This window comes from Perissodus microlepis, chromosome 10 (assembly GCF_051167445.1).
Source record: "Perissodus microlepis isolate ML-2025 ecotype Zambia chromosome 10, ASM5116744v1, whole genome shotgun sequence".
NCBI lineage: Eukaryota > Metazoa > Chordata > Actinopteri > Cichliformes > Cichlidae > Perissodus > Perissodus microlepis.
Genome location: NC_140470.1, coordinates 4,305,764 through 4,542,670, shown reverse-complemented (window position 1 = coordinate 4,542,670; position 236,907 = coordinate 4,305,764). Strand labels below are relative to the sequence as shown.

The window sequence follows — 236,907 nt, the reverse complement described above, 5'->3', positions numbered from 1 at the left end:
AAGTGTGGAACCAACAGGCAGAAAATCTCCACTAAGCACAAAAACAAGCACACACATGTAAACACACAAACCAGGATAGCAGAGGAATTGAGTAGATAGCTTGAGGTGGAGAGATGGACAGGAAGTAGGAGGTCAGTATGGAGAGGACAGAGGGAACAGATACAGAACTGATGAATAATCAGCAAATACAATGATCTCAAAAGTATGACAATCCCTTAAAACCATCCTGGGATCAGAGCTTTCTGTGTGAACTGAAAAAGATTCTTTGATCTTCATCTTTTTGCCAAACACATTTCGTTTTTCCAAGATCAGACCTATGCATCCTCTATAGCAGGGGTGGGCAACTCCAGGCCTTGAGGACTGGTGTCCTGAGACCTCTACTGAACCCGCAGTACTTCGACACAGCTCACACTGTTACACTGGAGGCATAAAAATAACCCCTAAAAAGAACAAACCCGGTGATTCTATCAGCTGTAATGGTATCATCTGTCCACAAGGTGTCAGATTTTATTGGTTGATTCACTGAGCAACCCTTTGATATCCATAAAGCTAAAACACTTCACAGGTTCACCCTAACAGCCTGATTGTTTGCTTTGCAACAATCCCACCAACTTCATATGTCTACATTATTGCTGTTGAGAGTTTGATGAGCAAGTACCTTCTGCTTCTGCATAGTCTTTATACAGCAATAAACAGCTGTGAATGTTATTGTGTATGAATTTTCTAGAATGAGGCTGTAGAGGTGCTACATAAATCCCGGTGAGGTTCAGCCTACCATGTTGTACTGGATGGGAGACGAGGAGGGAAGAAGCAAGCCTGCTGGAGAAACTCACACTGATTTACAACTGAAAGAAAAAAGTGCAAAAACAGAGAAAAGCCTTACATAAATGAAGAGCTTTTCCCCTCTGCTCCTCCTTCATCAGATCTCTTTCTGGTACAGGAAAATTCAGAATCGATTCGTGTTTATGGATGGATTTATGTGGATGGACCAAAGAAGTTCAACTGAAACATGGAAGCACATAACGGAGTGAGTAGAAACTAGGAAAGTGCTCAAAGCTTTAGCTGTGTGTGAAAATTAACCAAAACAATAATAATGTTTGTCAGGTTACATGGATGAAAATCATCACTTCATAAGATCACTCAGCAGCAACATGACAAGTACAAGCTCCTGTTTGACTCTAAAAAAAAAACAAAAAAAAAAAACTTCATATTTGAAAGTCCTGAAGTGCACAGTGTCATGTAAAAAATTAGACTCTAAAAGTAAAAATAGTATTTTATATTCAGTCCTGGATTTAAGAGGGATCCAGTGCAGAGGAGCCAGTATAGGAGAAAAATGCTCTCCCTTTCTGTTCCCTGTCAGTTTTGCTTTGTTTTTTAGGAAATCCTGATAGTAACAAATTACAGTAGTCAACAGGGAAGCAGCAAAGTCTTAAACACCAGATGTGCTCATCCGGGATTTAAATCTTGAAGTTGGATCAGTGACTCTTGGCTGAATGTCCTGGAGCTGTATGTGAGGCATTCAGGGAACACCAGTCAATCGCAGCTACAGTGTTAGCAGAGATTATATTCTTCATGAAATGAACAAAATACAATTACTATTCTCTTAAACAAGCAAAAAGGAAAACTCACAAAAAACATCCATGCTGAGTAAGCTTTTAAAATGTCCTTATAAGATCCCAAAAGATTGACTCTGTAAATCTCAACGTAGCGTTTTCAGTGGGAGAAACATTTTGTCACTCAACCAAGTCACTTCTTCAGTCTCAGCTGGCTATAGGTTTCCCCAAACTTTTAAACAGTACATTTCCACAATGACTGAAACTAGCACCACTGACAAACAATCGGCTGTGAGGTCAGTTCCTTGATCATTAACATGCAAATTGTCTGAGACTAAGAAAGTCACACATGTGCAAATATGTCTAGGTTAGGTTCCCCCTGTGTCATTGTCCTCTGTGTACCTTTGTGTGTGTGTGTGTGTCCCCTCTTTTTCTGTCTCGTCTCCCTTAACTGTTTCCATTGTTTAGAGAACAGGATTTCCTTCTGTATATAGAAAATTGATATAATGTTGCACTGTACCACCTAAAGTTACGTAATATTAGCTACGCTGTTCTGGCTTCTTTTTTGTAAGCCAATTGAAATTCCTTTGTGCCTTGATGCTTGCATAATATTTTTGCTTTCATTTATGCTCATGTTGCTTTATTATCCATCCATCCTCTTCAACGTATCCTTATCAGCCAGTAGTGCAATTCATCCTGATCGGTGATTGGTCAAAAGTCTAGGGTGGCAGAAGGGGGAAGAAGAGGCTTGTGATTGGTGAAAAATGTGCAATAAAGGAGACTTCTCTTTTTCATTTCTCTTTTTTTCTTTATCAGGTGATGTCTCCAGCTCCTTTATCTCACCTGGCGCCTGGACTGCCGTCTGTGGTCTTCAGTATGATCACAATGTGTTATTTATGTATTTTGACTGGCTTACAATGACAGGACAGTAAGCATTATCAGTGCACATGCAATAAAAGCATGTAGTTGTCACTCTAACATTGATGAGGATTTTCCTTTGGCTCTTTTGAACCAAAACGGGTTGGAAAATCCCCTGAAATTAACAGCAATCGAGAATGAATTGCTTTCTTCTCTTCTGTGTTATTATGATGTGCAAAGACTAGCCATAAAAGGAGTCTTTTAGGTTGCCCCGATGAGACGATGTAATTGTTTTACTTTTATACTGGTAAAATGTGAAGGATTATTTATACCATTGTACTAGTCATTTACAGACATGCAAGAAATTAAATGCATACCGTGAACTCTTGACCCGTACACGAAGAGACATTGTTGCACTTTGCTGCCATGTTAGGGTCCACTTGTCAAAGGTCAAAGAGTTGTAAAATCACGACAAAGATGCTATGAGAGATTATGTTTGTCCTGTGACAAAATATTTGAAGAGGGGTCACTGAATAGTTCATTATTAAAATGTTGTGATCATATACCTTTCACAATCACTCGACCTCAACCAAGACTATTTGGGGGAAATTTGACTGTCATAACAGATAGATAATAGCTTTGTTATTGTTTCCGAATCAATTCCAGGAAACACGGAAGCTGTTGCAGAGGCATGTGTTGTACAAATACTTCAAAAACTTGTGTTTGCCACCTGCTTGTACACATTGCTTCTGTGGTTCCGGTCTGTTATGTGTTTTGTTATGGAAATTTTAACAATAACCTGCAACACACCCAGTGAGCTTGATTTGAAGTGGGTTTAATAAACACATTGCAATGTGGAGAGAGAATCCCAGTGAAACACTAGGATCATCCCACTATCTATTTAACGTCTCCCATTACAATGGCCTCACTGTGTTAACATTCCACATGCATGTAAACTGGTGATGGGAGTGCTCTTACTATAGTAAAGTGAGAAAGTGATATTACTATAACTAATGTGATATGATTAAACATGTGATTACTACATGAGAAAAGAAATTTGCCTCCACAGTTTCTACATAGTTGTCTTCTGAGCCTGTTGGCAGAGAATGCTATTTGTGTGCAACTTAATAAAAACATATCAAACATATTTCTCTTTCTATAGATTTTATTTATTTATACTTGTATGTTTTGTCAGTGCCCTTACGATTATTGTGGTGCTGATTCAAAGAAGATCAGTAAGTCTAAGGCAGATTAAAGCCCAACTTAGGCATTCATTAAGTGAATCCACAACTCACTGTTACTATAACACAGGACACTTTATTAAAGTGGATGAAACAGGAATATTGAGTTCCTCTTGGGACTTCCGTACACTTTTTGGCACTTAACTACTTCCACAATTTTCAGCCGATTTTCACCGTTCAAATTTTAAACTATTCTGCTATTTCTGCTATGTCTTTTGGTATTTTTCACTATTATACTTTTTAAAATATTAAGCTTAATTTGTCCCATTGAAATGAATGGGAAACTTCTGCAATTCTGCTAAAATTTGCTTGTTTTTGAAACTTAACTACTTCCTCATATTTTCACGTAGAACAACCATTCAAACTTTAAAATGTTCTCAAATTATTGGGCTATTCAGGTATAAATCAGCTTTTTCAAATCTTTTACCGTTTTACTTTTATGCCTCTTAAAGTTTTCAGTTGCAAAATTGTGATTTTTCACAAAATACATGCGTTGTTATGGTTGCTATGCACTTGGCTTCCAGTGTGCCACTGAAGGTTTTGCAGTCTTCTCTTCATGTCCGAACAACTTCTTGCTACTTGCTCAATTTTCACTCAACTTCCACAAATTATACATCAAAACGTAGGTATCTTTGCTGGCTTTCCGAAAATGTCACTATCATTGTTGTGGGATTTATAGAATTTTGGCAAATCTCCTCAGACCAACACAAAGTCACAAAACTCTCCATAGAAAGTCAATGGAGAGCTTGTTCAAAATCACCGCTTGATTTCTGTAATGAGAGGCATATTCGAATCGTCATATCTCCTTAACGAAGCAAAGTTAAAACATGAGGCTTGTCCCAATATATCTTCAGACACTCCTGACGCTCACAATTCAAGAATTATTTTCTCACCTATTACCGTTCTGAAATGAGTTAGACTTGTTTGAGGGTAGGAAATTCGTCCTTCGCTCAGATTTCTTCAGATTTCAAACTCTGGAAATGAACCACTTTTTTCTCTCGTCATATCTTTTTAATGGATTTCCACAGAGACCTGAAAATTTCCATGATTGTTCACCAAAGCCTGCTGTCTCTTACGGTGAAAGAATGATATTGATACTCCAAATAGATTTAGAGTTAGAAAGCGTTGTTTGAGGGCAAGTCAAGGCAGTTTTTGCTTTGCTCTACTCAGTTATGGTGCATTAGAAGTCAAATATCTTTAATAATTCATATTTTAATGATAAATTGTCAACACTTTAAGATTCCCCCATCTCTTCTGAACAAAACGGTGTAAGAATGACCGTTCTAGCCCCTACGGTTAGGAAATTATGGTCATTTGTTTGAGGGGAGCCGTCATTATGAGAAATAGACTGCAAAAATCCTGTGTCTCTCTGTGCTGCGTGCACCTGTTTTGGCGGGAAAAAGTGCACAGGCTCTCTGATTGGTGGATTCAAATTCAGCAGCTCCCAGCCTGCTTGACTGAGCTAGAAACTTACTTCTCTCTCCCTGTGTGTGTGTGTGTGTGTGTGTGTGTGTGTGTGTGTGTGTGTGTGTGTGTGTGTGTGTGTGTGTGTGTGTGTGTGTGTGACAGGGAGAGAGAGAGAGAGAGAGAAAGCCTTTTTATGGGATGATCTCATTGTAAGATTTAAATTCAATATATTTAGACTGGTTGACTGAATTGGATCTTGTGTGTGTGTGTGTGTGTGTGTGTGTGTGTGTGTGTGTGTGTGTGTGTGTGTGTGTGACAGAGAGAGAGAGGGAGAGAGAGAGAGAGAGAGAAAGCCTTTTTATGGGATGATCTCATTGTAAGATTCAAATTCAATATATTTAGACTGGTTGACTGAATTGGATCTCGTGTGTGTGTGTGTGTGACAGAGAGAGAGAGAGAGAGAGAGAGAGAAAGCCTTTTTATGGGATGATCTCATTGTAAGATTCAAATTCAATATATTTAGACTGGTTGACTGAATTGGATCTTGTGTGTGTCTCTCTCTGTGCATGTGTGTTTCCATATGTGTCCATATTTGTGATTGTGTGGCTGTTATATTTTTTTTTTGCCGATTTTTTTCATTTAACAAGTATATTTGAGGGACCCTTAGCATGTTCAGCATTTTTTCAGCTGTCCATTTTGCTTTTCCAATTTTTCTGTTTAAGTTATTACTGTTGTGCTAAATCATAGCATTTCTGCTGTTTTATAAGATTTGTGCTAAATATAGTATTTCTGATTAATTATAGTTTTTCTACCAAATCATAGTACAGTATTTTTGCTTTTTATAGGATATTTATATTGCTTAATATAGTATTTCTGCTTTTTATAGGATTTGTGCTTAATATAGTACTTCTGCTTATTATAGGATTTGTGCTTAATATAGTATTTCTGCTAAATGTAGTATTTATGCTTAATCATAGTATTTCTATATATTTCTGCCAGGCAGCCAATCCTCTGTGAGGACTGAGGCATTCAAATTTACATATCAGGGCCTGCACGGCTTCCCAGCCAGCCAATCATATCTTAGGGATGAGACATTCAAATTTACAAATCAGGGCCTGGACGGCTTCCCAGCCAGCCAATCATATATGTGGGCTGAGGCATTCAAATTTGCATATTGGGGCCTTCGTGGCTTCTAAGCCAACAAGTCATCGATGTCATATATCTCTAAAAATTCATATTTTAATGATAAATTGTCAACACTTCACGATTCCCCCATCTCTTCTGAACAAAACGGTGTAAGAATGACCGTTCTAGCCAATACAGTTAGGAAATTATGGTCATTTGTTTGAGGGGAATCCTCACTATGAGAAATAGACTACAAAAATCCTGTCTCTGTGCTGCGTGTGTGCACCTGTTTTGGCGGGAAAAAGTACACAGCCTCTGTGGATTCAAATTTAGCAGCTCCCAGGCTGCTTGACTGAAAACACGCTTCTCTCTCCGTGTGTGTGTGTGTGTGTGTGTGTGTGTGTGCATGAGAGAGAGAGAGAGAGAGAGAGACCCTCTTTAGGGCAGCATCTCATTGTTGGAAAAAAATATAATATATTCAGACTGGTTGACTGGCATAGACCCTCCGTGTGTCTCTCTCTCTGTGCATTTGTGTATACATATTTGATTTTGTGTGTGTCTGTTGGCTGTTCCTTCTTGTTTTTTAAATTTATTTTTATTTCTTTTTTTTTTTTTCACAGGTGAACAACAATTAGTTTTGAGGGAACTTAACCATGTTCCGTTTTTTTTTTCAGCTTGTCATCTTACTTTTCCAGTATTTTCACTTAAGTTATTGCTATTCTGCTCAATCATAGTATTTGCTCTAAATCATTGTTATTATGCTATATTGTAGTATTTCTGCTAAATCATACTATTTCTACTATATTATATTTTTCTTTCTAAATATAGCATTTCTGCTATATAATTGTATTTCTGCTATGTTATAATATTTGTGCTAAACCAGAGTATTTGTGCTGAAACATAGTATTTCTGCCAAATGATAGTATTTCTGTCAAATTATAGTATTTGTGCTAAAACATAGTATTGATTTAAAATTACAATATTCATAGTTCATCACAGTGTCTCTGGTAAATGACAGTATTTCTGCTCTGTTGTACTATTTTTCTAAATCATAGTGTTTCTGTAATGCTTAAGTATTTTTGGCTAAATATATTCTTTCTGTTATCTTATACTATTTCTCCTAAATTCTTGTATTTTTGAGAAGTTATCATGTTTCTGGTAAGTTACAATATTTCTGCTAAGTTCTGCTATGCTATTGTATTTCTGCCAAGTATTATGTTTCCTCTAAGATATTGCAGTTCTGCTAAGTTATTCCATTTTAGCAAAGTTCCTTTGCTTCTGCAAAGTTTTTACAATTTCTGCAACTTTTCAGCTTTTTCAGCTACTTTTTGCATACAGCTTCAGCTTTAAAGCATCCACACTGCATTTTCGCAGGAAATGCAAATTTTTCTAGTTACAACTGTTTTTGCATTACTGCCACCTTGTGGATATACAAAGTATATCGATCCTAATTGACTTACGGTAACGTAAATGTTATGCCATCAAGTAACACATTAGTATTATATACGTTGAATAATAGACACAATTACGTAGACTTGATTAGAAAAACATATGTTAACTTAACAAAAACATATATTTTAAGTAAAATGAAAATAAATAATTAATATACACTGAACAATCCCCCTCATTCATTTTTTTGAGTGCAGAGGAGCTTGCTTCCAATAAAAGCAGCAGGAACAAACACAGGAAACAAATAAAAAGGAAAAAGTGAAAAACTGCAAAGCAGAAAAGGAGGAAACAGAGACTCAACGAAGGAAGATAAATAACAGGAAAAAAAAGAAGAAAATGTCATGGCTGTGTGAAGGCAGGCATGAACCCAAGAGCAGGACTCACAGGCAAATGTGAAGTCAAAACACCCGTCTTTATTGGGAGTTTGCCGATTGAACAGAAAACTAACTAAACTGGGAAAGCAACAGACAGGAAACCGGGCAAACAGAACAAACAGAGTAGAATGAAGAACGATACAACGACGAGCAGGGGAAGACTCAGACACTAAATACAAGAGGTGAACAGGACTGAAAGGAAACAGCTGGGAGACACGGCTGACACTGATTACACAGACGAGACAGGGAGAGCACAAAACTGAACACACTGACATAAGACACAGACCTTCAACATAAAACAGGAAATGCACAGACTGGACTCAGAGACACAGTAACAGACAGAGAACAGAAGGAACACATGGGCAGAAACTAAACAGAGGGAACACATAACCCAGTGTCCTACATGTAACATGCTCAGAGACTGAATCTCGGCTGGCCCCCTCTGACCCACGGACTTAGTTTCCTGCCACCAGGGACCTGTTTACCAGACTTCCCATATACCACCTGTGACCCAATATGATTGTGCATACAAGTGGAAAGCAACATATGTGTCTCATATCATTGGTACCTTGTTAGATGGTGATGATTGTGACCTCACTGGTCGCAGACATGGAGGGAGTGGTCCTATTGGTTGGCTCCCACATTAGGAAGGCGGGGTTGGGGCCTTCCTATTAGGGCTGGGTATCGTCACTGATTTCTAGAATCGATTCGATTCCGATTCACAAGGTCCTGAATCGATTCGATCCACGATTTGATTCAATTCGATTCGATTCAATTCGATTTGAATCTGGGAAATTTTGCCTCAGAAAGTCAGAAATAATATAATTCAGATCAGTACATTTACATATTTTTGTATCTACAAAAAGGAAGCTGACACTTTCCAGACTTTATCAAAGGTGTGAGCATCACAGCAGATGCCTTTGTGTCAAAGTAGCTGAAGATAAAACACAGAAAAACATGAAGGTGATTTTCCTGGCCTGGGATTTTATAAAAATATTCTGCAGTACATCAAAAACAAAAGAAAACCATTAATCAGCATATGAACATTACCTCTGAAGTTACAGCGGTTTTATTAGAGACAGGCTAAGCGTTTTGCATTTTGTATAATTTTAAAAAGTTTACAAAAAGTCAGAGTGAATTCACGACGATGTTTATGTGAAGCTTAGTTTGGATCTTCTTTTGCTGCTGGTTTGGTCAATATTGTTTGGAGAGAGATCAAACTAACAGCTTTAGAATCAGCGCAAAAAGGACGTAAACACAAAGCGCGGACCCGCCGAAACATCAGAATCAGCGAGCTGTCGGCTTTCAGCCCCGACCGTGTCCGTGCGGTCGGGTGAGAAAGGCGACATCTCACTGATTCTGATCCGCGGTCCGCGCTTTGTGTTTACGTCTTTGTGCAGAAGCCGTGTTCCTGCTCTCATTTACTGTTTTAAATGTTTGGTGGTTGTCAAAATTTTGTGACGTTTCACCTGAGATTCTGGAATTTTGGGCAAAATACATTTATATAAAAAAATCGATTCAGTATTTTCATGAATCAATATCACGTTATCCAATCCAGAATCGATTTTAATCGATGAATCGATTATTAAAACCCACCCCTACTTCCTATCACCATTGTGCTAACGTAATTATACAATAGCATTTACAACACCACCATCTTTAAATAGAAAAACACATTATGGAATGCTATCAGTTGTGTATTGGCGTCCCCAAACCCTGGACCTCAACATTAGTGAATAGTGGGATCATCTTGACAGAGAAGGGAAGGAAAGGCAGCCAACATCCAAAGAAGAGCTTTGAATGCATGTCTTTATCCTGTCTTCCTTCTCACCCCAACCGGTCGCAGCAGATGACCACCCCTCCCTGAGCCTGGTTCTGCCGGAGGTTTCTTCCTGTTAAAAGGGAGTTTTTCCTTCCCACTGTCGCCAAAGTGCTTGCTCATAGGGGGTCATATTGTTGATTGTTGGGTTTTTCTCTGTATCTATTATTGTACGATCTACTGTACAATATAAAGCGCTGTGAGGCGACTGTTGTTGTGATTTGGTGCAATATAAATAAAATTGAATTGAATTGAATTGAATGTCCTTCAAGAAGCCTGGAGAACTTTTCCTGAAGACTACTTTCGCTATAATAAAAAAAAGAAAAAATTAAAGCAAAGGTAATGACTAGTTTGGGTGTTGTAGTCCTTTAATAATCAAGGAAAAGTAGTAAATCCACAATTTAAAAAAATGCTTTTATTATAAATAATCCTGGTGTGGATTAGTTACTTACACATCAAACCAATGTTTTACAGGCAGAACATTGCTCATCTGAGTTTTTACAGACCCAGAGTGAAATTCACACAAGTTCAGCTTTCATTACCTGATCAGTGCGCCACTGAAGCAGACCCACTCTGCTCTGTCTTTGAAGATTCACCATGAGAAATTGGCATTCCTTGCTCTAACTGTCCACAATATGAAAGTCACAGGAAAAACCGACATGTCTTTTTTTATGTTTGTTTGTTTGTTTGTTTTAACCCACTACGGTGCCACTTAAAATCCCTGTGTTTGAACAGTACACTTCAATTCTGCTTTAACAGCAATCCTTGATGTGCAGGGAAACATCAGGGTTAGCAAACTCACAACGCGAGTCTTCTTTCTCTGGGCCACATGTGTAATATTTATGTTTTTGTCCATCGAGCCACTCCATAGAGCTTCACCGCAAGTCATGTTTAATTGCAGCAGAGAATAAACACCAGCCTTCAGACCAGCTGCAAAACAGAAAAATAAACACGTGGACAAAATGCATAAATTTGCTGTAATGTAAGTTAATAAAGTAAGTTACATATCGCAAAAGCCAATAGCTCCTCCAGTCACACAACCACTGTACACAGCATTCTTCCAGTCGGATATGCCTCTGTGCTGTAAGTGAAAAACAGGTACAAAAAAGACAGTTATTACAAAACACTTTCAGTTATCACACAGGAAGTGTTTTGTTTTTCATCTGCATGGCAGGAGGTAGTAATGGCAGATAATCAATTAATCATTAATCAGCATATATCTGTAAAAGTATTCTCATATAAATTACCATCACTTTGTTCGGTACTTCTAACAATTTGTTAACCTATCCTTTAACCACTTCTGCAAACAGCCTGTGCCTGACTTTATCATAATACATTACATGGTGACAATTGAACAAAGCATATAATTACAAAACCAGGTAGCAGTGGGAATGTGAGCATGATTTTGGAAGAAATCATAGAATTCTAGCAAAAAAGGGTGGAAAAATGTTAGCAGCTGTTTCTGTCTTCATTCCAGCTGTGTCCATTTGTTGGTGACAAATGTTGCTGGATAGTGATGTGGACATAAGCATACCTAACTGAGTGTGTGAGGCAACATTTCCAGCAGTGCTTGCAGTTGTAAAAATACTATATGCAATGCTAGATGAATATTATAACTGTTACTGTTTTAGGAGCAATAGATTATTATTTTTACTCCTGTTTTTTGTTTCCTGATTAAAACTAAATAAAGAAAATGTTGGACTTTGATTTGTGGGGAATATATTGTAGTGTTATGGCTAAATATCTATGTTAACGTCCATCCCCCTTAAAAAAAATAAGCAAAATGCTCTCATTTTGTCTGTCTATGCTTTAAGAACTGCAATAGTCCTGTATTCCTAGAAATATGAGTATAATATTTTAACTAGGGGCAGCGGTGGTTAGCACTGTTGCCGCACAGCAAGAACGTCCTGAGTTCAATTCCACCATCAGGCCGGGGTCTTTCTCTGTGGAGTTTGCGTGTTTGCGTTGGTTCCCTCCGGGTACTCCGGCTTCCTCCCACCGTCCAAAGACTTGCAGCTTGTGGGGATAGGTTAATTGGATAATCCAAATTGCCACTACATGTGAATGTGAGTGTGAATGGTTGTCTGTCCCTATGTGTTAGCCCTGCGACAGACTTGCGACCTGTCCAGGGTGTACCCCGCCTCTCGCCCTATGACAGCTGGGATAGGCTCCAGCGCCCCCCGCGACCCTGAAAAGGATAAGCGGAAGCGGATGGATGGATATTTTAACTAATTAAAATATTGCTTCATTTTGTCATCTCCATGATTCTGCCATCACTGGAATTTATTCTGTTTATACCATTTCTTTAAATCATTCACAATATCAATAGTGTCTCCCATCCAGACCAACATTTGGAAATATGACATGCCTAAAATAAATTACTTCTCTGCAATGATAAACTCTGTGTAAACAATTGTCGTATCAAAATAAAGCTAACACTTATGTGATTTCATCAGCGGTGTCAGAATTGAGGACTTCACTCCGAGTTACACGAAGAAATGGCTAAATTTGGACCTCCAGAACCGTTTGACTTCACGCGGCAGAGTGGCCAGTATGGCAGCAGAGATTCTCCCGTTTTCGAGTGGCGTCCAAGCTAGGGATGGAGAGCGGCGAAGTGCAGGTGAACTCGCTTCTTTACTCCATCGGGTGAGATGCTGAACCAATATATGGCTCATTTGTGTTTCCTGCTGCTACGGAGGCCAGGCCAAGTCCGCAGTTTGAGTATGATCTGGTTATACAAAAGTTCGATGAGCACTTTGTCCCAAAGAGAAACGTTATCCACGACTGCGCCTGTTTTCACAAACGGAGCCACAAACGGAGCTCGACTTTACTCCTGGACCGTATCGTCATTGGATTAATTGACAAAGATGTCTCACAAAAACTACAGCTCGAGGCAGACTTAATACGCAAGTAACCTACTGGGGAAGACTGTGGCAAAGCGCATGGGACTAGTCTCTAGAGTTAACAAAATCAGTAATGACTTAACAGAGGATCTGTTTGGGGAAATTGGCCTGCTGAACTGTGAACCTGTAAAAATCGAGCTGACTGAAGATGCCTTTTCCTCTCCTCCCAAAGGTGGAAAAGGAAATAAAGCGCATGCTCAAACTTGGCATCATCGAGAAAGTCACCAAGCCAACAGACTGGTGTGCACCAATGGTGCCTGCTCCAAAGCGCAACAAGGATGAGGTCAGAGTGTGTGTGGACTTAAAACGTCTGAATAATGGAGTAAAGCGCGAACGGTACATCTTGCCCACATTAGATGACATAATAATAATAATGGATTGCATTTTATATACCGCTTTTCAGGGCCCTCAAAGCGCTTTACAATTCCACTATTCATTCACTCTCACATTCACTGGTGGAGGCAGCTACAGTTGTAGCCACAGCTGCCCTGGGGCAGACTGACAGAAGCGAGGCTGCCATATCGCGCCATCGGCCCCTCTGACCACCACCAGTAGGCGGTAGGTGAAGTGTCTTGCCCAAGGACACAACGACCGAGACTGTCCGAGCCGGCAACCTTCCGGTCACAAGACGAACTGCCAACTCTTTGAGCCATGATCGCCCCAAAGTTTTCTCCACTTTGGATGCCTCCAGTGAGTTCTGGCAAATTCCACTGGACCCCAGCTGCCAAAAACTGACCACGTTCATAACTCCCATGGGCAGGTTTTGCTTCAGGCGTCTGCCATTTGGCATAACAGCCCTTGGTGCCTTTGATCAACTCATACGACCTTGACCAAACGCCGCTGAGATGTCAGAGACTGCTGATGCGACTGATGTGATTCAGTGTCACTGCTGGGCATGTTCTCGGTAAACAGTTAGTGGTGGCGGACGCACTCTCCAGACATCCACTGCATGGATGCTATCAGTTCGAGACAGACAGCCGGGTCAAGGTATATGTGAGCAACGTAGTGACAAGCAAACCTATCAAGTCACATAAGTTGGAGGAAATTCACAGTGCTACACAGATGGACCCAGAGCTTCAAAAAGCAATCATTTTCATCAGACAAGGGTGGCCTTTGAGAATGGCAAAGAGCTCATCACTGCAAGGCTTCTATGCAGCCAGAAGCCACCTTTCAGAATCAGACGGTCTAGTGCTCTACCACGATCGCATTGTAATTCCCACAGCACTCAGACCCAGTGTCCTGGACCAATTACATGAAGGCCACCAAGGACTAACTAAATGTAGAGAGCACGCAAGATCAACAGTGTGGTGGCCCAACATTGGACTTCAAATGACACACAAGGTGAGATCATGCAACTTTTGCAGAGAGCACAAGCCTACACAGCGACGGGAACCCCTTGTGACAACTCCTCTGCCCAATGGCCCCTGGCAAACGATTGCAGTACTCGAAAAGACATTGTTGCCCAGTCCAGTCAATAGGGACACGGTTTGCCAAAGGGATGCTCCAAAGGGAGACTGAGGACTATCTCCTTTCTATGTTCTAAGGGCAGAATAATCCCTTATCAGGACTGAGGGTAGTCTACCCCTGTGATGTTGTAGGTTCTGACAACACTGTTTTATATTTAAAGTACTTTTGTTAAAGGGGAAGATGTTGTGAGATTTGTTTTTGTTGTACTAGTAAGGCTACTTTAGGGCCGGCCACTAGAGGTCGCTGGAACACTGTATGTTTTCAGAAAATTGATGTAGCCACGTACACTGCTGCTACAGTTCAATAAAAGTAGTCCGTGCTGAATAAACCCTGCGTCTTATTGCCTCCTATCATGACAGAGCTTGAGCAAGATCTTACTATTTCACAGATGTAGCGTATGGCTGAATTGTGTAAGCCTGAGTTATACTGTTCTCAATAAATCTGTGTTTGTTTAATATAGGGCAGAAATATGATAAAATACTTATAATTGTAGAGTTTGTTTTCATGGAAAGTGAGAATTTTTTTTGTTTTGAAACAAAAATATCAAATAATAATCATTTTTAAATAATCTCTTTAGTCACAATAAATTTGCAGTGAGCAGGAACATTGCGCACTGAATTCCTGTTTTTTTTCCTAAATGTAGGTATTATCAGCATCCAATAAAGATCCTTCTCAAAAAAAGTCTTTACCAAATTTTAGACACATTACAGAAACATAAGAGCTTCTAAAAGCATCTTGGCCATTTGGCAGCTGTTGAAACACATCCAGACATATTGGAATATTAGGATATATATTATTGGACTGGAATATTAGAAACTACATGTGTAGAATCCCCAGTCAAAATTGCACTCACACAGTAGTCCTGAGGAAATAAACATTTTTGTCTGTCTTTTTTGATAACTTGTAAAAGTCAAAGCTTCCAAAGAATAGATTCAAATGAAAAAAGAAAAAAAAACTTGTGTAATTTATCAGGAGTGATCATACTAAATGCAAAACAGAAGCAAATGAACACACAACTGGGGTAGAATGTTTATTAGAATTTGCAATTAGCGATGTAACATTCACCTACATGACACAAAGGAAGTCATAAATATGCTAATATGCACAACTCTGTTGAAATGAGCTTCTTTCATCGGGGGATGATATCCACTGATATATCTCCATGTAGTTGGATAGGGATGAATGCACAGATACCTGTCACTCTGATGACACAGTAAATAAAAGTACAAAATAAACAGAGTCCATATCAAATATTTAGATACACGTAAAAAGAAATTAGAAATAAGTCAGAAGAGCACTGGATAATTAGCAAAAAGCAAAAAGTAAAGAAAAAAAGCTTTGTAATTCACTGCACTGCACTGCACCCGTAATAGTATTGTTTCCGCTCCTGTACACGGAGTAACAGTGCTAAGTTGGCAGATAAAAGTGCATGGCTTTTGTATTCAGATTAATCACTTTTTTAATCAGAAACCATACGAAGACGTGTGTGGATGCAGTATGCAGTTTAATTTGTCTGACAGTGTAGTCCTTATGAAAAGAATCAATGTACAAAACCATCACTGGTTAAGAGGTCATTTTATGATTTCAAAAATCAATGAAATTCTGTTAGAATTGAAAACAAGAGAAAGTAAAGTAATGAAGGAAAAGAAAGCAGTAATAACTCTGTATCACTGTACCAAAGTGGTGTTATGGTCATTAATAGCATGTCATGCTCCATAAGTGAAGTCTGTTAAAAGTGGGAATCGGCTGTTCCACTTGTTATTCAGATGGTCACCGTTTTGTGGCCTGAGTTTGATGCGCAGGGAAGGGAGGAAGTGAGCTCAGCGAAAGGCAGTAGTCGTAGTTGAGGTGAATATGATAATGTTGATGGTGAGGATCCATAGTTGGTAATGGTAAAAGAGGGGAGGTCATGCAGCTTGAACCAGAGGAAAGTAAGGTCAGAAATGCCCTTGGAGAAGGAAGTTTCCATCACACTGCTGCCTCTGGCTTGGTGGTGCTTTAGGTAGGACACAGGACTGAAGAGGAAGACAGAACAAACTGCCTTGATATAGTTTCCAACATCCAAGAAGTTCAGACAGGCAATATTTCAAGAACAGAAAATGTCACTGTTTTCCACTGTGCTGTGTAAAACGCTACAAAAGTGAGTAGAAGACTGTGTTTGCATTTACCTTTTAAGATGTAGTCGGTCAGCAGTGTAGGCACCTTCTCACTGTCCTCCTTCATGGCATAGAGTACTGCATGATAAAAGCAGACAACAAGGCTGAATGTACTACTTCTGCCATTTATTTGGCTCTATTACAGATGTTCTGGTGTGGTCTTACTCTTTGTGAGCATCTGCAGGTCATCAACAGATGGAGGGGTGCTTTTCTTCTCATATGGAATAACCGTGTTTAGGTACTGAAACAGAATAAAGGTTCAGAAGGCTTTCTCAGACTAATAAGAGAGTAATAAGAGAGTAATAAGTAGCCTCTGTTAAACTGAAGGATTACATTTCTCTCTTTTTCCTTTCTTTTAAATTAGACTTTTTGTTTGTTTGTTTAAATTAGAATTTTGTTCAACCAAAGTGCAATCAAGCTAGTGAGTTACTTGTAGCTTTACATTACAAGTAACATGAGAGTAGTATCAATTTGTCAAGCTACTTTTGACAAAATATCATGAAATTCTGTTAAGTCATGGAGATGTGCCCTGGCATGACGTCAGCCACCTTCGTACTACTGAAATACTGGATTAAGCCTGAAGTCACCAGGATTAGTCCAGCTCCTGTTTTGCAGTATAGCTCTAAGAACACCAAACTTTGAATCTGAACCGTCCATCATTGCAAACCAATCTAAGTACTGAGAAAACCTCTGTCAACATACAGTATACAGTTGGAGATCTTCACCCTTACACCTGCTGGTCTTCTTTCCACAGTGCATTAGCTGAGTTCAGGCCAGCTAAGGTAGCCTTTATTTTCTTTGCACCAGTGAACCTTGAGAAGTCAAAACCATGTAGCTGGTTCCAGCTGGTGGTTGCAGCTGTTCACCAGAGGCATCTAACAGGCTTTCTAATTTCAGGAGGTTCTCTGACACAGCCGACTGGCCATCCTTACGCCTAAGGATGGCCAGTCGCTGACTACAAGAACCAACTGTTCACTTACTGTCTAATGAAACGAGAACTCCTAAATATGTCATTATATAATTTGTTCCATCTGTGAGTATTCATAATGGGTTGGCTCATCTGTGCATGTTTGTTTGGGTTTTTTGTTTTTTATTTAAAACATTTAAACGTTACCTGCTTGTCATTCCCTGTGCTTCCAAATGTCTGTCTGATGCCTGTTTGTAGAATGTTGGAAATTCCCTCCATGCTGAAACGCTGTAGGACACATACACATACAAAGATATAGTGACCATTATTACAAACTACCAATTCATATGGCAAAATTCATTTTTTAAATTATTCTTCAGCAGATTTCAGCATGGTATCATTGTGCAATTTATTGTATATATTGCATCCACTTCCTTAAGCCATCGGTACGCTCATATTAGTTCAGTAACAGAGAGTAAGGTACCAAGAGCCAGACTCACAGCACTCAGACTGCTGCTACATCGAATGGAGAGGAAATCCATTAGGCAGTTTCTCTTTTGCTGGATAGGACTGCACTGGGCAGTTACTGTACATAGATGAAGGGTCACAGCCACTTTATAATCTTTCCTGGAAGATAATTTAGAGGCTAATGGCCTTTAGATATCCATTATACTAACAGTTAAAGAGGATGGGGAAAGGAAGAACTTGCAGGCATTCTCGTTTTACCTTTCTGTAATTTACAGTGAAAGGTTTAAAAAAGAAATCTGCACATTCATAAAATGCCTCATATTGTTAATATTTGAGATTAGCACCATTACCCACCTTAACAAGCATGGTCCCTGTCTTCTGGCCTGTGGAGCTATCGTTGCCTCCATTCACGGGCACCGTCCCTCCCCCCTGCAGGCTCATGGCCTTGTCCCGACGTCTGCGTTTGCTGCTGTCTCGTTGCTCCTTCTGCCTGTTCTGCACCTCCATTAGTGCCGTGATGAATGTGTTCTTCACCTCTTTCTCAAACTCCAGCTCATCACGATGAGCCAACTGGCTGACAAGCTCCTCTGAGTACTCGCGGATGGCGACTTCCACCCGGTGCAGCAGCTCAACAAGCGCTGAGCTGGGCATCAGGCTCAGGCCTGCAGGATGGATTTGAGAGCGGAAAGGTTGTGGGAATCATTAGAGTTAAGCAGGATGCTAACAATAAAATAATATTCTTTGAATAGTCTGACTATTGGGAATCGGTGCCACTGTGACAGTATTAATTACCAGTAATGTATACTAATGCGGCCCAGGGTAATTTTGCTATACGAATAAGGTACTGTTATATGAATAATGAATAATGAGCAGTCCCTGATGATAGCTCAGTGTATAAAGGAAGGAAGTGCAATCAGTATTTTGTAAAAAGAACACAAACAAAACAGCAGCTTGGGAGAAACATTTCTGACAATGCAGCTGGTACAGTGTAATCATTATATTACATCGCAGATGCCTAAAGACGTTGTCTGTGGCTGCTCATACTGTAATGCTTTAGCTCAACTGGAAAGTTTTTTTGAATTACAAATTTGATCATGTAAAATGCATGTTGAGGCAGAAAATAATATTATATTACACCCACACTAGATATAGTGCCATAACGTCCATTTACTGCACGTAAAGTCTCCACCATTTAAAAAAGAATTGTGAAATAACAAAATGAATACATGAGTGAATATCAATTTTGGTGACAAAGCTTGAAATTATTATTTTTATTTCATTTTTTTTTATTATTTAAGTCTCTCTCTAGCTGCAATTTAATTTCACAATAAGACCAAGGCTCTTTAATTAGTATACACATCCCCCAGATACTTGAAAAAAAAAATCATTTTATCAGCATTATTAAATACTTAATTTCCTAAAAACCACGTTTGTCTTTGATCCATGTATTCATGTATTCTTCCACTGTACAGTATTTACTTGCTTCATACAGTAAAATTCCAGAGTAAAAAAGAATGGTGTTAGAGAGTGTTAGCCAGTTATTTTAAAAAAGAAGACAATGTGAACAAAACAGCTGGTTTCTTCATGGCTATTAAACATGAGGTGTTTCCACCACTTTGGTACATGTGACCAGTTTGCAAGGTGAATATTGTGCAGGGTGTTCATATTGTGACAGACATATCGTGTCAGTCACGGGGCAATTTTTTGTCATTACATTGCAACTGTGAATCTAAACTATATAAAAAGGCTTTTGATTCCAAATATCTATCTGTATCTGCAACCTTTTGAGTGCTCTTCTCAATGGTGGAAAAGTAGAAGTACAAATAGCGTAAAAGTAGGTGAAAACCACTAAAATATGGAAGCAACATTTAGATATAGTAGCCAAAAAGGAAAGGCTTATTTTACTCATGGTTTAATGGTTTAATTTATTGTACAACCACCATTTTTACTTTGTTTTTAATATGGTGATTTCTCAGTGCAGCCAAAATTTCATGTTTGCTAAAGTTAGCTTGGTAATGCTAACTGACATAGCTGATAATCCCTGCACAGATGCACATGTGCTACGTGTTTAATGCTGTTTCTGTTGATGTTTCTTCAAGAAGGTTAACTAATTATTATTTACAGTTTTTAGTTGTAAAGAAAAATTATTGACCTCTTAAACTCTCATCTTCAAACTAACTAAATGAGATAACTAATGTACACAGATGGATAGTTATAGTTGTATTTGAGACTTATTTTTCCCTGAACATTGTATCTTTGCCTTAGGTTTAAATGGATTCATGTTGGAGCTTTTATGAAAAGGGTGATGATAGTTTTTAGCTTTAACTGATGATAATACCAAATAAGAGAGTCCCGCCTTTGGTATTTTATTGCTATCTTGAGGTATGTACCTTAATTTTGACCTAAAGGATGACTTTAATAGGAAATTATCACATTTCTGACATGCTACTTAACAGAAAATATGCACTTGTTATGAAGTCTAGTCTATTATATCTAGTCTACGAGGTAATCCTGAACGATAGCATTAGAATAAATTAGTTAAAACAGCTCAGTCAGGACATTGCATAAGTCAAATAAAAATAGGAAATAACCAGAAACATGGATTATTCACAGCTTTACCTTCATAGGAGCAGTTGTTGTTTGAAGCCTGTGACAGCTGCCTGATCTCTTCCAGCAGGGACAGATTGGTCCTGGAGGAGGAGTGACTGACCTCTTCCTCCTCATCCTCCTCAGTTTCACCAGGATCTGGAGAATTCTCCATCATTTCAACTATCTCCTCAATGACCTTGAAGACAGAAATGGAGGGATTCACAAATAAGCAAGCTGACCAAGCTGTTTAAAGAGTTTACACCTTACAGGTATGACTGAGGATTTATCTATTAATGAGTTTCTGTGGACTTTACTTTTGTGTTTCTGTGTTTTTAACTAGATTTTGTATTGTTTCTCCCTCTTTTAATGTTAATGTACTTATTTTTATTTTAACTTATTTGCATTTTTCTGTGGAATTTTGAGTATGTATTAGTTTAAGACATTTGGGGGGGGGGTGTCCCCCTTTTAATCTGTAGTGGTTCAGTCCAGAATCTATTTGGGCTGTGGCTTAACCAATTAGCCAATTAGCCAGTACCACCTCGTTAAATTTAATTGGTCAACTTATTTATTTGTGAATGTGTGATTGGTCCACTTGGATTTTTTCTGTTTCCTGTTTTTTATTTAAACACAAACTGTTTGACATTTTGCAATGACGCTGATGAAGGCCACAAGCTGAAACGTGTTGGTCACAAAAAATTTGCCGTTCACTTGATTTTTACACACACACACTCAGACCTGATCTGCTGTGATAAGAGGTTCTTCATTCAGGCAGTTGGCATTGTCGTTCTTCTCATTCATCTCCTCCTCCTCTTTTTCATGAATCTGCAAATGATAAATTATGCCAACAGATTACTGTGGTGAGGATGCCAGCAAGAGTCAAATGCTGATGTCTTTGCATTGGAGTAATTGATGAAAATACACATTCAGAAAAAAAAAATCAATTGGTGTGTTTGAATGAGAGCTCATCCAGGAGTTGTGTTCATTTTTTCCCTGCTCTGTCCAGCAAAAAATGGCAGACAGATTCACTTTGGCAAGTAGAGTAGTCTGCCTGAGCGTGCTTGTGTTCATAAAGTTTCTCCATTTATTGTTTAATAATGGGTGTCAGGAGCTCAGCCCCGCCCCCCAGGACCTGAAGCAGTAGACCTGGGCCCCAGAAATGTAGAGGCCCTCCAGAGTGTGAGAGCCCCAGGTGGACCACCACAGGGACAACCGCAGTTCCCACTCAGAGAAGAGCAGAGGAGAGCCCTGGGGAGGGGTCACCCAGCAGTCACAGTGCAGACGCCCCAGGTGAGTGCAGCGACAAGCCCACAGACTCCACTGGCTACACCGGAGCAGACCAAGCCCGAGACCCAAGGACACCCTAACCCCCACCAAGAGCAGACAAATTCAGGGGACCCAGGTCCCACCAAGCAGCCACCAGGAACGAGCCAGTACAGAACCGAGCATCCAGACCCAGATACCGAGAAGTACCAATGCACCAGCAGATGGGGGCAACAGTCACTGGCAGGGAATGTGTCAGGGGGGAATAGGCCCCCACACCTGAGGGAGCCTGAGATGTTCTAAGAAAGAGGGGGAGTCTGACACGTACACATAGACAAACAGGCAGACACACACCCTCTTTGGAGACACACAGAAATGGATGCCGTACACACACTTTATACTCCCAGGTCCAAACACCAATAACCCCCAGATAGGCAATCAGCCCCCAGATTCAGGAGATGCCCCCCCTTCAGTCTGGGGTGGAGACAAGCAGACCATCCTGGTCCCCACATCAGGAGAGCAGCCCTCCAGCCCCGACCCCAACTGGCCACTTGAGTTCATTTCAAAGTCTGATGTTTAAATATTTAAAAGGTTTTACATAATTTACTGTTACATTACTATCACATTTTAAAAACCACTTACTCATTCCATTTTTAAAAGCATGTAAATAGACTGCATCCTGTTTACGTGTGGAATTGAAGGAGGAGGCTAGAGAGAGGGTGTCTGTCTCCTGAACCTGAACTGTGAGCAGGTTCCACAGGAGGAGATATTTTTGTGAAATATCTTTACTCCTCACAACGTTTCCTGGACCTTTTACGTTAGTGATACATGAATCATCTTTCTCTAGCACAGTGATTCCCAAAGTGTGGGCTGGGGTCCTCTGGTGGTCCACAAAGGTACTGTAGATGGGCTACAGCACTAACAGAACAGTTTGAAATGACTCGCAAGTATATTGAGTTAAATATTTTTTATAAATGTATTTATCGATATAAAAAAGTGAATAAAACATTCGAATAGGAGCTGGTTAGTTTGTGATATTACTCATTAGCCTGACCTAAATGTCATGCTCTTGTATTGACGTTTGTGTCCCAGTGGCAGATGGGTCACTATGACTGAGCATTAGCAAGCTATAGTGAAACAGCCTATGTTTTTATATTTTTCAAATAACATTTGAGAAATACATCACTTTCTCTTGAACTTTTATTGAAGATGAATTTTCTGATTTTTAAGTTGGCTGCAGCGCTCTTGACTTTGATCATGGCTGCTCTAGCAATGTTCAAAACTTATGGGTTTCCATTAAGCCTCAGCTATACTTTGTCTGTGGTGCTATTGAGCAAATAGATAGCATGATAACATATGATGGTGCATGTACCAAACATTTTTTAATTAAGCACTGTTACCATACGTTTTATTATCAACTTAGCATTTAACAGTTTATCCGTTCCTCAATGCTGACACAATAATGAGAAAGTGATAAAAATCCATGTTACAAAAGGAAAATCTATTTTGTGGCTCTACTCATTTCGAGTTAAATAGAACCACATTTTTATAATATTTAAAAAGTGTGGCAGGAGAAACAATCAGAGGTATAAATGCAGAGAAAAGATTGTCCTCACAGGAAGCTGTCATTTGTTAAATATTTTGTGTCTCTCTAGGTATAAAACTTTTAGCTTGAAGGCATGAATGTGATACATTTCCACAGCCACCCTCTGCTCCTGTGATAACCACAGCTCCTCTGGCCTTCACCAGTCCAAACATGGCGTAGAACGCTAAGTGTCTGCTGTCCAGCTGAATCTGACAGGCAATCAAGGAAACAGAGGAGGAGGAGGCAGAGCTCAGCTGAATGCCAGACCAGTCAAGAGTGGTCAGGCATGCTTTCAATTGTCAGCATGAAATGAATCTTACAGGAGCAGAAACTAGTCATACAATTCATTTTAGCACATCAAGATGGAAAATAATGACACACAGCATTTGTCTTTAAGAAAAGCATCATGATTATCCTTACAAACACAGAAATTAGTGAATAACCGAATAGACAAACATGTAAATATTTGACTGTGAGGTGAATTTTCTGGGTCAGACGTGTTCATGTAAGGATGAAATGTGTAAACAAACATTAGAGTGGACCAGAGAATGAGCTTCCCATTCATTCAGCACCCATATTACACCACAGTGTTAAGGATGCTCATCAGAATAGTTTGCTATCAGTTCAGTGTATTCGTTTATATTTAATACTAATTTACGGCAAGAGTCATCTCAAGGTGCTCTTTTACTATTGATGAGAATAAAAATTTGCATAGAAATAGTGCAAAACTATTCCTACATGTATATTATATTATATTAATTAGATTTAAACTAAACATGAAGGCGTGGCATGAAATGTACCTCCTGGTCAGAGATATTGCCGTTGATTCCTTCCGAGTCGGTGCCGTCCCAGGTGGCGATGTAGTTGTCAGTTAGAGCATCCCACACACTGCAAAACAACACAGACCCATGTCAAAATGCAAACCTACTCAAGCAAATATCAAAAAGAAGTATAAAGACACATTTTTTGCCCTCGGCTCTTGCCCTCAATAGATTTGTTTTTCTGATTGTAAAAAGCCGTGTACTCAGCCCTATGTTCAGCAGCCTGCAACTCAGTCAATATTTCATTGTGGTGGAGTTCAGGGCTGCAGGGCAGCAGTGCACAATAGAAAAGAAGTGCAGCTTACTACTTGTTAAACGGTATCCTCAGCAGAGATTTAGATAAAGTTCCTCACATCATTGTACAAAGTGTTCTCCAACTCTCCCAGCGTCTGTCTGAGGCAGAGTGAAGTAAAAACTGGGAGAGAAGTGTCCTTTGTGTCTGAGCTTGTGTGTGTGTGTGTGTGTGTGTGTGTGTGTGTGTGTGTGTGTGTGTGTGTGTGTGTGTGTGTGTGTGTGTGTGTGTCACTCAGAGGTTGGCTGAGGCCTGTTTCCCTGCTCCCAGTGGCACTGCCTCTGCCTGCTTACACAGTGGACTCCATTGAGCTGGCAGCTTACCTCACCAGTCATGCCTGTGTGTCATGGCTGCACACACCAGGCCAAAGATTAGTGCTAGTTTTCCTAAAAGTTAACAAAGCCTGATGGCACCTCTTTGGGTTTTCAGAGGTATATTTGTTGCCAATGCGATTCTAATTTGCAGGATCATTAACAGCTCTGGTCGCAGAGTTTGCCTTTCTATATTAATGTGGCAGTACGCTACAAAGTGATTTCAAGTGCATTGGTATTGCTTTAAAACTAAAGAGCTTAAATCAGAATACAGGGAAAAAAACTGCTTAGAAGTGTCAACAACACACCACAATCATACTGTAGACACAGTGCACAGCTGCACTGAACACGCAGTAAGTGTTTAGGCAACATGCTGTAACTTGCACTGTACTGTATTTTCTAACTGTTGGATATCTATTCTGTTATACAGTATTAAGGACCTTCTGACCAACAAAATATACTGTGCACCCCGTCAGCATACCAGATTTTAACTAACTAACTAATATAACTAATATCCTGATGCATGAAGGAGCGTTTCCGCAGGTCCTTCCTCCCTGCAGCTGTCAGACTGTACAATCAAAACTGCTCCCAACAATCATAGATGTTTACATCTGCGCTGTAACTGCAATAATTTAATCAACTGATTCGCACTACAACCTAGGTTTGCCTCTTATCTGTTGTTAATTTAATTTAATTTAATAACTGCACAGTACTCTGTTTATAGTAACTATTGTACTTAATGTAAATATGTAAGAAAAAATGTGTATGTTTCTGTTCTGTGTCCTGTGTACTGTTTGTTGTATATGTGTCTTTCTGGCTGCTGTTACAACCAAATTTCCACTTGTGGGACAATTAAAGGATAATTCTATTCTATTCTATTCTATTCTATTCTATTCTAATATATTGTTACAGGATACAGTATCTTATTCTATATAAGATTTTTATCTAATCTTTCCTTTCTTTAACAGCCTTGAGCTAGTCGCACATGCTTTCAAATCCAGATGGGATTACTGCATTTAGTACTGCACTAATATCACAGATGAGTATGTGCCAAGGGCAGTGCTAGTAAGAACATTTTTTTACTATTTCAGCCTGGTTACACACTGAGTCTAGCTAGCTGACTGGTGGCTGTAGCTTTATATAACACTTCAAGTGGTACCAGTCTTCTTATGTGATGCTTTTTCCTATAAATAAAACGGAAGAATTTAAATGCAGTAAAGCCAACGTAACCAGTCACAACCACATCAGAAACCAGAGCAGCACATGAAGAGCACGTTCTGTGTTTATAACACATGGTTGGTCATCTGGCCTACAGGGAGTGGAAGTCCATGTTCCAACGCTGTCCTGCTGTGTTTCCTGGCCTGCAGCCACACAACAGGAATCATTCTGTTTAAATTTCTAGCTCTCCATCAGCTTGACAGATTGACTCAAAGCTGAGTTTCAGATCAGGTGACTGCAGGGATTACTCCAAAATGTGCCACATAGGGTTTTCAACCAAGCTGCAGATTTGGACTGGTGATTAGTTTTGTTGGTGTGTCAGCTTCTCCTGTTTTCTCCTGTGTGACATAACAAAACGCAAACCTTCCAGTTTCATTAACACCAGTACCACCTCTTCATGGGACAAACTCTTCTGAGGAACATGGAACACTCATGTATGTCTGATTGAAATGTATTTCTTATGGTTTCCCTATTTATGACACTAGTGTATCAATCCACCCACTGCCTTGCACACTGCTCTGTACTCACTCAGAGCTTTATTGACCAATAAAAGCTCACTTTTCTCACCAGAAATTAATCATTGCTCAAAGTCATATAATCCTTTCCAAAAAACTCTGCCGTCACACCTACAGTCAAGCTATATTTAGCATAATTCAGAGAACACCTCAGAAGCTGCTAGCAAGAGGAGGAGGAGGCTCTGGCAGTCAGAGGAGAGGCAGAGACTGGGACAGAGCCAAAGCCAACTGAGGCGTACGACGCTGCACGCTGAATAATTCAGCATGCAGCCTGACATGGTGGAGGTGGGGAGGGTGGGGTCACAGTGCTGATTGACTGCATGTTTGGGGATGTTGTGGTCTGTGTGTGGAAATGTTTTGGCTTTTGTTCCATGCTGCCAAGTCGTTTCAGCCTCCAGTGTGTGTGTTGTAAATGGAAGCATAATGAGCATATTGCTAACTGATTAACATGAAAGGCTGTTCTTTTTTATGTCTGTTGATATTCTACCTCCTGTGTTTCTTTAGGGGACTAGGCATGTTTCTAAAAATGTTCTTTCATATACTTTCTATGTCAACATAACTGTAGCAATTTAAAGACAGAATATAGATTAATAACTTTTTCACTCAAACATTATTTTTTTTACGATAATTCCAAATAAAACAAACCCTTGTGGTGTATCTGCAGTAACAGAAACTGACTTTAATTTTTTTCTGTTTTTAAAGGGATTTTAGCTGGGTTTAGAATTGGTGCCTCAAGTTAAGCTCAAATTGTTCTGGGTTTGTTATAGTTTACACACTGAACAGTGTCACATCCTTTATTACCACAGCTGTTTGAAAATACACAGTAACAGATGACTAAAGACTGAAAGATTCCAATAAGTAAACCTTGCTTCAGATATTGTGTCACTTACTCTTCATCTTGCAGTCGCTCCTCGTCCTCCTGATTGTGTGACTGGTTGCGTATGGGCGCCAGGCCCTCCGTCTTGGTGTTGTAATTGTGGAAGCACACATTGAGCTTCTCGTCAAACTCATTTACCAGGTCCTCCATTGACTTGAAGCTCATCATCTCAGAGAAGTTTTCCAGTTCAGAGAACTCCTCACGGGTGATGGAGGCCAGGGGGACGGTGGTGGTGGTGGAGTAGGAGTCGTTGATGAGGCTTTGGTCCATCTCATCCATCCTACAGGGCCGGAGGTCCTCAAACTCCTCATCTAAGCACACAAGAGGGGCTTCCATAGTGTCCCCTATCAAGTTAATGTCTGAGTCCTGCAGGAAACAGAGTCATGCAGCATTTAATGAACTGATTTTGCTGAATTTTGAAGGGCTTTTAAATTCAAGACTTTTTAAGTTTGAGCATATGTTGCTTAATAAGCCAAGGCCACAAATGTGTTTAAAGAAAAGACCTGGTCAGTCACAGCACAAAGGTTTTTCGTGATTTCCATCTGTCCCCATCTGCTTTATTAACCAGTGTCCCAGAAGGATTTATCTGGTCTAGCATAAATCATGCCTCTCTGTCCTCATGTGGAATGGCACCAGCACGTCTAGACAAAGAGGAGATAGAGGTAGGTGTGCCAGAAGGGGACCAGGTCCCAGGGGGGACCGAACCAGTTTGCTTTACTGGTAAACCAGTTAATTAAGTACACCAACAATGATTTAACTGATGAGCGCTTCAATATTCTGGGACATGAAATTATAGAACCATTTGTCAAAGTACATTGTATATTATAATTGTGCTATTTTTGTGTTGGTCAAAGCTTTGCTTGATATACACTGAAAAAATACTTAAAGAATTTTGGATTACATGAACATTTTCCATGCAGTTTTATTACATAATTGAACTGTAAAATATTTAATGGAATCTGGCCAAATCATTGGTGTCTATTCAGTTTATACCAAGCACATTTTCCTTAATGATTAATTATTTGAATTAAAAAAACAAACCCAAACCTTTGATTCCATACATTTCAGCTGATTATTATTTTTTTTAATGGTTGTTTAAGAGCAATTTTAACCCACACCACAACCTTTCCTGGACATAACCATGCTTTTTATTACCTAAACCTAACCAATCAGGTTGAGATAGCATACATAAACACTAGGGGTGCAACAATACTCATATCGATATTGAACCGTTCGATACAGTGCTTTCGGTTCGGTACACATATGTATCGAACAATACAATTTTTTTTTTTTATTTCATCAACTTTTCTTCTGACGATGCTGTCTGTGTTGAGCGCTCAGTGGATCTGTGTTCGACAACTCCGCCTAGGCTGCACTGTGGAGTGCAGATCCACTGAGCGCAGCGCAAGCTAGCAAGACAGAAGCTAAGCTCGTTGCAACATGGCAACTGCCTCAACGCTACCCGAAATTGAACCTCCCCCACCCTCATTCAGATCTGGTGTTTGGAACTATCTTGGTTTTCATGTGAAGCATGACCCTGATGGTAAGCGCGTCATGGACAAAAGTAAAACAGTATGTCGGATGTGCCACGCAATGCTCAATTGGTGGGAACTAGTGCGTTAGCGCAGTTAGCTTGTTAACGTGTTGACGGTGTCCAGCCCCACGCACGGGACGATCCATGTTAACTCGTTAACGGAAATTTGCGTTAATGTCATTTTAACGAGATTAACGCTGACAGCACTAGTGGGAACACAACGAATATAACTGCACATTTACGCCGACATCATCCTAGTGCAAAGACAAGTGGAAGCAGACAAAAACAACAAGCACGCATGCTACAAACTTTACCCGAGTCATTTAGACAGCCGTTAGCACAGGATTCTCCTTATGGGGACCTGATATGTTTAATATGCTGCTGAGAATATAGCCCAGAAGAAGCGTATAGTATAGCTTTTATTTTGGAAAGAGCCATTTCTCTGTAATAAACTCTCTTTTCCAAAGATGAGTGATTTCTCGATCAGATTGCAGCTTTTTTGAGTTGATTGTTTTATTATAGTACCGTATTTTTTCGGACTATAAGGCGCACTTAAAATTCTTAAATTTTCTCAAAAATCGACAGGGTGCCTCATGTATTGATTCTGGTTGTGCTTACTGACCTTGAATCGATTTTATGTGGTACACGGCACGGAAAAATCTGTCAAAATGTTTTAGTACGACTTTGGTAAGCTACGAAGCTGCACCGCTTGATGGATTGTCGGAGCATTACGGCTACGGTAGTCAGCTTCTCAGAGTAATACGTACTGTGCTTCAACATAATATTGTGGTATCTGTATAAGGACCCCAAAATGGCACCTGTTAAGAGACATGCTTACGAAGCAGATTTCAGTCACGTTTTGTTATAATTCGGTGTGCCTTAAAGTCCGAAAAATACGGTATTTACCTTGGTATGTTTAATTTTTTCCTGTGAAATTAAGCTTAGCTTCAGAAGAACAGAGAAAACTTACAGGATGAGGTATGTTAAATGTTCCCTTTGAGAAATTAGTTCTCAGATTCTTATATTCAAAAGTTTATTCCATTAGTTTGTGGTTTAGCTTATGTTCCAGAGTTGGTGCTTAGTGTCAAACTTGATATCAAAATGTGGAAAAGATTAATAGAATTTATCTATTTAAATTGGTGAATTACTGTTACTGTTTACACAGTTCGTAGTAAAAATATATAAATAAATATCATACTTCAGTTAACTTAACTGAAGAGTAAAACCAGTATACACTGATAAATGTTAATTAAAAATAGTATGTATATGTGATTTAATTTAATAACACCAGAGAGAGTGAAGGGTGCTGACAGTCAGTGCTGGAGTACATCTTTTCTGGCAAGTTGTGCTTTGCTCAGGCTGCCTGACGCAGTGTCAGACAGCAGTGAGGACTAATTTAGCTCCTTTGTGCTTTGCTGGACTGTGGCCTGGCGTAAATGGGTAAGTACAGAGAAGTCCCTTTAAAAACAAGCTTGTTCGAGCCTCTTCCTTCTCATCGCTGCACTCAGCAAAGTGCTGCAGCTGGATATCGTCTTTCAGAATCTCTCCCTTACTTTCTTACTCTCCTCACTGTGTAGCTCGCTTACTTTGTTTGTTAGTGATCTCCCATTAATGGTCTTAACTCTTGTTTCAGTCCACACTGCAGTAGAAGACAAACACATACACATGTAATGGTGACTGACAACTTGTGTCTGTCAATAGGCCAAATTAGGTGGATCTGGTCTCCCAAATAAGGAGCGCAGACATGGAAATTAGTGGCTGACTCAAACCTCGCCGTGGGGACTCTTTGTAGGAGGAATTGATGAACTGCTGCTTGAAAATCTGGCAGGCTAAGAACAAAAATTGCAAATTAAATTTCATAAGAACACTCGTCCCATCATGCAGTAGCCTTTCTGCTTACTGCTGGGTCAGTTTAAGCTGGATGTGGAATATTTTGCCATGGCACAGGAAAGGTGGGAGTTTACAGCATCCTTAAAAATGGTGACAGTATAGAGATGGAGCTGTTAGAGATGTGCAGGTACGTGTATCTGTGTGTCAGCTTTTTTTGTATGTGACCTTCACAGAGAGTGGTAGTGGTCTCAGGTGTGCATGGAAGTGCCAATTGCCTGAACTCATCAGAGGTCATTTAATGCAATGGAACCAAATCTCTAATGCTATTTTTGAGTAGCAACTGCTGAATCAGACAAATCAAAGAGCAGCTCCTTTGCTCTTTTTTTCTAAAGAATTCTTTTATCCTCATTCTTTTGCTCAATTCATTTGAGCATTTTCAAATGATGCCATGTTAAGTGCTTTTAAAAATAATAGGCTGTGGTGTATTAAGAATATAGAATAAAATTTCACATCTTTTACAGCCATCATTGTTTTAAGCTTATAAAAAAGTCATATCAATGTGATTTTGTCCCACATAAACTGAAAAGGATTCCTTTTTAAATCAATATTTACTGCCATGACAGAAATGGAAATCAAGCAAGTGCATGTCATCAGCTCATCAGAGGGAGGGAAAAAAAGAGGTAATGGGGGAGGGAGAGAAGAGAGGAAACCATGGTTACAAGGCAAAGATGGTAGCAAGATGCAAACGAGGGTCCGGAATAACGGGAAGGACTGGAAGAACAGACATTGGGATTAGAGTGCAGACAAGAAGACAGATTACCTGTGGTTAGAGGAGCTGTTTTTGTCCTGGCGTGGTGTGTAGGCAGGATCTTCTCAGAGAAGAAGAACAGGCACCTCCCTTCACAGCAAAACCCAGAGATGAGCAGCAGCAGTCGCATTCATTCCAGGGTGAAAAAACAGAGCGAGAGGAGAATTCAGGGAGGTGAAGTGTAGTGTGAGCTTTGGTCTGTATCCCTACCCTCACCCGTTAGCCCACAGACACCCTTATCTGTCCTCCTACAGCCCGTTGTTTTCCAATCAATAGGCAGCCAACCCAGCTCATTCAGAGCCTGCGCACTGCCAGGTCCTGTGACGATATCAGCTCTCCTCACCCTCCCTCTCCCCACGCTTGCTTCCCTCACTAACCTCTCTTTCTCTCTTTGTCCCAGCCCCTTCCTGCTCTCCCTGCCTGCCAGCATTAATTCCCTAATATTCATGAAGTAGGAAGGAGGGGAGGCAAGGGGCTTTGGTAGGAGATGATGCTTGTAGCGAGGTAGCTCACTGTGTACACAGAGTGTGAGCATCTTTTCTTTTGTTGTCTGCTTTGACATTCTGCCATAGACCTGAACACACAGAGAGGAAAATATAGCTTAAAATGAATTTTTCCTACATATGTGTGTCTGTTTATAGATATATACATATATACGAAAAACATCTTAAAAACATGCTTTGTTTTTTAAATGATGATGGAAATGCAAAGGAAAATGCAGAGATAGACACAAGGTAATGATTCATATACTGGAATATAAACCAGTAGCACTCTTAGGTTTTCTCATGTATATTCTCACATATACAAGTCAGATTTATCTTCAGTCCCCTTTTGAGTTGTTCCAAAAGTAAGAGTCACGATGTAAAGATTTGGGGGAAACAATCTGCCTGTTAAAATATGAATCTATCTTTGAGTAGCTCAGGGTTTCACAAGGATTTCTGCATATGTTTAAATTATGGTACACATATCTTTTTGGGTTTGTAAGTCTGCCTGAACACAAGAAGGCAAGAATACTGAGATAAACTAGGAAGCTCAAAGAAACCTGGTTCACAACTTGCCTATCTCCAAAAAGTTTACATAGCATTCCAAAAAGTTGGAATACTATGTAAGACGCAAACAAAAACAAGATTTACAAATCTGTTAAACCCAAACCCGTTTACTTTAGAACACAGAAAACATGAAATGTTTGAACCGAGAGATTTTACTGTTTGTTACTATTAGCTCATTAGCAAGTGGTGCTAAAAAGAAACAGCTTTGTAACTAGATGAGTTAATAACATGTAACATGACTGGGTATAATCTACAAAATGCATCTACAAAATGTTGAAAAATTTCAGAATAAGAAGTCAAATGTGAACAGGATCCAGAAACCATCTTCTCCCAGCCAAAGTTTATTTAAAAAAGAAACTTAAAATGACCTCATGTTTTTCCTTAAAGGATGCATTTTCTCATATTTGGCAGCAGTAATAAACAATGTGATGCCTTTTTCATCCAAGCCTCTGATTTAAATCCAGTTAATCCCTACTTTCGACTCTGTGGTCAAGGTTTAGACCTTTCAGAAAGGTCCATCTGGGCCAGTATGAACATGTGCACTCACGTAACAGTTTGTATGTTACTGTCACACTCTGATGCTCAAGTTTCCAAATATCAAAACAAGATCTTCACTTCGGCCAGGAACATCCAGCTCTGAGCAATACATTAGAGGACTAGACTTATTAAAGGTTTCACAGAAAATTAGCAACCAGAGAGAGTTCTGTGCATGCTCTGTGTGTTTTCCCACTTATTTTAAACAGTGATGCTGTGACATTATTTGGACATTTTTTCTGCAACCCAGCACTTCATGAATATTTTCATTTTGTATTTGGTGACGACCATACAAATGAAAAAAAATGTTAATGAATAATATCCTAGAACTGAAACTGGCAGCTTCAGCAGTCACAGGCAGAGGAGTGTTGCGTCATTGACGTCATTACATAGGAGGTGCTGCCCTGGCCTGCTCACAGGCGTGCAGTGTAAAATCAGCATGCGCACTGCAACAAGCCAACAAAAGCCTGCACACACCATCTTCATTAGCCTGCGTGAGCAGCTGCTTCTTCAAGCGAAAAAGAGAAAAAAAGGAAGAAAGGAGACATGTCCTGTCAGAGGCCTCGCATTACTACAGCAACACAGCTCACACAGTCCAGACTGGTTGCCATGGTTATACTGTAACAGCACTGGAAGAGGAATAACTCCATAACAAGATATATATATATATATATATATATATATATGCTAAACAAGGGTGGAGGAATTTGTGTGCAAATAGTCATGAACTACTACACAAATAAAAGTATTTTATTTGAAAATGGGGATAATAAATGCACAATGTATAAAAGAGTGTGTATTCCTGTGTTATTCCACGTAAACATGTTGCTATCACGCCTCAGTGATGAGCACACCTTCAACCCACGAAGAATCGTCAACAAACAGCTGTAGCTTTCACAGGACTTTCACACGAACTCAGTTAAATTATCATGACTTGCTGCACACTGTGTGCCCAAGCTGCTATAAAAATGTACTGATTATTTATTTTAGGGCCACATGTAATACTGTCCCACCAGAAAACGTCTGTTTCTTTAAAGGGTTCCACCTATAATTGTGCTCACACTTATAATGATCACATGGTATCATTTGGGTTGCTGTGCTGAAAACAAATACATGTATGTTCTACTTATAATAGATTTTTTCTTCTGATAAGGCATGAGCCAATGAGGTGGTATGTTTTTTCGCTTGTTTGTTAGTAGGATTATATGTAACCACCAAGCCAAATTTTAGGAAACTTGGTGGAGAGTAGGAGCATGGGAAATGGAACAATGTTACATTTTGGTCCAGAACCAGATCACAGTCTTTAAAATAGCTTATTCACAGACGGAGGATCGTCTGTGAATAAGATATATATATATATATATATATATATATATATATATATATAAAATGCCTATCCTGAGTGTCCTTCTAGTTTAAATATATATTTTCTTTTATTCCTGGCAAAGAAAACTATAAAATCATGTCTAAGTAATTTGGTAGATGGAATGCACTGTGGTGAGTATTTTGCTGACATCTTGTGGAGATGACAGGGGTATCATATCAACTTTTCTCACGTTTTATAACTGAATGATCCGAGGTAACAAAATAAATAAATAAAAAATACAGACAGAAGTACAGATACTTGTGTTAAAAAATACTCTAGTAAAAGTTGAAATACTTTTTTACTCAAGTAAAAGTGAAAAAGTACAGACTCTGAAATGTACTCAAAGTAGAAACAGGCAACAGTTAAAGTATTTTCTGTTGCCTACATGGAAGAGGATGACTTCACACCTAAACAGAAAAATGAGTACAGTCTGGGGTTACAGTGGGATTTGGCAACACTGAGATCTGTAGCTTTTAATATCAGGTATGACAACGCGATAAAAGTCTTTTTTTTTATTAAATCTCATGAAAATAGGCTTCCAGTACAATATTCTGAACAGATTCAGAACACCACATTTGACAAATTTTTTAATGCTTGTATTGTTAAACAGAATGTGAAGTCTTATTAAAATGCTTTAGATGGCAATAAACTAATGCAAACTAGAAACAAAAACTGCTGCAGAGTGAATGTGTGAAAGATGGAGGTTTGAACGAAAGAAAGCATTTATATTAAAACATTTTATATGTATGCAAGTTCCTTTACAGACAGATCAGTCAACATCTGGTTAACATAGATCTATGGCAGAGCCCAGAAAGATCAAGACTCAGAATAGCAGAACATTTAACAATCATGAACTCTATTAGATAGCACACACATCAGAACACTGAAAAACACATGAGTAATGTTCACATTATTCTCTTATGTTAAAAATGAAGAAACTAAATGTTTTACTGCCTGAACAATCTGTAGTGGTTGATGTATAGTTTAATGGTCAAATGGAGAAGCAGTGAAGCCCAGATGGAGCTGTGCTGATGCTGTGGCTGTAAAAACTGAACACACAGGATTCTTTATTCTTTTCCATTCATACAACCATGTACAAATTGTTAGATTGGATCATTATATCCATCAGATATTATTGGGAGGTATAGTGTGCTTCATAAATAAACCCTAAAGTCGTTTGGTGCCCATCAACCATCAGAACCATACTGCTATTTCTAATCTGCGTACAAATATTCTTTCATACCTATATTGCTCTTTTAAGATTTGCATAATCACTCTTATTAAACAAAGCACAATATAAATAAATCCATGCTGGTGTACTGTAGAGCCAAGCTCTTAAAGACCTCAGTACAGGTTTTGCTGGAATTTTGCCAAAGATTTACACACATCAAAAATACTATATTAGAACATAAAACTGAAAGCAACAAATGGTCAACCTTATGCTACTGAGGTCATGGACAGGTGCGAGGTCATGTCATGATTTGTGAACTATTCATTTTGAATGTTTTAAAATATATCAGGTTTTAAATTATCTTCTTACAGGGTTATCAACTCTGAAACCTCCTCCTGTAAAATGGGGTTTGCTGCTCAGCTGAGGCAGAAGCTCCGGGTGCTCCACCTTGATCTTTGTCCTCTGCTCACTGAGGAGACACACAGTGAACGAAAGGATGAGCAGCTGAACGTTTTCTCAGTGCGTTATATACTGGAGCTTTTAATTAGAACAAAGATCAGCCTCACCTTTGGAGCTTTTTCTCACTTAGGTACTTCTTCGTAACGTTTGCTAGCTCCGTGGCCAGTCTTTGATTCTCACTTTTATACTCATTCATCTTCGAGTCAAGCATCCTCAACTCTGCTATCAGTGCCTGAAAAATTAGATGGAAAAACATCTTTTTGTCAGAGATGTGAGAAACCAGTGCCATCTGTCTAAAATAGATATTAAAAAATACTGTCTTTCATGTTGGTGCCATTTTTTTTTTGTTTAAAACAATATATATTATTTTATTGAAGTCATTATTTATATCAAAAAGTAAACGCAAACAAATGATACAAATCTGGAATTTTCTGCACAAGACCTTGAGCTTTTTGGTTCTGTCTCGGATGGTCCACTGACACTGCTGGAGCTGCTCGGCTGCCTCAGGACCTGGCTGCCGGGCCAGAATGTGCTTTAGCTCCACATACAGCTTCTCCTTTTCCTTCATGGTAAAATTAAAAGAAAGGAAGTTATGGGTAAAGTACATGGCTTAAAAGAAGACCATGCATCTGTGAGTCACACTTATTTTTATGAGTAAACTTGAAAAGACTAATGATCCAAAGAGGCTTGTGCAGGTACAAATCGAAGATCATTAGTTAGATCAGTTAGTTTAAAACAAGTGTTCAGGTGTTCACCTGCAAGAAGAGCTCACGTTCCTCAAGGTCTTGGGTTTTGGCGATCAGGCGCTTTTGTAAGGACTGAATCTTACGGATGAGCTCGTATTTACCAGGGTCACTCCCCTGCAAGTCAGTCATTTAGAACATGTGAAAAAGAAAAGCTAGTGCTATGAAAGTTTCAAGCTAACACAAGGATAAATCATTCACCTCTAGTCGCCTCCATCTGTGAATATTTATCGGCTTCAGTTGCTCCTCAAGCACGCTGTTCCTTGCTCTCTCTCTGAGCAGCTGCCTCTGCAGATGAAACAGCTCTTGCCTAAAATACAGGATTACATATTAACATAATTTCCATTTAAATTCCATCAAACTGGAGGCAAAAACAACAACTTCACTCTATTAATTAAGAGTTTAAAAATGAATCCATTGTGAAAATATCACAAGAAATACTGGAATTTTTTAAAGGATCTATGTGAAATAATTTACTGTTTGACAGCAGCGATTCCTACCTAACAATCTTTCCATCTCACTCCTTTTGGCTCTTTTACTCTAAATACTGCTCTCTGCGGGTCCCCTCATTCCTTTTCCTTTTTGTGCTCAATGCTTGTATCTTGCCTTCCTTCTCCTTCTTCACTATTGGCCACAAATGCCTCCCTTTACCTCAGCTCCTCTGTGTTGGGCAAAGTCTTGTCAAGGATGCTTTTCTTGCGTCTGAGCCTCTTGATCTCCAGCTTGAGCAGGCGGATGTCTTCGATCCTCTGCTTGTAGTGAAAGTCCCCCTTGCTTAGGATTGACTGCTGGATTCTGATCTTCTCATACAACAGTGTACGCTCGTCATTGCTACGCAGCAGCTGCTTGCCCAGGCTGTCCCGCTCTCTGATCACCTTGAGAGAACACATAATCAGAATCTTTTTCTCTGTCTCTCTCTACCCGTCTATGTTTCTCCTTCTTTACCTGTTCCAGTTGTTTCTTCTGTTGGGTCTGCTCAGCATCAGCATCCGATATTATCTTCTGCAGTTTTTGCTGCTCTGTTTTCTGGCTGTCTACACACTGCTTTGTTTCTTCCAGCTGGAGCTTGATCAGCTGCAGTTCTGCCTGTAGGAAATGCAGGAAATTTAGATAGGAGCAAACATGGATTTAATTCAGTTCAAGACAATTTTATCTATATACCACCAATTCATAATTGCGATCACCCCATTTACATGTATATATTGAAATCTGTCAGTTACTCACTGGAGTAATTCAAATCACTCCAGTGGTTTAATACCTGTGGGTGAAAGCCATCTCCTGTAATGAAATTTATTCTCTAGTGCTGTGTAGTGGATCATTATAAAATTAAAGGCAATCAAAAAAATAGGTGAACAAGACAGAATTTTCAGGAAATACTGTTCAGCCTGAAATGTCAACACAAGTGATTAAAAGTGATGCCAACTGAGTCTAATAAAAAGGCTATATCACTATATCAGATATAAAATCTCTCAATTTAGCAATATGTGTTTTTATATTACCAATGTTTAGAATTATGATTTATTAAATGAACTTCAGAGATGCTGTGATCCCGAACATTGCAAGAGTTAAAGTAGAAACTGTTTGGTGAGAAGGCGAAAAAGTGGACAGAGGAGTGGGGACCATTTCTTAATAAACTTTCCCCACTGTGATTGGTTGGCTACATTCTTTTTAAAATGCCAATCCCAGTATTGAAGTGGTATTTTTCACAGGGTATTTAAGGTACTCTCTGTTGTCACTCTGCTCTACTCTGCACTGTCTCACAGCAAACATCATTATTTACATTAGCGGTCTAGTATAAGTGCAGACAGATTCACGGCTTCTTATTAAGTCTCCCTCGCATCTTTTATTCACCCAATTACGATTTCCACTGATGTCATGGATGATAAACAAAAGACACAGAGGGAATTATTCCACTGCAACGCCACTGTACCCTAAATGCAACATGAGAGGAAGCTCAAAATGTCAAGAGTAGTGCAACAAACAGCAGCTGAAGCACGTGAAAAACAACCGTTTTCAAACCTCCCCCCAAAAAAGAAACAGTAAAAACAACAGAGAGAAAATCAACCATTCACGCTCCCATCCACGTGTATGGTAAACATGGAAGCACCACCCAAACAGTCACAGGGAGAAACTCCACACAGTTGGTGTAAACCCAGGATCTTCTAGCTTGGAAGTGACTGTGTTAACCAACTGAAGTAATAAGCATTTTCTAGTGAAACACTGCCCTCTACTGGTGAAAGTTTTAGTTACATTTTGCAGAAGGCATTTTGTACTATTTAATAAAAGCATTTATAAAGAAGAATTTAAATCAATTAAATCAATTTTAGAAAACTGTGCAATACAGGCAAAACCATCCAGAATGGCAATGGTGGGATTCAAATGAATATATATTTTCACAAGAGTCAAGTTACTGAAAAGGCAAATCAGCAGATAAATAAGGACGAGGTCAGACCCACACTCCATCATGAACCGCTGTGGAACCTTTCTGTACCTTGAGGGTCTCGTTTTCTTTCTCTAAGCGTTTGTGCTCCTGTTGATCCTTGGCAAGGGCCAGCTCTTTCACACTGATCTCATCTCTGAGTCGGGTGACCTGGTTGTTCATGGTCTTCATCTTCCTCTTCATCTCTGCAATCTCTTCCTAAGGGAGAAAGATAGAACACAATGACCACACAGAAAAGGGAAGAAGAGAAAAGATGAAGAGGAATTACAATATAAACATCTGTAAATATGGTGTGTTCAACCTTTCCCTGGTGTAATTAAGCTCTGCTGAGTGATGACACCAGCAGTAATTCGCATCACCACTTTGCTATTACCTGAGTTTCAATGAGGTTTTTGCTGTAGAGGTTCCTTTCAGACACGACAGTCTCCAGCAAGTTCTCGTGCTGTTTGAGCTTGCACGCAGCCTCAGTGACCTTCTTCTTCCAGTCAAATATCTCTGTCTCTCTAACTTCTACATCATTCATTTTTTGTTGTACCTGTGGAAAGAAGATAAGTCCCATTTGTAAAAAAAAAAAAAAAAATGAACAAGCTAATCCAGGAGACTAGCTCCTCCTGCATGACCTGCCTTCTGTATGAGGTTGCTGGTCTCGTTGATGTAGCGGTCACGCTCTTTCTCCAGCTGCTGGATGATTTTGCGCTGCTTCTGGGCCTCCAGGCGGTAGCCGCTGATCTCGTGCTCCAACGTTTTCTTGTCCTGCTCAAGGAGCTTGACAAGGTTTTGCTGCTTCTCAGTTGACTGCACAGCTTTGATTAAGTTCTGTTCATGGGAATACAAGCATAAAAACAGTAAGCATTAACATAGGCTCCAGCTGCTGAGGACCAAAAAGAAGACACACTCATTTAGTACTGTTATACAGAAACAACTGGTTACTGAATATGAAGAGTGATTGAGGCAAGTACCCTGTAGACCTCTTCTATATCAGTTAATCATAATCACACATTTATCACAACAAAAAATAAATAACAAAAATTCTGAATTAAAAACTGAGAAGTTTAACTATTTTTTTAAACATATGTTCTTGAGTTTGATGTCAGCCTGTGTGTACACAGTCAACAATGTGGAAACCAGTACTGAATCTCTTCTGGTATTACAAACAAAATGATTTTGTGTATTAATGTCTGCATGAAAAATAACATCAATATCGAGTATGTTTTGTCACCAGATTAAAAAACACAAGGTAAAACCCCTCCATCCATAGAAAAAAGAGATATAAACAACATCCAGAATCACTACTAAGCTCCCAGAGCACAAAATCTTTTAAAACTGGCCTGTGATCTGAATACTCGGATGCCACATCCTCAACAGCGATCATCCAGCTTAAAGCTTTCTTCTTGGTAGAGAAAAAAAATACATCCATGAAAACCCTTCATGATTCTGATCCAACCACAGAAGCACCACAATTCAGGGTACTCTTAGTGCTGGTTCTTAGCCTGGATTAATGGGGAGGGTTGTGTGAGAAAAGGCATCTGGTGTAAAAACTTTCTCAAATATATATGTGTGTCATCGGGAATGAGATTTCCACACTGGATCGCTCAGGGCCCAGGTTAACAATAAACCGCCTCGGGTGCTGTTGGGCAGTGCCGATGGAAACTGTGCTACTCTTGGCTGAAGACAAAGCGGGAGGAGGGGGACAAGGTGTGTTAGGAGGCAACGAGAGAGAAGGGAAGTCAGGAGTGTTGAGGTGAGAGTGGGATTTTAAATATAAAGATTATGACTGATAAAGGGAGAGAGAACAAAGGCTGATTTAAGGCAGGGATCTCCAACTTCAGTCTTTGAGAGCTACTGTCCTGCAGCTTTTAGATGCATTCTTGTTCCAACATACCTGAATCAAATTACAGTTTTTCTCAAATGCTAAAACACATGTCACAAACGTTACCACCAGGTCCCCCAATGTCCAAACACAACACCCTTTTCTAAAGCTACATAAACACAACCACACCTTCCCACTGCAAAACTCAAACTTTCACACCAAAAGAGCAGCTAGAAGCTTTCAAAAATGTAAACACTATACACATCATTACACACTACAGCAAAACAATTGAAAACACAATGCTCAATTTGTGAGAAGGTTCTTTGTTTCATAACTGCCAATGCATATTTTTAGAAACTACACAGTAACGGATCGTCATAGATCTCTGCAGAGGATTAGGCATTTAGATTTGTGAGTTTCATATGAAGAGTATAAATCTATAAAAAATCCTGCATGTACGTACACTACTGTAACACAACTCAATGCAAAAACAGAATCTATTGCACACAACAGTACTCTTGAAAACATGATCAGGGTGTGAAGTCTTTTTTATTGTCTACACGGTCTTTTTACAGTATTACACAGTCACTGTGCGGCATCATGTCGCCGAGCTGCATTGGGCCACATCACCTCATCCACATCACAGGCTATATTGTCCCTTGCTAGGCACTGCGGGAAAAACGCCCTGGAATGGCGAATCCATCCCTGGAAGGCCTCCACTGGGATGTCAGCACAGGCCAGCTCCATTGCCCGTACGAGGTTCTCTCTTGTGTATGGCTGTCTGTCATACACCTTCCATCTCCATGATGAGAAGAACTCCTCTATAGGGTTCAGGAAAGGGGAGTAGGGTGGCAGACAGACGTTTAAAAAGTGGTCACTGTTGGTGGTGAACCACTCTCTGATTTGGTGTGTTTTGTGGAAGCGGACGTTGTCCCAAATGATCACATACATGTGATGTGCTAGCCTAGGATGGTGTTGTTGACGGTCCAGGAGGATGTCTTTTAGCTCCTCTAGGAAGGTGAGGAGACGTTGGGTGTTGTAAGACCCAAGGACAGCATGCCGGTGGACAAGCCCCTCCGTACCCATAGCTGCACAAAGAGTAATATTACCCCCCCGTTGGCCAGGAACCTCAGTGATGGCTCTTTGGCCAATGATGTTACGGCCTCTTCGCCTTCGTTTCTGGAGGTTGAAGCCAGCCTCATCCAGGAAGAGGTACTCATGGGGTCTGGCCATCGCGTCCAACTGCATTATCCTCTGTGAACATGGAAAAGCGTACAGGTGTTCAGAACGGTCAATCAGGTAGCACAGTATTGTCCAGAAGTAATGTAGGCCACTAAGCAACACAGTATGTCCACTAACTGTACTGTGGACATGGATGTATACGTACTTGCACATACTCGTAACGTTGTTCTATGTGTCGCGCAGAGTTGCGCTCAAAGGGAACCCTGTAGACCTGTTTCATCCTCATCTGTTGGCGCCGGAGAACTCGGTCTATTGTGGACACGCTGACAGCATCAATGTTCTCAAAGTTTACATTATCTGCAATGACTTTGTCTCTGATCTCTCGGAGTCTAATGCAGTTGTTCTCACGGACCATATCTGCAATGAGGGTTTCTTGTGCCGCTGTGAATATGGCAACCCTCCCACCTCTATGTGGCATCCTTTCAGCTCTAAAGAAAGAAACATGTGTTGTCAATTGACTGATTTATATGTAAAACTACATGTAAAGTAACAGACCACTTTCACAGGCCTGTAAAACTGTAGTGTGACAAAGAAAGCAATAGCGTACTATACCTGTTGTGTTGTCTAAATGCCTTGATAATGGTGGCCACGGTGAACCTACTCAGGTTTGGATGTACTCTTCGTCCCGCTTCAGCCATTGTCATGCCATGGCCAATGACATGATCAATTACTGTTGCTCGCATATCATCTGTTATGATGGTGCGAGGTTGTCTTCTTCTCCCACCTGGACCTTCTCTCTCTTGTTGGCCTCCTTCTCTTCCTCCTCTACTCCGAACTCCTCTTCTTCTTAGGCCTTCACCTCTTCCTCCTCTGATCTCAACCCCTCTTCCTCTTTGGCCTGCAGCTCTTCTCCTTCCGCACGCTCGAATGCCTTCATCCATTGTGATTGTTTGGCATCTTCACCAAACTATGCTTTTATAGGTGGGGTCACATCATTAGCAACAGGTGTCTTCAATTTTGAGTCGCTGTGTGTAGTGACTGACGCCAGGTGTGTTCCCTGTGTTCAAAGATTGGTGACTGTGGCAAGCATTTTGCATCACATGGGCTTTCATTTGAGAATATGAGCAGAGTTGTTTTGCAACATGTGTTTTAGCAAGGAAAAATGTGTTTAGATTTATGAGTACAGAGGGTTGTGTTTTGTGAATTGTGTCTTCATGTGACATGTGTTTATGGTACTGGAATATGGTGGCTACATTTAGTAAATGTGTTTAGACTACTGGTCATTTGGGTTACAGGATTGGCTTTTGTGTTTTAACATTTGAGAAAAACTGTAATGGCTTGTTTCCAGACCTTTGCCAAACTGGAAGACATGCTGAAGAGTTCATTCAACCATTTGATTCAGCTGTGTTAGAATAGGGATGCTAGGGATCAAAAAGCTGCAGGGCAGGAGCTCTCGAGGACTAGAGTTGCATCCTCACACAATAACCTGAGATAGGGTATTGTGTGTGGATGAAACTGTCGCACCATGATGTAGATAGGAAACAAAATGGAGTAGGGGTAATCTTGAAGGGTGAGCATGGTGGAGGTAAAGAGAGTGTCAGAGACGGCGATGTGAAGCTGGAAAGCGAAGGGGCGATGTTCAATGTTGTCAGTGCGTATCCTTATTTAGAGGAGAAAGAGTAATTCTGGAAGACTAGGTGTATGACCAAGAAAAAGGTAGCACAGGCAAAGAAAACGGCTTATAATGGGTTGTATCTTTGGATATATGAGGATATCTAGGAAAGAGGGCAGTCTAATGTTTAACCAGATTGTTTACCACAATTTTAGTGAGTGAGAAAATGCCCGAGAAATGAAGAAGTGTACTAAAACCAATATTCAAGCACAACGGTGGTATGCTGAGCTGTAGTAACTACACGGAGCTAAAGCTCTGACCACCTTCTCATTTGCAGTGTTAATGAACAGGTTGACAGATGAGGTCAGGCAGAAATGTTTTGTGCACTATGATGTCATGATCTGGCAGTAGATGGAAGAGAGATGGAGGTATGCTCTGGAGAGAAGAGGAATGAAAGTCAGTAGAAGCAGACAGAATTAGTGTGTAAAAGTGCAAATACAACAGAAGGTGCACATGTTAAAAAACCTGGGGCCAAATGTCCAAAGCAATGAACAAGAGAAGTGAAAAACTCGGGGTGTTAAACAGGACTTCAGTCCAGACCTTTTGCACATTGATAACATAAGGACACACCAACCAGCTGAGTAGTTGAAATCCTATGCGAACTGGCAAGCATTTCAATATTGGCCTCATCAGTTCCCAAACACTTACAGAGCCTACCTACCTACATAACAAAATTAGATTTGTTAAAAGGGTACTGGCAGGTTCCTTTAACTAGTAGAGCCTCTAATATTTCAGCTTTTGTTACTCCAGACCAGTAATGGCATTTGGTATGCGAAATGCACCAGCCACTTTCAAACGACTTATAAACTCTGTGTTAGCAGGCATTAAAAACTGTAACGTGTATTTGGATGATATCGTGATATATTCGTTGTGCTGGACTGAGCACATTAGCACACTGAGGAATGTTTTTGGTCATTTAGCCCAGGCTTCCCTAACCTTGAACCTGGCAAAATGTGAATTTGCCAAGGCAGTAGTGACATACCTTGGCAAGCAACTGGGACACTGCCAGGTGTGCCCCGTAAATGCGAAGGTGGAAGCTGTCCTGAGCTACCCTGTGTCCACCACAACACGGGAGCTCAGGCGCTTCTTGGGTCTAGTGGGCTACTACAGATGTTTCTGCTGGAATTTTTCGACAGTAGTGGCTCCTTTGACTCGTTTGTGCACTCCAAAAGAACCCTTCAATCACAACCAGAGATTGTGATTGATTGATGAGGTGGGCGTTGCTTGCTCAAGAGTACAACGTAGACATCAGACATAAGAGAGGTATGGACAATGTGGTAGCTGGTGCACTGTCCAGGACGCAGTGTTAAACTCCCTAACGAACACGGTGGTATGTGTTAAAAGTATGTCTGTTTTATTTTATGTAATATTTTATATGGGGGGTGTTACGGTCGCTGACCTCTAGTGGCTCTCCCTATGTGAGAGAGAGCCTTTTCTCCCTCTCCTGTGTTCCAGGTCTGCCTCATGAGCTGCAGCTGAGGTGTGTTACAGCTTGTCAGCCAGGGCATATAGACTGCCATCTCAAACCACCACACCTTGTCTTCTTCCCCCTTTTTGCCTAAGCTGTGAGCTGCAGTGGTTTGGGCAGCAAGCTGCAGCTGTGTGTGTGAGAATTTACAACTTTGATGTAACCTTGGTGTTTTTTTTTTTTCTTGTGAGAATCTCGTGAGTAAGGGTGTGCCTTTACTAAGATAACTGTGAACCACAGTGGAAGCAGGTAGGGGTTCTCTGCCATTTTTGTTTCAATCATTTTCTCCTGTTTTGTGGCCAGTCAGGGAGCACAGCTAATGTATTTCAATGTTTATTTTTGTTTTTCGATAGAAAGATCTGTTTGGTTTTAGTTAGAAAGGGGGTGTTTTGTTTGTTGTTTTGGCCTTGGAGACCCTGACGAACAGAGCTTCTAAGTGGGGTTTTAAGTGGGTTTTAAGTCTCTGTAGTTTTTAAGTGGGGCGTAACATGCTCATAAAAGAACGGGTGAGATGACTCAGCAGCTTTCAATTTGTGTCAAAAGTGCAGAACTCAAACTATATCATCGTAGTTTTAATCCTAACAGTGTAGTTAAGTGGACTTGAAGTTTTCATACATATAAGCCTTAGACCACAAAAATAGATTAAAGCCAACAAAATACCCATGCTTATGTACTGGACACACCTCACTGTAAATGACCGTGAACCATAGTAAAAAGCACAAAAGCAAACATGTTCTGTTATATAGTAAATCATCTCAATACATATTTGGGGTTCAGGTATTTGTTTTATTCTGATATTGCAAAGGAGCATTTGCTAGCAATGGTTTATGCTGCTCTCCCGAAGTGCAGGGATGATTATACAGTATTATAATTATGACCTCCGAGGGGTAAAAAGGTTACGTTGTAATCAGATTCAAAATGAGCACATCCTATAAAATGCCCAGCTTGGTTGATAGTGTGTCACAGCACTATAAGCTATAACGGATACCTTATTTAAGATGTCTCTCTCTCGGATCAGCTCCTCTATGGCTTTCTTGTCAGCTTCTACTTGCTTCTGAGAAGATTCAAGGTCTGTAGAGGAAGAAGGGTGGTGATTACTAAATGATGTCTGCTGATGGTCAGTTGTGTTGAACATTTCAAAATTGACCATTTTTCTTCCATGAGTGTGGCGCTGTGTCATCTGAAGTCATTTCTCAGGCCTAGAAATTGCACTGAAAAATTACACTGCAATTTAGAAGGCTTTGTGGTGTCTCACTCATTAATGAAAATGACACAACTTAAACTTAATGAAGTAGATCAAACTAACACTTAGTGCTGCATCCCTCTACTCTGTTCTGATCAGGTGTTTGTGTGCATTTGTGCATTTCTAACAATCTTAACACTTTCTTACTTTTTGGCCTCATTATGTCAGCCACCAATACAATATGTATCCATGGCCACAAAAGAAACACGTTCTCCAAAATCCTTCAGAGGATTTTTTTCATTGCAGGATTTTGTTCGTAATACCAAAAAGCCACTTACATTCTGGCTTAGTGTTTTGTTTTTTGTTTTGTTTTTTTTGTTTTTTGTTTTTTTTAATCATAGTGATTACTGTCACTGCCTCAAAATTATATATTATTCAGTATACGCCTGTAAAATTTCTACTTCAAAGCTGCAGATGTCAGACGGTCATGTGCTTGAGTGTTTCATGAGTCATAAGGTAAGCGCCTTTACCTTTCTCCAGACCAGTGATCTGTGCTTTCAGGGTCTCCCGTTGCACATCCACATCAGCTTTCTGATCCTCTGTCTGGTGGAACTTCTTCTGGATGGCTTCTCTCATCTTTGTTTGTTTGGCAACTTCCTGACGCAAGTGACTCACCTCCTCCTCTCTCATCTGACCAGTGGGGGCAGCAGGGTGTTTGAAACATTACACACAGTGATGGAAGAGGGATATGGACAGCATATGTCATTGTACATGCAGGACACTGATGCTGACTACATTCTGATATGTCTTAATGAACTCTCTGAACAGTACCATGTTGTGACTGTTTAAGTGTACATTAGTGGACAACAGTGTACCTTAAGCTCATTTATATTCTGTTGATTTTGCAGGGAGAGGTGTTCTTTGGTTGATGACAGCTGCTCACACTCGTGCTGCAGCTTGGTGTTCTTCGTCTGCATCTGCTCCAACTCCTTGGTTGACTTTTCATTCAAAATCTGTTGCAGTTAGAGAACAAATATGTATTCTTTCTTTCAAATCAATTCAACTTTATTCACATATTGCCAAGTCACAAAACCCTGACCTTTAGGTAAGGACCCTAAAATACTAGAAAGAGGCCCTGAGTAAATGTGGTTATCCCAGCTGGACATTTGTCAAAGCTGGGAAGGCAGCTAAAGAAAGCTCCAGCCGATCCAGGAGGGAAGGACAACTGCTGCCTAAGAGAAAACCTGTAGTGATCCTGTACGTGTCAGGAGTATCGGAACAGTTGAGACACATTTTTTCTAAAGATTTTTCTCTGTAGTTTTTAAATCCCAAAACAAGGTGTGCCCAAAATTAGTCCACCCCAGGGATCGGGTCCCCCGACACAAACAGAATAACATAGTGTGAGCTGTTAAGTGCCAGGAGGATTGCCAGGATTTATACATCGGGGAAACCAAACAATTTCTGGTGAGGCGGATGGCACAACACAGAAGAGCTACCTCGTCAGGCCAGGACTCCGCAGTTTATTTACACCTACAGGCCAGTGGACACTCTCTTTCAATGATGAGGATGTACACATCCTGGACAGGGAGGAACGCTGGTTTGAGTGCAGAGTCAAGGAGGCCATTTACATGAAAAGGGAAAGACCATCTCTGAATCGAGGAGGGGGCCTAAGGGTACATCTGTCACCATCTTACAATGCTGTGATTGCAGCCATTCACCACCTCTGTGAATGGGACTCATGGCCATTGATCAATGATCAGTTTACCTTGATCAGTGTTTGTTGATCAATGTTCATGAGAATTTGCATATTAATGATCAAGGAACTGACCCCCAGCTCATTGTTCATTCTGTGGGTTAGCTTCAGTCATTATGCAAATGTACTGTTTATAAGATTGGGGAAACCTGCAGTCAGCTGAGACTGAAGAAGTCACTTGGATGAGTGAGGAAACGTTTCTCCCACTGAAAACGCTGCGTCCAGATGAACACAATCAACCTTTTGGGATTTACTTACCTCGATTATTGAGCATGCATCAACACAATACTAGAAAGAAGCTGTGTCACTACAACTCTGCTCTGCCACCTCCAGCTCAGTTTCCTGTTTTTTTTTTGTTTTTTTTTTAGTGGCAGCATCAAAACCATACAAAACCTCACTAAAAACCTGTGAAAATTCCCTTTCACTCGTGCTGCTGTCTTTCTATCCCAAATCACCCCTTGCACTTGTTTCCACCCACTCTGCCCTGACTGCACACTCTTCCTCACTTCTTTTTTGGACTGTCTGTTACTTTGTATGGAAGTAACAAGTATGGAAGTTTTGGAATTGAAATAGAGGAGCTAATTCGCTATACTTATTTGTAAAGGTAATTATTACAAATTCTTGTAAAGTAAGAAAAAGTACATTTTCGCAAGAATTTGAGGCATTTTTATTCTTTTAAGCACAACATCATCTAAATATGTAAAATACACAACATACAACTAACAAAAACGATTTATGCAATAATAACCTATGGTTTTAGCTGAGACAATAACTATAATAGCAGTTATTTTTGAACATGTCACACCAGAAAGATAATCCATCCCACTCCCTTGCTTACTTTTAGCTCTTTTAGCTGCTGCTCCAGTTTCTGCTGCTCCTCTTTAGCCTTTTGGCCTTGCAGATTCAGAACTTTGATTTCACCCATCCTGGCCTCCATATCGACATGCATCTGCTTTACCTCCTTATCCAGCTTTTCCTTCAGCCTCATCTCGCGGGAAATCTCATTCTGTTGCACCTGAAGCTCCTGTTGGAGCTGGGTTTAGACAGGAGACAAGCAGCAGTCTGGAGTTAGAGTGGAATTTTATTGTGTTTGTCAGAGTCAATGGTCATGCAATCCTACCTCGAGACCAAAACATGCTAATAGAAATTGCATGAAGTCATCTATAGAACCAGAAAATACTACATTACTGCATGTTTATGTGTACTGGGGTTTGTTGAGACAGGGGTAATACACTCAGGGGTAATACTGTGTCATATTTGAAAATTATTACAATTCATTTAAATATGTAATTACAGACACCCATTATTAAAAGAGTTTTAAATCGCTGATCCTTGCTGTGTGTTGCATTATTAGATACAAATGCTTTTACCTGTGAAATATTCTCCATGGCACGCTCTCGTTTGGCCTCTAGCTCTTGCTGGGTTGCAATGGCTTTGTTTAGTTTTTCTCTCAGACCCTCTGCTGTAGTCAGCAGCTTATCCCTCTCTTTGGTCAGCTCATCAATCATGTTAAATAGATCACTAAAAACCAAAAGAAAAAACACACAGACATGTTAAAAATGGTTTAATCCGACATCTGTACAGTCAAAAAAATGGGCCACAGACACACTTCTGTTCTTGGTCCCTGGAAAACCCAGTCTGAATTTCAGCCATTTTTGTTAGGTTGGAAACATCTTCTTGTAGTTTCCTGATTGTCTCTTTGTCCTTCTTCTCTTTATCATGAGCAGCATCAACCATTTTCCAGGCTTTATCCAGCTCCTACAATGTAAGCAAATTATTTTCTTTAGCAGAAGCTACATAATAAAGAAAACGTAAAAAAAACAAAAACATTTCTATACCCGTTACTTCATGATCAGAAAATTATTGGTATGGTCAAGCACCTAAATGAATAAGCTATTCTGCACTATGCTGTAGTTCTTGTGTTCGGGGCACATACCCTTTTTAGTGATGTTATTGTTGTTGCATCTTCCTGGGATAATTTCAGGGCTGCAGCCACCTTAGTTGAGGTGGACACAATCTCTGCATTCAGCTCCCTGCATTTAGACATTAGCCTTTTTTCGTTCTCTCTTGACTTCTTCAGCGCATGGATGAGCTTCTCATACTCCACCTGGATTTTGTCCATGCTCGCATCGCCAACCAGCTCACTGAGGACCACCTGAAACTCTGCCAAGGACTCAAAAGAGTCTTCTCCTGTTGACCCCGTCTCCTGGAAACACAGCAGGTAAACTGTAAGTCTATCAGTCAAATCAACTGTATTTAAAGCACATTTAAAACAATGTCATTTTATCAGACCAAATACAAATCATAAACCCTTTAACAAAAATCAAAGTAAACATCTATTTTAAAGCACATTTAAATAAAAAGACAAGCAAATCCTACAATAAAATTTTATTAAAAATTAAATTAACTATCTCGGTTAAGATTTGGATGGAATGCGTGAGCACCAATAAGAAAATCTGACTCGATAGAAAGAAACAAACAAACAAACAAGAGACTCCCTGACTAAAAGCAAGTGGAAATAATATTTCAGCTGTTGGAGGGCACTTTTTGTGGAAGGTCAGACTATTTCAGGGTCTGGGGGCAACAGCTGTGTCTTAAACCAATTCAGGACTTCTACAAAGCCACGCTGTTGTAATATATACAGCATTTTCTCATTGAAATATACAAGGCTTTCCCAGAAAAGACATTATCTGGATGACAGCATATGTTGCTCTCAAACGTGCATATACCTCTCAGCATTGATAATGCCTGTCCAGATGTGCAAGCTGCCAGTTCCACTATCACTAATGCATCTCCATAGTATCAGATATGCAGGCCTTTGAAGTGATAGCAAGAGGCCAGATGGTCCCTCTCTTCTTTATTCAAGACGAGGCAGTGTCTATGCACTTCCAACACTAGTTTCAAACTTTGATTCATCTGGCCACAGAACAGTTTTTCACTTTGCCTCAATCAATTTTAAATAAACTTTGGCAATTTATGCAAACTGTGTTCTCACACAGAGAAACGCTGCTGAGCCCATGCAATGATTTCCATGACAGAGTCCTGCTGTTTTTTAATGAAACACTGCTTGAATGACCAAAAACTGTCAGACTCCAATACTGGTTTTCAGTCTTGCACAGATATTTATCTTTACTTCTGAGAACTTCTGCTTCTCTAAGCTGCTCTTTTTATAGTCGGTCATATTACTGAACTGTTGCCAGTTCACTTAATTGCTTGCAAAAAATGTTCCCCATGCTGTTTCTTTTAAGTACCACTTACTTTTCCAGCCTTTTTTGCCCTGTTCCAGATTTTTTACGACTTGTTACTGTTATCAAATTCAAAATGATCTAATATTTTTCATGAAATAGTAAAATGTCTCGCGCTAAAAAAAAAAAACAGATATAGATACAGATATATTTTCTCTGTTCTGTTATAAATAAAATATGAGTGTATGAGATTTTTTACACAGACTCATGAGAACACTGAGACAATCCTTTCTACAACAGATGAGCCCACTACTTGCTTTATGCTATTATGAGCTAAGTCTAAAATGTCTCTCCTTAGCTTTAATGAAAAGTCAAACAATGACATTTTTCACACCTTAGTTAGCCGTTTAATAGCCAGTGTTCGTCTGTGATACTCTGACTAAACCATTTTCAAGACAAACTTACCTCCATGCTACCAACTCAAAGTCACTTTATATTTTCTGGGTAAAATTCCTTAGCATAGCACTAGGGTTTCTATCAACAGAGCTGTGTCATTGGTTGCTAAGCAACCGTGATCTCGCGAGAGGCATGGATCTCGGGGATTTACGAGGGAACGGAGCTTCCCTTAGTTTGTACACGCTTTTCTTTTCTGTCTTTATTAATCAGTTTTGATACATACCGTTTTTATGTCTCAGTGACCACAGATGTAGTGACCAATGGGTCACGTGAGTTGTCATTCTTTTCTAAGTTTGCACCATGGAGGAAAGTGAGCAAATGTTAGAGAGAATTTAAGAAGATGAAGTCTGACCGCATTCAGCACTTTTACATGCTGATTACAGTGCTCTCCTACGAAACAGGATTAGGGCCAGTGGGAAGAAAAAAAAAGTGGGGACGTTCTTTATTTGTCCCCCCAGAATTCTGAGCACACGTTGCTCAGCAGGACCGGTTTGCAGTAGAGGCTGATAGCTCAGTCCCCAACCGATCCAGAAATTTACAACCCTCCCTATTTATCACGGCTTGGGACCAGCATTAGAATACACTGGCTTGTGGTGCCCCTATGGCTGGGCTTTCTAGATGCACAGTTAAAATGCTTACCTGTTATAATAATAATAATAATGGATTGGATTTATATAGCGCTTTGCAAGGCACCCAAAGCGCTTTACAATGCCACTATTCATTCACTCTCACATTCACACACTGGTGGAGGCAAGCTACGGTTGTAGCCACAGCTGCCCTGGGGCAGACTGACAGAAGCGAGGCTGCCATATCGCGCCATCGGCCCTCTGGCCAACACAAGTAGGTGTTCTCAAAGTAGGGGGGGACTGAGAGTCTTAAGAAACTGGGGTTTGTTCCGAAACAATCTGTGCGGATTTTAAACCAAATTAGAGGTTTTTTTGAACTGCCAAACTCCTCTGTGCAGGCACCAATATGTGATAACCATGCCTTTTTGCCTCCTTGGGATGATAAATCCTACTATGTTTGGAAGGAGAAGGGCTTAACCAAATTCAAAGATCTTTATATAGATGGAAAATTTGCATCATTTAATCAGCTTAAGCAAAAATTCAATTTGCCACATTCACATTTTTACCGTTTCCTACAAATCAGGCATTTTATGCAATCCAATATGAAGAATTACCAAGATGTTCCAAATGAACATAACCTTTTTAATCTGCTCCTGAGCCCTATTACTCCAAACATCTGATTTCTACAATTGTACATTTGTTTGATGACAGCATTGAAGTGCAGACTACGAGGATAAGAGACGCTTGGAGGGAGGAATTGGGTATAGAAATATCAGAATATCAAATGTTTATCAAAAATTCATTCCTGCTCTGTTAACAGCAAACATCAATTAATACAATTTAAAATTGTCCATCGGCTACATTACTCCAAGGTTTGGCTACACAAAATTTATTCTTCTACTTCCTCCATATGTGACAGATGTAAAATATCAGAGAGCACATTGGCTCACGCTTCCTGGCATTGCCCCTCACTGACCAATTTCTGGTCCAAAATATTTGATTGGTACTCTAAAGCTTATGGGATCTCCATCTCACCCAGTCCAGAAATTGCAGTTTTTGGCTGTGTACGTTCCAGAACTAACCCCGCGACTGTGCGGGTGCCAATTGATCTCAGAATGATGATTGCGAAAAGACTTATTTTAAAGGAATGGAAGTTCGCTGCTCCTCCCTCCTTCAGTGTCTGGCTCAATGACGTGTTATCAGTCATTCAATTGGAAAACGTTCGATATCTACAAACACCTGCAGCAAATGTTTTCTCAAAATCCTGGACTCCGTTTTGTAATCACCTTGAGAAAGCTCACATTATATGAACATGTACCATGGCACTGCAATTTCCCTGTTTATTACATATTCATGACATTTAATTCATTATGGATACTGGTAGTTTAGAATTTTAATGTTTTTTTTTTTCTTTTTTGTCTTTCTCTACTGATTATTATTATTGTGCTATTTCTTGTCCTATTATCTCAGTACTTGAGCTGTATTTGTTTGTTGATGGGTTTTTCTATGCTGGAAAAATTAAAATAAAATATTGAAAAAAAATGCTTACCTGTGCTGCTGTTTTTTTTTTTTTGTTGGTATTGTTGTTGTTTGTTTGTTTGTTTGTTTGTTTTTTACAAAGAAGAGAATATCAAGCTGTAGGGTTGCTGTTTCCTTAAGGATTGGGTTTCCATAACTGATCGGGTAGGGACAACATCCACCCAGGCAGTGTTTTCTAAGCAAGCAGACCAAAATTTAAAAAGTAGCTCTAATTTTCAATAATAGCAAAAACACTCTTATCAGCTAAGAACAGAAAACTGAGTACAGTATACGTTGTCCGCATCCTCACCAACAATTTAGTTGGGAACAAGAAGATGGGAAAAATGCTGACTGATGAGTTTGGATTTCTGCTGTGACATTCTGATGGGAAAGTCAGAATTTGATGTAGACAACATGAAATTATGAATCTATCCAGACTGTAGCTCAACCTGTTGCTGGTTGTGTAATTAAATAACACATCCTACCAACCATGTCCATCCTTTTAGGACCACTGTACATCACTGTTTTACTGGCTGCTTGCAGCAGGATTACGCACCATGGCACAAAGCTCAAATCAAATTGCTTTCTTGACTATGACAATGAGTTCACTGCACTCAGATGGGCTCCACAGTCACAAATCTGCAGAAACTGTGTAATGTCAGCTGTAATGCTGTCATGTCGAAGGCAGTTCTGAAGGCAAGAGGCTATAGTAGCACGTATAAGTGTAGTTACTCTAATGTTCCCTTTCAACTGTAATTGCTTTCCATTCCATTAATGTCACTGAAAACTGCCATGTTGCATGATCATCAGCGTAAAAGTAACGTATGCATTTTTAAGTAGTGTTTTACAAAGAAATCTGCAATTTATAGCCAAAATGTCAAAAATATTAACCTCCTAGGACCTGGAGTCCACATATGTGGACATCACATTTTGGGTTGTCTAGACCAAAATACTAAATTTTGCTCTACTAGGGCCTGATATCCACTTACAAGGACATTATACTGCCACTGTTCCATCAAAATTTAAAACGAATATCCTCATACGTGGCTCTCATTTTTCTTAGGAACAAAAATCAGGTAAAAAAAAAAAATCTGGGGATTCTTTGTTTTTACATTCATCGGGTCCCAATATGCCCAAATATCAAAGAGAAATTAAAAATGCATGCCATGGAAGAGTTCGGGTCTTAGGAGTTTAAAGCAGTATTTTCTCAAACTATGTCTGTTTATTTACAGAAATCTCAGCAGTTTCTGGAATTGCTTTCCTTTGATCATCACTCTAAGAATGAAGTTTACATTCATTTGGTTTGTAGTTTCATTTTCTTTTACATCAAATGCTGAGTACCATTTTACAAAAAAGGGGAAAAAAACAGCAACACAAAAGTCATGTTAGAAAATTTAAACATTTTAATAAATAAAAACTGATGTAATATACACCATTATGAATATACAACTACAACAAGCATACCAAGACATTTGAGATACAAAAAATTGACAGTTCAATTTAGATGCTTTAAAAGCTTCAATTTTTAGGAAGAGTGGGGAGGTGAGCAGTGATTACAATAGTCATACATTCCTGTTAGTGTTTGTGCCAACAAATATCAAAAAGCATCATGAGGACTGATTTCTCAGAGATGGGGAACATAAAAATGGATAAAATACACATTTGGACTAAAGATTTCCATGAAAAGACATTTTGAGGTACTGAGTTGTCTACTCCTGTAATTAACAATGAACACACTTATGTTTGTGTTGTTTTCCAGATGCACTGTAACTCAAAGCATTCCTTTATGTCACAGGAAGACTGAACAATTAAGAGAAGACAATGAGCACAGTTCTGTTTAAAAGAAATAAAACATTGTATTGCATTTTGTGATGAGAAAGAAAGAAAGTTTTCAAAAGGTTTCATGTGATATTTGAACTTAGTACACAATGAACCAAAGGAGTATGTGACTAGGTTGAAAAAGCATCTTTAGGAAACACTTTTTAGATGCTTTTTCTGGTCTTCAAACATAACGATGCTACAGGCTGCTCCTCTCATGGGGATTTTTGGGGTAACTTGAATTATACCCCATCGGTTTAACCTACCACCTAGCATTAAAGAGCACCTGCTGGGAGTTAGCATGATTCTTTGACCTTAAACAATGCCTCTCCAGGGATTTTAAATGATGTTGATGACTATTGAAAGTCACGGTGACCTTATTTGTTTACTCAGCACCAAACACAATGTGTGGATACAATTTGCAACCACAAATACAGAAAACTTTAAACAACTCTAAAGTCTCCACAAAAAAAAGAAAAAATCAGTTTAAAAAAATCATCATGATGTGTTTTTGAGTGAATTACCTATTAAATTTCCTTGCTTTCAAATTTGCCACTCCAAATGTTACTCCAATTGAATCTGTGTATTCCCTGAAACAACAGCAGTCAAAGAAAACCTCCTGGAACATATAAGAGAACCAGGACAAACGACTGGCCAGACAACAACCTACATTGCAGTACAGTACAGGATTGTGTAGCTACATTTTGTCTGAAGCAAGGAAATACCTAACTTAAAAAAAAAGCACCACAGATGTTTTTAAATAGCACCAGTTGTCAGAATGTATATGACGTGTTTCTTGTCCTTTTCTTTTTGGCAATGTACAGCAGTGAACTGAATGTCTGGAGTAACTTTTAGCAGCTGCTGCAATGCTCGACCTCCACTTGAGTGCGAAATCCAGGAGAATGTTCAGTAAGTTGCACATGCTTCAGTTTCCAACAAAAATCAAACATTTGGAGCCCCCCTTACATCAGTTCCAAAACAGCAGCACAAAGCACTGCTTCTGTTACACATATACTGAAATATACACATATACACTGTCAAATGTTATCAGTCTGCACAGTTTGTGAATTCCATAAATATAACCTACAATTAGATTTCTGTGCTCTAATGTGTGAAGATTGCAAGAGAGCACCGTACTGATTCTTTCATGCCAAAGTAGATTCATAAATGTTTAGCTGCAGTAGCCAAAAAGGTAAAAAAAAAAAAAGGTCTGATGATGTTAACCTAACACAGAGCAATACTCCTTTCCATAATGAACACATAAGCAGTGTGGGGTGTGGAAGGTGCAAAAACAATTCAACAGGTACATTTGCAAATGTACATTACTATAAAAACTAGCTCGCTGCAACCTTCTCTGAGATTCTCTGTGTAATAGACAATGAGATATACAGTACAGTGTGGTGCACCATTCTCTTTTGTTTTGTATACAATTAAACATACATCATTCTCTACTTTGTGTACAATTCTGCAGCGCTACAATATAAAGCAGTAGATGGATATAAAAATAATAGAATAGAATATAGACTTGTACATTCTTGAAAACAAGTACTGTCCCCAAATATAGATAGTCGTGTGTTATATATATATATGTGTGTATATATATATATAATCTGTCTCTATATTATTTTATTATTAAACTAATTTCTAGGATTTAGAACATTTCCATCACTCACGTATGTTATGGACACTGTTACATCATGTTATAATGTGTCACTAAGCATACCCTACTACAGTTCACACCCAGTCAATATAGTCGATGTGCATTGTAGTTTCTTCTACACGCACACACACACAACAATGATGTATGTGCATATATATATATATATATATATATATATATATGTATATATATATATATATGTAGTGTTGAGAGGGCGTGAGACAACGGATGCTAATTTCAGTTATTATTTACATGGTAGTAACAAACTTTTTTCTTAAACTGTGATCTGTTTTCTGCACTTTAGTTTGTAATGTAGTTTCATACATTACTCCAGGCTGAAGTAATACGTCTGCACATGTATTACTTGCAGCTGTCTGCTGCTGGCTTTTAAGTAGCTTTTGTTTGCATGTCTATTATTACTGTACATCCTTTCTTCAATCAAAGGATGCCTTTTTTTCAACAACAAACTGTACTCAAAAGTGTTTAACAAATATGACTATGTTAGTTATTTATGGGCTTGTAGTCCCCATAATGAATGTTTAAAAAGACTTTGCAGAGACGTGAGCTGTTTTTTCAGGGTAGTGATGTATGATGGATTTCATCACTGTAACAGTTTGCAGTTCACAGCTATGATGTTAAAGCAATATCAAAGCAACCTCTGTGATAATGACTGATGCCAGTGTTTACATATAAACTGCAAATTTGAGCTTATAAAAAATAATGAAAATGAGGAAAAATATGAGTCTGGGTGCATTTAGCAACTAAATGTATTTTGTAAGTAAACAAACATTTTTCCTTTAACATGTGCAGCATGTATTAGCACCAGGTATTCTTTCTCATTTAGCACATGGGGTAAAATCCTCTTTAGCATTTAAAAATGTGAACATCTTCAACAATATGATGACTGGTCACTGAAAGAGGTGCTCCTCAGTTCAGGGACTGAGTGATACAGTACTGAGATTTTCCTCAAAAAGTGTCTTTGAATGCGTGATTTAAAAAAATGTGAAATCTCTGCTTCAGTACCATCAACTGCAAATCATCATATTTGGCTCAAAATGTAGAGCAGTATAGCGAGCTGAGTAATACATGATTTCACAAAGACACACGAATCAAGCATGGGTTTTGTGTGTGTGTGTGTGTGTGTGTGTGTGTGTGTGTGTGTCCAAAGTACAGTTTGCGATCTACACGGAGGAAAAAAAGTGATGTAAATAATAAAAAATAAAAAAAATACATGGAATATCTCTAAAATAAGACAAATTGATATTTTGAATTTATTTTGTTAATCAAATTTCATCTCATTTTTGAGATATGTTACTGCCACATTCAGTGCAAAAATACACTACCAATCTTTCTTACATTACAAAATGTAATAGCACATTCGGTAATGTCTTTTTTCATTGCCAAACTATGAGTATTTTTCTCTTTAAAATATTTATTTCTGCATATATGTATTCTGGATGCAACAGTCAGGCAACTTTTACACCTTAAAATAACTGCTTCAGACTCTCATAACTGTCCTGGGAAAGTTGCATAATGCTTTATAACATAATGTAACACACTACCACCAATGGGTCTTCACCTAGCCAGAGGACAAAACTACCTTTGTATTCTCAATATGGAAACAATGGCAGCAGCAATGTGAAAGAACATGACATTTACAGAAGGGAAAAGAGAGAGAGTAAGAGACTGAAAAATAATAAATTTTGGAAAGTCTGAAAGGTTGCCAGGCAGATACTTAGCTCGCCTTCTTGCTGTTGGATTGATAAGTAATATTGGCTAATCTCTGATGTCTAGAGTTTTTACAATTACTTTGTAATAATTGTAGATTTATCTATGTTAGCAAAGCTGCGAACTAGCTAGTGTGTTTAGTAAAGGCAGAGGGTTAACTGTTAACATCTAGTTAACTATGATAACATTGGCTCTGACATTGTGGTTGCAGGTTTTAATCTTCCAGCTTGTCATGGAGAAACGGTGTATTACAACTGTAGGGATGGCCATGTGCAAAAATACAGATGGAAGTCTTTTTTTAATATATACCTCCACAGAGCTAACATGACTTAGTAACATGTAGGTAACATGGCCTAGCATGCACTTACAAAGACATACCGAGGTAGTACATCTACCTGTCCTAATTAGCAGGACATCTAGAAACAATTCTGAAGTCTTAAATCCTCTTGACTACTCAAACCCACAGCACATGTTTTTTCCTGCTGCACTCTCTGAGTTGCATTATTCACCAAAGTAAACAGCTTTTTACAGTTAGTTTGATTTTGATTGTTCAGCTAAAGATTTTAACTGTGGCTTCTATCTTAAAAGCAAGACCACTGTTGCAAATCCCAGTTTTTGTCAGCATCACTCAATCGTTTATAGACTATATCTTCCAATACACATTATTTACATGGACAAGTTAAGAGGCTAACAGTAATTTTTTGTCAAGATAGATGACCTTTCCCTTGGCCATTTTAAGATTTCTCAGCTATCCTCACTCACCTAAGTCTAATTAAAACCTTTGGTGATCAAACGATGCAAAGTCACACAGTTGTACAACTACAGTTGCTAAGCTAAAGAGCTGTTCTTGTGACTTTATCTACATGTATTTGAACAGGCAGCCTGTTGCACCTGTCACAGGGCAAGAGGCCGGCTACACCAATGACAGGTTGCTAATCTGTCACAGGTCTAACACAGACAGAGAGAACCCATGGAGACACGGGCACAACATGCAACCAACCTCTGCACAGAAAGGCCCCAGGGTGGATTCAAACACAAGACTAGATTCTTTGAGGTGACACTGCTAACTGCTGCACCAGTATGCCATTCCCTACTGATACCAGATACATTCAAATAAGTCTGGAAAGAGTGTTATTCAATACAAACACCAAAAATGCACTCAAAACAAATGCGTGTTCTACATGCAATCAGCGGATGAAAAGTGGGATGTAATTCTAAGTCTGAGACAACAGCGATGTCAGAGATGTGAGTCTGTATTAAACCTGCCCCATGCTGAATAAGTAGCTGTCATTGTTCCAACACAAGTTCTGGGTGGAAATCTGGTTGACTGGTAGGCGATGAGATGCAAAGTCAGTGAAACATGAGCTCGATATTCATCAAGTTCTCAGGCCACTATAGAAGTGATACAGAGGACTGAGTAGACCCTACTGTGTGTGCTTTGGGAGACTTGACTCTCAAACTGAAAAATATACACTGGCTATATCTACTTAAAGTGTATTTCCATATGGACATAAATTGGGAAAATATATCAATTGCTCTCATTCATGCATGCATATCGACAAATATTACTAAAATATGCAATTTCTGGTTTTACATTTTACAATATATAGACTAATTAATTTCAATATAGAAACCTCTGTATACATTAGCTCACTTAAAATTCTTTTCAGATGTGAAATAAATACAACATAGAACAATATGTTGACTATTTAGTTAATTATGAATTATTTCTAAAATACATATATTTGAAAGCTCACTTTGCTAAGAGATTTAAGTATACTGGTACAACATGTCAGTATAGTATGTACATTACAAGATGTCAATCACATTAACTCAGTTTTTGTTTTAAAGGTGCTTTTTTAAAATTACCCTCTGCAGAATCTAATTAAATATTTGACTCCTAGGGGACAGTATGCTGAAATGTTTATGGATGTATGCTGCTGATCTTTTAAACCCTGATATTTCGTTTTAGTCCTATCTGCAGTTCTTCAAGAGGTTTTCCTTCTGGAGGTCTCTGTCACTAATACTAATAACAATAAAGGGCTATTCTATTCTATTCTATTCTGAAGGTATTTTTAAGCAGCTGCCTGCTTAAATACAGGTTACAAATTGGTATTGCCCAGTACAGTCCATCCCTAGTTTAACTTCAGCAAATATCTTAAACACTGTAGATAAACATTTTTTAAATAAAGTCAAAGTGGCTGTTAATTCACATTCTCCTAATAGCATTAGTTAACTAATTAATGATCATTAATTAATAATGCTTAACTTAAAAAGCATTTAAACTAGAGCCCGACTGATATAGGATTTTTAAGGCAGTTATTGATATTTGTTTAAGAGTTTTAAAATTTCAATAAATCAGCCGACTGTTTTCTTTTTTCAGACATATGAAATGTAAACAGATTTTCCAAACATTTGTCATATGTAGTTAATTATGAGTCCTTACTGAGATAATATGACAGATTAAAAATAATCTGTTATACAGTCACAATAAGTCACAGATTACAGATTTACGCTCTGTCTGACTTTGCTCGGATCAGCTGGTTGTTAACTTATTATTTGTGACATTTCAAAGTTGTGAAGCAAACAGGAAAGTTGCAGGATGCCCTCTGTTGGATAAACTAAGTGCCTTTAAATCCTTGATATAAACTCTTTAAAGGAAGCTGCAAGACTATTCTAAAATCTATTCCATTATTTTAAAAGCCAATTTTAGTCAATCACAAATTTATTTTACTCCTAATTCATTTGTTTCTTCTTAGAACTGTAAATATAATTGTAATAATCTATATCAAATTTTGAGGATATTATAGCTATTTTTTATGCATTCATCTTGGGTCTTCATCCACTGTGTTACATGCAATCAGTTTCAGTCCTCTCTGTTTTAGCCTACAAACTGCCACAGCACCATATTTCCTCCCCTCACCGAGAGAGCCTACAGCAACACACACACACCAAGGTCTGCTGAAATGAAATAAACTGTGGTGTATTTAACAGGCACAAAGCAAATTAAACCTTTGAATTGTTGTCAAAATACAGCTTTTCAAATCTTGCAATGCCTCAGACAGGGGCTTCATGGAAGAAGACTTCCCTGTTCTTCTTTCAACAGGATTCTGAAACCAATCACCACTCACACCAAAAGCCTGCTCACATTTTGGAAATGGAAGTGGTATTTGCAATCATTTATGGATGCATCACTCATGGTTTCCCCAGCATCTCACGAGCTTCTGTTTGCCATCGCTACTACATCACCTCTGAGGAGATAGCTATTTAGCCTTAAGTTGGTGCCTTAAGGGGCATCCAGACGTGTAGCAACTAGCAGCGATGTGGCAACCAGTGACCACAGAAAACCAGTAACATTCAGCAAGCGGAGGATACCAGTGATTGACTGAAGGCATGCTAAACTCATTAGAAGGTTACCTAAGTCTGGAATGACCGCTGGCAACTTACTACCAGGATATAAAAAGAATATGTGACATGCAGATGAGTCCCTGTGTGTGGGCCCCCTTTATAAAGAATATAAAAAACAACATTCAGGATTTCCACTTTTGTTGACCTTGTCCCTAAACGCAGCACAGAATTTACAGATTGGAGTGGGTCTTGTTAACAAAATGTTACCAGTAATTTCTATAGGAGGTGTGAAGCCAAGTTATTCTGACTAAAACTCTTATTATTGGGTTTTGGAAGTGGAAAATGTGGTTAAAGTTGTATGAATTAACATAGTTATTTCCACAATAAGTGCATTATCCGGAGCTTCTCTACTTTTTTCTTTTTTGTATAACCTCTGTCAAGTCAGGACTCTTCTGTTATATGTTTTCTTTTATTTTAGCTTGTTTATTCATGTATTACAAACGCACTCAGAAGATTTAGTTACAGCAGCCGTTTTATTAGATAGATATAAATGAAAAAAAGAATCACATCTATTCCAGAATTGCTCCTGCATTACAGAAGGCCCATCTAAAATTGCTCTTTATGAAAGCATTTATTGTGGAAATATCTTATACAAGCAAGTAAATGTAGTCACTGAAAAAATGTCTGATTTTAGAAGACTGCTGGGATTAGCAGCTCAAAATCACAAGAAATAAAGAAATAAATAGATTATCAACCTCCATTGTTCTCATATTGCAACATGTCACCACGACACCTACAAGTGAATACACCTTCTATTGATAAAAATCCACACACGACAAAAGCTTGATTGGGTTTTTTGTTGTTGTTTTAACGTACACACCCCTCATCTGCGGATTCCATAATGTAACAAGAAGCAGCATGTGTACTGTGTAATATAGCTGAGTTTCTGATGTTATGGCACTTTTGTTACTCATCCAATCATTAAAAAAATGAACCGTGTAGCTGTGTAGCATCCAGCACATCCATCACATGTCAAACACACTTCTCAATCTGTGGAATCAATATTTGAACCAATCTGTGAAAATACAGCAAAAACATTTGGCTCACTGTGTGTGACCTTCAGTGCCACACAGCGTTTTCTTGGAGCATAGATGGAGTCTCAACAAATGACAAGCACATAAATAGAAACCGGACAAAAGAAGCAGATATAAAAAACACAAATAAAAAACAAACATTAAATAAAGTTTGACACAAATGAAACAGGCAAAGATTAAGGCCAAATAAAGCCAGTGTTTTATGCCCTCCTAAATAAATATGAAGCAAAATTGTAAGTATACACACACACACACACACACACACGTGTATGTATATATATATATATATATATGTATCTGAAATGGCACAAAATCCCTAAAATTGTTTCTTTCTGTTCACTGAATTGTTTTTGGCATAAATTTCAGAAGTGGATTTGCAGCCCTCTAAGCTAACTAAAGTAGAAGAAGTGAAATGTAAAGGAAGAGACAGGACGTGGACAAGATTTTGCTCCAGTGCAAACCGTTCTGAGATGTAAAAAGCTGGAATTAAAATTAAAATTCAAAATAATTGGAGCAACTGTATAACTTCATAAGAAACTAAATAGAAATCACAATATTTTTGGTTATTAAAAAGCCACATTTGAGGGTGCCAGATTTTTTGTAATATTATGTGGAATGAAGACAAGACCTGTTTGGTTCCCATCTGTCAGTGAAAAACTACACAGAGTGAAGATTAGGCCGAGTACAGTAAAGCTAAAGGTAATGTTTCTGTTTCCTTTCACCACAAGCCCTTTTCCTGCTCATTCAGCACAGAGCAGAAAAAAGCTGATGAGTAAAGATGTGAATCTTTCTTGAACAGATAAACTATGTGTTCAGTGTTTGCACAGTTGGAAACAAATATAAAAACAGGTACATAAAAAAAGCAACAATAATGAAAAGATGAGTAAAAAGGCTAGTTTGTTGTCCTGGCTGATCCAGGTGGTTGTGTGGTCTCGTGTCCTGTGCTCTGAGGTATACTTGGTAGGAAGTGAGAACACCCATATTTGTGAGGCGAGTTTCTCGGCAGATAAGAGATGCTGCTGGCGGAGAGAGGTTCTTATAGGAGGTGCTGTAAACGGAGACCCGCAGGATGGGGAGAGAGGATTGGCTCAGCACAAGAAACAGGACCCGAGGCTGGAGGGAATGTTAAAATTAAGAATACGAAGACTGGAGTAGGAAAATAAGTCGTTACGAAAATCAGCAAAATGGTTGGCTGTATTTATTCTAGTTAATGATTTTGCACTGGAGTAAAATTTTGGACAAATGTGTCAGTTATCACTTAAATCTTTAGAGGTCTAAACATTTTTTTAAATGCTTAACTTGATGTAAGAACAGAAGATTGCTGTGCCTTTGGGTCTCCAACGCAGGACGTCAAATAATCCAAAATTTGGGGGAGGAAATGCCTCAAAACCACAATTCCAATCAAAGATGGCATTAATCTGATTTTTTTTTAAAAAACAAAAAAAAACATATGTGTGGCTTCTGATAATAATTCTCTTAATCTGCTTTTTTTGAAGAAATTGAGACTTGTCAAGGTTAATTCATGAACACAGCAGAATGCTTACTAATGCAAACTAAACTGACCAAGGGGTGCAGCTGTAGAATAAACCAAATCTGAATGCTGAAATTTTGTGCCACTCCCCTTTGTGGGTAATAAACTGCGACAATTCTAGTGACAGTATTCTTTTTTCTTTCAGCTGAGACGTAGCTAGTGCAGTATCATTTTGGAAAGGGGAGCTGTATTGCACAGCTGTGACTTTCAGAGGAGGGTGGCATGGTCTAGGTCTGTGTTGTCCATGCTAGCCAAAATAGCTTTCTGGTCCTCCCGAATTGGACGACGGTAAAGCAGAGCAGAAAAGCGAATATATGGGTCATGGAGAATGGGCCGTTTCTTCTTTTTGCGGAGGTAGAGAGCTTCTTCGGGCTGGAGTACCTGAGAGGTGTAGGCCTGCTGGGTCTGAGAGGTGGAGACACCTGGAGGCAAAGAGACGAACAGGCAGGTCATAGCCACCAGAACTCAAGGTGGAAATGCTGTTCCGACACTTTCCCTGAAATGATGCTTTGCTTCTGGGCAGGAGTAGATCAACTCCATGAAGTACCCACAAGTCCAGTTTTTCTGTAATACAGTATGAATCTTGAGCCAGCAGGCAGTCAGCTTATTTTAATAACTGGAAACAGTGATTTTTACTTTTACAATGATGACAAAATCCACTATACCTGCATCTGTTATACCTCATTTAAACTAAACATTAAAAACTAAAATATATCTCCATATACAACCTGTAAGTTCATGCACAACGTATGCCAGGCCATAAGTGCTGCTAAGTCAGGTCATATAACACGGTCAAAAGCCTGCCTTTTTTTATTACAGTGTAGGCATTTTATGCTATGCTGTTTGGACTTGCACTATGCTAAGCTAAGGTGGCTCTAGCAATGAGAATGCTCCCTAAGATGACACTTTGAGCTTGTTGCATAAACGTCACCAACTCTCTGCTGTGCAGTAACTCCAAACCTCTGGCATTAACATCAGCACAAAAACTGCAGCAGTTTCTAGAAGCAAAGAGCTCTCATGTTTAATGTGTGGGTGTCCCAGTACTCTTTTCCATATAATGTAAATTATGATATGTCAGTTGGCTTTTTGGTGCATATATTTTCATCTTCAACATTCAACTCTATTACTGTGCTGTACTCTGTTTTTGTTAAAATATCTGGATTTTTAGGGAACTCGAGTGGTCAAGCAATAAGCTAGCATACTTCTCAACCATTTGAGTCCCACTTTTCATAAAAAGCAGATCTTGATTGCAACATCTGACGGAACAGGATGTAATTTGTTTTCAGTGATGCCTCACTGTTTGCTTTTGGGAGTGTTTGGACTCGGAAACACTCCCAACACCTCCATTTGTCAAAAGTCTAGAAGTTTAGTTTAAGAAGAAAAATCTTTTTTAAGGACCTCGTGTTGTCTGGGGTAATGTTTCATGATTTTTGGAGGGGGGGGGGGTGTTACACTTTCTCCTTTAAGGTGGTATTCTAACGCACTGCCCTGCACATTAAAACGATGCTGGAATGTGACAGGAAAGGCTCCTGACCAAATGCCAGCTGGTGACGAGCTTCAAAATTCCATGCTTGACAATCTTCTGAAAATGGCAGCAGGTCATTTCAAAGACATTTTCAAGATAAAACGGAACCTTGTTCCACTATAGAGACCTCAACAGTGGAGAAAATGAGAACAAATATTGAATGGTGGTTCACACCTGCTTTCTTTCTGGTCTTGGAGTTATTGTTGTTCATAGTCATCTTCTTGGCCTTTTTAATACGTTGGTATCTCAGTGCATCGATCCTCTCAGACCCTGAAAGGGCACTCTGCGCACCTCGACGTTTTCTGAATAAAGAAGAGAGAAAGAGGAAAAAAGGGGTAACTCCAGGCTAAACGTGGTCAGTGAACTGTATTTCTGCACTACGGAGTGCAACATAACCCACACAATCTCAAAACAGCACTGCTCGTGCTAAGCAAGAGGTGCAGCACATTGCCAAAGGATCAATGTGAGACACCTATTGAGGCTTACCCAAGCTTTGCAATAAGAAAACCATGTGATTATGACTACTATAACCTTATACATCATCTGGATTTACTATGAAAATTTTTCACTAAATAAAATCCAGATTTCATTAAGTATTATGCACCTTGAAATTTCTGGGGCATTGAAGATATTTTGCTCAAATTGATCCAAACAATTTTCATCCAAAGAAAAACAGAGTATTTCACAACTCCTGAAGCTATCTATTGATCCCATTGGCTAGATTAGGTCAGTGAGAAAAGTTCCACTTAAAAAGACTTGCACTGTTGGTTTCAGAGGAACTGTTTCCAAAATGAAGATTACTAAATGCTCTTTCCAATTCATAAGTCTGCAGATTTGAATGTTTACTCTAATTAGTATGGCATTTCTCTCTGAAAATAACAGATACAAATGTTTCCTTGGCGTGAAGTACATTTTTCGCAGCTGTTCATCACTTCCCTCCCATTCACAGAGGCACATGTGACAAGGCAGCCCCCAGATTTCTGCCACAAGCACGCGCTTGATTCTCTCAAGGCACAGAAAACAATATGCTTTACAGAGAGGCCATCTTCCCACCGTGGCTGCAGAGAGAAACCGAATGCTGTTAGTAGAGGGGAAGAATCACAGCTGAGCAACAAAGCATCATCAATATGTGTTCATAGACATGGATACTGTCTACAATGGGCTTCACCATGCTGACAGGGGGAGAGATGGCGGGAGGGGAAAATGACTACTTGGGAACAGTCACATAATGAAAAATAAGCCAAAGAAAAGCGAAGCACCAGGACAACAAATGTAACAAGAATTTATCCATATAATTGTTTCTTTTTTGAAACGGAAGAGCAATATTTAGCGATAGCATGCATGGCAGTTTGCACATGGAACACGACTTTAAAGGGGAATACATTCAAAAGCACTTCATTGGGCAGGTAACTCAAAGATTAAGGGGAACCTCAATCCTCCCTGGTTGCCCCGCTTTTATAAAACATTGGTTCTTTAGAAGAAAAAGAAGTGCAGAAGCTGCTTTGGCAGGGCACTTGTGTCACATGGCAGTGAGAACTGTTCTGCAGTCCACTTACAAGTGCAATTGTATACTTACAGGAGATGAATTGATTCATGCTCTCTACAGATGCTTTATGTAGAGGATTAGGGCCATGTGTCCACCAGGATTTTATCCTAATTTATATAGAAATGCTCGTGGGAAGTGCTGGTCGTGGTTATCGTTACGCTATAGCTCTTAAAAACTTTCTAGGAATCTAGTGCAATTTTATTAAAAGCTAAAATACATTTTAAATTACTTTGAGCTCCGAAGTTTAAACACGCAACAATTTCATCACTGCCAAGAACATGCAACAGCACTGTCTGCTTCATTTTTAAAGCAAAAACAAAAACAACCACAAGAAAACACAGTTGTCAACTATTCCTCCCAGTGGACACACAGCTTCAGGTGACATCACAACGCCAACCTTACAAAATATTTTATTGCCTTCAAAATATTTTCAATTGGGGTCGTACAATATAAGCATCTGTTATTTAGAAATGGCAGAATGTGTCACGCTTGAGGAGAATGCTAAAAGCATGTTTACAAAGTGATCTGAGAACAGAGAGTGTCTATGCGGAGGAAAGAAAAGGTCCACGCAGTCACTGTTTTTATCGAGTCACTCAGTGCCAAAGAGACAAAACACCAAAATCAACCTGTATGGTTTTTTTAAAGTAACAATTATTTTTGCATGCCACTGGACAAAAGCTAACCCTCTAAATTCATACACAACTTTAGGCAGAAGAAGACCAGCCTGTAAAAATGGAATGATTCAACCAAGTATAACAGATATATTTAAACTGAAGATCAATTTTTAATACAAATGGCTAAACAAAATAGTCCATCTTAGTTGTCTTAGCTTATTTTGAACTAGCTCATTTTATATTAACTAGACTTAAACTTGGGCTGATGCAGTGGGATCATATTACTAGTAACAAGTATGTCTGTTATAGTCTCAATTATACAAAACACTTCTTACCATGAATCTACTTCTGTTAAAGCTTTTAATAGTTTTTCACACCAGTTTGCATATTGGTGGGGTAAAAGTTCTGTGACATCATTTATGACCCCAGGTATGTATGTACACACACACACACACACACACACACACGCACACACACACACACACACACACACACACACATCTTTATGCCTGGGAGCTTGCAGGTTCCTGTGCAGTCTCTTTGCTGTTCCTAGGACTGTACTCTTCTTGACAGAGATCTCAGGTGAACCACCTGGCCATTGTGGGGGTCACTGCCCCAGGTCCCTCAGTTACTACAGGGGCAACTGTTGCCTTCATCCTCCACACCCTCCTTCTTTAGCACTTTTCTCAGCCCTTGGTTTTTCTCAAACGTCCAGTCTTCTTTTTTGCTGTCAGTTGGTATAGCTACTCTATTACTGCAGCCTTCTTCCTCTGATTGTCCACCACTTCTCTGTCTGGTTGGTTGATCGTGAGCTTGTTCCTGTGTGGCCATGATTAGTTCCGCTGCGCTGTCTTTCAGTCCAGCTTGATCTAGCTCAGTGGTTCTCAAACTTTTCACAATGACTACCACCTCATAAAATACATGGCTCTTAAAGCACCGCCCTTATGACCGACATTAAAGTACAGTAGTAGGCCTATTTAACACCATATACAGTTTACCAGAGACGATTTTATTTCTTATATGAATGTTATTTATTTTAACTGTCATAAACAGGATGTGACAAGTGACAATAATAACAACTGTACTGCAATCGTATGATGTATGAACCCTAAACTGCTCTGCGTTTATTAAGGCTGTTGTGGTTTTAACATGTTTTAATGCTTTGTATCTTGTTCTATTTAATGTGAACAAGCCCCTAAAAAGATCACTGTTGGCCTCTCTTGGTTTTTATTACCACTATTCATTTTAATGCTTAATTGTTAAAACCTTAGGATGTAACTACAGCCCAGCCCATGCAGCAGTAAATTAATGACTAACCTTGTATTGTGGATGGATTATCTCAGTTGTTCTCCTGACTAAAGTTTGGTCCGTTTACAGCATCCTGCCATGCGATTGCATTTCTTCCTAACCATCGGGAATCCTCACGTTAACTTTTATCAAGTGGAAAAAAGTTAGCGTTCATCCTCCAGCTTCACTGTGTTTATGTTATGCTAACATAGCGGTGTCGCTAGCGATCACATAGCACATCATTATATACCAGCTAGTCCAACTTCAGTAACCCTGCAAACATCACTGCTGTTTAGTTTTCTGTCTTCATTTATGTCGGAAGTGATAGCAGAGCTGTACGTTTTAATTTTTCAGAAATCCCTCAGTCAGAACATGGTACATTATTTAATCTTAAAAATGTTTTTGGAGACTTCCGCGTACCACTAGAGGGAGCCCACATACCAGCAATGGTACGCACACAGTTTGAGAGTGACTGGTCTAGCCGTTGGTAGGATTTCTTCATGTCAGTCACGTCTTCTATCTGCCTGTGGAACATACCATGCAGGAGTCTGTCCTTCCATTATGGTGCCCATTTCCTCCTCTTAATTCTTCAGTTTATGCTGCCTGAGATATTCACTAAGCACATGACTGGCTGTGGCTATCTTCCTGATGTACTTATCGATGTTTGTTGCTTCATCCTGGATAGTGGTTTGGACAGACACTAGTCCTCAGGCTCCTTCCTTTTGCTTAGCATACTGTCTCAGGGTACTGGACTTGGGGTGAAACCCTTTATGCATCGTAAAGAACTTTCTTGTCTTGATGTCAGTGGGTTCTCTCTTCCTCTTTTTCCGGCTTATTATCCCAGCAGGATAACTGGTAAGGCTTACGTGTTGACTGCCAGGACTTGTTCTTCCCATTCAGCAGACTGCTCAGGACTTCCCTTACTCTCTGAAGGTATTTGGGGCTTTCCAAGTGGCCTCTTCATGGTTCCCATTCAGGATCCAAGGTACTAGTAGCTATCGTTGATGTCTGCAATGCCGCCTTCTGGTAGTTCATTACCCTCAGTTTTACTTTTTGACTTTCTTCCCTCTCTGTGTTACCATCTAACTACATTTCTCTCCAGTCTGATGTTGTTCTTTTTTTTTTTTAACCATGATAGACATACTTGGAGTAGCAAGACTTTCTGCAAAAACAATGCAAAAGCTTTGAGGGAGATAATTTTGCTAATGCCAAATTGATAAACTGGCTCAAATGAACGATTGTCAACATCAGAACATGAAGATTATTAAATTTCAGACTATTTTGATACACTATTGTGTACATGAATCCTTCCCATAGAGGTGGGCCCTTAAGGAGGTGATCAGGATATTTCTGCGATGCATCTGCAATGTGTGCCCAGAGCACAGGTTGTATTGCAAATTGTGTTTGAAAGACAAAGCAGTGTCACCTTGCACAGAACCTCACTGCTATTACTTTATTTTATATTATCTGTTATCTTTCCATAATTAGATAAGTAATTTCTTTCAGATATGTCAGCAATCCAAACATTTTCAAGTCTTTCTTTACAAATCCTTTTCTACATTACACATCTACATACAAGATTGTTTTTAATTAATGAAGCACCTATCAATGGAATTGATAAAATATGCAAGAACACCCCAAATGTGGCTCTACTGGACTGTAGATTGTTGTTGATCAAAGCATTATAGACTGAGTTCAACATTTTGGTGTTAAAATTATACTACCATCTAGGTATAGATCAGTCCCTCAAACATAACCTGTTAAATGTATTATTTTCTATTTTTATTGAAGCAAAGACAATTTGTTTTCCAGGGAAGTGTCAGAGGAGGATGCTAAATAAACTGTGCAGGTGTAATTTTTGTTTTTAACTCCTTTTGCAAAGAAACAATAAAAAATATACAGTAAGAAAAAGAAACGAGCATACGTATAAAAAATGGAAATCACTTTTTAAAAAGTCCTGTATCCAATATGAGAGGGTCGTGTCCTTACTTCGTATATTTAGATGCTAAAATAGCTTTGTGACTTGAGGGTTAATTAGATTGCTTTAAACTGGACTTAATTTCACCTTTAATGTAGCCTGATTGTTTTAAGTCATCTTATCAAGTAGAATTCCTTTACTGCCTTGGTATTCAGATTTGCTTGTCACAGGGAATACTTTATGTAACTAAATTATTCCTGTTAACTAAGTCTACACAGGAAGTGATTTGCTTTCCAGGCATCACTTTGAAGCTGACAGGTGGTTGCTAGTTGATAATCCGGACTCCAGCTGAATAGGCAACCTTCTTCAGCTTAGAAGTTGAGAAAAGATCATTTTGGGTCCTGACATTTCTTTTTTTTTTTTTTTCAGTCTTGTGGTGAGACAAACTTGGGAACTAGCCAAAAAGGCAGAGTACAGCTACACTCTGAGCAATACTGATACATAAGAAATTTGACAAAAACAACCAGCTCACAAGAGACAGCTGAACATAAACTATGGTTAATCCATCAGATAAGGTATGAAAGGAAAACAGGCTGTACATCAAACTATATTCTTGAAGTGCATTGAACTTTTGATTTCCTGCATTTGGATGCAAAGTTACTCCCAAAAGCCAAGCAGTTAGCAGTGTGCTCTGCTTTGTCTTGACATAGTGAAAAATGAGTAACAATTTTGTACGCCAGCTGGCGGTAGCTGGTAGGCATACCAAAATGCACAAAAATAATTGGATCGGGCACCGTAAGGTGAGTAAAGCAAAATAAGCAGGTCTTGTTCTGGACATCTTGAAATGAATTCTGATATCGCCATTATTTGCTGATGAGTGCTAACTACATGAACTACTGGATCATGGATTCAGTATGGATTCAGATTTCTTCGTGCTGCTGCAGCTCTTGCTTTGTTTTGTTTTAAACTTGCTGAGAAATGTATTATTCTTGCTCACTGTGATTTATATGAAGGTGAAAAAGCTCCTTTTTGTTTTGTATGGTTTTTTTTTGGCATATGGTCTTTGCAAGGCAGAATCTTTGCAAGGCAATCCTGCTGACGGTTCTACTACCCGGAGCAAGGAAACTATAACAATTCAGAAAATAACCAGGAATGTGAGGCATTTGGAAAATAATATAAACAAGCTTGGTTAACTGGTTAAGACTCAAACGAAGCACAGTGAGAGTAGTCTGAAGCACTTAATGAAGTTACGTTTAGTCAAACCTTGCCAGATCCCCTTGCCTGCCTTCAGGTCTGTTGGCAGGACAGCAACATCTATCTGAGTGGTAAGAAGAAATGTGGAGGGACTGCATTAGTTAGGCCTGCACTTGTCATGTTGCAGGAGGGAGGTGTTTCTGTGATCTGAAAATTGAATTCTTAGCTGTGGGAATTCATCAATATTATGTGCCAATGGAATTTTACATTGTTGATACTATTTTAATCTAAACTGAATCAACACACTGTTTGGGTTCCTCTACCAGCTAATAAAAAAGTCATTCAAATGACTGTGGCTGTGGTGAATGGCTATGGATAATTCATGGATCCTGGCCAACCTCTGAACTACTTGCTGTACATGCAACTGAACAGTTTCGTAACACGTTTGTACTCATCTGCCACAAAGACCAGTACAGAAAATCTTTAACACTGCATACCACAATACGTGCATTTTAAGCCTCCTATTGTATGAAGGTTTCATTCTTATCTAATGAATCACTTTTACTTTCTTTTTTTGTTGCAGTAGCCACGAAAGTGAAATACTGAAGTATTGATTCTTCTTCTACCTAATTGAGTGTTGGGTGTGTCTGTATATCTGTGTGTGGATGCCAACATATTTCAATGTAAAAATTATCTTTTTTTTTAACATTTCTTGGAATTTGTTTTGTTTCAGCAAAAGCAATCACTGAATTTTTACAAAGTCTTTTGACAAGAATATCTACTAGTTGGAATCACTAAGTGATATACACAATAATGTGTGGTATCCCAATACAAAAGTTCACTTGGAATGACCACATGACATTGAATAACTACACACATGTGTGGAAGTTACTGATCTTTGTATGTTTGGATACAATAACTTTACACAACCAGTCATCCACCCATTCACACACTGGTGATGGCAAGCTACATTGTAGCCACAGCCACCCTGGGGCGCACTGACAGAGGCGAGGCTGCCAGACACTGGCGCCACCGGGCCCTCTGACCACCACCAGTAGGCAACGGGTGAAGTGTCTTGCCCAAGGACACAACGACCGAGACTGCCCAAGCCGGGGCTCGAACCGGCAACCTTCCGATTACAAGGCGAACTCCCAACTCTTGAGCCACGATCGCCCGTTGAGGCGCATTAAGCAAAACAAAACAGTCAGATAAGTCAAACTTTACTCAACTCATTCTTCTTGCTTCCTCTACTTCTGTACCATTGATTCATTGAATTCATGTTGAATTCTCTGGCAGCTGCTCTATTCCCATGTTCTGGACCTGAAAACAGGGTTTGATCTTTGGTTTCATTCTATAATACTGGACTTATTTTTCTACGAAGGTTTTAACTTTGAGAGTTTAAACAAGAGAGAAAAGTGTGAACATGTTCATGCCTGTCTGAGAAAAGTGTATAAAGTGTGTGGTGAGGGGTTCTACAGCCTTAAAACATCTATAATAACTTTAAAAAATAAAGTTGGCTACTTCGCGGATTTCACCTATCGCGGGTTATTTTTAGAATGTAACTCCTGCGATAAATAAGGGACCACTGTAGCCCAGTTCAATCTTTACCAAAAGCTACCCATAAATGTATTTCTAATAACAAAGCTTGATTCACTGGCTGGGACCACATCCTCATAAGTTTGACAGCATTTCTAGTAGATAATGGCAGATGATGTGATCATGAATTGAGGCTGCGGCTTGGGGAAGGCCTCAGAGAGAACTGGCAGCAGCCCCCGGGCCAGGCAGATCCCCATGTACTAATGAGTAGTTAAATCATTGTAAAAGGGAGGGAGTGAGGGTGAGGCGCAAAAACGAGAACAAACAGCTTGTAGAGAACCGGAAGGGACATGTATGGAGGTTTGGCCCCACTTCTGAAATCCAGATAAATTATCTTGAATAAGAGTTCAGCGGCATGAGGAAGAGCAGTCCCCACACAAGTGGACAAGTGGTTTAGTTTTTAGCGGTATATTTCAGTGATACAGCAGAACAAGATTCCCACATTACAGAGAGGGAGAAGCTGCAATAGATGGAACAGATGTTCTGGAGAACTTTTTGAATAAAATTCTTCGCTTTGCTTGATTCTTGACTTTTTCTACTATTATACTACTACTGGTGTAGAGGGTTTCTTGAGGTGCTGACCTATTGTTCAGGGGAAGACTGCACCATGTCAAAATAAATGGCTATAGGGCTATGAAAACATCAGAGTTGTTGCGCACACAACAACCAATATGGTGACCATTAATGAGGGTTAAAGGCATACTCATAGATGCTGACCCATTACTTAGCCAAGCGCATTTAACCCCTTTAATGCACTTAGTTCAGTGCATTTTACTCAGGTGACTTTTGCATACCATGCCCGAAAAACATGAGCTGCGTGCAGTTCAGTTGGACTCGAGCATACGACATGGTACTGTGTCCCGGGCTGCAAGTCCTGTCTCAACTCAGGTACAAAAGGCCTAAAAACATTAACTATTACTACTGCTGGAGTGTGCTTTTCAAAAGTATGTGTGTGTGTGTGTGGGTGTAGGTGTGTGTGTCAAAGAAACAGAAAGGATAAGTGAAATGTACTTGGACCATCAAGCATTGTATAAGTGCCAGCTGATCTTTGCTGAAGTAATTTGGTTAAGGTTATATGTAGTGACGTAAATAAAAACTTTTAAATGTTTTCATGAGATATATACACTAAGGATATATCCATCTGTGATTTGGTATCCTTAACAGATTTACAGGGTTAAAGTTTTTGTGATTGTGGTCAGTTAGCAAACAACTCAAGCATGAAAACATGTTGGTGAGACATTTCTGACCTGATCTATTATCTTACAGATGGCATATGCATATCAGTCAGAATGCATAATGTACTTAAGACTGCAGAACTTAAAATGCATAGCCACTTTGACATAAAGGGAAAAAAAGAAAGAACTGAAATCAGCTACATGTGTTGACTGAAGTAAGGAACAACTCAAAGACTCAAAGGCTTGTATTCCCCTTTAAAGGACGAGGTGATCAAAAAAGTCCCACCTGCTAACCCCCCCCTTTCAGACATGGATCCAACCCTTACCTATTGCGGTGTAGAGGACCTGGTCACAACAACGCTGCCCAGATAGCTGAGATCAATCAAAAACAAAGCAGGTAAGACTCCAGGAGCCATCAAGAACCACCACACTGCCCCTACTTGATAATGATGGAGACATTGCAGTACATGAGAAGCGGACAGGCCCTGTGACACACTTTGCCCAACAACCTTCCCTTGGTAGTCAGACCTGGATGACCTGAAGGCGTTTAAGGGAGTTGGGGAGACGTGGGTTATATAATGGGGGAGGAACGTAGAGTAGGAAAAAAAATCTGAAAGATTGGACAGTAAGGGAGAATTGGTCATGCAATCAAGTTACAAAGGCTGAGGATGGGCCGCAGGGCCTGCCACGATGAACTCATCCCTCTGCATGATAAAGGCATCTTCAAAGGCTTGGAGCTGGACATAACAATGGGTGTTTTCTCTGGGGAACTGACTTGGTGGATATTATGAGAGTCCTCCTGTTAGGTGAAAGCAGGGTAACATAATACAGATGGAAAAACAGGGATCCCGTGGTGATGTCTGCATATTACCAGGCTTTCAGGGGCCTGCCCCCCCCCCAAAAAAGCATTTGACTGGCCATGGTTTTTAATTTTTTTTAACCAGATGGATTGTAGCCCTTAAAGGTCTGAAATGCAATCTGTGAAGCAAATGCATTTTCTTGTCAATTCACCATTTAATTTACTTACTTACTTACTTTTAGCATTTTCACATGAAAATTTACGATGTACATTTCCAGGTGAATATTTTGAAACAGTGCTTCAGAGATTCAGTGGGTGAGTAAGTTTATGTCTGACATGAAAAGCAGCACTGACCAAATTGAAGCTAAACTTAAAAAAAAAAAGGAAATCAAAAACAAAACTCTAGAGTTCATCAAATGAATCCGAACAAAATGGTTTCCTTCCACCATAAAACTTTCATTTTCATTAAGTCAAATGAAAAAAGCATAAGCTAAACTATAAAATTAATTTGCCACAGAGATGACTTTAGGAAATAATGATTAGTACATAGCACTTCAGAAACAAAAATATCAGAGCAACTTCACAAACCAAAGCATTATGGATTGGGGCAGATGACTCAAATGGTATCCCGCTCTGTAATCCTTATGGACCTACCCTGAAGCTGACAACTGGGGTGGAGAAGGCTCCGATGGAAGGATCTCCTCCTCAGTCCTCCTTTGAGATGGCATCTGCCCAAATATGTTGCTGCTTTCCATGGGGGGTGATGGAGACTGGGAAGCTGGGTAGCTGGTTGCAGAGGTGGCAAAGGCCATGTGGGAATGGTAGCTGGGGCTTGTTCTCCTGCTACCCTGGGCTTGAGCAGGTGAGGAGGAGGGAGAAGATCTTCTTGAGAAGCTGGCTGTGGAAGGAGGGAGGAGGGTAATCTCAGACATCTCTGAAGGTATAGTAGGTTGGACAATGCCGGGACGTGGCCTGGGACGAACTACTATCTCTGGGGAGCCCTCATGAGAGCTAAGGGGGCTTTGGGTGAGGGGTGAGAGGCGAGAGGGCTGAAGAACCACCTGATGCATGCCAGAATCCATCCTACGAGCATGTCTGGGACTGAAATGAGGAGTGGTTTCAAACCATCGTGTGTCCAAGCTACTGAATGTGCTAGGAACAATATGGGCCATTGGATCGGTGTAAGGCAAAACCGGCACACCCATTCCATGGCTTGTGTGTCTTAGCTGCCCTAAATGTGCCTCTTGCATAGCTAAATGCTTGGCTGGGGAGCCATGAGGCCTGGCCTTGCTGGGAGACTTGCTTGAGTGGCTCTTTGGGGCCTCCAGTGGCAGGACAGCTGGATAAGTGGGCATTGGAAGAGAGGAGGGCTGGATAGCACTAAGGGGAAGAACATGAGGTGGAGGGGGATAGGGAGAATCGTGGCGGAGATGCAAAGGTTGATGTGGTGGAAAAATGAACTGGGGTCCCTCCAAACTTGCAAAGGTAAAATCCAATCCCTGCCAAATCTCTGGAGAACGAATGGAAGAGGTGAGGGTCAGTGGAAGTGGAAAACCAGAGACAGCATATTGCGGAAAATCACTTTCTCCCATTTCTTCAGGAATCATAGCGTGGCCAAAAGGACCCTCAGCAAGGTATGGAGGGGAGGACATGACAGAGCTAAGTGGGCTGGTATCTGGCATGTAAAAAGGAGGTGGAGGATCATGATCTCCAGGAGGACCTAGATAGCCATAAAAAGCCCTGTGGTGGAGAGAGCCTCGGATCTGCCCAGTGGCCTGGAGCCGACTGCTCTCCATGATGGTCATACCTTCGAAGGGCCTGTGGAAATGAGAGCTGTAGGCTGGAGGTTGCAGATAGGATTCCTGACTGGAGATAGGAGAGATCTGGTGAGGCCGCAAGGGGGGCATAACTGGTGGAAGAGCCCTAGCGTCATCATTCTCTTCATCTGACTGTCGGAATTCAGGATATAGGTCTGATTCTTCCACAAATGGGAAGCCCTCAATTCGCCGGGGTTTGACAGACATTTCTCTGTCTGTAGGATCTATAACAAAACGTCCATCTGGGCCTCGACTGATGAGTTCAATGGGTGTTGTTGCTTCAGCTTCATGCTTGGGGATGCTGTATTTCTTGCTTGTTATTGCTCTTTTGGTCTTTTTGTATAGAGATAATTCCTCCTTCTTCCCTGGACTTGGGGGTGGTTTTTTTCCACGCTGGTCATGACTATCTTCAGATGATTCTGATGGAGATGCCTTTGAACGAATGCTCTCTGGGCTCACCTTTCCTGACGATGACCTATGGAAAACAATACAGATGAAGTGATCATTTAAAATGGTACTTCTTTACAAAATAACAGTTTACTGATGGTGCTGGAGATGAATCCAACTACACCAGAACAAAACATGGATTAAAGAAAGAAAAACTAGACCCCATTTACAGGATTCCAAGTTCTAAGTCAAAGCAGTGATCATGAATCATTAGCAAACAGAAATTCAGCAAGATACATTTCCTGTTTATTTTTAGGCAGTTAAACTAGAACAACAAATATGCAAACTTTCAAACTCAGAGAAGGCACTCCTCCGACGAGACTAAAGCTTTATCCCACAATTTTAAAGTAAGTCAAACCAAAATGTAACAGTTTCTTCCTTTGTCAGCGTTCCACTTCTCCATCAAGTTTCATATGAATTTGGTAAGTGAAAAAACATCTTGACAATACTGGACACATCGTAACTTTTTTTCAAAAGTGAAAGTGAATGGAGTGTAGATGTAGAGGTTTGGTGACAGAAGACAAATGTTTGTTTCCAAAGCAGTAATTAAAGTGCACACAAGAAGGGAATATCAACTAAACTGTACAATACACAAAATCATTAAATTCATGCATAATTCTGACAACAACAAACTGGTTTATTGGTACCCACACGAACACTCAATATGTCTTCCCTGAAGGCATGTGCATAGACCAGTTTTAATCATTGCAGTAAAAGACTGTGTACCGGACCCAAGAACTACTAGTAGTTATCTGTAATTTGTTAGATTTATAACTGTTTATGTTATTGGTTTTAAAAGCGGTTTAACATTTAGTCTTATAATGGGATGCCTTAGTTGCAGAATGCTTATATCATATGCCATATTACTGCATTTTACCTTCTTTCATTCCCTCTATACCATCCCCCACTTTATACCTGATACTTTAGCTCTACTTCATCATTATCATTTCCTAAAGTTAAAGGCAAACCAGTACGTGTACGGTACAATTTTACTACCAATGAAAATTTAATTCATTCAAAAGTTGAATTCCATTGCAGTATGACGTCACATTTTCCCATTACAAAGCACTGTCAGGAGCACAAAAAAACCAAAGAAACATGATACCCCAAAACTAAATAAATAAATAATAAATAAATATTTTCACCACACTCGCTGATATTAGAAACAGAGAGCTGTTTGTAAAACCCAATGGTTATCAGTTAGTAATAAATTTTGAGCAACACTGTAGTAACAAGTATGAAGTGGCTGTACTGACCAACACTGTTAAAGCTCTAGTATGGTAGAGCTATGACTGATTTGTGAGAAAGGAGAGACTTTGATTGATGACATATATAGAAAATTAAGAATATCAGAGCTTGGAGTGAATGATTAGCCACATTTGTCAAAACTAGCTGAAAGGATAATTCAATCACCATACCCAGTGAAGGGTATCCCACTAGTTGGGATACATACTATTTTGTGCCAATTTTGCAAGTGTTTGAACAATTTTGGTATCTATCCTTCTATATGATATCTGAGAGGTCTTGACCAAATTCAAAATTTTTAAAAGATTACAAGTTACAGTATATAACTTGTGCTTGTATATAACAAGAAACTGAGACACTTTGATGTTATCAAAGTCTTTCTAACCAAATTCTTGTTAGAAATTTCTACTAGAGCGCTATAGGAAAAAGGAAATGAAACCACAATTTCTTTGAAGCCACAATCCCTTTATTTAGTGATAAAAGTCATTTATAGCAGGTCTGTTTGTTATAACCTAAATAAACAGTATAGTAGGCAATGTCACATGCAATACATGTTAAAGGTACCAGGTTTCAGTAGCTACCTTCACTGAAAAATACCATCTGCTATTTGAAGTCATGAGTACTTCTCATTAAATGTAACAACAATGTGTTTATCATTACAATAACACCTAATCAATCGATGTTAGAAATGTGTGTAGACAACAACATTGTATTTCTAAACCATGTGAAAGATGGTGTCTCTGATGAACCAGGATCTTTGTTAGGTATTATTTCTTGCAAGCAATATTGGTTGAAAACGATATAAAATTTAGTAGAAGTTAGTTGTTGTTATGGTAACAAATATTGCTGATAATATTCATAAATCTGTTATCAGACCTACATAGCTGTAATGCTGCTGGAGTTCCTTATATGATTATGGCTGGTTTGTATACACTGTGGTTTGAATATAAGCTCCCTGCCTCTCTTGCAAGAGAGAAGATACTTATTAGGGACTAGAAAGAGACAGCATACTTATTGGCTTCCTGCTAAATCCAGAATTGAATTTAAATCCTTCTCATTATATACAAGGTTTTGAATAATCAGGCTCATCTTAATGACCTTTTAGTATTGTTTTACCCCATTAGAGCACTTCATTCTCAGAGCACAGCCTTAGTTGTTGTTCCTAGCGTATTTGAAAGTAGAATATGAAGTAGAGCCTTAAGCTTTCAGGCCCTCTTCACTGGAACCAACTCCCAGTTTGAATCTGGGAGACAGACATCCATTCTACTTTTAGCATTAGGTTTAAAACATTTTTATCAAAATCATTTTTGATCAGGTGACCCTGAATCCTCCCTTAGTTATTCTGCAATAGGTCTAGGTTGCTGAAGGCTTTTTTATTCACCTTTTTCAGAAACTGTGAAAAAGTTTTTTATACACCACTCTGCATGTAATCATTAGTTATTAATAATCTCTGGCTCTCTTCCACAGCGTGTCTTCGACTCATCTTTCTCCCTTCACCCCAACCAGTCGTGGCAGGTGGCTGCCTCTCCGAGCTTGTTTCTGCCGGAGGTTTCTTCCTGTTAAAAGTTTTTCCTTCCTACTGTCGCCAAAGTGCTTGCTCAAAGAGCATCATATGATTGTTGGGGGTTTCTCTGTTTTCTTTGTATTATTGTAGGGTCTTTACTTTACAATATAAAGCATCTTGAGGCAACTGTTGTTTGATTTGGCACTATATATTGTAAATTAAACTGAACTGAATTAAATCGAATTGAACATATTAGTTACTGACATATTTATCCTTATAGTACAAACTGGTTTGTTTAGGCTTCTGGAAACTCAGCAGTTAGAAGTAATGGATGAATCTCCTAAATGGATCATTATCCACAGCTTCACAACTCCACAGCTTATGGATATGCAGGCGATGAGACCTGTCTTCATCAATACATTTTCACATTAGTTTAACAGAGCTTCAGAAATATAGCCCGTCCACAGTCACAAGGCAAAAAAAGTGAGTGAAATTACATGACCATTTGCAAATGGTAGAAAGCCATGAGCTGGTGTTAAGCAGAAGGTTACTTCTTAGAAGAGTCAATGGCAGGACAAGTTAAGGAAATCAAACGAGTTACTAAAAGACACAATCAAGAAGAAAACATGGGTGTCTGTGTCAAAGTTTCCAAAAGTCTGTGTCTGTCTATTTTAACATATAAAGTGGTTTGGATAGAGCCAGGGCTAATTTCTGTTTTACTTGCAGTGAGTTTGAAAACAAACATTTAAAACAGCTCATCCACATCTAGATTGAGATTTTCTGAAGGTTGCAAGAAGCTGTTGTTGCCCCAGGACAATGCTTAGTGCATCTTATTTTCCTGAAACACTTCAGCTGAGGTGTACCTCCTTATTACCAGCCACCGCACTTAATTTTTCAAAAATGGTTTATTTTGTCATTAAAGAAGGCCTATAAGACTTGGACATACAATTCACATAACTGAGCAACATAGAGTCCCGATCAGAAGTTTAAGACCACTTGAAAAAAGGTTCCAAGTGGAGCTTCAACATGCAACAAGGAGAAATGGGAGTGAGACAAAACATTTTTTTGAGCAGGCAATTTATTGAAAACAACTCTTAAACTGAAACAGGCTGTTCTCCAGCAGATCAAAAGTTTAGGACCACATGCCTTTAAAAGGCCAAATCTGTGCAAAAATCTGGATTCATTGTCATTTTCTGTCAGGTAGTCACACTGTCATGACATTCTGATGGCAAAGGCAAAAAAACCCTTTCCCTTTTTGAATATGGTCAGGTTGTTAAACTGCATAAGCAGGGTCTCTCACAGCGCGCCATCGCTGCTGAGGTGGGACGCAGTAAGACAGTCATTTGGAATTTCTTAAATGATCCTGAGGGTTATGGAACAAAAAAGTCAAGTGGAAGACACAAAAGAAATTCACCAACACTGACCAGGAGGATCCAGTTGGCTGTTCATCAAGACTCTGGACGATCCTCGACCCAAATTAGACCCAAAAAGGCAGTTACTGGTGCCGACTGCAGCCCCATAACCATCAGACTGCGTCTGAGACTGAAGGGGTTCAAAAACAAAAAACGTCTTCAAAGGCTCCAAAGTTCTGTAGCGTTATACTTGAACACACAGAACTGACTGCTTGAACTTCGCAAGAGAGCACCAAACATGGGACACTGAAAGGTGGAAGAAAGTTTTATTCTCTGATGAGAACAAATTTAACCTTGATGGTCCTGATGGTTTCCATTGTTACTGGCATGACAACCAGATGTCACCTGAGATGTTTTCTATGCACCACAGTGGAGGGGGCACCATAATGGTCTGGGGTGCTTTTTCCTTCAGTGGAAGACAGTAGATGCCCTTCGTGTGGCTGTCTTCACCACTTGGAGAAATGTTCCCACTCACTTGCATCAAGCATGCTGCAACAAATTTTTGAAGTGATCAACAATAACGGTGGAGCTACTCATTACTGAGTTCATGCTTGGAACTTTGATTTCTGTTTTGGGGGGTTTACGGGGGTTCTTTTGGAGGTGTGGTCCTTAACTTTTGATCATCTGCAAAACAGCCTGTTTCAGTTTAAGCGTAGTTTTCTATAGATTACATGCTCAAAAATGTTTTGTCTCAATCCCATTTCTTCTTGTTGCATGCTGAAGCTCTACTTGGAACCTTGTTAAGAGCCAGACATGCAAAATATGATTTTTTGCCATTTTTCAATTGGTCTTAAACTTTTGATCGAGACTGTATATCTCTTACATTTAAAACATCAGGAATATCAAGTTCACAATATAAAGAATTTTAAAAGATCAGTTGCCTTGAACTAAATTTTTCACTGAATGAATCACCATTTTAATAATGAGTGGTCATTACATGTATGTATTGTACTTCTGTAACAGGGTCTAAGCGCTGGCCTTCATTAAATAAGAAGATTGAAATTACTCTGCAAGTATACTCTGGCCAAGGAGTGAGCCTAACTTAGCAAGAAGACTGGAGGCAGAAGGAAAACTACAAACTCCCTCAGTAACTGCAATAAATCTAAAAAAATAAAGGACAGTAATATAGAGTAATATAGAGCAATATAATGAAAGATAATTGTGATTCATTCACTGTGACACATGAAAAAGAGTCCCATTATCTACTTCTTCTATCCTGAATAATATATTCTAATTTTTCCCCAGAGATTAAAATGAAGCTCCTTTACCGCTCATGAACGAAAGACTACGACCAGTATTGTTGTTGCCTGATTGTAGTTGTCCAGAAGCATGCAGACGGGTCAAGAGTCTGAGGTGCTGAACCAAAGTGAAGGAGGGTATATAGTGTGCAAGAACAAAGGGACAATGGTTTGCACACTCACTGAGGACCATAACACTGGGACCTGTACCTGCTTGCGTCCAGCCCCTCCCAGTAGGGCTCAATGCTGGGAATGAAGCTAAGTGGACTCCTGCAGAGGTGGGGAGATCAGACAGTAAGAAGTGAGGAGCATATGGAAGTAAACAGGAAGCCTGGCAATGAGAGAGAGGGCAACCAAAAAGGAACAGAAAAAAATGAAAGAAAAAGCTCGTTCCTGTTCAGCAGCTTAGGGATGAGAAGCATTAATGAGTTGGAGAATAACTCAACGTAAAATTTCACAGAAAAAGCGTAAAGATAAGAAAAACTATACGAGAGCAAAAAGAGGGTTTCCTGCCATAGTTTCATTTCCTCACATTTCCCACTTCAGACACAAGAGGCTGAAAAAGCACAAAAGGACAAAGCAAAACAAAAACAACATTTCATTAAATGAGACCTTCTTTCCACACTGCACCATCTTATTGCCTTGAAATGGTGAAATATTAGGCTATACATGTTATTGTATAGTAATTTGCAAGCATCCACATGTGTATAGCAAGCATGTATTCGACCATGGTCCTCTACAATACTTTTGGGATATTTTAATACAGTTGTATTACACTCAGGATGTTCACTTCAAATCTGGTGCAGATTTCTCCCATTTACAAGAGCAGGGAAAAATCAGACTTTATTAACTAGCATGACAGCTGTGTCAGCGGTTACCTAAGTAATCTGAAAAATTCCTTGACAAACATTCCAGCCAGTGAAACAAACATACTCCCAAAACATCATAGAAATGCCTTTCACTTTTTAATGAAAGAAAATGTATGCCAAACAAAAAACGTATAGTATTTAGATTTTAGAAACTCCACTACAGACCTCCTCATGGTGTTAAAGGGAAAATCTATGATCCTAGTATATAAATGTATTTGGGGAAATAAGCTTACAAGAACTGCAATTAAAGTCTGGCTTTTTTACCTGATGTTCAACTTGATCAATGTATTACTCCTAACCTCTCCCTCCCAAAGAGAAAGGAAGTCTCTGTTTTATGTTAGCAGATTTTTAAATTCTGTACATGGGAGGTTTACTGACGTTTTTCTACAGTTTCTTTGTTGCACTCTAAAAAGTAATTCATCAGACCCGTTACCACCACTTAAATGCATGGCTTAAAGTTATTGATTAAGATAAATCTTTTAAATTGAAAACTTTATTTTGTTGGGGTGTGTTGACTTAATAATTTTGGTAATTATATCAACTTAACTTTGTATGTAATTTGAAATTAAAAGGGTTTAAAACAAAATTCAATTTGTAGTTTCTTAATGAAATTGGATAGATAACTTCATTTTTCTTCACTGTAACCTCTGATTTCAAGGTCCATCTCCTACCCAGTTGACATGCCCTACCAAATTCACATATTAAGACTGTGTTGCACGGAGGACTTGTATGCTGATGTTAAAGAGATTTTAATGTAAGTAACATTTTATTTACAAATAACAGTTCTACTAAAGCAATGCATTTGTGCTAGTAAGTGTTATGACCCGTAGTGGATTTGTTTCTGATGTTATGCTCATACAGCTGAGGAAATAGTTTATTATTATTATTATTATTATTATTATTATTATTATTATTATTATTATTAACGGTGAATACTTCTGTGAGAAGGATAGCTGTAGAGTTTCTGTTTGCCTCATTTATTTTATTTCTTGTATGCTATACATGATGTTACATTTTAAATTGTTTTGGTTACTATTACAATACAGCAATACAGTAAGTACTGTTCTTGATCTTAAGAGCTGCATCTATCCTTATTACTTTTTTTAAACACATCAAGTTTTATGAAATACTGTTAATATGATTCTGGTTGTATCACCCTGGCACAGACTATGTGAATCTCTTTGTCATTAAGTCTTTACATAGGCATTTTGTGTATACATACACATCATTTAATATTTTTTAAAAATATATATGAAATTGATTTTTGTGGATTATCAGTTTTAAGCAAACTTAAATTTAATGCTTTATTAATAACAGGTTCATTTTAAAGAAAATATTTGTAAAGCCTGACAATTGTTTGTAATAATCCTCAAATTGTCTTATAGCATTTTTCTGTATGTGTGGTGTACAGATTAAAAAAAAAAGAGTTCAAGAGAGTAACCACTGTAAGTCTTGAATCTAATTTTTTGGCTTAACTTGACCATTGTACCCCAAAACTAATGGATGGGGTTTGATGAAGGGGAGGAGCTAAAGGACTGAGAATCTTGCTTCTTGAGGTATGATAATTATTTAGGCTTTGGCTAACTTCAGAATGCAGTTTGTTTGCAGCCACCTATATAATGTATTACTCATTTTGATACTTTATCTACTTTTTCTTAAATTGCACAATACTCTCGAAGTACGCAGAGAGGTACCCATCGACTCAACCCGGGAGAGAAGGAAGAGGACCTTTTCAAGCAGTTTGGTGTAAATAATTTAGCATCTTGAATAAAAATGAAATCCACACTGATCATACTGTGGATTTACAAATATCACACCCATATCAGTGGCCCGTTCAGCATAGGTGTGGGGCATTGTAAAAGGCTCCTTGAAAAATTAAACTAATGAACATAGCACTTCACTTAATCATTGCATGAAAAATATCTTGAAAAACTAAAGGGCAAGTTAAAAAGAATTAATAGAGAAGTATAACACATTTCATAACACACTGGATATTTCTAGCTTACTTTAACTTGAGTTAGTCATGTTAACCAAACCTCTGTTTTGGGAGGGATATAAAACATAAGGGAATGCACATCTTGCCTATTTTTTACAGCATAAACTAGAACGTTATAATTAGACCAACACGGTGAACCGCTCGTAAAGCAAGTAAAATATGTTGTTAGAAATCTTTTTAGGTCAAGCAGCCAAATTGGTCATAGAACATGTTGTTTATGTCGTGTGATTATGTTTTGTGTTATGATACCATAATTTTGTCTCATTCTTATTAATGTATCCTAATTTTCATTCATGTGTATGTGTGTATAAAAATAAATAAACAATAAGTCCACTGATGATCTAGATTCAGTAAGATTCAGTTAGGGTAAAAGTATAATCTGATTTCTGATTTATTTTCAGTGTTTAAATATAAAGCGTTGAAAGTTACAAATAAAATCCTTAAATGTTGAATTCATTTATTTCTTGAAAGCAGTTAAAATTACAAAAACAAGAAAAAGCTAAAACAATAATGATGAAGAAGAAAATTAGCAACCTAATGACACCATACAATACTTTCAAATAATGTGAAAAAAGTTGTTGGTGTAACATCATTTTATGAGTACACAGCTTAAAAAATAGATTTTAAGCTACCAATTATTAAGTAAGGGGTAGTTAAAATTACTTCTGACTGTAGAGGAAAAGTTCATTCTCTTAACGTAATATAGTTTGTGGGTTCAATATAATTTCAACATAAGTTTTCATAACTCAGAAATATTCATGGAAGCTGTTGCGTCATTTTTTTTGTTGGGCTTAAACATTTGTTTTTAGAGTGTAATCAGATTTCATACTCTTTAATATTCTCACATGAAACTATCAAAGCTAACAGTGATTGTCTGTAAATATCCTCCCCCACCCTGTCTGAGGCCTTGGACTAAACTGAATTTCAAAAGTGTAGCACAGACAACATGGACGGGCTGTGTCACAGAGCAAGCCATGCTGTTTGTCAGGTATTCGATCAACAATGCTCCAAAAGCCACCAACAGCACAAATAGTCCAGACGTCTAGCTCAGAGACTCCATGTGGCTAGGGTGAAGCTTAGCAAACAGTTAGCAACTACAGCCGGCTGTGTCTGGATCCACTTATCATGCTCCTAAATTAATAAAGTTCAAATACAAAAAAATTAAAATCATGCCCTTTACAGGTGTTATGAAGGGGCAAACTGTCTTTTTTAGAGTGGGCATTAGGCGTAGTTGAGTTCTTGCCTCAACTAATATGACTCTACCGTAAGTATTGGAAAGCTTAGAAAGATTCTCACAATGCAATATGAGAACCAACAGAAGATGTCAATACAGTGAAGTTTATGTAGAAAAAACAGCTTTCTGAGGGAGTAATGAACGCACACACACACACACACACACACACACACACACACACAAAACAAATATTCAAAATTAAGATGGACAGTCAACAGTGATGCTTTGAAGTCATCATTTAGGTACCTGTAGTACATGTTCATGTCTGTCAGAGTTTTTAGTACACATGTTACTGCTAGTACAGGATGCACTGATAGGGTGGCTGTAGCTCAGGCGGTAGAGCAGGTCATCCACTGATTGGAAGGTTGGTGGTTTGATTCCTGGCTTCCCCCTAGTCTGCATGCCAAATATCCTTAGGCAAGATACTAACCCCATGTTGCTCTCTGATGCATCCATCGGAGTGTGACTGTGTATGAATGTCAGATAGGCACTAACAGCTTAGAAACAGTGCTTGTGTGAATGGGTGAATTAATTAGTTGTGTAAAGCGCTTTAAGTGCTCAGATAGAGTAGAAGAGTGCTATATAAGAACCAGTCCATTTACCATAGTGGATAACCTTCTTAATATTATTCCACACAATTTATTCGATATTTACAAGTTTACAATTTATTAGATATTACATTGTATTTAAAACAGTAATATAACGTGTACTACTATTTGATTTTCTTTGTTAAATCAATTTGTTTTGTGAGGTTTTGTTGTTGTTGTTGTTGTTTTGTAGTACAGCAATACATCTGTGTGGCACAGGTGTACTTACGGAGTTTCCAGGCTTTTTCTGCAGTGAGTTATTGAAAGAGGGGGGTCTGGAAGATAGGGAACAAAAAACAAAACACTGTAAACTGTAAATACACTGGTAGGGGAGGGAGAAAACAAGCACTTCACTTAGAAGCTGTACAAATAAAGGCAAGGTCATTTGAAGGAGTCCAATGAGCTGTTTTTATTCCTATTTATTTTCAGCCGAGTCTCAATATTAAGATTCATAATGTGGAAAATATCGTTTTGCCATTCACGATAAACGTGTCTGACCCAACACATTTACATAAAAGGCTTATAAAACTAGACTCACCAAAGGCAACATTAGCATGGCTGCTGCAGGGCTTGGAGCAGGATTTGAACGTGAGCGACAGAACAACAGTAAAATGCAACAGAGGTTTAAAAAAATCAACATAAATATAATGACTGACTGCAGCCATGAATCTATCACTTTTAGCTTTTGATGGTTAAGATGGCAGCATAAAGCAGCAGATCACGAAAAAAAGAGAAAAACGAGTACAGCAACAAATAATGTGTAATTCCATAAATATATTCAAATCAATGAAAAACTATTTTTTAACAACTTAAAAGGATGTTCTAACCTTGTTTTTTTGTAAAATGTAATGTTTATATTTAGGAACACCCGTTCAACTGCTCACTCATGCAAATATCTAATTAGCCAGTCACTTGGCAAAAATGATTTGCACTTAGGCATGTAGACATGATAAATGCTAAAGTTCAAACCAAGCATCTGAATGGGGAAGAAAGCTGATTTAAGTTACTTTGAAAGTGGAATAGTTGTTGGTATCTCTACTACCATCTACTGGGATTTTCTCACAGAACCATTTCTAGGGTTTACAGAGAGTAAACACAGCATGTCTTTATCCTGTCTTCCTTCTGTCACCCCAACCGGTCATGGCAGATGGCCCCGCCCCTCCCTGAGCCTGGTTCTGCCAGAGGTTTCTTGCTGTTAAAAGGGAATTTTTTCTTCCCACTGTCGCCAAAGTGCTCATAGGGGATCATATGATTGTTGAGTTTTTCTCTGTATGTATTATTGTAAGGTCTACCTTACCATATAAAGCGCCTTGAAGTGAGTGTTGTTGTGATTTGGCGCTGTATAAATAAAATTGAATTGAATAGTCCAAAAAAGAGAAAATATCAAGTAAGAAGCAGTTCTCTGAACGAAAATGTATCATTGATGTCAGAGATCAGGGGAGAATAGCAACACTCTTTTGAGTTGATGGTAATTCAAATACCATCTTGTTACAACCAAGGTATGCTGAAGGCATACTCAGCGTATCAAACCTTGAAGTGGATGGGTTATAGCAGCAGAGATCACACCAGGTGCCAACCTTATCAGCAAAAACAGGAAACTAAGGCTACAATTTGAATAGGCTTACTAAAATTGGAAAATAGAAGATTGGAAAAACATTATCTGGTCCATGAGTGAATTTCTGCTGCAACATTCAGATGAATGGATCAGAAACAAGATGATATTGCGGGTGGAGCGCTGCTGACTTAGACTGAGAACATTGTTGGACAGTGGAAGGAATACTTCAAGGACCTCCTTAATCCCACTGGTACGTCTTCCGTGGAGGAAGCAGAGTCTGGGGAGGGGAAACACTCACCTATTTCCGGGGGCGAGGTCATTGAGACAGTGAAACAACTCCTTGGTGGCAGAGCCCCTGGGGTGGATGAGGTTCACCCTGAGTTCCTAAAGGCTCTGGATGTTGTAGGGCTGTCTTGGTTGACATGCCTGTACAATGTTGCGTGGAGATCAGGGGCGTTACCTCTGGATTGGCAGACCGGGGTGGTGGTTCCTATCTTTAAGAACGGGGACCGGAGGGTGAGAAAGTCTATGCCAGGTTGCTGGAAAGGAGAGTCCGTCCATTAGTCGAACCTCGGATACAGGACGAACAATGCGGTTTTCGTCCTGGTCGTGGTACGCTGAACCAGCTCTCTATCCTCTCGAGGATAGTTTGCCCAACCAGTCTACATGTGCTTTGTGGACTTTGAGAAGGCAGACCCGTTTCCGGTGGGTGGTCGGCTGCACCAGGGCTGCCCTTTGTCACCGATTCTGTTTGTAATTTTTATGGACAGAATTTCTAGGCATAGCCAAGTGGAGGAAGGCTTTCACTTGGGTGGTCTCTGAATCTTATCTCTGCTTTTCACAGATGATGTGGTTCTGTTGACTTCATCAGGTGATGGCCTCCAGCTTGCACTGGAATGGTTTGCTGCCGAGTTTGAAGAGGTAAGAATGAGAATCAGCACCTCCAAATCTAAAGCTGGAAAAGAGTGGAGTGCCCACTCCGGGCCTGGGATGGGTTTCTGCCCCAAGTGGAGGAGTTTAAGTATCTTGGGATCTTGTTCACGAGTGACGGGAGAAGGGAGCGAGAGATCGACAGACAGATTGGTGCTGCGGCTTCAGTGTTGCGGAAGCTTTACCAGTCCATCAAGGTGAAGTGAGAGCTGAGCATAAAAGCGAAGTTCTCAATTTACTGGTCAATATACGTCCCTACCCTCAACTATGGTCACAGGCTGTGGGCAGTGACCGAAAGAATGACATACAAGCGGCAGAAATGAGGTTTCTCTGAAGGGTTAGGGTTAGGGCCACTCCCTTAGAGACAGGGTGAGGAGTTTGGCCATCCAGGAGGGGCTCAGAGTAGAGCCACTGCTCCTCCACGTCGAAAGGTGGTTTGGGCATCTGACAAGGATGCCTCCTGGGTGAGGTGTTTATGGTGTCGCACCGGGAGGAGGCCCCGGGGCAGACCCAGGACATGCTTAGGGGATTATATCTCTCAGCTGGCCCGGGAACGCCTTGGTGTTTCCCCGGACAAGCTGGAGGTGGTGGGTGGGGAGGGGGAGGTCTGGGCTCCCCCCTGTGCTCTCTGCTTAGGCTGCTCCCCCCACCACCCGGCCACAGATAAGCGGAAGATGGATGGATGGATGCTTTCTGACTTTCAGAATCTATTAATTATATGTTGTTGTTGTCTTTAGTTTTTAACAAACAACATATGTTTTAATATACATAAAACATGCACCAACATAGAATAGTTAAGAGCATAAACATGTAGCAAAAAGGAGTGTGAAGAAATTAGAAATAAAACAATATTGGAAAGAAAACAAGTGAGATGGGAAAATAAAATCAAAGAATAAGAAGTACTATCCAGAATATTTATGCATGATGATACAATGGTTGCTGCAGAACCTCCACAAGTTAAGCAGCTGACATGTTTCAGGTTTTTAGGACTGGCTTAGTGAATGTGGGAAGTTAAATATATATATTAAATATAACAAGTTTCCCCTCACCTCTTTTCCTCTTGAGTTTTCTCCGCCGCTGCTTGTTGACAAAGCAGGCAGCCATGGTACTGAAAAGGACAGCTGCTGCCAAGAAGCAGATGGTGGCCACAATACCAGCCACCACAGGCCGTGCCAGTCCACGCTCCTCCACCAACTCTGGAGGAGGAAAGAAATCTGAGGGGGAAGAGAGAGGGAGATAAAAGCATAATGAAGTCGAACAGCAAATTCATGACAGAAACAGAGCCCTATACTCCAAGTATGCAGACCGTGAGGAAACATCACAGCAGAGGAACATGTGCCAATTTTTGTTTGCTCACTGAACTTTTGACATGGACATCCTTTATATTAATGCTATACTCAGCATTCAATTTGTGGCTCCAAAACAGACACTGATATTTACTATGAGATATACCACACAGATGTGAGTTTACTGGTAAAGAGCACAGTGTCCCTGCTCTTTGATTAAAACTAAACCAGGACTTTCTGCTGTTTTCTGGCAGCTTCATCTGCAAAATTATAGATGCAGAGTTCACTCGTTTCTGTGTTCCTGTAGAAGAGCCTCCAAAAACATTCTGTCCTGTCCAATAAAATTCAAATATATTCAAGCTGACCTTTACTGCTGCATATGTCTTCTGCAGGGTGCATGTCACAATGACTAAGCAGAATGCTAACTTTTCCTCCTATTCAGAACTACATAGAGGGTAATGTAATTCACGCACTGTTTTGATTGATTGCTACCTTTTTAATGTGGTTAGACTGGCTTAGACAAAAAAGAAAATCTTGTGTCTGATGAAATTCAGTTAGCTTAGTGTCTGCTTAACAGGGTCGAAAAAAATGTCTAAATAAATTTTGTTAGTATGAAACGTGATTGATTTTTACACAGTAATCAGTAATGTCCAATTGGTTTACATTAGTGCTTCTTACATTTCCGAAGTTCCCTAAATCATTTCTGAGTGGGAAGTAGATGAGAAACTCCATCACATATGTTGTTATCCCTTGTGTGTTTTTTTGTAACCAAAAACTGTAATTCTATAAATGTTTCGTGTGTTCAGAGCCAGAGGGCAGAGGAAGATCAAATGCAGAGTTTGAAAAAACACAAAATGTTAATAAAAACTTCAGGCAGGAAGTAAAAGTTTGACAGTGAGTTCATGAAATGTGGACAAGAAGACTAGTTTATATTTATTACTAATATTGAAGAATGTTACTTGCCAGAATTAAGTTGAAGAGGAAAGAAGGAAGAAATGGTTACAAATATTTAAACTCTACAGTATAAGAAACATTCTCAGGTAAAGAAGCTGGTTGCTGCTGTCTCTCACACTGTGCCTTACACAGACATTTATTTTACTGGCCAGCAGGGGGCAACTTCTCTGGCTGCAAAATAAGCTCGCTAGTTTCCTTTTGGTCATTTCATAAACTCTGAACTATTAGAGTAAAGAAGAGGGCAAAGCAGGGTTTCTTCTAACAGTGTTTCTTAGTTAGATCCACTTGTTGGTGACATTCAGTTGCACAAGATGGGTAACACCAAAGTAGTTATATCCACCTTTTATATATGGAGGCTCCACCTAGCAGACCAACAAGACCTGTAAGAGTCTGTTGAAGTGCCAGACACCAAAATGAGTCAATCCATTAGAAATCTATGTTAACGTTTTACATTTTGCTGCATTATAAAGCCTACAGAGCTGCGTTCCGCCTTCACAGTTACTGTACAGCAGATTAATTTTCTTTATAATTCATCTCTCTGGATACTGGTAAGGCTTAAGTTTAAGGATGTGGCGCTTTGATTGACACGTGTGCCGACAGAGGCAGCTGTAGCTGATAGCTGGCCTAGGCCTCAACGCTCTACAATGCTTGTGTTGCTGGTGCTTGTCAGGAGATTTTAATTGAATTACCTGACAAATCATATGTCCTGCTGTATAATAGAGTCCATCTAAGAAGCTTGTGCTTTTGTTTGTGTGAGCAAAACTCTGTTATAATAATACTAATGAATATTTAACTGTAATTAAAATGATGGCATTACTATAATTAAAAACCAGCCAATACAACAAAGAGGACAATGTTTCTGCTGTGCAGCTATGATGTCTGGTTGTGGATTTACAAATTTCTACAACTGTCCTCAGTTATTATTGAAGGAGTTGGTTCAGTTATCTCTCAGTGAAACCAGGAGGTACAATGGGTCAGCTTCTGTTATGAACTTGTGAGAGTAGTTTATGTGCTACAGTGAAGTATGATTAGCAAAATACAAAGTATTGTTAATGCAGGAACACCCGATCAGTGAATCACTGCTCAACTATCCAAATCACCTTTGTCATGTTTGAAAGGACAGAGTATATCCACATCATGTTGGACAAAATTTAAGGAAAACATAGTCAAATAAATTCCATATCAACAGAGAAATGAGCAGAAGCATTTGATCATCGTACAGCGTGGTTTCCAGTTTTACCAGAAGGGGGAAGCAGAGTACTTCCAAAAACAAGTGAAAATCTGGTCTATAAATGTTACCGGCAGCTGTTCCTACTAAACGAAGTGTACTCAGTGACCTCTGTAGAGGAGTGCCATCATATATGAATAGTTTAATTTCAGACCCCAAACACAGTCTTTTTCTTTTTTTTTACAGCCAAACAAAGCTGGCTTTTTTTAAAATCAGGAAGCCACCCAGTACAATCAGTGGAGAAGCAGACAGGAAGATGATGTCATCCTCTTCAGGATGCTACAAAGGAGTGTCCATGTTAAAGCGAGCTTAAAATGAATTGTGCTGAGTGGGTAAAATGTAAAGTTGGTGTTGCTGAGTGTGCAATACATCTACCACCCCTCTTCAGCTCAGAGATGTTAGGCTAGCCCGAGGTTAAATATGCAGTTTGCAGCTAGTTGTTGGGTTGCAACTCACTGAGCAGCTTTATCTATCATTCTTCTTCTCTAAGCTTCTGAGTCATTATTCTTCTATACATACTGGATAATGTAGGGTTCTTACACATAATAGCTCTATATACATATTCACATTTCATCTGTCAGTCATGGCCACAAATGAAATTCTAACATTTTAAATGATCTAATGCCTCACCTGTGCTGGACACTCCAACTACGTTACTAGGCTCGCTGATCATGTCATCCATGATGGCCATGACGCGGAACTCATACCACGCCTCCTGAGACAAGAAAGAGATTATGTTATCAGAAATGTTCAGTAAGCCTGAACCTGTAAAATTCCACTGGCATCTCCAAAGACCACCAAGCTACAACAGTCCAAGGCTTTGGAAACTTTGGGAAAAGAACTCAGATGAACAAAACTCCAATATACGAGCAAACTGTCATTTTTTATTTAACAAAATCCACCTTTAGCAGGATACTTGAAGTAATTGCTTTCCATATGATTTCATCAGAGGAATTTTGACCTACTCTTCTTTAACGTTTCTTCATTTGTACTGGACATTCCATTCAATTCATCCATCCATTATCTTCCACTTATCCAAAGCTGGCTATGTTGCCACACAGGAGCAGCAGCTCTACTCCGAGATCCCTCTGGATGTCGGAGCTGCTTTCCCAAATCTCTAAGCCTGAGCCTGGTCACGCTACAGAACAAACTCAAACTTTTAGTCATTTACCCAGACTTCATGACCATTAAGTTATATAACCAATGTGAGAGCTGTGTCTGGATCCGTGTCACAAATTCAAGCACATTTTCATTGGGTGTTGGAATCTTTCAGGGTTCCCCCTCGTCTCCAATCCTGTTCTTGATTCATGGACAGGATCCCAAGATAGCCTCGGTGAGGAGGCTGTCCGCTTTCAGAACTACAGAATAGGATCTCTGCTTTTTGCAGATGATGTAGTTCTGTTGACTTCATCAGATTCATTCAGATTTTCTGTTTTCAAATTTAAAATTGACTAAGATTATGACTTGAGACTGCAAGAAGGGCCTATTATGTAAAAGTATCAGGCAACAAATCAGAAGAGTGTCTATTAGATCTCATCCCTTCAAGACTGCTCCAAGAAGTCCTACCATTAATCAATGATTCAATCCTAAATATGATCAGTCTATATCTATTAGTCGTCTAGGTACCACAGACCTTTAAGGTGGGAGTAGTTAAATCATTACTTTAAAAGTCATCACTTGACCCAGCTATCTTAGCTTATTATAGGCCAATGTTTGTTTTGGTAAATGAACTCGTTGTCATAGAGCACTTTTTAATTCTGCCTGTGTACTCAAAGCACTTTATAAAACTTGCGTCATTCACCTTTTCATCTAATTACTTTTTTCTATACATTAGTGCTTTCAATTTAAGATTCACAGATGACAAATACCAAGAAGCCAGAAAACAAACACCAGATAGAAAGACCTGAATGACCCCTAATTTTCTGCTTCTAAATTCAGTTGAAACTGAGGTTAATGTACTCAGTCCTAAACATTTTAGAAACATGGTGTCTAACCACTCTGGATAGCATTACCTTGGCCTCCAGTAACAACGTGAGAAATTATGTAGTTGTTTCCTTAACCAGGATATGTTCTTCAATGTGCATATTAAACAAATATGTGGGACTGCCTTCATTGCAATGCTTATTGCATTTGCACAATATTTTTAAAATTAGAAACATCCTGTCTCAGAGTAACGCTGAAAAACTAGTTACTGTTTTTATTACTTCTAAGCTGGACTATTGTAATTCCTTATTATCAGGATGTCCTAAAAACCTCTTGCAAAGCTTTCAGTTGATCCAAAATACAGCAGCACCCAGCTCCCAGTTTGGATTCGGGAGACACGGACTCTTCTCTACTTTCAAGGTTAGGCTTAAAACTTTACGTTTTGACAAAGCATATAGTTAGGGCTGAATCAGGTGTTTATGCACCACTTTGCATTTAATCATTAGTTACTACTAAACTCTGGCTCTCTTCCACAGCATGTCTTTTATCCTGTCTTCCTCCCCTCACCTTGCATCAGATTGATACCTCTCCCCTGAGCCTGTTAGGATGGACAGTGGGCAAAGTAGGAATGAAAAACTCTCCTTTAACAGGAAGAAACCCCCGGCAGAACCAGGCTCAGGGAGCTATCTGCTGTAACTAGTTGGGGGTGAGAGGAGGACGACAGGACAAAACAGGATTTCAAATTTAGAACTTTGACTTTCTTTGGTCATCTTTCACCATTCTGTGGCAGAAAGGCTTATTTACTGAGGAAAGTCTGTCATTTTTAACTAAAGACTTTTACTTTAATCTCATCCATTTTCTATCAACTTTCTGGTTTGTTCACATGATCTTTAGTAAACTGCACCTATGTTCTTTTTATTAATTTCTCCTTGTCATACACATCACTGTTGTTCAGAGTTCTCCTGAAACTGTACTCATGAACATTAATATTTGCTCTCTGTGAGACCCCAAGTTGCTTCCCATGTATCCTGGGTTCCTCTGTGACTTTGGCTACGTTCACACTGCAGGTCTTGATGCTCAATTCCGATTTTTTGATCAAATCCGATTTTTTTGTCTGGTTGTTCACACTACAAATAAAATGTGACAGCAAACGCACTCTAGTGTGAACCCTCAAAGCGGCCCACATGCACAAAAGAAGACGTCACACACAACGCGCTCTGTTTAGACCAAGACCAAACAGTATTGTTTGACTGATGGCCCCATAAAGACTTGTTTCGGACTTTACGTTTCCCAATTTTGATTGAAGTTATAAAGTTATTTTGTTATTTACATATGGCCTAATAATTATCCTTATTGCTGTTTTAGAGGAGCGGTGCTTCAAAGGATAGCTGCAGATTTCTGTCAGAATCTGCAGATTATACAGTACAAATAAAATGTTCATGTTTCTCCAACGTTGTCTTCCCAACAGTTTCACTGACATCTACACTGGATGGCCAGGAAGCGTTTATGATGTCTTCTCCGGCGCTTCCCTGGCGCTGATAATTGGCGTCTGTCTTGTGTCAGTGACGTAAAAGACGGATTTAATGCGACATGACCGTTCAAACAGCAGTCACTTTCTAAAGCATCAGATATGTTTCGGATTCAGGACCACATACGAAAGTGACCCAGATCGGATTTGAAAATATCGGATTTGTGCCGTTCACACTGTCATAGCATGATCAAATATGGGTCGAAGCACTTTCACCTGCAGTGTGAACGTAGCCTTTGTAGTCTTTTATGGGCTACTGGAGCATTGGTGAACTACTGCTGAATCGTGGTTCCTTAACCTATATTTTGCGCTCAGAATAACTGCTGTAAGCAATTGGCATCGGAGAGAAAAGAATGTAGTTAAAGGGACAGATTTTTTTCTTCTGAATCAGCATTATCAGAACATATGTCTTTTAATTTGTTGTAGGAAACCATATCCACCAACTCGAAGAAGTAACTAATGCATGCTACAACAAACCTTCTTTCAACCCTTCTTTTTGTCCTCTTGCTATTCTCAAGACGTCACACAGGGATTTAAAAAGCTCTGCCTTAGATATAAGAGGCATAAAGTTTCACATCATATTTCACACCAACAAAAATGTACATGATATTCATCAAATACTCACCTGAATCAGATTCAGATTTCTCATTGTTTTTCATGTTTCAGGACTACAGACAGCATGCAATATTTTCCCAAAATTGTTGATGTTAGAGAAATTAGTAAAACACATAGAAAAAAAATTGTGAAAACATAAAAGCTCTAACCATGTAAGTGGAATAAATGTAGGCTACCAGTCAGAATTCAGTGTTGCTACAATATATGAATATATCTATATAAGTTTCAGATATCGACAAATTATAATATCAAACAATGGTATGAAGTTGGAGTGGCCTAGTCCAAGTCTGGATTTTTGAGATGCTGGAAATGCTTTCGCATGACCTCAGCAGACCATTCATGTGGCTGAATTAAAACATTTTGAAAAGACGAGTGTGTCAAAGAAAGAAAGAGGAAGCCACAAAGGGGGCAAACAGCTTTTCTATGAAACACACGTTGACCCATGTGACTTTTCTGAGCAGGTTAGACCTTTGATTTTGTAATAACTGAAACTTTTATTCTCTGACTGAAAACTTCTGCTGAATCTGTGCTGCAAAACCCATGTTTTCATTTTTATTTTCAGAAGCTGCTGCTGTGTCTGCAGATTATTTGCATATCTCATAAATTCTACTTGTTTGCTTGCTTAATTTGCACCGCTCCTGGTAGATGGTCTTAGCCACTGGTTTAGAAGGCCAAGTACTTTTGGTGTATAAAAACACTAAATTGTGACTGTAACACGACGGTCTACTGATTTTTTTAAATAACTTCCAGGGCTCGCAAAATCGCTAGCCCGACGTCCCGGGGCTAGCGATTTTTCCAGTCGGGCTACAGCCCTGCCCGTCGGGCTATCATAGGAAGGAAAAATATATGTCAATGCTTTTGCATTCTTTCGGAAATGTAGCTGGGTAATTATGTCATTGGCATCGGTGAGCCACTGTCAATATGTGACATATTGAAATCGCGTTTGAATTTGCGCTTGTTTTTTGCTTTCACTTTGCAATCGCGCAAACTGTGTATAGAGAGCGACAGTACTGATTGGTGAGTGACGATAATTTGTGCACCAATTCCTCTGACATCGTCTTATCAATCGTTAGCTTACTATGCAAACATGACAAGTGAAATCTCCCGCAGCAAGCTTAAACATGTGAGTGCGTGTGTAAAATATTTTAGTTCTGCTGAGCCAAATAAGACAGGTCAGGGTGAAGAAATGACAGCCAAAGAAAAGCTTACCACAAAACGGAAAAGTTATGACAAATCAGACTATAAGGCAAAAAGAAAGTGCAGCTTTATGGTTTCATGGACAAAAGAATTTCTGTGGCTGCAATATGACGAGCTAAATAACCAGTGGTGCACATAAGTGGTCCGCAGGTGCGCATTCGCTGTCAAAATAAAAAACGCACACAAGATAAGAAGTTGCAACGCGTATTTGCGTACATAAGATTTTCTGGAGGAGGACAGACATTTGTTTAGAACTCTTAAAGATGTCGAAGAAGCAAGCTCCTTTAAGCAATTACTTTGGTGTTCCTCCACATCCAAAGAAATGTCAGAAGGAGTCCGAACCACAAAAGAAGCGCGTATTCTCGGAAAAGTGGTTGCAGGAGGTGAGCTGGCTTCAAACAAATGATGAACGCACAGAGATGTGGTGCAGAATGTGCCGTGAAAATCCCACTCTAGCAGACAAAAACAGTGCCTTTTATATGGACGCAAACGCGCATTGCAACTTCTTATCTGGTGCGCGTCTTTTATTTTGACAGCGAATGCGCACATGCGGACCACTTATGTGCACCCGTGTAAATAACATGATGTTCTGCCGGGTGTGTTGTTGGTTTTCCCTCAATTTCTGAGTCGACAAGCGCCTTTGTTACTGGGACCAGTAATTTTAAGAAAGGCCCCCATTAGAACCCATGAGAAATGCAAGAAATGCATTATTGCTCAGTCTGCAATATCTTTCCCAGAACAAACACCAATTGCAAATAACATACTAAAAATAAACCTGAAAAATCTGTTTAGAACAGCGTACTATGTTGCAAAGAGTAAACTACCACTGGCAAAATTTAGCAGTCTTTGCAAACTTCAAAAAGCAAATGGCCTCGATCTTGGTTCCACTTGCCTCTTAGCCGTGACTTCAGTGGAAATTTCAAATTCAGTATCTGACACAGACTGATTCATGTCCTACACAGTTCTTACAAGTTCATAGAAATTTCTGTTCAATTAGAACCAAGTATTTGAGTTGATGATTGTAATTTTTATACAATGTTGTAATTTGTGTTTCAACAATTTTTTGATTAATGTTTTGTTTCCGTTACAATATTATACATTAAAGTATAATATTGTAACGGAAACAAAACAGGAAACAAAACATCAATCAAAAAATTGCTCTCTTTTTTATTCGGGCTACTTAAATTTATTTTGGGCTACCAAAAACTGAAGAGTCCCTGCCCGAAGGGCTACCGGGGATTTTGAAATTTTGCGAGCCCTGACTTCTCTAAAAATCAGCTACAACATTACACCAGCCCATCCAATCATGTGCACAGACGCACTGCACAGTGTTTATTAACCATTTACAAAGTTTCATCAAGATCAGCTGCAGTGTTCTAACAGCCGTCTAGTTAATTATTTACAAGCCAGTTATTAGCACATAAATATGCAGTGCACTGAGTTGTCAGCTCAGTTATGAAAACAGATTGAGGATTTAGTTGAGGTGCAGCAAATATCCACTTTAAAACATACACACATATGTGAGGAACCAAAGAGAGCTTCCATTCTGGTCCCATGACCTAAAAAATGCAGTGAATTTCCAACAGAAAAGTTACACAAGCTAGGTGTGATGTGTGCATCTGTGAGACTGAGAGCTGGAGAGAAGAGTATGTGTGGGTGTTTGCTGTGCAATGGAAGTAGAGATAAAAGCATCTGCATGGAGCTGGAAGTGGTGGTTAGATTAAAGAAAGACATTTGAAAGTGTCGTGGCAGGAGTATTAGCAGACAGGCGGAAGAGTTGAAATGCTGCGAAAAAAGCAACATGCCAGAGCTCATACATCAACAGTGATATACCATTTGTTATAATGTCTCTAGGAAATGTACTGTGTTCTATTAAAAAGCACAAATTAATAAATTATAATGACACAGTGTATTCCATTCTTATTATTTTCATACTCATGACCCTTACATACCCACATAGGTAGAAGCATGTGCGTGTGTGTGTGTGTGTGTGTGTGTGTGTGTGCCAAATCAACTACGGAAAAAGACAATTTATGTTTACCCCACAGTAAAACTTGCACAGACAGATAGCGAGCCAAGTCAGCTGTGCATACCTGTGTTGTTACTATGACAACCAAACTGGCTATGACAGGGGATCTTCAGAAGCCACCCTGGCAACATAGGCCTATAGCAACCTAACTAAGGGATGGTTCAGGATTACTTGATCCAGTCCTAACTATGAGCTTTGTCAAAAAGGAAAGTGTGAAGCCTAGTCTGAGAAGGCTACTGTCTCACCACCCTGTTGCTGGGCATTAGGGGGAAAAAATTCTATTACAGTTATTTTTTTTCATTGGATTCAATGTGTTTCTCAGCTCTGTCAAGCTTAAAGGGCCCTTTTTACTCCTTCATGATGATATAAGGCAGGGGTGTCGAACTCCAGGCCTCGAGGGCCGGTGTCCTGCAGGTTTTAGATCTCACCCTGGGTCAACACACCTGAATCAAATGATTAGTTAATTCCCAGGCCTCTAGAGAAATTCAAGACATATTGAGGAGGTCATTTAGCCATTTGAATCAGCTGTAATGGATCAAGGACACATCTAAAACCTGCAGGACACCGGCCCTCGAGGCCTGGAGTTCAACACCTGTGATATAAGCAGGGCTCTAGACTAACTTTTTGCCATGGGCGTACCAGTACGCCTAGGCGCACACAAATTTTATAATAATTTATATAATATAATGTGTTTTTCTGGATACACTGTGCTTTTTCAGCATTCAAAGATTGATGACACCGTGTCAGAGCACTGGCTATGAATTTCAGAACGATCAGGCCTTAACTTAACAGAAAAGTTAGCAATAGTTCTTTTCCTATTACAGCTACATCCACTTCTGTCGTGCCTAGGCTGCTCACTAGGGCTGGGTATCATCACTGATTTCTATAATCCATTCGATTCCGGTTTTCAAAGTCCCGATTCGATTCAACTTAGCCTCAGACAGTCAGAAATATTATAATTCTGATCATTTATCAGTACTGACTTCATCAGAATTGTGAACATCACAGCAGATGCCTTTGTGTGAAAGTAACTGAGAATAAAACACAGAAAAACATGAAGGAGATTTTCCTGGTCTGGCTTTTTATAGCAGATAACCTTAAAAATATTCTACAATGTTCTGCATATAAAGTTTAAATTTCTTCAGTATTGAACAACAGAAAAAATAGGCTTTCTTGTCCGAGGTCATTTAAGTGAAAAAAAGAAAAAGAAAAGAAAAAGACAGCAGCCGACAGCGCTGTAAACAACGGTAGACTGGTGGGTAATAAGTGAATGAATAATACAGAAAACAGAGATTGGAGACGGGAAACTGTTCTTGAAGTACAGAGAGAGATAGAGAGAGAGCTAGCTGTGCATGGAGTGTGATTTTAATAGTCGTGGAAGCAAAACAGCAAAATTCATGACGACATTGATCAAATGTGAAGCGCAGTTTGCTGCTTCTTTTGCTGCTGGCTCGGTGAATTTTGGTTGGAGAGAGACAAAACCTGCAGCTCAGAATCAGCGCAAAAAGACGTAAACACAGCGCGGACCGGACGCATCAGAATCACTAAGCTCCAACAGCGTGTCCGTCTACGGGCCGTCGGGTGAGAAAGCCGAGAAAGACAAAGTTGATTCTGATTCTGGTGTTTACGTCTTTGTGTGGAATCCGTGTACCTGCTCTCATTTGCTGTTTGGTTGTTGTTGAAATGGTTTTGTGAGCTTTAATCTGAGAATCTGGCGTTTCTGGCAAAACACAGTTATATTTAAAAGTCGATTCAGGATTTAATGAATTGATATCGCTTTATTCAAGCTACTCACCTCCCACTTCCACCTGCACTTTCAACTGGACCACGGCCAATCAGAGAGGTCCCGCCCCTTACTATCTCTGATTGGTTTAGTCCACGATAGGGGCAAAATGTGTGTCTGTTGTTGACCACAGGGAAGGTTGCAGATTTTTTTTTTTTTTTTGCTACCCGAACAGTTGGTCGCACAGGTGCAACCAAATTTTTTTTTTTAGTCGCACCACTGAAAAATTTGGTCACATTTGCGACCAAATTGGTCGCACTCTAGAGCCCTGATAAGGTATTTAAAAAAATTAACATAGGTATAAATAATAAACAAAAATCTTAGTTCTGACTAGACAAAAGCTTCAAATATCATAGAAGAACAAAAGCAAAATGGAAACCTAAATAACAGACATAAATAGAAAATAATGTCTCAAAAATATAATAGAATTTTTTTTTGTTGAGATTCAATTATTTAGTCATAATTTAGGTATTTCAATTCTTTTATTTTTTAGCATAGTTTGATCGTAAGATCATAAGATTATATTAGACTAATACAGATATTATTATATTATATTATTAGCTGGTACTAGTTGCTCCGCATGGTTTACAAAGCATCTTATTTACCTTAACATCGAACGTGAAATGTCTCCACATGTCTACTCTTCTCTTCCTCTCGAGCGTTAATGTTTTGTTTGTTTTTTATGTGAAACGGGGAGCCAGCTGAGTCCTCTCCCGCCCTGTTTCTCAGCAGCAGATCAAACCTTACTGTACGAGGAGACTACTTCTGATTGGATCACTTGCAAGCTCGTTCCACCTTTCTCCACAGTTAATTACTTGTGATTGGATCTTGTCTCTTCAGAATATTTTCATTTTGTTTTTATTTGTTGATGAAAGTGTCAGTGCCTTTCATCATCATTTTTGTCCTTGTGCATTTGTTTTTATTTAGTTATCGTCTTGTTTTTGTCAGCAAAACTATGATGAAAATTACTAGTCAATAAAATTGAAATAGGAGCTGGTTTCCTCAAAAGATTACATTGATATCTCATTGATATCTCAAGGCTATACATCCCATTTTGCTTTTGGAAACACTAAAAATCCCAAGCTGTACTGTGAGGTCTCTGAGATATGCTGGAGAATATTTCTTTCTTGTTGGTGTTGGTGAATAACTGCTGTGCTATAAAACAAAACTTTAACCTCTTAAGACCCTAACTCTTTCATGGCATGGCATACATTTTTAATTTCTCTTTGCAATTGTGACTTTATAGTGTTCTATAGAACACTATAAAGTCACAATTGAGCAATGATGTGCAAAACTCTTTATTTGGTGTCTGAACACAGCAGCATTTTTCCTGAGTACAAAAACAAAATGAGAAAGAACAATTGTTCCCGTTTGAGCAATATGGCTCCTTTGAAAGCCATCTGAAAGAGAAAAATTTAGTACTGTGGTCAAGGCAACCCAAAATGTGATGCCCCCATATGTGCATGCCAGGTCCCAGGAGGTTAAGGTCTTTCACCTTCCTCCATGTCTCAAGCAACCTCTTAGCTTGGAAAGACGCAAGTCTGGTTTTAAACTTCCATTTTGCGTTCAGGCTTTTACCTGGATGAGATCTCGGGCAACCAACTCTGTCTCCCCTGCAGGAATGCTGTCGTCCAAGACCTCCCATCGCTCCCCCAGGCGAAACTCCATGACATAATGCTGGATAGGTGCTGTGTGATTGGCAGGCGGAATCCAGGTGAGCAGGACTCCCTGCTGCGTGCGATTGGCTGTGAGGCACCGTGGTGGGGTAAGCAGCACCAATGGTTCAGGGGTACTTGTAGGAAATACTGGAAGAGAATTTTAGAGTTGAAAATGTCTGTTAAAGATTCAGTTATCTTGAGCAAGTAGCAAGTGTCCATTGGCAGGATAAAAGTGAATCAGCTCCCCTCTACACACTGACACTATCACACATTTAAATCTAACTGTGACTATACATGTAACAATAATGGTGATGCATTATATCAAAGCCACCACATACATCACATTTATAAGCATTTTATTCTGGTAGCATATATGTCAGTCACAACTTAGCATTTTTTGCTAGCACTCTTATAACATTTTCATCTTTAAGGTATGCTAAATTTAATCGAGCCTTGCTAAACTGCTATTGGGCCTTTGAGCGGTTGCACTGTATACACTACAGAGGAATTTTGTTGAGTCAGATTATCTTTTAGCATTAGTGTAAATTCATACATTTTGTTTTTATTGTATTTTAAGTTAATCTGGGTTAAAAGTAACTTTTGTTGTACCACCTAAAACGTGAATTTTTTGACTTGAATTTATGAAGTGGTTAATCGTGAACAAGAAAGAACTAAACTAGACTGGTAGTTATACAGCACTTTTCTATTCATCATGTCTATTTATCTATACCTACTTTAACCACTCACACTCCAGCAGATGACCAGGGGGTAATACGGTTCAGTATACTGCTCAAGGATACTTTGAAACCTGGAGTGCAGGAGGATCAATTCACTTTCAACTGGAAGACCTACTAGGCGACCTACTACCTGATCCACACCTGCACTAATAACAGTTCACTCTGTTCATTTAACAAAACTTTTAAAGACACAAAACTAGCAAGTTAGCAAACATCTGATTGTGGAACATTTGGCAAATCTAACAGACTATTTCATTTTCATAGATCATAATCTTTGAAATTTTGTGTTTATTATCTCTCTTAATTTGAGTGCCTCGTACGCTCATATGATCAGGTGAAAAATAAAGTAAAGGCTTTACATCCGATCAAATGAATGTTATTTAGAATTGTAGCTTACATATGAAAATGTAACCAGCATTTGTAAACATTTTGACCTACCAATTTATTCGTTAAAATATTTACAGCCATGCTTTCAAACTCGTTCACTAACTTCGGTGGTAAAAACGTGAATAGTTAACTAATGATGTTTCCAACATATCTATTAGTTCTACTTTTTCCAAAGACGCCATTGTAAGCTGATTGTCATTTAGATTTAAAAAGTTTAAAAGTAAACATTTCTTAACAAAGGTCAGCAAATGAACCACTGAGCTGGTGACTGTTGGTTTAACCTTCAGGTCTGTGAGATACTAGAAGTTAGTTCTATGTATTGGTGTAACGACACAAAACTGATCCTGACTGTGTTTCGATTAAAGTGTTTCTTTGCACATGATGGTTAAATATGGTACTAAATATATCACACTAGTGTTTTTATTTGAAATGATGGGGAGTTGGCTGTTTTCTGTGTATAGAAGACACAGTAGCATTTTTTTTTTTAATTCAGTTTCAACTCAGCTTCGGAAGATAAGAGGTAATAACTATGTACCTCACTTCATATTCAATTTAACTAACTAGCCAGCAATTCACTTTATTATTCACTGAGACAAAAGTATTCTGGGAAAATTTAACTAATTCTTAAATGAAAAAAACATTTAAACATTTAAACAACATTTCATGAATAAAAGTGATATGAAAATGCAAAGATATCACTATTCCTTTAGTCTGTGAAAGATCACACGACCAGCACTCACACAGAGAGTGTTGTTTGGCCTCCCCGGAGCCGATGTGTGAGTTGTTAACTTGTTAGACTTTATTTACAGCACAGATCCTCCTGAAATTACTTCTCTACTACTGTAGTGTGATGTTTAATTGGAAGAACATTTAAGAAGTGCCTTTTTGTGCCTTTTAATGATAAATATTAGAATGCAAATTAAGATCAATATAATTTAAAATAGCCTACTACCTTTCTAACACTTGCATGAAATGAAAAACATGTCCGGATGATTTTTCTAAGTTCAGTGTTTTTTGCAGCTCTCTCTACTTGCCTGCCAAAGCTGTTTTATTATTGGATCCTTTCCTCCTGGTTAAGCAGTAGTGGGTGTACTCACCTAGTGTGTTCACAGTGACAACCTCGCTGAAGGGGCCTGTGCCAAGCTTGTTTTGGGCCAGGACGCTAAACTGGTATGTTGTCTCTGGCTCTAAGCCGGGCACCACCATCCAGTCGTGGCCTCCAGGCACAGGTATGGAAAGCCAGTCATACGGACCTAAACGCTCCCTCTTCAGCCTGCACAGGAGTCATGATGAGATGCAGGTACACAGACAGGAAAAATATTGAAGAAATAAATCAGGAGGTGAGAGGAAGACTTTTTTAAATCTTTCGGACAAAATGGACATTGATTTACAACAGTTACAACTATATTCAAGTCTTTTCTCAGCACCAGTTTCATCACACAGTGTAGCACATTATAATGATTTATCATAATGTAATTTATTTGATCTCAAACCTAAATTCAACATTGCATAGGTTAATTGTATGGATCTGAATTGAATTGAATGTACCACATATTTTATTTCATTGTTCACAACACAGTTTTGACTTGATGGTATTAAGCCCATGCCGAGCTCAGCTTTGCAGTTTGCTGTTTGCCCATGCCACACATTCAGCTGTGCCTCATCAATCAAATCAAGCAGACAACTGTACGCAAACAAAAACAGCAACAACCTTCAGTCTAAAGCACTGCGATAATAAAACTTTACAATCAGCTCTCAGGTACCAAGAAATTAAGTAACTTTCTTTAACACATTAACTACAACCTCGTTTCCAAAAAAAGCTGAAACACTGTGAGAAATGAAAATAACATCACAGTATACAAATTTATAAATAATTTATATTTAAGTGAATATATTTTTAAATAAATGCTATGTGGTTAAAATACAACAGAAGCAACATATTAAAATCTTGAAATGTGTCTACATGTTGAAAAATATATGCTTATTTTGTACCTGATGACAGCAACACATTTAAAACAGTTAGAATGGGCCACGTTTAGCACTGTGTAGCATCATCTCTTCTTTTACCAATGGTAAACATTTAAGAACATAGGAGCATAATTATTATGATTTTAAAGTCTCATTCTTGCTTGTTGTAGGATCTCCGCTGCTCAGTACTGTGATTTAGGGTCTCCTTTTTTGGGTGAAAATAAATGCTGCTCCAAAACCCGTACATATCATTCAGTGTTAATGGTTTATCCACAGAGGAAAATTCACCCATGGTAACTAATACATAGCACTGCAACTGCAAATTATAAACTGTATGACAGTGACATCATGGTCTCTATTTTAGCCTTGCAGGACGAGGTCTGCATAATTTCCATAACTCCCCTGTGGTCATGCAGACCACAAAACTGTTTTGCAGTTTCTGTCAGTCCACCTTAGTGCTGTCAAGAAGTATTTGCCAACTTCTTGATTTTGTAGTTTTTATCAATGGGATAATAACAATCATCATCTCAAATGACAAATGTTTGGAGGCGCTTGCTGAAGCTGACGGAAATGACATAAGGGAATGTACAAAGAAGAGGAAAAACCTGAGAGACCTATATTACACACACACACACACACACACACATATATATATGTATATATATATATATATATATATATATATATATATATATATACACATATATATATATATGTATATATATATATTCCCTTGAAAAACAAAGGGTGGGGACGACAAGGCAATTAACACCTAATGCACCAGACATAAGCATAAATGCTGGTAATGACAACTTACATATGTTATGCTATAAACCTTTCCTGCAGAAGTCCATATGGAGCCTTACACATTTGAGATCATTGAGCAAATTTTAATATTAGACAAGAATAACCCGAGTAAATACAAAATGCAATTTTAAAATGATTATTGAGGAGATTATTGAGGAGAATGATTATTGAGGAGAAATGCTATCCAAACCTACCAGGCCCTAAATTTAAAGTAATTGCCCCCTAAGCCTAATAACTGCTTGTGTCTTCCTTCATAGCAAGAACTCAATCTGGTCGCGGCACATGGCCGCCCCTTCCTGAGCATGGTTCTGCTGGAGGTTTCTTCCTGTTAAAAGGGAGTTTTTCCTTCTTACTGTCGACAAAGCGCTTGTTCATAGTGAGTCATCAGTTTGTTGGGGTTTTCTCTGTTTTGTTGTAGGGTCTTTACCTTACAATACAAAGTGCCTTAAGGCAACTGTTGTTGTGATTTGGCGATATCTAAATAAAACTGAACTGAATTGAATTGCAATTAAACATTTGCAGTATGTCAAGGCTCACACTCAGATGTGAGACACTGAAGCAAAGGTTTAGCAGATTACAGCAAGCATGGAGCAGGGTATTGTAAATGGTCTGTATTTGTATAGCGCTTAATTGTCAGAGTGGAATGGGCAGTCTGGAAGGGAGATAGTCCACTTAATTCTCTCTCTCTAATTTTACAGATGACTCACTTCCAGATTCTCTCTCTGAAGGTTTCTCGAGACTGAAAGAGTGGGAAAGCTGGGTTTGTTCTAAGCCTTAGAACAAACCCAGCTTTCCTCTGTGCACTTAGAATCTAAGCCATTCCAGTCAAACGCAGTGAACACACAGAAGCCAGACAATGCTACTTCAGTAACTCCAACAATCTAGCATCAATTGAGGAATTTCTGCAGCCTTAAGTATCAGATGGGTTAACGTTCCACACAGGTGGGTTGATTGGCAAGAACTTCCAGGTGTGAAAAACCAGGAGGGTGAGAAAACCCAGAGGAATCCCGCCTCTGAAACAAACAGAGTAAACCCACGCACACACTGAAAGGAGACAGGGAGAGCGAAAAAAAAACACAAAGGAGAAGAAACGGACAGAAATGGCACACAGGAGCACCAGGAGACCGTGCCAATACCATCTGTCATGGTTCTAGGTCATTTGACCCAGCTTTTGGGGTTATGGTTTCTTTGTGTTGTAATTTTTTAGTTTTCTATTATTTAGTGTTGAGTTTATCTTTGTATTTGCTGCTATGTTTAGTTATAATTGTTTCCATGTTGTCTGGTCGAGGTGTCTCGTCTCCCCTTCCTGTTTACATGTTTTCCTCCACGTGTTTTGTTCCATGTCTCCCCTGTCTGTCATGTGCATCCATATATGCCCGTCATGTTTCGCTCCCTCTGTCAAGTGTCCCCTCTCGATCCCTCTCTCAGGCTCCTGTTGTCACAGTCTATATCTCACTATGTTTCCTGTTTTACTTTGATAGTCTTGCGTTCCATGTTCAGTGTGTGTAGTTTTGCTTCCTCTGTGGCGTTATGTTCATTTGTGTCAGCTGTGTTTCCCATGTGTTTCCACTTCCCTCGTTACCGTTCTGTGTATTTATGTTCTCTGTCTCCCTTTGTTCATTGTGAAGTCATCGGTTTACCTCCTGACGTCTCCGTGGTTCATGTTTTCAGCATGTTCAGGTTTCATGTTTTAGTTACTCCCAGTCTAGGTTTTGTTAGTTCTCGTTCTGTTTATGTTCTTGTTTGTTTTCATGTGTTTCATCTGCCTCAATAATGGCTCCACACCACAACACGCCGGCTACTCGGCCGTAACACCGCCTGCTTAATAGGAGCCTCTTAGTGCCATACTGGGTTTTTGGAATACTTTTGATGGAACTCCTTGACCAGTGAGGGATCCAAAATGGCAGACCATGGAACCCTGTGTCTTTTGTCTTGCACATAACCCCAATCAATAACTCCCAATCACCCAGGTAGGTGGGGGGGGGTTGGAAAAAGGGCACAGAGGACTGAAACAGACAGGTTTCAGCTAATGAGTTTTGGGTCTTAGGCAGTTTCAAAGAGACAGTGACAGGGTTGATTATGATCTGCTTTTTGTAGTGTAGTTGAAAGACAGTTTTTTAGATTCATCATAATTTCACACTTTTGAAGACAACCTGACTTTTTGACCTGGAAGGTACGCAGGTGCCAAAAGATGACGGCTACCCAGTCACTTGGTCTCTGTGTTCTAAGCAAGACTGCTTGGGTTGCTCTCCTTAACTAAAGACAGCGACAAAGGTGATGCTAAACAGATGGAACAGAGCTCACCTTCCTGAGATGGGACCAGTGATAGCTGGTGACTGAGGGACACCTTGAAGAGAGACCTGTAAACATGGAGGTCATGTAGTTGTGAGCACACTCTAGCCAGGGAAGTTGCAAGCTACAAGTGCACTACCCACAGAGGGTCCACTTCCAGTTCCTGGTTAATCTTTTCAGTCTGTCTGAGTTTGGAAACCAGAAGAGAAACTAACCTAGACACCAATTGCACCAATTCCAGCCTTCCAGACTCTAGAGGTGAACTGTGAGCCAAGATCAGAGACAATATCCTAAGGAATTCAGTGGTGACAGAACACATATGGTCAGTAAGTAATTGAGCAGTCACTAATGAAACAAAATAGGCAGCCTTGGAACACTGATTGACTATGGTCAGTGGCACTATGGTGTTACCTGACGAAGGAGACAGACCGGCTACAAAACCCAAGGCTCAAAAAAGACTCAATCTCCAGGGCAAGGAGTCCAACGATGCACGAATGGGCTCATACTTGGAAACTTGGAACTCTAGCAAAGAATACATGCCACGTAGCGTGACGGGAGTCAGTCATATGGCCGCTTAGAAGACAAATCCACATCCAGGGGGATAGAATTAGGCACAGATGATGCCAATGAATGATAGATTCAGGGGCGATCGTGGCTCAAGAGTTGGCAGTTCGTCTTGTGATCGGAAGGTTGCCGGTTCGAGTCCTGGCTCAGACAGTCTCAGTCATTGTGTCCTTGGGCAAGACACTTCACCTACTGCCTACTGGTGATGGCCAGAGGGGCCGATGGCGCGATATGGCAGCCTCGCTTCTGTCAATCTGCCCCAAAGCAGCTGTGGCTACAACTGTAGCTGCCTCCACCAGTGTGTGAATGTGAGAGTGAATGAATAGTGGAATTGTAGAGCGCTTTGAGGGTCTCGAAAAGCGCTATGTAAATGCAATCCATTATTAGATGTATTTTTTCATTACTTCGTTTGGCTCGTCCATAGAGACGGTTTGTGGGGAGAGGTGATCCAGGAAGGACATCAATCGAACAATCATTTTTTTCCCTTAATAAATGAAATCATTATTAAAAAAATACTGGTGGCAGCCAATGGTACTCCTCCTCCTAGCCTCCTAGTAGGTGCACATATGGTATCAATTTTAAAGATCCTACTTTTCCTTGTTCTTAAGTTATTGCATTCATAAGATTTTCAGAAAACTTGATCTCTGAAAGCTAACCTTGAGGTCAAAGTCACTGAGATTCGAACTCATCCAAGATTTCTGGTATCAATTTCTAGTCCTAAGTCACTTCCTTCTCAATGGTCACGGTTTCCTATGAGATTTTCTGTAGATTCACTTAAACTGAAGCTCCTACATCACTTCGTTTTCGAGTTATGACATTCACAAACTTGGGTGTCCACGTCACCCGCCCCATCAGCCTTTTACAGAAAAACTGCATTTTGTATTTACTCAGGCTTTCTTTGCCTAATATTAAAATTAGTTTGATGATCTTAAACACATAGGTATGTCAAGGGGAAGGGCGGAAATATCACAGCACTGTAAGTGAACCCACAAAAAAAACGTTTCATTTCCAGATCTTATTTGAACAACTTCCACCTTTGTCTGACAGAGTTTAGACTTGCATGAATGCAGCAAAACAGTGTCCATTCAGGGTTTTCAGAACCATCTCTGTGCTGACGTTTGGACCTATACTAGTACCCTAAAGTGCTTTAAACAATCAGTAAGTGTATCAGCTGTCGTGGAAAGGTTTAAAGACCCTTTTAAATGACAGCAGAAGTATAGAGGGATCTGATGCTTGTTGTCAGTATGAAGATTAATTAATATTAATTGAAGCAGCTGCCTCCTTGTTTTTATATCTGTGCTGCTCTCTGGTCTTATCACTGGGTTACTAAAGTATGATGGGTTGCGGAAAGCATGTGGGGCTTAATTTAGTCGATCCTGATCCTGTGGATGTGAACACAGCATCATAAATATCAAATGAACTTCACACCAGCAATACTGCTGATGTTTAAGCTAATGATCCCTAATAATCTTTACTTGCATATTGTGTAATTTGTGGCAAGTACAAGTAGTACTCTCGTGTTTAATCTTGTAAACACTGTGCTATAAAGAAATCCACACATATGAGGAATCCCTTCAAATTAGAGCTGGTTGTATGGAATATGGAATAAAGCACTACATTTTCCTTGACTGTCTTATTTGTTTTTCAGTGAATATGCTCCCAAACTCGTGTGTAATGACTGGAAAATTGCTTAAGAGGGATTATTCTAAATTGCACTCACCTAATTAGAGACTTCATGTGGTATTGACTTTGTCTATAAAAAGCACAGCTGAATGTTACAGTTTTTTTCTTTTACAGTGATTTTACGTGTGCCAGCAGAAGAGACTCAAAAGCTGAACACATAATACAGTCTTGCTAAACTGCCAGATAAAGATACTATCCCATCCTCTAGACAATAATATCAAAAACATGGTGCATTACTGTAAAAAGACCATGAGACCTTTCCTGAATTTTGCCTAAATCACTCACTGAATTTTTGTATATCTTGAGTAGTTTTTGTGAAACAGGTGAAAAGCTGATAGGTGACTTATAGCCTTCATTTTAGGGAATGACCAGTCTCATAGGTGCATTTCTCTAATGAAACTAATTAACCTGTTTAACAAACTATTCTTTCAATTCAGACATTAAAATGAAATCATAATTTTCAGGTAATAGTTTGATATAGAACCGTTTAAACTAGAACCATAGAACTGGAGAGGGCACCACTGCTACTCTGATAAGCAAGGCTAGTTTTTGGCAGCAGCACTATATCTGATGCTCGCTTTCTGTCTTTCACTATTTAAGTGGTGCAACAAACAACATTCTTAAATTGTTGGTGTATCAATTTTTAGTTTTAAAGTACGACAAAGTGTGGATCACATACAGGACAACGATGAATGTTAATACATTTACTGTAGAATTATATTGCTGTGGCTTCAGCATTTAGACACACCAGAGTACCGTATTTTCTGCACTATAAGGGGCAATTAAAATCCTCTAACTGTCTCAAAAATTGACAGTGCACCTTATAATCCGGTGCGCCTTATGTATGAATTCTGATTGTGCTTACTGACCTTGAACCGATTTTATGTGCTACATGGCGCTCAAGAATCTGTCAAAAAATGTTTTAGTCCGACTTTGGTAAGCTACGAAGCCGCACCGCTTGATGGATAGACTATGTGCACGTTAGCATATGCTACTTCCGGTGCGGAAACTCCTGTGGGGAGCTTTGTTTCCGGTGTCCTGTTCGCGCCTTGTTTACGGTCCAAAACAAGTTAAGCAAATGAATGAATCAAGCGGCGATTTACATTTCTATAGATGTCTTGGGCATTTACCCAATATATCTGTAAATGATGTTCATCGACTTGCCGATATTTTTTCCCCGCGCCTCGGAGCAAAAGAGAAAAGGGATTCAAATGTTATATTTCTCAGTATCTGTAAACAGCGTTCCCTCGTTTATCGTGGGTGTTATGTTCTAAAAATAACCAGCGATAGGTGAAATCAAGTAACCAACTTTATTTTTCGACGGTGCAAAACGTTTCGTGGACATCGTGGACATCTAGTACTGCACTTCAGAGTCACACTGCTAGCGATCGATGCAGCGATTCTGTACTGTACAGGAGAGACATCACGGAGGAGATCGTCTGCAGCAGGACACAATGTGACGTAAAAATAAGCATGCAAACTTGCACTAAAAAATCCACGAAACAGCGAGGTGAAAGGTGAACCACGTTATAGCGAGGGACCACTGTAATTTTGAAGGTAAGTCACAACATACCCTTCGTAAATACTAATGTACAGAAACCCTTACCAGCAATCATTCATTTTTTGTGTGGCTTTTTTTCACGGTTTGTTAACATGCTGTGTGGGTGTGTACTTGACTAGCTGATATCGACATAACGGGGAAACATCTGGTTTGACTGTTCTTCACCTGTAGTTTGAATGCTGAACATTTGCCTATTTAAATCATAAGACCAGTCACTATACACTATTCTGAATGTGGACGATGTGTCTTCTGATTTTGTAATGCAGTTCTGCTTGTGTTGAGTGATGTAAACAACTGATCGATCTAAACTCTTTAAACGTCAAAATTGATCATTAGATTTTTTATGACACAACAGTGGTGAGTGTTCCCACCTTCTGCTCTTTGTAACTTAACGCGATCTTTCCGTTTTCGAGTTTTGGACATGATTCTGGAGTATATCTTCGCAGTAGCGATTGACCGCAAAGTAAAGCTACCAGAAATGTACAACCCTACATCCGGTCTCAAACCAGGAAGTTAGCATTTTCTCGTGCACAGGGTCTATAGTTGGAGCATTATGACTACCATAGTCAGGAGCCTTGCGGAGTAATCTGGGTCCAAAACTCCGTCTTCTTCAGGTCCCAAAGTCAAACAAACACTGCAGCATCACTAAGAGTTAAAAACTGTCTAAATTCTTTCATCTTTAATAAAATGATCAGCTTTGCTGCTTTACCAGGTGTAACAATTAAGTTTAACATCCAAGCATCCATGAAAACAGAATTTAGTAAATTTAACGGAGTTAGAAGTTAGCAGGAAGTTAGCTCGCTAGTTTCCACCTAAACATGATATAGCATGTTCTGACTGAGAGATTTCTGAAAAAATTCAAACGTACAGCTCTGTTATCACTTCCAACATAAATGAAGACAGAAAACTAAACAGCAGTAATGTTTGTAGGGTTACTGAGTTGGACTAGTTGGTATATAATGATGTGCTACGTGATCGCTAGTGACACAGCTATGCTAGCATAACATAAACACAGTGAAGCTGGAGGATGAACGCTAACTTTTTTCCACTCGATAAAAGTTAACGTGAGGGTTCTCAATGGTTAGGGACAAATGCAATCGCATGGCAGGATGCTGTAAACGGACCAAACTTCAGTCAGGAGAACAACTGAGATAATCCATCCACAACACAAGGTTAGTCATTAATATACTGCAACATAGAGCAGTTGCGAGAGAATTCAACATTAATGAATCAATGGTACAGAAGTGGAGGAAGCCAGAAGAATGAGTTGAGTAAAGTTTGACATAGCTGACTGTTTTGTTTCGCTTAATCTGCCTTATAATCCTGTGCGCCTTATGATATTTTGAAAATTTTGATTTTCATTCATTTAGTTTGTTTAACATGGCTAAGTTCACATGTACCGTACAAGTTACAACAAAATGTGTAAAGTTTCTTGTCTGTGTCATCTATTCTCTTATTTATGTGGACCTTGACAGTACATATGTACCACTGGTGCTCTGCTCTCACACGAGCTTTAGCAACTTCCATTCATTTATGGGGATTTGAAATGCTGCAGCATTCTGTGAATAGTCTGCATATTTTAGACATTCACTGTGGTCAAGGAGTACATCCAAATCTCAAAATAGATGTGTTTAGTTATTTTTTTTATTTCTTCTCACATTTCTCATTCATCTTGTTATGATCCCTTTGATTTACCTCGTGACATTCATGTCTTACGTGCATCTCTAGTTTGACAATAACTGTACTTTATAAAGTAGAGATGCATCTTGAGCAACTACCAGAGTGAATTATTTTGTCTGTATCAATTTTTTGTCATTATGTTTTCAGTACATTTTGTTCAGCTGAGTTATTAATACTCTATAGCAGCGGTCCCCAACCCCCGGGCCTCGGACCGGTACCGGTCCGTGAGTCGTTTGGTACCGGGCCGCGAGAGTTTAGGCTCAGGTGTGAAATGTATGGTTTTCAGGGTTTTTATCGGTTTTCAGCGTTATTTTGTTATCGTTTTTATCGTTAACTCGGTTTTCCTGGGTCTTTTCACGTGTGTTATGAATAAATCTTCTTTTTTTCGGTACCGGTACTAGTTTTATTTTGTTGTATTTATCTGCGACACCTTAAAGGCCGGTCCGTGAAAATATTGTCGGGCATAAACCGGTCCGTGGCGCAAAAAAGGTTGGGGACCGCTGCTCTATAGTACTGGATTTAAAAAAAATCTACTTCAGTCTACCGGAGTTTCTTTGACATCTAATAACTACACAGTGTTCACATCGATCATCCAAAATGCAAATGGTTCCCTTGCAGACCTGGGTTAAAATAGCACCACATGTTCCCTGAAGAAGTTTAAACACCATAGACTTTAACATGTAGACTTTAACAACCCAGGATTAGCAGCACATCATCAACTCACTTTGTACTGCATTATACATTTTGGACATCTCAGATGTAAGAAAATATAAGAATATAAGAAAAGAAAATATTGTGATTCAAAATGTAACAGTACCTGCCATGGCTAAAATCTTGTGAGACTGAACACATATTTTTAACCCAGGCCTTTTCCCTAGTCAAGCAGTGGCAAAGCAGCAGCAGAAGCAGCAGCAGAACAGAGAAGTCTGGGTTGAGTTCAGTTTAGTTGCTGTATTTTTTGTTATTGTTTTTATTGCGTTCCTCAAGAAAATTCCAAGAGCAGAGATGAAAACTCACAGACACTGGAACTCCATGTATTTTCCATCTCTACGTTTTCACAACTGTTCTGAACACAACCCTGGAAAAGACATTTTCAGAAATAACAGAGGACACATTGGAAGAAGAAAAAGCAGGAAGCAAAGCATGCTAGGATGACTCACACATGGCCATACCAGACTGAGAATGTCTGCTGGAAACCTCCGTTATATCCTGCTTCCCAAGACACATTGGCCAAAGTGGAGAACGCAGCCACATGGACATTGGTGGGGGCGTGGGGGCTTGTGCCTGCAGAGAGGGAAAGCAATTTTTAAAAGGGCACATTAGTCACCGAGTTCCCCTGCTGTGGTACCCTACATTTATTTTACCTGTCAAACAAACTTATTGTGAGCTGAGTTGGGTCCAGTAATGTAAAATTTTACCTGCATAGTAAATACTACCAGTAAAATAGCTCAATGTATTTTTTTTGCATTGTTTGCATTGTATACTTATTATACTTGAGCCAAAAAAACAGGAAAATAATTTGGAGCCAGTGGGATACAGCCATTGTATTCTGCTGATTTGACTGGCTTACATCCATAAATGAGGCACAGTGGTCAGCAAGAACAAAGGCCAAGACAAATAGGCCAAGGCAAACAAGACCAATGACTGCTCTTGGAATTTGACAAGTTATAACTAATTACTGAGCAAAACAGTTCAGAAGTGTGTCATTTTGTTGCTCTGTATTGTATCGTTTAAAGAAAAAGTTCCCCTGCGGAAACAAGGTGAATTATCATTAAATGTCCTAAAATGCCATAACCAGGGGTAGTACAAAAGTGATCCCCCTTGGACTGGCATTTACTTTTGCCTTTTAGTTTCCTTGTTTTCCACAGAGTTATTGGTTTGTCGCTAGCTAGCTAACACAAACTAAAGTAGGACTGTTAGCAGCAACCCAGTGACATTGCATTCTATACTGGCACAATATGGTGCTAGACATGATCTAAAAACTGTAACCTAAGACATTTAATTTTAAAATCTAGGAGTCTAAAATCTGTGACAGTTTTTTTTTTTTAGTGTAGACCTCCATGGTGTCAGTTAGCCTTACATTTAGTGTTTCATGTCCACTTGTAAACTGAAATCTAATACTGCTTCCTTACTTGTTAAAAATGCACAACAGCATGACTAAAGGTCACTATTAATTAGTGTGAATGCTGATAAGCATTCACATTATTGTTCTTTTAATCTTTATTATTCCATTTTATATATTCCCTATGTTTTTCTGCATCTATCTCATTCAACACCATTCAACTTAGAAAAACCATTCAACCACCATTAGATTCCTCTTCTTTAGGACATTACTGCTTGTATTTTTCTCATTTTTGACTGTTATATTTTTTAAATTATTCAACTTTATTCAACAAAAATTTACCATGTATTTCAATAGGAGAATCTTCAAATTCTCATTCACCTTACTCGTCTTTCAACTCTAACTACTTCCACATACATTCACATAGAGCCACCATTCAAACTTTAAAACAAAGCCAAGACATTGAACTATTCAGCTTGTATTTGTCTATTTATCGTTTTATTTTAATGAAGTTTACTTTAAGTGTTCAGATTTGTACTCATTTTTATTTGACTATATTAAAGTAATCAAATAAAGACAGTTTTGATGGAGCTCCTGACCCAGCCCAAGTGTGTTTGTCTGTGTGAGACAGGCTTATTTTAGCCAGGGGTGATGCCAGAGGTCGTGCGTTTTCTCAAGTCTATTTTCTGTGAGACAGGTTCTAAAGGATCTTCTCGATGGCACAGCGGATGTTGGTCAGAAACACTTCATTTCCCTTCTTGTTGAAGTGAATTCCATCCGGTCCGAATAGGGTTTCGTCATAAAATCTCAGGGAGGGATGTTCAATGATGAAGCCTCCAAACGAATGAACTGCCTTTCTCATAACTGAGTTTACAGTTTTTTCGCCCATGTCCATCATGTACTTTGGATTTCTGTACCTCCACACTTGGCGTTCGTTGATGCAGGAATATAAGATTGTCACGGAGGGGATCTTTGCATGCAGTTCAGTCAAGTCTTTAGTCATTGCAGAGGAAAGTTCCTGGGCGGATATGAGTCCCAAGTCGTTGCCGCCTGCGTGAATGACCAAAATATCAGGTGGACTCTTTCTGGACATCAACTCTGCATCAAAACGAAGAAGGATGCCATCCCAGCGCATCCCTGTTTTTCCAAACCAATGAACATTGGCATCAAGTCCAAAGTTTTCTCCAAACATGTGGCGTGCTGCCCACTCTCCTCGCTTTATGTAACTTGAGCCGATGATCCATATGTTAGGTACCCTCTGCTGTGTCTTGCTCATTTCAGTGTGACTGCAGGGTCTCTCTTTAGAGAAACACCGTTGCTTCTTTGCTGTGGAGAAGCTTCTTTTGTCATCAAGTCGATCCTCAACTTCAGATTGCTTTGTTTTTGATGCAAGTTTGTTGCTAGTTAAAGCAGATTGATCAACCATTGATACTTTCATCACACTGGGCGGACTTTGCACTCCAGCGGTGAAACTGCTCCGTACTTGGCTTGTAGACGCTGGCTGTTGGGTTGGATCATCTTTTAGGCTCAAATCCGTCATCATTCTAATGATGGTCTTCATCCAAGATGAAGAGTATTTCTTTGATAACCCAAGCATAATATCACAGCGATGACTTCAGGGACTTTTAAAAACCTTTTGTAAAGACGTGTGAGAATTGCAACTATAAGCTCCGATTTGAAAAACAGCAATGAAATGAGTTGAGGTTACAACCTCAACCTCTACCATGTATTTCAAAGGGAGGTTCTTCAAATTCTCATTCAACTTCCTCCTCTTTTAACTCTAACTACTTCCACATACGTTGACCTAGAGACACCATTCAAAAACTTTAAAACGAAGTCAAGACATTGAACTTGTCAGCTTGTATTTATCTTTTCAATATCTTTTATACCTTTTCTTCAGTTCCAGTTTAAGTTTCGTGCTTTTTTTTTCACATGTTTCAGAGTTTATAATGGCTGTGTATGGGACGGAATGTTGACGGTTAGAGTGAGAACAGTCAACTGCTCTAGTGGGAGCAGGGAAAATTTTTATCTTAAAATCTTCTCTTTAAACTGCTGCTGTGTCCACAGTGTTTGATCTACAGTCAACATTTTACCCTCAAAACGTAGCCATCGTTGCCCTCTTTCATCCAATGTTATTGTTATTGTAGTAGATGTTATGGTTCTTTCATAAATGTCACCAATGCACAGCCTCCTCCATGCAACTCTTCCATAGAGTCCAATGTTAAAATGGCTCCAAAAATTTGTCTGAAAATCATAAGTACAGGCTGTCTTTACACTGTCACCACGTCCACATTATAAACTCCACAGGCATGAAAACTGAGAATTCTGTAGACTGGACATTACTGGCACTCACGGTGAAAGAATTTTGTCTATACAACTTGTAGTTTTTTCTTCAGGAGCATTTGTTTCAGGGTCATGTTCCTGTTTATTTGAAGCAGCAGAAGAGAGGCCTGTGTCTGTGTGTGTGTGTGTGTGTGTGTGTGGTGCCACTGGCTGGAGTCGCTATAGCAACCAGGCTCACACCTGCCTGCTTAATGAGCTCTGTCTGTCAGCTCAGAGATCTAAACTTTTTAAACTGTGTGGATCCAAGTAGAGGGATAACCTTCTAGCTGACCCATTGAAATACATGGTATTTTCAGTCAGGAGTTTATCTCAACAGCAGAAAAGACCTCACTTTTTAGTGATTAAAATAATATGAATTTTTAATATTCATTCAGATGTTTTCTGACTCTGAATTTTCTTTAGTCATTAGTCAGCTTTTTCAAATGTACATTTTAAACATGTTCAGCTACTTTTCAACTTCTTCTTCTGTGTGAATGTCAGCTTTCAACAGTTCTGCACTTTTGTTTTCAGGTGAAAAATTCTGTATTTTTCAGCTCATTTAACATTTTTAACTTAAAATTCAGCAAATATTTCATTTCAGCTCAAAACATTCAGCTACCAGCATTCACACAGCAGTTTCTTCAGAAAATGCATTTTCTAGTTATTAATTATAGATTTCAACCAACAGTTCAAGAACCTCTAACACATAACAAAATGCTACTTTCTAAGCTAGTTAGCTACAGTTAGCTAGTAACTTAGCATTTAGTATTCTAATAATCAGTTAGATCAACCCTCCCTCCCCACTACCATCAATTTAAATGTAGTCAGTTCTGGCTCTAAATAACCATTTTTAGTCTTTTCCTTCAGGGTTGCTACAATATTGCCAACTAATCTTAATCTGCAACATAAAATTAAAAGTTTGGCAGTAAGAAATTAGAAGCTGTTGGGGAAAGAGGCCTTGGTCTACAGCTAACTCTATAGTTGCTAAAGAAAGAGAATTTGATATTTGTACGTGTGTGTCTACATATCTATATGTGTTTGTGCATTTATGTATTCAGGTACCTATGACTTGGACGTGCGTGCTGGCAGTGATGCTCGTGGCAACATTGGTGGCGACACACTCCCACTCCCCATGGTCCTCCTTTGTGAGTGACTTCAACTGTAAGTTGCCTCGGGGCAGAACATTGTGCTTGCTTTTACTGGGCTTCCCTACCTGCAATCCACCCGAAGCATGGAAAGATAGAGCCAGCCAATGCAAAAGATAAAGAAAACAGTGCATTGGCATGTGTCATACAAAATGTACACTTAAAAAAAAAAAAAAAAAAAAAACACAGTAGTTTAACAGCTACCAAAAAGCCCAACCTACCATCTGACATCTGCAACAATACAAAATGATAAAATGTGTGTTCAGTAAATGAGAGACAGAAACAATAGCTAATCATACAGTAGTCAGTAAGCAGGATTAAACACACCCCATGATTAAGAAAACAATTGAGAGAATCTAATATGTTCCCTGATTGCATTTTTTATAGACATCATTAAAATGTGATTAAAAATGCTACAATGACATACAGTACAGTGCAATTAAAATCGGAGCATCCACTACAGACAGTGATTTTAGAAATGAAGGTTCCTCAGTGGAAAACAGTGAATGTGACATAACACAACAAGAAGCACCGACTAATGAGCTGCCTTACACATGAGATTCAGTGGACAGGCTGTGCACATGTAGGGAGGATGTATGATGTGCAAGGGGTTTTACCTTCCTCCATGTGATGTTGGGAAAAGGGTCTCCCTCTGCTTCACAGGGGATGACCAGTTCTCTTCCAGCCTCCTGCCTGTACACCCCTCCAGGAACCACTGAGAATTTGGGAGGGTCCTGCCCAGAAAGAAATTGAGAAGAGCTGTCTTCACTGAAGAGTACACATCAGTGAAGTTGCATTTAATCCTGGAGACAGATGGATGCTTGTGCCCTTCGTATTCAGGGTGAGATTTATTGAACTGGGCAAATTAACATCATGTTGCAGTTGTCAAAAAAGTGGAAAGAGTGGAAAGGTTTATGTATATTATTCATTTAATCTGAAGCGTTCTAAATAGTTCCTGTATTTCAAATAAATAAAAAATGTTGCAATATGCAGCAAACTGTCTGCAAATGAGAAAACAAATCCACACCTTTCAGACTTCAGTAAATCCTATCAGTAAACCTTTAAATGCCAGAAGAGGGAAGTGCTGAGTATTCACATATGTGGCCTAAATATATGTACCTTTAGCACCAGGGGAGCAGGAGGCGACCATCCCATGGACCCCAGGGCATTGTAAGGCATGCAGGTATAGGTGCCAAGAGAGTCCTCCGTCACCTCTGCCACACGGATGCTCCCATCTTCCATTTGACTCCAACCAGGGTACTAAGGATGGAGAAATTGTGCTCAGCGGATAAGGAGTAGACAGATTACCAGTGTGATGGTTGTCAGTAAATATAATTTAAAAAATCCTGAATCTCTTCTCTTGAGTAAGAAACAGAGAAGTGCACTTAAAGTAAAACAATCAATGTGAAAAATGTAATCGCAACAGCAGGAATGAAGCATTCATTTCCAGTCTAAAGTTAGGAAAAGTGGAAGAAAGGGACAAAAGCAGCAAAGCGCCGGCTCACCTTATCTATCCGCAGAGGGAGGCCATCTTTTTTCCACTTAACCAGAGTTACAGGGGGGTTGGCATCTACAGGACAGCGAATGAAGCCAGGCAGACCAATGGCTGCGTAGATGACTGATGGCATGTTTACCACACGGGCAGGATCTGGTAAAAAAAAAAAAAAAAAACACAAAGAGAGAATAACCCACATGCTAAACCATCACTTTGTGGCAGCGCAATGCCTGTTAGTTGTTCTAGTAGATGTGCAGAGAAACAGAGAGGGCACTGTTCACAGAATGTGGGCTCATCATCAAAATAATTGAAATAATGACAAAATAAAATAAAATTAATAAATGAATCCAGTTATGTATATGAAGAACATCTGGTCTGGTGAATCCTGGTTATTGTCAGTCACCTCTGCACCTTCATTATATTCAGAATCTAAAACTTTTCTTTTCCTAAAAAGTATTGTTTGGAAAATGAATGTCAGTACGATCTGCTATTTTCAGCTGTTTGATGTTTTCAGCTCCCCTGAGGCACATCTACTACACAATATTAATACTAATAACATGCTTTTACTTGTCTTTGTTCCAATCTGTCAAAGCTTACATGTAGGGACGGCATCACTGTTGACTTGAAATGACTTTAGATTCAGATGGATGCATTGGTTTCTAGTGATTAAATTACACAAAATCGCATCTTCCATGAAAATTGATTAGGCTGGACAAAATGTCAGACTGTACATGGAAATTACAAGTTTACTATTCTGTCTGTTTGCTAATTCATCCATCACAAGTAGTTGATGACTTTGCTCTTCATAACATGTCTGATGTGTAAAGGTACATTTTAGGAATTTGGGGAAATATGCTATGTTAGGTCCACGTCTTCCAAAGGTGAGAAAAATCATACTACCATCGCATCTGCCTCTGCTTAGTTACTATTTAGAAGCTACAGCTACGGTATATGGTTGAAATGTAGTCCCAAATGACAGCTCCACTGTGTTTTATAGCTGTGACACTCAATGTACCATGCTTCTTGTCAAACTGATTTGAACCAAACATTTATAAACATAAAACCTGTTGCCACTGATTTTCGGTGCAGTTCTTATGTAATTTGACATACCTCAGCCTTTCCCTTTCTTAAGAATGGCTTCTTGACAGCAACCCTTCTCCTGAGACCGTTTCTGATGAGGTATCAGTAGCTGGATCAACGAAAGGGTCAGATGTAGCTCTCGGGGCATGTGTCAGGTCCTTGGTGGATTTTTTAATATTCTTAAGGACACTTTCAGACACTGTCCCTATGCTGTAGATTGACTGTTACTATCTTTGTGCTTCACTTGAGCAGTTTTCTTAAGGTTTTTAAGGACATGCCACACAGCATCTTTTTGGTGGAATAATACTATTTTATGATTGCCTTAACTTTGGCATTTCATGTAGATTTAGCTAAAAATATAGGAAGAAATTATGCATGTTTACATAAAAAGTGCCTAAAAATTCGATTAAAAGTTAGATCTTTGATAGGTTGTTATGTGTAGACAGAAAACTAATATATTTATTGAATTAGTTGCGTTCTTTATCCTTAAATTATTCATAGGTCAGTGTTAAATGGCTTAACAAGCAAATAGACATTTCTCTGACAATGATCAGATACAAGGACTGGGCTGAAAATGAGTGAAAAAAGTACCTGACTTCTCAGAGGTCAGGTACTTTGATACTAACCTAGATTTAAACAGTTAGTTTGAAGCCCCTATTGGGCTGAATGAGGAATGGAGCTTCAATATTCTTTTCAGTGGTCACGGAAACATAAAAAAGTATCGAATTATAAAGGCAACTTTGATAAATTCTAAAACAGTTTGGCAACCAAAGCAAGGTTTTACAAGCTTTTGTCACTTTACGCTAGATGTTTGCTACACACACACACACACACACACAGTTTCAAAACATTACACCTTCATTAACGTGATCGTCACTGCTCGTCTCGTCAGAGAACTGAACAAATTACATGCTAATTGTGATACAGGTGCCACCACATACCTGAAAGAATCTTGAACCTCTGTGCTCAAGCAGTAACATAACAGCATGACATGTTAATATGTTCATTTTTCTTATAATGTATCCAGTAACTATAAATAGTCTCAAACCTTACCTAAATATTACTAAGTAAGTCAGATGAAAGTTGTTGTGATTTTCAAATGTATTTGTAGTCACAGTTAGTTACAGACAAAATCAAATTCCTGTGACATCATGTGACACATAAACTACCTCATTCAATCATTCAGAGCAGCTCGGATTAGTTCAAGGTTATTTGATCGTCTCTACTTTAGCAGACATCCTTCCAGATTTCCCCTCTCAATTTTAACTCTCAAATAATAGGGATTTGCTATGATGAACAAGCTCAGCCCCTTGGTTTCTTTGGGACAGAAAGGATGACTGATGGAGGGAAAGGGAAGCAAAACTTATTCAATCTGGAATTGTAAAGGGGTGAGAATAGTGTAATGTCTGAATGAGGTCAGGGAGGAAAGCTTCACAGTAAGCACTGGGTGATAAGGAGGAGAGATGGTGTAAGTGGGAGGAGTGCTATCTGCAGAGCGATGGAGAGAAGGGCGAGTGAGGCTGAGCGTGGGAAAGAACACAGGTGAGAGAGGGAGAAAAAGAGACGTGTCACCAAAACAACTTTGTACTACAGTAGTTGTCCTCTAAAGTCCAAACCTCTGGCCGACCGTCATTCTGCCACAAAGAGCCCAGAGCAGCACTGCCACTGGCACCACAGTCAAGTTTCTAAATATAGCTCTGAGACAGCCTATCGCTCACGACACGCTGGTTCCCACTACAAGATGCTTTGGGGGAAGTTATTCCCTGGCAAATGCTTCGGGGAGAAAGACACAGACAGCTGAGGAGAGAGATTTAAACCAAATAAGACATGAAAAAGAATAATGACATAAATAGGGAGAGTGGTTGAGGACTGATAGAGAGAGATAAAAAAGGAAGAGGTGAGAATAAGAGGAAAGAAAGAAAAGAGAGAGCCCTCTGCAGTCAAACAGAAAAGTGGTCCTACAGCAATGATGTAATCCCCTCTCCTCTCACTGCTCCCTCCCTCTTGTGACTGCTGTTGCCTACCTCTGTTCTCTCTCTCTCTCACACACACACACACACACACACACACACACACACACACACACACACACACACACCACAATCTAACAAGGCGGGAGAGTGAGGGAATTCAAATTGTCTGTTGCCTTGACTACTGCCGATGGCCGGTCACCAGCAGACAAGGCCGAGCTCTCAGTGCTCGTCCTGAGACATGCAAATAAAAGCCAGATGCTTTTATTTAGTGGCTCAAGCTGGGAGTGACTGATGGACTGATAGAGTGTTTTATGATGGGACAGAGAAATGAGGAGGCAGTAATAATCATGAAGATGGGGGAGGGAGAGACAGAGACGTGCTGGTGTGCATATGAATAAATATTCATAAATGGGTACAAATCAGAAGAAGTAGTGAGGGAAGAGAAGGGGAGAAAGGGGAGGATGTGGGCAGAAAGCAACCAGAAGCAAAATAAAACAGAAAAGTATATTTGAGAGGCAAAACCAGTGTTTGCATGGGATTATATGTTTGGCTGAGAAGTGGAACAGAGTTAGGTGGGAGACTAGTCGAGTGTCCAAAGTGATTCCACAGTGCAGAGCATTTCAGTTGATTTCTGGACACACAGTTTCACAGCTGTGTCAGGTTTGACTCAAGCCCAGATGGACAGAAACTGGTGTCCCCTCTTAACAACGCAGAGTGATGAGGAGTTACAATGAGTTGTAGGCAGCCCGTCTAGGGCTCATGTTAGTATTCGGCTTTGTCTTACCCACATCCAATATGTGCACTTTACAAAACTGGAAGATTTTTTTCCAAAGCTTTTCCATGTGAATGCGGCAAATGAGGAAAATCTATTAAAAATGAAATCAAAGGCAATCACCTATCCTAAGTTTTTCTCAAACCTACATAGGTTACAATCAATCATGTGAATGTTACAGATGTTGAATAAAAAAAAGAAGTTGTCAGGAAGTTTAATCTATTGAAGTTTTCTCACACTGCCTCTAATGCTCTATTACTCGACCTGTCTTACTCGACCTAAGTCTTTTTAGCATTTATTAATTTCTGGTGGTTTGATAGCAACTTTTATCAACTGACCAACCTGAAATGGGTATGGACTCATACCCATTGTTTGGCAATTCGGGGTCAGTGACGCTGAACAACGATAAAGTGAATCTTTCTTCATGGAGAATATTCAGGGCTGATGAAGCCAAACCAAAAACTGCAGTTCTTCTATTGAACCCCATGCTTCCAAGAAAAAATGATCGACTTAATAGCATTAAAACACAGGTTTGGCCTCTATAAATAATTTACCCCTTCCTTACATCTCTACAGGTGGCAATTTTTTCTAAATATTTATCTGTCCATCTAGATACTGTAGTTAGGAGTGTGGCCCCTGTGTTGGTGACCCCACAAAGGCCATTGGTCCCTCCACTTATTATAGTCAGTGCACTGGACTTCTGCAATGTCGTGCCTTTTTGGAGGGTTTTATGCTTTATTTTCAAAGAAAAACATAACAGATTTATTCTTCCCCCCACAGAACCACAGTTGTATATATTTACCAATTTAATACCGAATGTCATCAATGCCATGATATAAAACATCCAAATATGTCCAACTTTCATTTATCTAGCTTTTGAGGTGAAGTTGAAGAATTTGGAGGTCGTCCAACTTTTTCGGATCGGATTTGCTTAGCAGATGGTACAGTGCTCCTTGGACTTGCCCATTGTTCTGAGTGTTGGTCAACCTAGTAAATGCTGTTAATCACTATAACTATTAGTTATATTCAAGTCATGATAATCAATAACAAGAAGTTAATCAGCCAAAACTGTACATTTATATCATCACTTCTTCCTTTTCTTGTTCTCCTCTTCTTCATCTGACTCCACTATCACTGATCTCACCTCGCTCATCTCCTTCTCATTCTCTCCCTCTTTACCTGAAGCCTCGTCTCCTGAACTGAAGTCAGAGCTCTAATGCAATCAAATGTACATAAACTCGGTCTTTTATTCCTGATTGGATGAGTAATCCTTCTACTGTATCTGCGGAAAGCTGACAGCAAGCTGGTGATAAAAACAGCATCTCATTATAAGCTCAGGCAGTATGTGTGGTGGTTGGCACTATTACCCCACAGCAAAAAGATCCTGAGTTAGACTGGATGCTAGCTAGCCAGGGAGAGCATGCAGACTACTGTACACACAGAAAGGCTTCCTCCCACACCCCAAAAGCATGCAGTTAGAGGAGTTAGGTTAATTGGTGATTCTAAATTGCCCATAGGTGCCAGCAAGGTGATACAGCGGATATCAAGGAAAATAATACTTTATTATAAATACACACTGAACCTGGGATATGGATCATATTGACTGAAAGAGTTAAGACATGAAAGTCATTCAGTGTGTAAAATTTTTATTAAATGCAGTTGAAAGCTTCTGCAAAATGCAGAAAAAGTTGCAACAACCATCAAAAGCTGTGATGAAACTGTCTCTCATGGGTGCTGCCCCAGGAAAGGATAAGCAAGATTTCATCCTGCTGCAGAAATGTTCATTTAACAGCACCTCAGACTAGAGCACACACCACTGCTATGTAGAAAGTAAAAAAAAGAGAGAGACAGGGCACTCACATTGCACTGTTAGGTAGGCAGAGGCAGTCGGTGGTCGGCCCAGGCTGTTGCTTGGAGCACACGTGTATTTCCCAGCATCTTCTGGCTTGACGTGGGCAATTATTAGGGAGCCGTCTATGAGAATACTGACTCTGCGCTTTAGGTCACTGTAAAGATGGAGAAAAGGGAAATGATCAGTCAGCCATGCTTTATCTGACATTAGGTCATCTGACTACAAAAGAGGGCTGGCATTTCACTATAATCCAGGTTCTAGTCCAACATAAGACTCAGTTAGAATAGAACAGAATAGAATAGAATAGAATAGAATATGTCCCACAAGGGGAAATTTGGTTGTAACAGCAGCCAGAAAGACACATATACAAACAAACAGTACACAGGACACAGAATAGAAACATACACATTTTTTTTCTTACATATTTACATTAAGGACAATAGTTACTATAAACAGAGTACTGTACAGTTATTAAATAAAATAAAATTAACTACAGATAAGAGGCAAACCAGGTTGTAGTGCGAATCAGTTGATTAAATTATTGCAGTTACAGCGCAGATGTAAACATCTATGATTGTTGGGAGCAGTTCTGATTGTACAGTCTGACAGCTGCAGGGAGGAAGGACCTGCAGAAACGCTTCTTCATACATCGAGGATGCAGCAGTCTGTCACTGAAGGAGCTCTGCAGTTCAGCAACATTTACATGCATGGGGTGGGAGACTCTGTCCATCAGAGATGTTATTTTGGCCAGAGTCCTTCTGTCTCCCACCACCTGCACTGGGTCCAGGGTGCATCCCAGAACAGAGCTGTCCTTCCTGATGAGTTTCCTGATGGGTCTGCGTCTCCGGAAGTCCACCACCAACTCCTTGGTTTTCCCGGCGTTGATCAGCAGGTGGTTCTGATGACACCGGTCTACAAAGTCCAGAGTCCACTGTCTGTACTCTGAGTCGTCCTCACCTGTGATGAGGCCGACTATGGCAGAGTCGTCAGAGAACTTCTGTAGGTGGCAGCGTGGGGAGTTGATGGAGAAGTCTGCAGTGTAGAGGGTGAAGAGGAACGGTGCCAGCACAGTTCCCTGCGGGGCCCCCGTACTGCAGACCAGCGTGTCAGAGACACAGCCCTGTGACCTCACATACTGTGGACGTTCTGTGAGGTAGTCCAGTATCCACTGGGACATGTGGTGGTCCACTCCCGATAGCTCCAGCTTGTCTCTCAGAAGTCGTGGCTACTGTAGTAGTTAGTCCACTGTAGCAATCTTCCACACTGAAGCTTTACACACCAGTTGCTGAACGTTTGTCAATGATATTATTGACAGATACACATATATGTTGGTCATTCATTGATGATATAAGACCCCTGTATTTAACCTCTATATTTAACTTGCTCTTTTTTGCTTATTTCCCAGCAGATATGTAACTTTGACTTGTGTGTAACATGTAGCTTGAGTCATGATTCACAGCTGGTTGCAGAGGAAATATAAATCTACAGGCTTCAAAGGTAGCTGGAAATCACAGGAGCATGTACTTCCCCATGCTTGTTACTTACTACCCTACAGCACAAAATAATTTAAGTGTGAGGTTGAGGGATTTATTGATGCCAGTACCATATTGTATATCAGACAAAAACTCTATAAACCATTCAGTTTGTAACTCTGTGCCGGAAGGGAATAAGGGGATCACAGAGGTCCGGGTTCATGCTTAGCTTAGCGTCAGACACAGTGCTGCAGATTTCTCAGCTCCCCCTTCATCCAACCATAATCCTTTGTCATCCAAAAGGTGTTTGGAGGGCTTTTTTTTTTTTTTTTCAATTTTCAGCTGTTTCGCTTCTATTAGACATTAAAGGTGGAAAAAAGAGGAGGGAGGAGAAAGAGAGAGTGGGAAAATACAGGATGTATCACAGTCCTGGGTTATTCTCACCCAGCATTTTGAGTTTCTTGTCTTTTGGTTCTTTGAGTCTTTTTTATTTATTAGGTTCTCTGTGTATTTTATATTTCTTTGCCCAGTATGATTATATCCTGTGTTTATTCTGTATTTCTAGTCTTGGTTTGCCTTTGTGATTCCTCCCCTGTCAGTCTTCATATGCATCTGTCTGTTCCCACAGTCCAGGGGTGTCCAACTCCAGGCCTCAAGGGCCGGTGTCCTGCAGGTTTTAGATGTGTCCTTGCTCCTTGATTTAAATGGCTAAATGACCTCCTCAACATGTCTTGAAGTTTTCCAGAGGCCTGGTAATGAACTAATCATTTGATTCAGGTGTGCTGACCCAGGGGGATTTCTAAAACCTGCAGGACACTGACACTTGAGGCCTGGAGTTGGACACCCCTGTCCTACTCAGTCTGCGTTCTTCCTGTTTTGCTTTGATAGTCTCTCATCGGTGTGTGTTCTGTTTTGCTCTTCCCCGTTTCGTCAGTGTAATTAGTGCCAGCCGTGTTTCCTCTTGTATTTGGTGTCTGCGTCTTCCTATGCTCGTCGTCGCAATCTCCCTCACAGTGTGTTCTGTTCATAGTTCGTTCCTAGGTTTTACAGTTCAGTTCTGTATTAACTTGTTCCAGCAATAATGCTGAGGTTTTTTGTGTTTAAATCTTGTCTGTGGGACTGTGTTTGGGTCCAATCCTGCCTTCCACACACAGTACATGACAGGATGGGACGGGAAAGAAACCAACAAGGTAGATTTAAATGTCATTCTGCTTTTGGTTATCCAACTTCTGGGCTATCTAGTACGCATAAAGCTCTTAAAGTAAAACTTGATATTGCATTTGTAAAAGCTCTTGTGTCCAAATTAAAAATGGAAACAAACATTTTTTGCATGTCTTATCATTTGATTCCAGAATACTTTGGTACACAGAGTTTATTCTAGTCAACTCAGTAACTGTAAGATATCATCACGCAAAACTGTGGCTAAACAAAACAGGCCCAAATCAAGAATCTCCACCACCATGCTTACAGATAGTACCGATGTGCTGTGTGTAGTTTTCTTCTTGGCATTGTGTATTATGGCTGAACATCATTACTTTGGTCCTGCCTGTCAAAAGGAAATTGTTGCAGAAGTCTTATGGTTTGTACAGATTTGCAATACTCTTTTTTTTAACCTGTAATGCTGTTTGTGACAAACACCATTAGAGAACACACCATCAGCTGCACTTTTCAATTTTTTATTTCTATTTCTAACAAGGATTTCTATGTAAATAAGAGTTTTTGTATTCATATTAGTTCAAATGTCTATTTTTTCCAATTCTGATTGCAAAGACTTGCAGAGAAAAGCTAAAAACCCATATTCTGACTGAATAAGGTTAGGGTACTATCTTCAAAGTGTTAAATAACTTTTCAACAGCAAATAAGGAGACTTGTTTTAGTCTTAACCTATAATTCCTCTGAAAAATAAGGAAGGCTCCACACCACGTCAGAAAACTGAAAAATGTGATCAGGCTTTTAATGGTAATAGTACTGCCTTTACCCCTGTAAACTCTGTCTTCTTCAAAAACAGTGTACTAAAGCAGTTTTGATGTAATGTGATGCAAGTGGGAATGTAAATTATAAACCTGACTTAACTTCAAGCAATCTAAAATGAATCTTTAGCCACAGATACGTCTGTCTGTATACTCATGTAAGTTTTCTCATATACTTTTTTTCCTTTAACCTCATAAGACCCGAACTCTTCCACGGCATGCATTTTTAATTTCTCTTTGATATTTGGTCATATTGGGGCCCGATGAATGTAAAAACAAAGAATTAGCAGATTTTTTTTACCTTATTTTTGTTTTTATGAAAAATCAGAGCCACATATGAGGATATTCGTTTAAAATTTTGATAGAACAGTAGCAGTATAATGTCCTCGTAAGTATATATCAGGCCCTTGTAGAGCAAAATTTAGTATTTTGGTCTAAATAACCCAAAATGTGATGTCCACATATGTGGACGCCAGGTCCTAGGAGGTTAATGATCTGTACACGTAGTTATAGAAATAAATCAAAATATTTGCATGAGTCATGGGTGTCTTAAAACTAAAGCTGTTGGACATAAAATACAAACTTTTCTGAATTTCACAACAACGAATTTTTATGGTGTGAGAAGGCAGTTACAAAAATAAGTGCTGGAGCAGTAATATCTATCTATAATCTAATGCACCACAGGAAGTGACAATACTGTTAGAAAACAGCAGCGAGTTCAAAAGTTTAACGATGTGAAAGACAAGTGCTCAGCCTTCTCACAAGCTAAAATGCTGCTGGATTATAAAACTTACTTCGTCATTGAAGCCTTGTTTAATTACACGCACAAGGCACACTCGCCTCTGAGTAAATCTCTTAATAAATAATCAGTTTCATCAATTATTGAAGAATTCTGCTGCTATGTTATAAAAGCTGTCATGTACAAGCGTGACATGAGAAAACACTAGCCTGTTGTTTTGGTAGTTATTCATTATTTATCCACTGAGCATAGAGTAAGGGGTTTTAGTTCTGCAATGCAAAGGTATCAAATATTTTCATGTCTAATGCCTAAAAACCTTAAATGTCCTAATCTTAAAGGGTTATCTTTGGGAAGAGCGTAGTCAAAAAGTCACGTTAAATTCTGCTCAAAGATGCGGACGTGTTTAGCTGCTCAGTTAAAAAAAAGGAGGTATTTCCTCTCTAACTTTCATGCTAGCTTTTGACCATCTATTACTTCTACCTTTTCATCTAACTTAGACACCTCCATACACAACTCTTGATGGCTGGTAGATGCACCTATGGCATGAATGTGAAAGTTCTGGATTCACAATATTTTCAGAAAACTTGACCTCTGACCTTGACTGTTAGCTCAAGGTCACTAAGTTTTAAACTCATCTGAGATTATATGCACCTATGTTATGAATTTCAAAATTCTACATGGCCTTCTCGATTTATTGTATTCACAAACTCGGCTAGCCATGCTGCCCGCCTGCCCGGCAAGGTGACACAGTGTTGGCCTTTTACGACTGAGAGGTGACAATGAGTCTGTTGCAAGTCAATTTAAGAAGTTATTGTGCTGAATATCACCACAAAAACAACACAGCACAGACTCTTATACTGTACAAGCAGGTGAGTGATAGAGCAAACAGTAATGAACCCGATCATAACTTTACTTCTTGAAGAAGACGTTGTCCTCTTCCCAGAACCATGTGTAGGTTAGGTTGCGAGGGTAGGCCTCTGCCTGGCAGGTGAAGAAGGCGTCCTGTGAGATGTTCACTGTAATGTTCTCCGGTGGTGATATAATAAACGGAGGGCCTGGTGGGAAACACACAGAATCAGTTAAACAAACACAAGGGTAAATATTTTCATTGGCAGCTCTAATAAACATTTATCATATATAATATTTTGCTTGACAGGACATCTGTACTTCTAGAATGAAATCTGAAATTTAAAAGATGAAACAACAGAACCACTAATGCTGTGGTGCGGCTCACCGGATGCTCGTATTAAATATGCTTTTATTAGAAATTATTTAAGAATGAGCATTATTTATGGAATGATGTAAGTAACAACTTGGATAACTGGATAACAAAACAGCCGTCACACATGCAAGGTTCTGTGCTTGGTGTGCGCTGCATCATGTTGCACTCACAGGCAACTCTGCTCTCAAAGCTAAATTCTGATAATTCTGGTCACAGAAATCAGTCTAACCTTTAGAAGGTCCAAATGTGACTGGTCACTTTCAAAACATTGATGATGCAGCCAGCTGCTGACAGGTTCAGTTCAGAGAATTTTAAAAAAGCCAACTGGACCTTTTAGGTTAGTGTAGCTGTTTCATCTATCACCCGAGAGGCTTCTTCAGTCCTTCAAACAAATCATAGGGAGTCCCGGGTATTTAACCCCTAGTGTGGGTTGTTCTCTTTGGAGTTACTCCTGAGGTTCACTGACCCACTGAATATGTAAGATAAGCCAGTGGTGGGTCATTACCATCACCAGGGCTAAAGGGTGAAGCAACTGTAGGACCTTGCCCTACCCCATCATGTGACCTATTGAGGTCACCTGAGGCAAGGTAGGAATTAGGATTTAAGCGCCTGGGAAGGGATCTCAAGACTGCACTGGCAACCATGGACCTGCTCGATGGATGAGCAATTCAGTCAACATTTGGGAATCTCTTTGCTCGCCCTAGAACTCGTTTTTTGTTTTTCTCTCACCCTCCCATAATTCTCGTGAATAAATCTTTTGAACTGTGGTCTGAGTCTGCTCCCTGGTTCTGGTAAATGCAAAAATATGACAATTTGTTGTCTTGATGCTTGCTTAATTATCCAGGTAGGTAAATCCCAAAAGGTTGATTCTGTTCATTCTGGACGTTCTCAGTGGGAGAAACGTTTCAATGGGTTTTGATCAGTGGTTGTTGATCAATGGTCGTGACAATTTATATATCAATGATCAAGGAACTGACCTCACAGCCCTTTGTTCATTCAGTGGGTTGGTTTCAGTCATTATGCAAATGTACTGTTTATAAGGTTGGGGAAACCTGCAGTCAGCTGAGACTGAAGAAGTCACTTGGATGAGTGATGATTTCTTCGCTTTCCACGCTAGGTCCAGATAGAAAGAATGAACCTTTTGGGATGACAAGTTGTTACTTTTTGCAAAGTTAAATTAGACGATTTTGCTATTAAGAGTTACTTCTGTTGTGTGCATATGGCTGTATTTGGCTCATGACTGCGTGCAGTTTGATATTGAAAACATAAAAACTGGAGAATTCTAAGGGAAGTTTTGAAGCACTTCCATCCCAGTCCTGATACACGCAGTTAGACATGTTTTCTACAGACTGAGTAACTTCTTGTTGTTGGATATAGAAAAGTTTCTTTCTCCTTAAGGAGTCTACAGTTGGTCTTGTCTTTGTTAAATATACCTCTAATGTGTAAGCCTTTTTTTTAAGGTTCAAAGAAAAACGGTTTGGGAAGCACGGTTTGGGTTGTTAGTTCATCAGAAATACTTTCTCACTGTGGCTGGACAAACTGTCCTCTTCTGAATTCTCACACCAGACAGTGGGAGAAACATTCATGAATTAGGCAGGTTCAATTTGTGACCAAAAGCAGTTCACCTTGTTCTGCTCCTCATGAAAATTAATTGGTGTGGCAGCAGCCGCAATGCATTTTCAAGGAAGCTACCAGTAAAATGTTGAAATTAATACAAACTAATTATGTGTCAACTCAAATCTGTTCCCAGCTGACTTTTTAATGTCACGAGACCCTCATCAAGGACATTTCACATCTGAAAATTCCATTCCTGTCCACTGAATTGTGAGTTGTCATGCCGAAATGTAGAAATAGGCATGGTGTACTTTATGTAATGATGATTTAACATGTGCATCAGACACATTCAAGACTTAAGGATTGACCAAGGCTACAGTTAGTTTTTTAACTGGCACTTAAAACCACAAAGCATGAATCATATATCATATGTCTACAGAACAAATATTGATTATGTAGGAATTAGTTGGCATGCGCTGGTTTGGGGTCACATTGGGACATTTCTGGCCGTAGACTCTAATGCATGGATTAACACCACCACCTCTACTCTGAATTCTTAATGTCACTGCAGACCTCAGAGCCATGTCACATACTTATTTTGCACTCAGTAAAGGATTATGAAAATTTATTGAGTGATCCTTGCTGTGCCAGATGGATCCTCGTTGCAAGCATGGATGCATTCACACTGCGATTTGCAATCATTTCCTCCCTCTGACCATAACCAGATCTATAATCACACTGTTTTATCTGCAAATACAGTATTTACTGCTTTCTGCTAGATAGTAGTAGTAGTGGTGTGGAGTAGGTAGTAGGATTTGTTATTTATTATTATGAGTCCTTAAAAATGTGACAAAACAAGATGTGATGTAAATGTAAAAAGTCTGGGGTCATTTAATGTAGAAGACCTCATTTAAATATGTCTACTTTGTCTGAAGTGACAAAAAGCTGAAGTCAACTGAATTGAATGCTGAAGAGACTTTTCTCTTTAAATAACTACATAGAGACAAAGAATTTACTAAAGGTTAATGGAGTAATGAAAAAAAACTTGCTAGCAGTCCCACGTGAGCACCTTTATTTGCTGATGAGCCACAATACACAGGGCTAATTATGTTTTTTATTCATGCAAAACAAAACAGCTAATTCACATAGTTTCCCAATGAACTGGAAATCTGTCACAAAGAATCAGAATAATGGAGTTTATTTTGTGTTTATGAGGGATTGTAAAACCTGCAGTAAAACTACTTCTTCATTATTGTCGTTATTATTATATACCTATATACCTTACGATATGAAAGGCGACTGTTCATGTGATTTGACGTTATAAAAATGAAACTGAATTAAATTATTTATTTTCTCTAGAAAAGAGAAGCTGACACATGAACCGACCTGTAGTTTGGCAGAATTACTTTACACACCATTATATTTAGTAAAACATGTATTTTTATTTCAGCTGAAAAAATATTCATGTATTATTTGTTATGAGTCTTTATGGTTACAGAGGTTAACTTCACATGCACTGTAAGGACTCTTTCAACCATTTCTATTGGATCTTTAAGCTTCAGCAGTATGAGCTATTGCTTGCTGGAAAATACTATTTATTGTTTATATATAACTTTACGTTTAGTAACACATTCATAGTGTAATGCAGCATAATGCAATCATAATAATAGTATATTAATTTCATTTGATAGGTGCGCTTTATATTGCAAAGAGTACAGACAGTGGCTGACAGAGCTGAAGAAACAGAACAGTACCTTGCCAGCAAATTAACCCTTCTCTTTGAAATCCCTGTAATATGAAAACCTTAAAATCAACCTACTAATATTACACAGACCATCAAATACAGACAAAGGAGCCCCCACCCCATCCCAGCATCTACACTATAACAGCTGCTTTGGAATAACCTTTGACTTTCTCCTAATGATGCACGTATACACACACACACACACTTATGAATGAATTTCCACTTTGTTCATAACTTGGCTTCATTCAAGGATGGACTTTAAAGAATATCACCAACATGCGCACACACACGCAAACACACAGACACACTCAGAGTCAGTGTCGCAACTTAAAACTGCTAGTCTCATATGTTAGTTCTGATCTGTAGCCCACAGCCTGATCCTTTAACAGGCACAGCATTTCCATCTGCCAGGCCCTTAGCAGGACAACCACGATTAGGCCTGTGCTGGCTCACTGTGTTGTTGGTGTTTGAGTGGGGGTGTGTGAGTGAGTGTCTGTTTGTGTGGGTGCCAACACGCCCTATTTGGAACCAGCTGAGTGCTGGAGATTTGTTGGCACAGGAGTCTTTTAGCTGATCTGCTGCTCAGTGGCTTTCCAGGAGGGCTTCTATTAATCCATCTCTACCATAAATTATACAGCATGGGTCAAACAACCACTCGGCCCGTGTTTTGGTGCTTAGTCACAAAGAGAAACGTGATCTCTGTGAACATTGTGCCTGCCTGTTTTGTGATAAATAAAAACTACTAACAACCACCATATGAAGTGAGAAAACCCATTTCATCCAACAGATTTGATGAACGCATGAGGTCAGTAAAAAATATTAAAAACAAGATAACATAATGTTGTCTGGGAGCCACTCATTTCCATCTGTAAAGTCACACTCAGAGGAGTTAATCTGAACAATTACAGAAGTCAGGGTCCTTTTCTGATGTTTTAGAAACCACTTGGATGACAGACCTTCATCAGTTAGCATATAATTGTTACTATTTCATACCATAAAATTTATTCAGGAACTAAAAATTCTATAATGTAAAACACATATATTCAGTTGTTCTGTTAGTCATAAGGGGTCATCACAGCAGATAGTTCTGCATATTTGATTTTGCAAACTTTTTATGCAGTCTGCCAATTCAGAAACTAAGAATTCTATAAAGTTTAGAAAAGTCATTACAGTTGTTCATTAAATGAACTTGAATGTCTATACAACCTTTCATGAGAAATACACAACAATAACACAACGTAACATAGTGCACTTGATAAAAAAAGTCTAACGGTAACCAAGATCTAGTTTCTCATAGGGACCCATGAGAAACTTATCAGTAATATCCTGTTCACTGTTCAATATTTGTGCTTTTTCTTTGTCCTTTTTTTTGTTCAGAGACACTAGATAATTTGTTACACAAAACCATCTGGGATCTTCGGGTCCAAAGTAGGACTGTCACAAGAACGCTGTATTGGTGAGAGCTGTGTCAATAATGCAATCATAATATCATAGTAACTGTGAAATAATTCTATTTGTATGTTTTGTACAGTTATGTTTACAGATCTCTGACCACACCTGTGCACTTATATATTGATCTATAAGTCAAAAAAAAGAAAAAAAAAACACCTTAAAGAAAAATTTGCATAAAGGTAGTAACATTCAGAATAAGTATGATGTTTTTTAACATTTTGGGGACCAGGTACATTAGCCTCTGACATTAGAAGTAGGAAATTAGAGTTCATCCAGGCCTTCATGCCTTTAGTTTAACAAGCTGATTTGGGTCATCTGGCTTCATAGATAAATAACGATGCGTATCATCAGCATAACAATGAAAACATATGCAGTGATTTCTGTTAATATTGCCTAAGGGTAGTATAATGTAAAAAGTATTGGTCCAACTATAGAACCCTGTGGAACTCCACGACTGAGTTTAGTATATGAAGAAGACACTTACATGCACAAATTTGAATCTTATCAGGTAGATACAATTCAAGCCACTGCAGCACAATTCATTTAATATCAACAGTGTGTTCTATATAGTAAAATATTGGGATCAGTGACACTGAACATTCAGAGCACAGAGATGACTTCACCGTCAGAGGCTATAAGGGAACTAAGAGGTTAGTTTTAGTGACCATTTGACACAACCGTTTGTCATTACTGCCGATTTGAATTCCAGTCTTATCAAATCTATGCTATCCCTATCCAGCAGTTTCAAATATACTTTAGTGTCACTTCAGTGGTCCCTGGAATACATTTTACTACAGTCGCTGGGGTCTCTAGTGGGTGAAAAATCAACTGGAAAGCTAAACGAGTTGTTGGTGTAGTGCCTATGCCATCAACAGGTTACTCACAAGCCAAGTATACTGGCTCATATATAGGCTGTTAATGATATAGGTTTAGATATGTGGGAAGTGAACTAGAACAGCATGAAGCCAAGGCCTCCAGTAATATTATGAAGAATCCTGGAGTAGTTCAACATGCACAATAAGCAAATATGCAGGACTACCTCCATTTCTTTCCAACATATGGCTAAAAGTAGAAACATCATTTTTCAGAGTGATGCTGGAAAGCTAGTTTATGCATTTATTACTTTGAGACTGAACTAGTATAATTTCGTATTAGATTGTTCTAAAGGATCCCTGAAAACTCTTCAACTGACCCAGAATTCTGCAGCAAGAGAACCAATTGGGACATTGTAACTTCTGTTTAGTTGTTTCTTGTTAAATCCAGAATTGGATTTAAAACGCATACAAAATCTTCAATAATCAGTCATATCGTCACATCATCATAGTGCCTTATTATCCTAACAGAATACTTTGGCTTACTTGTTGTTCCCAGAAAAGTAGAATGGGAAGCAAAGCCTTCAGCATGAGGTCGCTCTACTGCAGAACCAGCTCCCAATTTGGATTAGAGAGGCACGCTCTCTCTACTTTTAAGATTAGGCTTAAAACCTTCCTTTTTGATAAAGCATATAGTTAGGGCTGGATCAGGTGAATCTGAATCCTCCTTTAGTTACTCTGCAATAGGTCTAGGCTGTTGGGGGCTTCCCATGTTGCAATAAGCATTTCTTCTTCACTCATTTTCTTCACACCCTGTGTGTGTATACACCTCTATTGCATTTAATAATTGTTCAACTCTGGTTCTCTCACCTATAGTTTGACTTTTGTCCCCTAGCCTCTTCTCCTTCCCCTCACCACCAACCAGTTGTGGTGGATGGCTGCCCCCTACTGAGCCTGTCTGGGATTTTTTTCCTTGCGACTATCGCCAAATACTTTGTTGGTGTGTCTTTCTTATATTGTGGGTTGTGAATATAAATTGAAGTGAATTGAATTAATCTGTTGAAAAGTCAATGAAAATGGTTCAATTAGAGATCAAGTTTCAATTTCCTCAGTTCAGTAGTGGTCAGATCATGTCCATTCAACTGTTGGGAAGTGATCTTTAACTTATATGACCTGGGATGCTGTGGTTAGAGTGTTATTATTTTTCCTCTTTGGTCAGACAAATTACCTCTGAAGTTGCTGCAAAGTCACACATTTAAAGGATATTTACTTTTCATTTCCAGAAGAAAAATACCAGCGACATTGAGAAATGACGTGTGTATGATGGAAGACATCAGAGACAGTTACTGATTCATTTGGTAAATATGTGATGATTTTGTGGTGGAGCCTGGGCTGAGACAGACGAATTGCTTTAGATGCAGAAGTTGACATTTAATTTAGAGCATGAGTCAAAAAAAAGCATCCACTCATTCTTATTTCTTTATCTCAGCTCATATGCTCCTGATGTACCATGTACTTGTAAGACGTCCCTGAACTAATTTAAGCAATGTCTTTCTAGTCTCACTCCTAAACACACTGCTGCATCATACACTATTTAAATTCTACTCAGCCTGGTGTGTTCATATGAAAGTGATAGCATGCTTGAGGGAGCAGCCAGCTGCTATCAAAAAGGTTGTGACTGTTTTACACCAGGCAGAAGACCGATTTAGATGAACACATTTTAAATTAGGGCAAACTTTTACATTATTAGCAATGCTAGCAGCATGTCTCAGTAAATAGAAAAATGTCTGCTAATCCTGCAGCATGATACTGCTCAATTATCTCAGCAAAATGCAAATTTAGATGTCACTGTTTGACCTTAACATCAAAATACCTAAAACAGCTGTGAACTTTTAGGGCATGGGCACGGGCCCTTGGTTGGGTGGGGTGGGAGGTCTGTGGTGTCTGTTACATAAACATTCACAACTGATACTTTCAGTCCTGTGGGTTGGAGAGAAGTCGTCTGTGGATGTATGTATGCTATAGTTCATGTTTGTGTTATGTCAGTGAGTTTGCACAAAAAGGTGGGCAGAAGATACGCTTTCCAAGTGCTCAGTATATATCAACAGTTGAGTATCAGGAGTATCATTACTCATGTTCTGCTTGCGTATTCAAGTTTCCAGCCATGGCTTTAAAAACCTACTTCGTCTAAATATTAAAGCCATATTGCAATGCAGGGATGCAGTTCTATTGGCCTATTGACCTTTGTAGCTAGCTATCTTAATGCAGTCCTCAGACAGGACTGCATTAAGATCATATATGATTCTGTGATTGAAATAACTGCCTGGGATCAGAAACACTGCCAGAAATCATTGTATGTGATCTCAGTTTGGTGTGCCATCCATGAATATAGGGTTAAAGGTCTTTCATGCAAAGAAGACCTTATATGTGAACATGATCCAGAAACTTGAACTTCAGAAACCAAACTCGATTAAAAATGGACTTAGGCAAAGTGAAAAACAGTTCTCTCATCAGACAAATTGAAATGTAGAGTTTTTGTTGGAGAACATGCATGCCAAATGTCCTGAATAAAAGAGGAGAGGGACCATCCAGCTTGTTATCAGGGCTCAGTTCAAACGCCATGCATCGAGTACATGAAGGTACATGTGCATAAGTGAATTAAGCAACTTCCATAACTGCAAAGGCACCGTCAATGCTGAAAAGTTTAGACAGGTTTTAGAGCAATATATACGCCCATCCAGATTACAGCTTTTCTGGGAGACCTCCTATATTTCTGCAAGACAATGCAAAATTATACTTCATCTATTACAGGAGCATGGATTTGTAGTGGAAGAGCCAGGGTACAAACTGACCTCCCCGTAGTCCGGACGTCTCACCAATCGAAAGATTTTTGTGCATCGTGAAATGAAAAATATGACAAAGATGACCCAGGAGTGTTGAGGAGTTAGAATCCTCTATCACACAAGAATGGGACAACATTCCTTTCCCAAAAGTCCAACAACTCGCCTCAGTTTCCAGATGTTTAGAGACCAGTGAAAACATGTGCCACAGTGATTTGATATGTTTTCATGTCAGCAAACTGAATTATGATATTATAATATTTGCATATTATCTGGTAACATGCTATTTACTTATGTGATTATTTCTGAAGCAACATGTTAAACATAGTGAACCTAGAAATTCTCATCTTTCTTTAGTTGCTGCTCTCTCCAGTAGAATCTACACACATTGAAATGTATCAATATTCAAACACTGACGTGATCACAAACTCACAGTTAAAACACCAGCCTCTATAAAGTAACATCACTTTATCTTTAAAACCAGACAGAGAATTCAATTCAAAAATAAATCTGTCTGCCCCAAAGTCATATTTTTAAATTCTCAATGTAATCTATTTGTGCTGTGCCTCTGCATCTATGAGAGCAGAGCAGTTTTCTCCAGCAAAGCAGCCACAGACTGACCATCATTAAACCGTCTGCTGCATTTCAAAGGCAGTAAAGGCAGCTGACGTGATTGGCCATTATGGGAGCCCATCCAAACTCCACCTGCTGATACCACATTTACCCCCACATACCCACAGAAATGGATTGATCCTGCTTCCCCGATGGAATGGTGCTATTTTTAGCAAAAGAAGCATATGTACCATAGTTTTCTGTGCGATGTCATGATCTACTAATATGCAGTGACAGGAGAAAACAACCCAGAATGATAATGAAATTGTGAAAGGATCAACATGGCAAGTATGTGTCATAAACAGTACTGAAAAGCAACGCATGCAAATGTTTAATATACCCAAATAGACACTCAGTGTTAGCTCAGAAGGTATGCTGTTATCTGTCTGTTGCTGTGGGGGATGGTTTTGCATAGAAAATGGTGCAGAGGTTTAGGCTCTGAGATGAATGACCAACAAATTTGGCTGGTTTTGCAATGTGCTTAGTTTCTGTGTGTGACAGGTAACGGAGGGGGACGTGTGCTTTTGGACTGAAAGTGTCTCACAGTGTGACACTGATGTTTTCTCAAAAAAAAAAAAAAAAAAGGAAAAATCACAAATCACAATTTTGCAGGAGCATATTCCCCACGTCTGATACTACCTAATAAATCCTGTTCTGACACTTCTCAGTGAACTTTTAAAATATGCTAGAGCTAACAGATGTGCGTCAGTGTGAAGTTGCAAGTTTTACTGCAATCTGGCTCTAAATTTATTGAAAAATGATTCATCGCAAATGGCAAGTCCATCCTAACAATTTGGCTGAAAAGATACATTTGTGTAATAATTCTACAAATATCCTTATCATTTGTATTCTGATGGTGTGCTCGCTTTTGTCTTCCCAATACTATAGGCACAGCTGATCCAATTCCCAGTGTTTTAGAGCTTCATGACCTGCTCTCTTGAGTCTAGTCAGGATTGGTCTATGCTGAGAAAACTCATTGTTGTTTAGAATGTCTTACTCCTGATACGTCACTTAGCTCTGAATCCATATTTCCCTACTGTGCTAGTTAGTCTTGAACTTGAAACTTGAATTAGCAGATGGACGAGCCACAAATCTACCTAAGTATAATCTAAATGTTGCTTTCCGGGGAGGACACGGCTCAAGCAAATCTGACCTTTAATGTAAATTGGTTACCACTGCCACTAATCTACTTCAATGTTATACTGATGACTTTTACTTTTGGCTGCTCCCTTATTCCCAAAGAGTCGCTTCAGCAGGAAGCTCTGCGTGCGTGATTTGGATGATTTTCACACCACGTGCCCTTCCTAACGCAACCCTAAATGGGATTTGTGTTTTCTTTAAAGACTAAATCAGGGATCTTTTTAGACAAATGTGTAAACCACTACACTATGGAGCCACAATGTTTCTAATATTTCCACATCCTAAAATGTTACCAAGTTTAACAATTATGACTGACTTTCATTTTGGTGTGAGATGTTTGGACTCGTCTATTTAAAAACATCCCTGTAAAACTGTAAAATACAAAAAAAACCATCCACTTTTCATAACTCCTAATGAAATCACCAAGGGAAGTACCACAGGACAGAATGAAGATGCAATATTGGAAATCCTTAAAATTCCTTACCTTGTACTAGCAGCCGTGTGGTGTGAATAGCCTCTCCCTGGGGGCTGAAGGCTCGACACATGTAGGCCCCCCGATCTTCCCGGGTGATGGATAGCACCGTCAAACTCCCATCGGACACCTGAGCGCACACACAAACATGTAACTTTAAACGTCAGTACTGAATAAAACCCAGAAGACAAATAGTTTTGTTGTAATGAGCCCCCTCCCTGAGCCTGGTTCTGCCGGAGGTTTCTTCCTGTTAAAAGGGTGTTTTTCCCTCCCACTGTCGCCAAAGTGCTTGCTCATAGGGGGTCATATGATTGTTGGATTTTTCTCTGAAAGTACTATTGTAGGGTCTACCTTACAATATAAAGCGACTTGAGGCGACTGTTGATGTCATTTGGCGCTATATAAATAAAACTGAATTGAATAAATTAATTTGAATTAATGCTGTCACAGTACTAAGTGTTAAAAGCAACTAATCAATCAAAGTCTTTGAATTTGGTTGTGAAAGTGCCAAGGATTTAGACCCATTCGAGATCAAAAAGTAGCTTCCTTTGATTTTGACTCGGTCTGCTAGGTTTAAGTCCTTCGAGCAGTATGTTGTGTTATGCAGTGTGGTTGTTAAACATTTTCCTTTACAGCCAAACCTCTTATAGAAGCAAGTCTTGCTAATTGGCAACCATTTACAAATGCCTCCAAGCACTTACTTGAGCAGTTAATTTGAACTTCTATCTAAATTAACTTTAACTTCAGCTGTCACCAAGAACAAAAATAGAATCATGGGTTAACACAAAAAATGAAACACTTTGTCTGAAAAAAAGTTATTTTTCCAGGTGAAAAGTCTTTTCTGAATGAGACTTGGCCAGAGGGCAGCAAGTTGTTTGTTATAACAAAAAATGCCTGCAATCAACATCATCTGCCAGGTAGTATGTCTACTTGCAGACCAATCCCTGTTATTTATTGCATGTTTGTTATTCCCATATCCCTGTATGATTCCTATAATATCCAGGTTGCAGACCACATACAGTTTCATTTTATGTGCTTCCTTAGTTAGACATCTGAGGACCCACATGAAGACAGAAAATATCAGTGTGGAAGTTTTTTATTTGGGGCTGGTCTGGTCAGACACTCAATGACCTCAGCAATAACAGAACACCAAATAAAAAAATTTACTATCAGACGCAATAACTGCAGAACCCATTTTTGGAAAATGACTTTATTTTTTCCAGATCGTCGCTGTCTTGCATAAAACATACTGAATCGCTGACTTGAGTTGAGAGCATATCCTAATTTTTGGCACCCCTCCACCTGCTGGAAATCTAGGCAACCGCAACCATCCCTGGGAGTTTCATTTAACAGCCCATTTCCACAGTGCAAACCCAAACATCACCACATTACCACTTATTTTGTTAAATTAAAGCACTGCTCACCATCCAGATCTGTCTTCAGAGATTTTTCTCCTAAATCAGATCAGAGTGCAGCCACTCATATCAAAACCAAATTGTTATTCAGATTAAAATCTCTCCCACATCTTTGTGTTAGCACATGCTCATGGTTTACGGTTGTTATCAGTCTATAACAGCCCAAAGTATCGTGACTAACTTGGGAAAAAGCTGCTGCCTGAGAGAGGGACAAATTTATATGTATAACTCTCCTGTGAACAAAGCTCAGTCACCTAAATAATTGATCTAAACTGAGGGAGTCATTCCCATTCTTCTTGCAGGATTCATTACTGTACAGCAACAAAACGATCACAAAAGGCTTCTTTTTAAATGAAAATAAAAGTTCTGTTACATTATGTGTGAATGGAATAATGGTTACTGAGAAAAACCCCCTGTGCTGGAACACACAGTGAATCTTATAATCTCTGATTGTTGAAAGTAGTAAGGAAACAAGGAGTCAAGCTGAGGAGTTGTCTGTTAATTGAATGTTGCCATTTCAAACGTAGATCTCTCAATCTAAAGACTGCAAACGCATTTATTCAACCTGAGAAGTTAAGTCACAACAGCCTGACCCGAGATGCTGTTACAGCTCAAAACATCTTTTAAGTGACCAATGTGAGACGTTCAAGGAAGCAACAGACTTTCACCAGAGAGGTTTTAAATGTTATTCCTCTCCAGCAGACCTGCAAGCCAGCACTAGGCTCCCTGCCATCAAACCTTTCTGATCATCTTTGCTTGTTGGGAAGCTTTTATTGCAGGCTAATGAGATGTCATCAACTTGAGTGACACTAGCTTCTCTTCTCACCATCTCTCAGCCAGTGTGCTCCATGCCCCCCTACACACAAACACTCACAGTGAAGAGAACATGTGGGAGAAAACCATAACGTCTGCAATATTCACTAGACTTCTGAATTCTGCTCTGATGATTAAGACTACAAGACTAGACATCTGTGGAAGTATCTCTTGGCATTTTTTCCTTGTTTATATATGATGCTAAGAAAACTGAGCTAAGTGAAAGACCCCACTCACTCAAAACTGGTAGAGACCAAATGTGGAGCTACAAAAACATTCAATATCAGATTGTACTAAAACTAAATGATGGTGTAGCCCCGTATCAGCTACTGGTGTAAAGAAGCAACAGTTTGCTAACAAGTAAACTTTTACATATTTAACTGTGCGAGTCGGCACCTTGCTGGCAGACTTTGCATGATGAGGCCAGATGCTTTGTACCAACACTGTGGTCTCAGTGCCTGCAACTGTTAGTCTGAACATAGTATGACTATAGTAACATATTTAATAAACAGCTGATACGAATATAAAGTATTTACCTTATACTTGGCACTGCTGACCATGAGACTACCTTCCCGCAACCAGCTGACTGAGGGTTTGGGATTCCCAAAGGCTATACAGGTCAAAGTGATGCTCCCCCCCTCCTTGGCCTCCACGTACTGAGGTGGTGTATCTGTGAAAGTTGGGGGGGCTGAAGAAACAGAGCAGAGGTTGGAGAGGAAATATGAACAATAAAATTAATAAAGGTAGGAAACATACACAATAAAACAAAGAAAAACCTGCATAGCTGCTATTTTCTCTAGCCGCTACCTTCTTTTATAGAATGAATAGAAATAATCTATTGTGATGTGATAAAAGTCATATAAAATCAGTGGCTACCAGTGAACGTGGTGGTGAAAAGTCAGAAATCAAGACAGAGGAAAGTACTTTTTCATGGAACTGTTTAAAAACAATTTAAGAATTTCTAAGTTGTTGTTGTTTATCAATAGTATTGGACAAAGATTGCCTGAGTAAATACAAAATGCAGATTTATTTCCATGTATTAAGGGAAAAAAATATGTAAATCTACCTGGTCTTATGTGAAAAAGTAATTGCACTAGCCACACACAGCCCTGATTACTGACAGATCTGTCGAATCACTTAAATACAAAGTGAAATAGGCTCTAAAGAAACTGAAGAACAAATGAGAAACAAAGTCGTTGACATCTATCAGTCTGGGAAGGGTTTCCAAAGCACTGGGACACTAGCATGGAGATGCTAGTGTATTTATTTGGGTAATCTTCTTTAAGTTTTACAAAAAAATAAATAAACTGCAACAAAGCTGACATTTTGTCATTACACAGTTAACTGAATTCAGAGATATAAACATACAGTTTTTAAAGCATAATATTTTTACAGTTAGAAATCCATTACTGCAGATTAAAGCGGGCAGACGGCAAAATAACTGTTCGTCTTTTCGGTCACTTTTTCCATATTTCTGTCTCCTTCAGCTTTTACAGTTTTACGGCTTCTGAACTTTTATAAGGATCCTTTAAAATCTTAATGCATTTGACCCTAATGACAAATATGAATTATATTTTTTGCTTTTTAAGTCCCAACTGAGTGCTTACCACAGCAAAAAGAAGAACTGGGGAATGAACAGGAAGAGAAAAGAAACAACTAAAGACCTGCTGTACAAAGATCAGTACACATCAGAATTCTGCATTGTTAGCTGTCAGACTAAGGATTAGGGTTAGTTAAGTTGGGAAAAAATGTAATACTGTATTTAAACACAAACATTTTCAGAGAAATCTGTTTACATTTACTGGCGTTCTGATCTCTAAACCTCTGTTTTATCTCAGAATGCAGACCTCTTTACTTTTTGCAGACTTGAAGCAGACTGGGAGCAGCTTGACAATAGGAAGTTTTCTCCCAGATCTCCTAATACCTTATCATTATGAGATGAATACATTTACAAAAAAAATATCTAAATGTTAAAACTAGAAATGTCTAATTAGCAAACACATTTAGAGTCTCAAAACCCAATTAATGAAGTCCACAGAACTTACTGTAGAAGTCAGCAAATGAACTTGGACAAATTGGGACAAGGCTCGTGTATAAAAGTGTTCCTAGGAGAACAGTGACCCCGATAACCGTCAAAGACATTTGAAGGCACCAAACTTCTTGGATGTCTGATCAAACTGTGTATCCAAACTTGCCCTGAATGATGGCTCTAACAGAGCTTCAGAAGTTCTCCCAGGAGGATAAACATTTGAGAAGCACACCATAAATCCTGCCTTCAGGGCAAACGAAAACCAGGTTTGGCTTTAAGAAAAGTCTGATTGTCAATGAGGGGCCCACCCAAAGCCCAGGCCAAACCTTACAGAACACGTATACTTGCTGTTGAGACTCGAATATAGCTGTTCACAGGTACTTACTGAGGATCGACCAAGACTTAAAAACAGAGAAGCTGTAATTGCTGTCATAGTTTCTAAATCTTATTTGGTAGACATACCAAGAAAGATAACACGCCCACACACTCATAAGAGTGCTATAAATGCATGAACAGTTTAAAAGTATTAATGTTTTCAGTTAAAAAGTGAGATGCAGATTTGACAGTTTCTGCAGTAGCAATGACTTATTAAATTAAATAAGTGTGGTGACCGTTGATAAATTAATATTTTAACACAGCTAAGCCATCTGAGCAAGATAAACTTAAAAAAAAACCCTTCCTTTCAGAGTTTTGATAAGTGTGATTTTTGTTTTTTAAGAATTAAACATCAGTGTGCCTGACATGGTGCATTTGGTTAATACCATTTTTTAAAATCCTCTTTAGCTCCGTTACTGGCTAGAATATAAGGAGGGATGATCATACAAGACAACTGGCACATACTCCAACAGAAATACAGTTAAGCTGTGTTACAACTGCCCTGCCCCCACTGAACTCATGCCAATTACAGTCTATCCGAGTGCACATGTCAATATCGCTGTCAATGATTCAATGCAGATTTTGTTTGAGCATAATTCCTTTTTTGATATTCTCAATCTAATCACCTTAGGACTCAAGCTGATCTGCTTACATGTGTAATCTCTAGCATGTTATTCCATCTGCAGCTATGAGCCAGGCCATAGTGCTAATTCCACGTCTCACATTTTACCATGCCACACAGCTAAGACCGATTTTACAGTTATGGAAACGCAGACTCCCGACCTCATTATATAGCTGTATTTCCTTGTAACTAGTTGTCTTACTACTGGTTAAAATAAAGGGTGGATCAGACCAACTGTACTGCTATGGAAGACTGCTGGATACTGCAGCTGGCACTCAAAGTTGCTACCTAAGCTAGGTACACATGCATCTCATTGCCAGTGCTGTTATTTGCTCAACCTGTCAGTCGCTTTAATTTGGGCTTTACTTGTGTGTATGAAAATACAGTAATATACACTAGTACGTGAAAATAATATCACTTAAGGTATCATTTTTGGTAAAGATTAGTGTATTAGTCTTAGTGTATTTTTTATATATAGGTTCATTGAATACAGAGTGCGTAGTGTGTGTTCTTTGCATACACATTATTGTACAACATTTTCCACAGCATCACCGTTTGTGTTTTACATTTTTTCCTTTCTTTTGATAGGAAAACAGTTGGAGATGGTGAAGGAAAATTCTCCCTCCCATAAGCAACAGTAGCTTTTACAAAGCATTGCTTTCACAAGTCTTGGTTGATCAAATCAAGAGGACAAATATGATATTGTGACAGTTAGCTGGGCTATTTTACAAAAAGGCAGGAAAAATTGTGAATTCAGAAACATGTATTCAGATTGTTATTTAGAATATCATTTTTAGTTTAAAAAAATATTTGTGTGTTCTTAGTTGTGTTTTTTGTTTGAGCAGTGGAGAAACAGAGCATTTACCCCATTACAACTTTTTCTGTTATTTCTGCAGGGGTGCTTTAGAGCATTAGTAAGAGGGAAGTAGTCACAGGTTAACCATGCTCTGCCATGCAGTCCAGCAGGATGCTGTTCAAATATCATTGTGGAGCGAAACAGGATGAAAGTCAACAAACTGTTTTTGTAAACAAATCCTACGACTGACAAGCAGTGAAATTTAAAAGCTGTAAGTTGCAAATCAATTTCAATATGCAATGTAAATGGCACAGCAGTGTAATAAACTGTTTTACCTCTTCTTCCACCACTAACAATAACTAATTACTATAATAACTAATTGGTATACTGACTACAGTACAATTTTTAATGCTGCATTTTGTCTGAGTGGTTAGGACACTCCACTGGCCAGTAATCATGTGTGCATCTGCTTTTTGACAGGGAGGAGGAACAGCGACCCCTTCATTCTGTTTTCCTCAAGGACCTTAAGAAGTGCTGAAAAGCATGTGCAAGGGTGCAAACTGGCACACAGACGAGAAAGGGAAAAGACATGTCCAAACTAAGGAGGGACAAACAGACAGAGATAAAGAAGAGCAAAAAAATAAGAAAGACTCCACTAGACAAAAAAATAGAGATATTGGGTCTGGCATGTAGCATGCACTGCAAAGTGCTGCTGCAGAATGTTGTGCTTTTTCAAGAGGGAGTCATTGAAGACCAACAATATAACATTTGAACCTTTTTTTATTTTCTTTTTTTGGTATCACCTTATCTGCATTTGGGCTTCACCATGACTGAAAGGACCAAAGAGTGCAGGACTTTAAATCTTCTAAATGGAAAAAAGCCTTAATACAAGCAAGGTAATGTTTTTCCCTGCTAGGTAACCTAGAATTTCACTCAATCATTCAAGCAGAAACTTGCATACTTATTAAACTGATTTTACTAACACTTCCCATCTTGCAGCTCATGTCTCATGTCTCCACTCATACACTCTTTCAGGAATGCCGATCTCAAGTGACAGAAGTTCACAGGAATGAAGGAGGCAATTTTACGGAACTTGTCTTTTTGCATCTCACCAGAAATCTAGAAACAGCACTTCTGTCTTAATGTGCCAGTCCTGCTGGCACTGAAGTCCACAGTGTGAAAACCAAAAACTACAGATGTTTGACAATGGCAGTGAGCGGTTGAGTGCAAACAGAAGAACTATAATTAGAAGTTCTGCTTCATCTAGATGGTCAGTATAGCACCATGCCCCCAGAGTGTTCTTCATAAAGTTACTGGTCACACTTAAAACCCTTCTTCAATCAGCTTCACTGTCTAATTAAGTTTTTTGGGTTGACTATGTGTCTTCTTAGTTGGATGGTCAGAAGATTTGCATTTACTATAAACCAGCGGTCCCCAACCTTTTTTGCACCACGGACCGATTTATGTCCGACTATTTTCACGGAAAGGCCTTTAAGGTGTTGCGGATAAATGCAACAAAATAAAACCAGTACCGGCACCAACAAAAAGAAAATTTAATCATAATACACAGGAAAAGACCCAGGGAAACCGAGTTAATGATAAAAACGATAAAAAATAAAAACATAAATTTCACACGCGATCTTCAACTCTCGTGGCCTGGTGTCGGTCTATGACCCGGGGGTTGGGGACCTCTGCTATAAACCAAAGAAAAGCTGTGCCTGTATTTGAGCCTGAGCCTGTAATGACAAAATCAAATGTTTTACTTAACCTCTGTATTGTGTTCATATTTTTGCTATTTAGCCAATATTAGCAGGTCTGATGGACCCACATTACTGCGTTATTAAATCAAACATCATAACAATGTATGTAAAAATACTTTACTTTTAAAGCCTAGCAATTCCTTAGCAGGTAGAGCAGGTCCCCTTCTAGTCAGAAGGTTGGTAGTTCAACCCCTGGCTGCTACAGCCATGCCTTTGTATCCTCGGGAAAGATACTGAACCCAAAGTTGCTGTCTGTTCAGTGCATGAGTGTGTCTGAATTTTAGATAGAAAACACTTAAGCATATAAATAAAGTGCTTGGATGAATGATGTTGTTTAAAGCACTTTGACTGCTCAAGTGCAGCCGGGTTTCTCGAACAATATATAATTTAAAGAAACAGAAATGATAACAAAGGTATGGGTGGAGAAAAAAAAGGTTTTCCTGAAAAAATATAAATGAAGCAAGGTTTCAGATCATTACTAATAAAACTAATATTACTTCTTTGATGTGAATTAGAAATGGACCCTAATTATGTCAGTGTATACCACTCAGCTACATTGAACAAATAAACTATTTGGGCCAATCTTCACATTTCCTATTTATTTTTCTTTATGCGTATTTACCTAACATATTTTAAGGTGGTGGAGAAGTGATGGTAATTAACTTTATTTACTAAGGAAAAAAGCTAAAAGTATCTCGCCCTATATGAAAAAGCAATTGTTTACTTTTTTTGCAGTGGCTTTGAGGCAGAGCTCTCGGGAGTGAGCATGAATTTCAGATCTTTTGGATTTGCATGGAAATGCTGTTCCACATCCTTTATATAGTACATAAGTCCAATGACTGTAAAAGGCAACCACAAAAGTAAAGGAAGGTCTTATTTTTCAAGCTATTAGCTCGTGTTCACACATTGGCTAGGACGGCAACTTAATAGATTAAAAATATGAATAATAATTCAGTTGCTGTATTTTTAATCACATCAGGCTATTCTGAATGGCAAAGCAAAACGTCTTTTGAGTGGTATTTAAACTAATTAAAGATATCAACACTACAACAATAATTGTTAGTTAAGTTATTACAAGAGTGCATATAGAGAAAAACTGTATTTGATGGGAATCGAGGACCAGTTCCTGCAGAGAACCTGTTCCGAGTAGTTCAATTACTTGGTTCTACTTGCACTTGTGCTACTATCAGCTGATTTCAGTGGATGTGCTGGAGGAGGAAAATAGTGGCACAGTCTACAGCATGGATATTTACAATACTTTAAATGTGTTTTTATTGCACAAAATGACAACAGTGCAATGGTAAAGTGAAAACTCCACCCAGAACAGAAACTGCATTATGTTGCTAACACAACTTCTGCTCTTTGCAATCATCTGCACAGACAGCATGCTAATGCTAAGCTAGCTAAGAACCCAGAGTGATGTTAAAGCTGAGTGAATGCCGACCGCAGCCCAACAGCCAGACCCTGAACTTCAACGTGTAACAAACTGCTGAGCAGTCAGACTATGTTTCTACGTGATCACGTTTCTACAGTAGAATCACGGTGGCGATTGCTTTGACGTCCCTTTATGCTAGTTTTTATCTTTGCCGTGTGTTCACATCTAATTACTGAGAGAAAGATCCTGTATGTGTGCCCTCATTGGGCGAGGGATTTGTGTTGCTATACGTTAACATTATGAGATGATGCATTTCAGGTCATATTACAGAAATGTGGAAGTAATGTAACAAACAGTGTAACAAATAACCTTCTCCTTTGAGTAATTAAGCAACGTACAGCATTACTTTAAAGAAAAGTGTTCTGTGTCGTATTTGTAATTCATTACTTTTTCTGAGTAACCACCCCAACACTGATCACAACAAAGAGAGGAAATACCTCCAACATGTACAGACATTTGACTACACAGCATAATTTAATGAATGTAATCTCTTTGATATGCTGCTTAGTGATGGTTGTAACTCTCAAAGCAGAGCCAACGAGAACCCAGTGAGAATCAGTAAAACGATCCATAAAGAATAGAATCAATAACTGATGTTGATAATAGAATCAGAATCGCTAAATTCTTATAAATTCCCTTCCCTACTTATATCCTTCCTTAGGAAGTCTAAACACCGAAGGCACCATCCAACTTCTAGTGACTGCATGCTTACATACCAATGTTCGGTGTACTCACTTTTGCAGAAATTAGTCTTCTGTCAGTGTTTCTAACTTCCAGGGTATTTTAGCCACATACCATAATAACACATAGCATAGTACTATTTTTAAAATAACCTGGCTTTCTTTGTATAAGACTGTTGTCATAACGACCTCCACAAATACTGGCTACACCTAAACTGCTTTATCTTTTTCTTCTTAGTGGAAAAACAAAGGAAACACAGTAACATATTCAACAGTATATTCAACACATTAAAAGCATTTCATTTTCAAACAGCTTGACCACTTTAATAAATTTTCTGTCTAAGAAAATGTAACAAAGTCAACTTCAGCCCATTCGTTTTGTGAAGCTTAGTTTTAGCAATATATTCTGGAAAACTGGCATGCTTGTCAGCTGTCCCCTGTACACCAGTGACTGTCTGACTACAGCAATGATCGGAGCCGTGTGGTTCATGCTTGGTACAGTGACAGGATGTTAACAGACAGTGAAGGAGTAACAGGCGAAGAGAAAGGAGGCTAAGTTAGGAGCCTGAGGCTTCTAAACACTGCTGGGAAAGAGGATGGAGAACCAAGACAGAACAAACGCAACGCTGATGAGACTGAACTTGGGGGGTGGGGGACAGGGGCTGCAGGACCGTATCTGATCTGTCTGTTACCACAGCAACAAGCATCTTCATATGCTGTCTGATTAAGTGAGTTGACGAGTGCTAGAACTGCCACATGAAGGCAAGAATATTCTCATCTGTGAAGCCCTGTGAGTGTTAACGCTCAGCTTGGTTTGTGCGCAGGAGTTTGTCTGGTATTCTTTTCTAGAAGTGCAGCAAATCTGTGACACTGCATGTACAGGAGGGGACGCAGTGCTCTGCTCAGCGACAACTTTTTCAAGTCAAGTTCTTACAAAAGAGCCACAGTGTAACCAGTCAGAAACCACAAATACTGTCAGTTGAACCACAACATTAACATTAACAATCCCGGTACAGCTTTATATTTTAACTCTTTCAAATGGCTGAAATCAAATCACTTTAGACAAGTAAAAAACAGAACATCTCCTGTTTCTCAAATGTGAGAATTTTTTTCTATTACATCTTTGTGACACAGAAGGATATGTATGGTTTCTGGACTGTTGCCTAGGTGAAACTAGTAGTCTAAAGAATCACATCAGCTCTGCGAATTCTGACTGATTTGTTAGACTATCCTCTCGTGAATTATAGCAGAACTGTATTTTAGCGATGCTCTATGGCTACTATAGGCAGCAGAGACACAGATATAGAAAGTGCTGTGCAATCAATTTTTTTTACCCTAAAATCGTCATTTGTAAAAATGTTTGTGGTGGGGCGTGGTCTGCGGTGCCGTGCAGGGAGGGCGGACAAATCCGTAATCACGCCCGCCGGGTTAAAACACGGGGACTCAGGTGTGTGTGGTGTTGTTGTGGTGAGTAGGGCAATAAAGATGGCTCTGAATGATGATCTGTGGTCCCGCCGTGCCTTATTCTCACCACAATGTTCATTACATATTATTTGAGATGTAATGTCTATTGCACAGTACATTTGATATATGTATTTACTGGCTACGTGACCAAAAGTCTGATTCAGCAATATTATCAAGTTGCTTACTCAGTTGCTTATAATTAGCAAAACCCTGCAACCTTCTGCAGTGTTTATCTTTTGAAGTGTTCAGTGCCAGCCTTACGTTTCCCTCCTATTAGATTATTTTTCCCTCCACCATTAGGCTAAGCACTGCTAAATCCATCTTAAAAAGGGGAAGGACTAATCATTATGGAAACAGACATAAACACCAAAAATGAGAATTTGCTAGCTTAATATTTTGCACAATGCATTTTGATAATAACTAGTATCGGAGCTCAGGGAATTCATGTGTTTTTTTAAACCTGGGTATTTGAACACATATGCTCTAACGTTCCCCACGCATTTTTCACATCCACACCAGTGGCGTTCCATCAGGACAAGCAAGGCGGTGCTTGCCTAGTATAAAAAATAAAAAGAGACATCAGTTAAAATCAAAGTGAAAATGTGTTTCCATAATGATCTTAAACACCACACAGGGCTCTAGAGTGCGACCAATTTGGTCGCAAATGCGACCAAATTTTTCAGTGGTGCGACCTCTCTGATTGGCCGTGGTCCAGTTGAAAGTGCAGGTGGAAGTGGGAGGTGAGTAGCTTGAATAAAGCGATATCAATTCATTAAATCCTGAATCGACTTTTAAATATAACTGTGTTTTGCCAGAAACGCCAGATTCTCAGATTAAAGCTCACAAAACCATTTCAACAACAACCAAACAGTAAATGAGAGCAGGTACACGGATTCCACACAAAGACGTAAACACAGAGCGGAACCGACGCATCAGAATCAACTTTGTCTTTCTCGGCTTTCTCACACGACGGCCCGTAGACGGACACGCTGTCGGAGCTTAGCGATTCTGATGCGTCCGGTCCGCGCTGTGATTACGTCTTCTTGCGCTGATTCTGAGCTGCAGGTTTTGTCTCTCCAACCAAAATTCACCGAGCCAGCAGCAAAAGAAGCAGCAAACTGCGCTTCACATTTGATCAATGTCGTCATGAATTTTGCTGTTTTGCTTCCACGACTATTAAAATCACACTCCATGCACAGCTAGCTCTCTCTCTATCTCTCTCTGTACTTCAAGAACAGTTTCCCGTCTCCAATCTCTGTTTTCTGTATTATTCATTCGCTTATTACCCACCAGTCTACCGTTGTTTACAGCGCTGTCGGCTGCTGTCTTTTTCTTTTCTTTTTCTTTTTTTCACTTAAATGACCTCGGACAAGAAAGCCTATTTTTCTGTTGTTCAATACTGAAGAAATTTAAACTTTATATGCAGAACATTGTAGAATATTTTTAAGGTTATCTGCTATAAAAAGCCAGACCAGGAAAATCTCCTTCATGTTTTTCTGTGTTTTATTCTCAGTTACTTTCACACAAAGGCACCTGCTGTGATGTTCACAATTCTGATGAAGTCAGTACTGATAAATGATCAGAATTATAATATTTCTGACTGTCTGAGGCTAAGTTGAATCGAATCAGGACTTTGAAAACCGGAATCGAATGGATTATAGAAATCAGTGATGATACCCAGCCCTAGTGAGCAGCCTAGGCACGACAGAAGTGGATGTAGCTGTAATAGGAAAAGAACTATTGCTAACTTTTCTGTTAAGTTAAGGCCTGATCCTTCTGAAATTCATAGCCAGTGCTCTGACACGGTGTCATCAATCTTTGAATGCTGAAAAAGCACAGTGTATCCAGAAAAACACATTATATTATATAAATTATTATAAAATTTGTGTGCGCCTAACTTTTGTACCACCGGTACGCCCATGGCAAAAAGTTAGTCTAGGGCCCTGCCACAGTCATAAGGTTTCTCACCTGTTTGCAACTATTCTTTATATTATTGCCAAATTGTGGTCACAACTCTTAGCTAATGCCAATGCTCCCCATTTCTCACAAAAACATGACAAAATATCAGTGCTTGGGAAGAAGAGAAAAGATATGGACACATTATATGCTGGGGTGATCGTGGCTCAAGAGTTGTGAGTTCGCCTTGTAATCGGAAGGTTGCCGGTTCGAGCCCCGGCTTGGACAGTCTTGGTCGTGGTGTCCTTGGGCAAATGTAGCCCATTTATGTTTAATGTCAAGGGAAATGAGACGCTTTATGAAATATGTGCAGGAACTATCAGTAAAAACACGACAAACTTATATTTTTATTCAGCTGAATCAACTTTAGTTTTGTCTGTGACAGGCTTATGCAATTTAGTTGACTAGACTAAAACTAAAAGAATTTAGATGATTAAATTATTAAATTATGATTGCACCTAAATGACATGTTAGCAAAAACACTATTAAAACTACATCAAAATTTGTGTTAAAATTAACAATGCTGTGGAAACAGAGCTAGCATTAGAAAGAAAAGGAGCTTCTGTGAATTATCATTGTAACAAATAGGTTTTCTCTTCCTGGTCATCTTGGCCAACATGTTTAATGTAGATAATGGACAGGTGGCTTCGGCTCCTACAATCTCTGCTTTAATAAAACAAGCAAGTCGATCTGCTGCAGGCTCAGCCAGAACTTTCAAAATAGTTGAGAAGCTGAGAAATCACTTGGTTGAATAAATTTACAAAGTTTAACCAGCTGTTTTGCTAATACACCACCTTCACCCTGTCTTTCAGCTGTGATTTGATTTATTTTTAATATATCTAATTATATATTATATGCCTCTTTTTTTTTTAAAATCAATGCAGAGCCCTGCTTTTCTGAGTTTTTTAACATATAGATGAGGTGGGATGTTAAATATGACAGCTGAGATTGGCTCTAGCCCCACCCGTAACCCTGATAAGGATAAGTGGAAGAGAATGCATGGATATGTTTAGATAGTTGTCGTTAAATAATTATAGATCAGTGCATAAATATGTATATATATTAACATAACAAGGGACTACATATGTATATATTAGGCTGTAACCAGAACAAAAATATATCATGAAGTAATTAGAAGTAGGAATTAATGCGAGTACGCATCCTCCTAATGATTGGAGGAATGGCTTTTAATGATTTTCTTTTAACTGTAAAGCAGATATCTTTAATGACTAAAAAACAAGAATTGCTGCACAACATAACATTTATTTTGGATTTTTTTTAATCCTCACATGATCAAAAGGACAAACACAGTCTAAAGTACATACACACACCCTCACTAACATCAGGTTAAGTGTCACCTTGACCAGATGTTTTTGGTAGCCATCAAAAAGTTTCTTGCTGGATTTTAAACTCTGTGCCTCAGCATCCACAGACCCCGTTTTGTGATTTTTATAATATCACAAAATATCTCTACCAAATGACTGTGGAATATTTAGTAGCAAGGACATTTCACGACTGGACTTGTTGCACAGGTCACATCCTATCACAGTATCATGCTGGAGTTCACTGAGCTCCTGAGAGCGACCTATGCCTATTATTGGTATATTTATGGGGACAATATGATCTTTTCTTCTATGAACTAACCAAATAGAATGACTGACTGTACCTTTAAAATAAAAGATTTAAAATTGATATCTTCAAAGTGGCCTATTTACAGTACTACAATACTTTATTAGGTTTACATCTAACCCTTGTGTTGCATTAAAGATGTAGCACATGCAGCCTATTCACAGAATCTACATTATTAGGCATTTCAGCATCTGTTATGCAAACACTCTTTTCTGTGTTCAGTGCATCCACAGGCTAAGAAATAATAATCTAAAAGACTTATCGATTTGCATTCATTATTTTGCATCTTTGAGGGTTGATCTGTTCAGTTTGTTTCTATTTCTGCTCAATTTGTTTTTCCATTTCATCCATTTGTGTCTCATTGTACCTCTGTACTTTTGTCATAGTTGTTTTGACTGCATTGTGCCTTTTTCAGTCGTTTTTTATGTGAGTCTTAGTTCCAGTTTGCTTTGCCTGTCTTTGGTATTTTTTTACATGTCTTTGTATTAAGTGTGCATCTCTTTAGAAATGTTTTTCATATTTTTATGTTAAACCTGTTTCTTTTATTTCTGAGACATAAAGAAAAGCAGAATCATTTTTGTTACTTTTTGAGTTTGTGAATGTCAAGAGACGGTCATTTGTATCAATTTGTGTTAAGTGTGCATCTTTCTTCAGCTCAAGAACAATTTGAAATCTTGGATTTCCATCGACAAGTGTAGCGCAATTCCTTCAAAGACTGTCAAAAAGTCTATATAAGAAGGTAATAATATTTCACACATACACAACAAAGGTATGACTTTGTACTCCTTTGTATTTGTACTGTCTATTCAGTTATTGTTTCACACTGGCTTTACACTGAACTGCTTGAATAATGCATGATGTCAGATGCTTCTTACCGTTGACAGTTAGATGCACCCAGCTGCCGTTGTGGAAGGTGTCATACTGCTGCTCCAACATCAGCACCTTACACTCATACCAGCCGTGGTCGTCTGAACGCACATCCTCTATCCGCAGGGAGGACTTGCCATGCAGACTGGCCCGGCCTGGCCAAGAGGCGAAGCGGGAAGAGGACACGGAGGTGAGAAGGATGGTTGGATTGAATTTCATAAGGAAAATGAAGGAATGGAAAGAAGGTGAGAGGTGAATGAAGAGAAGAGAGAAGAGGAACACCGAATGAATGTTAAAGCAACATCAGCCTTTGAACGACTCAGATATAAATATGCAGGGATCACATAGTGCTGACACTGACGTTCTCTATACTTTAGTTTAGAGCCATTTCTAAACAAAGACACTACAGCACTGTTAATCTGCAAAATAACATGGAAGCAGAGCAACAAGTGCAATAGCTGTGTCTATCACTTACAGGCACAACTAAAATTATTGCTCCCACTAAATTGCCAGTTTTCAGCCAGTTCCCAGATGTTGGGAGTCACCTCCTTCTACTGGATCTGCACTATGAACGTGCTCCTTTCATTTGATTGCGGAGTGTCACAAAGACATACGCTTTCTTCACAAAAACTGACTTGTACGGTTTCCACATTTTTTGACAGCTGAAATATTTTCATTTGCTTACAAACTGTTATGCAAGTTTTGAAAATGTAAAATAGATCAAATTTTAGTCTGACATTTTCACACACTCTCCAAAATCATCCCAAGCAGGTATTCATTCATTCATTCATTCATTTGGCACACCAGCACTCTTCATATCCATCTTCTGGGTTTTAAGTTTGCTTAGTCTTTTGTTTATTTCTTGCAGGTTATTGAGATACTAAAGTTTAGTTTGGAGAGTCTTTGAGTTTGTTATGTTTCTAGTTCTTGTTTAATTTTGTTCCCTTCTGTGCCCGCTCTGTCTTAGTCTGTCCTTGCTGTGTCCTCCCCCACATCCCCGGTGTGTTGTCTATAATGATGCTCTGTTCCCTTCTCGCTCCCTCTCTCTCTGCATCTGTCTCCCTCTCTGTCTTACTTGTCCCTCGCTCTCCAGCTCACTCTCTGTTGTCTCAGCTTCCTGGCTCTCTCTGTCTTTCAGCTTTGTCATGTCCGTCTGCCATGTGTCTGCTATTGTATTCCCACGTCAAGCTGTGTGTCTGAGTCTGCGTCTCTTTTTCCTACTTCCTGTTTTATTCTGACAGTCACATGTCCTGTGTGCATCATGTTCTGTTTTGCTTCCCCTGTCTCGTCAGTTAGATTATGTCCAGCTGTGTCCCCCAAGTGTTTCCTCTTTGCCCTGATTCACTGTGTGTATTTATTGTCTGCATTTCCTTCTGTTCCTCATCATGATCTCTCTCAATGCTGTGTGTTCTGCCAGCCTAGTGTCTTCTCAGTTTTAGTCTTGTTATCTGTAAACCCACCAATAAAGCTGCCTTCAAGTTTAATTCTGTCTCAGTCCTGCATTTTGGGTCCTATCCTGCCGGCCTCACAGCCCATCATGACACCTTCACTACATCCATGAATCTTCTCTGTGGCCTTTCTCTGTTCCTCCTGCCTGGTCTCTCCATATTCAACATCCTTTGTCCAATATATCCACTACTTCTCTTCTGCACATGTCCAAACCAGCTCCACCTTGCCTCTCTAACTTTGTCATCAGATCGCCCAGCTTAAGCTCTTCTTCTCATGTACTCATTTCTAATCCTGTCAATCACGCTCAATCCCAATCTTAGCATCTTCAGCTCTGCTGCCTCCAGCTCCACCTTCGGTCTTTATGTTAGTACCACTGTCAGTGGTACAGATGAGCAGGTCTCAATTGTAACTCTTCCATTTCACTTGTGCTGCTATTTAATCTCATCTACTATATAGCTTTAAACTCAAATACCTCTACTCCTTGCATTACACCTCTTAGCTCTTGCAACTCTCTGCCTGTCATTTACATAAATGTTTCACTCAAATAAAATAAGTTACAATAGAACTGTCCAATCCAAGCTCTCTTTGTCTATTTCGCCCTTTTGAAAGACATTTCAAATAGCCCAATCTCTGATACAATTCCTTATGATCTCATTGCGCTTCAACCTTAGCACACTGGTATGGTGTTTAGCACTGTCACCTCACAATGAGAAGGTCCTGGGTTCAAACCTAGTCTGGGGTGTTTGTTTGTAGATTTTGTTTATGTCCTCTTCTTGTCTGTGTGTGTTCTCTCTGGGTACTCTGGCGTTCTCCCACAGTCCAAAGACATGCATGGCGTTGCCCATAAAATGGCTGTCTATCTCTCAGTGTTAGCCCTGTTACAGACTGGTATCCTATCCAGCCTGCCTCTCGCCCTATCACAACTGGCATAGGCTCCAGTCTGGATTCAGGAGATGGGGAATTAATTTAAAACTCAGCTTTAATGTTGGTAACTTGCACGGGAAAAAAAAGTCCAGAACATTTGCAACATTTGTTTTTCTTTGAGGAATATCAAAGTTTGTGGCATGATGCTTTTCGATGCTTTTTGTGCAATCTTTGGCACTCTGTTATGTGTAGAATTATTATTAACAGGTCATGGTGCTAAATATTTTTGATAATTTTTACAGATACAGATTTGTCCTGCCAATTAAAGTGAGTTACAAACTTCTGAGTAATTTCTGGTAATTAATAATGAATGCAGCAATTTGGGGATAAATCAAACTCAGTGTGAGCTGTCATTTTCAAAAGATCCTCATTAAAAAATTAATATTTAGATGTTTTTAAACTGCTACCAAACCTTTTAAAGCAGAGCAGAAATGAGGTTATTAAGCAAGATTAATGCAATTAAAATTCTGTCTACTCTATGTCCCTATATAGTGCTACTATAGTGCTACTAAGGTCTACTTTCATGTTAACTAAAGTAACCAAAGTGAATTATATAAGATGTACTATGCAACATTTTCTTCATTATGTGCAGTATTTACCAGAGTCAGTGCAATTTACAACCCCCATACAGTAAGGTATGACTAACATGACATACATATATAGTTTTTACACTTGTGGAACACAAAAATAAAAGGTAAACTGTAACAAAAGAGAGGAAAGTTGAGTAAGGTGATTTATGCCATGGCAATGAGGCTTAATGGTGTCATGTAGAAAAACTATCTGGTTATTCTGTTGCAATTTATATCCTACATATAGTGTATACTTAAATGAGTTATACTCAAGTCAGGCACATTCACCACAGTGCCAACCACTTCCCTGATTTTTCTTGTGTTTGTCAGATACAAAATCCTTAATTTTCACTACATGCACAGAAATGTCAAATCAGACTCATGGTTAAAGTGTAAAGCATGCACAGGACATCCGGCTGACTACACTAGAAGACGAACACTTCTAGTGAAGACGATGAACACTTTGTTCATTCAAAAGAGAATAATGGTGCCATACAGACGGCATTACTGTGGCTGAAGCATGTTTTTATCAGAGCCATCTTTATGCCAGGCTTTTACATTTGATGCATGGATGATGTCATCACCATGCAACCCTGCTCTGGCAGATTGTCTTCTGAAACAGTAACGAGGAACTCCATGCCTCCACAGGGCCATGGTTTGCAGTAGTACACCCAGTCCCTGCATATTTAAGCAGCAAACCATGTATAAAAGTACTTCTGATTATTTTAAGGCAGAATTGTCTAATTAGCTTTTGCTCTCTTATGGCCTGGGAAGCAGTGATGGAGTGAGAGAGGAAGTGGAATTTTCCTGTGAAATCTTTTAATTCCAGCCTGGTTGCCTCTCAGGCAAAAATAGTCTGAGGGAGAACCCAAAGTGGCAATCGGGTGTAACCTGTGAAGGTAAATCACATGTCAAAAACCAAGAGGAACAATATTTCAGTAGTTAATGGACAACGGGGTTAGCAGGTAAATTCCAAGTTACTCTATTGGACATTGCTTTTAATGAATTTACATTTTTTAGGATTTTAATACGAAATAGAAAGATGGGTTATTTCTTTCTTCTTAACTTCCTAGCAAAGTTATATTGAAAACATAGTCCTTCCCTCACTCATCCTATATAATCAATCTGCAATAAGCTTATAATATAAACTGGCACCAGGATTAACAGATTTTATCTATATAGATTTTAGAAGTTAGTAAGCTTTTCAAACACTTACAAATCCTTACAGATTATATATGTGTAGTGACTGATTTCAATATAAAATATCAAATGCTTGAAAATGCCACAGCGGAAAAATTTCAAGAAGATAGCTGGGACATGCTTTTCAGTTATAAAAGTCTGACTCATGAAGCTATATTAAAACAAACTTGATGTTAGCTAAGTTTCCAACACCAGTGACATACGAGTTAGTCAACTTTACCAGATTCATGAGTCGCAAATACCAACCATGGAAACGCCATGTAAATCAGCTCTGGTGTTGTTTTGTATGGCGTTATTTTTGTGCCACTATTCTGAGCGCATGTAAAAAAAAATTGCAGGTGCAAGTGTTGCATTTTGAGCAGAAATTTATTTTTTAAAAAACGTTAGAGCACTTTTGCAAATATGTGATGTCTTGATAAATCGAGCAGATATTTGAAGTTTACACAGCACCATTCTCGCATGAAAATATCTTAAAAGTTTATTTTGTGACCCAGAAAGAGTAATATTTCAAACTCTGCCACTCTGTGTTCCTCCGCCACTGCCTCGTTTGAGTTTTGGACGAAATGGATTCTGAGATATTGCATTTCATCATTTCGAGATGATTGGAGACCAAATCATCCAATCAGAGTTTTTTGCATCCAAGTCTGTGATTGGCTGGTTTTGTGGCACAAATATAACGGTGTACAGAAAGAGTTGAGCGTGCACGGGCAGAAATGTTGAGAGCGCGAGCAACACATTGCGAGCAAGCGCAAATGCAAAAACTGAGTGAGAGGGGCTGCTATTGTGTGTGTGTGTGGATAATAGCAAACACGGAAATACATTTTTTGCACGCAGCTATGAGATTTTTTCACTCAAATTCAGCTTTTCTTCGCTCAAAATAAATTTCTCCACAAAATGCAACAAATTTGTTTTATGTGCGCTCAGAATAGTGGCACAAAAATAACGATATAGTTTTTCTGCCAGTTGTACAGTTGCATGTGGATGAAATAGCAAAGAAGGAGGACAACCTCCAAAGTCCTCAACTTCACTTCTAATAAACAACTGGATTCAAATTGACATTGGCTGTTCCAAGAGGACAATGATCCCAGTAGCACAAAGAAACTGGTATTGGAATAGTTAAGTAGGCCAACATTAAGTCTCTGGAATGGTCTTCCCAAAGCCCTGAACACAACCCTACTGGAAATGTGTGAACTATGCTTAGAAGTCAAGTTCCTGCCAGAAAACTAACTAACTAACTAACTAACTAATATCAAATCAGCCAAGAAGAGTCTAAAATCCAGATGGAATAATGCTAGAATCTTGTTGAGTACTACCAAAAACATATGGTCCAGGTGTAATCTGCTTAGCAACATTTAACCAACTATTAGTGAGCAGCACGGTGGCATGGTGGTTAGCACTGTTGCTGCACGGCAAGAAGGTCCTGAGTTCAATTCCACCATCAGGCCGGGGTCTTTCTGTGTGGAGTTTGCATGTTCTCCCCGTGTTTGCGTGGGTTCTCTCCGGGTACTCCGGCTTCCTCCCACAGTCCAAAGACATGCAACTTGTGGGGATAGGTTAATTGGATAATCCAAATTGCCACTAGGTGTGAATGTGCGAGTGAATGTGAGTGCGAATGGTTGTCTGTCCCTGTGTGTTAGCCCTGCGACAGACTAGCGACCTGTCCAGGGTGTACCCCGCCTCTTGCCCTACAACAGCCGGTATAGGCTCCAGCACCCCCCCCGCAACCCTGAAAAGGATAAGCGGATGGATAGTGGGAGTGTTTCTGTATTTTAGAGGCTGTATGTATAATTTCGCATACATTTACATCAAAAATAAATTTTCTTCAGCTATCTCTCATTAAGTAAATCTCACTCAGGTGCTTATTTTCGAGGATCTCGTGTTATTGAAATGAACTGCTTGGATCTGAGTTCATTGTTAGTATAGCACCCACCTTCAACCATCATCAGAGATCGAGATTTTACTTGACCCCCATTTTTCTATTTGAGAATATACATATTCTAAAAATTAAAGAGATCTGTGGTGGTAGATTTACTTGCTAAAGGCCAGTAGTTCATTTATATTGCTGCCATAATAATCTCAACAGGTGACAGGAGGAAGATTTTACTGAGGTCATAGAGAAGCCAGAGTCATTTGTATTCCTGATTTATTCCAACATACCTTGAAGCATTACTACACACTCAAATGAAGAGTCACTAGAGGATTTTGGTGGCATTTAAAAGAAAACTGTGCTCTCTCTGGCCATGTTTTCTATCCACACTTCACTAACTGTTTTCAGTAGCAGTTATGTCATTATCACACACAGTAGTCACTGTGGGTTTCCTCATAAAAGCCATACATTTCAGGAGACATTCCAGAAAGCTGCAATTAAGCATTTCAAACAGTTTCTTAAAGCCAGAAACAAGTACTACACCTGTGCAAGCTAACATAACAACAAGAGCTAAATAACACAGCAAACAAAGGAAACCTTTGAACCCTTGACCTTTTAGAGTGGGACTGACATGGATCATTTATGCTGTGAGGGCATAAGTAGACACATTTTTCTGAAATGTTTCCATTTGTCCGCCTTATAATGAATGGTGCCTCCAAATCAATACAGAGTTTCTCTGCATTCTTTCCCCCGCATTGCTTCTCTCTTGCTCTTTGTACTTGTGTGATAAAGTTACTAAAAACTACTGGAACTTTAAAAGAAGCAGGCTTTAAATACAGATTGTTCTCAGTGTGCAGTGAAAATGTAGTTATTGAACTACGTTATAAATGCATTGACTCGTGGTTAACAACAGCACGAAGACAGCACTATTTTTAACAGCGTCACTGACCACAACAACATGTGGTCTACAGCTCACCATTGAGATTCAAATGAATGTTAAATCATCTTATGGGCACATAGTAAATAGAGTAAAAAGAACCTAAACTACACCCACAACAATGCAATGAACATATAAAAAGGAATGTTTTGAAGGCAGCAAAAGCAGCAGCCAGCAGGACTTTGATTTGTTGTAATAATGACAGAGGTCCAGCTGTTCCTCCAATCCTATCTTATTAACTCAATCTATTCCTACTTCTTGTCTCTTTTATCAGTTTCATACAATCACCACATGGCAGTCTATCACAGAGCTCCAGTCATGATGATTGGCATTAACTTTGATAAGATTAGAGGACTGGCCTTGGGTCCACATTTTCAACTTGGTATGAGGTCGCTTTTGGTACTGCAAGTTCCCTTGTTACCGCTGCAGGTGTAAAATCAATACTACGCTCATATCTGTCCATTAAATACAAGAATAGAGCCTTCAACGGAAAATCTTGGAGAAAAAAAAAAAACATGTTGATCTTTTTTCTGTTATTTCTGTCCAGATCCTCTTTTACCCTAACTTTCTATCATTTCTATGGTATGTGGACACTGAACAAACCTCTGTTTGTTTCTACTATCACCAGACACTATATCACTCAATGCAAGCCTGCCAGGTTTGCCAGGACAACTTCAGTTCAGTTCTCTCTGTTGCCTACATAGAAGACGACGAGAGTCTATGGAAGCATTTTAAATAATAAAAAAGGAATGAATTTTAAAAAATGTATAATTTTCTTTTTTTTTAACTCAAGTTACCTTAAGTTAAATAAACTGGAATAAGGGGCTAATCTGACACTCTTATTTTATCCTATTTATAAGATATATATAGAGGGAGAGAAAGAGAGAGATAATAAACTAATTATTATTTGTGGTTTGTTAAATGATCTTTCAGTTTGCTTATTGATCTTTCATCCATATCTCCATCCTACTTATAGAAAGATTCCCATGTGTACCGGAAACATTCTACAAAACTTTGACCCATGATATCTCGGGGCTTCGGGGGTTAGCACTGTACCCTCACAACAAGAAGGTCCTTGATTCAGTTCCACCAGCTCAATGAGGCCTTTTTGTGTGAAGTTTGCATGTTCTTCCTGTGAATGCATGTGTTCTCTCTGGATACTCTGGCTTCCTCCCACAGTCAAAGACATACTTGTTAGATTACATAATTTTTCTAAATTGGCTTTAGGCATGAATTGTTGTCTGTCTCTATGTGCTCTGTGACAGACTGGGGATATGTTCAGGGTGTGCTTTGCCTCTTGCCTTGTCTCAGCTTAGATAGGCTCCAGCCCCACGGTTACCCTGATAAGTAGAAGAAAGTGGACAAATGCATGCATGGAAATATTCTCATGGGAAAATGATTTAGAGATCATCCATGAGAACACTGTGATTTATAACCACTTCCTTGTATTTCTTTACTGGTCTCTCTCTCTACCTAGTTTAATCTGCAATTTCTATTGCATAATTATCATTATATGTCCATATATTCAATTCTGAAGATCTACAGGAAAAAACATTCTATCACTCAATTTTTTTCCTTTGTTTTAGTATATAAAAAGAAACTAGCACAATGCTTGTTTCAGAAGGCAGGACAGAGGGACGTGTAGGAAAGACTGCCCCTGGGGTCAGCCAAATGTATTAACCATTTAGCAACTGTCCCAATCTAAAAAGGAAACAATGTAAGCCTCTGTATGTCTGACGCTTTGGCCATGACATTTAACTACATAATAAAAATCACAATAAGCAATTGATGTCAGCCTACATCATCATCAGTAAATCAAGTTATCTCAGTGCCAGTCTTCTTGCTTCAAATACCTTTATTATGAAGCTTGTATAATGAAAAATATAGAACCTTTCAGTTGAAATTAATGTTTCAGTTTTTAACTGGACAGTCTATGAACAATTGTTTAACCATGCACAGCACACAAAGTCCCCACATCACTGCCCCCCACACCCCTCCCTATCAACTCAAATCCTCAAGCCGCATTAAAGGCAGTGAAGTTTTGTTCTCTTTATATTAAAGATGCTAAATCTGTTCAAAGTCCTCCAGTCTGTTTTCTCACTGTTGCTATCCTGATGTTAAAAATTGGAACATCCTTTTTTCCCAGAAGAAAAACATAAGGTTTTTTGCACAGAGGAGGCCATAGGACAGGAGGTGATGATCAGAAGAGGATTCAGTCTTATTTGGCTTTTAAAATCTTTGAAAACAAGGAAAATATTCCCAGTCAAAAGTCCTCACATTTGGCACATGTGATGCAGCAATGAAACAGATTTGCCTCTGATTTATTTATTTACATATAGGTGATTCTATTCAACTTCACTTTTAAATAGACTTTTAAAATGTTCAGCTTTAACTTTAGTCATATCTTAACATTATCTAGCCCCCTTTCTCTTCCCAGCTCTCTTTCAGTCTTTTTGAGACCATCCATATTTATCTGTCTCACTGCTTTTTCTAAAGTATTAAGCTATGGCTTTACTGAGTGTCTGACCTTCAGATGTCTATAGAAATCTGGCTTTGGCAAGCTGTTTTTCTCTTGAAGCTGCAGGATGATTGCAAACACACCTTGGTTATACAGGCTCCATCCATCACTGAAGGTTTAACAGGATTTGCTAATATCAAAAGTGAAAACAGCACCCAGAGCTTAATCAGTTTGCCTCCAACCATAAACTACTGATGACTGGGTTGTAACTGTAGTATGATTTTTTGAGACAAATAGGATAACATTGCAATAGAGCCAAGAGAGTGTGATTGCCAATCCTTTTTCTTTGTGTCCAACCAGGTGGTGAACTCTAGCAAGCAGGAGATACTTGTTGTTAACTTATAACACACAAAGTCTCGTAGAGCCAGCCTTCCACTTGTTTTGCACTTACACAGGCGACTCTTTATATCCTTTGAGTTTTGTAATTCCAAATAAATGGAAGAATTATAACATTCAACTAAGATAAATTGCTAAGTTTTGAAAAACGTATAACAATTGAGGGAGGCAAATCATTTTAACTGTAATTAATCTACCAATTAAGGAAATTGGGAGTGTTATGCAGAATTCATTCCACTTTGGTCTTGAACTTCTCCAATATGGCACCAGAATTTTAATCGCTGGCTCTCTTCTATAGTGTCTTTTATTCTGTCTTTCTCCCATCACTCCCAGTCTGTTGTCCCAGATAGCCGTCCATCCAGCCAGGTTCTGCTGGAGGTTTCTTCCTGTTATTGGGGTGTTTTTCCTTGCCACTGTTGCCAAGTACTTGCGCAGAGGGGGTCTTTTGATAGTTAGGGTTTTCTATCTATTACAATATAAATATATTCAATATATGTTGCTTTGAGGCGATTGCTCTAGTGATTTGTTGACATATAAATAAAAATTAATTGTATTACACTGACTTAAATGTGTTAGGTGTAACAAACCTTTTGCCCAAAGGCTTGGAAAACAGGGTCGAAAAAGAACAGATGACTGCACAGATGCTTCTCCTGAAAGACTTTTACTGATAGTTTTTTCCAGCCCCTTGTCTAGGTAGCATACCCTAAAGCTCCAGTAAAGTTAACTCCATACAAGACACTGTGTCACCTGATGAAGGGAGATATCATACATCTATTAAGGCTAGAATAATAAATTGGCAGGTAAATAACTTCAATGGAGTTCTATGTCATGTCCTTTATTATGATCCTTATTTTCTGTTTTAATCCTGAGTTTTATTTTTTGTTATCTAAATGTTTGTTCCCTTTTTCCCTTGTGTGTTTCCCCTTTTTATATCCTGTTTTTCTTGTCTGTGTGTGCTTATTCTCGATCTCTCTTTAATTACCCCTTCTGTTTTATTTTGAAGTAGATAGTTAAGGATCTTGATGTGTTTTTACTTTCATCCTTTGTTCTTTTTCCTGCCTTCGTTTTCATTTTAATGAGTTAATTGAGTTCACCTGTGACTTATTATTATACATCTCCTCCTCAGTCTTTTTCATGACATCTTCGTGCACTGCTTTTTAAAATTTATCAGTACTTATTAAAGTCTTTTTGTTTGACTTTTGTTTGCCAGTCTTGGGTATATGTGGGTGACTTTAAGATCTTTACTGCCATTTGGAGTACGGCATATTCTACTTAAACCCAGGGTGGCTATAGCTCGGGAGGTAGAGCAGGTCATCTACTGATTAGAAGGTTAGTGGTTCAATCCCTGACTCCCCCAGTCTGCATGCCAAGTATCCTTGGATGAGATGCTCTCCAGTGAATCCATTGCAGGGTAAATGTTAGTTAGTAAGAATTTAAACGCATAGAAGGAAGTGAATGTAGCATGAAGAAAAGCGCTCTATAAGAATCAGTCTGTTTACTTGCATATAGCAAGAAGAATATACAGTAGAAGTAGTTTATAATTTGGAAACAAAGTTTCTATTATATGCTGGGTGCATATTCATATTTCACGCTTAATTTAAGTAGTAAAATTAAAGAAACATGACAAAAGTTAAAGTATTAGCTAGTAAGATGTAGTATTTAGGTGTGTGGGATACATATTTAATCAATATTTCATATTTTATGATACTCGTCTCATTAGTGTGAATTAGCACACACTAATCAGTTAAGACAAAGTGTATGAGGATACAGAAAGATTACACAAAGCTTCTGTACATTTACTACAATCTTGAAGTCTATCTTACTTTTTTCCCCTCCTGCAGCCTGAGACGGGTAGAATAAGGAATGTTAAGGACACTTTAAAAAGAAACCTTTCACTGCATCTGATGCAGATGTGTAGACTTGTATCTACTATGTTAATTGTTTGTCATTATATTAAACATGTTTTTAATCGATATGACTGTTTTTCACAAACAATACATTGTTGGAGACACTCATGCACACTCTACTGTGGACACAGGGGGACAAAGGGCTCTGTGGAGTTCTAACATACTCGTGGTAACAACTACATGTGAATAGCACAGGTCTGCAACCAAAAAACTGCATAGGAGTTTTTGACTGTTTCACTGAAATCGAGAAAAATATTTTTAAAATTCCATCACGTCAGATTTTCTTGCAAAACTCAGGTTTTTAGTTTAATTAAGCGTACAATTTCCCCTTTTAAACTGAAATCTGGTATCCTATACTTGAGTCAAAAAACCATATCCAATAATGATTTCTAACATTAATTTAATATTTCTAAGAGTGAGACTCAAAGGAAATAAAGCGAAAGGAGGAGAGAAGAAGAAAAGTTTTCACAGACAAAAAGAGTGAACATGTAGTGTTAAATATATCATGAAGGAATTGTTTTTTGTTTCTTTGTTCAATTATAAAAAAGATTATGCATGGTTAATTGTAATAAAATATTGATTTTTTTCATCGCTGTTGTGCTTTTTGAATGTAAACTCCACACATTTTGCAAAAAAAAAATTTTTTTTTTTTGCAGACCTGTATAATCATTGAAAAACATATAGTTATTATTAAACCCTTTGCTCCCTGGAGGTACTTGTACCAAATCAGGCCACATCACCAAAACTGTCACCAGAGCTGGTTTTAAAAGGTTACAAATTCTCTCCATGTTCACGGGACTTAAATAGATGTAACATTAAATTCTGTTACAAAGTCAGGAGAGTTGCAGTTGAAAAGTTTCAGAAAACTTCCAATAATACAAGTGTTTACTTGACATGTTGCAAAACTTCATTTTATTTAGTTAATTTCCCTTTAAATTTCAATTTGGAATAATCAGGTAGTCTAAATGAAAGAAACCACTACAATTTTAGCTAACGTCAGCACTAATTGCCTCCTTTCCTAATTAGTTTACACATTGCTCAGATCAAAATGTCAGTTTTTTCTCACGTAGCCTACGTACAACTGTCTGTGTTCTAGAACAAAACACTGAGCTAACTTTATGAGATAACTATCTAAAAAGTGGAAATCTATTTATAGTTCCCAAAATATTCATGGCTGCCGACTCCTTCTCAGCCTGGAAAACTCCCATTTAATCATATAAGAGACAAATGGATGAATGATTTAAGTCAAACGAGGAGGAATTATTTCTGCAATGTAATGATCAGAGGAATGAAATCAAACAAAAGCAAGGGAAAATCCCTCTCACCTCTCATTCAACTCATGTCTGTGGCCAAACATCAAACAAATGTAAACCCATTCAGGTCAGTGAAATCCTGGATTTAGCTTGGTGTCAACTGACTGATGTCTCAATTTCACTGTAATCACTATCTTACCAGCATATTCCGGGTCCACATGAGGAGGGTAGAAGCGAAAGTTGATGAAGAAAGGGATGGGCATTCCATACTTGAACCACTCCACCACATAGGGCTGGCCGTTCAAGGGATGGGAAACGTCGCATCCCAGGATGACGTTTTCTCCTGCACGTGCTGTCACAAACTGGGGCTCCTCTCGCACTCCGTGGGCACCTGTGGAAACAGTAACAGGTAACAGTTACAGGTAAGAATCCAGCTTACACACAGACAGAGTGTAAAGTTCCACTTTGGAATTAAATCCACCATCTGAGAACTTTTTATATGTGGAGTTTGTATGTTTTCCCTGTGTCTGCATGGGTACTACAGCCTCCTCCCACAGTCCAAGGAAATGCCCTTAGTGGAGTCACGTTACCTGGTGATTCTAAATTGTCCAAAGGTGTGAATGGTTGGCTATCTCTGTGTTAGCTCTGCAGCAGATTAGTGAACTGTCTAGGGCAGCGGTCCCCAACCCCCGGGCCACGGATCTGTAATGGTCCGTGAGTCGTTTGGTACCGGGCCGTGAGAGTTGAGGCTCAGGTGTGAAATGTATGGTTTTCAGGGTTTTTATCGTTAACTCGGTTTCCCTGGGTCTTTTCCCGTGTTGTACTCATGTCTCTTATTTTGAAAGAAATATTTACATGTTACCATAGCGATCAGAGAGTATTAAGGGGCAGAGAGGAGGACGTTACTCTCAATGTTGTTGGCGCATTTCAGGAGGACGCTGCTAATAAAGTTACACGATTACACAGTAAAGTCGCATTTAGAATAGAATAGAATTAGAATAGAATAGAATTCAACTTTATTGTCATTGCACATGTCACAGGTACAGGGCAACGAAATGCAGTTTGCATCCATCCAGAAGTGCTTTAGCCATGATATAGATATATTACAATATATATTAGCAATAATATAGATATGTAAGTATATTACAGAATTTATTATTATATTTACAAAGTACCACAGTTTTTGTCTTGGTCGTATCATTTTATTTTGTTGTATTTATCCGCGACACCTTAAAGGCCGGTCCGTGAAAATGTTGCCTGACATCAAACCGGTCAGTGGTGCAAAAAATTTGGGGACCGCTGGTCTAGGGCAGCGGTCTAGGGCAGCGGTCTCCAAACTTTTTTGCGCCACGGGCCGGTTTATGCCCGAAAATATTTTCACGGACTGGCCTTTAAGGTGTCGTGGATAAATACAACAAAATAAAACTAGTACCGGTACCGAAAAAAAAGAAGATTTATTCATAACACACGTGAAAAGACCCAGGAAAACCGAGTTAACGTTAAAAACAATAACAAAATAACGCTGAAAACTGATTAAAAACCCTGAAAACCATACATTTCACACCTGAGCCTCAACTCTCGCGGCCCGGTACCAAACGACTCACGGACCGGTACCGGTCCGAGGCCCGGGGGTTGGGGACCGCTGGTCTAAGGTGTAGACCTTTCTCCACTACGGCACCATTGATAGGTTCCAGGATGGATATTAATATGTCCATGTGATAGCTGTTGGCATATAAATCAACAAAGATTTCTACACTTGTCTCTAAAACAACAGGTCAGGCTGTTTGTGTTTCAGTTGTTTAGTTATTGTAGCCTTTTATATACCTTCTTGTTTTTCAGTTTATTAAACACTCTTTTGAATCTCTGTCTTTAACTCCTCATACTTGCCCTGTAGCCAGATAAGGAAAAAAACAGTCATCGATATACTGAGCTTTCTTCATAGTACAGGCCCCAGATCATCTATAAAACACAGTCTACCTGCACACTATTTGTCACAACAATGTAACAGCCCAAATGGTCCTGTTTTGGTTCTAATACAACTGTTCCTTTTATAAAAAAAAAAAAAAAAAAAAAAATGTCGCTCCGCTCCATAATAGGCTAGTGATGATCCGTCTCAACCAGCTCATTTGACTGATAAAGTTCTCAATCTGGAGGCTATCGTGACATCAGCCAGTTTGAAGTAAACAACAAAGGTGCCTGCTAGGCTCATTCCAGTGGTTTAACAGAAACGCCACGGCAGAGATGGTTGAGATTAGCAAGAAATATAGCAAAAAGCTGTTTAGAAACCAAATTCCACCCAGGAAGTGAGTGTTTTTGTGTGATAACACAAACCTGGGCTTAGCTAAAAATTCCATCACTCGAGATGCAAAGACCACCAGTGACAAATCCAATACACAACCAAGGCCACTGGGTGGTTGATAACAGCAAGATTAACAGCGCTTTCAGACACATGAATGTGATTTATCTTGTGAGAATCTTTTTCAACTGACAGAATGTGAACAGACAAAAACATGAAAGAGGTGATGTGACAGTAATGTCCCTGATGCTCGATAATGCCCGGTCCTTTAAGGTTTTTCTTTAAGCATTCGCTCTGTTCACTCAGGACCGGAGCAGTCCGAGTCAGTCTGTGTGTCTGTGGGCTAGGCGCTCACATTGATCCCAGGCTAATTACCATGTAGCTTGGTTTTATGAGCGGAAACCCGGTGAAGTAGCATTTTACCAGTCAATACAGCTAATCAGATGTACTCACTGCTCATTCCTCTGTGGCCAGTAAGGAAGCCAGGCAGGCATACACAATCTACTGCGCACAGTTAATAGCCTGCTGCCCGTAGCGCTTCTAATTATTGAAATTAAACAGTGGAAGGCAATGTGAGCACATGGAACCAACAGGATTTTATCTACTATGTACAAATAATCAAGGGACAGCTCACTAGTGTTAGTACTGTATTCTGTAGAAAGACCTACTACAAATGTGAGTCAGCAAAAACATTTTCAGACAGTGATAAAAAAAAAAAATGCAGTCACTGTTATTACTGTGAGCTGAAGCATCAACTGCTGAAATATTTAGAAACCAGTGATTTGGTGAGTGGATATACTGTCTCAACCTAAAGCTCAACCTGGTCCCACACCAGCACTATTCATTTTGTAGTTAATTTAAAAGTAGTCCTACAAAGGACTATAGTAAAGACTCTCTATATGTTGTAAATACCAAAGATTACAACTGATTATAACTGTGCTTTATCATCCATCCGCTTCCGCTTATCCTTTTCAGGGTAGCAGGGGGTGCTGGAGCCTATCCCAGCTGTCATAGGGCGAGAGGCAGGGTACACCCTGGACAGGTCGCCAGTCTGTCGCAGGGCCAACACACAGGGAGGGACAACCATTCGCACTCACATTCACTCTAAATTGTGCATTCATACCTATGGGCAATTTAGATTTTTCAATTAACCTATCCCCACAAGCTGCATGTCTTTGGACTGTGGGAGGAAGCCGGAGTACCCGGAGGGAACCCACGCAAACACGGGGAGAACATGCAAACTCCACACAGAAAGACCCTGCTGTCCAGATGGTGGAATTGAACTCAGAACCCTCTTTCTGTGAGGCAACAGTGCTAACCACTGTGCTGCCCTGTGCTTTATCATATTCACCTGAAACCATTCACCAATGTGTTTCATGCAGAGGTGCTAAGTATTTATCATGAAGTGCAAGTACTGTTAGTGGAAACAAGCAGAGAGCGAGCTGTATTTCCAGGCTAAAAATAAAATAATGAAGAAATAAATATTTCCACAAAGCTGTTCAATGCAGCACACTGTGGAATAATGTGGAAAAGGACACATTGGCAAAAAGTTTGACCTTCTGTTGCTTTCTTTGGGGGGAGAAAGATGTCACGATGGACACAGAAGAAGAAAGATGAACGTGTGAATCAGAAGCAGAATGATAACACATGAGCCCACCTCTCCTTCGACAGTGGTGCCGAGTGCAGTAAAGAAAAGGTCGGGGCAAACAGCTCGCAAAAAACACACAGATATTAAAAGGATGCTTTCTGCTTCAGCCCCATCATCAGACTGAAGACCTCTCTAGTTTGCAGTTACCAATATGTGTTTGTTGTGCAACACACCAAAACAAATCACATTGATCTAGTAATTGAATATCCATTCAAGACCAGCTATAAATTCTCAACAGCGTTAACCCAAATTAAGTCTTCAGCCAACAGCCTGAGCTTTCAAATGCATATTAAGGCTGGAGGAGGGAAGCACGCAAAGCTTCCACAGTCACCTTGAACTGAGGTCACTACGAAAAGCAATTAATTGTGTAAGTTTAGCACTGAACAGATGATATTTATCATATAATTAGACCTAATCGTTACTGTCAGACTAATGAAATAAAAAACACAAAGTGAAATGTAAATCAACAAATATGAGGAGAGCTAGGCTTCCCTAAACAGCGTGGGGTATCTCATTGAGTGATTTATTACCAGGATAGGCCTTTCATTTCCCATAGAATGCAATAAATAACACATTCATGTGCTACATACAGAGTATCTTTATACAGCATGACTGAGAGGCAGTCAGTGTGTATCAGAAGCAGCCTGTGGATTCGTGGTTTGATGTGTGTTCTCATGCTTGCTGGAAGAACTGGCTAATAACTGAGCGAGTGTGATTTTCCTATTGGTGCACCCCACACCTCTGCAACCCCACCCCCATCCCCTCGCTAACACACACACACACATCTGCACACGCACTACCTCTAGCAGTGCTATGTGTTGATTGGCTGCTGGTGACATCATCACAGATAGCACAAAACAGCCCCCTTGGAAGGTATGACTTCACTGTTTATAACTGATGAGACAGAGAGGAGCAAGAGACAGACAGTGAGTTAAATCCCCACCACCACCATAAGGGTTTAGCTCATTTACAATCAAAGACCCAGGGGAGGATACTGTGGCAAGGTAAAACCACTGAGGTGTGCATACACATACATACACACAGCTCCAAGAGTGTAGGCAAGGTGGAACAAAAAGGGAGGGTTCAGGGTATTGGGTATTATACTGTTGCCAGGAGGACTGTAACGCTTGAGTACAGTAAGTTGCTTCAAAGCCACAATCAGATTATAAAGTATAGTGTTTAATGAAGGGTGACACAACAAGTCAGCAAAGTGCACATGTTTATTCTAATCTCAAAGAACTCTGATGTTGACTAATCACTTACAAAGGTAAACTGTTTTGTTTTTTTATTTCAATGTGACTAAGAAAAATGTAGGTAGACTATGATTGGTACAAGGAGAGAGGTGGCTGATATGACGGGGAGAAGGAAGGTAGATATAGTGGGAAAGTAATCCCAGTATTATTGGAGATGGGTTCAAGCAGTTCTACCATGGTGTAGACAGGAAGAGAAATGGAGTAGGTGAATAGAGGGACGGACGGGATATTCAGTTTGAAGTTGGACAATGAAGTTATGATGCTTAATGTTGTCAGTACATATGCCCCGCAGGTTGGACCTTGCTGAAGAGAAGGAGGACTCGTGGATGAAATGATAGTGTCTCCTTGAGGAGAGATTTCTGACTGGAGAAGATTTCAGTGGAGGTGTAGGTGAACAGAACCGGGGCGATAACGAGGTTCTGGAAAGGTATGGTGCTAAGAAGAGAAATGCAGAAGGCCAGATAGTAGTGGATTTCCCAAAAAGAAAAAAAAGGATTAAATGGCTGTGGTGAACACGTACTTCAAGAAGAGGAAAGAACAAAGGATGACTTATAAGAGTGGAGAAAGTTGCACACAGGTGGTGCACATTTCATGCAAAAAGTGCGACCTAAAAGTGATAGATGACTGCAAGCGAGATTGGGCTGGAAAGGATGTGCAGCAGGTTACACTGATTAAGGATAGTGATAAAAAAAAAAGGACTAATGAGTGAAGATAGCGCATTGAGAAGAAGCACTTTGAGGAGCTGGTGAATGTAGAAAATGAGAGTTAGAGGAGGACAGATGGAAAACAGTTAGTGAACTAGTAAGTACAGCGAAATAGGAAGGAGGAAGTGAGGGCAGCTTTGGGAAAGATTTATTGAAGCGAGCAGGCATAGAGTTGTTCCAGCTATCTATGTCAGTTTCTAACTCCAGTATCCAGATGGATGAGTTCTGCAAAACAATAAATAAATGTTAAAAAAAATCACTGCAACAACAGTTTTCATGATGGGGCAAACTATCCACAGAGGCCAATACGGCTTTTTGCACCAGGCAGTAAACATGCTTTTTAATGCTGTAAAGTGGGGTATTATAATAGAGAAGCGAATGGGAGCTGACTGGGAGCTGGATTTAGCCTCCAGTGGCACCAAGATGAACTGCAGTTTTTACCTTCATTTGTTTTTAGCTCTACTACAAACAGAATCCAGTGGAAAATACAAGTTTGTAAGAGCACACTTCTTTCTTCCTATTACTTGCATGACATTCTCAATGTAATTATTTCTCAACTCATTTTAATTCAATTTCTTTCTGCAGTTGCAAAGAAAGCAAAAAAACTAAATGTAACATATGTGTGTTACAGGTGTTCTCTGGTTCATATTCCAGTACACAGCAAAGTGACAGTCAAAGGTTAACTGTTTTTTCCTGAAGATCATTTAACAGTATGATACACTGTGACACTACAAATAGGTTTATCGCCACAATGAAGTCTCACAGAAAGGAACATTTCTATATTTCTATATTTATACATGGTGACAAAAGAATCCATGCATAAAAAATCACTGAGGTGCAATAAATAAACAATACAAGAATAATGCATTCTCAACACTGTAGTATCTGAGCTGAAACTCTGATGACAGTGAGCATACTCGGGCCTCTCAGCTGTTCCCCTTGGTTTGTTCCTGGAGCTGCCACAACAGCAGCAACTGTCCACCCTTCCAAGTGTCAACATAATGTTGTACACAATACAACATAAACTCTTTTTAGCTACATCCTATTATGCTTGCACCTTCTTTCTGAATCTTATTTGAAAGTTGAACTTAGTATACTGTGGTGGTAATAAAATGACAGTCCTGTGAAATGAATGGAAGCATTATTAATCATGCCAGTCAGCCCATAAGCCCACACTCAGAAACCCTTAATAAACATGAAGCAATTATTTTGAGTACAATGGAACTGAAATATATCAAATCAAAGGTTAATTTATTCAAAGTGCTTGCTATAAACTGTAAATTTAATTTGACCAGATTACATTAAATTTAACCTTTTGCATTGGATTTTGGAACAAATTTTACATGTTATTAAAATAATTAATTAAGCATTTTGGGCAGAATATAGTGTGGAGCACATATTGTACAACAAAGGATATAATATTCCACCAAAGGCTACAACAGAGCTCACTGAATTCGCAGGAATTTAAGAGTAGCACTTCAATAGGATGCCACTGTTGCAACAAGTCAGTTCATAAAATGTTTTTAGATATTCCACCATCAACTCTAAGTGGTATTACTGCAGTGTGGATGAACTGATAAGTAACTCAGTGATGAAATGGCATACCACACAAAGAAGAAGTCGGCAACACTCTGCAAAATCAAAAACTGCAGAGTGCAGATTAACATCCATGTAAAAACTGTGCATCGGGAGCTTTGGTGCGTTTGAGTTTGAAGTCGTAAAATGAAGGGGAGATGTTGATTGTCGTCCGTGCATATGGCCAACGGGTTGGATGTCAGTTAGAAGATATAAGATATATATTTTATATATATATATAATATATATTTCACTCGCTGGGCTCACGTCCTCATTTTATGTTTGACAGTGTTTTTGTAGGTAAAGGTGAATGGCTTGGACATAAATTGAGCTGCTGGTTGGGGAAGGCCTCGAAGGGACCTGGCAGATCCCCATGTACTAAACAGAAGTGAAGAAGATAAAGAATTGATAAGGGGAGGGAGGGCGGGGCATGTAAACAAGAATAAACAGCTTATCGGACTGGGGGAACCTATAAAGATGAGAACCGCAAGGAGCGTGTTTGGAGGCGTGGCCCCGCTCTTAAGTGTTAGATGGAGTAAAGTACAAACCCATGCATCCTTTATTGTTCTCTATTATTATTATTGTTATTTGGTGGTAGTGGCATTTAAAATAGCATTTACAAATAGTGTATATTAACTCTTAATATTTTTCCTTAAACTATAGATGCCCAACAAATATGTTAAAATTTTAAAACAGTATCGAAATGTCTTCAAAACCCAAAACATAGGAGCAGACAAGAGCTTGACATCAAACGCAAAACAATAAAGTTAAGTGTGCACAACCATGTGAACTGCAGTGTATTTGTTGTGAAAGGAACAGTGAGGAACAATGCAGTCTAAATCTGTGTACTGGAAGAAAAATGTAGGAAAAGGAGGAAAACTGAAATCTGCAATTGCAAAGTCATATCTACAAGCTAAGGGAAAAAGCATAGCTCATTGGTGTTTGTCAGCTTGTGCTCCAACCCTCCGATACACAAGGGTGGCTTAAAACACTAATGCTACCAAAGGATGGGAGACTTGACCTAATTCTGGGTCTTGGGCTCTCATCCCTCATCATTTGAATTTAAATATCTTTCCAGTGTGCATGCAGCAGCATCTGATTCACCATGAACTGAATGTGTTGCAGAAAGTCTTTATATTGCCTAAAGCTTGACGAGTTTGACTACGACAAGCTTTTAATCCCAAATACATACTTCTTTCAGTCCACACAAACAACCGAAGCCACTGGTTAAAGTGACCACACCTGGCAAAGACTTTCAGCCAGCTTTTTTGATTATGAGGCTCCCATTTACAAAATGTCTATAAATCCAGTCCATTTTTCCTGGCACTGATGCGCTGACGCATGTCATGTGTTGATTCCAAGATCATCAGTTCAAGCTCAACTACAATGTGCGACTGCCTAAATGGACAAGTCAAATCCCTTCTGGACAAAGGTTTTATTATATGACGAGAAAATGACTGTTTGGCAACAATGACTGAAAGTATGTTTGGAGTAGTTAAAAACACTATAGCGACTGTCAAACATCATAGAGGGTGGGAATCCTAAAGAAGGAGGACGATTTCCAAGTTCTTCAACTTCACTTCAAATAAAACAGATGGTTGAGACATGGACACAATTAGGCATTCCAGCCGGACAATGATCCCAAACACACATCAAAACTGGTTTTAGAGTAGCTAAAGCAGGCTAACATTGAGCTTCTGGGTTGACTTTCCCAAAGCCCGATCACAGCCTTATTGAAAATTTGTGGACTACACCTAAAAGCCAGGTCGATAACATGAAACCAACCAGTTTAATCGAACTTTCTCAGTTCTATTGGTGAAACATCCAACCAGAATCCCATCTCGACCTGAAGTCTTTGGCTGCAAAGACATCATGTCGAGGCGTAACTTGCTAAGTTACGTCAGTTAACCAAATATCGCTTAGCAATGTTAGCGTGAGTATATGTTTATATTTGCAAATGTATGTCTATTTATACCTATACAACCCTGTGTGGATTAGAGAAAATCCAAAATAAATTCAAACTTATGCACGCAGTTATTATTTTCTGCACAGCCAGCTGAAGTCTCAGCTAGCAGCAGCCATGACGTCAGTTTGACAGCAAATTTTTTTGTACAGTGCCATTTGTGCAAGGAACAGCAAGATGGATATAAAATGGTCCATAGATTTGTCTGTGAAGTGTCTGTGAAGAGGACAAAGAAGTGTGTTTAAGCCTCTTACCTCCTGCTGACTGTCAGGAATTAAGGCCAAACAACTGAGGGTAGATCAGCAGACATTCAAGTTAAAAAATGTTCATAAAGAAGCAAGGGCAAACAGCTCTATGACTATTTCACTCTTTAAATACTGACAATTTAATAAACAAGTCTCTATTTCAGCAGGCAGATGGTGAAAACACCACGTTCATTATGTAAACCCCAGATTTCTTTATGCTATAGTTTCTGTATTGTCTGTTGTTTTCGTGCCTGCAATGTGTGAGCAACCTCTGGCAAACCTAGATCTTTGGTGCAATTTTGTTTGGGAAGATGTAAAAGCGCTGATCAAACTGCTGTTTCAGGAGGGTAATGATGGAAAACTCCCAAGTTAATCCTGGCACAAACCTAAATGAAGTGAAGCAGTGTATTCTCATCAAGAGAGGGATACACAGACATTTTGCATCTATTCAGCTATCAGCATGTGTTACATGTTCCACTCTTTTTCTCTTTAAGTAACTTTAAACAGGTCAGGATCACATTCCACCACTGGAGGAAGTACATATGTATTTCACCCCACCGTGTTTTTGGTAGGAACACTTAGGCAGGACTAAAGACACTGTTCAGCATCCACATCTAAGATAACTCCTCAAACAAAGTCAGACATTTCCTCTCAGACAGATGTAAGAAATGTCGAAAGTGCTGTGTAACAGGTGTAGTCGTTATGAGTCTACATTTTGCAAACACCAATCTGAATCCAGGTATTTCTCCAGAGCCAGGGCCCAGGGAACGGATTCAAATGAATTCGACACCCCTGCTCTTGTGTATCAGCCCACACAGCAGTAGTGTGTGTGGGCTTCTCCCATAATTAGCAAATTCCCACATGAAAATACAAAAAAATAAAATAAATGCAGCTCTTGAAGCCTACAAATACTTTAATAATTACTTAAAACAATATCAGTCTTACAGCGGAGGAATGAGGGGGAGTGGTAGAGGTAGAGCAGGTCACCTAATAATCAGAAGACTGGTGGTTCAATCAATGGCTGCTCCAGTCTGCATGCCAAATATCCTTTGGCAAGATACTCCATGTGTGAATGTTAGAAAGCACTTGATCATTGAAAAGGGAGCTTGTGTGAATGGGTGAATGAGGCATGTTGTATAAAGTGCTTTAAGTGCTCAGGTATAGTAAAAAAGCCCTACATAAGAACCAGTCCCGTTACCAAAGCTCACAGAAGTGTGACAAAACACGCAAAATACAAAAAATGACCAGCACTGCTCCTGTGTGACTCAGAACATGTTACTTAATTGCAAGATGTTTGAATTCTCTTTTAAACTACTGTAATTTACTATTAGGAAGCCACATTTAAAATGTAAAACCAATTTAGGCAACATATATGCTGTCGATGTGTAGCTTTAAAGTTTTCATGCTTTAAGTTTGATCAGGTTTTCTCTTTATTGCAGCCAGTGACACCCCACCAGCCATCTCCAAACGCAGATTTGTTTGGTTTACCCCAGACCTTCCCTGTATTGCCTTGAGTGTCACCAGCTTTTTAGAAATCCTTACAGCTTAGAGATTTACTAATAGTCTACACCAGAAACGCTTTGCTGTCGTTAAAAAGCTGCTCTAGCTCTATCTGCTAGGGCTGGGCAATAAAACGATAAAGATAATTATGATAAAACAACTTTTTCTCCATAGAAATATGACACATTGTCAACATAAAGTTGGTAGAACTCATTCTGTCCATGTTCTGATGGACAACAAGAAAGGCAAATGACAAAGACAATCATGTCATGCCAAACCAATTAAGTTAGCAGCTCTCATTTTTCAGATGACACTTTCACAGATGCACATGGAGTATAAAGACAGAGCTAAACAGCTGTCATACTCTACAACATCACATGAGCCTCACTGCCCACGTCATCGAAATACTACTGTCTTTCTTTACATTTTAATTCAGTTCAGTTCATTTTATGTTCAGTTCACATGTTTGTGCCTTCGCAATCAGCATGAGCTTATATATTTACCAGAAGTAGAAGTAGGATCAGTAGGTATAGTTTCCCTCTTCCCTTTCTGATTGTTGGGGATTTTCTCTGTATTATTGTTGGGATTTTACCTTGCAATATAAAGCGCCTTGAGGCGGCTGTTGTTGTGATTTGATGATATTAATGTAACAAATTCCAGATAAGTTTGTGAGACTGAAATTTGAACGATGAAGAGGAGGAAAACTGTCCTGGTGAATGATAGGATATTATCTTTTTCAGATATGATCATCTACAGTGGATTTCTTTAGCTGACATGAGTCTACAGTAACAGTAATTTGTATTTTGACTCCATTAGTTACTCCAAAAAAGTAACAGTACTGTAACTTGAATATATATTGATTATGTTTTTTATCTTTAATCAGTAAATTCTTACTCACATAACATAGCCAAAAGCATGTTGACTGTACACTGTTGTTTGATTGTAGTGTGGACACAGTTTTGTGGAGTGGAGTGGCCTGAACAGTCTGCTAACTATGTACCAAAGCTACACTTTACAACAGTTGGCTATTCATCAGACAAAAGGTCACCGAACTGCTGGAAATGCTGCGCATTCTATATGTAGGACATCTTACTAACAGCAGTTTTGAACTCCTCTCACAATCGAAGCAGGTGATAACCAGCTTTGTGCCAATTATCTAGGATTAGTGATTTTAGGCTCTCTGAACCATGGTAGTGCAAAAAACTCCAAAGTCAAATATCCTTGTGATATAGGCCCTTTCAAAAACAATCACTCTGAATGTGAAACAAACTTGTTAATCCTGCTTTGTAAATCCCTTTTATCGCGTTAAACTCCTAATTCTCTGTGCAGTAGCAGAAATTATTTTTTAAAGTACCACTTATCACCTGCTGGTAGCGACAGCTCTGACCGGAGCTTGGTGTCCTCTGCAATTTAACGCCAGCTGATGGGCCAACACAACAGATGTTTCTATCTTTGAACTGCATACAAAAACACAAATGTAAGTTTTCTTTCCTTCTTTAAATAAAACAAAATATATTTTTTCTATGCTATGATGACAACACCACTGGAGTACATTGGGTCTCATCGGCTGTGATGCATACTGTTCAGTAACTCTGTGTGGTGTCATATTAACTTCCATCTTGCAGCAAGTCAGGAGCAACAAGGCCACACAGACAAAGATTTTAGTAATAATAGATCCTGAGCATCATCAGACCTGCATCCAACCTGCTTTTTTCAGTGTATTCTCCCTGTGTTAACATTACATAACCTGGAGGCCCTGCTGCTCCAAAACCACTCGCTGTTCTTTTTGGCTGCTGCTGAAGATTACACTAAGGCCTGGTGTAAGCACTGAGCATTAAGCTAGTTTTAGAGGTGAATGCGAATCAACAGCACTCAGCTTATACGGTGCTGTGTTTTTCCTGATATTACATTTCAGGTTAAATATTACACAAAGATAACCAGAGTAAATAGATAATGCAGTTTTTAAAGAAGGATTTAATTTATTAAGGGAAAAAAACAGACCTACCTGCACCTTTGTGAAAAAGTGATTGTCCCCTACACTTAATAACTGGTTTCGCCACACTTGGCAACAAGAACTGCAATTAAGCATTTGCAATAACTGGCAATAAATGTTTCACATCACTGTGGAGGAATTTTGGCCCACTCTTCTTAACAGAAACGTTTTAATTCAGCCACACTGGAAGGTTTTTGAGAATAAACAGTGTTTGAGGTCATGGCAAAACATCGCAATCAATTGACTGGCCCATTCCAAAACCTTCTTTCTGTTTTTCGGGTGGTGGGGGTTGTTTTGATTGTCCTGCTTTTAATATGGTTTTTTGTTTTGTTTCGGGTCATTCAGAGGTGCTGTTGCTGGTGTCTTTCCAGTCACTGTCCTGCTAAAATACATAAGCCAAGTGAGCCTGAGCTCCAGACTAGAGCAGGGCGATATGACCAAAAATATTTATCACGATATACATTTGAAAATTTGCAATAACGATATAACTGACGATATAATTGACACTAGACAAAATACTTTACAACTCCACAACTTTATTAGTGCAAAAAAACCCATCAATGTATTTTAACTTAAACAAGCAGCTGTTAAAGTTATATAAAAAATTTAACAGTGCAAATGCAAATTCCTTGCTGAGAGTTTAACCAAAAGGCATTTCCAGTGGAAACTGGCCGACATATCCTCAGCATAACCATGTATAATATCCACAACACTTAAAAAGAGGTTATACACACACAATACGGTAATATTATGTTGAAGCACAGTACGTATCACTCCGTGAGGCTCCTGCCTACGATAGCCGTAATGCTCCGACAATCCATCAAGCGGTGCGGGTTCGTAGATTAGCAAAGTCGTGCTAAAACATTTGACAGATTTTCGAGCGCCGTGTACATAAAGTCATTTCCAGGTCAGTAAACACAACCAGAATTCATACATAAGGCACACGGGATTATAAGGGGCACTGTCGACTTTCAGAAAAATCAAAGGATTGATTTTAAGTGTGACGTATTTTCCAAAAAACACGGTAATACCGACGGCTTTGTTGTGTATCTGACGGACGAAAGCTAAACCAGTTCCACACCACTGAAGTTGCAGCATTTTTACAAACTAATTCTGGTTCATCTGTTTCATTCAACGATCCGCTTTCGCCCTCCTCTTTCTCCGTATGAAATGCTATGTATTGTATTCACAAATTTAACATCCAAAATTCATGTTTTTTACATTTTTATCTTTTGCACTTGGCAGGGAGTGCTGTAATGTTTTCCCTTTATATTTCCCTTTACCTCCTACAGCCATGGATAGTGGCAAGAGGACAGGACAGTTGAAAGAACTGGGGAAGGCGTGCAGTAAATGGCCTTGGTGACTGATTTGATCCTCTACATTAGTCAAAGTGTCTTTATTTGTCTCGCTTTGAAGAAATTTGCTTTGGACAGAGCAACACCACCCAGACCCACTGCACTCCACATAGTGCAGTGGGTAAATAAATAAATAAAGATACACATTACTCTTTACAAATTAAAGAGTTATGTGTAATAAATTAGTTTTTTTGAGCAACAACAGCAACACTGGTTCCAACACATTATTATTTCTTCTTGCCAGCTGCTGGCACTTGGTCAGGACCCGTATCGTAACTGAAACGTACAAAAGTCTGCGTTAGGAGTCAAAGCAGGAGACAACCAAAGCAGTTGAAGACAACTAGTAACAAGTTTGTTTATTCCAGAGCTTAAACAAGTTAAATATTTATCTAAACTGCTTCCTCTTGCTGTGTGTATATATACAACCCACTCTTCTGTCTGACCCACCAAACAATCATAGCATCCAGATAGCACTACAGTGATGACATTACATTGAACCAAATCACTGAAATAAACTCTTTTACAATCAAAAACACACATTAAGGCAAAAACAGACTTTCAAGCTCAACATCACATGCCCTGCTATGATGACAACACCACTGGAGTACATTGGGTCTCATCATCTGTTTCAGATGTTGACTGTCTTAATTACACTGAGCTGACCCACATACTGGAAACTGGCGCTAGCAGCACGCTTGCCAAGAAGTAGTTAAGGGCAAGATTTAAATAAAAGCACTCACTACCAATTAAAAAAAATAGTGTGATCTCATATACTTCCATAATCCCTGTGATACATCAGATAAATGAAAACATTTCCCCCACACATAGACGGTACTCATGTACAGCTGCCAAAATGCCAGCTTAAAGCTCCAGTTTGTTCACCTGTGTCGCTCCTTCACATGTGTGCACCTGCTTACTCAGCAGTTATGCGTGGCTGTCGCTGCTCTGACAAGGTCGTGTCATTAGGATCACTGTAAGAATCACCTTTAACTTTTTCTTTCCCTTAGTCTTGTGATTTTACACACAAAAATTATGAATGGATAATTTAGGAAAAATACAAATACAACATTTGCAACAACGTACTCCAATTAGATAATAATCCAGGATTCCTGAAAGATGCAGCAAACAAATCCTGCATTGTCTGCGAAACGTGCCCATCAAATGTTCACAGTAAACACATTTTGTCTGGTGGTAGAGGAGATACAGTGCCAGCTGCTTTATATGTCTCTATTTAGACATGACAGCTATTCCCTGCCCACCTTAGGTCCAGAGGGTTCTCTCACTGCTCTGCACACAGGTAGCTCTTCTCTCCATCTCTCTAAAAAGCTCACTGCCTTTCATTCTTTCAATCTCTGCATATGAACGAACGGTATAATAAAGGACAACCATCTCTCCGAGCTGCCCTTGCGTTGTGTACTATATTTCAGTAATCAACACAAAGCATCTTGTGAGAGCTCTTGATTGATCCCGTCTGTGAGAGAATTGTTTCTTAACTGATTTGACTGTGATGGGAAGAAATGTTTCACATCTACAGAAGATCAAAGAGGCAAGTTGTTTGGACCCAACAATCAGACCAGCCACTGGGCAAAAGTGGGAAGGAAAAACTCCAGAAAGGCAGAACAGCAGTTTGCTTCAATTGAGAACTACATCTTGAATTTTACAGCTACTGATTTGTTTTTTGGATCCACGTCAAGTTCCATCAATCCATATACACCAACACTGTTGCCATGGAGCAGTGAAGGGCTGATGTGTCACGTGTCATATCTAGCACTATGCTATGCTAGTCAGTTTGCCTGTTATATACATTTTATACAGGGCCCATGTCAAATAATGCCTCTAGAATTATCAGGGTGAAGATGTGAGGTAGCACAACTGAGGCTATTCTGAGGTATCTTATGGCCCTATCCAATAAATGTTTAATGGGTCTAGAGAAGTCAGCGTGGAGGAAGCTGACTGTGCTGCATCAGTAGGCCACGCTGTAAAATGAGACAGGGGAGGAAGCCAGGATGGTGGGGGTGGGCAAATGTGATATGGAGTACAGGATTCAGAGAAAGTATACGGACTCACCAAGATGTATGTTAGCAGGAAGCCATTACCAAAAACCACACTGCTGCACTAAAAAGCCCCCAAATGAAAATGGGATTGGTATGAAGGATGGTTTTTAGACATGCTCCGTTCCAAATCAGCACTGATATTCAGCTTATTTTCAGAGAAACACACTATACAGTATTTGACTTCAAATGAGCCGCACTGCTCTGTCTGATAAAATGAGTAGAAGTTATCCACTCATCCATCTAACCACTTCCTCTCCCTCACAGCATACACAAGTTTATGTCTGTAAAACTAGCAGGGGGTGTAAGGTAAAGAACCAGTGCACCATGCACACTGAGATCTCTAAGCAGATCAGGAAAAACAGTGTTAACTCAAGTGAAGGCTTTCCTCGCAAAATGCATTGATTACAAACATTAAACATTGTCAGGATCATTTAGTGGAGTGTCACAGTAACCTTATGAGGCTGAAGGATGTGACAGGTTTGCAAGAGACAACAACTATGTAATGTCTTGATGGCTACAGAGAAAACTGGTAATCCACTTTGTGAAGCAGGTCTCATTTTTCTGCTTCCAAACTTTGTCTTTCAAAGTGTCTCAAAACACACTGATAACAGTCTTTTGCCCATCAGGAGCTCCCTTATACTGTGTACATCTGCCCATCCATATACCCCACTGCAAATCTCATGCAGCTGTGGACAAAGCGCTAATGACGCCTATAATCTCAGGGACATAACAGAAAAAAGAAAATGAAAGTCTGCAGACAGCAAAGTCCCCAGCAAAGTAGGAGGAAGAGAGACCAAGAACACCTCCAATGTAGGGCAGTTAATTTGATTTTACACCGTCTTGTGATTTGATTGGCGGTTGGAAAATTCACTTTGATAGGTACGTGTACAGCCAGGGTTTTGGTATACATTTATTTCAGTCCTCCAAGCAGAAGGACACCTGAAGAAGTTCAAATCAATCCACAGCACTGCTTCATCAAAGGGAAAGACGACTTTCACCTATCAGACAAAAGGTGTCTTTCCCCTTCATCTGATGGGCTTCATCATTTCTGCTGTCAGGTACCGAAACCCCCGAATAAAGATGGTGGTAGATTGATGCTAAGGTCTTTCCACAGAAATGATTGGTGTGTCCACAGTGACAGTGACACAAGCCTCTGAGACTGCCTGAAATCTTTTGGTAAAATAAACCATCTAATGAAACTGGTAAGGGTCAGAACCGGTTGTTGTAAAGAACTGGTTCTGAGTATTTCAGTTCCTACAATTAGCTGATTTTATTTCTTGTGTCTGAGGAGGAATATTGGCACAGTCTTTTTTTCTTTCTTTCTTTCTTTTTTTTTTTACTTTTTATTGCACAAACATGTATCCAGAACAAAAACAACCGCATTATACTCCTGCTATGCTAAAACCCAGAGTGAGGTTAGCTGAGTGGATGCAGGCCAAAGCTCAGCAGCCAAACCCTGAACTTCAACAGCTAACAAACGGATGAGCAGTCAGGCTGCAGACTCTGTTTCTACCTGTTCATGTTGCTGCAGCAGAATCACTGAGGCAATTGCTTCAAAGTCTCTTTGTGCTGGTTTTCATCTTTGCTCTGCGCTGTTAGCTTTGTGTTAATACAAATATAAATATATTTAATTAATCAACTAATATTTAAGTGACAGAAAACAGGATAGTCTACTTTGTGTTGTTTTTTATTTGTTAGTCTGGATCCACAAGTCACACAAAGCTACATAACAACACAATATAAATGACTAATTGAGACAACAATAAACAAAGAAAGTCCAAGCTTTGTAAAAATTTCAATGGAGCCTGGTGGCACGTAATAACCTGAGTTCAAGTGAAGTGGTGAACATGTTCTAAATATAGCACACAACTAAACCAATACCACGTGACCATGTTGCTGCTATCCATGTCAAAAACAGTACACGGCTTATATTTTTTAAGTTGTGTACTCATGTTTTTAGACATAGAGGGAGAACAGATCCAGCGATCCCATGCAAAAAGGGTCAGTGCCAGTATATTGTGATGGCTCACTTTGTGTACCGTGACTGCAGCAGAAGAACTGTGGTAATTATTAGCAGGACAGCTTTAAGCTGAGTCAGCAAGAAGACACTGGTACAGTGTATTCAGTGCACATACAGGAGAACAATGGCTTTCAGAGATGTGCTACAAAGCTGCTCGAAGTCAAAAGCTTTATCATGAACAGTATACCACGCACAAGCTTATCTGTGATAGCCATACTTTCTTTTATTGTCACACATCTGAGGAGTACCTGTGAGGTACTTAGAAGGGAGCATGTCTGGAGTGAAACAGCAGTTATCATTGTGGGAGTCAAACAACATTTAGTGAGATAGTGTCTTTATCCATGTTGAACTACGCCGGAGGACTCAAACATCCTTCTCTGCCAGCTTTCAAGCTTCTTTCAGGAGTGATATATAGTTAACATTATACAGGAAGTCAATACTAGATAAGCAAACTCTGTCATCCCCCACATAGAATTAGTGGTAAACCCAGGACACTGAGTGACGGGACACACAAATCCAAATGCAATAGAAAAACACTTGCAGCTGAGCCTGAGAGAAAATCAGCTGTTCCTGTCCCAATTTCAGCACTATAAACGTATTCCAAGCTTATTAAAGCTACTAAAGGTGTGAAAGTCAACACTAGTGTGTGCATATGAAACATTCCCAGTTCAGTCTCCCTAAAATCAAGGCAAACTTGATAACTATATTGATATCTGAGTTTCTCTGCAGGTAAATGTATATTCGGGGGATACAGGTCCTTCTTGGATGTCTTTGACAGTTCTTAAAGTATTATTCATCTAAAACCAAAGTTGAATTATATTATCTTCTGCCTATTTATCCCATAGACTGTATATAAAGATAGACAGCATTTCTCCACCTCCTCCCACTGCACAAAAATGAAGCCAAATTTGTCCCAAAGTGTTTTCTGTCCTGTGCTCCACTTCTCTCATGTCTCACTGATACTGTGTCTGCACTGAATAGACAAAAATGAACTAAACTAAAATATTTTGGGTTGATTTTTATTTTTATTTGTCAGTTTATCAGGTGTTTTTCTTTGATAACTAAGCTGAAACAGAAATGCGTTGTCCTTGCACTGGAGGTTCTGCTTACATACTGCAAACCTGACAGGGATCTGAAACAATTTATAACTACACATAAAGCGCACAATCTTTTCCATCAGTTCGTGTGGCTGTGTACCCTCAGTGGACGGGTTCACTGAACCCAAATGGAGGCTGCTGGGAGCTCAGGGGGAACGACAGCAGCTGTCAGTCACTGCTCCTTGGCCCAAATAACAAGCTGATTGACATCTAAAGGTTGGTGACTTTTATGAAGTGTGCCATTTGCCGCAAGCAACAAGAGTGCTACTTTCCATTAAGCTCTATGTAAATGAAAGGTTTCTGTATGTGGTGACACGCAAAGCACAATATACTGTGCATGTCCGCCACTTTATTAGACCTGTGCACTTGATCAACTGCCCATTAACCATAAACCAATCAAATAGTAGCAGCTCAGTGCATTTACACGTGAAACAGAATGTGATTTAAAGTTAGAGTTTATAAAAATCTCACCGTGAGCTGCATTAGATTGCACTTCATCAAAAAATAATATCGTGCTAAACTATTTTATCAGCTTTTTTTTAAACAGTAAATTTAAAAAGCACTTGATAACAACAATAATTATATTTAAGCATTAAAATTAATTAAGGAGTTTAAACAAACGGATCAATTTACCATTATAGAAAAATAAACATACCAAAGCTGTTAATTTAGGGAAGCTGTGATACTGGGTGGTGGCATAATACATTTTTTATGCATTACTTACATGTACAGTCTTGGTAAAAGCAAAGCTCTCAATTTACCAGTCGATCTACATCCCTATGCTCACCTATGACCACGAGCTGTGGGGAGTGACCGAAAGAACGAGATCACGAATACAAGCGTCGGAAATGGGCTTCCTCCGAAGGGTGGCTGGCCTCTCCCTTAGAGATAGGGTGAGAAGTTCGGCCATCCGGGAGGGGCTCAGAGTAGAGCCGCTGCTCCTCCACATCGAAAGGAGCCAGCTGAGGTGGTTCGGGCATCTGACAAGGATGCCTCCTGGGCGCCTCCTGGGTGAGATGTTCCGGGCATGTCCCACCGGGAGGAGGCCCCGGGGCAGACCCAGGACACGCTGGATAGATTATATCTCTCGGCTGGCCTGGGAACGCCTTGGTGTTCCCCCGGATAAGCTGGAGGAGGTGGCTGGGGAGAGGGAGGTCTGGGCTTCTCTGCTTAGGCTGCTGCCCCCGCAACCCGGCCCCGGATAAAGCGGAAGAAGATGGATGGATGGATGGACTTACATGTACAGGCAACTCCACTGAAAAACTCCTGATGTCATTTCTTTTGCAGTATCCTATAGGTCTTTGGCATCACAGGGACCTAAGAATGTGATTAGTATTTCTTACTATTGTGTTTCAGTTCAAGATGAAGAAGGAAACCTGCTTTCATCCTAGCCAAACTAATATTTAAATAAATGCTGGATAAAGCTTACAAGGGGGTATTCCATAGCTGTAAACCAGAGTGACAATGATCCAGCTTCAAAGAGTACGACCACATGCCTGAGAACATTAACTCGACATGAAGCTGGCAGGCAGAAAATTCAGTCTAAAAATATCCACTGACAAGTGCCAACTTTAAACTGCGTCTTTTTTATGCAAGAGGATTTAAACTAAGATACATTCTCATTTTAACAGGATGCATGACCTTTAGAAAGTTGAGTGTTTAGCATCGGAGAGCCATTTTCATGCACACAGCTCAGTCTGTGCATCTTCTGACTCACACCTACATTCACATACTGGTGAATTACTATTATCAGCTAATATTGGCCTCTCTGAGACTGACACCCATATTGATATAGACCCAGTACATAATGCTGAAAAAGATGCAAGACGATGATTTATAAATTGTTCCTTTGTTGAATAATGGGCACACTGGGAAAAAATATTCAAAACAAGAGCATGCATATAAATTTTAATTTACACTGTATGCCTCATACAGTCATCACTAACCATTTATTAGCCTTTAGCCTTGTTGCAGGAAGTATACCATGCAGGCAACTTACAGGACCTTTTCTCAAGATCCTGAAAATGACAGTAATTGGAATTTTGATGAATTGACTAAAGTCAAATAGCGGTGGCCAAACGTTTTATAAGCAAATTTATTTGCTAAGAGAATTCTGTGTTAAAAGAAAGAAAGAAAGAAAAGAAACAGTCATGTACTTTACCATACTGCTGAGTCTAGCCTTCAGAATGAATCTGGGTGCAAAGATGAAACCACACTGAGATTTGGCTCAAAGAAACGCAATGTTTGCTTCAAAGACTTTCTGAAGCTTCTGTTCCCGTTCCATGACTCCATATCTTTGCTACCATATTAAAGCTTTAAAGTAACACAAAAGCCTTGAAAAAGATATCATCTCATTTTCCCACTTCAGCTATAATTGTTTGCATCTACCTTTGCTTTTCCCTTTTGTTACATTGTTAACATGCGTGGAGGCAAACCTGACTGTGCCATGCATTGATGAGCACACTGAAGCAACAAATATTCAGGTAAAAACTGACCTAAAATGACACATGGGGCCTTATTTTGACATGTAGGTTACAGTCCTCTCAGCTGGGCTGTGCCATATCATATCCCTGCAATAATACACATTATAATATACATTTTTATGTGATATAAAAGTGTCATATCGTGATATCATTGCTATAGCAACACCATGCATTTGTATTCCCTGGTGTGCATTACAACAACTCAAGCTTCGGCACGTCTGAGAGTCCCGTATCAGCTTTTCCTATGATGATTTATTACTTAAAAAGGGATCCACTTCAGCAACCACCAATAACGCACAATGCTTTACAAAATATACAAGACAACTGCTGCTGCTAAATGTGGAGACAACAAGCTTTTTTCACCACTTGAGGCAAAAACACTGTTGAGTACTACCAGGCTAGAGAGGAGGAAATACATGCAGCTGATGATGCGCAACCCAAATGCAGCTCCTGCAGAGTTACATGGTTAGAGCGCTTTAGTTACTGTTAAAGTGTTAAGGAGTTATATTATACTTTTACTTACATTTTACAGGGAAAACACTAACTAGGATATTTGTAAACACTATTTGACTTATGCTGTGTCATGGGATATAATGCTATGTCACTATTACTGAATGATGCTGCTGTTGGCACCTTGTTTCAGGAAATTCACACTTTCAGTTAGGAAGCATGTCATCACTGATGGTAGCTCATTGGAAAAGGATGGAAAATGCCCCTGGTTTTGATTTTGAGGCTGTGATGCCCACCGCTTTGTCTCAGAACTCTCTGCATTAAGTAAGTTACTAACTAGTTTGCTGGACTATTAATATAGAGTAAATTCATATTTCGCCCTTTTCAATGTGACTCTAAAATTCTGTATTCAGAGTGTACATTGCATAAATGAAAGAAGCTGTTTATAATGCTAACAGAATGAGAAAAGATGCGAACAGGTGATCTATCAATTTATACTGCATGTGTAGAAATTAGGTCATTAACATCAGTAATCGGATCAATAAGAGGTCGGATCTGAGCATTCCTAATGAAAAGCAACTCTCAGCCCACTCAGAAAACACAAGTCCTTCAATTAGAAAATGCTGAACACCCGCAGGATTTAAATTCACGCTGCAAATGAGACACAAGTCTCCCATTTCTTGGTCAGCAGCTTTATTTTTGCCAAGCAGCCACCCACTTACAGCGAGACTGCTCATTAAGTGATCATACTGTAGGGATCATCAAAAAACTGGGATACCAGGAAAGTTTGTGAGAGTTCAATTAATTAGGCAGCAGCGCTCTGTGCCAGCTCAGTTTTGCCCAAAATACACATGCTCTGACAACATCACTCAGTCAATAACACAACTTAGGCCCAGATGAATCTTATTTCACTGAATCTACCATAGAGGCCTCTGTATATGCATCCTGCAAGATTTGACTGAGAACAGCTGGAGCAGACCAGATGACCCCCTATGAGCAAGAGCTTTGGAAACAGCGAGAAGGAAAAACTCCCAATTCACAGCGGTGGAAAAACGAGAAGCGAGCCAGAGATTAATAATCACTATTTATTAAATGCAGTGGTGTACTGTATAAACACATAGCGAATGAAAAAAAAGCTGAGTGTAGAAGAAAGACTTCATGGGAAACCCCCAGCAGGTTTGGCAAACTGCAGCGTAACAAAGGTGTCACGGTTCTGGGTCGGTTCGACCCGGCATTCTAAGTTTATTATGTTTTGGTTTGCTCATGAAAGATTGTTTTGTTACCTTTGTGATTTGTTGGTTATTATTTGAATTCTATGTTCTGTTTATTCATGTTTATGGATTGTTCTTTGGTTGTGTCTCATGTTTAGCATTGAGTTCCATGTGTTATATTCTGTCTGTCTCTCAGTGTCGTGTCTGCGTCCTTGTGTAGTGTTTTCTTGTTTCCTGATTATTGTGAAGGTCTGCGTCTCATGTGTGTTCAGTTTTACCTCCCTTGTCTCGTCTCGTTAATTACTCCCTGCTGTGTCCACCACCTGTGTGTAATCTCCCTGTGTTTCTCTGTGTGTATTTAAGTCACGTCTTCTGTCATTGTAGTTGCTGGTCCGTCTGTGTATCCACCATGTCTCACTCGTGTGTTTTCCCTGCTGTCCGTCGTCATTCTCCGCTGCTCATCCTCCTTCATGTTCATGTCCTGGTTTGTGTTCACTAGTTTAGTCGTTCTCAGTTTAGATAGCCCTCTGTTCCTTTTGCCGTTTGCCCATTTTTATTTTGTATTTAATAAACCACCCTCACACCTTTACAAGTGCCTGCGTTTGGATCCTCCTTTATTTCTTCCACACGGCTCATCTCACTCGCCGTGACAGTACGGACCAGCCAGATATGGATCCAGCGGCATTCAGCCCACCCAGGGAGCTTCAGGAGGCCGTTATCGACTCCGCTTCAAGATTAATCAACCTGTGGGTAGAGCATGAAGGAGAAGCGTTTCTCTATGCTGTGGAAGCCAAGCTACAACAGCTTATTTCCGGTTACCCCTGGTTATTGGACTCACTGCACCCGCTCGTACAGAATTTTGTTTTTCACGAGCTTCACCTTCACCCTCCCACCGCTACCGCTCGCTTCAATGGAGGACGTGCCGTCCGACCCGCCGGACGAGGAGTTTCCCGGCCCGTCAGAGCCGTCTCCAAGGAGGAAGCGACGTTCGCGCCGCCGGATGTCGGGACATGTAAGCAGCCGGCTGTGGTTAGTGAAAGGGACACTTTTTTCTGCTGCGTCAGATTCTGTGACTGTGTTTTCTGGAGCTATTTTTTGTGTCTTCTGAAGATAACAATGATTTTTCCGTCTCACCCATGGCCACTGCTCCAAAGACTGCCTTTGCTGAGCCCACATTCAGGGTTAATGACTGTGTTCACGCTGTTGTTTCTAAGCCTGGAGTTACTGAGTCTAGCACTACGAGTTTAGGGAATGACTATGTTAGGGGAGCCTTTTCGTCTGCATCAGTTCCTTCAGGTAAAGCAATAAACTTCCCTGAAACAGTTTTTCCTGACCATATCCCCCCCATCCACACCTTCACCACAATTCAATGTGGGGTCTGTAACACAGTTAGCAGTACAGTTAGCAGTTCAGTCAGCAGCCCAGCTGCCCTCAGTTCAGTCAGCAGCCCAGCTGCCCTCAGTTCAGTCAGCAGCCCAGCTGCCCTCAGTTCAGTCAGCCACTCCACCACCTGTTACACCTCCGTTACCATCATCTTCGCTACCTGTAGCTCAGTTGCCACTAGTTCAGCAGCCCACCCACTCGTTCATCCGGTCACCATCCTCACCGTCTCATTACGAGCAGGGAACACACTTCATCATTACATCTGCTGGTTCTCTTAAGCTGGTCTTCTCAGAGACAGTTGCTCCCTCTAGGGCCTCCCCAGAGGCTGGGTGTCAGTCACCAGCCAACTCTGGACCCCTAGAGGTCAAGACGCCAGCAGCTTCACCGGGGAATTCACCAGAACAGTCTCGGCTCTCAGCACCCCCTGAGAGTTCAAGTGAGTTCACCCGTCCGCCTCCGTCCTCTGCTGAGTGTATTGGGGAACACTTTCAGTCCTCCGAGGACTGAATCTCACTGTTGCTGCCTGAATCAAGCCACTGTGCTGCTCAGCCCCAGCCAGTGTCCACACTGCCAGAGGTCTCCGTACCTGCTGCTTCAGTGTCTGTCTCCACTGGTGGGCCCGAGTTGCCCGTGAGGGCCCGAGTTGCCCGTCCGGCCTCATGCCTCGTCAGCTAGTGGGTCCGAGGAGCCCACACAGCACCACGCCTCGTTAGCTGAGGGTCCTGGAGGACCCAGCCAGGACATCCTCATGTCTGCTGACGGTCCGGGGAAGTCTGTTCAGCCGTCACCTGCTGAATCATCCCCTGCGACTTCTACTCCGTCACCTGCAGCATCCGCATCGTCGCCTGCAGCGTCACTGCCTGCAGCATCCACATCGCCGCCTGCAGCATCCACATCGCCAGATTCCGCAGCCGCTACGCTGCCGTCAGGTTCCGCAGCCGTGTCTTCATCCACGCCTGGTCCATCCTCTGTGTCTTCATCCTCGTCTGGCTCAGCCTCCGTGACTCCGCCTTCGCCTTCGTCTGGTCCTGCCTCGACTGGTCCTGCCTCGTCTGGTCCTGCCTCGTCTGGTCCTGCCTCGACTGGTCCTGCCTCGTCTGGTCCTGCCTCGACTGGTCCTGCCTCGTCTGGTCCTGCCTCATCTGGTCCTGCGGTTGCAACACTGCCGTCAGAGCCAGCTCGGCCGGTTCCACCTCGCCTTCGTCGGTCGCTTTCCAGGCCTCTAAGTTGGCATCATGGCCGCCGAGGGCGGCCTCCTGAAAGAAGGCTGCTGGCTTCGTGGCAGACCTCCGGACCTGCTCTGTTGCCGCCACTGCCTTCCGCGTGGCCGGCCTCCGGATTTGTTTTGTCGGCGCCGCCGCTGTTGCCATGTGCACGGTCGGCCCCCAGAACTGTTTGCCCGTCGCCGCCGTTGCTGTCCGCACGGTCGGCCGCCTGAACTGTGTTCGCGCCGCTGCTGCCTTCAGGCAGCCGGTCCAGAACTGGGTCTTTAGATTTTTGAGCAGTCAGCTCCCTGAACTTTTTGATATGTGGACTCATGGTTTGACCCTGTGTAGTTTGTTTTGAATTATTCATGTATTTCTGGACTCGTGCTCCTTGTGTTTTGTTTTGCTTCTGCGTCTCATGTTAGTGTGTTCAGTTTTACCTCCCTTGTCTCGTCTCGTTAATTACTCCCAGCTGTGTCCACCACCTGTTTGTAATCTCCCTGTGTTTCTCTGTGTGTATTTAAGTCACGTCTTCTGTCATTGTAGTTGCTGGTCCGTCTGTGTATCCACCATGACTCACTCGTGTGTTTTCCCTGCTGCCCGTCGTCATTCTCCGCTGCTCATCCTCCTTCATGTTCATGTCCTGGTTTGTGTTCACTAGTTTAGTCGTTCTCAGTTTAGATAGCCTTCTGTTCCTTTTGCCCATTTTTATTTTGTGTTTAATAAACCACCCTCACACCTTTACAAGTGCCTGCGTTTGGATCCTCCTTTATTTCTTCCACACGGCTCAGGGTTATTCAGGCTGCAAACCTTCATCACTCTTTATGTTTATTGGACACACATCTTTGGTCAAGTGGAATGTGATTGTGTTGGTGATTTGTATCTTTGTGAGGTGGATGATTTTTTTTCTTGGGTAACATCACTTCTAAATATTCAAAGTATTTCCAAACAATAGAAGATGATCCTTTTTGAGGAAAAAGCTCTTCACCTTCTGCTGTCCCAGGCATTTGATTTTTTTTTCTTTTGTACAGTGGTACTCAGAGACAGCCCAGAAAACTTCACACTGCAGGGTGCAGGAACAGCTGTGATTGGCACATGCAGGCACATCATCAGGCAGTGATTGAGGGAGCGCATGACTTGCTTTTGCTTTGCATTCTATTGGCGGAGCACACATTTTCATTGTTGCTCGATCATATTTAGTTGAGTACGTGAAGCCAAAATTGTGATCATGACTAAAATTTGCCCTAATTTAAACTTGAAGCCCTAATTTTAAGATTTATTTACTTTTCCATGTGGTTTCCATGTGGATATACTGACTGGGACCATTAAAAAAAAGCATACTATGTCCATTACTTTTTCTCACATTATCACACTCCGATGTGATGGTGACACACAACAGCAATCACTCACTCCTCCTGTTGTCCCCCTGAGTGGGTTCCAATCATTGAGACCCTTGACATGGGGGTGATGCAACAGTAGTTAACGTGCACTCATTAAGGGAGCGCTTTACACCCACTATCATGTTTGCCTCAAACAAAGAGCACGATATCGCTCGCTTACTAGCATGCATACATACAAGGAGTTTAATTCTCACTTCACAAAGAGACATTTACAGATCAGTGTAAGATGATGAAAAACTTATGTTTAGCATAGCAGAGCATAAGTGGAAGAGCATCAACTAAACAGTCATGAAATTGACCTAGCACGCTCCTTTTTTTTCCCAACAGACCAATAGTTACAATAAGCATCTCTGCAAATGTGCATTCTATTTTAAAATCAAACTAGAAGACAGAAACATACTTCTGGTTCTACTGTTTGAAGGTTGAAGACGATGATCAGTGTGATTGTTGGACAAGTTCCTTTCAAAGAGAGCAGGTATCTGAGCAACATGAAACTACAGTGATGAAGATTCAATTATTTATAAATATCATAATAATGATTGCCATTAACTGGAAATTACATGAGAAATGGTGGTGAGCCACAGCCAATCACTTCGCCACTCATCCATCCCTGAGGATATCATCCATTGGCAATTGCACCAATTTTCACAACTTTTTGACAAACCATTCTGGGGTTGACTATCTCTGCCCAATTCAAGGATTGAGACAAAAGACCAGAAGAAAAATGCAGGAGATGGAGAAAGATGAATAAAAAAAGTACTACGGGTGCCTGCACAACTAAATATGTGATTAAGAGCTTTATTACTATGTTATTACTGTAGACTCCAAATCCATTACAGGTTCTGAAGAATGACAAACAGGTAGCGATGCAAGAAAAAAGAGTCGTCTTGGGCAGGATTGTTGTGCTTTTATTACTGTGGGCTCACGCTGTATTTTTAGTGGACTTAATGAATTGACAGAGCACACAGAGGACACAAACACAGACAGTTTCAACTGCTACTGACTGATCAGGTTAAGATCTTCATATTCATTTAGCACTTACAGTGATACACTGTGTATAAGTGCTAATTATTGCTACCTCAGGATTCACCAATGGTACATTCATGCTAAAATAACCCGGATGCTTATTGCAAAAGCATCTGGCTTATTTTTTTTGTTTTTAAGCCAAATGTAAACTGAACCAAGTCTCTGTGTTTGTGGGTTTCTTGGTTCACACTGTTTATTTTCTCAGCAGTCCAAAAGAACTGAACAGAGCACAAACACATCAGAGTTAGAACCAGTCTACACAGATCATGAAAAATGATGAAAGCATTCTTAAAAGTGGACCTATTATGCTTCTCCTTATTTTTGTCTCATGTGTGTCCTGTTCAATTGACAGATGCTCATATTAAACATGAGCAAATAACAAAGTTTCAAATTTTAGCTCAGTGTATAGCTGTGGCTAAAAGCTTTAGCAGTGGCACAAACTTTGTCTTTGTCTCACTTCACTGATTTGTTTTTTACTTGCGTTCCTTTTTACGTTTCAAATTAATGGAAAATTACTTTCGGCAGTGGCAACACTATCAAAGTTTTTACCATGAATGCATGCATCCCTGTGGATCTTAAGCACGAGCTTCAGACTGCTCTAAACACTCTGTTTCAGAGTATGATGGGTATGATGTCATAGACAAGGGGTATCTAGATGCCTAGGTCACACCTAGGGTCAGGGTGAGGAGTAGGATAAGGGTTGGCTGCCTCTTTTTAAGGTTAAGTTTTCAAGCACTTTAAGGATGCACAACATCCTTCTTCTGTTATTTACACATAGGTCATGTCTACAGTAATGCTCCTCAAGGCTTGAAATAGCACACAGTAATCAACGTATGAGTGAAATTGAATATTACATGAAGTGGTAAAAACTGCACAGGGAAATTCTCTTTTTACACCACGATAAAGCAAACAGCCCCTACTTCCCACCTCCTATCCAGCCCTCTTGGCATGTTGTAGCATGTGTATTTATGTAGCAACTGAGTGGCATTTATCACACAGCTTATTTATAATTAGTTCACTTAGTCTGGGGGAGACAGCCTGTTAGTTGGCATATGTTCAGATCCTGGTTAAAGACACACTGCTCCCCAAGGGGATAGTAGAACGTTGACATGTGTGCATATGGTGTGTGTGTGAATGACAGCAGACAGTCGCTGCAGAGGGTGCCCTGAGCCTCCATTAACACAACCCACCATGTTGCTATCCCTCGGCTACCCAGCCGTGCTGAGAGAGTCCTCTAGAAACCTGGAGGGGAGCGAGTTCATCTGAGTGCATGGAAGAGGAAGACGACAGGGCAAATGTACAGAGAGAAAGCGGGAAGAGGAGGCGACGAGAACCTGAGTCAGACAGGATAAGTGAGAGGAGGGAGAATGTTGGGAAGGGAAGGATGAAATAAGAGGAAGGAAGGCTGGAGAGAAAGAGAGGGAGAATGGTTCAAGTCCAAGGTTATCACATGGCTAAAGTCGAGCCACTTGCCAGCCACCAGCTTGGGACAGCAGCGCTCTGATGCAAGGATGCTGCCCTGCGCCGCTTCTACCAGCCGGGCCGTTTGTCTCAGTGAGTGTGCCTGTGTGCTCAAAAATGGATGCTGCAGAGCTCCGTCACAGCACAAGGATCAGATGCATAACCTGACAGACTTCCTAAGGGGGAAGTCTTTACAAAACGCGAGTCCAGTCACCATCGCTCCTCCTTCTACAAGTCGCCAGCTGTCCCAGACATTGAATAGCTTGGGGAAGCCGCTTAAAAACATCACTCTAAGTCTCCTTCCTTTGGCAGGCGATGCTTAAGTGTATCCTTTTTAGGCTGCATATTACATAACTGTTTGCAGTGGAGCTAGCGGAGCCCTGTCTCACACGGCAGAATGATGTGAGCAAAAATAAACATAATAAAAAACCTGCAAGTGTCTGTTGTGTCAAAAGTCTGACACACAGTGGTGGACAGCTCGCTGACAGAATCCCTTCCTTATCATTTAATCATGCCGAAGCACATATGCTGTCCCAGTCGCCTGCATCTCTCCTCTCTCTCCAAGATGAGTGGGGGATTTTTAAGGTTAAAGCGCTATTGCAGCTTTGCTTGCCCGCCATATCCCTCCCTGTGCATGACATCATTGATGTGAGACAGACTCAGACTCCATGACACACTTTCAGACCACTGAATTATATGTGGCTAGGAAATGATGCCATATAGAATTAAAGTTCAGAGAATTAATTAACTGGTTCACAGACAGCTATGTGGATACTTTTGAGCTTCGGAGAGTTGATCAGACTGAACAAACAGTAACAATGTGCTATGTGAATACTCTCAAGCTTTGGAGCACTGATAAGGCAGAACAAACTGTAGCAATATGTCAACTTAGCTTTAAGAAAATTATAATTTTTCACTGTTTTTTGTCCTTTTTTGACCAAAAGACTGCCTCCTACACTGATGTGCTCTCTGAATATAAAGCTTGGTAACAGCTGCACTTAACCCTCTCAGAAGAAGTCCCTCAGCGCCCCATGGAAAGGTTATGATCTTTCACCCATGACGTCAACAAGCCAAGAAATCTGAAGTCATCACAACTTGTCATTAGTGCGTGAAAAGCAGCCTGAAGAGTGACGACAACCGTGTGAATTCCCCTAAATGTCAAAGTTCTCCCTCTAGCGGACAAAGTCCGCCACAACTGAGCTTCAGCCGCTCCCCAGGAAGAGGTTAATCCATTCATAGCATTATAATGACATCTACACCAGCGCACCATACTAATCACATCTGCCTTCAGATTTCAGCAGCTGCAGACCGGCGTGGAGCTGAGTGAGACAGGCTGCTACAGCTGCGAGAGCCCAAACTCACGCGTCTCGGGAGGAATATGCCAACCCAAATAGACTGCAAAATCTGTCACTCTGGAACCAAAAACGTCACAACTTCGGCAGTGCCATTTATCAATGATAACCACAGATTCCCGAGATACATTACGGCGGGAATAAGCATGTTTAAACCAGGTTTATCCTCCTTTTTTTCTTTTAACGGTGGACCGGTCCCTTATCCTTTACCCACTCAGGTGATGAACACACGTATGAACTTATTTTGACATTTTCCCATAGAGCCGACACAGTCAGAGTGAGCTAATAAGAAAAGCATAAAAAGCCATTTCATAGTTTGAACGTGCCAAAGTGAAAACTTGAGCAAAGACACACACACTGCACTTCGACTCACCTTGAGCGGCCGTTCCTCGGGTGCTGAATACACTTGCTATCAAAGTGGCCACATACCAAATCATAGTACTATTGCCGACCAGAAATAAATCTCATCATATCTCAAAGTGCCCCTTTCGGTGAATCTCTCATCGCCGAGTGCCCCAGGACAAACTGAAGCGGGCCGGTATCCTTGTCTTCTTGTTAACCGAGCCCTGGACACTTTTCCATCGGCGCTTCCCCCTCTCTCTTCCCCTCTCCTCCGCTCTCCACTCGCATCCTGAGTTGGATCACCTGCGCCAATGGGACGAGAGCAGGCGACGCTGTGAAACCAAGCGCGAGCCTTTAGATATCCACGTGCCCGCCTCCACACCCGTTTCATTGAAGGGTGTGGGTGGGCTCCGGACGCTGATTGGTTACCTGCGCTGTCGTTTTCCGAGTTGGAGTGATGCGTTCCTGGCATGTGGTGAGGCTCGGAGGTTCTGCACCTCTGCTCGGTGGAGCACCCAGGAATAGCTGCTCGTCGCTGGCTTTTTGTGGTTTGTTTGTTTCAGTGCGAATAAACTTACATTAACAGCTGTAATGGCGTGTATCGGAGAAAATAATGTTATGTTGGTCACTTGTAATAGAGTTAGAGGCAAACCATCCCATATGGTAAGTGCAGCATCTCAATGATAAAACTGAAGGGAAAAACTTATTATACAAAACCACGTCAGACATCCGCAGACAGAAACAACCCAACAGGTGGTTACCCTTTATAATGGATGGAAACCAATCCTATTTCTTTAAGGCGTTTACTGCTCTTTGACTGTATTATGCGTGACTCTGAATTTTTGCAAGTCGAAGGAATCGGTGCTTATGAACAAAACGATGACTTCCTGATTTTAGCTTTTTAAAGGTAATTAATTGCATCTTCCCATTTTTCTTGGACAGCATGAATGCAGCAGTGGAGGGAGCGTTTCAAGGTGGGTTGGCGTGTGGAGCTGTTGCGGAGCTGCAGTATCATGCTGCGCAATAAGACGAGAGGAATCCACCACCCTGTGTGTGTGTGTGTGTGTGTGTGTGTGTGTGTTGGGGGGGGACATCATCACGTGACTCACACCCGTGCATTCACATCCCTTCTGAAATATGAGTTCACTGTTTAAATGACGTGCTGGTGGTCTGCCAAGTCACCAAGACTGCCATTAAAGAATCCTGACTAATTTCCAAGACTTCTAATTCAGCATGATTCACACTTTTTCATATAACGATTGGCAGTTTTAAATTCAACTGACTCAGCCTGCCTTGCTCACAAGCCATCCATCATGCCTCATAGCTAATTCTACCTCAAGGTCTGCAAGGACCCCCACACCTCCTTGAGGAGGAGGTTTTGTTAATAGCCTCTGGTAGGATGACAAATACAAGTGATTTAAAGTCATTTTTATTTAACATATTCCTGTGCGTCACTCATATCCTTATTTACACGGTTTCCCACGATTCCCATTCGAAACTTTGGCTGCTGTTCAGCCCAGTTTCCCTGCTGAGATCAGTGAGGTTTAAGCAAATGATTCAGTTCTGACAAATCCACAGCTGAGTTAACTTTGGGATGCTATACTTGTAGAAAAAATAGTCAAATCTTCCTTTCTAAAGGACATATGTAACAATTTTGTGTGTTTCACAAAATCTGCTTAATTTCACTAAGACATTTTGGCAACTTTCAAAACTTTTCTTTAAAGGAGTGTCATAATCAGTTCAATAATTATGTCATTGTATTTATTAGCAGTCCTCATATATGTAGGTGCATAGATATTGTTCCACACTAGAGTATGGTTCATACCCCTGCTGTGTTAAGGGAGAGGTGTGGGGCCCAGACTGGGATTTGGCCAAAAAGACTAGTGTGCTATTTTCAATAGATAATCATTTGTAAGTAAGTAAGTAAAGTTTTTTATATTGCCCTTTTCACAGATGAAAATCACAAAGTACTTCACAATACAAAGAATGAAAATACAACACCTAGCGATGTAAAACAATAAAACACAACATAAAAACAACTAATTAGTTGAAAACTTATCTATAAAAATGTCTTCAGCTGCTTTTTAAAAGAATCAATGGAGTCTGTAGAGCGTAAAAACAGTGGAAGAGAATTTGCCTAATAATTTGGCCTAGGGGGAATATATAAAGTAAAAAGAGAATTGGACCCAAGACAGATCCCTGAGGTACCCCACAAGGCTAAACATGTTTTCAAGTCTACTGGATAATAGAGCCAATGGTGCGAGTTGCCATAGCCAATCTTCAAAAGCCACACCCCCAACTCAATAAAACTGGCAGAAGTGGAAACTCACCTGTCACTTATGATCGCTTAAAGTAAACGGTCAAGCAACTCATCTAAGCCATCATGTCAGAAACAGTATGAAATTTATAGCCTGATGGATTAAACTACAATTACACCCAAGTAAACATTCGCAGCATTGTGGTTGAAACTACGTTATCACTCAGGTCAAACTTGTAGATAAAAAAACTGAACTGTAGACAGTTGTCACAACAGTTTAACCAGGAAAAACATGCATCACTTGTTCCAACCAGAAAGCAGGCAGAAGCATGTGGCATGTCAAGCACCAGCATATCAGTGTCTCTGACACTGACATTTCTGTCACATAGATGCAAAGTAAGGGCTACTTTCTTGATGTTCAACAGCCATTTTGGCCTCTGTAAAGACTAGAGTACAGCCTGGATCACTGCCACAATGAGCAGTGGGCTTTAAAGGTGCTGTGTGAAGTGCAAATAGCATATGGAAATTAGGCTTTCATCACACTATCTGAGCCACACGACTATGCTCAACTCCAAGAGGCTTTTATTCCTCTCTGTTGTTTAATGAGCCAGGTGTAATCCATCAACTGTTGTGGCTATAAGCTGTAACAATGACACAAACTAGTATCATGTCATTTAAAGACATGCTCTACATTTTCTCTCTATATTCTACCTGCACAAGCTCAATTTTAATTAAAAAAAAAAAACAAATCTGGAAAACATCTAAAATGATGTCACTTAGTGGGACCTGTCCAAATATCAGAGATAATGAATTCAATTTGATAAACAAGAACATGTGATTAAGCAAAAACTTAAACTTAACTGAAATTATTTCAAATTACTGCTTAGATGAGAAGCCTGGAAAGCAGACTAAAAAAAGTAAATACTATGTTTAATAATAACCTTTCCATATTACCTTTGAGTTCTCTTTTATGTATACAGGTAACAGAAGGCAGAGGCACAGAGAGCAGAGCTCATTTCATGCAGGTACAGTATTAACAATCATTATTATTATTATTATTATTATTATTATTATTATTATTATTGTTGTTGTTGTTGTTGTTATTAATAATAATAATAAATAATATTCAAAATGACTGTTAGTTTTACTAGAGTCAGATGTCTAAGCTTCCCAGGATCACCGTGTCTGGATTTACAAAAGAAGACTGTAGATACTAAAATTCTTGCTCACCACAGAGTTTAAGTATCCTGATCCTCAGTGTACGTTACTTTCAACTCACTGATATTTACTGTTACAAGTCATGGTTTTTCTACAATTTTGTGATCCTTTGGCCTTGTGTCTGGAGTCCAAATATACCTTCAAATAACCAAAGTGACAGCGACCTCTAATGGCCATTATCCCTCAGGGATAACTTGAGCCATTATGAGCAACAACAGACTTCAGAATATATTTATAGAAATCCCTGTCTGTGTTAATTGGTCGGGGTGGATTCATAGCTTCTCACAACACCAGATACATTTTACACCTTACATCCCAACAGGTTGATTTTTGGTTTATCTGGACGTAGTGTTTTTAAACCCTACATCAACCTTTTGGGATTTACTTACCTGGATGATTCAGCATGCATCAACGCACTCTGCACCTTACAGTTATTAATGTGTGTTGTTGTGCAACGGTGACAAAAGTTCTTCTAAAAGTCCGGAAAATTAATGAAGAAAGGCTCTGCCAAAGGCTCAACCTTAAAACAAGCAAACATTTCCCTAAACCACCACTTAAAACATCAACATGACAAACTGGAACAGATGGAAACATACATGTTCATGATTTTGTACTGCCTGTCTGTATTCTTTTATCATTTGTTGGCTAAAGACAACATTTTTTTACCGTGGATTTTAAAGTTAAGTCACTTTATATCAAATAAACAAATATACATCACATCAAAGTCAGACAGCTTATTTTTGATTTAAAGGGCCAATAGTTCTGACCTTTTAGTGTTCCAATGTCACATAACCAGTAGCCTTTATATCATCACCATTAAGCCCAATCTGATTGCCAATGCAACCTTTGTACACAAGGTCAACATGTTTCCTTTTCCTCATTCGTTCCCCTCTGAAGTAGCTGAGCTGAGAAAGGGGCGTATGCAATAAAGGAGGGAACTGCAGTAGCTAAGTAAACCTGTTCCTCTCTCAGGTTCGGCCTTTGGGTCCAAAAACCTGTGCCAGTTATGACTGTTACAACAGCAAAGATGGCGTAAAATACAGAAGTTCTGATTCCAAGTTGTGGCTACTTTTAAAAGATATGAGGGACACAATGCATCCTCCAGCAAATATTTGCTCTCTGGCACCATAAAAGATTGATTCAGCCATGAAATAGATTCTTCAGTTAAAATTCCCTTAACTGTAATGAACAAGTTATTGTGTCATTATCCACCTTACTGTATGAAGAAAGATTGGTTACTGGAAAGCAGTAGAAAAGTTTAAAAATAAAGAATGAAAAAGCTGCTTCCACATAACCTAAGATATAAAAGCTCTTTCTTCATATGCAATATCTCTTCTGGGTTACGGTTGAAATCTGAGTTACAGCTGACCTGATTTGTGTTCATAAATCTGCAAATTTCTCAGCTCGTTTAAGAGAAACAATGTCTTGATATCCTGGATGTGTTTTGTATTGAAGCCTCCCTGTAGGCCTTGGAAAGGAAACTGCAAATACATGTGAACTACAATAACAACTTTGTACATGGGCCAGATTTAACCTGAAGTAGCACTTGTGTAAAACAATTCTTTGGTAAACGTTAGAGTAATTCAGCTTCTGTACTCAATAAAAGAAAGCCCAATTCAGTCTGCCAGGGTGGCTGGAGTCTATCCTAGCTGCCATAGGCAAATGGTAAAATGGCCTGTATTTGTATAGTGCTTTACTTAGTCCCTAAGGACCCCAAAGCGCTTTACACGTTCAGTCCTCCACCCATTCACACACACATTCACACATTTTATCATTTATAACACAGGTATGTCTACTACTATCCCAAAGGGATACATATTTATATAGTTATAAATTTGTAATTCTTTATTTATATATTGATAAAGAATTACAAACAACAATAAGTTGATGCTTAAAGCAGGTTTATTTAATTAATATCCAATTTATTTCCAATTTGTATTGAATTTATCTTTAACATGGTGTTTTAGGTATGATTTAAGGACCAATGTAATGGTAAGGTGTCTGCTGCTCCACTTTGAATATTGAGAGATTACCTAATGGATTTTAAGCAAACTTGTGCCCAAGTTCAAGACCATATTCGTTTGTTTGTAGAAATATTGTAATTGTAGAATTGCTAGCTCCCCTAGAGTTTTGGCCACCCCAACTATCAGATGATTCCCTATGAGCAAGCATTTAGCAACAGTGGGGAAGAAAAAATCTCTTCTAAAAGGAAGTAACCGCTAACAGAACCGGGCTCAGGAAGGGACAGCCATCTGCTGCGATTGGTTGGGCCGGGGGGAGTGAAGAAAAAAACAGCCAAAGTGATTATTATTGGAGCAGCTTAATTAATTTTTGGAGTGTAATGTGCTGTTAATTGCCTTTTCCAACCCCTATTTGTGTTTTTGTCACTTTTGTCCAGGGTCAAAGAAGCAATGCTGGAGATTGATTCTGTGTGGTCTTTCTCTTTTCCAGCTTGAAGGCTACTGAGGGACTGCAAGGTTTTGTCCCCCTGTGCTACTCATGTCAGTGCAGGGGGAACTCTTAGAGAGGCCAGGATTGAACAAAGGGATGCTGGAAAACCTCCAAAGATGTTATGCGCTCCTCTTAAATGGGTTTGTACTTTACACTTGCTTCTGCCTTTCCTGTTTGTTCTCATGTGTGCAGTATTCCTGGATCATCTTCTGATATGAGTTACTGAGACATCTGAGAGATCATCCAACTACTATGCCTTCATTTTGCATTGTTGTTGAACATTCACTTTCAATCAACGCACTAAACTTATTCTCCTGAGTTCTCCCTAAAGTTGTGTTTAAATTAGAACCCAGCATTATTTGTTATTATTGAATCAAGTATTTAAAAGTAGCTGTTACAAATTAATTTTATATCCTGGCCAAGTGAGAACTTTTCTTTTTAACCACTAAAAGTCATCAAATCATGTAGCTGACCTGCCATACAGTCCAGGGTTCTGTTATGAAACTGATTGTCCACAACAGAAAATGAAAAAGTTACAAGTAAAGTAAATTAATATTCTGCTGCAATGAGTCTTTACATCTCCATTGCTTTGCAGAATTAACTTGAAACAAATTGTGCTGTAGTTGCAAGACTGTGCCACAGTGCAGTAGCTCACTGAAACCTCCTTTTTCTACTCTATGATGACATTTCTGCTAGTGTGTGGATTTAAAACGACAGCAAAATTATATTTTAAAATAAAAACATGGGCCTAGGAGTAGCCTACTCAGTCTTCCACCTAAGCTGAAATTGTGTGCCTTCTGAATCAACTTTCGTGTTTTATGCCGTTCTGTGTTACCAGTCTTGTTAGTTTGCAGATGCTGTGGAGGTGTTCCCATCTGTTTCAAACTGGCATGTGTGCAGGGCATGCGTCACTGCACAGAAAACAGGGGAAAAATTTGGTAAGAGCATAAAGTGATAGACCAGATTAAGTCAAAGTGCAAACACCTCAAAGCTACCCTTAATTAATAAGTAGCTGCCTGTAAGCTGATTCTATCTCTGACAATAAATGGTCTTGTCTGAATTTATTGTCAGTCTGACCTTTACTTTTTCACAAAAGGAGTTGCAGTTACTAAACTGACTGGTCATCTGTCATAAATTTAGTTGTTTTTTTGGGGGTGTGTGGGGGGGTCAGTTCTGTACAGATGAAAGTCATGAGGCTCAAAATTAATTTGTTCATTCAGTTTGAAAAAGATCCAAGGAAGGGAGGATCTAATCCTTCAAGCAGCATTTAGGTGAAGCCTCACAGTCACGTGAAGCTTGGAGCTCTGGGCTGTTTGTTGGGCCTTCTTCACAGACCAGTTCACAGTTCCATGCCAGGAAAGTCCTTTAATTTTTTTTACGAAGCTCATATATTTATCAAGGAGGTAGCACTTTACAACCGGCCTCTATTCCTTTAAAAGCTTAACCAGAGAAAAGGAATCATCTTCCTTGTCCTTAAAATTCCACCATATAAGGGTTTGTGTAACATTTGTATTATTCATTGGCTGCCAAAGTCCATTTCATCCTTGGTCAAGAAAACTTTGGAAAGCCACACCTAATGGAAAATTGTACAATGCAAGATCTCTAGTAGCTGACCAATAAACTAGCAACTAGAGCCATAGCCATGTTAAGTATGTCATTTGAATATTTCATTAAGTTTTTTCATTAATATGGTCATAAATGTATTCTGTTAATATAAATATGTAATTTTAGTATAAAGTTGCCTATATTGAATAAATCAAAGAAATCAGAGGGATCTAAATGTGATAAAGGACATTTAGCAGATTTGAATCAGGCTGTTGCAGAAGTGCACATTAATCAAGCATGGGGAGCAAAGTCTGGTCCTTGTTGTCCATCCAACAAATGACCTCATAGTACCATATCACCCCATCAGAGCACTTCACTCTCGCACTGCAGGCTTACTTGTTGTTGTAGCGTATTTAAAAGTAGAATAGGAGGCAGAGCCTTCAGTTTTCAGGCCCCTCTTCTATGGAACCAGCTTCCAGTTTGGATTTGGGAGACAGACACTATCTCTACTTTTAAGATTAGGCTTCAAACTTTCCTTTTTGCTAAAGCATATAGTTAGGGCTGGACCAGGTGACCCTGAATCCTCCCTTAGTTATACTGCAATAGGTGTAGGCTGCTGGGGGATTCCCATGATGCATTGAGTCTTTCTTCTTCAGTCACCTTATCGCACACTATGTGTTAATAGACCTCTCTACACTGAATTATATTTGTTATTAATCTCTGGCTCTCTTCCAAGCATGTCTTTAATCCTGTCTTCCTTTTCTGACCCCAACCGGTCAAGGTATATGGCCGCCCCTCCCTGAGCCTGGTTTCTTCCTGTTAAAAGGGAGTTTTTCCCTCCCATTGTCGCCAAAGTGCCTGCTTACAGGGGGCCATATGATTGTTGGGTTTTTCTCTGTATGTATTATTGTAGGGTCTACCTTACAATATAACTGTATTGTGATTTTGATCTGTTTAAATGAATAAGAATTGAATTGAACAGACAAGCCACTATAGCTTAAATTGCTGAAAAATTACAGTTGGTTCTGATAGAACTATATCAGAATACACAGTGCATTGGGGTGGCTGTAGCTCAGGAGGCAGTACAGGTCATCTACTAATTGGAAGTCTAAGGAGAAAGTGACTGGACTTCTTTAAATTTCTTGAAGACATTTGACCTCCCATCTGAGAAGCTTCTTCAGTTCTAAAATCAGATGGTGGAGAGTCCCAGGTATTTAAGCTCCAGTGAGAGTTGACCCTCACTATTGATCCTCTGACTCACCACATGAGCCGAGGTGTGAAAAAAAGGTGTAGGTCATTATCAACAGAGGAAACCGTTGTGGGACCTTGCCTCAGCCTATTATGTGACTTACTGAGATCACCTGACGCAAGATGTGAGTTTGGGTTGAGCCACCTGGAAAAGGATATGAAAACTGGATTGTAGGTGGCAGACAATTGGTCTAGTAAACCACCCTCTCCGTTCAAGAATAGTCGTTCACAGTGGACATAAATAGTGGAGAGACATAGATGGCTTCTTTCACCCCTCTTGCAAACCATCTGTTCTCTCTGTCCAAAATGTGAACACTGACATCCCTAAAAGAGTGACCTTTAGATGCCGATGTACAGCTCAGTCTCGTCCTGTGATGGTGACTCTTCTGTGTTGTGTGATGCATTTATGGAGTGGTTGTCTGGTTTCTCCAGTGCAGAGGTCTGAGCACTCCTTACTGCACTGCACAGCATACACTATGGTGTTTAGTTTATGTTTGGGTGTTTTGCTCTTGAGATCAAACAGTTCGTCTCTGAGGGTGTGGCTGGGTCTGAAGTACACCGGGATGTCATGTATGGAGCAAATTATGCTGAGTTTTTCGGATAAACCTGCTACATAAGAAATGACAGGGTTGTTCTGTTTGTCATTGTGATTCTCACTAGTTGGTGTCTGACCTTCTTTCTTGTGCATCTTTGCTGATTTGATGAAAGCCCAGTTGGGGTAACCACATGTTTTAAGAGCTTTCTTTGAATGTGTGTGTTCCTTTTCTTTCCCTTCTGGCTTTTAAAGGGAATGTTTTCTGTTGCAGGATCCTGATTATTCAAAGTTTGTATAATCGAAGAATAGGTCTGGATCACTGAGAACCTACACAGACATACTAATTGGAAGGTTGATGGTTTAATCCCTGGCTGCCCCAGTCTGCATGCCAAAAATATACATGCCACAATCTAAAGACACCCAAGAATAGATGGGAAACAAAGTTAGTGACATCCATCAGTCTGGAAAAGGTTACAAAGTAATTTCTACGACTTTATTACTCCAATGAACCACACTAAGCCATTTTCTACAGTTGAATCATGCAGCAAGACAATGATCTGAAACACGCCAGAAAGACTTAAATCTGCTCTTTGGCATCTGATTTTTTTTAAAAAAACTTAACACACAGTTCATACTTGAATGGTGATATAAAAGACTTATCACAAAAAACTTTATTGCTTTTCTTGCTGCCAAATGTGGCATCACCAGTTATTGGACTTAAAGAGCAATTACTTTTTCACATGTTTCCAGGTATACCAGGTTTATCACATAAATAAAGTATCTTCTTGTTTTCTTGACTTTGATAAATTCACTGCATATCTGATACCAAACCTGATGACCTTAACATCTTACTGATCTGTAGCCGGGCGTTAGATCCTGTTGGTTCCACGCTGCCACATCAAAAGTACTTTATAACGCTGCTAATTTCTCTGGGCAAAACATGTCTAATCACTCCCTGAATTATGTTCCCTGGCTAAACTTCTAATGAAGAAGATGCTTTGTTTTTTGCCACAGTTGTAGTACCACTTTGTAGTTGACACCAGAAAAAGGATGTGCAATCTGTGTCCCATGAGTGGTTTTCTCTTCACATCATAAGACATTGTCAAAACTTGATTCTAACGCCTACCTACATATAAAACTCTGACTTCTCTTTAGCGATTGTTTTTTCTAAAAACTTTTCCAGCATTTCTTCTCTGTGTTCTGCAGTTTTTTCCACACATGTCTGAATTAGTTGTGACCCCATGACTCAGTGATGTTCAAATGTCAGGCTGTGATGTTTAGTCAGGGAACATCTAGAACTTATGAGCAATGGTGCTTGTTAAAGGGTGCATAAAAACATTGATGAAAATAATTATACAAGATCCCTTCTCAAAAAATAAATACAAAATTGAAAAGCCATGTGTATCAAAGGGACAGCAAACTGTTGAGAATGCGCTTTTCCAAGGAGTAATCCAAAAATCTTATCTGATTTAAATTTGGCCAATTTTATATTCAAGATCATCTTGAGGCCCCTTATATTATTTTGCAATAATCTTGCTCCTTCAAATGCAGTTTTATTTCTGAATGTGAACATAGTCATGTGGAGGTAAATTTGGGGTAGGGAAGGGGTGAAAATTGTGCTAGTGTAGCCAAAAAACTGTACTATATACTTCCACACAACAGCAGTGCCATAGTTCAGGTCATAGCTGGACTGGCCATCGGGCATACCGGGCATTTGCCCGGTGGGCCGCTGGCGATTTTTTGTTTTTATGGGCCGATCGTTTTTTTTTTTTGTTTTTTTTGGAAGGGTATAAATAATGAAAGGTGTTGGATTGGCCAATTGGTCATGATCGACTCTGGGCTGGACCAATTACAGCCGAGGAGGTCGGATGCACCTTCCCCCTTGTTTAGCAATCTTATAGACGAACTAAAGAAAATGGAGAACAAAAAAAGGAAAGGAGGTGCAGAAAAAATTAGGGCCAAAAAGAAACAAGCCCTTCAGGCAGACACTGCCAAATGTGTAAAAATAACTGAATTGTTTGGCGGTAGCTATGGCATAGCTTCCACAGATTTAGCAACATCAGCAAGTGGTGGAGGCCAGCAGGTGGACAAGGGAAAGGGGAGGCAAGAGGAGGAGAGACCCGAGGCGGCCGCCGGTCATAGTGGCAGAGGAACTGAACTTCAGGTAAGAAGTTATGACCTGCTGTCTATCTGTGTCAGATATAAACCAAGTTTAGTTGTAGTTTGTTTTCGTTGTGCTGACTTTTTACAGTCGCTTAGAATAACTGTTACTGCATACTAGCTAGCATGACGGAGTTTATATACTGCTGGGCGGGTGCTATGAAGTTACTGATAGAAAATTTTATTTTATGCTTAAGGTTAGTTTCTCAAACTCCTCAAAATCTTAACAAATTGTGCCAATCCTTACATGTTGCACCAGGCTGATTTATCATCAAAAGTGGAGAAGTCTGTGACAGAGGAGACAGAAGAGCAGCAGAGAGAGATGGAGCAAGAGAGAGAAATAAAAGAGCAGAAGAGAGAGATGGAGATGGAGAGATGACTTTATGTCATCCATGAGGGATGCATTTGACATATGTTTCACATATTATAGCCCAACAAGTTACTTATAGCAATTTAAATACGAGCAATCAGTTTTTGGCAGACAATCACCTTTTGGCACAACACTGGCTATTGCAGTTAATAATACAACAGCTTCTTGCCATTTTTTGTGTTTCTTTTTATCGCTGTGTAACTGAGTTCAATTGAAAGCCTGCATGCGCTAGTACCTCTTGCCACATGTTCCCAGAATCCTTTGCGGTTTTACCCCTGAATGACGTCACATTTTTGGTAAATGGTAAATGGCCTGCATTTGTATAGCGCTTTTCTAGTCCCTAAGGACCCCAAAGCGCTTTACACTACATTCAGTCATTCACCCATTCACACACTGGCGATGGCAAGCTACATTGTAGCCACAGCTGCCCTGGGGCGCACTGACAGACGCGAGGCTGCCGGACACTGGTGCCACCGGGCCCTCTGACCACCACCAGTAGGCAAACATGGGGTTAGTATCTTGCCCAAGGATATTTGGCATGCAGCCAGGAGGCAGCCTGGGATCGAACCACCGACCTTCTGATTAGTGGCTGACCTGCTCTGCCACCTGAGCTACAGCCACCCGGTCTCTAGTCAAAATGCCCGGGCCGATTTTTTGTCCCAGTCCAGCCCTGGTTCAGGTTGTTTTTACTCCTAATATTCTCCCAGAAGCAGATTACCAGTCTTACCAGGTAAGATGTATTCACAGCACATAACCTTGTGGATAGAGCAGGGCGATATGACCTAAAATATTTATCACGATATATTTGAAAATTTGTGATAACGATATAACTGACGATATAATTGACACTAGACAAAATACTTTACAACTCCACAACTTTATTGGTGCAAAAAAAAAACGCATCAATGTATTTTCACTTAAACAAGCAGCTGTTTTTTACGTGCATTAAAGTTATATAAAAAATTAACAGTGCAAATGCAAATTCCTTGCTGACAGTTTAACCAAAAGGCATTTCCAGTGGAAATTGGCCAACATATCCTCAGCATAACCATGTAAATATCCACAAAACTTAAAAAGAGGTTATACACACACAATACGGTAATATTATGTTGAAGCACAGTACGTATCACTCCGCGAGGCTCCTGCCTCCGATAGCCGTAATGCTCCGACAATCCATCAAGCGGTGCGGCTTCGTAGCTTAGCAAAGTCGTACTAAAACATTTGACAGATTTTTGAGTGTCGTGTACATAAAATCGTTTCGAGGTCAGTAAACACAACCAGAATTCATACATACATCAAAGGATTGATTTTAAGTGTGCCGTATTTACCAAAACAACACGGTAATAACGACGGCCCGCTAGCATGCTCTACCAAAAATAGTGCTTTGTTGTGTATCTGACAGATGAAAGCCAAACCAGTTCCACACCACTGAAGTTGCAGCATTTTTACAAACCAGTTCTGGTTCATCTGTTTCATTCAACGATCCGCTTTCGCTCTTCTCATTCTGCGTCACCTCCATGTGCGTATGTAAACAAAGGCACTGCGCATGCGCGTTTTACCCATATTCTATCGCGATATTTCATTTTCTTATCGTTGCCCAACATTACACCGGTAGTACCGTGACTGGTATGATATGGCCCAGCCCTACTTGTGGATATTAAAAAAAAATGATGAGAAGCCAGTCTTCACATGAGCGGCTCCTTTCAATCTTAGAAACTGTGGAGCTTAAAACAGCTGAGACCAGTCAGTGGTAAATGGCAAAATATCTATTCACAACACCAAGTCCAAGTCAAGATACACCATTGCCAAAAGTATTTGCTCGTCTGCCTTCACACACATATGCACTGTGAATTTTTAACTATTCTTCCAGAAGCACAAACTGTTTCCACACAGTTGGGAGCATGGAATTGTCCAATATGTCTTGGTATGTTGAAGCATCAGAGTTCCCCTCATTGGAACTAAAGGGCTAAGCCCTTTATTATCAGCAACACAGGGGCACCACAGGGGACTGTCCTCTCCCCCTTCCTCTTCACCCTCTACACCACAGATTTCAGCCACTGCACAGAGACCTGCCATCTTCAGAAGTTTTCTGATGACTCTGCGGTGGTTGGATGCATCAGCAGGGATGATGAGACAGAGTACCGGGCTGTGGTCGACTCCTTTGTCACGTGGTGTGAGCAGAATCATCTGCAGCTCAACGTGGCAAAGACCAAGGAACTGATCGTGGACTTCAGGAAGACCAGGAAACACTTGACCCCTGTTTCAATCCAGGGGGTCAGTGTTGACATTGTGGAGGACTATAAATACCTTGGAGTACACATTGACAATAAACTGGACTGGGCTAAAAACACCACAGCACTTTACAGGAAGGGCCAGAGTCGTCTCTATTTTTTGAGGCGACTGAGGTCCTTCAACATCTGCCAGAAAATGCTCAGGATTTTCTATGAGTCTGTTGTAGCCAGTGCGATCCTCTATGCTGTTGTATGCTGGGGGAGCAGGCTGAGGGTCGCAGATACCAACAGACTTAATAAACTAATCCGTAAGGCCAGTAATGTTGTGGGGATGGAGCTGGACTCCCTCAAGGTGGTGTCGGAGAGGCGGATGCTGTCCAAGATAAAGACAATGTTGGATAACACCTCCCACCCACTCCATGACATGCTGGTCAGTCACAGGAGCACGTTCAGTGAGAGACTGAGATTACCGAAAAGCACCACTGAACGACACAGGAAATCTTTCCTGCCTGTGGCCATCTCCCTGTACAACGCATCCACTTAACACACTGGTTACTGCTACAACTACACGTTTCTTTTCCAGCTATTTATTTATGAGTGACTTATGTATGTATATATATGTATATATTGTACTATTCTTAGTTAGCGTATTGTCTGTCTTGTCTTAATGTTGGTTTATAATGGAGCACTGTAACAAAAAATAATTTCCCCCAGGGATTAATAAAGTATTCTGATTCTGATTAGCCAAAAGCAACCCCTCCTCCAATAAACTTTACACTTTGCATAGTGCAGTCAGACAGCTACTGTTCACCTGGCAACTGCTAAATCCAGATTTTTGCATCAGATTGCCAGATGGAGAAGCATGATTCATCACTCCAGAGAAAACGTCTCCTCTGCTCTGGAGTCCAGTGTTGGCATTCTTTACACCACTGCATCTGACGCTTTGCATTGTTCTTGGTGATGTAAGGCTTGGATGCAGCTGCTTGGCCATCAAAACCCATTCCACGAAGCTCTCTACTCAGTGTTGTTGAGCTAATCTCAAGGCCACATAAAGTTTGGAGGTGGAGGTTTGCAGCAGTTGACTGCAGAAAGTTGACAACTCTGCTCACTATGTGCTTCAGCATCCACTGACCCCCTGGTTTGTGATTTTACATGACCTTCCACTTTGTGGCTCAGTTGATGTCATTCCCAAAATGACAAGTCATTCCCAATCACTTCCAATTTGTTATAGTACACTGATTTTATACATAATACCACTAACAGCTGACTGTGCAATATTTAGTAGTGAGGAAATATCACAAGTGGACTCGTTGCATAGGTGGCATCCTATCATGGTAAATGGACGGACTGATTCCTATATAGCGCTTTGCTACTCTTCTGGAGCGCTCAGAGCACTTTACACAACATGCTACATTCACCCATTCATACTCCAATGAATACATTGGAGAGCAACTTGGCTTTAGTATCTTAGTATCCTAGGTACTTGATTTTGTACACTGATATTATACACTTGTTGTGTACATTCAAGTGATTAAAGCACTTGTTTCAATGATTCATATGTGTGAGTTAGTACTTTAGGCTAAATATTTCTATTCCTTTGATCCAACCCTACATTTAGATCATGTTCTTTTTTTTTTAACTGAAGGCCAGTTTTACATCAAGGATGATAACGTTCAAAATGTTTACAGAGAACATCAGAGAAAAGGGTTTAGTTCTTGTCATATTAGAAAGATCCTAAAATTAGCATTTAATGCTTTAAAGTGAATTGGTATAGAGTCTACATGATTAGAATCAACTGGTGCTTTCAACTGCCTTTCAGTTGAATGTGTATAAAAGATAGCATGTTCACTTCAGGAGATCGGGCACACGTTTCCCCTGGAGTTCTTTGACAATGACATATTCATTCATATCCTGATTAACCAGACTGACTAAGAAAAAAAAGGTTACACTGTATCTTATCTTGCTTGAGGCTAGTGAATGCCAATGAGGTGATTAAATCTCAAAAGCTGTTAAGTGAAGTCAAATTGGGTGTACAGCAGATATCCTTCACTTATATCAATCTGCATGACGCCCACAGGCCAAATGCTTTCAAAGTTAAGATGAACAGTAGTAGAAGTAATCATCTGTCTTTGTAAAGTCTCTAAGAAAAGACTGGGTTTCTCAAAAGACACGGAAAACCCCGAAATACCTCATTTAATGTGATTCTGTCCTTTCTGAATGCTTCTGGCACAGGCAATATGCTTTGCCAGCAAAAAACAGATACAATTTAAGAAGGAAAGAAAATTGTAGACATGTATGGACAACAAAAGAATGGAAAAATAGGCACCACTAAACTAGAGTTTGTTTTGCTTCTCTTTTGCTCTTCCTTAGCTTCAAAAACAGCAGAATGTGTGTTCATTGTCATAACTGTCAGTTTTATTTCTAAAGAAAATTAAGAGTAACAAAGTTGACCAAAATGCTTAGTTAACAGACAAGTGAAAACAATCGACAAAAATACACCATATGGAAAAGAAATAGAAAAAACTTATAAAAGACATGCATAAGATTTGGCTTACTTCATATAGTGAATCATATAAGGCTTATATGATTTACTCTTTCTCATTACTTTCATATATTGTTTTCGTAAGTATCCAAAACATACAAGTTTCATTTATATAATTTTTCAAGGGATCTTGTATCTGTTTTCACTCTTGTATGCTTTTCATACAAGTTTCACACACAAGACAGATACAAACTTTATAAGATTTATATATATTTTTTCCATATGGGACAGAACCATAAGAAATAACATGAGGGCAAATACAATACATTTAACATAAAAACTGTCATAATGCATGAACGGACTCAAGCGCAGAACTCTGTTTGTGAAACGGTTGAACAGTTTTTTTTTTACAAAAGACACCAGGTGCTTTATACAAATGTGCAAAAGAAGACAGGGAATCCAGGGACGTGAAGGGAAAACCACACTCCTGTGGGTCACACGCATGAAATGCTCCTCTTCGGTCACACACGCCACTTGAAAAACACTCACGAAAGCACTCCAGGGGAAAGGCAGGGATGGGTCCAGGAAGACCTATTTACATGGAGAACACGGTTAGTAGCCAGGAAGAAAATCAAAGGAAAACGAGGAATTAACTAGAGAGAGCTGGGGCTACACTGACAAGAGTTGTACAACAATCCAGCGAGGAGAAACACCGAACCACCATCTTAAATAGTCACCAGAATATGGAATACATGTACCAGAGTTACGTATTTAAAATATAAAATCTAAGTAACTTTATTCCGTTTAAAAAGGTGATAATTAGAATACAGTTACTTTGTTGAAATAAATGGATTACATGGCGGTCTTTTCCTATTACATATGTTAGGCCAGTGGTTCCCAAACTTTTTTGGCCAGGCCCTTTCACACCTCAAACATTTAGTAAACAATTAAACAAATGAAAGTAAACTGCAATTAATTACAGGTAGCAATAAACTAAACTACTAACTCTTTTACGCTACATCCATCCCTACATGGGTATTTTTGAAAATGCAGCTTTTCTATGCGTTTCGACCTGTCGTCCACACGTAAACGGCGTTTTGAATAACTGAAAACTGAGATTTTTTTTAAATTCCTGTCAGGTTGGAGATTTTCGAAAACTCAGTTTTTGCGTTTACGTGTGGATGAAGAATACGGAGTTCGTCATGCAGCGGCAAAGGTATGTGCCTTTTGTCACGTAACACTGTGCGCTACGTTATTGTTTACACAAGATGAATTTCTACAATGGCGGATAGAGACAAAATATTGTTACTGTTAATCTGACTATCTGCCGTTTTTACACGCTTACATATACACATGCAGTTACTGTCCCTCCATTTAGAAGGCAGAGGCGTCACGGTGTATTTTACGTGTAGTTTTTTTTTCCTGTGTAATAATATTCAACATTGCTATCAATACATTTTTCAAAACATGCCTCTCTGTGCAAAATGGGTTCAAAAGCATAAGCAACTGTGGGATACTGTTTGTCCGTGATTTTTAAAGGGGGAACAAATTGTGGCAGAATCAGCCTGATAATATTTGTATCCCACTGTAACTTAACTGTATAAAGAGCTAAAATCTCCAAAATGTTGTAAGTCATTATAAGAAGTGTTTGTGAACTAAAAATCAAGAATGTGGGATAATGTTTGTCCATAATTTGCACAGCCCAGCGTGTGCTCCCGACGCAGGGGAAACTAATTCTGCCGGGGAGACCTACCTTGGCACTTGTGCAGGTGAAGCCAAAGGCAAGATATACTTCATCATATTTTTTAGTATTTGGCTTGGAAGGAAGATGGTTTGGAAACATCCCATATGGAAAAGAAATAGTAAAAACTTATATGTGATTACTCATGAAAGTGGCCACTTTCTCATTACTTTCATACATTGTTTTAGTAAGTATCCAAAACATACAAGTTTCATTATATAATTTTTCAAGGGATCTTATATCCGTTTTCACTCTTATATGCTTTTCATACAAGTTACACACAAGACAGATACAAACTTTATAAGATTTATATATATCTTTTCCATATGGGATATTTGGCGAAGCTTCATCTTCTGCTTTGCGTATGTGTGGGAGTCCCATCAAAAACCTGTCCATTATGCTAGCAGTGTCCAAGTCTTCTTTTTTTTATTATTTATACCGCCGCCCCCACTTTGGGAACCTCTGTGTTAGGCTATCCCTTCTGTAATCTAGCTAATTCCACGCATTGCCAGAAACCTAAACAAAACACACAATAAGAGGCTCTAATGCAGGGGTGTCAAACTCAAATACACATTGGGCCAAAATTCAAAACTGGAACAAAGTCGCGGGCTAACGTTAATATTTATTGAAATATATTTATTCCTCCAGATATAAGAATGAATCTTTTCTTATGGACTCAAACACGTTTTGCTGAAAAACTGAATATGGAACAAGCAAAGCTTAATACTAAACAATATATATATTAGCTGTATAATACCAGTAGGCCAGCTGTAATAGTAATTTGGTATGGCTTTGGTATGTCAAACTCTTGGTATGGCCAGAGTTTGACACCTATGCTCTAATGTAAGCGTCCTGTTAACGTTGGTGGCATCAGTCACACAATGGACCTGAAACCAGCACAACAGAGCCAGCAGTGCATTTCTTACTTGGAAATTCCGACACCACTTCATATTCAAAAAAGAGAGGGGTGGACAAAATCTGACAGCGCAATGCAAACTCTGCTTGTCAGCAACCAGGCTACTCTCAGCATCAAAAGACTCCCCCTCCAACCCTAAAGAAACATCTGGAAGTAAGTTCTTTTTTAAAAAAAAACCCCTCATTTTAGCCTACTGTAAAAAGCTTGTTTTAGTTGTGGTAGCTACCTGGTTTATGCACCACTTCAGTATGTTTGATGTTACTATTGCTGTGTGATTTTAGCTAACATTGTTAGCTGCTGTTAGCTGAGGTTAGCTCATAGACTACAGACTGTTAGACTTAATGGATAGCATTAACAATCTGCTAGCTGCAAATAATCATGTGCAGTTCTGAAAGCAGTACCAAAATGATTAACAGTAGGGTGGACATTAAGGTTGGGCCATATGTAAAAATTTTCCAACCGACAATCGGCAGTTCAATAAATGAGGATAGGCGCTAAATGACGATAGCTACTTTTTGGATTATTCATTTATTTATTTATTTGTTTGAGATGCACCAAATCACACAAAAGACGTCAGAGATTTTTTTTAATGTTCACTGGAAGAGACATTTTAATTTTTTACTTGTACAGGGGAAAAAGAAGCCAGTTTCTCTTTGTTTCCCTCCCAACCGTTGTTTTTTTTTTTTAAATTTAGATAAAATGTTTTTGTTTTCTTCTGAACATAGGTTGCTGCCTTTCTTTCTTCCTATTATGAGTTTGAGTAAATGAATCGCTGCATTTGGGCGCACTCTGAGGAGAGTGCATTTGCTCATAGCTGAAGAGGGTGCCGTTAAAACAGCGCTATTATTTTTCCCATTGACTGCTTCTCACTAATAATGCTAGCTTCAACTAGCATTATTACCAAATTTACTCATGGGCAAATAACTCTAGTAAAAACAATTTGCGAAAGGCTCAGCCTATCCTTGATAGTCGATATAGTCGTCCATTCGCCCAACCTTAGTGGACAGTAGGTAAGGCTGCACTTTTGCAGTGATTTTGTATAGAAAACTATTTATGTATCAGTAATATGTTTTCTTTTCGTCTTTCTATTTTTCCAGAGGATGCATCCCAGGGTCATGCACAGTTTACTCAACGCAAACACATTGGATCATGGCGATGAACAAAGTAGCAAAGACACAACCCCTCCCCTCTCAAATAAGCCATCCTTAGCACTCCAGCCATCACTCAAAGGAGAATAAATTCCTTGGTATTTGACTTTATAGTCAACGAAGTGCAGCCCTTTTCTACTCTTAAGAAGACCTTATTCTGTAAGATGGTTGAAGGACTAAGTGGGGGCAGAACTCCTGTGTGAAGAAAAACATTGATGACAAACATTGAGAAAACCTTTCCAAAAATGAAGGAAGCAATAACTGAAATTCTTCCACATGCTCAAAATGTGTGCACAACAGCAGATATCTGGACTGCGCATCACAGACTGCGCATCGTGTGCCACTGGATGAAGTCAGACACATAAGATCGCAGACGATCTGATATCCTTGTGTTGGTGTTGTTCCCACATCATCATAATTAATGTTGTTCCAGGTTCAACATTGCAAGTGACCAATCACCTTCTTGTGACACCATAATTTTGCGACTTCGAAAAATACCCGCCTTAAAAAAACGTACTTGCGAGAAACCGCCTCTGTCTGCCGATCCAGCAATTTGAATTCCTTTCAGGATACTTTTCTTTAATAAAAAGTAAGCGTTATACATATTTTCCTTGTAATATTGAATTTATCGCTTGGCTTGCTGTTTGTTTGCTAGTGATAGGCTACTTGACGACAGCATTAGCTAACCAGTGTTCTCTAGACCAGCGGTCCCCAACCCAGGGAATCAGAGTTAACGATAAAAACGTGAAAAAAATAACGATAAAAACCCTGAAAACCATAAATTTCACACCCGAACCTCAACTCTTGCGCCCCCGTACCAAACGACTCCGGTCCGTGACCCGGGGGTTGGGGACTGCTGCGCTAGACAAAGAATTGAGTGTCCATGTATTATGATATATTATGAAAGTACAGGTAAATTTAGCTGTCATAAAAATGTTGTCAGACAAAACTGCAGTAGCTTCCCTGATCATTTTACAACCATAAGTAAAGAGAAATCGATCTAAGTAGCCTAGCCTAATGGTTGTGTGCTGAATCTATGAATAAAAATATCAGCTGTACACATAATTAACTGGCCCATAGCTGTGGAAATTGACTTGAATTCTTGAGTCTGTGGAGATTAACCAAACATGCCAACCCTCCCGATTTTTCTGGGAGAATCGCGAATTTCAGTGCCCCTCCTGAAAATCTCCCGGAGCCACCATTCTCCCGAATTTCTCCTGAATTTCTCCTGATTTTCCATGCGGACAAAAAATTTAAAAATCATATCCCAGAATTCATAGCGCGGCCCAGTTTTCAACAATGGCAGCAGATACTTAGTTTTAATATTACGCTTATTACTCTTTCTGGATCACAAAATAAACTTCTGACATATTTTCAGGCGAGAACGTAGCTGTGTAAACTTCAAATATCTGGGCCAACAGCAAACTCCCGGCACATCGTTTTCAGACCCCCCACAGTCTTTCGCTACTCAGGTTAAACATGATATATAGGTCACTTAGATAACTTAAAAATGTTGTTGTTTGGCTTTTTTGGTGTTTTATTTGTTTGTGAGTAAATTGGTTTGGCTGAGATTAAAGTTATTAGATTAGATTAAATAAAACTTTATTAATCCCTCTGGAGGGTTCCTCCAGTCTTTGTGTTCATGTGTCAAAACGCTAGGTCTCATTCAGTGTTGTGTTGGAAAAACTGAACTCATTAACTCTTCATGGCCATTTCAAATGTTTCAATGTGGCCTCAGGTAAAGACAACAAAAGAGACTATTACAAATTCAACTGCATCAGAGCTGGAAAAAAAAGTCAAAACGGCTACAGAGCAGTGGGCTGTAATCATCCTCTGGAGAAAATGAAAACCTTTTGGAATACAAAACAAAAAAGAGAAAGGTTAAAGCCAAGTATATGCACAAGTACAAGTGGACTCTGAATCTTGTGTAGACATTTCAAAGGGATTGCTTCAGTTACCTCCGTTTGTTGAAACCTAAAGCTGAATAGCTGCCCTAACTTTCTGCCAAGAAACAGATGAAAAGAAATTGTTTGGTCTCTGTCAAGCAGGTGTTGTTTGTAATGTGTTTTATTCATTACTTTGGGTTGGTTGCTGGTTTTTATACCACTTCTTCTGTGCCCGTTGTCTTTAATATTTTTAAATGTTACTTTTTTTTTATATTGCTATGTATTATAAATAAAGGATTACTTATTACTATTAAAGGTCTGCTTTTGTAATTGTTGGTATTATTCATAAAATATGCGCTCTTAGGTTTTTTGCTCCATAAAACAGTACTTGTCAGTTTTTGGACGTGGAGTATCAGCGGTTGAGGTCCCTTGGCTCATCAAAATGGAAGTAAAAGGTTTCAACATCCAGCATTTTTATGATTGAATACAAAGTATTATAACAGAGTTATTGGGAAGTGATTTTGCAAATACTTAATCGTGCTTTATTGTAATTAAGAGTATGACTAAGTATAAGTTTAATAGTAATGATGAATACGAAAATATAGCCAGAGTAATGAAATGAGTCTAATTCCTGACCGCTCACTGAGATTCAGTAAAAACTGGCATGTTTGTCCCCTTGCTGACTAGTGATGGGATTTCTGGCTCATTTTAGAGAACCGGCTCTTCGGCTCGGCTCACTAAAAAGAGCCGCCTCTTTCGGCTCCTAACCGGCTCTTCAGGTTGTTTTGTTGCTTTAATTAATTTATTATTAACAACAATATAAAATTATGCACAAAGGAATTACTAATGTAAAAAAAAAAAAAACACGTGGTTTTATTTATATGTTTATATATAAATATATACGGTGGCCCCTAGAAAGCATATGTGTATTGTTTGTGTATTTATACACAAGCACTCATATATATTCAAATACAAGAATGGAAGATGTGATTATTTCTGGACTGAAGACAAATCACTACACCTATGCACGGAGTACAGCAGGTGACAAGGAGGGTTGAAGATGCACCAAGAGCTGAAAAGGATTTGCTTGAGCAGCAAGTTATTCAGTTTTTCAAAGACAAAGACATTCTTTTGGATAGCGAAAACACAGCTGCATGTCATACTATTCCACAAAAACATACCAAGATGCCAACTATCATACTACGATTTGTGAACAGGAAATATAAAGTTGAACTGTTAAAGAAGGGAAAGAAGTTAAAGGGAACCAGCGTATATGTGAATGAGCATCTCACCAAGAGAAATGCTGAAATTGCACAACAGGCAAGACTATTGAAGAAGGAAAGGCACATCCAAGATACCTGGACCAGGAACTGTAAGGTATTCATAAGACTTAATGGGACACCAGAACAAGCTAAAGTAATTGTTGTCAGAGACATTGCAGATCTTGAGAGATTTAAACAAAAGAAATAGAGTTCAGTGTAGAAAAGAATTGCGTTGTTGACTGTGATATGAACAATAACTGATAAGTGTGAGAAAAATAAATATGCATGTGAATGATTGATTACAGTGGTAGAATAAAAACACCAGAACAAATTGTGGCTTTTAAAACAGACTTAGAAAATTATGACTGGCAAAAAGTTTATATGGAAGACACTAATGATGCATATAATGCATTTTTAGATATATTTTTGTCAATCTATGACAGCCATTGTCCAATTAAAAAGTTTTCTGAAAATTATAAAAAGAAAAAAACATGGTTTACACAAGTTCTGGAAAGAGCCTGTAAAAGGAAAAGTAGGTTATACAAGATTTTTTTTGACACATAGAACAAAGGAAAACGAAGACAAATATAAGAAATATCGAAATAAATTAACATCTATTATGCGATATGAAAAGAAAAGATATTATGAACAGCTGCTTCAAAAACATAAAATAATATTAAGGCTACCTGGAGTGTATTAAATAAGATAATAAAAAATCAAAATAATATATGTTCTCCAACACGTATTGTAAAAAGAGGTAATGTAGTGATTGAGAATATTGAGAGCATAGTTAATGAATTTAATGATTACTTTGTTAATGTAGGTCTCAACTTGGCAAAAGAGATTTCTGTACCAGGAGGAAATGATGATAAAGATTCTTGAAAAACTATTTGCAAACAAACTAGATTGCTTTATTGATAAATATGATTTATTGAATGATCATCAGTATGGCTTCAGAAGAAATCGTTCAACATCTCTAGCTGTGATGGAATTTATTGAAAATATTGCAACGGCTGTGGATGAAAAACAGTTTGGAATAGGTGTGTTCATTGATTTACGTAAAGCCTTTGATACGATAGACCATTCTTTACTTTTACATAAGTGTGAAAGGTATGGTTTAAGAGGTGTTGTACAATTTTGGTTAAATAGTTACTTGAATAATAGGTTCCAATATGTGAGTATTAATAACATGAAATCTAAACTTAGAAAAGTAACTTGTGGAGTTCCGCAAGGATCTGTTTTGGGAGTTATTTTTACTTTATATAAATGATATTTGTACAGCCAGTGATACTTTAAAATATGTGATGTTTGCTGATGATACAAACTTATTTTGCTCTGGAAAGGACATAGAGAAATTACTGAAAACAGAACTCATGACATTAAATAGATGGTTCGTATTTAATAAACTATCACTGAATGAAAGTAAAACAAAATTTATGTTATTTGGAGGTAGTAAAAGTAATATCAAAGTAAAACTGTATTTAAATAATGTTGAAATTGAAAGAGTATATGAGACAAAATTTTTAGGAGTAATTATTGATGATAAACTCTGTTGGAAGCCCCACATAAAACATGTGAAACGGAAATTGTCCAAGTCTATTTCTATTCTTTATAAAACAAGAGATTCTTTGAATAAGAACTGCCTATATTTATTGTATACTTCCCTTTGTTTGCCTTAAATTACCTATTGTGCGGAAATTTGGGGGAACACATACAAAACATATTTGGATTCAATATTTAAATAGCAAAAAAGAGCTATTAGAATAATAAATAAAGTTGGATATAGGGAGTCCACCAACCAGTTTTTTGTAGGATCATCTATTAGTGATGTGTCGGTCGCGAACGAAATGGTTCTTAGAGCCGGCTCCTTATCGCGAGCCGTGGGTTTTTTTTTTCCTTCTCTCACCCTCTCTCTCGCACTTTTTTTCCGCTTCACTCCGCATGCGAGCCTTGTGCTTTGAAAGAGGGGGGAGGGGCAGTAGTTACACTTGCAGTAGCACAGGAACAAAGCAGGAGGGAGAGAGAGAGAAAGAGAGCCAGGGACAACAACGTCACATTGGAAAGGTATAGTAATCATACACAACTATTTTCAGTTGCGGATGATAAAGGATTCAGAAAGTTTATTCATGCAGGCCCATATGACAGAGAATATGCATGTTCTTTTTGTTTTCATATTTTAATTTATATTTAATTGTATTGTGGTTTGCAGCGTTTTGTGTTGTTTCACTTTAAATGTGTTTAAAAGGTAAAAGCTGAAAATTTAAATAGTTGAAAGTTGAAATGTGAATAGTTGGTTTTTGTATTATATGATTTATTTATTACATTTTATGTGGAGTGAATTAATAAAAGTATATTTACGGTGGCCCCTAGAGACAAAGCACGTACAAACTTCAAAACACATACAAACCCTGAAGCACGTAAAAACTCCAAAAGACGTAAAAACTCAGAAGCACGTAAAAACTCCAAAACACAACAGAAGTGCTCCAGAATGCTAGGCCCAGTGTTGAACTTTTGTTACCTAGAGGCTACACAAGCCAGCAAGTACCAACGACCGGATTTGGTGTGTGGTAGTAGCAGGTAAATGAACATTCTTTTTAAATTATTTGAATATATATGAGTGCTCGTGTAGAAATACACAAACAATACACATATGCTTTCAATTGTGTAATTTAAGTGATCTAGGTAGCTCCGTTTTGAAGTTCAGTTAACGCTAGAAATGGGTTTCGGAGTTTGTACGTGCTTTTTGGAGTTTGTATGCGTTTTGTCTCTAGGGGCCACTGTATATATTTATGTATAAACATATATAAATAAAACCACTTTTTTTTTTTTTTTACATTAGTAATTCATTTTGTGCATAATTTCATATTATTGTTAATAATAAATTAATTAAAGCAACAAAACAACCTGAAGAGCCGGTTCGGAGCCGAAAGAGCCGGCTCTTTTCAGTGAGCCGAACCAAAAGAGCCGGTTCTCTAAAAAGAGCCGGAAATCCCATCACTATCATCTATGTTAAAATTCATGGACATTATATATTCTGAAACTTTAGAAATTATATATCGAGTGATGAAAAAGAATGATCCAGTTTGTATTTTAAGTATGTTTCAACTAAGAGATGGAAAATATGATTTGAGGGGATCTTATAAGTTTGAAATACCTAAAGTGAGAACCAATGTTAAGTATAGATGTGTGTCAGTTTTGGGAGTGAAATTATGGAATGGACTTAATGATGAACTGAAGATGTGTTTTTCTTTGTCATTTTTCAGGAAGAATTTAAAAATCTGTATCATACAAGGTTATAAAAATTTGGTTTGATTTTTTTGTGTTGATTTAATTTATTGATTTATCATTGATTTCTTTTCAAACTGTTATGTAACTTATTTATCAATGCTATTTATTTTCTTGGCTAAGGATTTGATTATTCCTATGGGGGTAAGGGATAGGATAATTATAAGCCACAAGGCTTCAGCCTATTCCTTTTTCGGTTACTGTTTGATTGAGTACTTTTATGCAAAATTATAATCTGTTGTTGTTGTTGTTGTTGACCGAAAAAAAATTTCATTTCATTTCAAATAATTTAAAAAAAATGTCCATTTACCTTTTACTACCACACACCAAATTCGGTTGTTGGTACTTCCTGGCTTGTTTAGCCATTAGGTAACAAAAGCTCAACACTGCGCTTAGCATCCTGGAGCACTTCTGTTGTGTTTTGTAGGTGTTTTGGGGTTTGTACGTGCTATGGAGTTTTTACGTGTTTTGGAGTTTGTACGTGCTTCGGGGTTTGTACGTGCTTTGTCTCTAGCGGCCACCGTAAATATACTTTTATTTATTTACTCCACATAAAATGTAATAAATTAATCATTTAATACAAAAACCAACTATTTACATTTCAACTTTTAACTATTTAAATTATCAGCCTTTTCCTTTTAAACAAATTTAAAGTGAAACAACACAAAACGCTGCAAACCACAACACAATTAAATATAAATTAAAATATGAAAACAAAAAGAACATGCACATTCTCTGTCATATGGGCCTGCATGAATAAACTTTCTAAATCCTTTATCATCCGCAACTGAAAATAGTTGTGTATGATTACTATACCTTTCTAATGTGACGTTGTCCTTGGCTCTCTTTCTCTCTCTCTCCCTCTGGCTCTGTTCCTGTGCTACTGAGAGTGGTTAGGTTTACTCTCCCCTGTGTTGTCATTATGTTTAATTCTAGTCAGCTGTGTCCTCATGTGTCTCCACTTCCCCTGACCACCTCATGTGTGTATTTAAGTCCTCAGTCTTCCTGTGTTCAGTGTCGTGTCGTCTGTTATCTCTCAGTCAGATTGTCATAGGTTTTAGTTTTCCCTGTGTTTCATAGTTATTCAGTGTTCATTGTTTTTTCACTGAGTTTCATAGTCTTTTAGTTACACTGTGTTCACAGTCTTGTTTTCTTAGTTTCATGTTTTGCCACCTGCAATCAGCCAAATAAAGGCTGGCCTTTTGTTGGAATTCAAGCTCTGTTCTCCTGTGTCTGCATTTGGGTTCGCATCTGACACGCACCGGCTGCTCAGCCGTGACAGTGTGTATGTATTCAGGAATGTTAACTTGGCCAAAGTCCAAGGGTTTGACTGCTTTCCTGTTGGATTGTATCACACAGAATGGGGATAAGTACACCAGTGGCCAGGTCGAGCCCATCCTCTTTCTCCTTCACCCCAACATTAATGTTGGAAACCAGCCTAAGCTCAGAGTAGATTAGATTTTAGTATAGTGCAAGTGATTTGATTTTATGATTACTTGATTCAGTTTATGCTGTGCTCCAGCTAAATTACCTAAATAAAATATCTGGCATTCAAAAATTATAAAGTGTGGACATTACCTTTTTAACCCTTTCTGAAACAATACAGGTAAAAACCTGTGTATAAAAGTTTACATAGGTATAAATAGCTCTTACACTTTACTCCAGCCTTTAAAATGACCAGATCCCTAGGGCCTGTTTTCCAGGCCACTAAATTAAACCCAGTCAATTACACACAAGTGCACAGATCAAAAACCTAGGAGGCCAACTAAAAGACCAAATCTTTAGTAGAACAGACAGGCAGAACTCATACATTGGGAAGTCAAACAATAATCCAAACGAGTAGCATATATACACTCAAAAGTAAATAATTATCAGATGGTTATTACACCAGACAGATTAAATGAAGTAAAACTAAAAGGTAAGACAAACAAACAGGAAATAAAAATGACAACAGTGTAAACATACCAAAACTCATAAAATAAAACAGGAAATTGACTAAAAACCCAGGAGTGTGACACAAATACATTTATATGAAAACATATGTGATTTGCTTCTTTCTTTGTAACATTTGTGAAATATGTGTTATAACACTTAGTATGCTGTGTGGATTAGGAACAAAACATTCTTCAAAATAGTTAACTTAATACAAACTTAAAACAACAGTGAACAATTTTAAAGATTCTGTTTTACAAATGATATTGACAGCAAACCAAATTCAAGAAAGGTTTCATTATTTAAGAGATCCAGTTTCTCACACAGGAAAGAAATTACAGAATCCACTGCCGCAGGACCAAAGGTTGATGAATCAGTCAGTTCCTGTTTCAGGTTTTCTTGGATTTTGCAAAGAGTCTGTTTGTTATTAGAAAGTAAGTTTATTAAGAATATTAAACCAATAACCCAGATAAGGGGAAATGACTCGTAATACCAAAAAAGGTACAATTTCCATATTAATCTACTAACTTACTTTGTCATATCTGCACTTGAAGGATCGATGCCTTTACAGACCATGTCTCTTGTGACATCATAGGCCAATCTTCCAGCAAAGGCTAGCTCCCCAGCCTCTTCTTCGCTCAGGATGCTAAACACAGTTAATTTAGTTTTGGCCTTCTTGGGCCTGTCAAGAACCATTGCAGGTAGTTTGGCTTTACGACCCTAAAAAAGAAAGCACAAACACCAAAAGAGCAGACACGCACACAAATATCATTTAAATGTCTTTGTTCACATGGTGTAACCGTGTATAAGTTGCAGCAAATGCACAATTTCCAGCCACATTGTCATTTCAGTGATACGAGTAACCTGGATTTATTTCAGGTGACATCAAAATCACAAAATTTAAACGTACCCCAATCAAACCTCTGAAAACATGAGCTGACATGTTCTCTGCTTGGATTCTGTGCTTGAGCTTGTCTTCTGTTATTTTCATTGTTTTCTTACCTCCCTACCTATTTCCAACCTGTCTTCCCAATATGATGTTTCTGCAATGTATGTATGGTCAGAAGGGGGTTAAATTTTCACTGCAGGTTTATGTGTAACATTGCAAATAAAGTCTTGCTTGCTTGATTGATTGATTACTCCACATGAGCTGGCATATACCTGATATTCTGAAGGAATCACAGTTTCTGTAAGGACATAAGAGCATAACTTTTGGGTGTGTTA

At 39.4% G+C, this 236,907-nt stretch overlaps 4 protein-coding genes across 8 annotated transcripts; all 4 read right to left on the bottom strand.

The window, feature by feature from the left end:
- Positions 1 to 15,213: 15,213 nt before the first annotated feature.
- On the bottom strand, positions 15,214 to 31,515 carry fez1 (fasciculation and elongation protein zeta 1 (zygin I)). The gene is made up of 10 exons (XM_084941552.1): positions 31,380 to 31,515; positions 27,209 to 27,561; positions 23,962 to 24,049; positions 21,052 to 21,138; positions 20,347 to 20,512; positions 18,082 to 18,389; positions 17,467 to 17,547; positions 16,518 to 16,593; positions 16,365 to 16,430; positions 15,214 to 16,211 (listed from the first exon to the last, which is right to left on the bottom strand). The coding sequence occupies exons 2-10, from the start codon at positions 27,529 to 27,531 to the stop codon at positions 16,195 to 16,197; spliced, it is 1,212 nt and encodes a 403-aa protein (XP_084797678.1). The 5' UTR covers positions 27,532 to 27,561; positions 31,380 to 31,515; the 3' UTR covers positions 15,214 to 16,194.
- Positions 31,516 to 31,533: 18 nt separating this feature from the next.
- On the bottom strand, positions 31,534 to 51,929 carry cfap58 (cilia and flagella associated protein 58). The gene is made up of 19 exons (XM_084941553.1): positions 51,848 to 51,929; positions 50,134 to 50,403; positions 49,807 to 49,955; positions 49,568 to 49,718; positions 49,036 to 49,230; positions 47,320 to 47,457; positions 46,975 to 47,134; positions 46,250 to 46,332; positions 39,754 to 39,945; positions 39,503 to 39,664; positions 39,181 to 39,327; positions 37,635 to 37,775; positions 37,341 to 37,564; positions 36,891 to 36,999; positions 36,702 to 36,806; positions 36,389 to 36,508; positions 36,054 to 36,178; positions 35,857 to 35,956; positions 31,534 to 31,941 (listed from the first exon to the last, which is right to left on the bottom strand). The coding sequence occupies exons 1-19, from the start codon at positions 51,851 to 51,853 to the stop codon at positions 31,534 to 31,536; spliced, it is 2,985 nt and encodes a 994-aa protein (XP_084797679.1). The 5' UTR covers positions 51,854 to 51,929.
- Positions 51,930 to 55,302: 3,373 nt separating this feature from the next.
- On the bottom strand, positions 55,303 to 207,333 carry igsf9bb (immunoglobulin superfamily, member 9Bb). 5 transcript variants are annotated; one of them, XM_084941544.1, is made up of 21 exons: positions 207,048 to 207,333; positions 175,200 to 175,391; positions 162,049 to 162,195; positions 148,964 to 149,115; positions 146,212 to 146,329; positions 135,265 to 135,406; positions 130,179 to 130,324; positions 124,504 to 124,646; positions 124,118 to 124,258; positions 123,616 to 123,732; positions 122,916 to 123,066; positions 118,630 to 118,753; positions 108,012 to 108,187; positions 105,711 to 105,937; positions 95,688 to 95,772; positions 92,639 to 92,803; positions 89,334 to 89,379; positions 84,629 to 84,688; positions 77,410 to 79,047; positions 66,801 to 66,928; positions 55,303 to 65,523 (listed from the first exon to the last, which is right to left on the bottom strand). In XM_084941544.1, exons 1-21 carry the CDS (start codon positions 207,109 to 207,111, stop codon positions 65,309 to 65,311), a joined length of 4,377 nt encoding a protein of 1,458 aa, XP_084797670.1. In that variant the 5' UTR covers positions 207,112 to 207,333; the 3' UTR covers positions 55,303 to 65,308. The 5 variants fall into 5 exon arrangements, with proteins under 5 accessions (XP_084797670.1, XP_084797671.1, XP_084797672.1 ...); XM_084941545.1 differs by having other exon boundaries at positions 118,642 to 118,753; XM_084941549.1 differs by lacking the exon at positions 55,303 to 65,523 and adding an exon at positions 76,283 to 76,328 and having other exon boundaries at positions 66,839 to 66,928.
- On the bottom strand, positions 118,777 to 122,619 carry LOC146378652 (uncharacterized). Its single transcript, XM_084941550.1, has one exon. It carries the CDS (start codon positions 121,126 to 121,128, stop codon positions 120,232 to 120,234), a length of 897 nt encoding a protein of 298 aa, XP_084797676.1. The 5' UTR covers positions 121,129 to 122,619; the 3' UTR covers positions 118,777 to 120,231.
- Positions 207,334 to 236,907: the final 29,574 nt, after the last annotated feature.

Excerpts from the sequence above, each read along its gene's own strand:
- LOC146378652 (XM_084941550.1), bottom strand. The coding sequence starts at position 121,128 with ATGCTTGGGTTATCAAAGAAATACTCTTCATCTTGGATGAAGACCATC.
- igsf9bb (XM_084941544.1), bottom strand. The coding sequence starts at position 207,111 with ATGATTTGGTATGTGGCCACTTTGATAGCAAGTGTATTCAGCACCCGA. Across the intron at positions 149,116-162,048 it reads GGTGCATCTAACTGTCAACG|CCCCCCCAACTTTCACAGAT; the intron begins GTAAGAAGCATC and ends CTGTTTCTTCAG. Across the intron at positions 92,804-95,687 it reads AGTTGGAGTGTCCAGCACAG|ATTTCTTTCCTCCTCCAGAG; the intron begins GTGAGGCATTAG and ends CTTCCCCCTCAG.
- cfap58 (XM_084941553.1), bottom strand. Across the intron at positions 36,509-36,701 it reads AACGTGAGCTCTTCTTGCAG|GAAAAGGAGAAGCTGTATGT; the intron begins GTGAACACCTGA and ends TTTACCATGAAG. Across the intron at positions 36,179-36,388 it reads ACAGAACCAAAAAGCTCAAG|GCACTGATAGCAGAGTTGAG; the intron begins GTCTTGTGCAGA and ends CTAATTTTTCAG.
- fez1 (XM_084941552.1), bottom strand. The coding sequence starts at position 27,531 with ATGGAAGCCCCTCTTGTGTGCTTAGATGAGGAGTTTGAGGACCTCCGG. Across the intron at positions 17,548-18,081 it reads CAGGGACCATGCTTGTTAAG|CGTTTCAGCATGGAGGGAAT; the intron begins GTGGGTAATGGT and ends TGTGTCCTACAG. Across the intron at positions 16,431-16,517 it reads CCTGCAGATGCTCACAAAGA|TACTCTATGCCATGAAGGAG; the intron begins GTAAGACCACAC and ends TTTATCATGCAG.